This window comes from Pogoniulus pusillus, chromosome 7 (assembly GCF_015220805.1).
Source record: "Pogoniulus pusillus isolate bPogPus1 chromosome 7, bPogPus1.pri, whole genome shotgun sequence".
NCBI lineage: Eukaryota > Metazoa > Chordata > Aves > Piciformes > Lybiidae > Pogoniulus > Pogoniulus pusillus.
Genome location: NC_087270.1, coordinates 33,905,569 through 34,193,926, shown reverse-complemented (window position 1 = coordinate 34,193,926; position 288,358 = coordinate 33,905,569). Strand labels below are relative to the sequence as shown.

Genomic DNA, 288,358 nt, shown 5'->3' with positions numbered 1-288,358 from the left:
TTCTCTTGAACACCTCCAGGAATGGCAACTCCACCACCTCCCTGGGCAGCCCATTTGCCAATCACTCTCCATGGGAAGAACTTCCTCCTAACATCCAGCCTATACTTCCCCCGCCATAACTTGAGACTGTGTCCCCTTGTTCTATTGCTGGTTGCCTGGCAGAAGAGACCAACCCTCACCTGGCTACAATGTCCCTTCAGGTAGTTGTAGACATCAATGTGGTCACCCCTGAGCCTCCTCTTCTCCAGGCTAAACATGCTTCATGAAACACAAAACATTCCTTAGATTAAATAAAGGTGGATCACAGAATCGCAGCATTTACAGATGAGTGGCATCCTCAGATCATCATCTTCTCTTCCAGCTTTATGAGGCTGTTTCACAGAATGTATTTCCTTGACCTCCACCTACTTAAGCAACACAACCCAAGAAGTTAGGCCTCATCTCTTTGCCTTTGGGACCAATCTCAGAGCATAGTACAGCTCACTGTCAGAAACAGTTTTTCTGATGATCGATCCACACATTCCAGGTTTTATGTTTCTCAGTAGATATCAGATGAAACTACTTATTTAACCTTTTGTGTTTAAATGTCAGCAAAAACAAATAAATACTGAATTTAAAACAGATCTCTGGTGGACAAGCGTATCCAATACTTGTTCTAGCTCTACCTAATTTCCAGAGTGATTGAAACTATAGCTGGTTACCCCTCGCTTCTGATTGTGAATCAATGTTTCCACTTGCTGGCCTCCTTTGCTATTACTGCTTGCAAGCAGTGAGGGTGAAATCCTGCATTCTGGATGTCTGCCTCAAGCAGGTGTTTACTAATTTATTTTACATTTCAATTAGAACAATTAGACTGAGGAATGAAGGAGACCTACTAGCTTTTAAAGAGCTGTTTGTACCTCTTACATGAATTGGAGAATTGGAAATGTGTAGAGGAGGTTGAACCTGGTGTCCAAATTATTTAAATACCAAAAACTGATCAAATTCTGGATCAAAAGAAAACTTCCTTGGAAATTTCACAGCATCCACTTTACAAAGAAAGGTATCCATCAAAGTTGTTATCTTCTCCAGCTATGCATTACCACTTTAGATAGGGACTATTGTGCTGGAAAAGACAGTGTTAAGTAATCAATTTCACACAAAACCAGCCAGGTAAGTATAAACAGACAGCATGGCAAATTTGGAGAGTTCAAACTGTCCTTCGATGAAGAGATCAAATCATCACATTACTCTTGCTCTTATACCTCTCAGCAAGCTTATGAGTGAAGTAGACATCACCCTTGTTTCTCTTTCACAGCATGTGATCTAATCCTTCTCACCAAAACGTTCTAGCTAGCTTCAAACTAGCACAATTGGAAAGGAGCAGCACATTTTCCTTTTGGCAGAAAACATTAAGAAACTACATAAACCAAAAATACACAGAACCATTTTTAAGCTGAGCACTAAGCAGAATCCACTTCTGAAATATTTTACTGCAAGCAAACCTAGTGGCAGAAATAATTCAAGGTAAGATGAATAAATAAAGATGTTTTTCTCTTACCTTCTAATTTTCTCTCAGGTCAATTTGCTCTTAAGGGATTTTTGATGGTGCTGTTCTTAACAAAATCTATCATACCTGAAGGACAAAAACAGAGCCAGATGTTTGTCTGTAGACTTTACCAGTACCTGCAACTAGTTTTAAGTTTGCACTAGTAGTTTAGCTTTGTAATTTCAGAGCCTAACATTGAATTCTCCCTCCTATGTAACAGCCCCCAAACTGCTCACTTTTCTCTGTTTAAAGAAGAGGAAATATTGACTCCTCTTAGAAAACATATCAAAGCAGAATTCACTTTAGATTTGCCAAACATAATCTTGTCACAAGTGAATGGTAGTCCCACTTGTACTTATAAAACAAAACAGTTATCATAATTACAATAACTGCAGCTGCTTTGAATTTAGAGACATACATTAGTTAATGTAAGACAGAAGCTGTTATGACTAACTACTCAGGTGGTGATTATTGTGCACACAGTAATTTTTATGCAGTATAACCTAGAATCTTAAATGAACATTTTTTCACACAGCATCCACGGGACTCAGGAAAGTAAGTGAAGGTATCTGAAATGAGAAGCTTCTACTTGATCTAGATTTACACACATACAAATATGAATAAATAAAGTATTTCATGGATGTATGAGGATGTGTGTGATGGTTTGGGCTCTTACCCACCCCCCCACACTTTGTATTTGCCCCAGCTAACTCAGACGGACCCTGGGAATATAGATGAAGCAATTTATTTACAGCTAGCAGAATTTACAAGCAGCTATTTACAATATATACAGTTATATACAAATATATACAGAAATATACAAAGGATAAACAATACAAAAGCACAACTCCCCTCCCAGAAACCAAGGTCCCCAGGAGGGGCTCTCAAACCACCCCAACACCTCCTCCCGCCCTCTCAACCTTACCCCAGTTCTCAGGAAGAAGAGAGGTGTGGCCAAGAGGTTAGGGAGCAGGGTTAGAAAGCAGTGATGTTAGAAAGATGTGTCTCAGTCTAAGGCAAAAGCAAGAGTGAAAAACAAAATGGAGAAAGTTTACTTCTTCCCAGAGTTCTCAGCGAGACTGTGAGAGAAGTTGACATCAATTGTTTTCATTTCACTGCCCGTTATCTAGTTCTTTTACCAAAACATTCTAGCTTGCTTCAAACTAGCACAATGTGAAATATTTTTCAAGCATTTCCTAGGAATCAGTTGCTTTCACACATCACACTAACACATGAGCTAAAACAGATTACAGCCATAACCAAGGCACTCTATAGTGAACTACCCTGTGCAGTTAGATGAATGGCCATTGTGATACACATGAGAACATGTTCAAATGGTACTTATACATATGACACCTGTGCATGAAGTCTAGGTGTCAAAAAAATTAAGGCAGGATCTGCAGTAAGTTTTCACATAAGCCATTTTGTGAGCCATAGGTAGTTCATCAGCTACAGTCTGACTTTCTCTTAAATGCATCATAAGGCTTACTTATATTTAAAACATCTATATGTCAGCTTCCTCATAAATATTACAATGGAATGATTTTTAAGGTGAAATTTGAAACAAGTGACCATGGAAAAACCATAGAATCAACCAGATTGGAAGAGACCTCCATGATCATCCAGTCCAACCTATCACCCAGCCCTGCTCAATCAACTAGAGCATGGCAATAAATGCCTCGTCCAGTCTTTTCTTGAGCGGGCTGCCTAGGGACGTTGTAGAGCCACCATCCCTGGAGGTGTTCGAGATCTAGGATGGTCTTGGAGGTCTCTTCCAACCTGGTTGATTCTGTGATTCTATGATCACCAGGGACAGCGACTCCACCACCGCCCTGGGCAGCCCATTCCAATGCCAATCACTCTCTCTGGGAAGAACTTCCTCCTAACATCCAGCCTAGATCTCCCGCAGCACAACTTGAGACTGTGTCCCCTTGTTCTGTTGCTGGTTGCCTGGAAGAAGAGACCAACCCCACCTGGCTACAACCTTCTTTCAGGTAGCTGTAGACAGCAATGAGGTCACCCCTGAGCCTCCTCTTCTCCAAGTTAAACACCCCCAGCTCCCTCAGCCTCTCCTCACAGAGCTGTGTTCTAAGCCTCTCACCAGCTTTATCTCCCTTCTCTGGGCACGTTTCAGTATCTCAACATCTCTCTTGAATTGAGGAGCCCAAAACTGGACACAGTACTCACAGTACCAGTGCTGAGTATAGGGGAAGAATAACCTCCCTTGTGCTGAACATCTGTGGTTAAAATTCAGGATATGGTACAGCAAATCTGTACAAAGTAGTGTCCTTGTGGTTGGCAGAGGACATCTTACTGCAGAGGATGCTGTGATGGTACAAAAGAATCTAGTTCATGGAGCTTGTCTCATCTCCTTGATGGTCATCACATAAACCTCTCTACAGATTCCTTGAGACATCCTAATATTCATTATGTTGGAAAATATTTATTTATCTACTAAAAAAATGCAAACATCATAGTCTAAATTAATAAATATAAATAACTTCTCCTCAAAACCCAGAATAAATAAGGAGAAGAAAAATATAGAAAGTATAATTCCTACCACTGAAGTATTATGTCTTGTGTCAAGGCAGATGCAATCAAAGTGTCTGATGGCTCAGTTCTTTTCTAAAACTGTTGCTATTCAAATTTACCAAAATAAATCTTGTCAGCATTATCTCTACCTTTATGAACATGTCTCCATGAAAACATTATTTAAATTCATATGTTTGGTTCACTTTCTTCCTTCCTCTCAAAGTACTGTTTTGATGCATCTAATTTTTCCTCTTTTTTTTTAACAAATTCTAAAGTATTCCATAAAGAAGCATAAATATTCCCATTTCGTAGAATCATAGAATCAGTTAGAGTTGGAAGGGACCACAAGGATCATCTGGTTCCAACCCCCCTGACATGGGCAGGGACACCCTACCCTAGATCAGACCAGCCAGAGCCTCATCCAGCCTGGCCTTAAACACCTCCAGGGATGAGGCCTCAACCACCTCCCTGGGCAACCCATTCCAGGCTTTCACCACTCTCATGCTCAACAAATTCCTCCTCACCTCCAGCCTGAACCTACCCATCTCCAGCTTTGCTTCATTCCCCCTAGTTCTATCACCCCCCGATATCCTGAAAGGCCCTTTCTTAGCTTTTTTGTAGGCCCCCTTCAGATACTGGAAGGCCACAAGAAGGTCACCTGGGAGCCTCCTCTTCTGCAGACTGAACAGCCCCAACTCTTTCAGTCTGTCCTCTTATTTCTTGTAAATAGAAACTACTTTTTCTAAAACTTTGAAGAAGTTTGTCTAAGTGGAACATTTTAATTTACAAATTTGCTCACCTTTTGTTACTCTGCCTTTTCTGGACTTCTTTTTCATGATTTAGTGGCATGCTGAAATGTACTGTTCTCATTCTTACACGCTTCCAATCTCAGACATGCTGTGATGGTTTGGGTATTGCCCACCCCCTCAACCCTTTTGTAATCACCCAGACTAGACTAAGCCAAGCTGAAAATTAAGATGAAGGTTTATATTTACAGCTTAGCACAATATACAAGCAGATATTTACAATATCTACAGCTATAGATAGAAATGTACAAGTTAAAAACTAATAGAGAAACACAACAGCTCTCCCAAAAATCAGAGTCCCCAGGAGGGGCTCTCAACGGCCCTTCTACCTCCCTTCCTCCCCTCTACCTTATCTCAGACTTTGCCTTACATTCAAGGTGAGTTTGGAGAATTAGCCAGGGGGGTTAGAAAGCAGAAGGATTAGTTACACAAACAGCAGTTTAGAGAGCAAAGTGCAGGCAGCCAGAGTCAAAGAGCAACTCTGTTATCTATGTTTGTGTTCTTGTTTTTATACATCTCAGCAAGCCTGTGAGTGAAGCAGACATCACCTTTGTTTCCTTTTCACAGCCTATAATCTAATTCTTCTCACCATAATATTCCAGCTAGCTTCAAACTAGCACACATGCTGATGGCACTTAACCACTTGTTAATAGGCTTGTCTCCTAAAGTAGCTAGTACTCAGCCCAATAGTGAAGCCAAGCTATCATTCTCTCCCATCAATGACAGACTTGCAATCAAACAGAAATAGTACACAGTTAAGTCAATCACTATCTCCTACAGTCAGCACTTTTCTCTGCCAGAGCCCTTTTGTTTGACAGGAATTTCAAGTATGTTGTACACCTTGTATCAAGACAAATTGTCTTAAGAATGAGCTTCTTGGCTTGGTATTGAGCCCATCACTGGCTGTAGAGGATTGCATTATTTGGATTGCATATATATGGATATATGAAGTGTATCTTCAGAAACACTATTCATGTTGTTACCTACCTTAAAAGCTCCACTGCACTTGCATCTTTTAACAAAAATACATTCATGTAAACACTTACTGTGTTGTCTTGACAATATAATCAACTTACCCTAAATCCAGTACAAAGACTCAAACAAATCTCCAAGCCAGTTATATGAGCATAGAAGAGCAATTTCCCTTTGTTGCCATAGTATCCCTTATATCTCCTATACATCCCCAGGACCCAGATTCTCTCCCTTGGACTCAGGAATGTATACTCTTAATAGATGAGACACGAGACCACACAGGTAGGTAGTAGGACATGACTTGAGTTGATGGAACTCCTGGGACAGTTCCTTCACAGCTGACATGCAGGCCTGTACAGAGGAAGAGAGACTTCTCATATCACTGGAGTTGGACAGCTAATTCAGATGATGTTTTGTCTCCATCTGTCTTTCCAGGACACTACTACCAATGAATTGGTCCATGATGGTGGTGTGTGTTCTAGGAACTTCTGACACATGGATTTCATCTGGATTTGAGGGTAACTGCTCACCCCTCTGATCACTGTAAATCAGCTACAGCACAGCTAATTCTCTCAGGTACTGGATACCTCTCCCCATGGTGGGCCACTTGCCTAGGTGACATGTGACATCTTTCTTGAAGGAGTACCTTCACACATGACAGAAGCCACCTCCAGAGGCTGAGGACTTGTGTACGTTTTTCAATCACCTTGCACTGGAGCAGCCAGGTGATAATGTGCTCACCGGAATGGCAGTCAAAATCCTTTCACATCTCACAGCTGACTCAAAGATAGGGATCAGGTGATAGCCTCTGGCTCTTCCTCCTGTACTCACGATGGCCCTAGTTCATTTTTATTTGTCATGCAGTGAACTGATTTGCTCATGTATTTCTTTTTCTGTGTAGGGGTGACCTATAGCAGCACAAGGCAGCTCTCTGGTGCAGCTGTAGCACCTTCTGCCAAGGTTTTGGTAGCCAGAGCACCTGCCAGTCTATGTTGAAACCCTGCAACATGGTTTTCCTGGAGTTTTCCCCTCTCCTGGCTGAACAACCCCAATATTCTCAGTCTTTCTTCATAGGAGAGGTGTTCCAAGTTAACTCACTATTAGTCAGTGACAATAGATGTGTTTCGGTGACATAACATCTATGGCATACTTGGAAAAAAATTATGTGTAACGATAATAATGTTTCTTGTTCAGCAGCCAGCACACTCAGACCATTTTATGTTCAATTATAATGAAATAATGCACAAGAAATGGCCAATTGTTAGAAATATTGCTAGATTACAATTGAAGTTAATTCATTAAGGATTTCTTTTAAGAGGTTTATGTCTGAACGATGGCTCTGTGATTAGCTTATAATTATTAATCTATCAGGACCAAATGTGTTTCTTAATTATTATTTTTTTAATTTACATTTCCACTCTATGAAAATATTTATGTCCAATTTCCACTCCTGGAACCAATCCTGCTGTGAAATTGCAGCCTTCTGAAACATTTGGCAACTCAGAAACCTGGCTATGAAATTTAGCTCATCATTACATTTTTCTCTTTTCCAATTTTGCACTTAATTATAGACCATTAAATCAGCTCCCAGTAAATGTATAAGATTGTCAGTTTTATGCAGAGCAGTTTGTTATTTACCATCCTTGAGAGGATGTTGGAAGATGCAGAATGAATCCCTTTGTATATTTATTTATCATGCTGCTTAGTGTAGGAATTGCAGAAATCCCTAAAATAGCTTTACAGTCACAAGGTTTGGAATTAACACTTAATCCAAATTTCCCAAGTCACCTATATTTCATGCAGGATTACGTCAGTCCCATATAAGGCATTTTTTTTCTTCCTCCTTTCTTTACCTCTTTACCCTCTATATTTTAAATCTAAATAGACTCATTTTAGTAAGATTATTTTTTCCCAATAATATGTCAGATCACTGAGCTTGGGAGCATCATTTCACTGCAAGAACTGCAACCTTTCCCGTGGTTTTAGTTAAGATGAAAAATAAATGGATGAGAAACAGAAACATAAGAGCAGGGCAGGAAAAAAGGTTCCATTTGTTGTGCCTATTAAAATATAGGCAAGAGACTTTAAAATTGCTGTTCTCTCTAACATTCTAATAATTCACAGGTAAACATTTTACACACACTCCTCTCTTCTAAACTTCATTATAATCCAGCGACAACATAGAGCGCCTTAGCCTGGCAAGCATAGCAAGAGCATACTAAATCACAAAACCACCACTAAATCCATCAAGAAACACAGCACATTGCCATTACCATCAAGAAACACAGCACCTTGCCATTACCATTCAGAAACAATACAGAGAAATATCTATTTTTGTGGGTAATCCATTCATCAGCATGCAGGAATTCAAACCTATGTCTCCTGTTTCCCAGGGGACTATAAGTCTACAGCAGTGAGCTAGAGAGTACTCTGAACAGAAGTGCCTTTCCTCACACTATTGAAACGGTACCAGGAAGCCAATAATGTATGAACTATGACCAGCACAGTCTTTCAAATTCAGTCATTGTTATGAAGGGGTAATTAATGTGATATGATATTTTCCAAAATTAATATTGTTTATTCATTTTGGTATTCCAAACTGTTGCCACCCCCAATCACTCATTTTAATAATAATCTGTTCTTGCACAGTCATGGAAACATTATGCAGATAATAACCAGATCTGGAAATAACTTGCAAAAATATAAACATTAACTGAACTGGAAGAGAAGATTCTTGCAGCCAAATATCACTTGTGGTCAATATACCACTTGCCCACTAGATGGACTCAAGGAGCACCTTTCTGCTTATGGCAGAAGGCAACGGTGAATTACAAAAGCTTTAAGTATTTACTCAATAAATATTATCTCCCAACTCTCAGGGCTAGCTACAAATTCAGACAGTACCCAAATGCTTTCAGGGAATTCTGTCTTGTCAGCCACTGAGACTTGATACTTCTCAGGCTTCTGGGGAAAGGAGGCAGACAATCTTTGACAGATGATCTGCGTATCTCTAGGACTTCTTGTCTTGGCAGGAGACTTTTGGGTGTAGGCAGAATGTTCTGCAACATGCAATCTTAGCACGATGTCACACTGGTTATGCAGGCTGAACACATGGAGACATTTACAGCCTATTCCTGATAAGCTCATGACAGTAGAGTTTCCAGGCAAACAGTAAGGCAGTAAGCAATGGCAACAGGCAACAGCAGGCACGAATAGAATGGCAGAGCACACATTGTGTGGAAGGGCAGTTGGGAGCCCCTCCTGGGGACTCAGGTTTCTGGGAGGGGAGTTGTGTTTCTGTATTACCTTTTACCTTGTATATTTCTGTATATAACTGTATATACTGTAAATATCTGCTTGCATATTGTGCTAAGCTGTAAATATAAGCTTCATTCAATTTCCAGAGCTGGCTGAGTCTAGTCTGGGTGATTTCCAAAGTGGGGAGGGGTGGGGAACACCCAAACCACCACAACTCACCAGTGAGTTTCCTGCCCACCTGACAGTCCATGCACCCAAACTATATCTCACAAAATTGTCTGTAAAAACACCATAGGTGACCACATCAGAAGCACTTTGAGAAAAACATTAGTCAGGCAAATTTGCCCATTGTGAAGATATACTGGCCCTTCCTAAATATCCTCTGGGATCACCAGGAACCACCTCTGACCACTATAGCATTAAATTTAAAATAAGTATAAAATTTGCAAAACATTTAAATGCTTCCATAAGGGAGGTATGGAAACTGCAAATTACATTGGTTGAGGAGATATAAATACTATGTTCAAAGCACTCTGGCAGAAACTGTTGGAAACATCTGAAAGGGAAGCAGAGGAATGGACAATATCTGTAAACTGGAAAGGTGAATGGACTTATTCTAGTCAAAGGAAGAGTTATTCACATTTTTCAATAGAGGAAACCTTTAGGTATCTTCCTGTAAAGTCCTTAATAGGAAAGTCATTAACAATAAAGCTCCATAATTAATGATGAGTGGAGCATAATGACCCTCTTTGCAAGTCTGGCATTCTTGCCACAATGGATTTTATGTAAGTAATCTTAGCCCTGTACTAAAAAGCAGCAGAAAGAGCCTAAGAGTGACTGCAATCAGATCTCTATGACTGCCTTGCACTAAGACTAGATAGAAAGAGACCAAATAAGTAAATAAACTGATATTCTAATCAATGTCAGAGTATCTACCTGGAAGATTTAATATGTGCCTGAAGTATCCAAGCAATACAGTTGGTCAATACTGTAGGAGTGCCTAAAGTGCAATCAGCTGATCAGCAACCGAATATGAGATTGTGGCTTTCAGCCCAGGGGTGAGCTGCCATGAGGTGGCACTGGTGCAGTACTGCTATGTGAGGTTGGCTCAATCTCACCGGGGAAAAAGTAGCTGTGAAAGTGCGAGAAAGTATGTGAACTGCAGCTCTGCAAGACAGGGAAAGTGAAAACACAGAGGGTAATTGCTGAGATGGTAAAACCTGGCTTAGAATCCAAGTGGAAAAATATGAAGAGTGATATGAAGAGTGATAAATTCCTGAGGGAATAGGAAAGGCAAAGAAGGGAAGGCATTCCAGCAGCATCAACCAACCCATTGCAAGAATCAAAGTCAATCCAGCTCTTGACATGTGGCTGACAACTGCCCGACCAAAAAAGACCTGTTGTGTGGTTTGGGTGGTGAGTATATTTCTGGTCAGCCTGGTACACCACAAGTCCCACTTACATGTTACCCATGTTAGTGAATAAAAAACCTGCTTCATATTCCTGTCTATGTTCTGCTTCTAAAGTGATTTGGGGCATGGAAAAAGGCACTCAAACACCAGTAACAAGTTGAAGGAAGGTTCCTAGCTCAGTAACTATAAAGAGAACTTAAATATTCTATCTCTGTCAGCCCCTGAGCAAGATTATTACCAGGCAAGCCTCTTACTCAGGCTGGATTCCAGCTGCTAATTCAGAGGGTTGACTGCATTTGGTTTTCAGAGTACTAAGATGTGCCTTTCTTCCCTGGTGCCTTCAGTACAACCTCTCAAACTAGGAGATGCAGACCAGCCTGCTCTGGGAGGAGGCTCTTGCAGTTTTTTTCAAACAAAATAACAAAGATGGAAAACCTCTGGTTTCCATCTTCATATCTTAACTATCTTCCTGCCACTCCTTCCTGGCTGCTCTTAATCAAAAGAAACCTTTTCTTAGCTGTGTCAGATAAATTGGCTCCTGTGTTGGCCTTTACCATTTATCTAAAGGAAAGGGGACCATGCTGTATGGCTCCACGTCTCTGTCCCTGTAAACAAAAATATATACCATTTCTTCATTGCTTCTCTCATGAAAGCTTTTCTTCTCATCACAGTACTATGTTTGTGCACTGTAGTACAATAGAGTAAAGCAGGGGACCATCAAGAAAATTTTATTCACCTCTTAAGAAACTGTTCTGTGTCATTACTGGCATCATTCCTTACTTCTGCCAGCTTACTATAGCCTACTAAAGCTACAGAAGTTCATGTTGAAAGATATCTCCCTTTTCTTTTTTCCTTAGCAAGCACCCACATATTGATGAAAATATGATGCCACAGAAATTGAAATTAGAGGTAAACTCAATTTCATTTGCCACTCTCTGCAATAACTTGCTTTTAGGGAACATCTCCCAGAGAATTCAAGTCATGCCTCCTTCATGGGCTGACCTCGTTGCTTTTATCACATAGGCAGCTTAACAGTCCTCACCACTACCACCATCCTACTTTTTTGTTTGGACAGCTGATAGTCTATCAGGATATTACACTCTTGCTGCCTGTGAAATGACTGAAAAGCAAAATGATTTACTGTGAAAACATCACCTTTGCATTTTAGACTTTTGTAAATTGTGAAAACTGAAGCTTTCCAAGTGGCAAAGACTTACACCTTTAAGTGATGCATGCACTTTCCTAAAAGAAACAGAGCAGCATTCTATTGTCTGTTTCAGACTGCTAAAGTTAGAAACACTGCTAAGAACAAGACACCTTTTTTGGGAATTATTATCAAAGACTAAGTGTATATTCAAAAGTTTCTGTCATTTTCTAGGTAAGAAAGACAGATCAGGAAATGAGAAAGCATTTCTTGGCTGAGATCTGAGCTAAGTGTGGTACTTTCTTCAGTTTGATTAAGTTTCGACTGCCAGCAAAAATATTACTGGCAGCCAAAAAAAAAAAAAAATTAGTTTCCTTTAAGCTGTCTGGAGCAAATATAGATCAAATTACTCTAATAAAAAGAAAATTAAATGATTGATCCTTTAAATAAGTTTGCCTTATGAGCAGAATCTTGAACTAAGTAATAACAAACTGGCATTTATAGAAATATTAATAAATTGATTTGCTTGAGAAGCAAGCAGGAAGACAAGTTGTGAGGATAATGTAATTATACATAAAATTATTCCAGGCAGCATCTAATGTGAAGAAAGGACAGAATTAGGAGGAACAAGGTTACCTAATTCATTCCCAGCATTTACATTCAAGATGGTCATATTTCAGACAAAATACAGGTCAATAAAAATGAAGGCAGAAAAAGAGTTTCTGATTTGAAACTCCCAGAATCATAGAATCGATCAGGTTGGAGGAGACTTCCAAGACCATCCAGTCCAACCTAGCACCCAGGCCTAGACAATCAACTAGACCATGGCACTAAGTGCCTCAGCCAGGCTTTTTTTCAGCACCTCCAGGGATGGTGACTCCAGCACCTCCCTGGGCAGCCCATACCAATGCCAGTCACTCTCTCTGGGAAGAACGTCCTCCTAACATCCAGTCTAGACCTCCCCCAGCACAACTTGAGACTGTGTCCCCTTGTTCTGTTGCTGGTTGCCTGGAAGAAAAGACCAACCCCCACCTGGCTACATTCTCCCTTCAGGTAGTTGTAGACAGCAATGAGATCACTGCTGAGCCTCCTTTTCTCCAGGCTGCACATCTCCATCTCCCTCAGTCTCTCCTCACAGGGCTGTGTTCCAGGCCTTTCACCAGTTTCGTTGCCCTTCTCTGAACACATTCCAGTATCTCAACGTCTCTCTTGAATTGACAGATGTGAAAGAGTACACTATTAAAGTCTGAATACTTTTATGAAGAGGAATTTGACTAAGCAGTTATGACTGATTATTTGGCTTGAAAAAATAGAGTGGCCTGGAAAAAAAAGTGCTTTAAAAACCTTTACTTAACAACTGGAAAGCCAGCATGCTGTGTAATGGTAGGACATCAGGCACCAGTTCATGGCTGGAGTGCACTGGAAAACAATGACAGAAGCATCTTAGCACAAAAAGGAGTAAGATTTTTGATTCATCTGCACTCCCAGCAGGCTATCTTCTCACTTTTCCTGGAACTCATTCTGAAACAGACATTTTCTTCCTGTCTGTTGTTCAGGAAACCAAAGAGTTTGATGCAGGTGTAGATTGCAGTTCTGAGAGAAGCAACTTAAAAGCTAGCCACAACAGTGCCTAAGTGAGATGTCAGAGTTGCACTGACAAAGCAGTTGTGACAGCAGCAGATCCCAGAACTGTGAGTAGCAGACTATTGCATAGAAAATGCTAACTTTCGACCTTTAGGCTGAATCCTGAATTAGACAAATGTCAAAACCCACCATATAGTTCTTCAGAACAGAGCAGAAGATAAAGATATTTCAAGCGTAGAAAATACCAGCATATAAACTGGTAGAGATTGGAGCTCACAGTGAGAAAGATGTGTCCTGCCCCTCTACTCAGTACTGGTGATGTCAGACCTGGAATACTGTGTCTGTTTATAGGCTCCTCAATACGAGAGAGACATGATATGGGACAACTTCAGCAAAGGGCTGTTAAGCTGAGTAAGAGTTTGAAGCATATCTTCTATGAGGAGAGGCTGACAGTGCTGGGATTGTTTTTCAGACTGAGAAAGAGAAGGCTCAGGTAGGAGTTCAGCAATATACAAAAGCATCTGAAGGGAGGATGCAAGGAAGGCAAATCGTGGCTCTTTTCAGTGGTGCCCAGAAACTGGATCAAAGTCAGTGGGAACAACCTGAAATACAGAATGGTTCATCTGAGTACCAGGAAACACTTTTTCACTGTAGGGGTGACCCATCACTGGTACCTGTTGCCCATGGAGGTGGTGGATTTACCTCCTTGGATATATTCAAAAGCCATCTGGGTACTGATCTGAACAAACAGCTTTAGGTGGCCCTAAGGGAGGTTGGGAGCAGGGAGGTTGGGCAAGATTACATCCAGAAGCCCTTCCAATCTCAGCCATTCTGTGCTTGAGTGATTCTCTCTCTTTTGTGGTTTGTACATTAAAGAACTCATGGCTGTCTGGAGGTCCTAGCTGTGACCTCAGCTATATCTGCAGTAGTAAATAAAATGTCTAATGATCTGTGTGTTCATCCTGAGACTAACCAGTGCAGTTCAGTTCATTCCATGCAGCTCAATTCTCTTCTTCCTCAAATAAGGTATCTTCATCCATATCATACTTTAAGAATGACCCTTGATTCATATTAACTCTAAAAAATGTCATTGTTTGGGCAAACTGGAATCAGTGAACCCCAGAAAGGTGCCAAGGAGTGCACTGAATATTAAACAATATGAGCAATCTCAAGATGATGATGGGACAATGTCCTGGCTTTCCTCAGCTTAATGATAAAGGTACAGCTTTTGTAACAAAAGAAAGGAATAAGTAAAATACAGCTTCAGTTCCACTATACAAACATTTAGTATTGATTTCTTCAGTCACCACATTTTACTCTCTAAAGTTGCTACTGATACCTTAAGTTTGGTACCTAACCAATATTCCCATTAATTGTATATGATTGCTGACTTCCTACTCTGGCTTTGCTGTGAGTGGCTTCCAATACAATCAGGGAAAGGTGGAAATGTAGATATGGTTTTAGTGAGTATGTTAATCAGATTTGCATCTCTAAATGCACACAGGGCAGGAAATCTCTTGAGTTTTGAAGGATTTTTTTAGAATATGTATATAAATATGGATTTAAAAGCTTTCTGTTGTGATTTTGAGGCCCACTATAAAAACCTGAAAACAATATTAATAAAGCTATAAGTATCTTTGCTTTAATTCTGTGCATATTTATATCATCAAAGGATGATTTTTTTCTAGAAGGATGCTTTTTATCTATTTCAATAAACATGCCTGAAAAGTGCATTTATGAGCATGACAAAATACATTCTATATCACTGATTAAAGGGAAATACACATTATAATTATGTATGAGCAATATCAGAAGCGTGAGGCAAAGAAAAAAGACAGAAAGCTCTGTATAATTTAAGGCAGAGATTCGTAATTCTCACATTTGCCAAAGGAAATTGGTAAGATCAACTTTATATCTCATTTGAAAATGTTTAGAGTTCTTTGCTTTCTTTCTGTCTGTGCTAGTGTGAAGTTTAAAGATACATGCTCTTACAATATTAGTCATGGTTTTGACAAAATTAGCTACTTGTTTCTCAGGTGTCAAGCAATGGTAAAAGTGCTGCAAATGTCCCAATCTATGGGTCATTATAACTTCTTAAAATGTATTGCTATATGTACATTTCTTGTTTTGTAATGCAAACAACATAGGGCACAAAGGTAGAATTCAAAAATATCCTGATGATACTTCCAATTTAGAGTCTCTTAGAAAGACTGATCCTTGAAATGCCTCTGTTTTTTAGCAACTAATGCATGTGAGTGTTCCTCTGACATTAGTAAATTGTCCTTCAAGACTACAATCATGCTAATGGGAATGGACATTGCCACTTTAGCTATAGAGTAGGTATCATTTTGTTGTTATTTCCTTTGTTGCATCTTCACTAACTTAAACTGATGTTCAGCAAATTAATCATAGTTTATACTTTGTGTGAATAGGAATTTGTTTTGGAAATATATTGTGGGTACCCAAAAAGGGAGTCAGCTAAACATGATGAATGATGTAACTTTGGAGTGCCTCCCTGTGTATCCTTGATGCAGTAAGATTGAGGATAGAAACACAGTAAATTGGTGTTCTCACCTTGTGTAACATTTGCATGGAAGTGACACAACTTAGAACAAAGAACTGAAAGTAGTCTGTGTTAAAATAGCCAACATCTCACTATTACTTCACTGTTATCCAATAAGAATGTTTGGAACAATATTTTATCCAATCACTGTGTTCTGTAACTTGTAGAATCATTGAATTAGTCAAGGCTGCAAGGGACCACAAGGATCATCTAGTTCCAGCCCCCCTGCCATGGGCAGGACACCCTACCCCAGATCAGACCAGCTAGAGTCTCATCCAGCCTGGCCATAAACACCTCCAGGGACAGGGCCTCAAACACTGCCCTGGGCAACCCATTCCAGGCTCTCACCACTCTCATGCTCAACAACTTCCTCCTCACCTCCAGCCTGAACCTACCCACCTCCATCTTTGCTTCACTCCTGTCACCCCCTGATATCCTGAAAGGTCCTTTCTTAGCTTTTATGTAGGCCCCCTTCAGATACTGGAAGGCCACAAGAAGGTCACTTGTCCCCAACTCTTTCAGTCTGTCCTCATAGCAGAGCTGCTGCTGCCCTCTGACCAACCCAGTGGCCCTTCTCTGGACATGCTCCAGCAAGTCCACATCCTTCTTGTAGCGGGGGCTCCAGAACTGGATGCAGTACTCCACAACTTGTAGAATAGGATGTAAAAGACTGTGGATATAGCAATAAATGGCTTTAGGGCTTTTGCCCTTGCCTTTCAGCTTCAGCTTTGTCTGTTGTGTTGTTGCTATTTTGTCTGTCACCAACAAATACATACAGCAACAATATATAAAGATAGCTACAAATTGTTCTTTTTAACTTCTTCCTCTACCTTCAGTTGTTTCAGTATGAATATTGACTTTGCAAGGAATATAAAATTTTATCCTATTTGTACAGTCTACATGTCTTTGAAAATAAGGAGCCATAGTCCTAGGTGTAGATCACTGGAGTGGAAAGCTGGGTTCTCATCCTAGCCTTGTCTTGACAGTTTGTGAAATCTGTATAGGATTCCCTGCAGCTTATTTTCTGCAGGTATGAAAGGAAGAAAAATAACACCTATTATTTTCTCAAGCACTTTTGGGATTTAGAAAGGAGAAATGCACTGTTAGACTGTGACATTCAAAAAAATATTCTTGATATTTCTGTAATCTCTGCAGACACACTTCATAGAATCATAGAATCAACCAGGTTGGAAGAGACCTCCAAGATCATCCAGTCAAACCTAGCACCCAGCCCTAGACAATAAACTAGACCATGGCACTAAGTGCCTCAGCCAGGCTTTTCTTCAACACCCCAGGGATGGTGACTCCACCACCTCTCTGGGCAGCCCATTCCAATGCCAATCACTCTCTCTGGCAACAACTTCCTCCTAACATCCAGCCTATACTTCCCCCAGCTCAACTTGAGACTGTGTCCCCTTGTTCTCTTGCTGGTTGCTTGGAAGAAAAGACCAACCCCCACCTGGCTACAACCTCCCTTCAGGTAGTTGTAGACAGCAATGAGGTCCCCCCTGAGCCTCCTCTTCTGCAGGGTAAACACCCCCAGCTCCCTCAGCCTCTCCTCATAGGGTTTGTGTTCCAGGCCCTTCACCAGCCTTGTTGCCCTTCTCTGGACACATTCCAGCACCTCAAATATGAAGTTACTTGTTCCAAACCAGGACCAACAGACCAGAAATATCTTATAGTATATGCATATAATTAACAAATCAATAAAATTTCATTCTGATAAATATTGAGGCCATTTAAAAACTGAAGTTGTCCTTAAATTAGGACTCTTCCACTAACCAGATGATTTGGAGCTTAGTTGTTAGTTGAAAAGAAAAAAAGCATTTTCTTTCCAGATTATAGGTTGCTGTGATGCTTGCATTCTGCCATGGGCTTTCAGTTCACACCACAGACAGCTGCAGGCTGGTAGACATCTTAAGACACCTTGTTCATCTTAGTGTGTTCATTACATAGATAATTATCTCAAACACCCATGTTAAACTCCACATGCCTTATTGTCTAAAACACAGCAAATGCAGTATGCCTGGAAAATACACTCCCCAGTCTGACTTTGTGTAGCTCAAACAGTCTTAATTCTCCTAATCTATGACAGTGGGCACTTAGACAATCTTTCCACAAGTTCTCCAAGCGGGAGGTGATTTTTCTCCAAACTTTGAGGAATCTCAAGAAAACTCCAGCCAACACTCACCTCTTCTTTTTTGTGTCACATCCCTCTCACTAGATTGGTTTGTTCACTGAAAATTCTCCACACTGTAGCTGCCTCAGGAAGAACCTCTTTATCTGGAGTCAACAGGCACTGGGGCAAGGAAGGCTGTAGGGACAAAAGCAGCTCTGATTAATCACAGGACGTCAGGGGTTGCAAGGTACCCAAGGAGATCATCGAGTCCAACTGCCCTGCCAGAGCAGGACCATGTAATCTAGTTCAGATCACAAAGGAATGCATCCAGACAGTCTCCAGAGAAGGAGACTCCACAGCCTCTTTGGGGAGCCTGTTCTAGTGCTCTGGGACCCTTACAGTAAAGAAGTTCCTCCTTGTGTTGAGGTGGAACCTCCTGTGCTGTGACTTATACCCATTGCTCCTTGTCCTATTCAGAGGGAGCAAGTGAGCAGCGCCTGTCCCCACCCTCCTGACACCCAGCTCTCAGATATTTATAGACACTTATTAAATCCCCTCTCAGTCTTCTTCAGACTAAAAAGCCCCAGGTCCCTCAGTCTTCGCCTAAGGCAGTCAGTCCTCCAGTCCCCTAATCATCCTTGTAGTCTTCCACTGGCCCCACTCCAGCAGGTCCCTGTCCCTCTTACACTGGTGAGTCCAAAACTGAATGCAGTACTCAAGGTCTCTCCAGGGCAGAGTGGAGGGGGAGGAGAACCTCCCTTGATCTGCTGGACACTCTCTTCTTAATACAGCCTAGAATCCCATTGGCCTTCTTGGCCACAAGGGCACATTGCTGTGCCATGGTTAACTTGTTAACCACCAGAACTCCCACGTCCTTCTCCACAGCATTGCTTTTCAGCAGATCACCTCCCAGCCTGTACTGGTGCAATTTATTATTCCTCCCCAGGTGCAGGACTCTGCACTTGTCTTTGTTGAACTTCATTTTGTTCCTCTGTGCCCAGCTTTCAGTCTGTCCAAGTCTTGCTGGATGGCCGCACAGCCTTCAGCTGTATCAGCCAAGCCTCCCAGCTTGGTGTCATTAGCAAACTTGCAAATCACCAGCTCTTCCATCTACTCTCTTCCACGTTGAGATGACAAGACATTGGAAATGTGTCCTCTCATTTTCTAGTGTAACCAGTCTAGGCTCACTGCTTGGCAGAAAACAGTCTGGGAGCAAGACTGCAAGAGGATGCAGAAGAGGTATACATAGGCAATGGCTGGAGCAAAGTGTCCAACCTCTCCAAACATGGAGCAGACATGCAACAGAAGAAGCTTGCATGGGAGAGAAGAAACAAGACTAATCTTTGGGAACATGCAGTCAAATAGCAGAAGCCATATCATGATACTTGTTAGAGGAGTGTACTGCCAGTGCCAGCTTGGCTAGAGCTCAGGCCATGGTTAGATCTGCAAGGGAAGAGGGAGCAGTAGGTGCCACTACAGAGGAGTGAAGCCATCTGCATGACAAGAATTGCAACCACTACTAACGACACTATTTTTTGTGAACTTGTAAAACATTCAAGTGTATGTGGAATTGACTTTAATTAAATCTTGTCACAAGAATAAATTTTTAAAGTACAAATCTCACAGCATGCAGGACAATGCAGTTGTTCTCTTCTAAACAAAGGCAATTCATGTCAAATTAATTTCCTATTAAAGAGATTAGTAACTCTCCCTGCTGTATCTTATTATATTTTCCAAGCAAAGCCTTGGGAAAAAAAGAGAGGGAGAGGGAAAAAAAAAAGAGAGAGAGAAAAAAGAGAAAAAAGAGAGAATGAGACCAACCAACTACTCTCATAAAATTAATGATTATAAAGATGAACAAAACTCCCATTGTGCTACAAGATGGACTTAATACCAGGAGATTAATGGGACATGAACTGAACACTTTCTGAAATCGCTGTTTCAGAGATAGATTATTTCAAAAGCAACTAAAAATCCTTATTAAAAACATTCAATTATCTATGTGAGTTTGGCTGAAGTCTCATTACAATCCCTAACAGCTTTCTACAATCCATGTAGAAAATATGTGTGAACAATCAGGTGGAATTCTGTCTCTTATCCAAAAGCACACCTTAAAACTTCCTACATTTGTGCTTTTAAAACAGATCCCCTTCTTTCTTTAGTACTTTATTTAATTTCAGTCTTTCACAAAGTTATAGGTAACATACATGTCAAACCCAAACTAGATTGTTCATTAGATGCATATTATATATATATATATATTTATATATATATATATAAAATGTATTTTACCAAAACATCCTGAATTTGCACCTTTATGCTGTTCTTTTATGCTGCACATAAGACAGGAAAAAAAATCAAGCCTCAGAGCTACAAAGCCTGAAGGCAAAGAAATGCAAGACAAGTGTGGCAAAATCTTACTGTATCCCAGGTGTGCTATGCAGTTTTCTTGTCTGGGAATAGGGTAAAGAAGCAGGAAAGAAAAGTGAGTTGCACTTCAGGGAACACCTACACAAGAAGTCACAGAGAAGTCTACAACAGCTGTCAAAGTTAGCCCATAAATCCCCTGTACTTTAATATGTCCCTAGTACACTTGTACTGTACCCAGTTGCATTTTTTGTTTGTGAGTATATTCCTGTATACTCACCTAAAATTGTTTAGGTTGTCACATAAGTAGAAGTCAAATGTCCAGTTCAAACTAGCCTGCACAATCTCAGTTCTTTCCTTTTGCATTTCTCTTTTTTTGTTTAGTGTAGGCAAACATTCTGTGGGGAAAAAAACCTCATGAGTGTATGTGTAGAGTCAGTAACAGACTACATATACACACAGATTATTTCTTGAAAGTGGGAAAAGGCAAAATAAATACATTCATATTCTATTTTTTCACTATTTCACTTTATAGCCTGCATGTATTCAATCCATGTGTGGCAAGCAGGTAATTAACCTAAAAAGATCATTGTTCTGGTTCCAGATATAATTAGCAGAACCTGATCCTGTTTTAAGAAGTTTCTGCTACAATAAAGAGCATCATTCCCCTAGAGCCTCCAGAAGAGAAGCTGGAGCTCTCTATGAAGTTCGGGAACAGACTTGAGGAAGCAAATTGGCCTCCTGATTTTTACATTGTTGCCTCCAAACTCAGCCTCAAGCCTACTGTTCTCAGTGTGTCCATTTTTAGTTCTACTGCTTTCGTGTTCTACTGGAGTCGTGTATTTCAGTCCTTAAAATATTCTTTCTTTACTATTGTTTTGTTAATGTCAACGGTTAGAATGCCAAATATTTCCTAGCAAATAAAACTGAGAATCATAGAATCAATCAGGTTGGAAGAGATGTCCAAGATCATCCAGTCCAACCTAGCACCCAGCCCTAGACAATCAACTAGACCATGGCACTAAGTGCCTCATCCAGGCTTTTCTTGAACACCTCCAGGGATGGCAACTCCACCACCTCTCTGGGCAGCCCATTCCAATGGCAAATCACTCTCTGGGAAGAACTTCCTCCTAACATCCAGCCTAGACCTCCCCAGCAGAACTTGAGTCTGTGTCCCCTTGTTCTGTTGTTGGGTGCTTGGGAGAAGAGATTAACCCTCACCTGGCTACAGCCTCCCTTCAGGTAGTTGTAGACAGCAATGAGGTCACCCCTGAGCCTCCTCTTCTTCAGGATAAGCAATCCCAGCTCTCTCAGCCTCTCCTCACAGGGCTGTGTTCCAGGCCTCTCATCAGCTTCATTGCCATTCTCTGAACAACAGAAACACCAGTTTTTTAAAGATGCATAATTAAAGGCAAAGTAATTAAAATAAGTACAACAACAGGCATAGAATAACACTGGAGAGCTTTCTCCCTCAAAAATGTCAAGTTCAGTTAATCACTTAACAGATAAAAAGTTCCAGAGAGTCCCCATAATATATATAGGAAAAATATATTAAACTGCACAGAAACGTACTGTAAATTGGTAAATAAAAAGCAAATAGATGTGTTGCATGCCTTTATTTCTGCCCTGAAGAGATTAAACTTCAAAACACAGTTCAATTTCATTATGCTAATCAAGTTGTCTGCCCTCCTAAATGCCTGTAGTGAGGTGTTGTGCATCTCTATCTCCCACAGAGGGCCAAAAAGTAGGTACAAATAAAAAAATCTGTTCATCAACTACAAAATTTTCAAGGACATGTAAAAGATATTCAAAGGCAGAGAAAAGAAACAGGACTGAAGGTGTTCATCCATAGATAAGTCCACAAGCTTCTCTATATGGACCAATGTCATGTTTTTTTAAAGAGAGAAGACAGAAATGAAGCTCTCAAATTAAATTGGAGGCAAAAAAAGTACAGAATTGTATTTGGAGAGAGATACAGAGAAGACATTACAAAGCAATTACCACATCCCTGGCAAATTTTCCCTCCAACCCAAAACTAAATCTATAATCCCCAGTGCTCCAATTCTCCCCTTCCAATGCCTCTGTCATCCAAGTGGCCTAAACAAGCCTCTGGAGGTGCCAAAACAGGGCTACTGCTTACATGTTTCTCCCAACAAAGTGGCTCCCACCAGACACAGGGTAAGAGGAGGAGGAAAGTAGAACGAGCTGGCCTTGCTGTGATCTTATAAAGAGATAGCTGAATTATGGATTAAATAACAGTCTTCTAGTCCCCAGGGGACTTTTTAACCCTATAGTTCTCAGTCTGGTACAACCAATAGAAAAGAAAATATATTAAAAACATAGGTAACAGCAGCACCCTAGACTAGAAGAAAAGTCTGTAGCCATGCTGAGGATCAATACAAAGGCTTAATAAGGATATCTCTGTGTGAGCAGCTAAATGTATGTGAAATGTCTTACAAAGTGTGCTTGAAGTCTTTTGATAGATAGCTCCTTCTTATCCCATCAAATGTGTGCCATGTATCATTTATGTTATTAGTTTTGAGCTGTATTTCTTCCATACTGTGTTCTTCGTATTTCATTTTATTTACTCCTTTTGCCAGCAAACAGCAAAAACTTTCTAAAGTAAAGAAAAGTGTTAAGTAACAGAAACATTTACTTTCTCTGAAGATAATTCTAAGCCATAGGTTATTTTCAGCCTACAAGGGGCTGATAAAAAAGGGGAAAATGCTGTATTAAGGAAGATAGCAGGATATAGGCAATGAGTCTGGAATTTGAAGTGAAGGAACAGACTGGTAACAAGTCAACCATCTGCTACCTTGTGTGCAACAAATGAGCATTTTCAAAACCCAGCTTGTTATTCTGCTAATGTAAATCATTGGCTTGGACTAAGAAACATATTCCAATTAGGAATTATCACATGGGATTTTACAAACACTCTGTAATTATTTTTTTCCAATGTTATCAAAACAACAGATTTAAATCAAAACAAAACACTTTTTTTTTTTTTTTTTAAAGAAAGAGCATTGCTATTCTGTCTTTTCTATAGGCAATGTGGAAAGTGGCCACTGCCAAAAGTTATGTTTGGCCAGTAATGAAGTTATGCAATTCACACATGCTCAGCAAATATTCAAAGTTGCATTTCCCATAGAGAACACAATCCCCCAAATTTAACAGACAGTAAAAATGATGCAAAACTTCAAAAAGTCTTATAAAATTATAGAATCAATCAGGTTGGAAGAGACCACCAAGATCATCCAGTCCAACCTAGCACCCAGCCCTAGCCAATCAACTAGACCATGGCACTAAGCACCTTATCCAGGCTTTCCTTGAACACCTCCAGGGACAGAGACTCCACCACCTCCCTGGGCAGCCCATTCCAATGCCAATCACTCTTTCTGAGAAGAACTTCCTCCTAACATCCAGCCTAGACCTCCCCCGGCACAACTTGAGACTGTGTCCCCTTGTTCTGGTGCTGGTTGCCTGGCAGAAAAGACCAACCCCCACCTAGCTACAGCCTCCCTTCAGGTAGTTGTAGACAGCAATCAGGTCATCCCTGAGCCTCCTCTTCTCCTCTTCTTTATCTTATTAAAGACACTCAGTGACAGAGCATCAACAATGTTACATGGAGATTGATTCCACTACTATATTATCACAGTATCACAGTATCATCAGGGTTGGAAGAGACCTCATAGATCATCAAGTCCAACCCTTTACCATAGAGCTCAAGGCTAGACCATGGCACCAAGCACCACATCCAATCTTGCCTTGAACAGCTCCAGGGATGGCGACTTTAAGTTCAAATATTTTTCCAAAAGTGTCATCTGAATTTCTCTTGCTCCAACTCAAACAACTTCTCTTTTTATTTGCCTGGAATCTGTGAGAAAGGTCATCTCTTCCTCTTTGCAACAAAATCTGGACAGTAATCATGTCCTTCTTAAACATCTCTTCAGTCAAGTAAGCACTCATAGTCTCAGTCTTTTTTTGTGTGTGTGTCATGATTTCTCAACCATATCCTGATGGTCTATATCTTTCTTGAAGTGCATTCTGTGCCCAGAGAGAACAGAACATTCCTGTGAAAGACTTTCCAGCATCAGACAGTGTAAACTTATCAGTTTACAGATCCATATCTGCAGTTGGTTGTTCCCACTAAATTACAATACCTTGTGCTGTCATGAAGAGCTTTATATTGTTTTCATTGCATATGGTCACTGTCATAAGACTTGCTGAATTCTAATCTTTCCTCCAAAACAATTTAATTCTCTTCTGGTTTCAGGCAGTCTGAAAGAGCAATAATTCTACAAGTTAATAGAAGATTTTAAAGGAAAATATCAAGATGTTTTGCCCTTCCATTTGGCGGGGAGGGAGGAGAAAATCAATGAAAACTATTCTCTTCATGTATTTTTATGACCACTTTTGCACCCATTCTATAGTACTTCTCTCAAGAACACATCTCAATAGCTTGTTTATAAGAAAGACAGGTGACATAGTGCTAAAAACCTTTCTGAGGTTAAGCTCTATGATAACTACAATTTATTTCTGTAGAAAGGTTTGTGACCTTCCAGAACTGCTAAGGAAAACAAAGATAAGTCTCTGGTTTATAATCTGCATCTCCTTTTCACTTTCCTACATTTTTAAAGGTGCACACCCTATTTGCTTGCCTTTGGCTTTCTGGTATTTCATGTATTTTTCAGAAATTAGCAATAAGAATTTCTCTGAATTTGCCTTAGTGTTTTACAAACCCTAAGGTAAAAGAGTTCTCCAAGGTCCTCATTATTTTGTTAGGCTCAATATAACTAAGTTTTAAGGGAAAAAAAAATACCAAACCTCATTATATGCCTCTGTTCTGTATCAGTATATTTCAGGATAGCTGAGCTTCATTTCTGCTTTCTGGCAGTCAGGTATCATAGTATCACAGTATCACAGGATCATCAGGGTTGGAAGAGACCTCACAGATCATCAAGTCCAACCCTTTACCACAGAGCTCAAGGCCAGACCATGGCACCAAGTGCCACGTCCAATCCTGCCTTGAACAGCTCCAGGGACGGCGACTCCACCACCTCCCTGGGCAGCCCATTCCAGTGTCCAATGACTCTCTCAGTGAAGAACTTTCTCCTCACCTCCAGCCTAAATCTCCCCTGGCGCAGCCTGAGGCTGTGTCCTCTTGTTCTGGCGCTGGCCACCTGAGAGAAGAGAGCAACCTCCTCCTGGCCACAACCACCCCTCAGGTAGTTGTAGACAGCAATAAGGTCACCCCTGAGCCTCCTCTTCTCCAGGCTAAACAATCCCAGCTCCCTCAGCCTCTCCTCGTAGGGCTGTGCTCAAGGCCTCTCACCAGCCTCGTCGCCCTTCTCTGGACACGCTCAAGCATCTCAACATCCCTTCTAAACTGGGGGGCCCTTCTAAACTGGGATCTATCTGATCATAACAGCATGTCAGGACCACAACAGCTCATGCAGGGCTCTATATTTGCAATTTTGTCTCCTCAGAAAATATAATGGAAGACAGGAAAAGCACAGGAAAAAAAAATTACATGAAATGTTGCATTCATGAAATTGTATCCTATTCTATGCCAGACCTGATTACCAGATTGAATAAGCACATTTTAAACCATGTTGTTTAGTTTTTAACTTTTCATTTCCCATTCATCTGAATACACTTTGCTTTGCCATTGGAATGGGCTGCACAGAGAGGTGGTGGAGTTGCTGTTCCTGGAGGTGTTTAAAAGAAGTCTGGATGAGGCACTTAGTGCCATGGTCTAGTTGACTGGACAGGGCTGGGTGATAGGTTGGACTGGATGATCATAGAATCAACCAGGTTGGAAGAGACCACCAAGATCATCCAGTCCAACCTAGCACCCAGCCCTAGCCAGTCAACTAGACCATGGCACTAAATGCCCTGTCCAGTCTTCTCTTGAACACCTGACCTTGAAGGTCTCTTCCAACCTGGTTGATTCTCTGATTCTATGATCACACAGGAGTTGATGTAGTCATCTGCTGGATTTATGCCTGCTGTAGACTGATGCTACAACTGTGTCATTTCTAAAAACTGTCAATACTTAAAGTGGCTGCTTCATGTGTGAGTTTTCTGCTCCCCACCATTTTAAAAGTTCACACTGCAGCTTTTATGGTGGATAGGATTCTTCAGTCTTTTTCCCTCCTACAGCACAAATTTTCATGTTATGCTTATGACTTCAGGAATTACTTTCCTGTTAAATGTCTAAATCACGTCATCTTGCTCTCAATAACAAAAAGGGAGAATCCAGAGAGAGTGGCTCTTGCAATAAAACATCTTAAGTCATGTGAGATGATCCCACTTTTAGAATATACTTACAAAGGACAAGGATAGTTGAGGTTTTTTCTGAATCATTTTTTCTCCTTTCATCATCAAGGACAGTTCAATAGGAATCATCTTCCTGACACAAAACTGGAAGACAGCTAAAAAAGCAAAAATATCAGATCCTAACAAAGACTTTTTTTTAATTATATTTTTTCCTCATCTTAGCTTTCACCTTTAATGTCAGGAAACACAGAGAAGAAAAGACATGAACACCTGAGGACTTGTCAGCTTGGAGTCTTCAAACAAAATTTGATCATTTCCTTCTGTGAGTTAATAACATGGACTGTGGCAAGTACCAGGAACAAAGTTTCACAGAGGCTGATAACCCTGTGATAACACAGTGGTGAGTTAGCTCAGCAAGACAAGACATTCAGCAGATTTTCTTATTGAGTATAAAATTCAGAAATGCAATATTGGTGTATATAGGCTGGATGTTAGGAGGAAGTTCTTGCCAGAGGAAGTGATTTACCATTGGAATGGGCTGCCCAGGGAGGTGGTGGAGTTGCTGTCCCTGGAAGTGTTCCAGAAAAGCCTGGATGTGGCACTTAGTGCTGTGGTCTAGTTGACTGGACAGGGCTGGGCGCTAGGTTTGCCTGGATGATCTTGGACGTTTCTTCCAACCTGGTTGATTCTATGAATACATGGGGATAGAAAATCAACCATCAGCTCACAAACATTTGCAAGATATATGTGAAACCAGATTTGTGTCCATTTGAAAGACCATCTCCACTTGATTATTCCAGAAACAGAAACACAGCAGAAAAGTCCAACACATAATCAAATTAGGAAATTGACACAGAATTTACTTTATTAATAATAGTAATAATAATAATTCTAAATTAATTAGTAAAACACAGAATTGGTGCTGCCTACAAGAAGAATCCAAAGCACTTCTGGATTGTAACTGCTAATTGGACCTTCTTATCAAAACATCCCAATTAAAAAGTTAATTATCTAATTCTTTTTAAGCAGGTTTTTTTATATTTATGAGGGTGATTATTAGCTTTTACCTGGTATGGACGTTTCTTCAACAAAATGTTCTTTTGCAGCAATTTGGAATGTGTTTTCTACAGCAGAGCCACTACACTGCAATACTTCCTCTAAAGTCTGAAAATCTTTTTCTGAAATACACTAGCTTAAGAGTGGGGGAAGCTAGCTCACATTTAGCATGGAGTAAGAACCTACATGTACACAAGGAAAGAAAAAAAATGACAGGGTAGAGGTGAGTTTCTTTGTATCTAAATGAGAGGACCATCCACAGACTGTCAATGGCAAAAAGCCAACCTGATGAGGTTCAACAAGACCAAGTGCAAGGTCCTGCATCTGGGTCTGGGTAATCCCAAGCACAAATCCAGGCTGGGCAGCAAGTGGCTGGAGAGCAGCCTGGAGGAGAGGGACTTGGGAGTGCTGGGGGATGAGACACTCAACATGAGCCAGCAGTGCGCACTTGCAGACCGCAGGGCAAACCAGATCCTGGGCTGCAGCAGGAGAAGTGTGGCCAGCAGGTCAAGGAAGGTGATTCTCCCCCTCTACTCTGCTCTGGTGAGACCCCACCTGGAGTAGAGCATCGAATTCTGGATCCCCTATTACTAGAGAGATGTGGAGATGCTGGACCATGTCCAGAGAAGGGCCACGAGGATGATCAGAGGGCTGGAGAACCTCTCCTATGAGGACAGACTGAAAGAGTTGGAGCTGTTCAGTCTGGAGAAGAGGAGGCTCCCAGGTGACCTTCTTGTGGCCTTCCAGTATCTGAAGGGGGCCTACAAAAAAGCTGGGGAGGGACTTTTGAAGCTATGAGGTAGTGACAGGACTAGGGGGAATGGAGCAAAGCTGGAGGTGGGGAGATTCAGACTGGGCATGAGGAGGAAGTTGTTGAGCATGAGAGTGGTGAGAGCCTGGAATGGGTTGCCCAGGGACATGGTTAAGGCCTCATCCCTGGAGGTGTTTAAGGCCAGGCTGGCTGAGGCTGTGGGCAGCCTGATCTAGGCTGGAGTGTCCCTGCCTATGGCAGGGGGGTTGGAACTAGATGATCCTTGTGGTCTCTTCCAACTCTAACTGATTCTATGGTTCTATGAATTGCCTCTCACCTCTGCAAACTAAATAATGATCACATACTGTCTGGGACATTTCTGATTGACACTGGTAAAAGGAGTACTAGAGACCCCAATGATAGTTTACCAATATGATCACACATGTGTCCTCTAGGTCTGTTTCTATGCTCAGTTTACTGCTACAGAGCCAGGCAGACACTGGTAGGGAGTTAATGCAGACTAGTTGGATCAGCTGACTGTACAGTCCACCTTAGCTTGTGCTAACTTCTCTTTTAAACAAACCTTAGCCAGGGAACGAGGGCCAGAATCTGTTTTACAGGAGATAAGTAACACTAGCTATTTTTTTCTGATAAGACTGACTAATGACACAGAACAAAATCAAAGCGTTATATTCAAAACTGACAAAGCTTGAAATCAAAACCTTGCTCTCACAGGCCTGTGCTATGACTAGGTCTGAAGGCTTTAACAATTCACTCATTTAAAGTAGAAGAGGTAATATTTCAGCTCAAAGATAGTAGGCATGTAGTAAATAACATTAAACTTGTGGGGCTGTGATGGTTTGGGAGTTACCTGTACCCCCACTCTTATGAAATCACCCAGATTAGACTCACCCACCTGGAAGTCAAGGAATGAAGCTTTATATTCACAGCTTAGCACAATATACAAGCAGATATTTACAATATCTGCAGTTATAGACAGAAATAGACAAGTTGGAAAAGTAATACAGAAACACAACAACGCTTCCAGAAACCAGAGTCCCCAGAAGCGGCTCTCAACCACCCTTCCACCTTCTTTCCATCTTATCCCAGAGTTTGCCCTATGTGCAAGGTGAGGTTTGAGGATTGGAAGAAGGTGTTAGAAAGCAGAAGGATTAGTTACACAGAAGAAGCCCAGAGCACCCACTGCGACAGAGACCCACACACTCTGACTCTCCTGCTCTGTCTTATCTATGTTCTTGGTTTTATACATCTCAGCAAGCCTATGAGTGAAGTAGACATCACCATTGTTTCCTTTTCACAGCCTATAATCTAATTTCTCACTAAAATATTCCATTTAGCTTCAAACTAGCACAGGGGCTTTTTATTTTACTTCCTCTTTAATCATGTCTTACTGCTGTAAATATTGATAGAGACATATTACATTTTATATTTATATCATGCCTAGCATACTGGAGAAAGCCTAAATAATGCCATCTACATGCTGTGTCATACAAATAACTGCCTAGTTGATCATTCTTAAAATGTGATTGATCAATTAATATTTACACACTGATGCAGAGACTCAGGACTGACATTTGTCTATCACTCATCTTCTCTATCACCTTAGCTTTCCTTATACACAACATGAACAGAAATTGTAAAAATTCATCAACATCTGAAATAGAGAAGTGTTTATTCCTTAGCTTAATTTTAGTACAGAGAATTTTTTTTCCCCCACAAAAGGTAATTTAGAAATTAACATCATAGAATCAACCAGGTTGGAAGAGACCTCCAAGATCATCCAGGCAAACCTATCACCCAGCCCTGTCCAGTCAACTAGGCCACAGCACTAAGTGCCTCATCCAGGCTTTTCTGGAACACCTCCAGGGACGGCAACTCCACCACCTCCCTGGGCAGCCCATTCCAATGGCAAATCACTCTCTCTGGCAACAACTTCCTCCTAACATCCAGCCTAAAACGTTCATAAGAGCTCACCAGTGTTTATTTCTCACACAATTCCCTATCACACACACCCTTTGCAGGGCTGGCTTTCTATCACACAGACAGCTCAATAACAAAACTCTTTTGTTTCCAAAGTTAGCTTCAAAAACATACAGAGCTGTTCTGTTCTCTGAGAGTACAATGAAGGCAGTCACACTGAATTGCAATGTACCTGTTAGCTAAAGCCACTCTGAAGTACACTGATTGGCAAAGACAACTGTTAAATAGTGTCAGGATTTTTTTTTCCTGTAGAATGGCTGGTAAAAGGTTTGGATTTGGTTGGTTATTTTTTTGGTAGGGTTTTATTTTTGGGAGGAGACAGGGCTGTGGGATGGCTTTTTTTTTTCTTTTATGTATAAAAAACAAAGGGGAAAGAAATTATGCTGAAAAATCTAACATTAATAAACCTTAATTCTTAGACTGAATAAATACACATTTTATTACATGTAATAGAATCATAATAGAATGAAGCAGGTTGGATGAGACCTCCAAGATCATCAGTCCAACCTAGCACCCAGCCCTAGACAATAAACTAAACCATGGCACTAAGTGCCTCATTCAGGCTTTTCTTGAACACCTCCAGGGACGACAACTCCACCACCTCCCTGGGCAGCCCATTCCAATGCCAATCACTCTCTCTGCCAACAACTTCCTCCTAACATCCAGCCTAGACCTCCCCCACCACAACTTGACACTCTGTCCCCTCATTTTGCTGCTGGTTTCCTGGCAGAAGAGACAAACCGTCACCTGGCTACAGCCTCCCTTCAGGTAGTTGTAGACAGCAAAGAGATCACCCCTGAGCTCATTGCTGTCTACAGTCAGGGTTGAAGTAGACCACAAGGATCATCTAGTCCCAACCCCCCTGACATGGGCAGGGATACTCCACCCCAGATCAGGCTGGCCAGAGCCTCACCCAGACTGGCCTTAAACACCTCCAGGGACAGGGCCTCAACCACCTCCCTGGGCAACCCATTCCAGGCTCTCACCACTCTCATGCTCAACAACTTCCTCCTCACCTCCAGTCTGAGCCTACCCATCTCCGGCTTTGCTCCATTCCTCCTAGTCCTGTCTCTACCTCATAGCTTCAAAACTCCCTCCCCAGCTTTTTTGCAGGCCCCCTTCAGATACTGGAAGGCCACAAGAAGGTGTCATGGTATTTTTAAAGAAAGATGACAGAAATTAAACTCTCAAATAAATTGGAGAGAAAATACAGAATTATATTTAGAGAGAGAAAACACAGACCTAGGCATTATAAAGCAATTACCCCAACCATGGCAAACCCCCTTGAATTTTTCCCCAATCCCTACTACTAAATCTATACTCCCCAGTGATCCCGTCCTCCCCCCCCCCCGCCAATGCCTCTGCCATCCAAAGAGGCCTAAATAAACCTCTGGGGGCCTACTGCTTACATGTTCCCGATAAAGTGGCTCCTGCCACACACACAGGGCAGGAGGAGGAGGAAAGGAGAGCAAACTGACCTTGTTGTGAGTCTGTAAAGAGATAGCAGAATTATGGGATTGAATAGCCATCTTCTAGTCCCTAGAAGATTTTCAACCCTATTGTCTCAACCTGAGACATTAGATCACCTCACAGCCTCCTCTTCTCCAGACTGAACAGACCCAACTCTCTCAGTCTGTCCTCATGGTAAAGGCGCTCCAGCCCTCTGATATCCTCATGGCCCTTCTCTGGACGTGCTCTCAAATGTTAAAATGAAAAGGAAGTATTTGTGGTGAGATGAACATGGTCATCCATATTAGCCACATCTATTGCAGGAAATAAAAGCATAAGGGAATCAATTCAACCACTGTCTTTATTGATTGACATTTAGCAAGCTCCATGTCCCAGCTTTAGACTTTACTTCAGTGCCTGGGTATAGTTTGGGGGCCAGTTGAGCCTCAACAGACACTTCTTATGCAGTTGTCTTATTTTAGGGATGCAAGAGAATCCAACTGTAGGGGTATAATCAATGTCATGTCAACTGGCTCCAGAGCAGAGAACAGCCCCTGTATGATTTCATTTACCAATCTGTATATAGCTGTTAGTTTAAAGAGGAAAGCACATGAGAAAATACGACCAATAGTACATTCCTCCATGCTTCTTGCTTGGGACAGAGCAGACTTCTTAACAGAGGCAAACAAACCTAGATCTAGACGTAAGAAAATCCTCTTTGGGGAAGTCAGGACCACTTTTCGACACATTTTGTATGTTAGACCGCAGCACACAACTAAAATTTCCCTTTAAGATTTCCACATCCCACGTGCATTACCTCAAGAGCACTTTGTCTTTTTGTTTACTTCACTGTCCCAGGTTGAGGCTATAAGGTTAAAAAAAAATTTTCCTGGGACTAGAAGATTGTTATCCAATCCCGTAATTCTGCTATCTCTTTATAGACTGACAACAAGGTCAGCTCGTTCTCCTTTCCTCCTCCTCCTCCTCCTGCCCTGAGTGTGTGACGGGAGCCAATTTATCAGGAAACATGTAAGCAGTAGGCCACTTGGATGGCAGAGGCTTTGGGGAGGGGGGAGGATTGGAGCACTGGGGAGTGTAGATTTAGTTTTTGGGAATGGGGGAAACTTCAAGGGGGTTTGCCATTGCAATTGCTCTGTAATGTCTATCGCTGTATTCTGTCTCCAAATAGAATTCTGTATTTTCTCTCCAATTTGATTTTTGAGAGTTTAATTTCTGTTGTGCTCTCTTTAAAAAAAAAAACAACCCACAACATTCACACTCAGGAAATAGCTATGAAACTCTATTTAATCTTAGATCAGTTGAGTGTTACCTTGGAAGTTTCTTTCTGATGCAGTCTGACACATTAAATAAAATTCGAATGTTCAGACCGCTGCAGAAAGCATCAAGAGATCGAAGTCTCTTTTCTGAGCAACTGAACTCTCAGAGGTATAAAGGCCATTTGCTGTGTTCTAGGAAGATGACAAGACGTTACCATAGCGATAATACTGCAAAACAACTAACAACACTTTAAAAAGAAAGTGAAAGAAGAGCTCAACAACCCATGAATGAGGCATTATAACAATATTCATAACTGCAAAGTAAGATTGGCATTTGAAGGAGAAAGTGAGACTGAACACAGGAGCTCTACACCACACCTGCGCCAGCAGGATCAGTCCCGGAGCACTGGTAGCTGCTGGGCACAAGGAGTTGTCCTGCTGCCACCTTCAGATGAGCAGATGGCATGACAAACTCTGCAACTACTATCAGAGAGCTCTGCAAAAATTTTCCCATGTGAACAACCTCAGCATTTTCAAGGCAGAAGAGAAGTATGGGTGACAAAGAGCAGAAGAGTCAAGAACCAGGTCAACCTGGAGAACTCTTTTCAGATATGTAGACTTTTACATCAAGGTTACCAGCTTAAATCCAACTAATAACAGTTTGTTGATCTACAGAGGCTTTTGTAGACACTCACAAGAGGTGAGGCTTCTTCAAACAGTGAAATATCCAATACTGCATTGCCATCCTCTTCAGACCCCCTGGGCTTTAACCATGACTTCATGAAGCAGGTATTTGTGTAGAAATGCATAGAAGGCTTTTTACACAGTTCACACCAGAGATCTCAAGTGCTTGATTCACCTTAGAAACAAACAAACGAAAACATAGGAACACTTAAGTAAATAAACTCTGTCCTGAGTAACAGCAATGTGGAAATTGAGGACATGCAGTCAAAATTCTGATAGCAAGGCTCTGTGATGAAAGTCCACAAGGAAGCAGGAGATACACAAATTTGGTGGTGTGTGCACTCTTGCAGAAGATGAGAACTAGCCTTAAGCTGCATGTGAAATTTGTCCTGGGCTGCAAAAGAACTATTTTATTAACTTGCAGAATTAAATGTTTAAACAACGTTTGCAATTTTCTGGCAAATATTTTAGACTTCATATGCAGGGCTATGTTAAAACTTATGGGTGGCTGAAGTATATGCAACTGTAATGAGACCAATGTACACTGAGTGAGAGGGATGCAGTAAATCATTAGGAAAAAAGAAACCTGCCCACAAATTTTCTTTAATCTCTAGACCAAAGACTGTTCTGGAGAATTTATTTTTTATTTAGTTTCTTTAATATTATATGAACAATAACAAAAGATATACTTCTCTCCTTAAGAAACATAACTTTATTGAGAAGAGGAGGCTCAGGGGTGATCTCATTGCTGTCTACAACTACCTGAAGGGAGGCTGTAACCAGGTGGAGATTGGTCTCTTCTCCAAGCAACCAGCAACAGAACAAGGGGACACAGTCTCAAGTTGTGCCAGGGGAGGTCTAGGCTGGATGTTAGGAGGAAGTTCTTGAGTGATTGGCATTGGAATGGGCTTTCCTGGGAGGTGGTGGAGTCTCTGTCCCTGGAGGTGTTGAAACAAAAGCCTGGATGAGGCACTTAGTGCCATGGTCTAGTTGATTGGCTAGGGCTGGGTGATAGGTTGGACTGCATGATCTTGGAGGTCTTTTCCAACCTGGTTTATTCTAATGATTCTATGATAACATTGTTTAACAGCATTACTATCTGAGTAAAAACTACAAGTATAGATGCTTGCGAAAGGAGGAAATTGTTGGATTTGAAAAGACTGTAATTTGTGGTTCTGGGTATATAATGTAGTTTGTTTATAATTTAAGCAAAGACCCTGTATTGAATTACTAGTGAAGAACACAACTAAATAATTATTAGATGGAAATTCTACAAAATATGTCCAAGGAATGAATGGTGCTTAAAGGCAGACCTAAATATCAGAACTCAAACAATTCATATCATGGGCATATAGAATCATAGAATTAACCAGATTGGAAGAGACCTCCAAGATCATCCAGTCCAACCTAGCACTCAGCCCTAGCCAGTCAACTAGACCATGGCACTAAGTGCCTCATCCAAGCCTTTTTTGCGCACCTCCAGAGACGGTGACTCCACCACCTCCCTGGGCAGCCCATTCCAATGCAAATCACTCTCTCTGAAGAACTTCTTCCTAACATCCAGGGAGGAGATATTTGTTAGTTCTAGTTAGCATGGTAATCATCATGTTGCCCAGGGGTACCCCAAATTCCTCTCTTCTCCCTCTCACTCCATGGGTTGGAATGGGAGAAGTAAGACATGAAAACTGTTTCCTCCTCCCCTGCCTTGCGGGCTTGAAAGGGGGCAGGAGGGGGAGCCTTTCTGCACATGGGCTGACCCATGTGGAAGCCTGCACTGGAATTGGGCTGTGATTGGCTGGATTTTCACGCCCAGTATAAATGGTAAATGGACACTTTGTCTAGAAAAAGGATAAAGAGAGCAAGGATTCCTGCTTTGAGAGTTCCCATCTTGAGAGCCCCCTGCCACTGTGAAGGATGGTTTCTGCCATGACTGAGCCGTCCCCACTTTTGGACAGCTCCTACCTTTTGTACATCTCTTGGTTTTTATCCTGCCCCTGCTTTTGGATGGTTCTCCCCACTTTTGCACCCTTTTGTGCAAACTTGTAGGCTTGGCAAGCCCTGGGGTCCTTAGAGAGAGAGATGGTGGCATCTGGACCCTATCAGTAACCAACTTTTTAGCTGTCTCCTGGACTTGGGGACCCCAGAAATTTTGGCTCTCCCCAGCCAGTGTGAAGGCAGCATGACCATCCCACTCGGGAAGAAGTGCTCAAGACATTTCCTAGTTTGGAGGCTTTGCGACTCACCTCGGACTTGTGCAGTGTGGATCTCTATTATTGGATATTGCCTGCAACATCAGAAAGCTGCTCCCGATGAGGAATCCAGCAAGGGATCATTGCCAAATGCCTATCTCACCTCTGTGAGTAAGACACACTATTCCCTTAATCTTCTGCCCAGCCTGATTGATAGTGGGGTAAAGCTGTGCTTATAGCTTAGACTTTTCCATTTCCTGGCTTCCTAAATATCTTAACTCATCTATAATATCCTTTTGGAAGAAATTCCCAAGTGATCTGAATCTGCTAATAAACTAGATTAATTTTGGTATATAGTTTTGGGGGCAGGGTTCCAGGAAAATAAAATAATTCTATTTTTCATAATTCCCGACTCAGCCACTTTAATTCCCTGCCTCCACAACACGTTTAAGTGAAGCATTGCGTGATCCAAGTTTTGTTCACTGCTGAATCAACTGGTGGCAAAAACAAAGCAAAGCAATTTAAGAATACCAGAGAGTTGAAGCTGCTTCTCTATCATTTTCCTCAAAGTGATACAATTTTTCAGAGATTGTTTTCTAAGTGTTCCCTTGCCACTTCATGCAACAAATAAACAACAAAATTCCATTTCTTTCAACTTTGTTTGCAGTCGGCAAACACTTGGCTAAGAAGTTACTTCTCCTTCAATGAGAAACCTACTGTGTTTTTGCTGTGATTAATAAGCATAATAGCATATAAACAAATTCATGGAGAAAAATATGTAATTTCTCAACAACTTAGGCAGTTATACTAAATTTGTCACTTTTTAACTTTTATGTGGCAAAACAAGTAATGATGGCTATGATTTATAACAAAATTTTAAATGATCTTTAGATAGAGACTCAAGGTTATAGTACTTAATCTAAAGAAATACACCGAAGTTGTTTTTCTTATGTTGCCCTTCAAAATTGGAATTGTCTTATTTTAAAGCCAAATATACCTTCAGTTCTCTTTGTTTCACAATTTACTTGCATTCCACTTTCCATTTCTATGACTGAGAGATAAAATATGAAATTGAGTTTATGGAAAATATTTGGTTCTTAAATCAGAGTATGAAAAGTTTTGTCATCTGTATGCTTATACAGGATTACCATAAAACTCATTTTGTAACTCTGTTTCTAGACATTTTCTCTATCCTGGCATCACTAGCTGACTGCAAAGTACAAATTGTCTCAAAGTCTGTCTTTTATTTCTCTTGCAAGCTGCACAGAGATGCTTGGCTGTGCAAACGTCAGGTATTTCCTTACATAGAATCAACCATGTTAGAAGAGACCTCCAAGATCATCCAGTCCAACCTAGCACCCAGCCCTAGACAATCAACTAGACCATGGCACCAAGTGCCTCATCCAGGCTTTGCTTGAACACCTCCAGGAACGGTGACTCCATCACCTCCCTGGGCAGCCCATTCCAATGGCAATCACTCTCTCTGGGAAGAACTTCCTCCTAACATCCAGCCTAGACCTCCCCCAGCACAATTTGAGACTATGTTCCCTTGTTCTGTTGCTGGTTGTCTGGCAGAAGAGACTAACCCCACCTGGCTACAACCTCCCTTCAGGTAGTTGTAGACAGCAATCAGGTCACCCCTGAGCCTCCTCTTCTGCAGGCTAAACACCCCCAGCTCCCTCAGACTCTCCTCATAGGGTTTGTGTTCCAGGCCCCTCACCAGCTTCGTCACCCTTCTCTGGACATGTTTCAGTATCTCAACATCTCTCTTGAATTGAGGAGCCCAGAACTGGACACAGGACTCAAGGTGTGGCCTGACCAGTGCTGAGTACAAGGGAAGAATAATCTCCCTTATCCTACTGGCCACACTGTTCCTCATATAGGACAGGATGCCATTGACTCTTTTGGACACCGGGCACACTGCTGGCTCATGTTCAGTTACTCCCAGGTCTCTTTCTGCCTGGCTGCTCTTCAGCCATGCTGAACCCAGCCTGTAATGCTTCTTGGGGTTGTTGTGGCAAAGTATAGAACCCTGCACTTGGCCTTGTTAAATCTCATCCCATTGGCCTCTGCCCACCCATCCAGCCTGCCAAGGTCCCTCTGCAGGGCTCTCCTACCCTCCAACAGATCAACACCTGCTCCTAGCTTGGTGTCATCTGCAAACTTACTGATGCTGGACTCAATCTCCTGGTCCAGATCATCAATAAAGATATTGAACAGGACTGAGCTCAGCACTGATCCTTGTTGAACACCACTAATGACTGCCTGCCAACTGAATGTGGCACCATTCACCATCACTATCTAGGCCCAGCCCTCCAGTGATGCTACAGACACAGTGAAACACATACCAGAGAATGTCAATGTAGAAAGCAAAATGGTATCATCTTATGCCTTCTCTAGCACATTTACTTAACACTGTAGCAGGAGGGAGTCAAATATCCCATATTAATCGAAATATTTGGATTATAATATGCCATGCTGCATTAAGATTTATATGCCTCAAATTTAGCAGAAAAAAACATTTCAAAGTCACACATTTGAGGAATGTCAGTGCTACATTCCTTGTATTAATATTTTAAATTTACCTGTTCTATTTTAAAGCACTTCCATTTGTTATGGACTACAATGCAAAATGTGTCAAGTATACACCTGTTTTATGATTCTATGTGACAAGAACAAACCACTTGTTTTTCTCCACTGAATCTTCCTGGCATTGTTTCCCAGCTCACTTTCTTGTTTTCCTCATATTCTCCCAACTTGACCTTTTACAACTCCAGTTTTCAAGTTCAGGGTCTCCCTGCCTAGTTAGCCATGCACTTCTCCATCTTTTACCTCCTCATTTGTTTATAAATCTGCACTTGAACAAGGTTCCTCCACCACTTACCTCATCCTTGAGTTCTTTCTTTGGAGAACAAGGGTACAAAACCAAGTTAGATGATTTAATTCAGCTATACTGGTTTGAGCATATAATTGTTGAAGTCAACCTGTGAAGCATGGTACAATTAATTGTTTTATTTGCTTACATGAACATGTATACAGGGTGTTCAATTACAAACCAACAATATGCCTTGTTTTTCAGAGAGTTTTGGTCTTATTCATGTAAAGTTTCACTTGTAGGAGTCGATATTCAAGCATTCTGTGAGAAAAGACAGAAAAATAAAGTATGCTGACATTGAAATGTCACCTTAGGGATTAGGTTATCAAAGACTGCTTATTGAGATCTCTTTTCTGATTATGGTTTGTGCTGGCAATTTTAAAATAGAGGATGCAGATGACTGAAATGAGCTAATTCGATTTATAAATGCAGACTACAGAAAATAAATAGCTTATTTCATGTCCAAAAAATGTATTTCACTCTGCCTTAATTAGAAGAAAGAAGAAAATGTGAGGGAAATAGCTTTCAATTTACTGTAAAAAGAAAAATAAGTAGTTTATGGGATCAGTTTTTGAACTAAGAAATAAACAACTTCTCTGAAATTGGACTCAGAAAGGTTTGTTCATTTTTAGCTGCTTGAAACTTGTTTCTTTCCAACTGTTTTTTTCTGAACAGCAGAAATGGAAGGCTAAAATGAAGGCATTGTATATGACATTGGCAGGAATTACTTCTTTACAATCTAATATTGATCTTCTGAGCAAATAATACTCCTCATAGCAAGAACCAGCCTGGTGCATTACTTCTCAGCAAGTAGCACAAGTCTTGCAGAGAAGAAGAGTATGAGATCCTCTTAAACACTAGTAAATGACACTATTTATGGGATGATGTCTGCTTCACTGACACAAGAGTCTTTGAAGAGCAAGAGCATGAGATAACAAATCCAGATGTACATGCAGAAAATGCAAAAGACTTCTAATCTCTGTGATGCAAAGAGGGACATATTTCACAAATACTATCTTGTGAAATACACCCAGTTGTTTCCATGGCTATTGTAATAGAGTCAAAGTCCATCAACATATCTGGGATAAGAAAAATAACTACACACACTGATAATAATAAAGACTCTAACTAGAAACAACACATTATAGTCAAGAGGCAACATTAACTTATGTGCAGGTTTGGAATGTTTTAATGAGAGAAATTAGACCATTAGCTGTAAAAAGAAAATTATAGTGATGTCTATATCACCCACTGGTTTTGCTGAGAGACACAGTCATAACAACACGAAATTCTCTCACTTCTTTGGTCTGTATGCCTGAATGAATCTTGCCTTCACTCTTCTGCATGAAACCTATGCAACTTGATCTAATAATTTCCTTCTAGCCCCTTCTCTTCTCTGGCATCCCACCCCTGCTTATCATGTTAGCTTTCAAGCAACAGTTTGTTTTGGTTATTTCTGAGATTACAAGGGGTGGGAAGAAGAAGGGAGCTGGTTGGGAACCCTCCTGGGCAGTCTTGCTATTCAGGAGGGGGTTTGAATTTCTGTATTACTTCTAACTTGTATACAAATGTAAATATCTGTATATATTGTGTATATATGCTTGCAAATATGTGCTGTACTGTAAAATATACAGCTTCATCTTAATTTCCAACCATCTGAGCTAATTTGGTGATTCCAAGCAGAGGGAGGGAAACTCCCAAACCACCACAACTTAAATAATATCATACTTCAAATTTCTCTCAATGTTATTGCAGTTCATATAGAGGAATACTATTAAACTAGACCTAATTCCTTGAAGTCACATGGGAGTGAGAATTGAAGTCTGCTTGATTCAAATTCTCTGACTGTTGTTTTTGTAGTAGCAGACATTTTATATTTCAATCAAACAAAATGACAAATACAAAAAGGTAACTCAACATGGACTTCCACTGACTTTGTAAATTAAAAGCCATAAATTCTAAACAGAGACTTGTTTCACTGAGAGGGGAGAGATGTTTTGGGTTTGGAAACCATTCCTTTACTTTTCTATTGTCTGAAATTGCTGCTAGATATTTTCAGTCAAGGCTTGTTTACTTTTTGCTCTTTCAGTCAGTCTGGTTTTCCTTAATAGTCTATCACCTTTCTGTAACTAATTTATATTGTGTGTTCTTATTGTCTTTATGTATAAAGTAAATGCCACATGGATGGGAATCATAGAATCAACCAGGTTGGAAGAGACCTCCAAGATCATCCAGTCCAACCTAGCACCCAGCCCTAGCCAATCAATTAGATTGATTAGGCACTAAGTGCCTCATCCAGGCTTTTCTGGAACACCTCCAGGCACAGCAACTCCACTTCTTCCCTAGGCAGCCCATACCAATGGCAAATCACTCTCTCTGGGAAAAACTTCCTCGTAACATCCAGCCCATACCTCCTCCAGCACAACTTGAGACTGTCCCCCCTTGCTCTAAGTTGGTATGCATTTCATTTCTATGAAGAAACAAGGTATCTCAATGCCATTTTTGATGGAGCTCTTACCATCCCGATGCAGAAAACAGTGCAGTACCCCAGGGCGTGTTAAAAGCTGGGGAAGGCTGTGCCACCAGACGAGGAAGGTGAGAGCTATTCCTATTCATCGGTCTGATGTAGGTGGTACCTACTTTTTATTTTAGAGAATCTGCTTTGTTTTTTAATATAACTATAAACTGAAATTAAGTCTTTGAAGAAGAGGAAGAAATAGCAAAGATCTTGAATTACCATAGTTAGGCATTGCTATTTCAGACCATGCTGCATGGAAACTAGGACCCTTTCTCTGGTGAGTAGAGTCCCCATTACTGTTTTGGTTCACTTTGCCACAACACTAGCAGAAGTGAGGAGCAGCTAAGCTGATGTTCAGGTTTAAAATGGAATAGATGTGTTTGGTTTGGTTTTTGGTTGGTTGGGTTGTGTTTGTTTGTTTGTTTAATGAATATATTTTTTTTAGTTCAAAGCAATAGCCAGGATGAATATTGTGCAGGTGTACACACGTCTCTGACAAAGGAAATAGCTTGCTCCTGAAGTCCAAAACTTTTCCAACCACACAGAAACTAAGATAGTAAAACTCCTTTCTTTTTTTTTTAATAAAATGACAAGCAATGACCATAGCTACTAAATAATTACCATAGGCAGATGATAGCCATGAAAATAAGGAAGCATTCCAATTATCCTAGCTTGTCACAGGAGAAATAATGATCTCATAAGTAACATAGAGTATGCTAACCTAAAAATCATGCTGCCTGCGTGCCTGCCAGCCATTATTATCATGAAATGCAAGGTGTGTAGCATTCTCCAGCAGCCAGAGATTATTAGAAATGTTTCAAATGATAAAAATCCTCTAGAATTCACACCTTCTCTCCCTGCCTTAAAGAAAATGCATACCATGACTTCCAGGGCAAGAGGTAAGGCGCCTTCTCTTCCCCCAGAGACAGTGAAGAGGTGCTAGAGTGAATGGAGCAGAAGAAAGTTAATTTTACACATTCTGGGAATTCACATTCTGCTATACAGCCTTATATATTTCAAAAATGCACCGGGGATGCTTTAAAATACAGTAAAAATGGGACCAAAGTCTGCCAAAAGCAGCATCTGAGTGAAGCAAGAATGTGGCATATGGAGCCCTGAGAAGCAGGTATGTAGACTCAAGATATTTTACAGAAAGTTATGCTCTTGGCTTGGGAAAAATGAGGAAGGAGTGAAGCTTGCTGTATGGGGCTTTGTGGTCACAGTTTCCAAAATTTAGGTTTTCACACTTAAATGTGGTGACAGAGGGAGAGCAGATTCAAGTATCTGGGCAAGTTCTGCAGCTGTCATCTGTCACACTTTAGATAAACCTACCAAATTACATCGGAAACAGGTAAGCTTAGGGTAAAGCTTCCATTGCCAGGGTTCTTTAGGATATCTCACATTATCAACAACTTTGTTTGTTTGACATTATTCTTGCTACATCAAGAACAGAAATGAAATAGAAATAAGCATTGCAATGGATAACTGGGACAAGAATAGTCACTAATCTGTCATCATATTGATGTCTTCAGAGTGAAATCTTTAATGATATGTAAGTTATGATAATAACAGCAATAGCAATGGCAACAGTAGTAATGAAAAGGAACAAAACAAAACAAACAAACAAAACCAAAACAGAAATAAAACCCAAGAATAGAAAAGTGATGCACAATATAATTGCTCATCAGCTGCTGAATCATGCTTAGCCAGTCCTTGCACAGCTATCAGCCCCCTACTACCAACACCTTCTTGTTTACGTACTCAGCAGTATGGTATATCCTTTTGGTTAGTTTGGGTCAGCTGTCCTGGTGATGTTGCCTCCCAGTTTCTTGTGCATCTCCTCACTATCAGACCACAAGAAACTGAAAAGTCCTTGATTAGGACAAGCACTACTTAGCAACAACTAAAACATGTGTTCAGTTCTGGGCTCCCCAGTTTAAAAGGGACATTGAGATGCTCGAGCGTGTCCAGAGAAGGGCGACAAGGCTGGTGAAAGGCCTTGAGCACAGCCCTATGAGGAGAGGCTGAGGGAGCTGGGATTGGTTAGCCTGGAGAAGAGGAGGCTCAGGGGAGACCTCATTGCTGTCTACAACTACCTGAGGGGTGGTTGTGGCCAGGGGGAGGTTGCTCTCTTCTCTCAGGTGGCCAGCGCCAGAACGAGAGGACACAGCCTCAAGCTATGCCAGGGGAGATTTAGGCTCGAGGTGAGGAGAAAGTTCTTCACTGAGAGAGTCATTGGACACTGGAATGGGCTGCCCAGGGAGGTGGTGGAGTCGCCATCCCTGGGGCTGTTCAAGGCAGGATTGGACGTGGCACTTGGTGCCATGGTCTAGCCTTGAGCTCTGTGGTAAAGGGTTGGACTTGATGATCTGTGAGGTCTTTTCCAACCTTGTTGATACTGTGATGTGCTGTCAACCTTATTCTCATACTAAATTCAAAACACAGCACTGTGAGAAGATTAACTCTATTTCAGCTGAAACCAGAACATCTCAAAAATGGGGATTTTCCAGAAATCTGCAGATTGAGAATTACTAATAGCATTTTTTTTTCCAGTACTTGCACGCAAACAGATTGAAATTAACTGCAAAGTGGAATCAACTTGCTATGGTATTTAATATATATTTTTTCAAGTTTATCTTAAGCAGAAGTCTGAAGATTAAACATAAACAATTATTTACAAAAATCCCTAGGCTTTACAATATACTCTGTGCTCCTGTGAATACATTTCATCCATGCACTGTTAGTGAATTTTAGCAGCTTCACTTTACCAAATCACTTGCTAGAGCCAAGACTTCAAAATTAATTTGTTTAAGTGTAAATAATGCCTACCCAGACATGCTATCACACATTTGATGTATGGTATATGTTTGTTATTGATTCACAACATTAAATATAGTTGTTTTACTAGAGAAGCAATATTATTGTTATTCATTATCTGGAACACAACAGTGCTTGACAAGCCAAGAGGAGGAAGATACCAGCTGCTTTTCCTTCCAAACTCTCATTGCCTGTGATGCTGCATTTTAAACACCAACTCCTCTATCATTTTTCAAATACTGTCAAAAGGAATTAGTCTAGCATGGAAAGGCTTTGGATCCAAGTTAAATAATAACACTCACACTAACTGGCCTTAATGGAATGTTTTCCATATGGAAAAGAGAAGCCTAGGTTTGTTTTCAGGAAGATCATACAGATTTGCTTAAGCACATATAGAAAACTTAACACAATTTCCTTTCACTCACAAAACAAGCTTCCAAAAGCAGACTCCTCATGTTTTCCTTTCTTATTTTTTTCTTTAATGCTTATCATAGAATCATAGAATCAACCAGGTTGGAAGAGACCTCCAAGATCATCCAGTCCAACCTAGCACCCAGCCCTAGCCAGTCAACTAGACCATGGCACTAAGTGCCTCATCCAGGCTTTTCTTGAACAACTGCGGGGACGGTGCCTCCACCACCTCCCCAGGCAGCCCATTCCAATGCCAATCACTCTCTCTCGGAAGAACTTCCTCCTAACATCCAGCCTATACTTCCCCCAGCACAACTTGAGACTGTGTCCCCTTGTTCTGTTGCTGGTTGTCTTGGAGAAGAGGCCAACCCCGACCTGGCTACAACCTCCCTTCAGGTAGTTGTAGACAGCAATGAGGTCACCCCTGAGCCTCCTCTTCTCTAGGCTAAACAACCCCAGCTCCCTCAGCCTCTCCTCATAGGGGTTGTGTTCTGAGCATTCTATGATTTTTAAAAGCACAAACTAGTTTTGAAAGTAATGTGAAGATGTTTTTCACCTCAGAAATGAACAAATTGCACTCACATATGACAAAGATCCACCACGCAACTAGTTGCACCACCATCCTTTGGACAAATGATGGCTTCTTGTCGCTTAGGTGGCACATGTTACACAATGTGTCTGGACCTCAAGTATATGAAAGGGAAAGAGACAGGACTTTCATTATGCCTCTCTGCTTACTTTCTCAGAGATGACTTACAATGCTTTCCCATCGTGGTTAGAGTTTTTCCTCCAGGGCAGTCTTACTGGGTGACCGCAGGGTTACAGCTGTAAAGAATAGTAAAACCCCTTCAGCACTTCCTGTTCTCTAGTTAGAAGAGTCTTATCTCCAACAACCAAATTTCCTCACAGTCTTCTCCTGCAGAGCCTTCAGCTGCTTAAGCCTCTCACCTTTTTTTTTTTTTAAATTATGACTCAGTTCTATGTTCTCACAAATTTTATTTGTGAAAACATAAGTTACAAATTCATTGACTGAACAATGCTAGACAAAAAATACCTTCTTAGTCTACTCTCTACTATCCTTATTTGGCACCCAAGGATCAAGTTAGCCTCTTGCTCAGCACAGTACACTGCACTGCAATTTGTTAATGAACTGTTTTCTCATAAAATAATCTTTTAGTACAACCTTCTAAGTGGGATTTAATGTCAGGTTTTGATACCCAAACTTTGCTCCCCACATAAAGGTTTATATATGCAAGGTAGGATCATGATTCAATTCAAGATTAAGGTATTTGTTTATATGCCCACACACAGATGTACACAAGAGCACTAGAGAATTGATTCAGTAAGTATCACATTTATTGAAATATATAAGAATAATTCTCAAAAAAAAACCCCAACATTTAAATTGGGGCAATATGTTCAAATACTTTTGTCTGGATAGAGAAGTGCAAGACTGGATTTACCTGGAAAATCCTTCAAATCAGCACACATAACTTCTTTTAAAGATAAAGTGCAAAAACATTTTTCATAGCCTAGTAAGCAGAAGGTGTTTGTTACACCACATGACTCTGTCAGCCAGAGTACCATCACCACTTCACTGCTGGATGAAGGTCAAGGAGAAGATCTGTTTTGTGAATCAAACTCTTTATTTCAATTGCTGTTTTTAGAATTACCTGAGGAAAACAAAAAACACTTCACTTAGCAGAACCTTGGACATTTTATGTGACAAAAACTGTTATTAGAAATCTGAAAAAGAAATAAATAATTCCAAATATATTTCAGGTTTGTTATATTCATGGAGAATATATATTCTAATTATGTAGAAGGAAACATTGATGTCTTGCTTGACTTCATTGCATACAATCAAGTTTCCAGCCCTGGAAACAGGAACTTCCAATCAAATTATTCTCTTTTCAGCTTATTTATGGAAGAGTGAGTTTGTCTAACACTTACTTTGCCTCTTTTCATGCTGCTATTTTAAGACACTTGTGTCTGGCCCAGATAGTTGCTGGTTGACAGAATTAGTGCCCTCAAGGGAAAATGAGCAATTCCAATTTTCCCACATCTTTGGATGAAGCACTAGATTAGGGCACTGGAGTTTTTTTCAGAATCAAGACTTTGCATTTTAGATCATTCACATAACCCTTGCTTGGCTCAAGGATTTTTTCTCTTTTCCACCTTCTTTGATCTGTGAGACAATAGATCACCAAGAGTATCCTCTTTGGCAAGTCATGTAATTAGCTTCAGCACAGGATTTTTATTTATGCTACAGATGACAACCTGAGCTTACAAAAGTCCCTTGCACAATTTTATTTTAACTAAAATTGAGGCTAATGTTCAACACAACAGTATTATGGAAAGCTAATAGGGCTACTAGACATCCTGGCTTGCCCTACCCTTCTGCTGATGAGGGAAGCAAGGGTGGGAGGATAACAAAGGCTTGGGCCATTATGTCCCCTCCCAAAGTGATAAACAGGTACCCACAGGTGTTTAGGTACTTGTGTCTTACTCAAATAATGGTAAGCAAGCCCTGGTATCACCTAGTATGGTCAGTTTTGCTACTGTCATTCTGATTGGTGAATCTCTGTGGCCAAAGGAGCCATTACACTTGGGCAAATCATACAAATTGAGCTAACTTGCAAGCAGCTGAGCTACCTCTGCCTCACTGCTCTGCCCCAGTGTGTGATGCTCTGCTTAGATTGGTGTTCTATCTCACTGCTCTTGGCTTGGACAACAAGCTCTGATCTGCCTTGTGTATGAGACCAGATTAGCCCTGGTGTTTTGGGCCTGACCTACCTGGAAACTTAAGTGCCTCAAATTTCCCAGGAAAAAGTGCCTCACAATGTGGCAAGAAGTGCCACCGACATCATGCTCTCTGCACATCTACAAGAGGTCCTGCCTGCACCTCTTCAAACCTTCATGCCTGCACCTCTTCAAACCTTCATAGAACCAGGATCAGTTCAGAGATCATTTGCCTCTTTCCCATCACCCTGGGAAGATCTAGAAGCCTCTCAACAGCTGAGCAGTTAACCAACACTGCCACAAAGGAGCCAGGGACTATCTTGAGATTTCTACTCCACTGCAGTGAGTAGAACCATTTATCACATTTAGCTGATTCTCCTCCTTGGTTCCCACACTGCACATTCAAAATATGAATCACAGAATCACAGAAACATTGGGATTGGAAAAGACCTTCAGGATCAACAAGTGTAAAATATGGTATCTCATGTACCATTTGTGGTAAAGCAATGCTGACCTTTTATTGAATATGATGTGCTTAGTGGCAATTAAATCCATTTTAAGGTCCAGATTAAGCAAATGGATCTGATAACATGTTAAATGGACCCATTCCCATGCTGAGTGTGTTGTGCATGTTGTCCCACCCTGCTCCTTCTGTCTTCAGTCACCAGTCAAGCACACTAGTAATTACGGGCAAAATAGTGCATCTCTAATTGCAATCTTCTTTCTCCTGCAAAAGAATCCCTCAGACAGACCTCCCTTCTCTATTTCTTTATGGAAGACACATCATCAGATGATGTATTTGTGCATAATGCCAAATATAATGGACCTTCAGGCTCTGCTCAGGCTCTGCTCAGGCTCCCCCACTGCAGCCATAGTAAACAACAGCAAGTCTCTGAAAGCCTGTTTGATGCAATAGCACTAAAGAGGAGTTTTTGGGCAGCACAGCCTCATCTGCATGTAGCTTGTATTTAATTTTAAAAGAGGAAATCTAATTCTCTTAAACAGTTCTGAACTGGTAAATTTAAACTGCTGACAGCAAAAGTAATTGCTATATGTAATGCAGATTAGATCCAACTGTAAAGTTCAACTTCATTTCCCAGCTCCATTTTCCACAATGTAAGGATTCCTGAAAGTCTATACTTGGTTGCACAGATGGTCTCTCCAAAGAACACAAGAAAATAATACTCATTATCACACATTTGTGATGCCAAAGTTTATATGCCACTACAGAAAGGTAAGATGGAAGTAAGACTGTTTCTCAGGTAATAAAATGATCTTTTATTTCATCTTCACTTCCACAAAGATAGCTGTTACTCTGAATTTCACTTGGTGTTCGACGGACAATAAGCCAAATCTTTTTTTCCCAGAAACATCAGCACTTCTAACTGTTTTTTTAAGCTAAACATGCATCTCACAACCATTCTTTACTTCCCTAGCAAGCTGTCCAAATTTGTGTAAATCACAGCCACAGCAATCTCAGAGAAACCTAGCTGCAAGCTCTGCAGTCAGAGGAACCAAGACAGGTTATTCCCACAAATAGGACATAGCCCTGTGCTTTGGGACAAGTAGGCTCTGGGCTCAGATACTAAAAGCTCTGGTTTTAAAAGCACTGCTATCAAGACAGTATATACTTCTATAAATCTAATCCTCTACCAAGGCTGAAATTAAGGTAACTTAGCTCTTGCTTAATGCAGCACTTTTGGAACAGATGAGTTGTCCCAGTAAGTCTAAAGAGGTTTCATAAATGTAAACAAACTTGTGTTATAATCCAGACAAGACAGAGGTATGAGAGAGCTTTCTGTGCTCCCACAGCTAAGTTATGGACATCTCTTTCCTCTCTCAGGACACACTGTATGACCATGGATGTGCAGCTATCCTCTTCATTAGTATTTGCTACGTGCACACTTGCTGGGATTCTTTGGAAGTGCTTACCATCAAAGAGGCACAAATCCAAACTGTTTGTTGCGCTGATGGGGCAGGCAGACCAAATCTGAAGTGTCACTTGGAGGTGACAGACACCTATGGCCAGTGGAAGTTGCTGTTTCCTTACCCTCGGCTGTGCACACATCTGTAGTAGCCTCTCAAGCATGCTACTCAGCATCTTCTTCCTATTTGACTAAACAAACCGAAACACAGGAAACTTTGCTGCACAGGTGAGTTTAGAGTGCTGGCACAGTAATGGTTGCATCAGATAACTACAAAAATCTTGAAAGATGCCAGTGGTCTTTTACAGATGTTTTAAATTCTGACAATGTGAGAAACAAAGTCCTTCTTGTCACATTTTTCTATGCTTCCATCAGTACATATATTTAAAAGCTAAAATCTGTAGAAGTATCCCCATCTAAAGCAGCAGCATACTGTCTCACAGCCATTGTTGCTAGCTTCAAGCTTGCACAACAGAACAGAATACAACACAATACAATGCAATGGTTTAGGTTGGAAGGGAACTCAAAGCTCATCCAGTTCCAACTTCCCACCATCAGTAGGGACACCTCCCACTAAAGGCCTCATCCAACCTGGCCTTCAACACCTCCAGGGAGGGAGCAGTCACAACCTCCCTGGGAAACCTGTGCCAATGTCTCACCACCCTCACTGTAAAGAACTCTTTCCTAACACCTAGTTTAGATCTTCCCTCTGTCAGTTTAAAGCCATTAACTCTCATTCTGTCATTACAAGACCTTGTAAATATCCCCTCCCCAGCCTTCCTGGCCCCTTCAGATACTGGAAGGCCACTATAAGGTCTCCTTGAAGCCTTCTCTTCTCCAGGCTGGAGAGCCCCAACTCTTGTAGCCTGTTCTCATGGCAGAGCTGCTCCAGCCCTCTGAGCATCTTCATGGCCCTCCTCTGGACTCACTCCAACAGTTCCATGTCCTTCTTGTGTTGGGGGCTTCAGAACTGCATACAGTACTGCAGGTGGGGTCTGATGAGAGCAGAATAAAGGGGAGAATCCCCTCCCTTGCCCTGCTGGCCACACTTCTCTTGCTGCAGCCCAGCACACAGTTGCTGTCTGGGCTGCATGTGCACACTGCCAGCTCATGTTGAGCTTTTCATCAACCCAGACCCCCAGGTCCTTTTCCTCAGGGCTGCTCTCAGCCATTCCCCACCCAGCCTGTATCTGTGCTTGGGATTGCACTGACCCAGGTGCAGGACTTTACACCTGGCCTTGTTGAATTTCATGAGGTTGGCCTGAGCCCACCTCAGCAGCCTGCCCAGGTCCCTCTGGATGGCATCCCTGCTCTCTAGCAAATCAACTGTGCCACACAGCTTGGTGCCATCTGCACACTTATCTTCTAATTTGATTCTTCAGAGTCTGACACCAGGAATTTTTTTTCCTTTTTTTATTTGATTGGCAAAAATGTTTCCCTTTTTAGCTGAGATCAATATTTCATATTACTGGTACTTCAAATTCAGCATGTATTTGTAGCTTTGCTTAGCCACATCATTTTATATATCATTTTTTTATATATATAAAACAAGGATTTATATTTATTGGTGCCAGATTTTCATATATATTTTTATATATAATTTTATATATTTTTTTATCTATATAAAAATACATGTAACATATAAATTGATATAATATATATTATATTAAATATGTAGTTTATAATATAATTATATGTTATATTGTATAATTATTATATAATTTATAATAATATAATTTTTAATATATATAAACCAAGGATTTTTTTTCATTAGTGCCAGAATTTTTGGCTTGTGATGAGGTACTTAGTGCCATGGTCTAGTTGACTGGATAGGGCTAGGTGCTAGGTTGGACTGGATGATCTTGGAGGTCTCTTCCAACCTGGTTGATTCTATAATTTTCTAAAACCGAATATTAAGCAATTCCCCTCACAACATCATAACTTTAATTGGCAATAGTACAACAGGTGTTAATTCACTAGAATTTAACTGCTAGAAACTAGGTAGGACCCGAGTAGCAAAAGACAGATTTTCTCCTTGAATCCTCACTGATCATTTCTCTTCATTAGACATTCAGATTCCAGTGTCAGGAGGGGGATTAAACTAAGACAGATTCATAGAGAGAAATATCACTATATTACTTCAGTACAATCTCTGCTCAGGACCCCATTTCAAAGTAATAAGGATGTTACTTTCAGGGACGTGATAGAGGCATTTTTGTGAAGGTACTTAAGAGGTTTGACAGCCCAGCTTCTACTTGTCTCCAGTAAGTTGCTAAAAAAATTATTTAAAGAAATGTAGTCATTTTTCAGTTTCCCTGAAAGATGGAGAAAAGAAGAAGTCTGAATGTGCTTAGATCATAAGAAATAATTGGATTGAGTATGAACTATCAACTTAAGCACGTAACTGCAAAGATAACAAGAAAGCACAACTAATGAGATGAGATTTACCAAGTAGTCATAACTGACTTATGTTCTCAGCCCAGGCAGAGGGACTGGACTTGCAACCAGACAATCTGTTTCAAAAGTAATTAAGCTGCAAGGTTGCCCCTCCAAAGCCACAATGTTTTTACCAGCATCCAGCAAATTGCTAATAAGAATCAGGAATGAAACAGCTGGGGGCTGCAGAATCATGTTGTCATGGAAACCACTGCAGGTGCGTGGTCCAAGGCATAATAAACTCCAGATTTTTAGAGTTTATTATTAAAAAAAAAAAAAAGGGGGGGGGGGGGAGAAAGGAAAAGAAGATAGAGTGGAATAAATAAAGCAAATCAAAGGCATTGCAAACACCTTTGAAAAGAGGACAGACCAGTATTGTTAAATGTGATCTGTCAGAAAGAACATTGCAGGGGACAAAGGGATTCAGCGGTATGATATCTCAAGTGTATAAGTATGCTAGAAAAGGGAAGAAAACAGAACCAAACAAAAGAAAAAAATACAAACACCAGAGGGCACTGAAACAGAAATAAAATCTATCACAGGTCACTGAGTTCAGAAGAAATAGCCAAAAAAAAAAGAACAATTCAGAAATTGATGTGGGAATCAGGACCTCTTGGATTGTCTAACATAGTGTGATGGTTTGGTTTACCTGACCCCCTACTCTTATGAAATCACCCAGACTAGACTCAGCAGAGATGGAAATTAAGGAATGAAGCTTTATAATTACATCTTAGCACAATATACAAGCAGATATTTAGAATATCTACAGCTATAGACAGAAATACACAGGTTGAAAAAGTAATACAGAAATACAACAGCCCTTTCAGATACCAGAGTCCCCAGGAGGGGCTCCCAACCACCCTTCCACCTCCTTTCCATCCCTCTACCTTATCCCAGACTTTGGCTTACATGCAAGGTGAGATGGGAGGATCAGCCAGGGGGTTAGAAAGCAGAAGAATCAGTTACACAGTAAGCAGGCCAGGGAGAAAATTACATACACCAGCTGTGACAGAGACCCACACTGTTTTATCTGTGTTTTGTGTTCTTGTTTTTGTACATCTCAGCAAGCCTATGAGTGAAGTAGACATCACCATTGTGTCCTTTTCACAGCCTATCTTCTAATTTCTCTCACTAAAATATTCCAGCTAGCCTCAAACTAGCACACATAGTTCTAGTTGTCTTGTTCCAAAACCCATCTGAACATGTCTCCTGCTCATATTACACATGAAGCAGCCTTTCTCAGAATAAAAGCTCATTCACCTGAGTATCACACAGTGTTAGTCTGATGGATTGGATTTTGGAAGGTATTTAGAATACTGAAACTATACCTCATGGGATTTGCTCAGCTCCTGAATAGGCTGAGCACTTAATTCCTATTCACATCAGTGAAACTGAGGTACTTGATGCTCACCTTACCTGTCTGAGGTGTACTGGTACCTAATTTTTTTGCATAGTCAAGTACAGGGGATGTGTAGCTCTAAAATTAATTGAATGAACCAAGACTTTAGTTGGTTTCTTTCTCTCACATGTCTTTATAGGGCACACTACTGATAACATTGTTATTAAGACTATATTTATCTACGCAGCTTCCAACTTGTAGAGTTTATGAGCAAAAGGAAGAATGCTGTCTGTAGATGTTGTGGAGTGATCATTTCAAGCTCACAACACTTACTCAAAAGAAAAGAAGTCTTAGAAGATCATGACATTTGCAATTGTATATACTACCATGGCTTCTCCACATGATGACCACATACTGGCCTTCCACACATTTACCTTCAGCCTCCACAGATCAAGGAGAGAATCATAGAATCAGCCAGGTTGGAAGAGACCTCCAAGATCATCCAGTCCAACCTAGCACCCAGCCCTAACCAATCAACTAGACCATGGCACTAAGTGCCTCATTCAGTCTTTTCTTGAAGACCCCCAGGGACGGTGCCTCCACCACCTCCCTGGGCAGCCCATTCCAATGGGAAATCACTCTCTCTGTGAAGAAATTCTTCCTAATATCCAGCCTATACCTACCCTGGCACAACTTGAGACTGTGTCCCCTTGTTCTATTGCTGGGTGCCTGGGAGAAGAGGCCACCCCCCACCTGGCTACAGTGCCCCTTCAGGTAGTTAGAGGTAGGTTAGAAAGATAGAAGACTCACTTATCAAGAACATCAATAACATTTGTGATACTAGAAAGCCTTAATAGTGACTGTTCTGACTGTGGAGGAAAGAATTTTATTATCCACCTTAAGAGGAAATCCAGGAACAAGACAACATGCCCAAAATCTAGAGAACAGTAACAGAGAGATTCTGAGGGCAAACAGCAAGTTATTTTATGAAGCACTAAAACCCAGGAACTCCATGATGGTGTCTTCTGATTTTACCCCTTAGTGGAAAAGCAGATAGAACATAAAATCATAGATAAATGAATTTATATATTTAGATGAGCTCATGAAACCTCTGTACCTTCAAACAAAGATAAGAATAAAGGATGGCAAAACTCAAGAAGGAAAATATTTTGGCTAAACTTGGACAGAAGGAGTACCTTTGAAAGAGCACTTGAAAACTTTATAAACAGAGACCGAGGGCTGAAAAGATAATCAGCCATTCCTGAAACAGAAACTAGCATTAGGCAACTGACAGGGATGAAGCATAAGGTAAAGGAAGCTGCTAGAAATAAGATGGTGTTTTGAGTCATGTTTAAATGAGGAAGTAGAAAAAAACACCTTTGGGGAGAAAAAAAAAAGGGGGGGGGCATAACATGGGAGATGGACAGGTAAGGAAAGTGTTGCTTATGGAATAAAAACAAATAGTAATCACCTTTTCAAAGAAGTAGGAAGTCAGTAGAAAGCCTGACAAGAGTGTCCCTAGGGCTACTAGACACACGGGGTGGAAAAGAAGCTCAGGAAAGACATAGTTATGGAAGAAAAGCTAAACAAGTTCCTTGCAACTACGCCTATCATGAAAAAAATCAGAGAGGAGACAAAGGTTTAAAGGAGCAACAGACCAGTAAGGTTAGTGTTTGTGTCACAGAAATTGCACAACTGAAACTGTTAAAAACAATGTACTTAACAGACACGCAGATAAAGATCAAATATTGGGAAAGATTCCAGTAACTGGATAAATGCCAGAATTCCACTTATGTTATTAAATGGAATTACACTCAAAGATCTTTCATTTTTCTCTTACGATCTCTTCACATGCAGATATCTGCACATTATGTGTCCAGCGTTACATGGCATGAAAATCTCATGAAGAGAGGTCATGCTTCTGAGATTTGTTGAAGTTCTATGCAAGAGTCAGAATGGCCACAGAGACTTGATTGAGGTAATCAATTCAGATTGAAAAAAACAAAAAAAAACCAAAAAACAAACAAACAAAAAAACCACAAGAAAGGAGTTAAGTGGTCAATTATCTCTGTGTAAAGGTTTCTCTTTGCAAGCAAGGAACTTAGGATCCTTATGGTGTCCTGAATGATCTACAGAGGGTTCTTGTAATGTGGCTGCATTTTCAGAGTACTAAAGTTCTGAGTGTCAAAAGCCACAGGAAAATCTTGCAGTCCTGAGCAACTGGTGATACAGGGGGAAGCAAAACTCAGTTCTGAGAATTATGAATCAATGCATCCATTCATGGGGGGGCCTCATTCAACCTGGCCTTGAACACCTGCAGGGAGATGGGCATTCATGACCTCCCTGGGTAATCTGTTCCAGTGTCTCAGCACTCTGACTGGAAAGATTTTTTTCTTACTATCTATTCTAAACCTACCCTCCACCCTCCTTCAAGCTTCAGACCATTCCATCTTGTCCTACCGCTGCAAGTCCTTGTAAAAAGTCCATTTCTGGCTTTCTTTGCAGTCTGCCTTCAGATACTGGAAGCCTGATGCTGTCCAGGCCAAACAGCCCCATCTCTTGCAGCATGTCCTCATAGAGCAGATCCTCCAGTCCTTTGATCATCTTTGTGGCCCTCCTCTGGATCTGCTCCAGTAGTTTAATGTCCTTCTTATTCTTGGGGCACCAGATCTGGATGGGGTAATCCAGGTGGGGTCTCACAGGAGCAGAGTGCAGGGGGAAAATCACCTCCCCATCCTACGCTTCTTCTGATGCAGCCTAGGATGTAGTTGGCTTTCTAGGCTGTAAATGCACAATACCAGCTCATGGTGATTTTTTCATCAACAAAACTCCCCAAGTCCTTCTCCTTCAAACTGCTTGTGATAGTTTGGGTGTTATCCACCCTCCCATTCTTATGAAATCACCCAGACTAGACTCATCAGAGCTGGAAAATAAGGAATGAAGCTTTATATTTACAGCTTAGCACAATATACAAGCAGGTATTTACAATATCTGCAGCTATAGACAGAAATAGACAAGTTTAAAAGAAGTAATGCAGAAACAACAGCCCTCCCAGAAACCAAAGTCCCCAGGAGGGGCTCCCAACCACCCTTACACCTCCTTTCCACCCCTCTACCTTATCCCAGACTTTTTCTTACATTCAAGGTAAGTTTGGAGAATCATCCAGGGGGGTTAGAAAGCAGAAGGATTAGTTACACAAACAGAAGGTTAGGGAGAAAAGTGCAGGCAGCCAGAGCCAAAGAGCAACTGTGCTTTCCATGTTTATGTTCTTGTTTTTATACATCTCAGCAAGATTATGAGTAGACATCACCATTGTTTCCTTTTCACAGCCTATAATCTAATTTCTCTCACTAAAATATTCCAGTTAGCCTCAAACTAGCACACTGCTCTTGAGCCACTCCTCCTCCAGCCTATGCCTGTTCTTGGGATTGCCCTGAACCAGGTGCAGGACATTGCACTTGGCTTTAGTGAGCTTCATGAAGCTCTCTTAGAATCATGGAATCATAGAATCAACCAGGTTGGAGGAGATGTCCAAGATCCAGTCCAACCTATCACCTAGCCCTATCTAATCAACTAGACCACGGCACTAAGTGCCTTATCCAGCCTTCAGGGACAGCAACTCCACCACCTCCCTGGGCAGCCCATTCCAATTCCCCTTGGGTCCACCTCTCAAGCCTGTGCAAGTCCCTCTGGATGACATCCCTTCTCTCCAGCATGTCCACCTGACCACACAGCTCAGTGTCACAGTGATAGACTGTGAATTAGATACCACTAAGCAGCAGGAAAATTCTACTAGGCAACAAAAGAAATTATAATGATCCATGTGCAAAGCTGTGGCTTTCAATGCATGGTAAAGGCAAAAGGAAGATTGGTGGGGTAGTGAAAAGAGAAGAGGAAAGCAAAAACAAATGAAAGACATAATAGACAATTCAATTTATATGACATAAAACCCACCAATGAACATAGCATTCCTTGGCAAATGAAAGTAAATAACAGATGATAAGAACAATTAAAATATCCAGTGCCTCTTTGTTCCAGTTTTACTATGAAAAATTCTGTGAACAGATACTCAGCATAATTAATGTTTGTAACTGGCAATAGCAAAACAAACCAAAACAATGAAAGACCTTTAAAGAAAAGTGAGATACAATCAAGGTAGATAAGCCTCGTGAAAATGAACACTATGTATTCAAGAAACAAGCCAAAGCAACCTCCAGATCATTAGTGTCTATCTTCAAGAACTGAAGGAATTTAAGGGATCTTCCAGAGAAAACAGTATCTGAACAAAAAGATGGAAAAACAAAAAGATGGAAAAAGATGTCAATCACCAGGGAGCTGAAGATCAAAGTCCCAAAGTGGAAAAAATATGAAACAATTATTTTGTAAGATGATACTAACATGACAAGAAATACAAAGCAGATTGCCTAAATTACATGGTGTCACATTAATCAAATCTATTTCCCAGACAGGGCTATCAGACTACAGGGAAGAAGCTTATCAAATGCATCTTGCCTTTAGTAAAGCTTCTGTCTTTTGACATTTGCAGAGGAAAATCAAGGCTGAATCATTTAGGTGAAGTGAATATTTAATGCCTGCACAACCAATGGAAAATAACCAAAACCAATATGTTCATAGAATAGTTATTAGTAGTTACTTCTGGCCTGGAAAGGTGTGGTGTAAAATGAAAGATTTGTCATAGGTTTCAAATTATATCCTGACTTTCCTGTAGTGATATGGTTGATAGAGCAGAAACAATTTGTGGCTGCTGCAAATGCCTTAAAGATCCTCAAGGACATGGCTAAAGTCTTTCATCAAAGAAATGCCATGAAATCTAACACACGAGACAGAAGAATTAAAGGTGTAAATACAAAAAAAGAGGATAACTCAGAGACTATCACTCCAGAAATGTAGCTGCAGATACAGTAAACCACAAACAAAACTCGTTGAAAACATGAGTACAGAGCAAAGGTGATTGTGGACTGAGGGCAGCAGAGCACTGCATGAAAGTTATGAGAATTATCTATTCCATTCTGCAAAGTATTGCTAAGACTGTAACTATGGTACCATATTTCAAATAAAAATTGAGAAATTAAGGAAAAAACAAAAGGAGGTGATCTAAAATGGGGGGGAAGGAAAAAGCATTTACCTCCCTGTGATGGTTTGGGTGTTACCTGCTCCCCCCACACTTAAGTAAAATCACCCATACTAGACTCAGCCAGTTGGAAATTGAGTGAAGCTTTACATAGTTACAGCTTAGCACAATATGTTTGTATAGGACAGCATGATGGTTTGGTGTTACCCACCCCCCCACACTCTTATGAAATCACCCAGACTACACTCAGCAGCTGGAAATTAAGGAATGAAGCTTTATATTCACAGCTTAGCACAATACACAAGCAGGTATTTACAATATCTACAGCTATAGACAGAAATAGACAAGTTAAAAAGTAATACAGAAACACAACAGCCCTTCCAGAAACCTGTGTCCCCAGGAGGGGCTCCCAACCACCCTTCCACCTCCTTTCCATCCCTCTACCTTATCCCAGACCTTGCCTTACGTTCCAGATGAGTTTGGAGGGTTGGCCAGGGGGGGTTAGGAAGCAGAGGTGTTAGTCACACAGACAGCAGGTTAGGTTAGAGAGGTGCACCCCCAAAGACAGAGATCAAACAACTGCGTTATCTGTGCTTATGTTCTTGTTTTTATCCATCTCAGCAAGCCTGTGAGTGAAGCAGACATCACCATTGCTTCCTTTTCACAGCCTATAATCTAATTCTCTTCACCAAAACATTCTATCTAAGGTCAAACTAGCACACCACCTTCCAAAAAAACCCTAAAAACTGATTTAAAATAGAGATTAATTTTTCTTAAAGCCTTTCAAAATCTAGAAGGTTATAATAACAAAGGAGGTAACTTTGCCATATTGTCCAAAAAGCTGGCAGTTAACTTCAAAAAGAAATATTTCTCTATTACACCTTCAGGAAAATTAACCAAAGCAAAGATTTTCAGGATGATGACAGTAAGGTACTAGGACTAATTACCTGTGGAGTCTACCCAGCACTAATTCTAATTTGGCCTGTGTTATGGTCAAACCACTGCTTGAATCAGAGTGGCAAGGTAAATATCCAGTAATGTGAAGCCTTGTTTCTGTCTGTTGTCACTAGGCTGACTTTCTCAGTGCTGAGGATGTTTAACCTCCTTTCATTCTGGGTAATGATTGGGATGAAAAAGGATTGATCCCTGCTGGGAATTTAGCTGTGCTGTGTAGTTGCAGTTGGTTATTTACAAGTGACCAAGAGAGATATTTTTAAAACAGAGAACTTCAAGGGCAAGAGTTGGGTAAGTGCTAAATGCATCAGACTTGGAGCTCTTTCCATATTAGCTCTGAAGGTAGCCCAACAGCAAAGTGGTTGTAGACACACTTCCTATGAAGTTAAAAAGGGCATTGTTTTTCCAAGGTTTTGCACTCTAGATAACAGTTTTCCTTACCTTATCTAAGCACCCTGCACAGTTGTGTCAAATAAGATACTGAAATATCCATGGAAACTTGGACTTCAAGTCAGAGAAAATAACATCTCAAAAGTCCAGATGCAGCAATGAGAAAAAGGCTCAATTAGTAGTGGCAGATATATCTTAAAGTTCAGGATGCACAACATAAAGTGAGACCAGATGAAACTTAGATCAAATTAGAATTTTTCAAAGATTACTTTGTGTGTATATATATATATATATATATTTAAAGGAAAATGTTTTTCATAGAGTCATAGAATCAGTCAGGTTGGAAAGGAACTCCAAGATCATGCAGTTCAACCTAGCACCCAGCCCTATCCAACCAATTAGACCATGGCACTAAGTGCCTCATCCAGGCTTTTCTTGAACACCTTCAGGAACAGTGACTCCACCACCTCCCTGGGCAGCCCATTCCAATGGCAAATCACTCTCACTGCCAACAACTTCCTCCTAACATCCAGCCTATAGCTCCCATGGCACAGCTTGAGACTGTGTCCCCTTGTTCTGTTGCTGGTTGCCTGGGAGAAGAGACCAACCCCCACCTGGCTACAGCCTCCCTTCAGGTAGTTGTAGACAGCAATGAGGTCAGCCCTGAGCCTCCTCTTCTCCAGGCTAAACACCCCCAGCTCCCTCAGACTCTCCTCATAAGGTTTGTGTCTCAGCAGAGTAGAGGGGGAGAATCCCCTCTCTCAACCTGCTGGCCACACTTCTCCTGATGCAGCCCAGGCTCTGGTTGGCTTTCTGGGCTGCAAGTGCACACTGCTGGCTCATCCACCAGCACCCCCAAGTCCCTCTCCTCAGGACTACTCTCCAGCCAGTCACTGCCCAGCCTGTTTCTGTGCTTGGGGTTGCCTCAACAGTGTACTTTTCACTACACTGTTGGATTAATTTTTCATGTTTCAAAAAAAGTGATTACTAAAAATATATTACTAAATTTTCATGTTGAATTTTGACCCAATGACTGCTTATTTTTTGGTAATGTCTGAAGCTGTGACTGTGTAGCACTGATGCTACAGGAGTAGTAATAAGTGCTAAAATTCTTCAGGCCAGTAAGGAAAAATCTTGGCATACTGCAAGGGAACAAGGAAACACAAAGTCCACCTCCATCTGCCACACAGTTCACCATGCAAACCAGTAACTGCAAAGAGCAGATAAGGGACATTTCACCCTGTAAGGTCAGCATCTCAAAGTTACAAATGTATTCAGCAATGCAAACTGATCTGCAGCTCTTAGGAGCTGGAAAAGCTGCCAGCTCCAAGAACCAAGAGCTAACACTCTTGACATCAAACGTCCCCAAAATGTTTTCTTCCACAGCAATGCTAAATACTAGTCTTTAATAGAGGGGAGAGATCTCAGGCCTAAGGTTAAGCCAATCTCATCAGTAAAGTAGGGCTCTGAGATGTTGGCTGTCAACCACCACCTCCAACTCACAGCTCTGTGATGCTTCTCAGTAATCTTTCATGGCAGTTCTGTAAACACTGGAGGCTGTGTTATTCAAACTTATCTTAGGCATGCCAGGAATTATACTGCACTTTCCCCTACAGTTATAAAGCTGTTTTGCCTATGGATATTCCACTTGTTAAACCTTTGTTGATCTGAAATTTGGTGGAGCACAGAGTTTTTTTAGGATTACAAAATCCAGCTTTCTGATTCATGTGCACCATCAGATTTATTCCTTGCAACTAGCAGCTGCAATAATTAACATGATAATGAAAGGAGAAAGGAAGACCACTTACCCCATGTGGTCAGAAGCATAGAAGAGCATTAGATACTTATTAAAAATCTTGAATGCCACAAAATGCCATGAACACAAATAGCAAAGATGAAGAATATTGCCAGTGTCTTCAACCACAGCAAAACCAGGGTATTTAATACAGAGAGGTGAGTCTGCTCCCTGTTTTGTCCCATTGTTGATAATCCTAAGGACCTTGAGCCTTTTCCAACAGGCAGATACATTGACATCAGTGAGAGAGAGGGTACTAAACTAGCTACAAAATCACAGCATGTTAGGGGTTGGAAGGGACCTCTGGAGATCTTTGAGTCCAACCCACCTGCTAGAGCAGGACCACAGAATCTATTACAGGTTGCACAGGAACACATCCTTGAAAGCTTCCAGAGGAGACTCCACAACCTCTCTGGGGAGCCTGTTCCACTGCTCCATGACCCTTACAGTAAAGAAGTTCTACATCATGTTGAGGTGGAAATTCCTGTGCTGCAGTTCACATCCATTGCCCTTTATTCTATCACAGAGCACAAGTGAGAAGAGGCTGTCCCTTCCTTTTTTGACACCCAGCTCTCACATATTTATATACATTCATTAGATCCCCACTCAGTCCTCTCCTCTCCAGACTAAAAAGCTCCAGGTCTCACTTCAGAAGGTGCTCTCCATGCTTCAGGTCTGAAGTTTAACAGATAGAACTGTAGCTAATTGCACTTTTCTCTGCCTGTAATTCTTTAGGTTTCCAGCAGCATTACTTTACAATAAAGGCTCAGACATTAGCATAAGCACTGCTTGTACTTTTCTTACCTCTCTAATTTTTCAGCTCACAGGATGGAAAAAAAAGTTTAAGTCAATAACTCAGCATGTTTAAGGCAGAATCTTGCAATAGAGAGAAGTTATCAAAAATATCAACTATTTTTAGAGATCTCGTGGGCAAGCGAAAAGTCATTTCATGAAATTAGGTATAAATCTGTTCAAAAGCTCCTACAGTTAGTGAAGTGCTAAGTGCAAAAGTTATTTTTCCTTTACCCTTTCTTTTTTCAGTGCTGCCAGTTTTGCACATAAATATGAACACAGAATAAGAACGAGAAGAAAGAACTTTTTCTGATTTTACTCTGACTTCTACAAACCAATTTTACAAGTCAAAGGCTTTTGCTTTCCTTTTGCTCCTAAAATATTGCTAGACTTAGTAAAATCTGTAGAAGTACACTGTCTTCCACATTCCCTCCTGCAAATCACTGGAAAAACATGCTGAAATAAATTCCTGTTCTTTTCTCAGGGGTGATCTTATTACTGTCTACAACTACCTGAAGGGGCATTGTAGCCAGGTGGGGGGTGGCCTCTTCTCCCAGGCACCCAGCAATAGAACAAGGGGACATAGTCTCAAGTTGTGCCAGGGTAGGTATAGGCTGGATATTAGGAAGAATTTCTTCACAGAGAGAGTGATTTCCCATTGGAATGGGCTGCCCAGGGAGGTGGCGGAGGCACCGTCCCTGGGGGTCTTCAAGAAAAGACTGGATGAGGCACTTAGTGCCATGGTCTAGTTGACTGGTTAGGGCTGGGTGCTAGGTTGGCCTGGATGATCTTGGAGGTCTCTTCCAACCTGGTTGATTCTATGATTTCCTTTCATATGATTTCCTTTCCTATGATTTCCTTTCTAAATAGAGCTGCTCTTAGAGCTGTCACTGATATTCCTTCATTTCCTTTGAGAGTCAGATTGCCCAAATCCCGAGCATAAACAGGACACTGACATACAGCCAGAGGCTGTGCCTCTTTCCTAGCCTGTAGTATTTTTCCTTGGTAATTGGCACATAAGACCAAACTGGTTTTGGGCTATGAATCTTTAGATCAAGATAGTGAAAGAAACAAAGCCAATGTAGTGAACAAAATGAAAAGGACATCTTCAACCTCATGTAGTTCATGTCGGTAAGACAAAGCAGTTGTTGAACAGAATCTATGCAAGGGTCATGCTATCACTGCATCCTCATTACTTATTTTCTCCAAGCACACTACCTATTTTTTTGTAGCCAGGTGGGGGTTGGTCTCTTCTGCCAGGCAACCAGCAGCAGAACAAGGGGACACAGTCTCAAGCTGTGCTGAGGGAGCTATAGGCTGGATGTTAGGAGGAAGTTTGATAGCTGCAAATCTTCCTTCAGGAACACAGCATAGCTCAGCACCTGTTAGCAAGGGATACCACATGGATTCCACGATTCAATGTGAATCCCACCGGAGACCTTTATTGCTCATTCTGACCACATTTATATAGCCTTGAGCACAGAGCACACACCTACAGATTAGCATAATCTAGGCAAGAGCAACCCAGTCTTATACATGCATCACACCTTGTTTTTCTCATTAACCAGGTGTCTGCTATTTCTCCTAGCCTGTGGGAGGCATCCTGAAGCTGTGGGAACCAAGGACAAATGGCCACAGACTGGACATTATTGTTCCCTCTCACACTGCATTCCTGCAGAAGTTCTTCACAGAGAGAGTGATTTGCCATAGGAATGAGCTGCCCAGGGAGGTGGTGGAGGGAGTCACCATCCCTGGAAGTGTTCAAGAAAAGACTGCATGAGGCACTTAGTGCCATGGTCTAGTTGACTGGATAGGGCTGGGTGATAGGTTGGACTGAATGATCTTAGAGGTCTCTTCCAACCTGGTTGATTCTATGATTCTTTAGTCTTTAACACATAATGAAAATATTGTGTTGCGTGCAGATGGAGTACTTCTACAATGTGTCTACTTAGGCCTCCAGGGTCTGTCATCATAATAAATACTGCCCTCTAAAAGCAAAAGTATATCCATAGAATCACAGAATCAACCAGGTTGGAAGAGACCTCCAAGATCATCCAGTCCAACCTAGCCCCCAGCCCTATCCAGTCATCTAGACCATGGCACTAAGTGCCTCATCCAGTCTCTTTTTGAAGACCTCCAGGGACGGTGTCTCCACCACCTCCCTGGGCAGCCCATTCCAATGGCAAATCACTCTCTCTGTGAAGAACTTCCTCCTAACATCCAGCCTAAACTTGCACTACTAAAGGAATAAACAGCTAATTAAAGATCCCAGAGTTCTAATTACAAGTGGTGGCTTGTAATCTCTACTTCATTCACTTATCTTTGCTCATTACTCATCTCTACAAGCAAGTTATACCACTTTTATTCCTCCCTAAGCTTGGAACCTCAACTTCCTGAACTGTACATGTGAAATAAAATGTTTCAGGAAATTGTCAGTTAGTCTGAGCTCTTTAGTGTGCTTATGCCAGTTGTTTTTCCATCATTATGAATAGGAAAATAAAACCCTAACCACCACACTTTAACATTTATCTAGGAGTTTCCTTATTCTGGAGGACTAGAAAGTATTGAAGAGGTACAGATTATTCTTGAATATGAAGCTAAGAACAACATGAAACTTAAATCTTTAAATATCTCAATTCTCAAACCAGCTTAGACTGGACCTTAGTTCATACGGGAAGACATATCTTAAAATCACTTTTAGCTTTTCATCCACTCACATCCAGCAATTTTGAACAGTTTATGAAAGTATTGAAGATAGAAAATACCACATCTTAGGACAAAAGTTGCCTGACAGCAGCAGCAGTTATAGCTCTGAAGTCCAAAATGGCCTAGGCTAGCTTTTACTTCACTTTTCTCTGCAGTGTCTTTACCAGAGAAGCTACATTTACAGCAGCACTATGATAAACATCCATTAAGTGCTTAAATGAAAAGGTCACAATAGAAACACTTCCAGGACTAGAGCTTAAATTGCCCCACTATTGCCATTTTGAGATTATATAGGATACTGTCTATGTATTTTTCAGGTACATACTATGGAAAATTGTGTTCAGATACTGTTGTGTCTTTTTTTCCTCCATAGCCCAAACCAGCACAGAGGGTATTACCAGGTTAATTAAAATCACCCCTGGTTTCATTTGTAGTTTGTGTTCTGTAAAGTTCCCCTGTTTAAACTTAACTCCTTCTGGTTATTTGTTTTCAAGCACTACTTTAAACATAACACATCTGCTTTGCATCTTAGAGTAAATATTTTACATGCACATTATGCAGATAAAGATTCTCACAGAAAAAGGTCATCATGCAGTTTGCTGTATCTGGGCTGCAAAGGACATAGGACTTTAAGTCTGATCTCTCTGTGAAGCTGGTTTCCATGTTACCATATCCTGCAAACAGGAGGAGCCAGGGAGGGTAGTGTAAGATGACATTCACAGTATCACACAGTATAGTATCAGGGTTGGAAGAGACCTCACAGATCATCAAGTCCAACCCTTTACCACAGAGCTCAAGGCTAGACCATGGCACCAAGTGCCACGTCCAACCTTGCGTTGAACAGCCCCAGGGACGGCGACTCCACCACCTCCCCGGGCAGCCCATTCCAGTGTCCAATGACTCTCTCAGTGAAGAACTTTCTCCTCACCTCGAGCCTAAATCTCCCCTGGTGCAGCCTGAGGCTGTGTCCTCTTGTTCTGGTGCTGGCCACCTGAGAGAAGAGAGCAACCTCCTCCTGGCCACAACCACCCCTCAGGTAGTTGTAGACAGCAATAAGGTCACCCCTGAGCCTCCTCTTCTCCAGGCTAACCAATCCCAGCTCCCTCAGCCTCTCCTCGTAGGGCTGTGCTCAAGGCCTCTCACCAGCCTCGTCGCCCTTCTCTGGACATGCTCAAGCATCTCAATGTCCTTCCTAAACTGGGGGGCCCAGAACTGAACACAATACTCAAGGTGTGGTCTAACCAGTGCAGAGTATAGGGGCAGATTCAGTGACAGGGTGTCAGCACAGCTTGGCAGAAGATGCTCATCTCAGAGGAAGAGGGATACACATTCCATAGACAATTCAGTTCTAAAGGTAATTCTGTTGTTTAAATGTTAAACTTCTGTGCTAGTTTGAGCCTAGCTGGAATGTTTTGGTGAGAAGAATTAGATTACAGGCTGTGAAAAGGAAACAAAGGTGATGTCTACTTCATTCATAGGCTTGCTGAGATGTATAAGAACAAGAACATAAATATAGATAACTGAGTCGCTCTCTGTCTCTCTGGGGCTGCACCTCTCTCTCTAACCAAACCTGCTGTCTGTGGGACTAATCCATCTACTTCTAACTCCCCTGACCTACCCTCCAAGATATCTTGAGCATAAGACAAAGTCTTGAGTAAGGTAGAGGGGTGGGAGGAAGGTGGAAGGGTGGTTGGGAGCCCCTCCTGGGGACTCAGGTTTCTGGGAGGGCTGTTGTGTTTCTGTAGTACTTTTTACCTTGTATTTTTCTGTCTATAACTGTATATACTGTAAATACCTGCTTGTATATTGTGCTAGCTGTAAATATAAAGCTTCATTCAACTTCCAGAGCTGCTGAGTCTAGTCTAGGAGATTTTCCAAAGTGTGTGTGTGGGGGGGTAACACCCAAACCATCACAATTTCATAAACAGTGACTCCATCATTCATTCTTTACTTGAGAGATTTACACTAACCAATATTTTCTCTCTTTTTTCCTTACAAAGAGTGAGCCAAGCCTAGCACTGCATTAGATGTACTGACTAGTCATCGAGTCAGGTATTCAGGCTGCTACAGTCATTGCCAAAATCAACCACATATAAATTCATTACACATCGTTCTGGAATTGTGTGGCAAGCTTTTGACAGGATACAGGGGTGGCTTTTCTGAGAAACTGTTAGAAGCTTTCCCTGTGTCTGATAAAGCCAATGCCAACTGGCTGCAAGATAGATCCTCTGTCGGCTCAGGTCAAGCCCATCAGCAATGGTGGTAGCAGATGTATTATATCATATTTTAAAAGGAGCATTCACATTGGAGAAGACTGTGCAGAGCTGTCTACCGTGAGAAGGACCTCACACTGGAGCAGCAGAGTAGTGTGAGGAGTCCTTCCTCTGAGGAGAAAGGAGCAGCAGAAACATCTGATTGAATGACTGTGACTGCTGTACCCCAACCCTGTGTGACACTGGCAGAGAGCTGGCAGAAAAAATCAGGAGCAAAGTTAAGCCTGAAAGGAAGAAATTGATGAAGATGTTTTAAGATTTAGTTTTTATTTACTCTGATTTGACTGATAACAAACTGAATTGACTTTTCCCAAGCTGAGCCTATTTTGCCTGTGATGGTAATCAGTGAATGATCTCTGCTCTTATCTCAACCCATGAGCCTTTCATTGTATTTTCTCTCCCCTGTCCAGCTGATGAGGGGTGTGACAGAGTAGCTTTTGTGGGCACCTAGCACCCAGCCCCATATACATAAAAAATTACACAGACCCTTAGCTAACTCGTACTGATAATCATAGAATCATAGAATCACAGAATCAACCAGGTTGGAAGAGACCTCCAAGATTATCCAGCCCAACCTAGCACCCAGCCCTATTCAGTCAGTTAGACCATGGCACTAAGTGCCTCATCCAGGCTTTTCTTGAACAACTCCAGGGATGGTGACTCCACCACCTCCCTGGGTAGCCCATTCCAATGGGAAATCACTCTCTCTATCAAGAACTTCCACCTAACATCCAGCCTATAGCTCCCATGGCACAACTTGAGACTGTGCCCCCTTGTTCTATTGCTGGTTGTCTGGGAGAAGAGACCAACCCCCACCTGGCTACAGCCTCCCTTCAGGTAGTTGTAGACAGCAGTGAGGTCACCCCTGAGCCTCCTCTTCTGCAGGCTAAACACCCCCAGCTCCCTCAGCCTCTCCTCATAGGGTTTGTGTTCCAGGCCCCTCACCAGCTTTGTCACCCTTCTCTGGACATGTTCCAGCACCTCAACATCTCTCTTGAATTGAGGAGCCCAGAACTGGACACAGTACTGAAGGTGTGGCCTGACCAGTGTTGAGTACAGGGGAAGAATAACCTCCCTTGTCCTACTGGCCACACTGTTCCTGATAAATTATATGGCAGGCAAGGAGGTAGAAAAAACACATCTGTGCAACAAGGAGGTTTTTGAGGTCTCTTCCACCTGTTCCCAGCCAGCTTCAGTAGGCAAGGTATCTGGTTTTGGGTAGTAATATGGACGGCATTGTCAGTTAGCTATGAATGAGCTGGATATGACCTCAGACTTTATCTTGTTTGCACAGTTTGGTATATCCTGTGAAGGTTCAGTCAACATGACAAAAAAAACCCCTCACTTTGTTCAAACAGCACAGTTATTACCATAACCACCAAACAATTCCCCAGTCCTAAAGCTAGTGAAGAAAGCTGACAGATGAAATTTTATTACTGTAAGGAGAAATCAAAGTAAAGATTTTCATGTTTCTGAATGTTATCATAGTCAAGAGAAGGATGCTTATTAGGTTTTAAGAGCAAAGTCTTTGCTCTTATCATTACCTACTGGAAATATTGGTTGCACTTGCACACCATGTCTCCTAAGCACTAAGGAAAGAGAAGGCTCTGTCTTAGTGGGGCTGAAGACTTCCTGCTCTACAGTGGGATGCTCATTCACTCTGGAAACTCAGTACTCATCTCCACCTAGTCCAAGAGATCATCAGTCAGATTTTTGTGGGGGCTTTATGTTTGATTTTTTTTCCCCCAATATAAAAAGTAGGGACATAGTTTGAAACAAATGAGAGGCAAATGTGTAAATAATGGACATGACTCTAACAACAGACAAGTTTATGACAACTTGGGCATCCAGATCCAACCTTGGAAGTGAGAGAAGTCTCTGGGCTTTACTGTGAAGGCATAATCTCTTTGGAAAATACTGGAATTTAGAACCTAGAAATTTTGAAGTGGGAAATGTGGCAGATCTGGTGGGCAATGCTATCATAGTAAACCCATTCTGAAGGTAGAACATTTCTAGCTTTGGGTTCAGTCCCTTTCTTCAGAAACTCTCAGTCTATCATCAGTCAGTACTATAAACCAGTAAGGTGGTAGGTGTTACTTGCTGTGTTTTGCAGTGAAATAAAACAGCAGAAAAATTCTTGCCTTGGACTCCTTTTTCATTTGCGTCAGTTGCTGCAGCTGTTTCGTTGTTGTCATGCCCTTGACTGGCTCTCCAGCTGGAGCCTTCTTGCTCAGTACTCACCTGCTGACAGATGAATGCAGGTAAAATCCTCAGTTCCTATGTGGTCTGCTGTCATCCTATGCTTCTGCACAAGCAACACGCTGGAAGAAGAGATGCTTGGGTGGCAACCCACTATCATTCTGGGAACAAACAGCCCAAGGGGTCACCTAGCTTTGTGGGCACTGCTTTGTGAAATCTGACCTTGCACACAGTACTGGCCTAGTTTGCTGGAGTTTGGAGGGCAAGTAGAGGTAAATAAAACAAACATGAAAAATCAGTGTATTTTCCAGGTATAGGAATTCTTACCCTTATGATGCAAGTATCCATATTCTACAGCCATCCTCTCAAAGCCTCTTTTCACACTGCAGAATATCAAAGGCAATGAATCACAGAAAGAATCATTACACAAAGAAAATATCTAAATAACATGTAGCCACTTCACTGAATTGCACAGCTTTGTTAATAAATACAAGTGTCTGCTCTGCATCTGTTGCAGTGAGTACCATCTCCACTTAAGGTTGTCAGCAGAGAAAGAAATTGTGAGTTATGATCTTTCTTCCCTAATCTCTGGTTCTACTTATCCAAAAGAAAGGTGATATATTTTGGTGCTTTGCTGCATTTAACAGGCAGCAAAAAGCTCCTCAAAGACGTAAACGCTATCAGTGTTTGTCAAGCAAAAGAGGATTAATTGCTCTAGAAAGCATTGCTCCTGGAGACACAAACTCTTTATTCATCTGCTTTTAAGAGCACAAAGGCCTTTAGAACATGGACTCTTTTGAGGTTAAAAAAGGCTGGCTCATGCTGTATTCTGGACAGATTCCAAATGCAAATCAAGCAAAATGAATTAAAAAAAAAAAAGAATTATTCAATGTCTTTATAATAATTATGTATTATACCAAGGTGAATTTCTTAATATTTAAAAAACAACTAAAATTATTCAATGTCTTTATCATAATTATGTAGTATACCAAGGTGAATTTCTTAATATTTAAATACAACTGAAATTATTCAATGTCTTTATCATAATTATGTATTATACCAAGGTGAATTTCTTAATATTTAAAAAAACAACTGAAAGTATTCAATGTCTTTATCATAATTATGTATTATACCAAGGTGAATTTCTTAATATTTAAATACAACTGAAATTATTCAATGTCTTTATCATAATTATGTATTATACCAAGGTGAATTTCTTAATATTTAAATACAACTGAAATTATTCAATGTCTTTATCATAATTATGTATTATACCAAGGTGAATTTCTTAATATTTAAATACAACTGAAATTATTCTATGTCTTTATAATAATTATGTATTATACCAAGGTGAATTTCTTAATATTTAAAAAAACAACTAAAATTATTCAATGTCTTTATCACAATTATGTATTATACCAAGGTGAATTTCTTAATATTTGAAAAAACAACTAAAATTATTCAATGTCTTTATCATAAATATGTATTATACCAAGGTGAATTTCTTAATATTTAAAAACAACTGAAATTATTCCATGTCTTTATCATAATTATGTATTATACCAAGGTGAATTTCTTAATATTTAAATACAACTGAAATTATTCAATGTCTTTATAGTAATTATGTATTATACCAAGGTGAATTTCTTAATATTTAAAAAAACAACTAAAATTATTCAATGTCTTTATCATAATTATGTAGTATACCAAGGTGAATTTCTTAATATTTTAAATACAACTGAAATTATTCAATGTCTTTATAATAATTATGTATTATACCAAGGTGAATTTCTTAATATTTAAATACAACTAAAATTATTCAATGTCTTTATCATAATTATGTATTATACCAAGGTGAATTTCTTAATATTTAAATACAACTAAAATTATTCAATGTCTTTATCTGTTGCGGAGGGCAGAAATACGTGGCCGAGTCGAGAATTTATCAAAAATAGATATTTTTTATTTTTACAAAACCCGCCCCCACAACTATATATACAAAGATTAATTTCGTTTGATAAACAGGTTAAGTTGCATGAGAATTCTACGAGGATACCATTAATAATCTGACTATATATATATTTGGAAGTCAGTTTTTGGAAAAGGACTCTGCTATTAATTAATAGCGGTTTCTTACTAAATTAAGCTAAGCCAAATAACTCACTCAGGCTGGCTCGTGCGGTCGGTCTTCCTCCTCCAGCGGCTGCAGGAGTCGTTAAGGGTCGTTAAGGGTCGTTAGGCAGACAAAGGTGTGCCTAACACCAAGGCAAGTCCTTTGGTCTCTCTGCAGTCCAGGCACAGGAGAGTGAGCGAACTCGTCCAGGCACAGGCAAAATCCAAAGCGGGAACCCCAAAGGCGGGAAGACCCCCAATATTTATACCCTTCGCTAGACAAAGGGCAGAGTTCCCACACTTTAGGCGCGAAAGCGCACGGCCAATCCCAGCCTGGCTCCAGCGCGGGAACTCACGGGGCAGTCCCCGCCCCCTTCTCGGCTGCAGGGCAGGCGAGGGGGGGGGAAACCAGGCGGCTTTTCCCCTTTCCCCCCGAAGTCCGGGCAGGAGAGGAATTTAGGGGTACGGGACTCCAGGACATCATCATAATTATGTATTATACCAAGGTGAATTTCTTAATATTAAAAAAAACAACTAAAATTACTCAATGTCTTTATCATAATTATGTATTATACCAAGGTGAATTTCTTAATATTTAAATACAACTGAAATTATTCAATGTCTTTATCATAATTATGTATTATACCAAGGTGAATTTCTTAATATTTAAAAAAACAACTAAAATTACTCAATGTCTTTATCATAATTATGTATTATACCAAGGTGAATTTCTTAATATTTAAAAAAACAACTAAAATTATTCAATGTCTTTATCATAATTATGTATTATACCAAGGTGAATTTCTTAATATTTTAAAAACAACAAAAATACCTCAATAAACCAAAAAAAATGTACCAACAAATGTAAACCAACCAACCAAAAAATAAACCAACACCCAAAGCCCCATCTAAAACCATAACCAAATCTCAAACTAACACAATAGCATTTGTTAGCTTATCTTGGTCACTCCCAAAGCCTCAGATGTTATTCTACTACACAGAAAGTACTAAAATGCTGGCACTGGCACAAATAACATCCTTGTTATGTGCCTTTCTTTTTTAACTGGTTATTGTTGAGGTTCTTTTTCCCCTTTAAATTTTATTTGCAACATATACTAATGCAGGCTGACTGTTTTCAATGTATATACTAAATCTGTTTCTTATACATTAAAGTTTCAAATATAGAATAAATCTGTAGTGGTCCTGGCTGAAAGGAAAGCATTTATTTGCAATGCCAGCAAACCAGAAAAAATGGACAGAAGATCAATAAGACTCATTAGAGCTTTATCTACAGCTCAGCTCTGAAGTGACACTAAACACAAGCTTTTCATGATCTTGAATGAGAATGGTCAGAAAACCTAGCACTGGACTTACTAACTGGAGGACAAAATGTGCACACAGACTGAAATGTTTCCTTTCTCTGCAATGCCAGTGTGGTCTGCTTTACTAGTCTAGACCTCGTGGGACTGCTAACATAAGAGAACTAAGGCACTATAGCTGAATGACACAAATTGGAATTTGATGTGTATGTCAGATATGTGGATGAGCTGACCTTCCATAAAACACTGAAGGATAGATTGGATCAGCAAGTATAAAAGAGTAAGTTAACATTCGGAAGAATTGAGCCAGCAGTGTGCCCAGGTGGCCAAGAGAGCCAATGGCATCCTGGCCTGGATCAGGAACAGTGTGGCCAGTAGGACAAGGGAGGTTATTCTTCCCCTGTACTCAGCACTGGTCAGGCCACACCTTGAGTGCTGTGTCCAGCTCTGGGCCCCTCAATTCAAGAGAGATGTTGAGGTGCTGGAACATGTCCAGAGAAGGGCAACAAAGGTGGTGAAGGGCCTGGAACATAAACCCTATGAGGAGAGGCTGAGGGAGCTGGAGGTGTGCAGCCTGCAGAAGAGGAGGCTCAGGGGTGACCTCACTGCTGTCTACAACTACCTGAAAGGGAGGCTGTAGCCAGGTGGGGGTTGGTCTCTTCTCCCAGGCAACCAGCAACAGAACAAGGGGACACAGTCTCAAGTTGTGCTGAGGGAAGTATAGGCTGGATGTTAGGCAGAAGTTCTTCCCAGAGTGATTGGCATTGGAATGGGCTGCCCAGGGAGGTGGTGGAGGCACCGTCCCTGGAGTTGTTCAAGAAAATCCTGGATGAGGCACTTAGTGCCATGGTCTAGTTGACTGGATAGGGCTGGGTGCTAGGTTGGATTGGATGATCTTGGAGATCTCTTCCAACCCGTTTGATTCTATGATTACAGCATTATTAAACACCTTGTTGAGAGTCTTACAGGAGGTGAGAAAGATAAGGCTAACAGCTGAACAATTTTCATGGTCAGTAAAAGTTGATATAGCAAAACAGATCCCAAATCAAAGACAATAACTTAGGTTTTGATTCAACCAATGTCATTACCTATTTCTAAATCCTGAAGTCTAGGAAAGAACTCAGTAATACGACTTTCCAAATGAAATAGCCACTTCAAACTTTTAATCCACTCTTCTTCATGATTTAGACTGACAGTTAGGAAGAAGGAGGATTTTCAAAACTACTATCTCAGTAATAGCCAGCTTGCTACTATATGGCATGAAGAAGAAGCTGGCTATCCCAAATAGCAGAAAGCTCAGATATGAGTATTACTGAAGCACAGAGCAAATACACCTGAGCTGGATCACTCTGTTGCAAGGTTTTGACTGAATATTATCAGTACTAATGGAATCCTTCAGCAGTGTATGTACTGTAGGCACAGTCAGCTAAATCACCTAGGAACTGCAATTGCTCCACTGCAATTGCTTTTGCACTTTTGGGGTTTGCTTGTTTCGAGGAGAAAAGCCTTTGAGAATCTAAAACCCACAAGAAGGTTATCAAGATGATACAGTCAGGCTTTTCACAGGGTGCACGGTGGGGAGATGACAGGCAACTGCCAGAAGCTGAAATGAGACAGGTTTGAACATAGACAGGTGCAAGACAGGTTCGAACATAGTCTGCAGGACAGCTTTGGCTGCAGGGAGCATGAGATGGTCGAGTTCAGGATCTTGTGCAGTAGGACCAGCATACCAAGCAGGATCACAACGCTAGACTTCAGCAGGGCCAACTCATGCTTTTTCAAGGAATTACTTTAGCTTGTAGCAGAGGAGACTGAGGGCTGACCTCATTCATGTTTGTAATACATGAAGGGGCAAGTCTTGGGAGGACAGTCAGGCTCTTCTCAGTGTTGTCCAATGATAGGACAAGGGGTAAAGGGTGCAGCATATACAGAAAAACTTTTTGATTGTGAGGGTGACAGAGCATTATTACAGTATCATCAGGGTTGGAAGAGACCTCACAGATCATCAAGTCCAACCCTTAAACAGGTTGCCCAGAGAAGTTGTGGAGTCTTGCCTTTGGAGACATTCCAAATCCACCTGGATACTTTTCTGTGTGACCCACTTACTCTAGGTGATCTTGCTTTAGCAGAGGACGTTGGACTAGATGATCTTTTGAAGTCCCTTCCAACCCCTAACATTCTGTGATTCAAACATGGGAATAAACATCAAAGCTTTCCAGCACCAGAACAGACAAGCATTGGGACATCCATCACTGGATCAAACTGAATCCAGTATTGAGCAACCTGCTCCAACAATAAAGGGACATTGCCTTGAAGAGGTGGTTGGACAGCATTTGGTCTAGAGATTGCTTGCCAACTGTATCATCTTAGGGATCTTACTGTATGCAACATTTCTGTAGATTATTACATCAAAATGAGATCTGAACACAAAATTAGGCAAAAGATTGACAGATAAATTTTAAAGAGCAAATTCTGATAAACACATGAAACATCTAACCCTTCTGGTAATGTAGTGCGATAAATTGGCAGACCCCTTACTGAAAAGCCTCTGAATACAATCATAAATACTTTGTCTTATGAAGACAGGATGGCATGTGGAAACAAAAACTCCTATGTAATTTCTCAGAATGCAGGAAAAATACAAGCAAAATACTCTGAAAGTTCATTCACAAATGGTTTCAATAAATATTTGATTTGAGAAGGGGCTTCCCAAATTAACAAGAAAGATAGCTTAAAGCCTAAGACTGTCTGCAGGCACAGAAAAGTTTAGCCTGTCCTCATGAACAATGCCACTAAGGAGAGACAGGAATTTCAGAAAAAAAGGGCAGAAGAAAGAAAATACTTACTTGTGTAAAAGTAGGTGTCCTGGGATACCCCAGATTCCTCTCTTCTCCCTCTCATTCCATGGGAAAAGAAAGGTGTGGAAACCTGCTTCCCCTGCCATGCAGGCTTGAAGGGGGGCAGCAAATGGTCCTTTTCTGCACATGGGCTGAGCTGTGTGGAAGCCCACGCAGAAATCAGGCTGTGATTGGCTGGGTTTCACACCCACTACAAATGGTAAATGGACACTTTGTCTAGAAAAAAGGATAAATAGAGCAAGGGTTCCTGCCTTGATAGTTCCTGTCTGGAGAGTCCCCTGCCACCATGAAGGACAAGTTCCTGCCGTGACTGGACCGCCCCTGCTTTAGGACAGCTCGTACCTTTTGCACAGCTCTTGGTTTTATCCCATCCCTGCTTTTGGACGGTTCCTCCCACTTTTGCACCCTTTTGTGCAAGCTGGCAGGCTTGGCAAGCCTCGGGTTCTTTGAGAGAGAGAGACAGCAGCATCTGGACTGCCATCTCTCAGACCCTATCAGTAGCCAACATTCTGGCTGCCTCCCGGACTGTGGGACACTAGCTGCTCTGAAGGCAGCATCATTCCATGACCATCCCACTTGGGAAGAAGACATTTCCGAGTTTGGCAGCCCTCCCACTCCCCTCGGGCTTCTGTGGCGTGGATCTCTATTATTGGATATTGCCTGCAACGTGAGAAGGCTGCTCCTGCAGAAGAATTCAGTCAGGGATCACTGCCGAATGCCTATCTCACCTCTGTGAGTAAGCTTTTCCCTTACTCCTATGCACAGCCTGATTGATAGTGGGGTAAAGCTGTGTTTATAGCTTAGCCTTTTCCATTTCCTGACTTCCTAAATATCTAAATTTATCTATAATAACCTTTTTTTTTCTTTTGGAAGATATTCCCAAGCAAACTGAATCTGCTAATAAACTAAACTAATTTTGTATATAGTTTTGAGGGCAGGGTTGCAGGAAAAGAAAATAATTCTATTTTTTATATTTCCTGACTCAGAAATGTTAATTCCCTGCCTCCACAATGGCAGGAAATACTACAATAAATGTAAAATACTTTATTTATTGCAAACAAGAGCTGCAGCAATCACATTGCACAATACCAAACGTTAAGGTTTGTAAATTCTTAGAAATTACTCTTGTGATTTTTCTATTGCTCCATAAATCTTTATATTTTTACATTAGTTTTACATTAAGACATGTAAATTACTTACAGAAACGAAGACAAACTGTATGTAACTTGCCAGCTTACTAATATCTCATTTATATGTTGCAAATTGTAATCATTTAGCACTTTGATCTGATCTGAAAAGGATCACCAGATTCGGTGCTATGCTAGTCATGTAACAGAATTATACTGCCTGCACCAAAAAACTTTTAAGGGATTAGAAGTAGAAAGGAATTGACTGTAAGTGTGCTGTCTGTATTTTCAACAAAACAGAGAATAATGAACTTTGTTACTTCACTACAATAGCAATTTCTCCCTTTTGTGTAAGATCTCCAGCAAAAAGGCAGACAAACATACACATCCACCATTTTTAGATCCAGTGCTGAACAGCCTGAAGGGCAGTAGTGAAAGTCCTGAGTGAAGGATGAGTCCCTCGATGAGACATCAAGAGGGATCCGGCCTCTGCACTGAATCCTGCTTCTTTAAGCTGTTTTGCTATTTCCTCTACATCCCAGCCTCCTTCTCTCTGGTTAGCCAGTAAGTGGTCAATGAGGCGAGGATAGAAAGCAGTAGATATGCACTTCACCACTAACTTGGCACTGAGGAGTAAGGAAAGTACTTCAGCATCACAACTGGAGTCATCAACCTAGAAATAAAAACACAAAGTAATTAAAAATTAATTACCACATACACCCAGCAACCACAACATGTTATGAGTGCTCTAAGTGCACAGCATGACCTTGAAAATGAGATCAGTATTCCGCACGGATTAACAACAGTGATACACATTTTGCACGTGTCAGGATATGTAAAGGTATGTGCAGAATATGAATTTTGCATGTGAAAGAATATGTCAAAGTATGAGGCACTGAGTGCACCCTCAGCAAGTCTGCTGACAACACTAAGCTGTGTAGTGCAGCAGACAGGCTGGAGGGAAGGGATATCATCTGGAGGGACCTGGACAGGCTGGAGAGGTGGGCACAAGCCAATCTCAGGAAGCTCAACAATACCAAGTGCAAGGTCCTGCATCTCGGTGGAGGCAATCCCAAGCACAAATCCAGGCTGGGTGGTGACTGGCTGGAGAGCAACACTGAGGAGAGGGACTTGTGAGTGCTGGTGGACAAGAAGTTCAACATGAGCCAGCAGTGTGCACTTGCAGCCCACAGGGCAAACCAGAGCCTGGGCTGCATCAGGAGAAGTGTGGCCAGCAGGTGAAGGGAGGTGATTCTCCCCCTCTACTCCTCTCTGCTGAGACCCCATCTGGAGTACTGCATCCAGTTCTGGAGCCTCTATTACCAGAGGGATGTGGAGGTGCTGGAGCATGACCAGAGAAGGGCCATGGGGATGATCAGAGAGTTGGAGCATCTCTTCTGTGAGGACAGACTGAAAGAGTTGGAGCTGTTCAGTCTGGAGAAGAGGAGGCTCCCAGGTGACCTTCTTGTGGCCTTCCAGTATCTGAAGGGGGGCTACAAAAATGCTGGGGAGGGACTTTTTAGGCTACCAGGGAGTGACAGTACTAGGGGGAACAAAACAAAGCTGGAGGTGGGGAGATTCAGCCTGGCCGTGAGGAGGAAGTTGTTCAGCATGAGAGTGGTGAGAGGCTGGAATGGGCTGCCCAGGGAGGTGGTTGAGGCCTCATCCCTGGAGGTGTTTAAGGCCAGGCTGGATAAGACTCTGGGCAGCCTGCTCTAGGGTAGGGTGTCCCTGCCCATGTGAGGGGGGTTGGGACTGGATGATCCTTGTGGTCCCTTCCAACCCTGACTGACTCTATGATTAAAAGCCTCTGGCACATTAATATAAATACCTGACTTCCACAAAGCTAAGGATTTAACAACATGAACACTTATACAGACTTTTCAGAAGCTCTCAACCCCACTGCAGGACAGACCACCTCATTTACCTCTGTAACAAGAATGACACCCTGAGGAAGGCCAGAGCACAGTATATTACCTTTTGACCACTTCACATTAATAAAATGCATTATATTCCAAATATCAATATGATAGGCAATGTTCACAGCCTCAGTTTCAGCAGTCACTAAGGTTGACTTTTTCAGAAGAATACAACTTAACATTTTAAAAACTTGGAGCACAGAGCTGCTACCTCTGTGAGACATCTTTGATGCCTCTGGAAAATTCAGTTACTTGATATATAAGAGCAGTTATTCTCCTGAAATCCTGTCTATAGCTTTACAAATAACACTGTAAAATATTTCCAATTCTATTTCACTTCATTTTAACAGGACCTTCCCTTGAAATGCAATGTTGCTTTAATTAGCTAAGGTGCACTACCATTTTTAGTGCAATAACACAAGTATAACAAGAAAAAGGACCAAAGGAGGGGTCCTATCCCTTGGTCAGCAGGAGCAGGGAGGTCATTCTGCCCCTGTACTCTGCACTGGTCAGACCACACCTCGAGTACTGCGTTCAGTTCTGGGCCCCCCAGTTTAGGAAGGACACTGAGATGCTTGAGCGTGTCCAGAGAAGGGCGACGAGGCTGGTGAGAGGCCTCGAGCACAAGCCCTACGAGGAGAGGCTTAGGGAGCTGGGGTTGTTTAGCCTGGAGAAGAGGAGGCTCAGGGGTGACCTTATTGCTGTCTACAACTACCTGAGGGGTGGTTGTGGCCAGGAGGAGGTTGCTCTCTTCTCTCAGGTGGCCAGCTCCAGAACAAGAGGACACAGCCTCAGGCTGCGCCAGGGGAAATTTCGGCTCGAGGTGAGGAGAAAGTTCTTCACTGAGAGAGTCATTAGGCACTGGAATGGGCTGCCTGGGGAGGTGGTGGAGTCGTCGTCCCTGGGCAGTTCAAGGCAAGGTTGGATGTGGCACTTGGTGACATGGTCTAGCCTTGGGCACTGTGGTAAAGGGTTGGACTTGATGATCTGTGAGGTCTCTTCCAACCTTGGTGATACTGTGATACTGTGATACTTGGAAGAAGAGAACAAATGCTTCCCTAGTCCTGCTGACCACACTACTTCTAACACAAGCCAGAAAACTTTTGGACATCCTGGCCACCTGGGCACACTGCTGGCTCATGCTCATATGGCTGTCAATCACCACCTCCAGGTCCTTTTCTACCAGGCTTTTCCAGCCGCTCTTCTCCAAGCCTGTGTGTGTTGCATGAGGTTGTTGTGACTCAGATGCAAGACCCAGTGCTTGGCTCTGTTGAATCTCATTACCATTAGCCTCAGCCAGCATGGCCAGATCCTTCTGTACAACCTCCCTACCCTCAAACAGATCAACACTTCTGTCCAACTGGCATTGTTTGTAAACACACAGAGGGTGCACTCCATCCCCTCATGCACAGCATTGATAAAGGTATTAAAGAAGACTGGCCCCAGTACTAAGCCCAGGGGAACATCACTTATGACCAGCCACCAACTGGATTTAACTCCATTCGCCACCACTCTTTGCATTTGGCCATCCAGCCAGTTTATCACCCAGCACAGCATACATTCATCCAAGCCATGAAGAGCCAGTTCTTCAGAAGAATGTTGTGGGAAATAGTGTCAGAGACTTTACTAAAGTCTGCTTGGACAACACCTACAGCTTTTCACTCATCCACTAAGTGAGTTAATCTTCTTGTAGAAAGACATCAGGTTAGTCAAGCAGGATTTGTGCCCTTCATGAACTCATTTTGACTGAGTCTGATCACCTGGTTGTCCTGTATGTGCTGAATGACTGCACACAAGATAATCTTCCTTGACTCCAAGGTCAGACTGACAGGTCAGCAGCTCCTCTGATCCTCTTTCCAGCTCCTATCATAGATAGGTATCACATTTTCTAAACCTTGGTTCAACTGAGACCTCCCCCAAGACTGGCTTGGTGAGCACTTCTGCCATCTCTCTTGGTATCCTGGGGTGTTTCCCATCCAGTCCTACAGACTTGTGGTGCACCAGGTCACTGACCATTTTCCCTTGGGTTATGAAGGCTTCACTCTGCTCCCTATTCCTGCATTCCACCTCTTAATTATATCTGAATAGTTTTAGACTAATAAATACAAATTTTGCTTCTCTGTAAGAGCTGAAAAGAGCACAAAAAAGTAACAGAAATAGAATAATGGCTGTATTTTGGGAAAAGATGCTCTCCACATAACATAAAATATAATTAAAAAAGGAGAAAGACAAAACATGCAATGTTGTAGCATGAACATCTGTTACACCTCTTTTTATCACTTTCCATTTCCATTAACAATCATTACTTTCAATATAGTATTTTAACTTGCTTGGGAACTTCAAAAGCTTTCCAGAAACACAGAATGCCTTTATTGTGTTAACCAGGAAAAGAATTTGCTGTTTCACTCTCTCTTCACTCTTTGGTGCCCAAAAAACCTACTGTCTCTCTCTCCACCACCAGAAGAATGTACTTCTTCATTATTTCATTTAGATATTTATGTTTTTCCTTCCACTGAAATCTTAAAATGGTTTTCCTTCTAGTATTCCAACATTTCCCACTCATAAATTACAAAGCTAATGCAACAGTTCATAGCAGCTCTTCAAGTCCAATTCATAAAGTCATTCTAAGAACCACAGGAATGTCCAATCTTTAAGTCTTTAATTATTCAATAATTCATCTAAATTGTCCTCTGTTAATTACTGACATATTTTGCTGTTGAAGATAGGCTCATAATTAAATGTCTAGCCTTGGCATCTTGCAGCATACTGCAGAGCATACTAAGCCATTATCCAGACAGCTCTTATCTTTTTTGAAATGGAAGGCTAGAGGAATATTCTGTCCCACCTCTGAGCTCTGTGTGCCCTATTCCTGACCTCTGTGAGGGATATGGCATTACACAAGGCTTCAATGTCTGACTTTATGAACATGAAACGCAAACAGCAATTACAGTAGTGAGATCAGCAGATGGGAACTTTGATTTAAATTAGTTTTTTAGGCTATTATTCCAGTAACAAAAAAAATCTTATAGATTATTGGGATTTCACATGCCAAAACCCTACAAATTGGAAAGAGAGAAGTCTGAAAGTAAAAGATCTTTTCTAGCACAAAACCATTAAGCATCTGAGCTGTACTCTGAAGATGCTCACATGCAACCTGTCTGTGCTCGCGTGTAAATGAGATCACCATGTCTTTACAAATAACAAAAGAGCACACAAAAGGCTCTTGGCTGTGTCTGATAGTTCATCCTTAAGCTCAAATAGTCCAGTAGGTTTCAAATGTTTAACATTTCCCATTTTCTGACTTCAAGGCTATTTGAAGCCTTTGCCAGAAAAATGAAACCTTTGCAATATAATTGTCTGCAGTCAACTGAATGGAGAAACAAGATGGCAGACAAAGCTTGTGAACATAATTCCATTATCTAGTCTGCAGCTCTTTGGTCAACCTAAGTGGAATCTGACAGCCAAAAAAAACCCTTAGACACCAAAATTTCTTATCAGCATCTTTACAGATTATTAATGAATGTGTATTTTAAATCCTTAATTAAGACAGCTTGTAAACTGAGCAACAGAACTTAGATAAACTGACAAGATTAAAAGAAAACAAATCAAACCAATGTAACTGTACCTTGAGATGAAATGTATTTACAAGTAACTTTAAATTAGAACAAGGATTAAAGCAAATAAACCCTGAAACACCATAGAAAGTGAACGCACAGAAAATATACTTAAAGGTAAAAATACACCATAGAAAGTATAATATGGCAGCTACGTCAGAAATGGTTCAGAAAATCAAAGACTCCCCAGTCTAGAGAAGAGGCAGCTTAGAGGATATAGAGCAAACAGCAACATCAAGAGTAAATGAAAAAAGTAGTTCTTTTTTGACACTGCAGAATTCACTGTCAAATGATCATAGAATCATAGAATCAACCAGGTTGGAAGAGACCTCCAAAATCATCCAGTCCAACCTAGCACCCAGCCCTAGCCAGTCAACTAGACCATAGCACTAAGTGCCTCATCCAGGCTTTTCTTCAACACCTCCAGGGACGGTGCCTCCACCACCTCCCTAGGCAGCCCATTCCAATGCCAATCACTCTCTCTGGCAACAACTTCCTCCTAACATCCAGCCTATACTTCCCCCGGCACAACTTGAGACTGTGTCCTCTTGTTCTCTCGCTGGTTGCCTGGGAGAAGAGACCAATCCCCACCTGGCTACAACCTCCCTTCCGGTAGTTGTAGACAGCAATGAGGTCAGCCCTGAGCCTCCTCTTCTCCAGGCTAAACAACCCCAGCTCCCTCAGTCTCTCCTCATAGGGTTTATGTTCCAGGCTCCTCACCAGCTTTGTCGCCCTTCTCTGGACACATTCCAGCACCTTAACATCTCTCTTGAATTGATGCTCAGCCAAGTTTAAGGAGGAACTGGACAAAACTGAGCAAGAATAGCACTGGCAGTCAGCAAGTACATACAGCTGAAAATAACTTAAGTTGGAAGAACAGTACCTCAGAAAAAAAAGCCTACATGTTTGCCCTATCTGAGCTCTTTACTAGACTTGCAATGCTTTCATTCCTTGGAGCTATGATACTGTTCCAGATGGATCTTTGATCCTCAAAATTTTACCTTTTAAAGAATATTAATTCAAAACAACCTTCAGGATTATTTTGTTTTCCAATAGCTTTGCTCATTATTTGAAATGTTTAACTTATCACAGACTTGCTGCAAGTATATACTTCTGTCACACAAGCCAAATGTCAGCATCCAGTAGACACAGATTCTCTAAATGCACTACATTTTCTTTCTCAGAATCACACTTTTCACAACACTCATAAACAAGAGAGTAAATCCCTATTAAGACAACTACTAAAAAACAACCTTACCATTCCAGTGTCAAAAAGAGCTTCTTCAGACAGTGAAAATGGGATCCTACTAATGACTCATTTCTCATATGCCTGCATATGCAGAGCCTTTACTATCCCAAGATTCTAACTAAACCTTAAATCAGAGTTTGTCACTGATCTCAGAAATGCTGTTCCTGTGATATGGGATGCAGCTGACTGCAGTTTAAGTAAATCTCAGAGGTGCAGATACCTTCTGCACAAATGACACATAACCACTTTCCACATTGTATGGACATGTGAACAAACTATATACCGCAAGAATGAAATTCAGAGTATTAAACAATGGATAAAAATCATTGTGCCTATTGACTTTCAGGCTAGGGATACTAAATTTTTCATTGGTGTAAAATCTGTTTCATTTTGGAAGCCTCGAATGGGAGCAGCTTTACATTTTCATAGCTATCCCTTTCAGAAGGATCTGACAGAGCAGATTTAGTGTAGTGCTCACACACAACACACAGACATACAAGTACAGGAGATAATTATGCTAAGAGAGTAACGATTGACTTTGTTTTCCCTTGACTTATGTATTTGTTTAGGTATTGGCTGAAATCTACTTTCAAGATGTAGGCATTCAAGTGGTATCTCTGATGACTGGCTCACTCCTTCAAACTATGATGACCAATATCTTTCCCCTCCAGAGCTATAAATATTTATCTACAAAGCGAGATAGTACAGAAACAGAATTCCAGCACTCATTTCCCACTGAAACAGTGCTACAGCACTCTGGTGCAAACTGGGCCTGTGCATTGTATCTAAGTGCTCTTTAATGCAGATTTTATAAAAGGAACTGCAGCTACAGATGGAAAACCAGATCTCAGCAAGGCTCTCCTGAACAGGTACAGGTTAGAATCCACTTGCTCTGTCCTCAAGAGTCCTGAACTTTTTCTGCACATCTCCATCAGGACAGGGAAGAGCCCTACCCCAGGCCACTAAGTGCTTCTCCTACAGAGGGTGGCAGATTCAAGCTGTGTCCCTAATGCCCTTGGTAAATGATCCAAACACAATGCAGCTGTAGAACCTGTATTTGCACCTACACTGACTGCTGTGTTTCTGAATCAGAATGGCAATCTGTGAACTCAGAGATGTCAGTGCATAATTAATAAGGGTTAAGCATGCTTGCCTGGGGCTTTGCCATCAGCACACTACTGTCAAGAACTGAAAAAGGGCTCAGATTGAAGGACTGGGCTCTACCAAGGCAGCAGGTCCTCTGGGCAAGCAGAGACAGGGAAACTGCAAGTTTTAAAACAGCTTGTGCATGACACAGGTAGGTGAAGATCAGCTTTGCTACGAGTGTCACCTCTACTCATATACTCCAACAATGAACCTGAGGCATCTAGAAGGCTTTACTGAGAAGCCACCAAGGCCTCCAAAAATTCAGGTGAACATGAATAAAGGGATTTTGTCAATCTGCTCTCCAAGACCAAGGCCAGTAGTTTTCCTGCATTCTAATACAGCCCATATGGACATTGTAGCTGTAATTACACTGATAGAGCATATTTGGGGGAAAAAGAAAAGAAAACTAATTCTGTCTTATAGTAACAATTTCAGGTGAATAAGAGCAGATCAGGGGTGGTTTCTTCTGCTTAACAAAGGGGCAAGTCAGGGTCTAGGCAATTCCCTGTCAGCATTCTTTGTGCTGCTGTCCAGAGGTTCTGGTATTAGCAATAGGCAATATTTCATCCATGACTTATGCACTGTAAAATCTATGTGCTCTGAAATATGGATACTAATATAAAGATCAGATGTGGCAATGATGTAACAGCAAAAAAGAGTGGAACCTGTTGCTTCCAAGGGACTTAGCTCTCCACTACTACTACAGGCAAAATGCTTTTCATTTTCTTCTTTCTTGGAGTCTATAGCTATGGACAAACAAAAGGAAAAGAAAACAGAGATATAAAAAAAACCTAGAAAAAGAAACTAAAGAAAGATCTTTTACCATAATCACTGTTATCTTAAATACAAACAATTCAACAAGATTTCTTTGAAAGAGGAAGCCACATCAAGTAAGTTGCAATAAATGCCATAGGACACTGGAGAGCACTGGAAATACCATTATTTCACACATTCCTTATGGTTTTTTGTATGGTGTTTTTCAGTAGATCACACTTCATTACTGAAATTATACTATAAAAGTGGAACTGGTATTATATCAGACTTACTAACACATTTTCTAGTTCTACTTTTTATTAAAACCTTGATTGAAGAATTATTTGCACTGATTGCATTAACTCTCCTCTGTTAGCTATTTTAAAGGTATCAATAGCAACAGGTAAAAGAATATTTAGTTGCTCTCTCAGAAACATAAAAATGGGTCTTAAACACTGAAGAAGTATTTGCACTGATTGTATTAACCCTCATCTGTCATCTACTTTAAAAGTATCAGTAGCAACAGGTTAAAAAGAATATTTAGTTGCTCTGTCAGAAACATAAAAATGGGTCTTAAATTCTGTCACCTACTTTAAAAGTATCAATAGCAACAGGTAAAAGAATATTTAGTTGCTCTGTCAGAAATATAAAAATGGGTCTTAAACAAGGCAGAAATATTTGCACTGATGTTATTAACCCTCATCTGTCATCTACTTTAAAAGTATCAATAGCAACAGGTAAAAGAATATTTAGTTGCTCTCTCAGAAATATAAAAATGGGTCTTAAACACTGAAGAAGTATTCGCACTGATTGCATTAACCCTCATCTGTCAGCTCTTTAAAAGTATCAATAGCAACAGGTAAAAACATCTGTCAGCTACTTTAAAAGTATCAGTAGCAACAGGTTAAAAAGAATATTTAGTTGCTCTGTCAGAAACATAAAAATGGGTCTTAAATTCTGTCACCTACTTTAAAAGTATCAATAGCAACAGGTAAAAGAATATTTAGTTGCTCTCTCAGAAATATAAAAATGGGTCTTAAACACTGAATAAGTATTTGCACTGATTGCATTAACCCTCATCTGTCACCTACTTTAAAAGTATCAATAGCAACAGGTAAAAGAATATTTAGTTGCTCTGTCAGAAATATAAAAATGGGTCTTAAACAAGGCAGAAATATTTGCACTGATTGTATTAACCCTCATCTGTCATCTACTTTAAAAGTATCAATAGCAACAGGTAAAAGAATATTTAGTTGCTCTGTCAGAAATGTAAAAATGGGTCTTAAACTCTGAAGAAGTATTTGCACTGATTGCATTAACTCTCCTCTGTTAGCTATTTTAAAGGTATCAATAGCAACAGGTAAAAAGAATATTTAGTTGCTCTGTCAGAAATATAAAAATGGGTCTTAAACACTGAAGAAGTATTTGCACTGATGTTATTAACCCTCATCTGTCAGGTCTTTAAAAGTATCAGTAGCAACAGGTAAAAACATCTGTCAGCTACTTTAAAAGTATCAGTAGCAACAGGTTAAAAAGAATATTTAGTTGCTCTGTCAGAAACAAAAATGGGTCTTAAATTCTCAGAGATAATGTAGTGAATAACGTAGACAACACTGAAAACAATCCTTGAAAACAATCCGATTCTTATGGGCAAACTCTGAACCCTACTAGCAGTAATAAGCTTATTTAAGTAAACTGACTCTCAGAATGATTCACAGCACACAAAACAGGAAAATAAAAGTTATTTCTGTTATCCAAAAAAAAAGAAAAAGAAAGACAAGTGGTATTTTGCAAAAAGACACAATAAAAAGAGAGGTCTGCAATTTCAAAAAAGCTTACACAAAATCTTGTTTGTTTTATTATAGGCAAAAGCTATATAATTCCTAGTATCAGCACTTCAGCATCATCCTTAACTGTAAACATCCATAAAGCTGTCAGGGACATACAACAAATGGCTAAGGAATACATTGTATCAGCAAGCAAGTGCTGTATTTTGTTCACAGCCATGGTTGCGAGCTGTGTTAGCGCCATGTCAGGGAATCGATAGCTGTAACTTCCCTTTGCCAGATGGTTTTTGTCCTTTTTCCTGTTGAATGTAAGCAGAAATGGGCCTCCTATGAAAAATTCATTGAGAATTCTACAAAAAGCAATAAATACTGTTTTCAGACAGCAAAACTTTCAAAAGCATACAAAATTACACTGAATAAACAACGTTGACACAGCTAAGTTGTGCCAGGGTAGGTATAGGCTGGATGTTAGGAAGAAGTTCTTCACAGAGAGAGTGATTTCCCATTGGAATGGGCTGCCCAGGGAGGTGGTGGAGGCACCGTCCCTGGGGGTCTTCAAGAAAAGCCTGGATGAGGCACTTAGTGCCATGGTCTGGTTGATTGGATAGGGCTGGGTGATAGGTTGGACTGGATGATCTTGGAGGTCTCTTCCAACCTGGTTGATTCTATGATTCTAAGCAATACACACTCTTCTACTACAACAGCAACTAATGTAATCATTAAGAGATGCATATAAAACAATGAGTAAGAGATAATTAACAGGATGAGATTTAACAAGGCCAAGTGCAGGGTTCTGCACTTTGGCCACAACAACCCCAAGCAGCGCTACAGGCTGGGGACCGAGTGGCTTGAAAGCAGCCAGTACCTGGGGGTACTGGTAGATAGTAGGCTGAAGATGAGCCAGCAGTGTGCCCAGGTGGCCAAGAGAGCCAGTAGCATCCTGGCCTGCATCAGGAAGAGTGTGGCCAGCAGGACAAGGGAGGTTATTCTTCCCCTGTACTCAACACTGGTCAGGCCACACCTTGAGTCCTGTGTCCAGTTCTGGGCCACTCAATTCAAGAGAGATGTTGAGATACTGGAATGTGTCCAGATAAAGGTGACAAAGCTGGTGAGAGGCCTGGAATACAAACCCCATGAGGAGAGGCTGAAGAAATTGGGGTTGTTTATCCTGGAGAAGAGGAGGCTCAGGGCTGACCTCATTGCTGTGTACAACTACCTGAAGGGACATTGAAGCCAGGTGGGGGATGGCCTCTTCTGCCAGGCAACCAGCAACAGAACAAGGGGACACAGTCTCAAGTTGTGCTGGGGGAAGTATAGGCTGGATGTTAGGAGGAAGTTTTTCACAGAGAGAGTGATTGGCATTGGAATGGGCTGCCCAGGGAGGTGGCAGAGGTGTTCAAGAAAAGCCTGGCTGAGGCACTTAGTGCCATGGTCTATTTGACTGGATAGGGCTGGGTGCTAGGTTGGACTGGATGATCTTGGAGGTTTCGTCCAACCTGGTTGATTCAAAAATTTTCTACTCAGCATAAGAACAGCTTTTATATTTAGCATGGCACTCTTCTGTACTAGTGGCTTTTCCAACACTGGTACCTTGAATATGAGACTGCAATGTCATATTCAAGGTACTGGCTGAGCCCGCTATAATTAAACCAAAAGTTAAATTTTCATTGACTTAAGATGAAACATCAGAGCAAAGCTAAGTGCTTTGAAAAGTCTAGGTTAACCTGCACTCTTACAGAATTACATGCTCAAATTAAAACTGAATTTAGAAGGAAAAAATAGAAATGGCTTATCAGGTTGACTTCTGCCTCAGAAGGCCAAATGCAGTACTATTTTGAGTATGCAGAGGTGTACAAAATGCTTTATATATTAGCTCCAAGTCCTAAAACTCCAATATAATGTAATCAACCTAGAGTGTGGAAAATTGAAGGGTCGTAGCACACTGGAAAGGAAAGGCCATTTAAGAGAGCAATACAATTAGTAACCATTCAGAAAGTGGAACTGCACAGCATTATGCTTTAAAAACAGCTAAGTGAAATGTACTCGGACAAATTCCTGCTGGCAAGCTTCAGAGCTAGTCACACAGCATCTTTCATCTGTTAACAAAAAAGTCAGCTTTAAAAGGTTAACAAGAACATATAGATGGGCAAGTGCTTGCTTACAGCAGATCCCCACTTGCTTTTCAATGAGACCATCTTATTTAAAAACAGTTACAAAAATGCCTTGCTTTGTGAACACAAAGTCTACAAGTGCAGGTGTTAAAACAAAAATCTATCAACACTACAGATAATCTACTGCTGGTTCTGTGGCTAATATTCAATAAAATTATGCACTGTGGAAAAACAAAACCAGTGTGGCTTATTTGTATAAAGAAAAGGGAATAGGAACATGTAAAAACCTGTGCTTCTTTGCTTAGAATGCTTAACTCAACTAGGAAATACTCCAAATTCATACTGGATCCTAACTATGGTATTGGAATTTTGATACAAGCAGAAGTGTATTACATATTATATGCACTGCAACCTGCCATGGTATCATTTTCAATGTTCATAGAGAATAGGGGAAAAAAGCTGGTGCTTCACCCACTTTGGTAACTAAGTCCTTCTGAAGGAGAATAAGCAACATCTGATATGGAGTCTACCCATCACCTATTGCTTCTCTGACTGGTTTTCACTGATGTGTTCTGGAAGGGAGAAAAAACTTTTCCCAGCCTATTCAATGGATGCAAAATGAGAAGGTTTCTGTAATATTATGTGCAGCATAAGGAAGAAAGAATCACAGAATCAACCAGGTTGGAAGAGACTTCCAGGATCACCCAGTCCAACCTAGCACCCAGACCTAGCCAGTCAACTAGACCATGGCACTAAGTGCCTCATCCAGGCTTTTCTTCAACATCTCCAGGGACAGTGCCTCCACCACCTCCTTGGGCAGCCCATTCCAATGCAAATCACTCTCTCTGGGAAGAACTTCCTCCTAACATCCAGCCTATATCTCCCCCAGCACAACTTGAGACTGTGCCCACTTTTTCTGTTGCTGGTTGCCTGGGAGAAGAGACCAACCCCCAACTGCACATGAGCAGGAGTAAGTCAGGTGGAGAGATTTACATGAGAATCCTGGGAAGAGTAAGATTGAGAATACTTTTCTTAGTGAAGAGAGAGTGAACTGAAAGTAGGGAATATGACTGCAACTGTTTGTGGGGAAAAAACAAAGCAGCAATTAATATAACTAGAGCTCTAAAAGGCTCCTGAAGAAACAGGGGAACAACTCCCTACTTTGTGTGTCTCAGAGAAGAGTTACAATTTCAATCTGAAATCCTACAAATCACACTTTAAAAGCCTTTGTGTTTGGGGGTGTGCTTATTTTAAGAAGATATACACAGTTCCATTTCTGTCTCCATATGGTTACATTTTGAAGTGGCATATGGGAAATTGACTCTTGATTATTATTTTATACTGTAATACATAATCAAGAAGTCCCCAGACATGGTGTAGCATTTGGAAATATTACAGATGATGTTTTTCTACCTAAAACTCTGAAAATGTTCAATGTGGTTACTTCAGTCTATCAAGAAAGCCATTCTCTTTCTAAGACAGTATCTCCCTTCTTTTTTGTGGCAGAGCACTATATTGTAGACCATACCCAACACAAAATCCAAGAAAGTCAGATTGTGCATGCATGAGTTCAATTAAGAGCCTGAAGAAGTTTTAAACCTAGCTCCCTTTGCAGGAAGAAGAAGGAAAAAAAAAGATAAAAGATAAACCAAGGCTTTTGTCTAGGAGACTAGCTTTTATCACTTGCAGGTGTTCTTTCTTAACTGAAAAACGAATACACAGGGGAAAAAAAAAGTGAAGTAACTTTATATAAGAATTGAAAAAAACACAGTAATGTTTTCCAGTATTTGTTCAAGGAAAAATAAAAGACAGCATTTAGTTGTTTTTTTTTCCTCCAGAAACTATGCTGCAGTATCAAATAAATCCTGTTTAGAATTACATGCAAGCCGCCAAACACACCATCTTGCAGATTAGCCTTTCTACAACAAAAATCAGTGATGTAACAGCTCTCCACATAGAATCACAGAATCAACTAGGTTGGAAGAGACCTTCAGGATCATCCAGTTCTACTTATCAGCCAGCCCTATCCAGTCATCTAGACCATGGCACTAAATGCCTCATCCAGGCTTTTCCTGAACACCTCCAGGGATGGTGACTCCACTGCCAAATTTATCAGAAACAAGATAACTCCTCTAATGTATTATTAGCACTTAAAAGCCCCCAAAATGATAGAGTATGAAAATAGAGATAACAAATTATTTTGTTTAAGAGAATAGTTTCTATTCCACCACAGTGACTTCCAATTGCATACTAGATAATTTAAAGTGTTCTGAGTTTTAATCACCTCAGCTATGTATGGAAAAAATCTTACTAGCCCTGTGTTACTGCTCACTGTGCATACAATAGCTGTGGAAAATCTTAATAATGATAAGGCTCTCAAGAGTCTCTGCTTACTACATGAAGATAAAAAAACCCTAATTTATTACCTCAGACTCTGAAAGGTGGTTAATTCAACTGCTCATACCTTAGCAACAGCTGTTATCTGCTCCAATGCCAACGTGTGAAGATCTTCATCATTGCTTTCTACAAGCAGTTTCAGAGATGGCAGCAGGAGGGACTGGTTAAGCAGCAGCAAACAGAGCTCTTTTATACACTGAAAATAAAAGGAAATTTATGGGGTGAGATCTCTAGAGAAACTAACATCACTGTTCACACTAAAATTCATAAAACTTCTATGTCCAATGCAAAATGAAAACCAAACTTCCACGACAGATGAACTTGTTGGAAAGAACTTTTTGGAAACTTGCAATTGTTAAGAAATGTGGAATACAGAGTTATAAGTGCAGTGTTTGCTATATTAAGACAAGGCTGGTACTGAATCACCTTTAGAATTTGGAGTTTTACTGAAAGAATAACAGAGCAATCACAGCTCTCCGTGGGACTAATATATTTGCGCTTACTGAAATACTGCAAATCACAGGAGCAAACTTAACAGACAACTGTGACATTTCTGTAACTCAATCATGCAATCATAAAAGGGGAACAAAATAAAGAAGAAATAACAGTCCACACCGGAGTCCAACAATGTTTTGTTCCAAAATCTTTCAAGATTTGTACAATTTTTTATATAAGCTTAAAGTTTATCAAGTTAACTTTCCCTTCTTCATCTAATTTCTCTTATAGAATCATAGAATCAAATAGGTTGGAAGAGACCTCCAAGATCATCCAAGTCCAACCTAGCAGCCAGCCCTAGCCAGTCAACTAGACCATGGCACTAAGTGCCTCATCCAGTCTTTTCTTCAACACCTCCAGGGACGGTGACTCCACCACCTCCCTGGGCAGCCCATTCCAATGCCAATCACTCTCTCTGTGAAGAACTTCCTCCTAACATCCAGCCTATACTTCCCCTGGCACAACTTGAGACCGTGTCCCCTTGTTCTATTGCTTGTTGCCTGGGAGAAGAGACCAACTCCACCTGGCTACAGCCTTCCCTCAGGTAGTTGCAGACAGCAATGAGGTCACCCCTGAGCCTCCTCTTCCCCAGGCTAAACAACCCCCAGCTCCCTCAGCCTCTCCTCATAAGGCTGTGTTCCAGGCCCCTCACCATCTTCGTCACCCTTCTCTAGCCACGTTCCAGTATCCCAGCATCTCTCACAATATAGCACAAATGTAGCATCATAAATCTTCTGCAAGAAGAAAGTGGCCAGAGAAATATCTTTTTAAAAAAAACCCAAACAACAGCCTCCTTGACAAACTTACTGTGCATTTCCAAATCTTTCCCTTGGCCATTAGTTAAAACAAGCACAACACCCTGCATGTAACTTGGAAGTGTTTTCCTTCCCCTCAACATTGCAGTGACTTATTATTCATTTATACCTCAAAAAGCATCCCACTATGTTATGAAACAAATTATTAACTTCCCTTTCCCCTTCTGTCATTTGCAAGAATTTGAGTCTTTTGACCATAACTCACATCAACCTCTTGAATTACTTTTAGAAAAGCATGCAGTCAGCTGTCAGTGCTTTAAGCAGAATGTGTTGGTTCTGTTAGCCTTCTAGTCTTACTATCAACTGTCTTCTGTAAGGGACTGTGACTGTATGTCCTGGAGTCCTGTATACCCCTAAATTCCTCTCCTTCAGTGGTTTGAATGGGAGAGGAAAGGGCCAAAAAGACCTGCTTCATCCCCACCCCTGCCCTGCAGGCGTGAGGGGGGGAGCAAGGGACCCTTCCCACACGAGGAGTGCCCTGTGCAGATGCCCGTGATGGAATCGGGCAGGGACTGGCTGTGGTCTTCGGCCTAGGCAGTGGTAACTCTGCTCTTTGTCTAGGAAGGGTATAGATATTGGGGGACTTCCCACCTTGGGGTTCCTGCCTTAGAGTTCTCCCCTGCCTGGATACATTTATCAGAAGGAGGCTTCCCACCTGAAGCACCCTTTATGCAGGCTCAATAGGCCTTAACAATCCTTGGACAGCCTCTGAAAGAGAGCGAGGGGACAAGCATCTGGACCGCCCTTCCTTTCAGCCAGCCTGACTCACCTGTGAGTAACTTTGGTTCAGTGTGATTAATAGTGGGGGATGCTATTATTTAATAGCTCAGCCTTTTCCAACTTCTGACTTCCAAAATAGTCAAATTACCTATGGGATCCTTGTAGATCTTCTCAACCTAACTGAATCTGCTAATTAAAACTAAGTTAATTTCTATATCTAGTTTGGGTGGCAGGTTTTCAGGAAAATAAAATAACTCAATTTTTTCTATAAAATTCCTGACTTAGTCACATGAATTCCCTGCCTCCACAACACAGTGCTTTAAGCAGAATGTGTTGGGTCTGTTAAGCTTCTAGCCTTACTATCATCTCTTTTCTGTAAGGGACTGTGACTGTACAAAGATGATTATAAGAGATTAAGAAGTCTAATAAATATATGCACGACTACTCTGATGCTCTGTGACTTTTATTAAGCATTTCTCCAGTCTGTTTTCATTAATAATGCTTCAATAATTTTATACTTAAGAGACATTTGCACTGAAGTATGCATACACAGTTAAGGAAGACAGGACATCATCATTATTATAAAGCAATTACTCATATATTAGTTTGGGGTTTGTTTGGGTTTTTTTCAATCTTCAACATATATGCCAAGGATTCCTCACTGAATTTTTATGCATTTATTAGTGAGAAGTTTACTGACTATTTAATTAACAGCACATGCCACACTGACTTCAGTGACAATACACTATTAATCCTTTCTACAAATACATCAAATATTTTATACTGGAACAGACTGCTCAAGTTCAACTACCCCAACTAGCTTCCAATCAAAGTGAAACCAAATTTTTCAGGACACAATCCAGCCAGCTTTTGAATATCTCCCAGGACAGACTTCATGTCTCTTCTAGGCATCCACCTATTATAGTGCTTCACCACTACATAGGTGAAAAACCTTTTCCTGGTAGGTAGGAAGAGTTTTTTATGGTGCGTCTTGTCTCTACTGCCTTGTGTCACTTGAGCATCTCAAAGAAGAGGACAGTGCTGGGCCCCATCCTCTTTAGCATCTTCATAGATGACCTGGATGAGGGCATGGAGTCAGTCATCAGCAAGTTTGCAGATAACACTAAGCTGGGGGCAGATGTGACTGGGTTGGAGGGCAGAAGGGCTCTGCAGCGGGACCTTGACCGCCTGCACAGATGGGCACAGTCCAAGGGGATGACATTCAATAGCTCCAAGTGCAGGGTGCTGCACTTTGGCCACAACAACCCCATGCAGAGATACAAGCTGGGGTCGGAGTGGCTGGAGAGCAGCCAGACAGAGAGGGATCTGGGGGTGCTGATTGATACCCGCCTGAACATGAGCCAGCAGTGTGCCCAGGTGGCCAAGAGAGCCAGTGGCATCCTGGCCTGCATCAGGAATGGTGTGGTCAGCAGGAGCAAGGAGGTCATTCTGCCCCTGTACTTTGCACTGGTTAAACCACACCTTGAGTACTGTGTTCAGTTTTGGGCCCCTCAGTTTAGGAAGGACACTGAGATGCTTGAGCATGTCCAGAGAAGGGCGACGAGGCTGGTGAGAGGCCTCGAGCACAGCCCTACAAGGAGAGGCTGAGGGAGCTGGGGTTGTTTAGCCTGGAGAAGAGGAGGCTCAGGGGTGACCTTATTGCTGTCTACAACTACCTGAAGGGTGGTTGTGGCCAGGAGGAGGTTGCTCTCTTCTCTCAGGTGACCAGCACCAGAACGAGAGGACACAGCCTCAGGCTGTGCCAGGGGAGATTTAGGCTCGAGGTGAGGACAAAGTTCTTCACTGAGTCATTGGACACTGGAATGGGCTGCCCGGGGAGGTGGTGGAGTCGCCGTCCCTGGGGCTGTTCAAGGCAGGATTGGACGTGGCACTTGGTGCCATGGTCTAGCCTTGAGCTCTGTGGTAAAGGGTTGGACTTGATGATCTGTGAGGTCTCTTCCAATCCTAATAATACTGTGATACTGTGTGACAGCTCCATTTCTTCCACCTGATTGCTCACAGCAGTATGATCTCCCTCAGCCACCTCTTCTTAAGACAGAGCAAACCTACTTCTCTCACCATTCATAGTGCTCTAATTACCTTGTTAACTCTCCATTGGACTTGATTCAGTATGGCAGCATCTTTCTTGTAGTTGGAACCCCAAAACAGGACTCTCATTCATGATGTCCAAACTGAAAACTTACCTCAACAGGGAGTTTGTGCTTTGTCTCATACAAAGAACGGCAGATTTTCAAAATCTCTTTTCCTGTGTTCTCCTTTTCCTCAGGTGGGCATCTCTGTAGCATAACAGTCCCCAGTTTCACCCAGGGATTATCCTCTGCATGTGACCTGCCCAGAAAAAAACAGAGATGTACACACTCCCATCATTTTCTGCAGGTGTGAATTAAAGCACAAATCTCACCATATTGGGAGGAAATTTTTTAGAGCTATTTCACTATCCTGATGCCATCATGCTTTCAACAGAGTGTCTCAGGTTGAGACTATAGGGTCAAGACAATTTATGGGGACTAGGAGATTGCAATTCAATCCCACAATTCTGCTATCTCTTTATAAACTCACAACAAGGTCAGCTCGCTCTCCTTTGCTCCTCCTCCTGCCCTGTGGTGTGTGGCAGGAGGGACTTTATCGGGAAGAACATGTAAGCAGTAGGTGTCCAGAGGCTTGCTTAGGCCTCTTTGGATGGCAGAGGCATTGGCAGGGGGGAGGGAGGATTGGAGCACTGGGGAGTATAGATTTAGTTTTTGGGATGGGGGAAAATTCAAGGGGGTTGCCAGGGATGCAGTAATTGCTTTGTAATGCCTATCTCTGTATTTCTCTCTAAATATAATTCTGCATTTTTTCTCCAGTTTCATTTGAGAGCTTAATTCCTGTCACCGTCTTTAAAAAACACAACATGTAGCAAGGAAGCTTAAAGCATTTTGTACTTAGAATCATAGAATCGACCAGGTTCGAAGAGACCTCCAAGATCATCCAGTCCAACCTAGCACCCAGCCCTAACCAATCAACCAGACCATGGAACTAAGTGCCTCATCCAGGTTTTTCTTGAACACCTCCAGGGACGGAGACTCCACCACCTCCCTGGACAACCCATTCCAATGCCAATCACTCTCTCTGCCTACAACTTCCTCCTAACATCCAGCCTAGACCTCCCCTGGCACAACTTGAGACTGTGTCCCCTTGTTCTGTTGCTGCTTGCCTGGGAGAAGAGACCAACCTCCATCTGGCTACAGCCTCCCTTCAGGGAGTTGGGACAGCAATGAGATCACCCCTGAGCTGCTTCTTCTCCAGGCTAAACAACCCCAATTTCTTCAGCCTCTCCTTGCAGGGCTGTGTTTCAGGCCTCTCATGGGTAGCAGACTGGAGCTTTAAAATGATAGCATGAAGCCTAGCACTAGAACACACACACACTGCCATTTGCCATATGAGAATTAAGTTATTGCATTTCAATCACCATCTCCAATGGACTAAAACTGTGAGTGACCACAGCTTAGATCATGATTATATTAAGCTGCAGTAACACAACCACTATGTTCACCTGTGCATAAACTTAGGAATACACAAAAGGTGGTTTTAAAATCATCTCGTCAATCTTCTGGCCATTAATTAGGATCCCTAAGACATGGATAATTTTTCATTTTAGCTTGAAGGAAGTAAAGAAAGACCGAATCTGTCAGGAAAGTGAAGACACTCATCTAGTACATGGGGCAAGAAGCAGCAAAGTGCTGTGAAAATGATGCTTCTCAGAGATACTATTTAGCAGTGATTGTTGAAAGCAACACAGTAATATCACTGTACATGGAGTCTGTTCTGAGAGTCTGTTGGATTGACACAAACAAAAAAATAGGTCTGACAGCTGAGGAGAGGACAAATACCAGCATTTATTATTTCAAATATAAAATCTCTCTCCTGCTCATCTTCCACTTTCAAAAGTACAAAATGTAAACAAATAAAATTAGCTCCATATGAAGCTGCCATCATATCCTAACGTGAAAAACAGAGTCACTAGAAGTGGGTAACTTTGAACAAACAATGAACAGAAGTCATTATCTTTACTCCTGACAGCTTAATTGAGCCTATCTATCAGTCACAGTCACTGAGCACAGAGATGCCAGAAGCTTGGCTGGGAACAGCAAAGCTCCTCCTCTCCTTCCAAACCTGATGGGTTGAACTCAAAGATGTCAGCTTATTCAACAAGCAGAACATGATGCACTTAATCTGTGAAGTCCCAGCAAGGTTAGGAGAAGTTAAAAAAGCCCTGCAATTCCATCTTTGCCACTGGTGAAATTGATAGGTCCTGCTATGTGATTCATCACTTGCTCAGAGGCATAGTCATGAATTTTGGTTTTTATTGCTGCTACCTCCAGAATACATCAGGAAAAAAATAAGTAAGAACTTCCCATAAGAAAAATAAAATGAAAATGCCATTACAAACAGAAGTTAAAAATAACCAGAAAGATGGAAGGGCATCAAGGCTTGCTATGTGCCAATTAATATTAAGTATCATAGAATCAGCCAGGATTGGAAGGGACCACATGGATAGTCTAATTTCAAACTCCCTGCCATGGGCAGGGACACCCTAGCCTAGATCAGGCTGGCCAGAGCCAAATCATATCTGTATTTTATCTATCAAGCTTTTCTCAACACAATTCCTTATAATTATTTCTATCACTTGCATAATCTATTAAACAAACAGTTTTCTATCTGTTGTCTCTAAATAAAAACGAAGATTCATTTACTAGAGATCTGACATCCACAGGTAGAATTCAGCTTTCTTCCCAAATAAAATTTACCTTAGTTCAACTATGGTTAGAGGGGGAAAAAAAAGGGTTAAAGGGGGAAAAAAAAGGTTAAAAAAGGTAATTATTTAAAGCAAACAAACAAATAAAAACTTAGTATGAATGCATTTTTTTTCCCCAGAATCAAGAGAGGAATGTTTATATACTGAATTAAAAAAAAGGGGAATTAAGACAACTGAGTTCCTAAAATCCAAAGCACTTTCTCAATATTGAAAACTTAAAAGTGCCTTTTGAATGCAGGCATCAAGTCCTAAATGACGGCAGAACTTCAGATACTGTCAATAATTTCTTGCTTTAAAACATCTTTCTGAAATACTTCCAGTAACATGTGAGTAGGAGACATCTAAACAGAAAAGCAGGCATGCATAGTAACAGTGCAAAAATGAGTTTTTTAAAAGTATATGGTGTTGAGTGCTGAAACAACCAAGCTACCTCTCTGCTTACAGTTAACATGGCACAGCATGATACAAAGAGTATCACATTTGCAGGTAAGCAATGAGCATTATTCTAGCTTGTCGGTCTAGAGTGTTTTCTAGAGAGTTCTAGTTAGTTCACTCTAGCTCTAGAGTGTTCTAAAATACATGAGCCCAAAAAGAAAAGCATTAAAAAGCATAAAGAAAAGCATTAAAAAGCATAGATGAGGCCTTAACAGAGAGGTCACAAAAATTCTTTATGAAAAATAAAGAACTAATAAAAAAAAAATCTCAAACTTCATTTATTTCTTCTTCCTTTTGAGCCTTTATAGAATGTGAATTTGGTTTTCTAGCATACATCAAGTATTAGATATTTAGTGTTAGCTTGAAAATCAAAATTCTAAGCATCCAGATGACTCAGGCTTAAATTTCCCAGTTACTGCACATATCATTACATAGAATCAACCAAGTTGGAAGAGACCTCCAAGATCATCCAGTCCAACCTAGCACCCAGCCCTATCCAGTCAACAAGACCACAGCACTAAGTGCCTCAGCCAGTCTTTGCTTGAACATCTCCAGGGATGGCCACTCCACTACCTCCCTGAGCAATTCATTCCAGGCTCTCATCACTCTCATGCTGAACAACTTCTTCCTCACATCCACTCTGAATCTACTCATCTCCAGCTTTGCTCCATTCCCCCTAGTCCTGTCACTCTCTGAGAGCTTAAAAAGTCCCTCCCCAGCTTTTTTATAGGCCCTCTTCAGATACTGGAAGGCCACAATAAGGTCACCTGGGAGCCTCCTCTTCTCCAGACTGCACAGCCCCAACTCTTTCAGTCCGTCCTCACAGCAGAGCTGCTCCAGCCCTCTGAGCATCCTTGTGGCCCTGCTCTGGACACGCTCCAGCACCTTCACATCCCTCTTGTAATAAGGGCTCCAGAATTGGATGCAGTATTCCAGGTGGCATCTCACCAGAGTGGAGTAGAACTCACCTGGAGTGGTGTCTGAGTTAATAAACTTTGAAGTAATTGAAAAGAAATGCAAACTATTCACAGCACATGAGAGTAAGAGGCAGCTTTAAAAAAAAAAAAAAAAAAATCTATCCACTTTATAGGAGTTTATTGAATAAATTGTGTCTCAAATCCACAAATATGCTAAAGACAGCTGTACCCAACTTTCAATTTTAAACCAATTCTATTTGAGGCATTGGGATTGAGGACGGAATGAGGATAGAACTTAATTTCAGGAGCACTATTATCTATTAAGACAGATGTTTGGAGTTCACCAAAATTCATGTTAATGACAGCAGACCAATTATGAAACATAGAATTCAGATTGAGAACATTTCTGTACACCAAACACATTATTTCTGTAGACAAGAAGTACACACTTTATAGTTTTAAATAAATGTGCAGCAACATATCTTAGATCTAAATATAAGTCCTTAGCACAAGTAAGTAAACTTTGTTTCTTAGACTTTAAACCAGAACAAAACTACAAAGTGCCCCCAAAATAACCCAGAGTGAATACAACTACGTAGAGGAAAAGAGAGGAAAGAAGTCACTAATATAATCATGCTGTCCATTACTGAAATAACATATCTGGTTGTTGAAAGCACGAGAAATGAGCTAGAAAGAAGGACGTTCAAGACAAAAGAATGTATTCTTGCTGACACAAGATTTATAAAGTACTTAATCAGTCTTTTAAGTATTGTTAGTACAGAAACAAAAGTGATAATAAAAGGAAAGTGATGAGAATGTAAACACAGGAAGACCTACTTTGATATATTTTTCCATTGGGACATTTTTCTTCCTTAGTAGAGAAGGGGAAAACTGAACCATAGTTCACTGACTTAATTAAATAAATGTTAAAAGGAAGTAGAAATATAATATTCCTACTGAAAAAGAAGAAAGAAGAAAAGAAGGAAGGAGAAAGCAGAATCAAATCTCTATCACCAAGACTTCTGTGCCATAAAATAAGCTAATATAAATCCTTATACATTAGAAGTGATCATCGGCTGTTGAACAGCTAAAATCTTTACCTTCAAAGCCCAAAGTGTCAGTAAAAAATAATGTAGTCAATATTCCAACGTTCCAAATTAACATTTTGAATAAATGCACATTCTTATGGATGCAATGTCATAGAATCAACCAGGTTGGAAGAGACCTCCAAGATCATCCAGTCCAACCTATACCCCAGCCCTATCCAGTCATCTAGACCATGGCCTCATCCAGGCTTTTCTTGAACACCTCCAGGGACGGTGACTCCATCACCTCCCTGGGCAGCCCATTCCAATGCCAATCACTCTCACTGGCAACAACTTCCTCCTAACATCCAGCCTATACTTCCCCTGGCACAACTTGAGATTTTTCCCCCTTGTTCTGTTGTCAGTTTCCTGGCAGGAGAGACCAACCCCCACCTGGCTACAGCCTCCCTTTATGTAGTTGTAGACAGCAATGAGGTTGCCTCTTAGCCTCCTTCTCCAGGCTAAACAACTCCAGCTCCCTCAGCCTCTCCTCATAGGGTTTGTGTTCCAGGCCTTTCACCAGCTTTGTCACCCTTCTGTGGACACGTTCCAGCACCTCAACATATGTCTTGAGCCAAGCAGCCCAGAACTGGACACAGTACTCAAGGTGTAGCCCTACCAGTGTTGAGTGTACAGGGGAAGAACAACTTCCCTCGTCTGACTGGCCACACTGTTCCTGATACTATTCCTGATCAAGAAATTGATTGATTCAATACTGCTTTAATGGTACCATTTATTTTTCCCCACTATGATCCTTTCCAGTGGCTGTACTCCTCTTAGCCATCTTTGAACTACTGACTGAAAAACAGATGACGTTATCCAAGCAAGAATTCTTACAACTCCTTTGTTACATGACTGAGGAAATGCTTACCTGTTCATGTTCATTGGTGGCCAAGCCTGAAGGAGTAAAATCAAGTGCTGAAACTCAGAGGGATTGTGACTAGTCTCTAGAAGTGCCAGGAAGAGATCATACCTCTTGTCTTCATTTTCAATATCTGTTATCTCTACCTAAAAGAAAAAAATTAAAAAGGGATTTCTTTTTTCTCAGAAATTGATGATTTGAAAGCAATTAACAAACTGTCTATGAAGGACTGAATTTCTTAAAAATGCAGGAACACAGTGAAAGTAATTTCCCCACAAGTCTCTTATTTTCAATTGCATGCAAGTAAAACAAGAGAGCACACAAAAATGAGGAATGACTTAGGTGTACGTTCTTAACACAACAGAGCACTTCATTCATTGCTCACTTCAATCAGATTATCTGTTTGAAAATAACCAAAAGTTCCTATTTTTCCTCTTCTCAATCTACAGATGTACAGAGATGCATTTATACAGAATGGCTATGTCTTGTGCTTCCCTAATATATATCACACTCAGTCACATATGAAAATTCAATCATTTTATCTGAATTCACAGTATCTAATCTTCCTTCCCATGAGAAAGATTCCTGAAAGATGACTCTCAATTAATTTGCACAGTGAAGAACATTTGCTGACAAGCACTGTAATATTGCTCTATACAGATGCTTGAACCTAAGAAAAGCAAAACTTCACATCCCATCAGGCAGCCTCCAGACAACTCTATCTCAGGAAAAATGTTTATCTGCATTTAAAACCTGCACTTAAGGTGATGTCAAGTTCTTTTACAGAGAATTACTTCTTGTAGTTTGCATGATATAAAATTACAAGGTCTGACTATTGAAGGAAGGTTGCTATAAATGAGAACTAAGCACTAAATGAGAAGCAGCTTCTGTTTAGAAGCTTGGCCATCACACTAGGAGGACTTTCACAAACAGAATAGCTATTCACTGTCTGACATACACGAGTTCCTGGAATTTAAAAGTAGTTTGCCACAATAAAAAGGTAGCTTCCTTTGCATTATTAACATTCTAACACCAAACTTTTCTTCCAAAGTTCACAAAGTTCCATGATATCAAACACTTTGGTTCCATCTTATAATTCTGCTTTAGATACACAGCATTAACTGTTAACTTTTCTGTTTCAGCCCAAGTAGTTCTAAGACATCAAACACAGACAAAGTTTTCCTTAGTTCTACAGCTACTCTTAAGAGATAAAAGATCATATTCTCTTCTTTTCAAAGTGACTCTGATACATCAAGGGGAAATTTTTCAAAAGAGGTTAGAAAACAAAGATTACTGATGCATTTATTGAGTTACCTACATACTTTGTGGCTTTAAAATATTTGCTGTTGAAAAACTTTTGGGATACATCTGAAAGCAATGTACATTAAACATTTTGTACAGTGGAAAAACGTTTCTGAGATCTGCCCATACTTTTCTGTACTGCTGAGCAAATGTAGATGGAATTTAGGGAAACTGCATGTGAATCACATAGCAGACAGTGATCCACTTCTTATACCCCTAAACTACATCTTTACCTGTTAATATAAATGATTACAACCTTCAATATTTATATCATAAGGCTGAAAAGATAGGGGTGAAAAACAGGAAAGGGTAGAAGGGACATAAGACCTGCTAACCTCTGCAGATCAAAAATACTTCACAATTCAGCAAATAATATATTTTCTAGAGATTCTGGACAAAAGAAGCTCCCACACTGCTTCATCTGTGCCCAAATTCCTTTCTCAGACAACTAGCTCTTTAAACATTTAAACCAAGTAAATAGCACTCTGGATGGTCCACTGAGTACATTTTAGTGTATTTGCACAAACAGCCTATTACTGCAAAACACAGACTCAACGTTCAGATCTCCTTAATGATAGCTGTAAAAATGGCAAGAAATGGCACAGACAATATTATTTTCTATTAACAGACAAGAAAATTCACAGAAATTGAGCCATTAGTAGCAGAAAGATGATGACAGCAGATCAGACATCCTATTCAATGGGAACTGAATTTCAATATTTCTGCCTAACACTGCATCTTTATTTTATGAAGTTAATTAATCTATCATTATAATGTTGTGGTTTGGACAGCTGGATCTTTGCAACACAACTGCTCATAACAAAACAGATATTAATACAATCCAAGTAAATCAAAAGAATTAGCTCAATCGTGGTATGCATTTGGGTAGTATTTCTTTCTCTAATGGCCTTCTTTTAAGTCACCTGCATTTCCCACTGAGAGTCAAAATAAATTGAACTTTCTATGGTATTCATTATTTACAGTTTTTAAGACAACTACTAAAAATTCACTTTATATGTGGCATTTGAATACATGTCACTTCCATTTACTGTGAGACAAGTGAGTCTTGAAAGCAGGCAATAAGTGTGTAAGTACTACACTTAATTACACCTAAGTAAGCACTATATAATAGTGCATGTGGTGACCTACAATTGCAGTGCTAAGGACACAGGAAATGGAAGGCTGATGAAAGAGAAAAAAAATGGAAGATATCTGTATATTGAAAGGCAGAAGAAAAGTATGATTGCTTTCAAAATATGAAGGGCCTGGAACACAAACCCTATGAAGAGAGGCTGAGGGAGCTGGTGTTGTTTAGCCTGGAGGAGGCTCAGGGGTGACCTCATTGCTGTCCACAAGTACCTGAAGGAACACTGTAGCCAGGTGGGGGTTGGCCTCTTCTCCCAGGCAACCAGCAATAGAACAAGGGGACAGAGTCTCAAGTTGTGCTGGGCTAGGTATAGGCTGGATGTTGGGAGGAAGTTCTTCACAGAGAGAGTGATTTCCCATTGGAATGGGCTGCCCAGGGAGGTGGTGGAGGCACCGTCCCTGGAGGTCTTCAAGAAAAGACTGGATGAGGCACTTAGTGCCATGGTCTAGTTGACTGGATAGGGCTGGGTGCTAGGTTGGACTGGATGATCGTGGAGGTCTCTTCCAACCTGGTTGATTCTGTGATTCTATGACTAGCCTTAGTCTAACTTGAAATCTCCACCTCTCCATCTTTTAAGCCCTAGTTTTCTTCTTCCTTCAACGCATCATGTGCTTCTGCTGCACCTGCTGGTCATTCCTACAGCTGCATTTCAAGCATGTTTTAGGTATTATTTCATTCCTGTGACAACCTGGTTGCTAAAATAACTTTTTTATTATGATTAAAGGAAAGCTGAGATTGAGCTCCAAAACCCATGGTTTAACACTGAAAATACCTCTCCACGTGCTAATGGGCACACTGTTGACTGAATCAGGAACATTTTTCATGGGTATTCCCGAATTGAAATGGTCAAATACACACCAATTCTGCAAATACTGTGTTCACACTTCACATCACATGTTTTATAAGTAGAGCCACTGGTTTCAGTAAGATTGCACAGTCTACGACTGCACCTATACAAATCCACGTGACTGAAATCTACGCATTATTTGCCCGCTAGCAGCACTAGAAAAATCCTAATGAGCAGAAGATTAAGACTAGATCCCAAAATCAAAGACTTGAAAGGTTTTAAGATATTCTTATAAAACAGAACAGTCCATTTTGAGATTAATATCAGCAGAGACACTACCTGCTATGAAGTAAATCAAAACACCTCCAGGGATGGCCACTCCACACAATCATTCATTGTTAAAACTCTGGACACGGTTTTAGAATCATAGAATGGTTTAGGTTGGAAGGGACCTCAAAGATCATCCAGTTCCAACTCACTGCCATAGGCAGGGACACCTCCCACTAGAACAGGTCACTCAAGGCCTCATCCAACCTAGCCTTGAACATCTCCAGGGAGGGAGCAGCCACAACTTCCCTGGGCAACCTGTGCCAGTGTCTCACCACTCTCAATGCAAAGAACTTCTTCCTAACATCTAGTTTAAATCTCCCCTCTGCCAGGTTAAACCCATTGCCCCTTGTCCTGTTATTAAAAGAGCTTTTAAACAAAACATTCCACTAAACTACTTAAAGGCTATGCAAAGGTAATCTGCCATGAACTGCTCAGAGCCCTGACAGCACAAGTGCTTGTGGAACAGAATACGCCACCAAACAGCCAGGCTTTAGGGAGCACAGCTGAACATGAGATGATCCCAAATGAATATGAAGAAAAAGGAAACAAATATAAAAAGGAAAGCCAGGACTTTGAGTTTTAAGACATTTTCTCTATTCTGTCTTTATTTCCCTAGTTTCAAACCTTGTCTTTGTCAGTAGAACACAGATGTTTTTATGCTTTGCTTGAAAATAAGCTACTGCACAAACATTTCCTATAATTTTGAAACTCCTTTAATAGAAATTAATTGTATAATGAAGAATTGTATAGTTGTAGAAATTATAATCCTGATGATTTGTATTTCCTTTTATAATTCAAGTAAACCCAAACTTTATGTTGAACTGTTAAAATACACAATGTCATTATACTGCTTAGACTGGAGTGCGTGAACAAAATAAGCAAATTATGGAATTCAAGTTTAAAATCAAATCAACCAGAAGCCTACTGGTGATGAATTAGACAAAGACTTGGTCACATATTGAGTTGCCTGTCTTGTACACATAGCCACAAACTTCTCTCCTCTAAACTCATTTATGTATTGTTTAATTCCTTATCTGCTTAACATGCAGATCACTAAGAAATGGATATAGATTCAGTAAACACAAACGTGTTGCCTAATGCATAGAAATGTGTAACTCCTGTAGAAAATAAAACCCATTCATTTGTATTCCTAATCTGCACACACATTTCAGCATAGAGAAAACCTCTAAAGGCTATAGATAGATATTGATATAGAAATAAGGGTACATACATAAATCTTTCAAATGTATATTTTTTCCTTTATCCAACCTGAAAGAGACAGAATTAACATAATTTAAAATGTATATTGACTAGTTGTCAGTTAATAGGAAAAAAAACAGGGATCTATGTAAATCATGGCTAAAACTCAACATCTGCATAACACAAGGGACTTAAAAACACGTGAGTAACTTTACTTGTAAGTACCAGCTACTAATCGCTGTTTCATATTTCATATTCTATGCATAATGTAGATTCTCTACATTTAGAACAGAAAAGGATGTTGAAGATGCAGCCTGGAAATGATGAGACCTTAATCCTTACATATTAGCATGTTAAATTAGCATCAGTCATTTCCCTCCCTCTCATACTGTGTGCAAGTGACTCTTCAGTTTACCTTTTCTCATCTTCAGGATCTGAAGAGGGCCTACAAAAAAGCTGGGGAGGGACTTTTTAGGATATGAGGTAGTGACTGGAATAAAGGGAATGAGGAGCAAAGCTGGAGGTGGAGAGATTCAGACTGGAAGTGAGGAGGAAGTTCTTCAAGCATGAGAGTGGTGAAAGCCTGGAATGAGTTGCCCAGGGAGGTGGTTAAGGCCCCATGCCTGGAGGTGTTTAAGGCGAGGCTGGACAGTGGGGAAAGTAGTTACAGAGATGCGTTAACATGACTTAGATTAAACAGCAGAATAAGGAAAGAGTCATGAAGCATATAAAACAGATCAGAGACAAGATTTCTGAATTTTTACTGTCTGTGCTAGTTTGAAGCTAGCTGGAATATTTTGGTAAGAAGAATTATAGGCTGTGAAAAGGAAACAATGGTGATATCTACTTCACTCATAGGCTTGTTGAGATGGATAAAAACAGTAACACAGTGGCTGCCTGCACTTTACTCCCTAATCTGCTGTTTAATCCTTCTACTTTCTAACCCTCCTAGCCAATTCTCCAAACTCACTTTGAACATAAGGTGGGGGGAGAAAAAAGCCCAAAACAAACAAAAAAACCACTCACCAACTAAAATACCCTTCTACAAAGTTTCAGCATGCTTGGCACTCAACATTGTATAGTGTACCAATGCCAAGAATGTAGTGTGAGACTCACAAGGATGAATCACTCTCTATCCATCAGTGGCATCCTGGCCTGCATCAGGAATGGTGTGGTCAGCAGGAGCAAGGAGGTCATTCTGCCCCTGTACTCTGCACTGGTTAGACCACACCTTGAGCACTGTGTTCAGTTCTGGGCCCCCCAGTTTAGGAGGGACATTGAGAAGCTTGAGTGTGTCCAGAGAAGGGCGATGAGGCTGGTGAGAGGCCTTGAGCACAGCCCTATAAGGAGAGGCTGAGGGAGCTGGGATTGGTTAGCCTGGAGAAGAGGAGGCTCAGGGGTGACCTTATTGCTGTCTACAACTACCTGAGGGGTGGCTGTGGCCAGGAGGAGGTTGCTCTCTTCTCTCAGGTGGCCAGCACACAGCCTCAAGCTATGCCAGGGGAAATTTAGGCTTGAGGTGAGGAGAAAGTTCTTCACTGAGAGAGTCATTGGACACTGGAATGGGCTGCCCGGGGAGGTGGTGGAGTCGCCGTCCCTGGAGCTGTTCAAGGCAGGATGGGACGTGGCACTTGGTGCCATGCTCTAGCCTTGAGCTCTGTGGTAAAGGGTTGGCCTTGATGATCTATGAGGTGTCTTCCAACCTTGGTGATACTGTGATACTGTAACTTCTTTGCAACAATAGAGATCTGAATACATCACTAATGGTCTCTTATTTTTTTCTGAAACTGAGATAAAAGGAGAATATGCAGAGTTTAAACTATCAGTTACACCTTCATGACAAAAGCCCTCTTACAGAAAGTGAATTATCCCACATCAAACCACTCCAGAACACGCTCCTCTTCCTCTGAAGCAACTGCAGGTAGCCCCAGAACATCACAGCACTCAGGGCTTCCATTTGAAACTGTCATTTTCACTCAAGCTATACTGCTTTTCTCTCCACTTTGTCTTATCCCTTTTGCCTGTGCAGTTAATGGAAAATATTGCATTTGCATCTTAAAGTGTTTAATTAATCATACACGCTACAATTTATGTTCCCAGGAAAAATACATTTCACATATTCTCATATGGATAAATTGCTTCTTCAAGGAACGGAAATTAGTGTTTTAAAATATTAATTAAAACTTAAATTAAATTTCTTAAACTTGATCTTTATGCATTACCAGTAGAGAAACAATGTCTCTAGAATTATAAACAACATCATAACAAATTTACTCAAAGTTGATAGGGCCATACATCTTTCTTCTAATTAAGCATTTTTCACCACTCAAAGATGGCTAAGGATTAAATGGATGCAGCTCCTTCACTTGCATTTTGCCAGAGCAAGCTAAATACAGGTCACAGTCTCAAGTTGTGCCAGGGGAAGTATAGGCTGAATGTTAGGTTCTTCCCAGAGAGAGTGATTGGCATTGAAATGGGCTGCTCAGGGAGGTGGTGGAGTCACCATCCCTGGGGGTGTTCAAGAAAAGCCTGGATGAGGTGCTTAGTGCCACGGTCTAGTTGACTGGATAGGGCTGGGGGATAGGTTGGACTGGATAATCTTGGAGGTCTCTTCCAACCTGGTTGATTCTATGATTGTCCCCTGATACATGACTTCTGAAAAACAACTTGTGAATTCTTAAATCTCACTGTGCTTTCCAAATTCCAATGCTTAAAACTCCCTGAGACAAGCAGAGGCAGTGGGGAAAACTCCAAAATCACTAGGCACTCACTTCCTCTCATTCAGACCTCTCTTAATGAAATCCTATGAAGACACACAATGTAAGTGGATTCTCATTTTTCATTCACTGGAGGAAGAGGAACATAAGAGCAATGCAGGCTTGACAGCCATAACCAAGTTCTCATAAAGTCATTATGTTAATGCAGGCATAACTAAGGTTGCTGAGACCTTAAACTTGCATATAGAATCATAGACTGGTAGAGGTTGGAAGGGACCTCTGGAGATCATTGAGTTCAACCTAGGGCAGGTTGCATAGGAAAGTGTCCAGGTAGGTTTTGACAGTCTCTGGACTCTGCAACCCCTCTGGGCAGCCTATTCCGGTCCTCTGTTACTCTACAGTAGAGGAGTTTTGTTGATGTGGAACTTCTTGTGCTACAGTTTGCATCAACAGCTCCTCATCCTATCACAGAGCATCACTAAAAAGAGACTGGTCCCTGCTTCTTGACATCCACCCTTCAAATATTTGTAAATATTAGTGAGATGCTCTCTCAATCTTCTCTTCTCCAGACTAAACAGCTCCAGGTCTCTCAGCCTTTCCCCATCAGGCAGATGTTCCAGTCTCTTAGTCATTCTTGTAGCCTGTCATTGGACCATCTCTAGTATTTTCCTGTCCCTCTTGAACTGGGGAGCCCAGAACTGGACACAGTACTCCAAATGTGGTCTCACCAAGGCAGAGCAGAGGGGAAGGAGACCCTCCCTTAAGCTGCTGGACACATTTTTCTTACAGCACCCTAAGATACTATTTGGCACACTACTGTCCAATGGATAACTTACTGTACACAAGGATTCTAAGGTCCTTTTCCATGGGGCCTTCCTTGCAGCAGTTCAATCTCTAATCTGTACTGGTGTTTTGCTGCTATTCCTCCTCAGGTGCAGGACACTACACTTTGTCTTGTTGAACTTCATTTGGTTTCCCAGCTCTCTAGTCTGTTCAGGTCACTCTGAATGGATGGCAGCACAGCCATCCAGTGTACAAGCCACCCCTCACAGTTTTGTATCGCCAGCAAACTTGGTAAGGGTACACTCTATCCCTTCACACAAGTCACTGATGAAAGATGTTGAACAAGACTGGATCCAGTACTCTGACCTCTGGAGAATATCACTAGCTGCATGTCTCCAGCTGGACACTGTGCTGCTGGTCATGACCCTTTGAGATCTACCACTTACCCAGCACTCAAACTATAAACTGCCTATACGAAGGAAGTGCAAATATGTGTGGAATGGGAACTAATTCGGCAATTTCTCAAAGCTAAACTTCGGGAAAGAAGAAAACAAACACACCAACCCACAACAGATAAAATAAGAAAGGTGCATAAAGGTACAATCTTACAATTTCCACATATGCATAGCCCTCAGCAGATGAGTATGCCACAAAATCATGAAAAAAAATATCACAGTATGAGTGAGAAGGCTAAATGAGATTACCTTCGCTAAACGACAAACCTGTTTGCATTTAAGTGGCATGCAAATACTAACTACACTTTGTATCTGCATAATAAAGAAACAACCCTTTTACAACGAGATGTGTTATATAGAAGTTTCTCATTATGAACTTAAGCTAACCCTTAGTATATATACAGAAGTTTTGTTTCATGTCACAGAATCTTCTTGGGGTAAAACCCCAACTCTTATTACCATAACTTATGCCTTGCCATTGAACTGAATGACTCTGTACACACACATAACCCATTAGTTCACAGAATCATAGAATCAACCAGGTTGGAAGAGACCTCCAAGATCATCCAGTCCAACCTAGCACCCAGACCTAGCCAGTCAACTAGACCATGGCACTAAGTGGCTCATCCAGGCTTTTCTTCAACACCTCCAGGGAAGGCAACTCCACCACCTCCCTGGGCAGTCCATTCCAATGGGAAATCACTCTCCTTGGGAAGAACTTCCTCCTAAAATCCAGCCTATACTTCCCCTGGCACAACTTGAGATTGTGTCCTCTTTTTCTGTTGCTGGTTGCCAGGGAGAAGAGACCAACCCCCACTGGCTACAGCCTCCCTTCAGGTAGTTGTAGACAGCAACGAGACCACCCCGAGCCTCCTCCTCTCCAGGCTAAACATCCCCAGCTCCCTCAGCCTCTCCTTATAGGGCTGATACTTTATGTATGTTAGACAATGTTGTGAGTCACTACAGACTATTTTTTTATATTATACGAAAACAAATTGATCTCTTGTCTTAGATGGATAGAGCCAAAGTTTGATATAAACATTCTAAACTATGCTTTTCTCCTTTTTTTTCCTCTACATATAGAAGTCAGTATTTTGACCCATATTACTCATGCACCAGTTAACTAGAAAATTAGAGAACCTGAAGAACTCAGATAAAATTCATCAAGGGGATTAAAACAACACATGCCTCCTCCCTCCAGTAGTATGAGATGCTGCTGGCATGTGAATTAAAGACTCTCAAGTCTTTGAAAAATGAGGATCCCTGGTTTTTTTAAATTTTGTTAACTAAACATTAAGAGAACTGGAAATTGCTGGGTTTCTGACTGTTTGATAGGTAGCTGCTTCCATAAAGCACATTTTTAACTTTGTAAGAGCTGGCCTGTTTCCCAGCAACACACTGATTTGTGGGACTACTACTTGGAGCCCCTAGAGGATAATTAAATATTAAGCCCCTCCTTGATGTATGCAAAATCTGACTAAGAAGATTAGTAGACACACTGAGGGTGGTTTTCACATATTTTCTGGTAATCGAACACTGCAATATCATTAAACTTATCTTTACTCAAGAGAAATTAACATTCATCCCTGTACTCAACACTGGTCAGGCCACATCTTGAGTACTGTGTCTAGTTCTGACCCACTCAATTCAAGAGAGATGTTGAGGTTCTGGAATGTGTCCAGAGAAGGGCGACGAAGCTGGTGAAAGGCCTGGAACACAAACCCTATGAGGAGAGGCTGAGGGAGCTGGGGGTGTTCAGTCTAGAGAAGAGAAAGCTCAGAGGTGATCTCCCTGCTGTCTACAACTACCTGAAAGGGAGGCTGTAGCCAGGTGGGGGTTGGTGTCTTCTGCCAGGTAACCAGCAATAGAACAAGGGGACACAGTCCCCATTTGTGCTGAGGGAGGTATAGGCTGGATGTTAGGAGGAAGTTCTTCCCAGAGAGAGTGATTGGCATTGGAATGGGCTGCCCAGGGAGGTGGTGGAGTCACCATCCCTGGAGGTGTTGAAGAAAAGACTGGATGAGGTGCTTAGTGCCATGGTTTAGATAACTAGATAGGACTGGGTGCTAGGTTGGACTGGATGATCTTGGAGGTCTCTTCCAACCTGGTTGACACTATGATTCTTTACAGTATCTGCTGTCCCTTCTCGTACCAAGGAAGGGTAAAGACAAAGAGCAGTCCCCAAAAAGCATGTACAAAATGTGAAGTAAGGCTAAAACAATCTGGAATTAAGATAATAAACACATATTTTATATATTTGCAATTGACAGCTCAGGGGAAAAACAAACAAACATACAACCCCCAAAACCCTTTAAATACATTCTCCTACAATCTAAAAAACACTATTCAATCCACATCCCTCTCCCTTTTTATAAAGAAAACCAACAAACAAGTCTTATTTTTCACTACTTTGCAGACTGAGGAACGATGAGCAAATTAATAAAGGTGTGTGAAGGTAGAGAAATTGATACGTACAGCAGACAGCAGCAGACAGACTGACATTGCATTCTAAACACATATTTGAGAGATGCAACTCCTCATGCCTACCTTCTGACCCTGTTTCACCCTGGATTACCTAGCAACCTGATCAAACTTAAATTATGCTTCACCATTCCCTTCTGTAGAGTGTTGCTTTTGAAAGGTCTTCGCAGCTGAAGCATTAACTTGCACGAGAAAATTGCTTAATCAGTGCTTTGCCAAAAGCTCACATACAAATCTCTCCCTGCAAGAGTCATGCAGCTACTGAAATCTCCAGTGTTCTTGTCTCACTAACACACCTTTAAGGATTGTAAAATGCACACATTTTACAATGTGTTATTTTATTATGCTATTTTCCTTGTTTGTTACTTCACAAAACAAACAGCCATCAAATAAGGTCATCACTTGCTTTTTCTAATACCAGCTTGTAGACTGATATTTGTCATCTGCCAATTAGAAAAGGAAAAGAAATAGTTGAAGTAGTGGATCACTCCTTTGTTTTACTGGCCATCTGTGAAGAGCTCTGAATTTCAATGACAGGTACTTAACCTGCATGACTCTTTTGCCTAAATAACATATGAGTTACCTAGAACAAAATATTCAATGAAAACTGTTTTTATCTGTCACATTTAGTCTGAACTGACATGAAAATCAGAGTAACTTCTAAATATGTTCCAACAGGACTGTTGTGCTAGTTTGAAGCTAGCCAGAATGTTTTGGTGAGAAGAGCTAGATTAAGCTAGATTACAGGCTGTGAAAGAGAAACAATGGTGAAGTCTACTTCACTCATAGGCTTGCTGAGAGGTGTAAGAGCAAGAATTCAAACAGATAAGAGAGTTGCTCTCTGTCTGGGCTCTGGGCTGCGTTTCTCTCTAATCTCACCTACCATCTCTCTGATTAATCCACTTGCTTCCTAACCCCTCTGGCCAACCCTCCATTCTTCCTTGGGGCACAAGGCAACATCTGGGGTAAGGTAGAGGGGTGGGAGAAGGTGGAAGGGTAGTTTGGAGCCTCTCCTGGGGACTCTGGTTTCTGGGAGGGCTGTTGTGTTTCTGTATTATCTTTTACCTTGTATATTTCTGTATATAGCTATATATGTTGTAAATACCTGCTTGTATATTGTACTAAGATGTAAATGTAAAGGCTTCATCAATTTCCAGAGCCAGCTGAGTCTACTCTGGGTGATTTACAAAGTGTGTGTGTGTGTGGGTAGCACTCAAACATCACAACTGGTGTAACCAATCGCTGCAGCAGGAATTGGAGTGAAGGAAAAACCCAGTGATTTTTTTATATGTACATATAAGCACAGCCTTCACTGTTGCTAAGCAGGAAATGTATTTCTCAAGCTACCTAAATAATAAATACTACATGCAGAGGATTTTGTACTACAGTATTATATATACATTTTTATAATACTAGCTTTAAAAGGCTTGAGCTTATCTAGCACAGCACTTTTTAGCACACGGCTTCTTGCACTACTTATTGGCATTAAGAGTACATCACTGAAGTGAATAGCAACTCTGTTATGAGCAGACAGATTGCTACTTAAAGTCAGTACAAACATTCTTCCTCTCAGAAAACAGGTATATGTTCCTGCTTGAAACTAGGGTTGTTATAAAAATCCACCAATTCAGGAAACTGAAACTATTAACTGATTATGTGGGAAAGAGCTAAACAGGCTGGAATACTGGATCGAAAACAAGTGCATGAAGTTTGACTGCTTTGCTGCTCCTGGGATAACACAGATGGGGACAGCCAGGCAGGGGATAGCAAGGATGGGGAACAGCTCTGCTGAAAAGGGCCTTGGAAGTCCTGGTGGGAAGTGAGCTACAAATGAGTTAGCAGCAATGCAATATATTGAATTATTTCCTGGAATATCACGAGAAAAGCCAACAGATGTGAGCTTCATATTGCAAAGTTATGTACATTTTGATTTACCAGCAAATTGGAGAAAATATAAGTGATCTCACCTTAACATTTCTCAAACAAGTGTACTAAGTCTCACAGGGTTTCTGTCAAATATAGGTTCTTTTTCTGTCTCTACAGACATGGCAGAAAACTATAATCTACCTGTAGCTTTTTTTTCCTTAAAAACACACTCTAGTTGAATCTTTCGGACATGAAATGCCTTTGGATTGGAAAGTGGGTCACAGGCAGCACAAATATTGACAAAGGATTGAACTGAAGATAAAGAATCCAATCATGGATAGACACCTGAAGAACAGACGAGGAGTTAAGTGCTGGTATTACTGTGAAAGTGAGAGAAAAAGTAATTTCTAAAGAAAGCAATAGATAATAATTTTCCTTTTCTTTTAAGATTCCTATTAGGGTTATTCCCCTTGGACGATCCAAGCACAGCGAGTCAAAAGTGAGATATTGCTTTTTTCCTTAAATGTGAATATAACATGTTTTTGTGCATATTTTTTCTAAGGAACTACTAGAAATATTCTATTTTAGTTCCATATGCTCTTGGCAGAGGACAAAGCATTTAGGAAATGGACGAAAAGTAACTCTGCTCCTGAACAATTCTACATGCGTGAAGTGATATTCATACCATTTCAAAATGGCACAGGCTCCAAAGACAGGACCTTTTCTTCCTGTTAAACCACAGAACCATAGAATCAGTCAGGGTTGGAAGGGACCACAAGGATCATGCAGTTCTATCCCCCCTGCCATGGGCAGGGACTCCCTACCCTAGATCTTCAGTTTATACTTTGTACTCGGAAATGTAGAACCTTTTAATCCATATACGTTGATATTCAGTACTTCATCATAATGAGTCGAGAAACAAAGTAGAATATTAAGGAATGACCAAGAAGAACCTTTTTATGTCTGCAGAATTTTTAATACTCTACTTAGTCAAGTCACTTCTGTGAATATTCACTAGATAATCCTCATTAGTCTTAGATCATAGTCTCTATTTTTTTAAACCTAAGTTAGGCATTTTGTCCTTTAACACAGAGGAAAAGTTCATCTGGTTTAGACTTGAAAACTTGATCTATGTCTTTCTTAGAAACAAACAGTCAAGAGTATCTTCTTTCACTAATGAGACTACCTTGTGTTTTTCCTGAGTTCACATTGAAAAACACTTTCAGCTATCATATGGGCAGTTAAAACTATGAACCATTTACAAGCAACTACTGTCTTTCAGTTGTTAGGTGCTCCCTCTTAAGAGACTACAGCAAGCTAACTATGACAGAAAGCACTCCCTATCAAGCAAATCTTTCCATTTGAGAATATACCTAATGTTTCAAGTAGAGATTCCTGGAAGAAAACTTAAAAGCACCAGAGAAAAGAAAAAAAAGACAGTGGAGAGTAATTATCATTCCAATTCTGCCTACAATGTCATGACAAATAGAAGAGAAAGAGGGAAGATAAAATTTGCAGAAAAAATAATCAGAAAAGAATACAAAGAACTTCAAAGTTAATGCTTGACCTGGAGAAAAGTCATCAGTGTTTAATCAAGTTTGGTATTATGTAGTCCTGATCCCAAAAAAAAAGCTGAGGAGTCTACTACCTTTACATAAGAGTCCACTACCTTCATATTGCTTTGACTTTAAAACAATCATGAAACCCTATTCAAACTGATGGTAGAATTAGTTCCTATAAACAACCATATCACAGGATTTGAGGAGTTGGAATGGACTGAAGGAGATATCAAGTCCAACCCTCCTGACAGAGCAGGAGCATCTCATCATATAATCTTTGCATAAACCAGACTTATGCTATCATTTTCAGCCATCGATACCAATACCTGTTTTTCGGGCCAGCAAGCTCTGAGAACAGCTTGCGTCCTGAAGTACACAAGCAGCTTGCTATCCTCATCACTCAGATGGAATGCTTGTTCCAGAATCTGCAATACTCTGATACGAGGCTTCACTGCTAAAGAATCATCACCACAGAAAGGTCTCAACCACTCCAGAAGATCATCTGAAGAAACCACTTTCTCCCTGTAATTAAATAATATTGTGTTAAACAGACTTTGGTAATGCAAACAAAAGTACCAGAAGTATTTTCAAAGCTGTTAACAAGTACATTCTACACATAACTGGTAATGGGAGAGCTCAGCTCCGAAACTGCTGTCTACAACTATCTCAAGGGACATTGTAGCCAGTTGGGGGGTGGCCTCTTCACCCAGGTAACCACCAATAGAATAAGGGGACACAGTCTCAAATTGTGCCAGGGCAGGTCTAGGCTGGATGTTAGGAGGAAGTTCTTCCCAGAGAGAGTGATTTCCCATTGGGAGGTGGTGGAGGCACTGTCCCTGGAGGTGTTCAAGAAAAGACTAGATGAAGCACTTAGTGCCATGGTCTAGTTGACTGGATAGGGCTGGTGGACAGGTTGGACTGGATGATCTTGGAGGTCTCTGCCAACCTGGTTGATTCTATGATTCTATTCTATGATTCTAAACAAGCCCTCCTCAATCAGTGTCTAAAGCTAAATGATGTTAAGAGGGTTTTCTAAAGTTCAAATAACCATGTAACACTATAGAAATCCATCTATACTGTTATATATTCTCCCACATACTACCTTAACTGCCGTATGCATCTCAATGGTGCCGAATTTCAGCACCTGAAAATCAAAGCCTTTTTATGGTGTCTGGTCCTGACTGATGTCTGTACTTCCATGCCATATGACTTTATGGAAAACTGGCTTGACTGCTTGCATTTTCAATATGACATTTTTATTCACATTGCTCTATATATTATTTTCTTGTGATTCCCTTCTTTACACATACATTAGTTTCTCCAAATTGTAGCTCTAGATATTTTTCAGTACCAGCTCTACCCAGCTTGATTATTTTACCTTATAGTATGATACTGATTGCAGAATGCCCACAAATCCTTGCAAGAGTAAAAAAAAAACCCAACCACAAAAAAGCTAAAAAACCTAAGTCTTGGGGTTCTTCTGACTTGACTAATTAGGAAAAGCCTTAATTACACATTTTGATTCAAAATGTGCGTTATACTGAAAACATTCAAACTGCATGACAGCATTTACAATACACAGATTATCAAGCATTTACTAACCAGCAGGCAGCTGCAGACAGAATAATCTGTTAAGTTCCTTAAAGGAACTAGCATGCAACAATTCAGAAACAAATCAATAAATACTATTCTGCTACCTTACAGTAATATTTTAAACTGAAATTGTTGTTGGGTTCTTTTTTTCCTTCTTAGAAGTCAAGAATGTGGTTCCAGGTGGAGTGTGATTTATAACTAATGTTCTCTTATTTGTCTTAACAAGACAGATTGGAATGCAATATCAGACAGAAAACACCAATTTAAACTGTCTTGCAGCTCTGAAATAATAAACATTGACATCTTAGGTTTTCATATTACAAGGATTTCAATTTAACTTAAGCTTTATATTGTGTGAATGATGCTGTTAGCACAGAACTTCAGCTACATTAGATGTGCCTCTGCTGAACAGGTGGCATTCAAACTGTGAATTAAAAGTTTCAAAATTAAGAGAACCTGCTGAAATTTTACATGAATTTTGTAGAGCTCACTCTTGATGTTTATACCTATTTTCCTGAAAGACTTATATTTTGTAAATTGAATAGCTGAGATTAAAGTAAGTATTTCAATGACTGTAAACAGTATCTCATAATCACAATTACTTTAGCTTGTTTCAGCAGTTAAACGTTGATGAAGTATAAAAATAAGAGATTCCAGGAGGTGTATAACAGAACAGAATCATACTGAATTTCCCATTCTACCTTATTTGTAATACTCTAAGATTTACTGAGGATTTTGACATCAGTTTGGTCTACTTCAGCACACAGTATTTAACTGATTTAATGTCAGTGGAGAAGCCTCCTCACAATAATGTAACTGGTTTTGTGTGAGTACCAAAGAGTAGATGGGTTTATTGTTATTATAAATTATAAATGACTTCTTAGTTTACACATCTGTAAAGAAAACAGATTTTTAATTCATTTGCTAGAAAGGCAACAGGAAATGTCAGTGAGGCATCCAGACCACCATGTGATCTGAAATAAGGATGTCATCAAAAGAGGAGAAAAAAAATACAGCCAAGCATCATACAGCATTTGTGAAATACTCTGTACTGCACCAATTTGGATGCATTTAGACATCTAAATGCAGATATCTGAAAGCGAGTCATTAGTACTTTTAATCTGTCTACTAAACTAAAAGAACAGTGAAGTATTCCTGGAAAATACACAATCTGCAGTAGTCACAGACGAAAAATTTTCTCCAATCACCATATCATAGTTATCTACATTTTTGGTCCAGTGACTTGCTTTCTTCTGAATAAGCAAGTAAATGCTTCCTTCAGGGCTTAGATTTTGAACCTGAAAAATAGCAGTCCATTCCAGAATGAAGTCTTAGTAAATTGTGCAAATCTATTCCATCTAACCATGAAGAAAAATTATCCACATTCAATATCATACTTTTTTTTTTGGTAAGAACTCTTTCAAAGTCTTAACCAAACAATCTGTATGAGAAATTCTTACCCTTTCTCAACACTTTCATGCACTGCAGAAACGATACCTTCTAGGATTCCAAGTGGATCTTGCACTAATGTAGATGAGGCATCATTTCCACTGTTAAGGGAAGAACTAGAATTACCATCAAAATGGTCCCTAATATCATATCTAATTCTACTCACCTGATGATTTTACATGAATTGTTCTATAATTACAGCAATTTTCCTCTTTCCCTGCTTTGCTTAACTAGTTCTTTTATTTTTATGTCAAAGCAATAAGAAAAGAGTGGAAAAGAGAAACACTAAAACACTTAAATGAAAATTGACAAAAAAAAGAACAGTTAAAATTTAGCACTTCTAACAGATTTCACAAATAAGATCAGCAAATGTAATATCATTACCTTAAAGACCTCATCAATGTGGCCATTTGAGCTAGATTTCTAGCTCAGACATGAAAATATTTGGAACAGAGAAACTTAGAAGTAGAAGCTCTGAGTGGAGAGGGATAGGGCATATAATGGCAACAATGGACAAGTTAATGTAACTTCACTGGAGCATCAAGAGCTTTATGTCTGGAAGCACATACACTAGACTGGGCTATTCTACTAAACAGGAAGAAAGGAGAGGAGAATAAAAGGTGAATCTCAGCAGTAAAATAGCACTTAAAATAGAAATCTAGAAAGATTGAAAGCTAGCATTTTTAAGCTCAATCACACCTTTACTGCATAATTGTTAGAGAAACTAAGAGATTACAGCTCATAAGACAAATAATCATGTGAAGTTTCCACTGATTATTGCCTTGTTCTTTTCTTAATAAGGAAAAATAAACAGCTACTAACAGAAATAAATATAATTAAGGAAGGATTAAAATTATCCTTCCACACAGATTACATGTTATTTCAAGCATGAGGACAGAATTCTGTGACCACCTCAATTTTTTTAGCTATGAGCCTGGTGTAATCACACTGATAAAGGCTTATTTTGATGTCGTTTCAGTGCTAGAAAATGTGATGCATATTTAATCAAGATCCTCAAACACAATGAAGTACAAAAAAATACTTGTAAGGAGAATAAATTAACTTCATCTAAGTCTTTTAACCTAATTATGGCATTCATAGAAAATATTTTAAATAGTCTTATTTCTCCAGCTTTATTTTCCACTTTCTGTTGTACTGCCTCTAAGTTATTGGGAAAATAAGCAGATAATATAGCATTGGTGTGACCATTCAAAACTGGTGGAAAAGGTCAATGCCAAATCATCTTTTCCATCATAAATACCATGAAGCTATGATACCTAAATTACAAAATAGGTGTTTCTGACCTCTGTCCAAGTGAAATGAAAGAGTTAAAAAAAAATTTGGTTGTTTAGTCCTTCTGAGTTAGCTACTCAGTCTAATAAAGCTAGTTTTATCTTCTGCATGAAACACTGGCCATTCAAAAAGAACCTCAGACTTGCACTAAAACTTTCCTGCTCATTGCCCAGTGACTATCTCCATAATTTCATTAAAAGATACATCTGCCTGGGTACTCAAGATAAGAAATTTAGGAGCTGCAAACGAAGGAAGCCATAACGTCTTCAAAAGACAAACTGTCTTCCCTGACCAATCAGCCATGAACATCCTCATAGTCGTGAATCATGGAAAGTATTCAGTGTATCCTGTGAGTGATCCAAGGTATATGGATCAAACTGAATCATAGGTAAGACCAATAGGACTACCATCATTATCAGAATTTTCTATGTTGCTTTATGTTTGGGTTTGGTTTTCAGGGGTTTTGGTTGGTTGGACAAGGCTGGGTGCTAGGTTGGACTGGATGATCTTGGAGGTCTCTTCCAACCTGGTTGATTCTATGATTTTATGATCATTTTAGATTTTTTCAGATCGAAAGAACTTGGGGTTTTCTTGCTAGAAGTTCATGACTTCTACTGTGCTGGTTTGAACCTAGCTAGGATTTTAGTGAGACGAATTAGATTATAAGCTGTGAAAAAGAAACAATGGTGATGTCTACTTCACTTACAGACTTGATGAGATGTATAAAACCAAGAACACAAACATAAATAAGAGTGGCTCTCTAGCTTTGGGCTTCACTTCTCTCTATCCTGCTGTCTGTGTGACTAATCTGCCTGCTTCCTAACCCCCTTGGCCACTTCTCCAAACTCATCTTGAATGTAAGGCAAAGCCTGGAATAAGGTAGAGGGGTGGAAAGGAGGTGGAAGGGTGGTTGGGAGCCCCTCCTGGGGACTCTGGTTTCTAGGAGAGGTGCTGTATGTCTGTATTACCCTTTTAACTTGTATATTTCTGTCTGTAGTTGTATATATTGTAAATATCTGCTTGTATATTGTGCTAAGCTGTAAATATAGCTTCATTTTTTCATGTCCAGTTGCTGAGTCTAGTCTGGGTGATTTTGTTAAGTGTGGGGGGGAGGGGCAGGTAACACCCAAACCATCACATCTACTGAAGCAGCAACCACTTTACATTTACAGTAGCTGTGTCTGTAGGCAAACAAGCAAGTGCAAGAACTTCTACTTCGAAATTTGCATCCCAGAAGTATAAAGGGAAATAAAAGTAGTTAACAGAACTGGGTAATACTGCTCTTAAAATTACAATATAGATATCCAATGTCAGGCAAATAACATTCTTATTAAATGCAACATACTGTTGTTTCTGAGAAGTTGTCCAGAGCTTTTAAGCCTGTGATATTGTACACTGTTGAAAAGTCAAAAAGGAACTTATTTTTCATAAAAGAAGTAATTTCTAGAAGGTTCTTCTGCAACAGTTAGCAAATATATTAATAACAGAAGATATTTTACTGTGTTTGAAGTCAAGGTGCACTTATGAAACTGGAAGAAAGTATTAGTATTTTCAATCACAAGAGTAGTGGACTGACGGTTAACTTTCAGGCAAATCACTCACACCACCACAATTTTTCACATCTATACACATCTGGTTACAATACCTTAATTATATGCTCTGTCACCATAGCTACAGAAAACCCAAGTTCAGTGTTATGATCTTAAAGCTGCTACTTTGAGGGTTGTCAATCAAAGCATTTTCCAGCGTGACCTTTTTCAAACCGGACGTATAAAATAACCACACTTTATCACAGTATCATCAGGGTTGGAAGAGACCTCACAGATCATCAAGTCCAACCCTTTACCACAGAGCTCAAGGCTAGACCATGGCACCAAGTGCCATGTCCAACCTTGCCTTGAACAGCCCCAGGGACAGCGACTCCACCACCTCCCTGGGCAGCCCATTCCAGTGTCCAATGACTCTCTCAGTGAAGAACTTTCTCCTCACCTCCAGCCTAAATCTCCCCTGGCGCAGCCTGAGGCTGTGTCCTCTTGTTCTGGCGCTGGCCACCTGAGAGAAGAGAGCAACCTCCTCCTGGCCACAACCACCCCTCAGGTAGTTGTAGACAGCAATAAGGTCACCCCTGAGCCTCCTCTTCTCCAGGCTAACCAATCCCAGCTCCCTCAGCCTCTCCTCGTAGGGCTGTGCTCAAGGCCTCTCACCAGCCTCGTCGCCCTTCTCTGGACACGCTCAAGCATCTCAACGTCCCTTCTAAACTGGGGGGCCCAGAACTGAACACAGTACTCAAAGTGTGGTCTAACCAGTGCAGAGTACAGGGGCAGAATGACCTCCCTGCTCCTGCTGACCACACCATTCTTGATGCAGGCCAGGATGCCACTGGCTCTCTTGGCCACCTATCAAAGCTTCAGTAAATAAATTCCAGGAGTTTTCCCTTCAAATGCTGCATTTACTCAATAGCAGTTCGTTACTCCAGCCACACAGGCAAGACTACTACTTTAATTGTAGTTTTTACTTATTAACTCAGAAATACAAGTATTGCACAAAACGTTGTTAATGTGTTTTAATCTGTGTTATGGTCTAGTTTGAAAGCTAACCTCTGAGTGCAGGACACAGATGTATCCAATTTCATTCACAGCAACAACATTAATACCAGCAGGCTTAGGATATGCCAAGCCCAAGCAATGACCTTTCTATTAACTGCTTGCTATATTTAGAGTGATAATACTTTATAATATTATCCTTTTCATGAATTTCATAATAGGGAGGATATAATTTCAAGCATTTCCTATTTCATTTGATGCTAGATTTTCACTTCATGCTCTTTATCACTGCAGTAGGCCAACCTTCTATAACTCACTATCTGTTGATTTATCCTGAATGATGTGAAATGATCTTCTCCTTCTCCTCAAAAATGACATAAGTAGAAGACACTACGTCGTATCACATACCAAAGGAGTTTATCTGAAGTCTCCAACTGAATCTTTCATCTTTGCCACTACAGTTTTTCTTAGTGGAGGGAGAGGCATTCCCTTCTTTATTGGAAAGTGCTGCACAGGCATTATTGGTCATGGTCTCTGCCCAAAAACTTTAAATCAAATTGAAGACATTCCAGCCTTGCAGTGCATATGAAGAAGAAATAATTCAGTTCACAGGAAAATGTTGATAAGAAGCAAAGTAGAAAGGAGAAATTTAACAGGCTACTCCTATTCTGCATGTTAATGAGGTTCACTGTAGTTGAAATAACTGGACTTTGTGAGCTTTATATCTAAATGCATCACACTGTTCCATTCCAGTCAGAAACAGCAGGGCAGTGATTATCTAAAGTCAAATTATTCTTCATCGAACTAGACAAGACAGACAATATTACTTATGTTGCTGCACTAAAGCACAACCACCACTGAGAATGCTATGAATGCTCTTAAAGTGAGTGACAAGCTAAATCAATTTTCTGCCAAAGAGGACTGCAGGCACTTTCACAGCCTGCCTTCTTTTCATCTGTGGCACTTCAGTTTGCTGTAATATACACATACATGCTGAAGAAAAGATAGGTCCACAGATTATTTTATACATTCGATTTGTATCTCTATTTTTAGCATATACATTCAGATCATCCTGCCCACTCAATTTTTCTGCATGCAGAAAAACTAAATAAATTCCCCAAGTTTTATCCATCTAAAGTGGTCTTAGAAGTGGTAAACAATGTTAACCAGACATCTAAGAATGGAATATTCTTCCATACTTGTTGCACATATCTCTTTGGAAGAGACATATTTCAAAACAGGGTTTTCTATGAGTACTTAGGTAAGAAATATCTGTTCTTTTATCCTGGATGGGAAAGAAAAGTAATTTTATATTTATATTCTGACCACTACTGCACAAAAAAAGGGAAAATAATGGTAAGGAGATGGGGTAGAAGGGCATATAGAAAAAAATAACAGTAGGTTACAGGTACAGTGATATTTCATTTGGAATATTCAGTCTATCAAAGACCCAGCCAAGAAGAGGGAACAGGTAGCACTCATTATACTAAATTCATGAGAGCTTCCTCAAAATGAACCTGACTGCAGAAAAAAAAAAGACCTAAGGAATACTCTTATGCTGTTGTGAAGGAGAAACAGTATCACAAACAGAAGGATTAAGCATTCGTTGATATCCTGTCAAAAATGATGGCAAGAAAAAATGATCTTGAGCTCTCTTATCCTGGGAACGCAAATACTGACAGCCACGTAGATGTAAACTTCTAGAACTTCAGTCTCTCCTTCCTGTCCTGAGAATTTCACATTTCAGCTCTAGTCAAACAATAATGGGAACTAAGTGTGCACTTTGGTTAAGTTCTTTCAACAGAGAACATCAGGACAGGCACGTGGATTCCATTCTAATATGGCTTGGTGAGAATAATGCTTATTCTTTCCTAGTAAAGAGGACAGGTTGCTTTTATCTGGCTAGAAAAGTTCATGAACTTCCACATATCCCAATTGTCACTTAAGAACAAGAGCACCTCTGCAGGCTCCTTCAATCCTAACAAGTGATTTTCAAAGCAAACTTGCCTATCACTTCACCAACTGAAGAAAATTATCTTCCATTTCATTGGGGCAGGAAAAAAGCTGAACCTTAAAGGACATCAAATCTGTAACTGAAGCTTAAGAGGGTGCTATGAATAGCAAACTGAGCTAAAACAGAATCAAGGAAAAGCACCTGTTTCACTGAACGGCTTTCCAAAGAGTCCCTTAGATATCTTGTGTCCACACCTTCACCTATATCTGTAAACACATTCATAAACAAGTAAATCCAAACTCTTTCTAGGCTGTAAGACACAGAGAGGCTGCAGCTAACCAGAAAGGCAGGACTTCAATGCAGAACTCTTCTCCCTTGCCCAAAACATGTTTCTTCAGTACTAGTCATATCATAACTAAAGTTGTTTTAAACTGTTGCTCACAAGTGTAATTTGGAAACAAGACTATAAAGAATACTGTGAACTGCATTTGATTTCCTTTTATATTATCCAAGTCTTGCCTAGAACTTGACAGAATTATTCAGGAATGTGCAAGTATTAACTGTGTGGAAGCTAGTTAATCTCCATTTTCTCTTCTCCTACTCTGTTTCTCCATCATTTTAATAAGAGCTCGCTCAGTTTTGTGGGGCTGCATGAACAGATTAGTTATTTTGTTTGTGTCACATTGAAAAGACAAATGCTGAGGTTTGGGACAGTGAATCTCAGATGATTGAGATGAAGCCTTGCTTTGGGATTGCTCGTAGTATGATGGCACTAATAAGAGCAAGAAACACTGACAATACTGGGAAAATTAAGCAAAGCAATTGGAAACTTGCTTCTCTCCAAGAGGCTAGCAGGTTGGGGGTTTTTGAAACTATCATTATTGCTTCTCTAAGCACTGTAGTAAGCATAAATCCCTCATACTTGCTATTTCATTTTGATATAGGGTGTGACACAAATGTAAACAAAGAGCAAAAACTCCAAGTCTTTATAAGAATAAAGAGGAAAAGTGTACAGCCTATATTTTAATGACAAATAAAAACATCTTTCAAAATCTTGCCAATAAACCACAAACCAGGCAAATGACTCAGAAAACAGCTCCCAGAAATACAAATAGCAAGTTATGCCAAAGATGGAAATTGTACTTCTTCCTGTAGATCTGTTAAGGCAAAAGGCTTAGGCCTCTGTTACCTGAATACCTGAAGTACCAGCTATTTCCAACAAACATGCCTTTTGACTCTGCTCAAGAGGGGAGAATTATATATAAGTGCAAATTTGCCAAGTGCACACACAAAGAACATTACTGTAAAGTCAATGGTTTTAACTGAAAAGCACCACCCAGTGAACAGAATGAGTTCTGTGGCTTGCTTTGTTCAGAATGCCCAAGCTTCCCAAACTCAGAAAAACATAACTGCGTTATCTGAATATAAATTATATGTAAACAGAAGCACAAATGATCCAAGATCTCATTTCCTGTTATTGCCCAACTCTCTGCAAAATCCAGACACTCAAAGCAAACAACCACTCACTACAAAAAACAAACCAACTCAGCCCAATCAATCAAAAACAACTACCAAATCTAAACCCAGAAGGCAGAATTTTGGACTTGATTGTGACAGTGTACATACCTTAATATACATACAATTTTTTCAATAGCACATTGGACAATATCCTTGGGAGAGAGACCTAGATCACCAACAGCCACTTCTAACAACTGCTGTATCATGTCCAGAGGTTGACCATCCATACACATAGCTACTGCTTGGTCATGGATTTTTTCTTTCTCTGACCTTGACAAGTCATACAGGTAGCCATACTTCTGTAGTATATCCTGTGAACAGATAATTTTTTAACATGAATCATTCTACTCTATGAACAGGGCTGCATAATTTAGACTCTTCCTTTACAGCAGTATTTAACACATCCTACAAAAAAGAAAAAGATTGATGGAAGTGAAAAAAACAAAGACACAAAACATTAATAAAATATTACTAAAGATTTATGACTATCACTGCTAGTCATGTTAACACTGAAAACAAGAATCTGATCAGCAATCATTACCTGTTTGCTCTTTTTCAAGTAAGTGATGAAACTATGAGTGAGTGTTTCCAGATGAGCAAGAGATTGCTCCAAGTGATTCAGAGTTTTTTCATAAGCAACAGACAGAGTTTCAGCATCTTCCATGTCATTATCAGAAGTTTTTTTCCTTGATTTCTCAGAAAGATGTTTGACTGCCTTAATAGCCTTCTTAGTCACTTCAATCCTGGCTTCAACTGGCAACTGAAAAAGATTGATATTTAATCATTTCTCATCCGTACACTACTGTTCATAGGGCTGTACAGTCAGGTAGTCCCACTGCTCTACAGCACAGCATAAGACTGAATTAAGTATTTCATGAGAAACAACTTTCTTTCTTTTCTTAATTTTAAAAGGATCAGTATTCCATTACTTTTTTTGTGGCCCTTCCTTTTAATGGTATTGAATCTGGCTCATTTTAAACCATATCAAACTTCTTTCTCCTAACAGTATTTATGATTTTTGTAGACTGCCACCTTGTAATCTCTGGGGTTTAGTTTTGCATTATCATAGAATCAACCAGGTTGGAAGAGACCACCAAGATCATCCAGTCCAACCTAGCACCCAGACCTGTCCAGTTATCTAGACCATGGCACTAAGTGCCTCATCCAGTCTTTTCTTCAACACCTCCAGGGGCGGCGACTCCACCACCTCCCTGGGCAGCCCATTCCAATGCCAATCACTCTCTCTGGCAAGAACTTCCTCCTAACATCCAGCCTATACTTCCCCCGGCACAATTTGAGACTGTGTCCCCTTGTTCTATTGCTAGTTGCCTGGGAAAAGAGGCCAACCCCCACCTGGCTACAATCCAGGGATTGTTTTACAACATTAAATCCCAAATGCTGAAAAATAACTTCAAGTTAGTTTTGGCAGGTTTTGATTACTGCTTATAATAAATCCCCAGGACCATGATTATATGCAAAAAACTCCCAAGTGTTTCTTTTCTGGGTTTTAGTTGTTTTTACAACTTTCACATCAACCTATTTAAAACAGAAGTTATACTTCTGAAAGACCTCTACAACTTGCTGTATCTAGCAATTAAACTGAAACAAGGAAACCTGGGAGCTTTTTACCCTTTATACTTCATACATACAATGAATTTTACCCCCACTCCTATACCCATGATGAAAGGGTCATTCCAGTGCATCAGAATGGCATTTAGGATTTCATAATGGAGCTTGAGCAATAACAACTGACTCCCAAATTTCCACAAAACAAGAATATTTTGTAAAGGGAAAAATCCTGTATCCTGTATCTAGACAGTATCTGCAACAAACTTTAATGCTTTTAAGTAAGGAATGTCACAGCTCCAATAAGTCCAGTACAAAGTGGGAAATGTTTTTAAAACTCATGTATATTGGTAGATTGTAACTTCAAGTACAGTTTAAGGGATGCTTGCAACATGCTTTCTAAAGAATGAGTGTCTTCCCCATCTAAACCCACAGCATTAGGTGCTTTTTTTACACCAGGTGTTTTGGTTACTAGAATACTGACAAATACATGCAAGTAATGTTCATGCTGAAACACACAGGAAATAGCCAAGCTTGAAGCTACATCAGACACTGAATAGGAAGAGGCTGAATTACCATGGAAAGAGGAAGATTCAACTGTTACAGCGTTGTACTTAAGGAAGTCAAACTGATGTTTACATCAGGAATTAGATCTACATGGAAAGCTGTGAGAAATGTTTAAAGTTTTACATCTTATGTGCTTGTCCTCTCCACACCCCCATCAAAAAAACCCCCAAAAACCTACACTTAAAGATGCAGGGTTTACTCTTGCTACTTACTGAAGCTATTGCTGCAATGACCTAGCAGGCATTTTTAGTGATAAAGAATGCAGACAGCAAGAGTACAGAAGTGATCATGCCGCTGTACTTGGCACTGGTGAGGCTACACCTTGAATATTGTATGTCACTCACAAGAGGGACATTGAGGTGCTGGAGCATGTCCAGAGAAGGGCAACAAAGATGGCAAGGGGTCTGTAAAACAAGTCTTATAAGGAGTGGCTAAGGGAACTGGGGTTGTTTAGCCTGAAGAAGGCTGAGAGAAGACCTCATTGCTCACTATAATTACCTGAAAGGACACTGTAGTGAAGTGGGATTGGTCTCTTCTCCCTAGTAACAAGAGACAGAATGAAACAAAATGGACTCAAATTGTGACAGAAGAGGTTTAGATTGGACATTAGGAAAAAATTCCTTACTGAAAGGGTGATCAGTCATTGGAGCAGGCTACCCAGAGAGGTTCCTGGGGCCATTAAAAAAAAAGTGTAGACATGGCACTTCAGGACATGGTTTTATGGCCAAGGTGTAGATGTGGCAGTTTAGGATATGGTTTTATGGCCGTGGTGGTGTTAGGTAGATGGTTGAACTTTATGATGTTAGAGCTCTCTCTAACAATTCTAGGGATCTATGATTATTTTAAGACCTAAGAAAACCTGCCAATATTATCAGGGTAAATACAAAGGGTGTCTTACCGTTCAGTTCCAAACACGTTTAGTTTTGTTGTAAGTAGAACTGACTAAGTGTTGTTACTTTGAACAATGTCTCGATACCAGGTCTTAATATAAGCAAGGAAGAGGTGACACCTTTCACATCATGTTGAAACTTAATATCCATTTTGTAAACATGGTAAAAGATGAAAACAGATGGGAATTTTATTTCTCTCCTACTGGACAATCTAATGTTCAAAATGTAATATAGAGAAACATAAAAGGCAAACAATTTAAGTATTCCATTTAACTGTTATATCTAGAAAACAGTGTAACTACACTGCCAGTTTATGTCATCATCATGCCATAAGTACATAGAGAATGAAGCATTTAGAAAAGGCTCTTCCCAAGACTATTTTAATCTTGCATTCATTAATAGCTATTCTCTGTACTTCTACTCAGCTTCAGCATCATACCCAGTCATAAAACCAAACAAAACCAAAACACACCAAAAAACCCTCCAGTAGCTAAGAGGCTAATTCAATCTTTGTCTGCATATGGAGTTCTCTTTTTAAAAAGCTTTTACAGCTTAAAGATAGTTTTAGTTCTGTAGGCTATAACATGTAATAAAAAATGCTAAAAATCTGTTTTCTTTCATTTTCAAACCAAGGAACATCACATGCTATCTCAGCTCAACAGATTTTACTCCTCAGGGTAAGAACTCATCTCAGAAGCCCATTTCTTTCAGAAGATATAAATAACTCTTCACAGAGTATTGTACAAGTAACACTCATTGCACATGAAGATGCTGACCCTACCACTCTTCATATCAGTGATTAACATGTAACTTTGAGATTATGTACACAGTTCCCCTCTTTCTAATGTCTCTCGAAACTTGGGAACACTGAAACAATGAATACTTGAGGTTGGAAGACACCTCTGGTCCAACTCCTATTCTGCTGAAGCAGGGCTACCTACAGCCATTTACCTAAGGCCATGTCCTTAAGGATTTACTGACTCAGAGGAAATAAGCATCAAGTCTTTCAATTAAGAACAGTAAGTTGCAAGAAAAGTTCAGAAGTTGGAAAAGAAGTCAGAAAGGATGGAACAGTAAACAAAAAATTTCAACAGACATAATCTGAATGTGGCTCAGCCTATGGAAGGCTGAAAAGAAGAGCCCTTATGTTGTGGAAATGAATCATCTGTTATTAATTATTAACAATTTTCTGTGTGAATACTAATTATTATTATTAATATTCAGAAATTTGATGAAATTCCCTGAGATTCTTTGGATTTTCAGTCGACAGGAAGTAGTTGCACAGAATTAAATAGTTTAAACAATCAGAACTTGGAAAACAGGAAAAATTCTAACTATGCTTACAGAGCCCTAGCATTAACTCCAGCATATGCACTCATGATGCTTTGGTCCCTGAGTAAGTTTCCTGTACAAAGACACTTCCAAAACTCATAGTCATAGAATCATAGTCATAGAATCAACCAGGTTGGAAGAGACCTCCAAGATCATCCAGTCCAACCTATCACCCAGCCCTAACCAATCAACTAGACCATGGCACTAAGTGCCTCAGCCAGGCTTTTCTCGAAGACCACCACCTCCCTAGGCAGCCCATTCCAATGGCAAATCACTCTCTCTGTGAAGAACTTCTTCCTAATATCCAGCCTATACCTACCCTGGCACAACTTGAGACTGTGTCCCCTTGTTCTATTGCTGGTTGCCTGGGAGAAGAGGCCACCCCCCACCTGGCTACAATGCCCCTTCAGGTAGTTGTAGACAGTAATAAGATCACCCCTGAGCCTCCTCTTCTCCAGGCTAAACAACCCCAGCTCCCTCAACCTCTCCTCATAGGATTTGTGCTCCAGGCCTCTCACCAGCTTTGTTGCCCTTCTCTGGACATGTTCCAGCACCTCAACATCTTTCTTGAATTGAGGGGCCCAGAACTGGACACAGGACTCAAGGTGTGGCCTGACCAGTGCTGAGTACAGGGGAAGAATAACCTCCCTTGTCCTACTGGCCACACTGTTCCTGATGCAGGCCAGGATGCCATTGGCTCTCTTGGCCACCTGGGCACACTGCTGCCTCATCTTCAGTTTACTATCTATCAGTACCCCCAGGTCCCTTTCTGCCTGGCTGCTCTCCAGCCACTCAGTCCCCAGCCTGTAGCGCTGCTTGGGGTTGTTGTGGCCAAAGTGCAGAACCCTGCACTTGGCCTTGTTAAATCTCATCCCATTGGCCTCTGCCCACCCATCCAGCCTGTCCAGGTCCCTCTGCAGGGCTCTCCTACCTTCCAACAGATCAACACCTGCTCCTAGCTTGGTGTCATCTGCAAACTTACTGATGCTGGACTCAATGATAATGATCCCACAGTAAAATACAAAATATTCCAGGCAGAAGGAAGGAGAGAAGAACTGAGTTGCTGCTGCTGTGCTAGTGCAAGCTGCATACACGTGACTGCCATGATTCCCAGTTAATGAGCTGTGAATGGGGTACTGCTCCTGGTGGAGGGTCAGTGCAGAAAGGTGCAGTTTCTAAATCATCCCCCATTAAAGACATCGTTTTGAAAATGCCCATAGGCACTAGCATCAATGTTCTCAACAATGAATTCAAAGCTTTGTGCTTCCTGTGACCTAGCAGGCACACTGAGGGGCAGCATAAGACAGCTGACACATGGTGCTAAGCCCCTAGCCCTCAAGGCTGTGCTGGGGTCAATCCCTTATTGTTTGCTCCTCTGACTCAACTTCCCTGACCCGCAACAGGAGGAGGAGAACAAGGGTTAAACCAGCCCGGCAGGATTTATGCCCTACCAGGACAAGCCCACTTAAGGAAAGCTTCAACTTTGTTTATAGATGACACCATTGTTTCATAATCTTATTTTACTGTATTTTTTTCCTCCTCATCATCATATTGAGCCCATTCCCATTTGTAGTGTACGTTCAACAATAAAACCACAGCAATTAAAAAAGTAATTGTTTTCAGATGTGGGTTTGGTTATTTGGTTTTGTTGTGCTAAGCTTTTTTTTCCAGAGTACTGTTAATTAACAAACATCACAGCAATGACCTACAAGCTCTGAAAGAGCAAAACTCTGCCAATAAAGGAATGAAAAACTCCCTAGATTACCCAAAATACTTCACAGAGATCACACAAAGGGGAATAAGCCGAATAAGCCAGAAATCATCAACATATGATATGATCGTTACTATAATTAAGAACCTATTAAGTCAATGTTATTTAAAAACAAAGAGAGTTGCTGGGAAAAAAGCTGACAGACTCAAAATGCAAAAATATGAGTAGTTTCACTGAGTATTTGGAACCTCTCCCTTTTAAGGAGAAATCTGTTCCATACATGCAACCACCTTACACTTACCTTTACAGAAGTGGACTGAATTATTATTTAGCCAGAAAAACCTGAATAGATATTCAGAATTAAAAGCATTCTGAGCAGAAGTGCCACAAAAGCAGGAACCTTCTCAGTGTTTGCAGCAATGAGCTTCTGTGGTCAAAGGATCAATACTCCAGTCCTTTAATAAGTGAAAAGGGTACTGACAGAGTAAATTACTTCACCTGTTTCATTTACTGCAAACAATTTCTTTGGAGTCCATTCACTTCTCAGCACTCCCAAGAAATCAACTTACACTACCCTATTTGAAGCTTCCTCTCAAAAATCAAAGAACTCCTACATTTCCTGCTAGGAAAATTAGCTGTCTCAGTGACAGTACAGATTATCTTGTAATAGAATCATAGAATCAACCAGTTTGGAAGAGACCTCCAAGATCATCCAGTCCAACCTATCACCCAGCCCAATGGCCATGTATTTTTATAGCCCTTTAAATATATTAAATACCAACAGTTCTACAAAATAAAAAAAACAAGCATTTGTTATAGGAATGGGAATCTGATATACTAACAGTACTTGGCCATAGACCTGAGCTAGGAAGAAAGTGCTGAATTAGTGTTTAAAAGAGCGTTCACATGATCTGTGTACACTCAAAACAGGTTTAAATAGTAACTACTAAGTGCAAGCAAAAAGGCAGCTTTTATGTATGATGTACTTTTCAGATCAAAGTTCCAGAAAAGAGTTTTCAGACTGTACAATGATAATTTTTCATTATACATTTCCACTCAAAAATTGGATGAGGTCCTGAGGCAAAAATAGCTGCAAGATAGTCAAACAGCTGTTTCAATCCCAAATCCAGTGCAGAGGATGCACTAAATCAGCTGATCCAACCATTTCAAACATTTCTAGAGCATCTTTTACGGCCAAAAAGCTAACAGATTCCTGCCACAAAGTTGGTTTGCCACCAACCACAATAACCCAGCTATCAGTATTTCCTTTCTACTCAAGAGAGCAGAGAAATTGTATTAGAATCCCAAACAGAAATAAAAAGTAACACAAACCATGAGTTTCAAAATACATAGAGAGTGAAGACTTCTCTTTGGGTTTGAATGGGAAGGAGAAGGAGACACAAAAACTGCTTCCCCCAACCCTGCCCTACAGGCTTGAAGGGGGAACAACAGGAGGTGCCGTTCTGCATGTGTGCTGACCTGTGTGGAAGCCCACGTTGGAGGTGGGCTGGTGGTTGGGTGGGTTTTCAGACCCAGTGTAAAATGGCAAATGGACACTTTGTCTAGAAAAGCATAAAGAGAGCAAGGGAGAAGGCACAAGGTGATTCCCACCATGAAAGAGTTCCCACCTTGACAGAGCTCCCAACAGGACAGGTTCCTGCCATGACAGAATTCCCATTTTGGACCGTCCTTGCTTTTGGATGGTTCCTCCCCTTTTACACAGCTCTCAGTTTTACAGAGTCCCTGCCTGTGGATGGTTTTCCCCACTTTGCACCATTCTGTGCAAACTTGCAAGCTTGGCAAGTCCTAGGGTCCATTTGAGAGAGAGAGCTGCCGGCAGCACCCCAACCCGGCTACTCTCAGACCATATCACAGCCGATTTGCTGGCTGCCATTCCAGACTGGGGATACCCTAGCAGTTTGGCTCTCCCCTGCCGCTGCTGAGGCAGTGTTGCTTCCATGAATCCCTGTTTTGTGGCAGCTGTCTCTTGAGACATTTCTGAGTTTGGCGGCTTTGCCACTTGCCTTCGGCTTCTGCCATGTGGATCCATGCTATCGGATGCTGCTCGCAGCATCAGAAGGTTGTTGAGCAGCAGAGAAATCCAGCAAGGGATCATGGCCAAATACCCATCTCACCTCTGTGAGTCAGGGCTGCTCTTCCCTTCATTTTCTGCTCAGCCTGATTGATAGTGGGTAAAGCTGTGTTTATAGCTTAGCCTTTTCCATTTCCTGACTTCCTAAGTCTCTAAATTTGTCCGTAACATCTTTTGAATTAAAATCTGTAAATAAACCTAATTTTGTATATAGTTTGAGAGCAGGGTTTTCAGAAAAATACAGTAATTCCATTTCTATAATTCCTGACTTGGCCACATTAATTCCCTGCCTCCACAACATTCCCTTTCCTACACCATTCATCTGGAATAAGTGATAAATAATCTTGAAATGCCCAAGATACATTAATAGCAAGATTTTCCAGTAATAACTAGTGACAATCATATGTGAAGATTGTATTTCCTTTTCATTAGACAACAGTCATCTCCTGGCTACTTCAGTCCAAGGTTAGGTCTGAGACCTGAGATTTCTGGACGCATGCCAGTCTTTCCTGATAAATGTGAAACCCTCAGAACAATTATGTGATAAAAAGCATCAAAACATCTGAACAAGACAACAGAGTTCTTAACAGGGCTTACTAGATTGCTGATGGAACTAGCGATAAAATGTGTTGATCCTGTATAACAGACAGATCAAAGAACTTGGTGCTGACAGAGCTTTTTGTTTTCACAGCATTTCAAGGAATAGTAAATTTTAATTCCACCAAATTCTGCTGTAGATACAAGTATCTGCATACTAGTATCATGGGAACACTAAACAGCACCCAAAGAGGGAACAAAATGAAATATTCTGCACTGAATGCAGTGAATAACCATCTCTGGAAAGTGAGCACAATCCAGAGGAGAGAAGCTAAGGACACACACATACACAAAATGAAACCTCTCTCCTCTTTATCATCTTTTCATTTCAAGTGAAGTTACTGAAGACATCTCAAAATCTCCTAACAAAGGAATATCTAAGAAGCCCCTCTTTTTTTTTCATAAGATGCGTAAGACAGCACAGGTAAAACTTTATGTTAGGAGTATCCCACTGGATAAAAAGAAACTGCAGATCGTGAAATAGAGACACAAAAGCAGGTGCTTACAGTAACATGCTCGCAGCCAGATGAAGACTATGACAGATCTTATCATTTATATTATTATAGTGCCTAAAAATCATAAGCATTGGCCCTTAACACTTCCCATTCAGAATGCTAAGGCCTGGTACTAAACACAAGCATGTGGCACAATAAGTTTTAGGCTGAGCACAATTCTTCAAATATATTTGCTTACCTTTGTGACAGCTTTTGAAGAAAAGGTAATTTCATCAATAAAAGTGACAATATCATCTGGATCAAGTCTATCAAAGTACTTTGAACACATATCATAAGCATGTAGCCACTCATCCATACTTTCTGGTATTTTTTTAATGAGATGCTGATCGCCATTCCAAAACAGTTTTTGTAACCAGACAGCATAAACAGAGCTTGGTGACAGCATGCTGCCATCTTTTTTAGGAATTTTGGGAGCCAGTTTGGAAATAGATAGGATATTTTGACTTGTGAGAACAGGCTGCAGTATTTCCAGGGGGTTTTCATTCTCATCTGTTAGTTTTTTGTAATTAAGACCTATTGAGATAAGGAGAAAAAGACAAACAACATCAAGTTATGAATAGACAAATCTACTCAAACAAACATTTATGCTTAAAAAAAAAAATCAGCACTACACTAGTATCTACAGAACTAGAAAAGCTCTATTCCATCCTCTTTCACAATCATAATACTGACAGACTGAGGAGAAAGACAAGTTTGTATACAGGTGATGTCATGGGATTTTATGATGTCCTGATGTGTGTAAAAATATTTTAACATTACATATCAATACAAATTTTAAAAAAGTCCCAAACAGATTGTCTAAAAAGTAAAAATACATATATGTAGTATATAGAATTGTGCTACTATTTTAATACATAGCCTAGAAGACCTCATCCACCTCAGGACATTGGTCTTCATTAATAGAAAAGGTGAAAAAGTTTATTCTTATCATGTAAGAATTGTTACTTATTACCTTCCTCAGCAAAAACAGACCACCTACAAGCAAGCTAAGGTCATCTAGAGATAGGACATGTAAATTCATTTACTTGAATACCTATATAATACAAGAGTCCTATTGCTACTTTGGTTCCTACAGGAAGAATACTCTTGAAAACTATTCTAGCAGTCACAAAATACTTCTATGCTGCTTTATTGTCTATGCATATAAATCCTACTTCTAATTCCTATTCCTAATTCCTATTCCAACTTTAACTGGATAGAATCAAAGAAACAGAACAGTAGGGGCCTCTGGAGACCACCTACTCCAATTCCTCTGCTAAGACAGGTATGCCTCCATCAGTTTGAAAATAGAACACATTCAGGTGAGTTTTGAAAGTCTCCAGAGAAAAAGAGTCCATAACTTCTCTGAGCAGCCTCCTCAAGTGCTCTGTCACTCTCAAATTAAAGCAGTATCTCCTTATTTTCAAGTGAAACTTCGTGTGTTCTATTTTATACTCCTTGCCCCCTGTCCTATCACTAGCCACCACTGAGAAGAGCCCAGGACCTCCATCCTGTAGACATTTATGTGCATTTGTAAGACCACCCTTCTCCAGGCTAAACAAACACGTCTCAGCCTCTCCTCATAAGAGAGATACTCCAGTCCACAAATCACCCTCATAGCCCTCTGCTGGACTCTCTCCAGTAGTTGTCTGTTGTTCTTGAACTGGGGAACTCAGAATTGAACAAGATACTCCAAGTGCAAGCGTCGCCAGGGCAAATTAGAGGGGAAGGAGAATCTTCCTCAACTTGCTGGCTACCCTCCCCTTAGCACACTGCAGAGTTATGTTGGCCACCTTGGCCAGGAGAGCACATTGCCTGTCGTCCACCAACACTCTCAGGTCCTTCTCTGCAAAGCACTCAGTGCATTCTATCTTTTTCTTAATGTACTTAGGGTCTCTACAGGCACATTAATGCTGTTCCTTGCCTACTATCTATAAACTACATTGAACATCAAGAGGGTTTAATATGATAGGCTCAGTTTTTCCCATTCAAAGTGAGTAATTCATGCCTGATGTTTGGCTGCAGAACTTCTTTAAACATTTACAAATCTGAAGGCAAAAATATTAACTTCACAGACTTTTTTCTTTGAGAAACATCATAACTGATGTGTTTAAAAACGCATCAATAAGAACTGAAGGGAATCCTTCCTCAAAAAAAAAAAAATCTTGCCTATTATCTTCAATTTCTCTTAATTCTGCAAAGTTGGTGTCTGATAGACATAAGGATTTAGTATCAAACAATTAACAACTTCCCCACAGGAGGTAATTCTATAGAGTAATTTTCATTCTGAAACTGGACTTGGAGTTATTTGACTAAAAATCAAGACACTGCTAAAACTTGGCTAATAAGCAAATTACAACTAGCAGCTCACTTTTAAATGCACTGTCTGATAATAAAGTTGGACAAATATAACATGGTAGTTCTGCAAAGGCAAAGGCAACATGAAGAGTGAAATAAAATAAAATTACAATGTTCAAAGGTGCTAACATATTACAGGATTTAGGCTTTTGAAAGGTAAACACTCTTAAGTTCTTTGAGAACATTCACAGTATCACAGTATCATCAGGGTTGGAAGAGACCTCACAGATCATCAAGTCCAACCCTTTACCACAGAGCTCAAGGCTAGACCATGGCACCAAGTGCCACATCCAATCCTGCCTTGAACAGCCCCAGGGACGACGACTCCACCACCTCCCCGGGCAGCCCATTCCAGTGTCCAATGACTCTCTCAGTGAAGAACTTTCTCCTCACCTCCAGCCTAAATCTCCCCTGGCGTAGCTTGAGGCTGTGTCCTCTCGTTCTGGCGCTGGCCACCTGAGAGAAGAGAGAAACCTCCTCCTGGCCACAACCACCCCTCAGGTAGTTGTAGACAGCAATAAGGTCACCCCTGAGCCTCCTCTTCCAGGCTAAACAATCCCAGCTCCCTCAGCCTCTCCTCGTAGGGCTGTGCTCAAGGCCTCTCACCAGCCTCAACGCCCTTCTCTGGACACGCTCAAGCATCTCAATGTCCCTTCTAAACTGGGGGGCCCAGAACTGAACACAGTACTCAAGGTGTGGTCTAACCAGTGCAGAGTACAGGGGCAGAATGACCTCCCTGCTCCTGCTGACCACACCATTCCTGATGCAGGCCAGGATGCCATTGGCTCTCTTGGCCACCTGGGCACACTGCTGGCTCATGTTCAGGCGGGTATCAATCAGCACCCCCAGATCCCTCTCTGTCTGGCTGCTCTCCAGCCACTCCGACCCCAGCCTGTATCTCTCCATGGGGTTGTTGTGGCCTAAGTGCAGCACCCTGCACTTGGAGCTATTGAACCCCATCCCATTGGACTCTGCCCATCTGTCCAGGCGTTCAAGGTCCCGCTGCAGAGCCCTTCTGCCTTCCAACACATTCATGTTAAACCTGCAGTGTTAAAAAATATGCTCTAGGTGATCTGTATTTTTAATTGAAAAACAAAATCACTTTGAACCAACAGAAATATTTTCTTCAATATTTTTTGCTTGTTATAAACTAAGTTTCCAGCAATACAAAATGAAGGAACTTACTCCTACAAGCTGTGCTTAACCTCACGTATTCATGTGATAGGCTCATTGAAAGTTAACTAGTTAAATAACCTGGAGAGTATAAACCAGATAAACCTAATCATGTCAACATTCAAATAACAGAATAATAAATGCAACTATGGAAAACAGAAATAGGAACTGCCCTACCTGGAGCAACTGCTTTGAATTTCTTCAGGAGTCGGATGTGACTTTCAGGTTTAATAGCATGCTTCACCACTTCTGAGCAACCACAGCTTTCAAGGAGTGTAAAATAATACAGCAGTCGCTGGTGATCTCTGCCTTCAATACTCGGGTAAACATATTTAACCATGCGTTCATGTAAGCTTTCAGGGTTGGTTTTCAGAGTCTCAAACAGACCAAGACTTTTTGCTCTTTCTTCTATTTCCAGTGTCGATAACCTACATTTAGAAATAATTGCATCTTTAAAAGCCTGGATGTGCCATGAAAGACCTTTCAGCTGCACACTTGGGAGACAGGACAACATTTTCCTTCGTTCAAGGGTCAATTTAAAGACTAAGTGCTCATTCATGAGTATTTAGGTAGTTGTTACTCGCTGTAAACAAAAACTAAGGACCTCTTGTACTTCCTGATCTTGTTATTTGCTGGCTTGGACATGCAGATTAAGGGTCATGAACACTGAAGTGGGATTCAAATCAGCATGCTGAATCTCTAAGTATAGCTATACCTAAAAGTAGACATATGTCCAGATTGCATGTACAGGAAGCCTTTTATAAGACAAACAAAACCCAATCAATTCCTTCTGCAGAGCAAAACCTCCACAACAAATAAACAAAGAATGAACTCCTGGCTTAATGATACTAGGAAATCTTACTGCCCACTTAAAAGTTCTCCCAATGTGTTACATTCTGTTTGTTGTAGTTGATGAGCACCTGTGCACACTTTTGGAGACAAATTATCACTGAAAATTGTCTCTTGCTCACTTGTTAATCTCTTTGACACTAATATCATGCATAGCATATTTCATTTGACACTTTTGTTGAGTTGCTCCTCAAAGTGTCATCCAAGAAAGCATATGAAAGTATCATCAGTTCTTGGTTTGACCTCAGTCAATCTCACTGTTTCAGGACAGGTTTCTCATGACCCTTTAGAAAAGAATACAGCAGCTCTTTCACAGCATGAAATCGGATATCTCCAGCAGACTACATAAAAGATAGATGAACACAATCACTCCTTCACTCCTTTATTTCTCAGGTGGAAGAAAAATGGGTGCCTGCCAAGGAAGTCTGATCATAAGTTTATTCAATCATCAACTGAAAATTTTACTTAAAATCAAAGGAAAGAAGTAACCTACAGATGACATTTGATTTGGAAACCTGATGTCTTCTAACTCTATTTGATTTTATTCCACATTAAAAACTGATTAACAACATTTTTTTTCCAGAGTATAAATGCCATATATAAGTTACTTATTTTTACATCTAGAAGTCACTCAAGTTAGGTTGTTAACCTTGTAAGTTTTATCTTAACACTCTTAATTTCTTGTAAAGTGTTCTGCCATATTAATGGAAATAAGTACAGTATTACTGGAAATAAAGCATCACTCAGTCTTAATATCACACAAAACAGACACTTGGACTTGATGTACTTCAGGACTGTGATCTGAATACATTATTTTGTCCACATTTAAAGTTCAAAGTAAAGGCTAGATGGACATTAAATTATATCAACAGGATGTACAGAATGTGCTTTTGAGGTGGAGATGGGGGCAAACACACCATTCAAAAAGATCCTGGAATAATAGATTGCATGACAGGCAAACAAAATTTCCTGTGGTTGAAGCCAAAAATACATTTTATATATCTTTAGCACTCAAATATGGTCAGATACTTCAAAAGAAACAAATGAATTTCCTTTTTTTTTTTTTTAAATGTAGTTATAAACCATTTTAAGATTCAAATTCACCACATGTTGAATGAACACCACACTTTCCTGTTATCAAACAATCAAAGAAATAGTTAATAGAAACTACATAAGAGCTTATTTTGGTCTTCTCCCTGTGAGAAGTGGCTTATAGAAATACCAAATATTCTGTTAAAGAGCTTAAGTCAGAATAAACTTCTTTTCAGTTCAGAATGAATGCACAACGCAGCATGTATTATTAATGTCATAATCCCAAGACTGAAATATACTATAATGGCCATATGCTGTCAATCAACTTTAAAATGAGATTATGATAAAACAAAACCACACACAGCAGCGTATTATGCTATTATACATCAATTTGCAGGACTTTGTTTTGAATATCATTAGGGAAAAGGTTGTTACCTTAAACTTCAGTGATTTCAGTATTCTATGAATACTAACTCATGAAGGACAAGAACAAAGCAAATTATAGAAAACTGTTGCAAAATACCTTTGGTAATACTCTAGTCTCAGGGAAGTCAGCTGGCTCTTTCACATTCACCCTAATGCTGTCATGTTTATATGTGACTGTCTATTTTGTTTAAAGCATTAAATAATTTATCAGCATCAACAGTTATAGGGTGTGACTTGTGTTTTCTGAAGGAAGTAAACAAAATCAGAAAATCCCAGAATGTGATTTCATCTTCTCAGATCCTGCACCAACATCTATCAGGCTCTGTTTTTTTTTTTTTTGTTTCGTGTTTTATAAAATGTTTAATGCTTTTTAATTAATAGTTAATGTTAAGAGAGGTACTGCTGCAAGCTAAAGCTGCTTTCACAATTTAAAACTTAAAGTGAATGACTAATTAGATCATGTCTGTCTGAACAGTACATAAGAGCTGCTGTATTACACAGGGGGCTCTGTCTCGCTGTCATCTGCATGCACAAACCAGGTGCCTAACTCAGTCTTTCATCAAATGGGTTTATCCATCTTTTCAGTGGGCAAAATGCACATGACTGACTGACAAGTTGTCTGAGTTCTTAAAAAAATAAAACAAAAGAAGAAAAAATACAACACAAAACAAAGGCCCTGCAATCAATCTGGGAATAGAAACATCAAGTATCCCTCCCCTGCAAGGCCCTGAACCAATGCCAGATTTGGTCTGCTACAAATTTGTAGGCTAATATAGTCTTTATCATAGAATCAAGCAGGTTGGAAGAGATCTTCAAGATCATCCAGTCCAAGCTACCATCCAGTCCTGTCCAATCAACTAGACCATGGCACTAAGTGCCTCATCCAGGCTTTTCTTGAACACCTCCAAGGACAGTGACTCCACCTCCCTGGGCAGCCCATTCCAATGCCAATCACTCTCTCTGGGAAGAACTTCCTCCTAACATCCAGCCCAGACCTCCCATGGCACAGCTTGAGACTGTGTCCCCTTGTTCTATTGCTGGTTGCCTGGCAGAAGAGACCAGCTCCCACCTGGCTACAACCTCACTTCAGGTAGTTGTAGGCAGCAATGAGGTCACCCCTGAGCCTTCTCTTCTCCAGGATAAACAACCCCAGCTCCCTCAGCCTTGCCTCAGAGGGTTTGCGTTCCAGGCCTTTCACCACCTTCATCTCCCTTCTCTGCACACGTTCCAGCACCTCAACATCTCTCTTGAATTGAGGAGCCCAGAACTGGACACAGCACTCAAGGTGTGGCCTGACCAGTGCTGAGTACAGGTGAAGAATAACCTCCCTCGTCCTACTGGCCACACTGTTCCTGATACAGATCAGGACGCCATTGGCTCTCTTGGCCACCTGGGCACACTGCTGGCTTTAACAATACTGACTTGAAAAGTGTTCCTATCAAAAACGGAACCTAAAATGGACAGATTAAGAATGTGAATGGGAAGCTCCAGTATATTTATTCACTTTGTTGCTACGTATAAGAGAGATCTAGAAATAACAAAAGTGTTTTTTAAAATAATTACAGGGTCCCAGGCAACCAGCAATAGAACAAGGGGACACAGTCTCAAGTTGTGCTGGGGAAAGTATAGGCTGGATGTTAGGAGGAAGTTTTTCCCAGAGAGAGTGATTTCCCATTGGAATGGGCTGCCCAGGGAGATGGTGGAGTCACCATCTCTGGAGGTGTTCAAGAAAAGCCTGGACAAGGCACTTAGTGCCATGGTCTAGTTGACTGGCTAGGGCTGGGGGATAAGTTGGACTGGATGATCTTGGATGTCTCTTCCAACCTCATTTGATTCTATGAAAGGGACCCAAGGAGATCATCAAGTCCAAACCCCTGCCAGAGCAGGACCATACAATCTAGCACAGATCACAGAGGAATCTCCAGAGAAGGAGATTATACATAAAAACTATCAAGTTTCAAGACATATTTCAAAAGACTGTAGAAATATTCACAAGGTAAGTTCATATCAGCAGGGAACACTAAGCATTTAAAGCCGTGAAAACCTAAACACTAAAACAAAAGTCCTGGGATACTTCGAAGAACCGTAAAACACATATGGACTTTTGTCATTGTTTACAACACCTGTTTTCATGGCTGGTTACCAAAGAATCACATGGGGAAAAAAAATCCCAAGCTACTATAACACAAGAAATGTGTGATGCACTTCCCCTGACACACTTCAATTTGTCATGGGTTAGCCCATATTTCTGTGTAATAGAATCACAGGTATATTTACAGGGGAGATGACTTACCCACTGTCAGTGAATAAAAACTCCAGATGGGTCACATAAACTTCCCAAAATGGAACATTGTATCTCTGAGCCAAAGAAATAGCAATCTTGTAGACATTTTCTTCCAGCGTTCTTATAAAGGAGAAACAGGGAAGAAAACAAAGAAATGTTACACTAAGCCCCTAGGCACCTGGCATGAAAACAAATATTTACATTGAAACAGTAATGACTTCTTTTAAAACCATAAACCAAGAAACTAGAATCACTGATAAATAAAAATACACAAACTGTGTGTTCTTGAATTTGGTTATACTCAGTGCTCCCTTTGGAAAGAGAAGGAGGAGGGGGGAAATATCAAACTACATATTCGAAGACAGGCATCTAACTCAACACACACTTGTGTTCTTAATGATAGTCCTGCTTCACCTCTCATTTCATTGCAATCACAAAGTGACAAAGTATGTACTGTGTCACAGGCATCATTTAGTTGATTTCATTGCAAAACTGTTTTAGCACAACTGGTGTATAGGTCTGTAGGAATGCAAAGTGAAGAAGGATGTGGGAACGGAGTGAAGAAGGATAATGACAAGGGGATGCTGACCTTGTTTCCCACCAGCTGCTGGCTACCTTATCTCAGAAAGCATAATGGACACCTCCTTAATGAGAAAAACAAGGAGTGGTTTATGTTGATGGAGTGGGTTGTCCTTGACTAATTGTGCTGATGTGTAGGTATGTGCCTTGTGGCCCCGAGGGATGTACTGAGGGCCAAAATGATCAATAAAGGTCTCTGGCATTGAATCGTCTGGAGTCCATGTGGTATTGCCTTTGATCACAGTGATCTATGAGGGCCTTGACCACATTTCCCATGGTAAGCTATTCAGGGTTCTGCAACACCTGAGGTAAATCAGGGGTGTTTTACAACACCGGTCCTCAAAGCTCTTCCTGGAACTTGACAGACAGACATATTCTTACCATTTGCAGATTAAAAGAATGGTTTTCAACCCAGCAAGCAATGATGTATGTAAAAGAGAATGATGACCGAGGTTGCTTTTTTTAATAGTCCATACAAGTGACCTAAGCCTTTAGATGCAGTTCTATTCTAGTTTTCAACATTAAGTAGCAATAGGACAACACCACATTGTAAACTGCAGATTAGAAGCCACAGGTTGTGCACACTGTCACTCAGTGCATGAAAGCAGATATGATTTTAAGCAGGAATACACAGCGGCTGTTGCGAAATCTCAACACAAGTATGCCACGGGCTACGACGCCATAGGCATCAGAAGAGACAGGGAGACACTTGATGCAAGCAATTCAATCCATTTATTGCATTCCAAATGTGTTCATATACCTTCCATCAGAAGGCTACAAATTGCATTAAACTGCAATTGGTTACATGCACGTGCATTAGTAATGACATACTAATTGGCATAGGCATTCATCATATTCTCTCAACAATGCCTACATTGTGCCTAAGCAATCTAAGCAGAGATAAGTGAAAATCACAGGCTCAAGCCTTACATTTGTTTATATCTGTTACACCATTCTCTAAGGTCATTCAAACCTTCTATTTTATCTTAACTCAGTACTTCTGAGCTTGTGCACTCTCGTCTGTCCATGGCTTATGCTCCAGTGTACCATAATCAGACAATGCTATAGAATCACTACATTTAATATTACTATTCCCAACACATGTATTCTTCAGAAATGATTGGATGTACTGTAAAAAAGGAGGATTACTAGTTTAGGTGAAGTTTGACACAAAGACTATGGCACTGGCCAAGTGGGAAACCACAAGATATTCAGCATAAAGTACACTGAAGGCTACGTTAATAGAAATAATACTCTGCAGGCTTATCCTCCTCATCATCAGCACTGATCTCAAGTCTTTCATTAATTGAAAAAACAACCAACCCTCTTCAAGGGGGGTTAACTTCTTGAGAACTAACCTTAATTAAGTCTGTGATGCACCCAAATATTTAAATAAAGGATAAATAATGTAAGTAAGCTCTGATGACTGTATATCAAATATGGAAGGTAAAATTGACAACTACTTATTAGGTTGATTTAGCAAATTGCTCATTCTAGTACAAAGCTCTTTTGTAAATGAGAGTCATCCCTTCCAGGTGTTGTTCCTGTGAATGGCACTTCATAAAAGACTTTTAAACAGGAGGCACTTAATGATAATTCAGAAATAAGAAAAAATATGCTACACAATTACATTGAATTTGCACATTGTTTTCATTAGAAAATGCAGATTAAGAGTCAACTGAGAAGATTAAAGCAAGGAAATTGCAAGCTGAACATGTAATTAACTGGATCCTTGTAACTGCCTAATACAGAATTGCCACTCTCATCTACACACTGTGATGCCTTGTTTTTACTAACCCTTTAATACTGTCTCTCTACTTACTGTAAGATTTTTTTTTCATTATATTTACTTTATTTTTACCAAAGACAGTATCTAAAGGACTCCTGAATGAGAATGGAAAAAGAATGCTCATCCCCCCCCCAAAAAAAAAAAACTGTAATAAAAGAAGAATCTTGGTGTTGGAAATTACTATACATAACCATCAAGATGTAACATCCACCTAGGGACCTACTGTTAATGTATGTGCTCAATGAATAGTATACACAAACAAGGTAACACCAGTGGAAACATTAGAAGCTTACAAGCTATTTTTATGAATGCAGTGCCAAAATCTATGCAGCCATGTTTTGTTGATTCAATGCAGCATTTTGGTGTTCAACACTTGGGGATGCACCACTATTCCTATCCAGCATTTCATATCAATGTTTTTGCACTAACAAATTTCTATTGGAATTGTAGCTATGGCACAACAACATAGGCAGAAGACTGTAGGTATCTAAATATGCTTTTTGAAAGCTTAATGTAGCAGCTTAAAATTAGGTTAAAAATGATACCGAAAGCTTCTTATTGTACAAAACCTTGACAGTCTAGCAGCTATTCAACTGTGATTGCTTTCAAAATACAGAACATTCAATTATATTAATTACTTGTTCACAGCTTAAAGTACCTGCATTCAGATGTTAATTAAAATTAAAAGACAGTACTACCCCTTATCTTTCCGTTTTTCCTATTCTGGTGAGACAAAACCATTTCAAATACCAAAACATGTGCAATCAAGGCTTCAGTTCTTCCAAATGACTACAGGGGGAGTAACTTTAACTAAATTATTGAAAATAAAATACAGCTTATGAAACTTTTTTTTTCCCCTACTACAGTTCATTACAGTATTTGATGCTTGGGCATACCCTAAAAGATTTGATAGGGCAGGTTTATTACAGTAGATGAAGAAGAGAACAGATCTCCAACTACACTCCAACTTTGTTCATCCCTGATTAACTTTAATATTAGCAGATAATAAACAAAGTCTTATAGTTTCTGTTAAAAGCTATTGATTCCTTAATTTGAACAACATCTCACTTGACTAGTGAAATTGAAAAGGCTCAAATTGTAGCAGTGTTATGGTGCAAATATCTGAAGTAGCTAGTAATTTATCCTTTTCTAAAGGTCAGCACCACTTCGAATTTGCTTCCCTAATTTAAAGCTCAAAGTAAATCCATTTTAAAATAAACACAGCAGACATGACTTACTCTGCCAATCCTAGTATTGTTTCTCTCTTGTATTGTCCATCTGCTGTAAACCTCTGCACATCCACGCCTTTGCCAAGTCCTTGCAGAATCTGAGCTTGAGTGAAATCCAGTAGTCGTTCATTATAGTACTGCAGCTGATTTATCAAAGTTGCAATTTCTTCAGGCCAGTCTGTGCAGTCATACTGGGAAACATGCTTTGTGACCATCTGAATCAACTCCTTTGGATCAGCCTGTAAAAATAATTCACCACATTTTGAAAAAAGCCCTGTAAATTTCTACCACACACAAAAACTTGTAATTGAAACTTGCACTCAGAAACAAACTATTTCCATTTCAGAGAAGCTTTATGTACAAAAGAATCCCCAATTTTCTCTAAGGGCTATTCACCATAATGGCAACATTTATCCCGATGTTAAAATTTAGAGTATTCCATATGCTACAAAAATTCAAACTTACCTAATAGTAAGTTTACTACTAGTAAGCTCTTCACTATGACTGAATTTATGTGGTTTTTTAACTCCTCACTTTTATTAATGTTCAAATAGGCAACTGAAGGGTAAAACACTTAAATCATATTACCAATCTCTCCTCAACTACAGCACTAGAAGTAAGTTTAGTCTAAACCAGAAACTCTCTCAAAAATATGAATGGAAGTCATATTGGAAATGGGGGTGGGGGGGGGTGGGGTGAGGTGTTACTACATTTCTGATACACTTCTATTATACAGATTGATAAAAGAAAGAGCTTAGCTTCTTGCCTGTCAAACACTAATACTTTGAAGCAACATGAAGTGTTGAAAGATTACAACAGGCACTACTTACAACCTTGAGTCTTCACAGAAGTCTAGAATTGTTTTGGTTGCAAAAGACCTTTAAGGTGATTAAATCCAACCATTACCTATGTCTACCAAGTCTGGTGCTAAACCATGCTCCTTCAGCAGCATATATCTCTGTGTCCTCATCCCTCCAGGGATGATTATTCAACCACGCCCCTCAGAGCACTATTCTAGTGTTTGAGAACCTCTTGAATGAAGTTACTTTTAATATCCAATCTGAATCTACTCTGAGGCAACTTGAGGCCATTTCCTCTCATCCTACCATTTGCTAGAAAGGAGAAGAGGAGGCTCAGGAGTGACCTCATTGCTGCCTACAACTACCTGAAGGGAGGTTGTAGGCAGGTGGGGGTTGGTCTCTTCTCCCGGACAACCAGCAATAGAACAAGGGGACGCAGTCTCAAGTTGTGCTGGGGGATGTATAGCCTGGATATTAGGAGGAAGTTCTTGACAGAGAGAGTGATTGGCATTGGAATGGGCTGCCCAGGGAGGTGGTGGAGTCGCCATCCCTGGAGGTGTTCAAGCGAAGCCTGGCTGAGGCACTTAGTGCCATGGTCTAATTGACTGGCTAGGGCTGGACTGGATGATTTTGGACATCTCTTCCAACCTGGCTGATTCTATGATTCTAAGAGACCAACAATACCTTCCTAGAAGGTGGCGGAAGGCTGAGGTCTTCTTTTCTCCAGACTAAACAACTCCAGTTCCCTCAGCTGCCCCTCATAAGACCTGTTCTCAATGTCTTTCTTGTAGTGAGGGCTCCAAAACCGAACACATTACCAAAAGGTGTGGCCTCACCAGTGCCAAATAAAGGGTGACAAAACTTTCCAGTCCTGTTTGTCCCACTGTTTCTGATCCATTTGAATGCAGCTGTGTTTGATACAGAGTCAGCACACATAATAATTTGATTTCTCTCTTCCAAAAAGAATGAGGCCACCAGCAGTACAATGCCATAAGGAAGCAAAGCAAATGCTCTATAGTGCTCACAGAGGGAAAGACACCCAAAAATACCTGGAAGATGTCAATTGGAGCTTAAACATTTTCTAAAACAAACAGCTGAAGTAACTGCTGTGATCCCAAAAATGGGGATTGTTACAGAAGGTTTTGTTCAATTAGAAACTAAATTTATGAAGATTATCTGCAGTACACAGCAGGGTAATACATGCACCAAATGTTTGAACCTTGAGGCATGCTTGAATTTCTCTGTGACTTGTTGGTCATTCAAAATTGAATTTTTTGGTTGTTTTTTTTTTTCCTTTTTCTTTGTTTTTTTCCCCTTGGTCTTTTCAGGTCTTAGCTGACAGGCTGCTCACCAAGCCAGAAGAAATGCCACAGGGCATCCTTTTTCCTCTCTGCTTGACAGTTTTCTTGAAGCCCTCTAAACATTGCAAACTCATTGATTTTATAAACAACATCAGTAGTTCTTTCAAGGTTGCTTAGGAGATTGGTAACAGAATAATAAAACCTCAGAAAAGAGATAGGCAAGCAGAGCAGTGCCTCTATGAGACAATTTTATCAGCTGGAAACCAATTCACTGTTTATTATGTTATTATGTACTCTGGTACCTCATTTCAGGTGACACACTTGAAAACAGAGGACGGAGACAAGGAAAGTCAGAGCAAGATGAGAAAACCTGTTTAGCATAATTGCCTAAATCCTCTGTAGAGTTCACTGAAAAAGGCAGGTCCCACTTACAACCTAGGAAAGTAAATTTGATCTCTTTGACATGGCTCCCCCTCCCTCTATTAAATAGACAACTAAAATCCAGTATCAGCACTGCTCTACCAGAATTCCAGTAGGCTGGACACAGTCTCATCCAGCCTGGCCTTAAACACCTCCAGGGATGGGGCCTCAACCGCCTCCCTGGGCAACTCATTCCAGGCTCTCACCACTCTCATGATCAACAGCTTCCTCCTCATGGCCAGTCTGAACCTACCCACCTCCAGCTTTGCTCCATTCACCCTGGTCCTGTCACTCACTGAGAGCCTAAAAAGTCCCTGCCCAGCTTTTTTTTGTAGTCCCCCTTCAGATACTGAAAGGTCACAAGCAGGTCACCTCAGAGCCTCCTCTTCTGCAGACTCAGTCCCAACTCTTTCAGTCTGTCTTCATAGGAGAGGTGCTCCAGCCCTACGACATTGTTCATAGAATACACAAAATGATTTGGCCAAGGACATTCTGTATGTGTATAAATGATAAAAAGAAGGGCCCTCTCTGGAAGGAAACAGGGGACCTGGCCACCCAGGGTAAGGAAAAGGCTGAGGTACTAAACTTTGCCTCAGTCTTAACCATTATGTTCTCTAACCAGACCACCCAAGAAAATAAAAAAAAACACTGTCCACTTTAAGTGATGATCATGGTTAAGACCAGCTAAAGCATCTGAAGGTGCTCAAATCCATGGGACCCAATGAGATCCCTCTGCAGGTCCTGAGGGAATTGATAGATGAAGCTTCTAATCTGCAATGTGAAAAGTCAATCTGGTGAAGCTGCCACTGTCTGGGAAAGGTTAAACAATCCTCATTTTCAAAAAGAAAACTACGGGCAAATCAGTCTCACCCCTGGGCCAGACAAGATGTAATAGATTAGGAACCTTCCTCCCACACTATTTAGAATTATCCAGACTAACTGAGATGGTCTGGAAGTAAGATGAAGCTATATTTACAGCACTACAACATTCACAAGCATGTATATACAATATAGACAATTATTTACAATTATATACAAGATAGAAATGATACAGAAATTCCAATTCCCTCCCACACAAAACAAATTGCCCAGAAGGGCTCAGAGCTACATTCCTCCACTCTGTTTCCTCCTCCCTGTATCTCAGAAAACCACACTTGAAGTGGAAGCCAGAAGCAGCCTGCTTGAGCGTGTCCAGAGAAGGCCAATGAGGCTGGTGAGAGGCCTTGAGCACAGCCCTATGAGGAGAGGCTGAGGGAGCTGGGATTGGTTAGCCTGGAGAAGAGGAGGCTCAGGGGTGACCTTATTGCTGTCTACAACTACCTGAGGGGTGGTTGTGGCCAGGAGGAGGTTGCTCTCTTCTCTCAGGTGACCAGCACCAGAACGAGAGGACACAGCCTCAAGCTACACCAGGGGAGATTTAGGCTTGAGGTGAGGAGAAAGTTCTTCACTGAGAGAGTCATTGGACACTGGAATGGGCTGCCCGGGGAGGTGGTGGAGTCGCCGTCCCTGGAGCTGTTCAAGGCAAGATTGGACGTGGCACTTGGTGCCATGGTCTAGCCTTGAGCTCTGTGGTGAAGGGTTGGACTTGATGATCTGTGAGGTCTCTTCCAATCCTAATAATACTGTGTAATTGCACAGAATTGAACAGTTTAAACAATCAGAACTTGGAAAACAGTTAACACAAAACCAGCAAAAATTTTAACTGTGTTTATGTTGTAGCCAGGTGGGGGTTGATCTCTTCTCCCAGACAATCAGTAACAGAACAAGGGGGCACAGGCCCAAATTGTGCTGGGGGAAGTATAGGCTGGATGTTAGGAGGAAGTTCTTCCCAAAGAGAGTGATTGGCATTGGAATGGGCTGCCTAGGGAGGTGGTGGAGGCACCGTCCCTAGAGGCATTCAAGCAAAGCCTGGTTGAGGCACTTAGTGCCATGGTCTAGTTGACTGGACAGGACTGGGTGGTAGCTTGGACTGGATGACCTTGGAGGTCTCTTCCAACCTGGCTGATTCCATTCTACTCCTCTCTAATTCTACTCCTCTCTAATTCTACTCCTCTCTAATTCTACTCCCATTAGATAGCCACTTCAATTAAACAGGATGCTTATTCCAACCAACTAATACAGAAAGATCCTTACAGCACTATTGACAATAGTCAAGAAAAAGATTAAAACTTTTTAATTTAATAGACCTAAATAACCAGCTAGTAGCAGTAGCAGCTGGCTGTAAAGAAAAACAGCAAAACCAGTAAAGGCTGACTCTTACTGCAGCATTCATATGATTTACAAATTGTATGACTTCAAAATTGTAACAGGTACTTAAAAAAAAATCTCCAAATCAAATGGTTGCAACACGAATGAACTATGACAGGTAAGAGCAAGAAGATGTCATATTCAACTTGTTCTCTTTCTCACAGTACCTGTCAAAAACCCCACACTACACCACCAAAACCCCTCAAACTGCTACTATACTAATTATCTCTGTTGCCTTCTCAGAGTCTTTCAGAAAGTTAGAAATTGTGCCTAGGTATCCAACTCTCTGCTTCGCCAAATAAAACTCCAGTGCTTCTAGGCAGACATTTGACCATGGCTTTCCTTTCTGGATTATTCAGGAAGGGTATTTTTCCAAGGAGCCACAAGCACTGACTCAAATGCATTACATTCTTAACCCATGAGCCCCACAGCGTTGCCAATGGAAATCCCTTGATAGCTACCCACCAAAGCATTTTACTCATCTACTGGACTAGCACTATGTTTTCTGCTGTAACACTTCTGCCTTGGTAATAATGAAGTGATCTGGCACAGACTTGGCTTGGGAGTGAAGAAAAAGTAGCAGAAAGAGAAAAGAAAAAAAACATCCATCACTTCAGCTCAAAAATTCCTGTTATTATATATGATTCATTCAGAAGAGATAAGGATAAATTACTGTCAGTATTGCACCACCAGTCATTACCAGCCTCAAGTGGGGATCAGGGTGCACCTGACTAGATGTTTTAAAGCAGTACTTCTTTTTGTCCATCCTCAGGGAGTCACAGCTGTGAAGCCCTTCAGAATCTATATGCCACTGTGATATTTTGAGATTTTGATCTTGGAATTCTTTACCCTGATGTCTAAAATAATCTTTGATTATTTTTTTCTTGGCACATTGCTACTTCTGAGTCAGCTTTCCTCCTGCTCAGGAAGTGGCAGCAATTTTACAGCTATGGTAAGAGATAAATAATACAAAGATCTCCTAAAAAAAAAAAAAAAGTCATGAAGATAATATTAGATCATTACAAGGTTATTTAATTACTTCTTTTAAGAGGAATCTTTCCAACTGTTCTAAAGAGGAATATTATCCTTGTTTTTCATGTAACTGATCTTCAGACTGTAATACAAAAATAACTAAGAAAACTAATGAGAAAACCTACTCACATCATCAAAGCTAATCTACTCATAATCACCTCAAATACATAACAGATGTTGTAGACTTTTCTAGATTGAAGATGAAAAACATTCCCATCACCTTTTGAACACTAATCTTTTTGTAATCGCCAAAAGCTGCAACTGCAGTGAGCCACAAGAAGCCAAAAGGAAAGGCAGAGGACATGTTAGGTAGTGCCCAGATTCTGGTAATGCCGGGTTTGCTTTAAATCATTTTCAGCAATGCTGGGACGAGATCATGCTACAGAGAAAGACACATACACCAACAAAATACTTAGTTACCAAAACTAGGACTGTCTTGCCACTAGTTCTTGTTTATCTCCAGCACCTCTGTGGGAACCAAAATACACTTTTGGAAAGCACTTACATTTCAAGGAGTACTCTTCCTAATCATTGGAGCAACTGTCACAATGCCTGTAGCAAGAGATTCAATGTGCTATAAATTTTATGAATGGGGAGGCAATTAAAAAAAGAAGAGAAGTACATATGGGCAATACTTTTCCTCATATACCAAAGCAAGAAAAAAGATTTACAGGAGAGGAATAGTACACTTCAGAAGTAAAATCTATCCCTCCATATAACAGGTTTTCATTAATTAAATCAATGACACTTGTCCTCAACTGAATCTGTTGTCATGCTGCGAGTCAAGAGTACCTTAACTTAGACATGACACCATTATGAATTTGGGGTGGCCTACCTTACAGATTGCATCTGTCTCATGTCTTGTGTGCTCAAAGTGAAAAATAAAGTGTGTGGCTGAGATGGAAGACCAGAACATCTTAGATATAATATCTTTAATGTCACATCATTCAAGTGCAAGGACGCCTCAACATTCTTTGTCCTTCCACTGCTGTGGCTATGTATAGATGGGTGACAGCATTGTTTTTTTCAGGATCAGCCTTCATGACCATTTTTAAATGAAGACAGGAACCAGAAAATCCCATCACTCAGCAGTGAAAACACACCAAGATAATGCGTGTCTAATAAATACCTTTTATAAGCTACAAGATGTATAATGATAAAGATGCACAAACAATAACAAAATAAGGCCTCAAGATGAGCTGATAATCCAACATCATTAATCATATAGTTAGATCATACAAATTCAGATAACATCTAAAAAATTCCCAATTTCAGATTTCTAATCTTCAATGATCCATCAGACAGTTTTGTACCATCATCTAACATCATAGCTATATTCAATTATGTTAAAGCCTAGTCATACTCTTAAAATATGCTTGTCCGCAGTACTGTGCATGGCTGATGCAATCTCCTGGGATACTCAAAAATGCAGATCTGAATTCTGCAGATCCAGGAGTACAACTGTGAACTCCAACATCCTGCTTTCTTCCACTCTTAGATGTTAAAGACCTACAATACCAACTCACAGTGCAAACATATGATCATAAATAACAAATCAGCTTTGCTGCTTTATGAAGAGAAATACACTTACACTGTGAATAAAAAAGAAACCTCTACAAAGGGCTGGAAAACTCAAATATTTCAAAAGTACAGACTATGTCTTATGTTGAGAGTGTGTATTTTGGAGTTTGTTTCTTTTTCATTTGTTTTGGGTTTGCTCAGGGGTTGTCTGGAGGTTTTTGGTTGGTTGGGGCTTTTTTTGGTTGGTTGGAGTTTTTTTCAATAGTAGGAATGTTGTATGTTTTTAAAAGTTACTGTTGAGACATAATAGTCAAAAACTGAAACAGGAAACAGGAGAGCAGCATATGCCACTACCACTTCGAGATCATTATGTTAGAAACTAAGTGAGTCTTATAAGGTCAAAATGTTGCCCAAAGTGGTGGTATGATTAAAGATATGACCTAAGTTGAATCCCAGGGATATTTTCTGCCATCAAAGCCACTAAGAGATTCAATAGGAAAGACCTGAGAGTTAAGCTATTAGCTTTGAATTAGGAATGAGATGTTGCTAGTGCACAACCTTGTAACAACATTACCTGCTGTTCTCACTTCTGCTTCAGAAATTACACAAAAAATAGTATTAGAATTGGGCTAAGCAATGTACAGCATCTATTGCACAAAACCATTCTGTGGGATTGTTTTAACTCTATTTGCAGAGGTACCACAGTCACTGGCTACAATCACCAGAATACTCAAAACTGGGGTGAAAATGCAGTTAATCTATTTTATTTCATCTATACATTTTGTTTTAAGGTCAAACAGTCATCCATTACAAAACTAAATCATATAGTCAGCCAGGATATCTGCAGTATTTATAGACTATTGAATGTTAATATATGCATGCTACTCTAGAAATTGCCTTCAATTTTTACTGAAGATATTTTTAGGTAGGTACATAGCAGATGAAACTTGGTTACAAAAGTGACGCCTGTTTTTTTAATAGCCAGGAGCAGATGAAACAATGACAGCAAAGTGACTTCAAGACCAAGCAAAATCACCAGGTTCAAGTCAAATCAACATAGTTCCCAATACAGAATCAGCACTGCTGCAGGGAAAAAGAAAAAAAAAAAAACAAAAACAAAAACCATGCAAGATGCTGATGTTAGGTAATGAAACAAAAATAATTTGAGAAGCTGTCCACAAGCAGAACAAATTGCTCTAGTGCTCTGTTTTAAATGTACTCCTGATTTGTTTTCAATCAGCTATTCCAGCATGAGTGAGAAAGCATGCATCCCAAGAGAAAGTATCTCTGTATTTTCTACCTTGTGTTCTCTTAGCACATTGTCTCTTATGGAGTAAGATACTGACAAGACAACTTTAGGTAGAAAAATCTCATCATTTCACCTGACAGATGTTTTAATGATACCAACATACAATAAGTAAAAGGTTAAAATGTCAACCAAAAGAATGCCTATGAAAGAAAGACAATTACTATACAGCTTTGAGCAAAGTGCCTACCAAATTAATTTCCCATTTGCAGTCATCATTGATGTCAGTAAACAATGTTGCAGTTTAGGTTAATTATCTTAACTTTCTATCTATCTCCTTTTCCACTTAAAAAAAAAAAAGGGTGAATAAATGATGCTATTGTATAGTCTTTTATAATAGGTCTTTAAGCTTGATCTATGTTGCAGCAGCTGTAGCAACATACAAGCATATACTCCTACCATAAAACTTCATTACAATATGATACGGTTTAAGACTGTATCCTTTTAAATTGCACAGTTACTGGACATGCAAATATTTCTATATCTTAGAATCATACAATTAGTCAGGGTTGGAAGGGACCACAAGGATTATCTAGTTCCAACCCCCCTGCCATGGGCAGGGACACCCTATCCTAGAGCAGGCTGCCCACAGCCTCATCCAGTCTGGCCTTAAACATCTCCAGAGATGGGGCCTCAACCACCTCCCTGGGCAACCCATTCCAGGCTCTCACCACTCTCATCTAATTCTTACTAACTTAATCATTAATCATTAAGAACTAATTATTTCATGAGCTATAGTTTCCTCTTCCTCCTTCCAGCTTCCTCTTCCCTGACAGTTATTAAAATACCAGAAGTAAATATTTTTTTTATCCCAACTGTGGAACACTGGTAGCACTTTTCAGTTAGAAGTACAAATTTTTCAGTGACCACCTGTTATTGTGATGTACATTTTCATGAACAGCTTCTCAGGCTAAATTTATAGAGGCCAATCTGGCATTTATCCTTCAATTCTCCAAAATTCATTAAAAAGAAGGCAACCAACCAAATAGCCAAAAAAAACCCCACCCAAACAACAACAACAACAAAACCCCAACACAAATAAAACAAAAAAGCAAACAAGCAAAATAACCAAACAAAAACTCTGCCACCAATAGCCAAACCACCAAACACCAAAGAGATGGAGGAGACTGCTCTTAAACTTGATGGGGAATTAAAGTTACCTAAAGTCTGAAAGTTGCCTATATTGTCAACTCAGATGAAAAAAAAGAAACAAAACAAAACCAAGAAACGCTTTTTTTGCTACACTATTTTGTCTTCTAAGATGAATAGAAAATTTCAGTCAGGCTGCTTGCAAAATTATTTATGTCCACTGACTGGGAAAAACACTTACAGAAGCACAAAGAAGGAAAATAAAGGAGATGATAAAGCCAATGGACTACTTCAAAATGATGTTTGCCACCTTTGTACTATTTCCCAGAGAGGAAACCAACCCTTTCAAGAAGGAAAGCATTAGTACTTAACCCAGATACCTCCCCTGCATTAAAAGCTACAAACACGTCTCTAGAGGAGCACAGGAAAGTTAGACCTCAAATTCCTGCTGAAATAAAAAGCTGGTTTGAAGATCCTCCTTTCTAAAAGAGTATTTTTGAACAGCTGGCTCAAGAAAACCCTTTGCTCTCAGAAGCAGGGTTTAACAGAACAGATTATATAACTGTTGAGAAACAAAAATAAGCAACACAGTAACCATCTTTATCTTAAGTAAAATTTATCTTTGAAAAATAAAAAACCTCAACCCAACTACTTAACAACATCTCTTTTCTAAGTGATTATTATTTGGTCGTAGGTATGAATTATGATACTTTGTGGTGGTGTGTGCTTAACAAAGACACGTGATGATTCGTGAAACACACCCCAACCACAGGAACACAATTATCACTGCTGCAGTGTCACTAATTGCTACATTACTATTTCAGGGGTGATACTGCAAGATGTTAAACAATGCCCAAAATGACTCCTAGTTCAGGAGACGTTATTTGTGCTCTAAACTTTGTAACACAGTAGTGTTCAGTGAGCTCTCAATTTTTGCTAGCTTCAATATTTACCCCTTTTTTTTTTTTTTTGAAGTACATTTATTTATTGAGGCATCACTGAGGAGTAAGCAAACTGATGAGAAAAAAAAATCACAAAATGTGATAGGTCAAAGAGAAAACTAAAAGGGCATAAAAAATACCTGAAAAGTGTCTTACAAAGAACAGTAAAGCCCATAGCAAAAAGTTCTGAAAAGTCACTCAGAATCAGGAAGCTAACTAGGAAAATGTTAGGATCACTTGGTGAAAAGGTGTGAAAGGGGCACTCACAGAGAAGTTTAGTCTGGAGAAGAGGCTGAGACGGGACTTTATTGCCCTCTACAACTACCTAAAAGGAGGTTGTAGTGAGGCAGGAGCTGGTCTCTTCTCCCGAATTGCTAATGATAGGACAAGAGGAAATGGCCTCAAGTTGCGTCAGGGGAGGTTTAGGTTGGATGTTTGGAGGAAGTTCTTTACTGAGCGAGTGGTCAGGCACTGGAACAGGTGGCCCAGGGAGGTGGTGGAGTCACCACCCCTGGAGATGTTGAAAAAAAGAGTGGATGTGGTGCTTGAGGCTATGGTCTAGTTACTAAGCATGCTGCAATGAAAGTTAGACTGGATGACCCTGGTGGTCCCTTTCAACCATAGCGATTCATAGTGAGTAGATGTTGTGCTGAGGGATTTGGTTTAGTCAAGGTCTTGTCAGTGTGAAACTAATGATTGGACTCGATGACCTTGAAGGTCTTCTCCAATCTAAGAAATTCTGTGTTTCTGTGGTTTATGTCCTCACTACTGAAGGATGTAGAGAAGAAAAGAGCCACTTAAGTTAGAGGAAAACATTCAGGAAACCTCAGGCCAATCAGCTAAGGTATGTGCTTACATACCAGCACGACCAGATGGCACTCATATCTGAGTTCTCGAGGAACACAAACATGAAATTATGCTATAGGCAAGCCAAGGTGCATCAAGAAACATAATTGAAAAAAGAAAATCCACTGTGCAGAGGTATAAGTTGCAGTGTGATATAAATGGAGACAGAAAACAAAACAAAAAACAAAGCAACATGCCTGCTTTGTAGTTGGTGAATTTATGTGAGATAAAAGCAGACCTAATTCTGCTTCTTACAGACAGACTGCAAAAGGCTTCCCTAAGCAGCAAGTAAAAGAAATGGGAAGCAGGTGAAGTGCACAGAGCACAAGTTCATTATAAAAATGCAACCTTTCACATAGTGACTCAAAAACCAGTTATATCAGGCTACTACTTTGTGAAACTGAACTCCCAGCTTCCTTAACTGTAGGCTTCATCAAAAGTGTCACTATGGAGAATCTCCAAGGTTGCTGTTTCAATATAATGCCAGTTACAACGTACAGAAGGACCAGAATGACATTTTCTTTAGTGAAAATAACACATAATAGAATAAAAGCTACAAATTTTCTGCTATCAGAATTTTCCTTGTGTGCAATTAATTGCAAAGTTACTATCATTCCTCTCTGCAGCTTTAAGGGTATGTGTTATAACTGCTGCTTGATGCTCTAAGAAAATGCTTGCCTCACAGATAAGGTCAGTAAAATACTCCCTCTCCAAAACTACAGAAACGTCTCAGCATGAGGAACATAATATTAATTAACCTTAGGGTAATTAAACTTTCAAGTCTTTCCAGAGCAAACAATCCTCCAGATAGATTTATTCTGGTCACTTATCAGATCATGCGGATAGGATAAATGAGGAGATAAGCTCTTAAGTGAAAAAATGATCATGAAAATCTGTTTCTCATCTACATGGCCTTTCTCCTCATTCCTCAAGACTGTGAAGTAGGGAGTGGTGAACAGGAGTGGCAGTGGGGAGCCTTGATACTGTTACAAACAAGGCTGGGCAGCAGTGAAAACACTGGGCTATTATCAACGTGTAACCACAAAGGCAAAGCATAGCATCACGGGGGGCTGCTATGAAGAAAGCTAACCTCATACCTGTGATGACTGGTACAGACCTAAACCAAACATAAATACAGCTTCTCAAAGAGAAATTATACTCTTCTCACAACAATGTTTTCCACCAGCCAGTCCATTTCTGGAAATTTTGTTCTTGTGCCTGGCACTATTCTTACAGACCTTACCTGGGGTTTTATTAGGTTGCAGAGTTTCTTTAACATCTTCCTCAAGATAAGAAACTAATATAGCCTGGATGCCCTGAACTAAAATTCAGAACTCTCTTGGGTGCAAAACTAAAACAGTATCACACAGTATCACAGTATCATCAGGGTTGGAAGAGACCTCACAGATCATCAAGTCCAACCCTTTACCACAGAGCTCAAGGCTAGACCATGGCACCAAGTGCCACGTCCAACCTTGCCTTGAAGTGCCCCAGGGACGGCAACTTCACCACCTCCCCGGGCAGCCCATTCCAAACAGTACTGGGTACAAAACAAAAGCAATACTTCACACACAAATTCCTCTGTTTCTCCTAAAAGCAAAGGAATAACTTCTTAAGAAAGAGAAATTACCAAGCTGACTTCCTTTTGGACATCAACAGTACTAAAAAAAAAACAAGTTAATGAGAATTTCTGGCAATTTATAATTCTGTTTTCATGTGCAGATATTAGCTACCAGTATTTCATGTTATGGTAACAAAAAAAAGAGTAAATAAATCAAGCCTTTTTGCAATGAACGAGATCATTGCTTCAAAATATCCACCTTGATGAAGAAACTGTTGCAGCCTGTGAAAGAGAAACTCTTGCTCACTCCCTGCTATCCCTGTAACACATCTCTTATTTTCATTCCCGGAATATTTCCCCCATTTATGCCAGCAGTACTCATGCACTGTTTCTAAAGATTTATATAATGTCATTTTAAAGTAAACACAGGAAATGTGGACTTCATGCTCCTATACAACCTCTTAAAAATTCAGCCAGAGTTTTCAGACGAGACGCTTAATTCAACAGACTGCTGAAACCACCTCTAACTCTGATGCTGCTGAACAGGAATGTATCATCTTGAAGATTCACCTTGTAAGCACATGGCTGAAATGCTAGATGTAGATCTTTACACAATATGAAAAGGTTTAGTAGAGGAGGAAAAAAAGGATCTGTTACCCAGACCACATCAGTTGGAGATATTGCTATGGTGCTATTAATAAAACTCTGCTTATTAAACTGCAGTTGGAGTAGAAATAGTTCCATCTTTAACATCTCTGTTCTCATGATTTACTCTTTCAAAAAGCTTCATAGTTCTTGATGCAAAAAAAGTCCAAAATAAACAAAAAACCTCATCACTCAAGAAAACCCGACTTTAATCAAAGGTGTCTTGCAGCAGGTGGACTTAGGCTCACAGAATGCTATTTAACAAACATGAATCAATTCCTCACCATCAACATATTCTGCAAGGCTCACATACTTCAGTTGTGGTTAATGTTTTTGGCTTTAGCTTCCGAACAGAAGAGAGCAGAATCTAAGTGTCATCAGGAATATGAAAGGCTGCCTAACTACAGGACTAGGTAAATACAAAAACAGGCTTTCTTCTGTAAATGAGGAGCCATTCTGAACATGGAAAATCATCTCCTCTCATGTCACAGTGGTGATTTAGTGACCTCTCTTTCCAGAAAACCTGCAACCACAAATGTTCTTTTAGCTGCAATGCAGTGCTAGGCTAAAAGCCAAACACTTCAGAGTGCTTCTGTACAGCAGAAAAGCACTGGTGTAAGGTGTAAACTCAGAAAGGCAAAGAAGAATTTTTACTTCAGGTGTCTCAGTATGAATGGCAGTTGGTGCCTTACAAGACTTCATGTCGCCTCCAATTTAGTGTGGAGTTTACCATGTAACTGTTTTAATCACAGGCAACGTTTAAGAAGCAAAGCTGTACCATTTCAGAAACACTTGTCAAAGGAAATCAACAAATTCATCAATAAAATAGGAGAAATTTTCAAGATGCCACAGGTATGTTAACTTTTTGAATAGCACCACTCTTGTTGAAATGGACACTCGACTCTTCCCATGAAGTACTGTATTGTATCAGCTCAAGATGACAGCATAGGCTATGCTAATTATTGCTCAATGTTTATAAGCTGCTTTGAAGACTGACAGTGCTCTTACCTATTAATGACACTTGATACTGTACTTCCAAAACTCTTCCACAAGCTATGGAGTACTTGAATGAATGTTTACAGCACTACAGAAGAATAATTATGCATAATTTAACAGGCTACTCACAGTGTAAGTCAGATCAGCTCCTTAACAGGCTTAACTCATGTACTGGCTTTTTAGAATAGCTTTAATGCTGCACATTAATGAATACAGTTTTAAAGAGAAAAAGCACTAACCCTGTAGAGAGGGTGGCATTTGTCCTTGAAACATGGTGCCAAACGAGCATAGATCTGCAGGCTATAGTAATAACTTGCCAGCTGGAGAGATAATGCAGAATGTAATTGCTTTTCAAAGCATTTATTGGCATCTACCACCTAGGAGAAAGAGAGCATTAATTTAGATGAAAGGATTAGCAAGCATACAACATGAAGTGCACAAAGTTTCTAAAAAGCTACTTGCTGTGATTTAGAAATAGCTGTATGTTTTTCCAGCACAGAAGTAAATCACTAACCTACACATACAAATAATTCTGCATTCTGATGGTTTTTTCCTCCTTGCACAAGCATTTAACCAAAATTATTTTGCAAATACAGTTTTGCTGCTTACGTGCCAGGAACCCATTATCCATATTTCAAAGCTACACTACAACCACCAGTCAAGTGACCCAACCATTATTTTAAGAAAGAAATTTTGCTTTTTTTTGCCACTGCCATACTCATAAGCCAATCCAATGGCATTTATTCAGCATTTCTTTAAATGTACTAGTCCAACCTATAAAAATGTGCATTTAAATGAATTCAACAGCTTTGATTTTTTTCATCCTATGGCAATTTCATTTTCTTATGGAGTTCTGAAATGCTACAAATAATCTTTCCTGGCAAAAAAAAACACAAACAAAATCAGTATCAACATACCTGTGGCAGTGCAAGTAGATAGGCAAGAGACAAGGCCATGTCATTTGGTAAAGCATCACTTGCCAGTTGTAGCAGAACTGCAACAAATAGAGAGTGGAAATAAAGCTTTGATTACTGACCCATCTATAGCCTTGACAGTTAGGAAATGGAATGTTTTCACTGTAACTGCAATTTATTAGACACTAGCTGGAAGCAACTCTATACATACTTAATTAGACACTTATCAGTGCAATCCAGAAACAGGTAATAGGTAATTAAACTGCAGCACAGCTTTACCTTGACTTCCAGGTAAAGTGTTTGATGCATTAACCAAGCAAGAATGAGAGGGTGCAGTAACAGATGCTAAGCGAAGTCAATAAAGTATCACCTGGACTGATTTACCACACGTAAATCTTCTGCTTGTAAAATCAAGGCAGTAATGGAATGTTGGAGATGTTCAATGACAGAAACCAGAGGAATGGTACAAAACATCTTCTCTTCAAGCCTGAGCTTTAATTCACGTATCAATTAACACAATTCACTTATCAATTAACACAACAAATTGTATTAAAAAAAATGTATCTCAATAAAGAAAAAAATTTAAAAGCTAAATTACAGAAATTGTAAATAAGAGGTAAGCAGGTCCTGCCACATACTGTATCAGCTCAACACAGTCAACTATCCATCAAAGAATACTTTTTGATCACAAAAAGATATACTTCTGGTATAGCTGACAAAAATTACATGCTTTTCCTACACTACAGATACTGCACTTAATTTTTTGTTTAAAAAAATCCCTATGCTTTACAGTAGGCAAACAGAAGAACCAGTGAGAAGACACAATGTGAGCACTCAAGATTTGTTCATTAAAAACAGGATCTCTCCTTCATGCAGTTATCTCCTCCTGTACTGAAGTCAAGCATCACTCAGATTGCTATGGAAGTGTTAAGAAAGAATCACAGAATAACATTTCCTGTGATACATTTAATACTCAATTTGAGAGATAGATGTGATGGTTTTTGGTGTTCCCCACCCCCCCACACATTAGAAATCACCCAGACTAGACTCAGATGGCTCTAGAAATTGAATGAAGCTTATTATTTACAGCTTAACAGAATATACAAGGAGATATTTACAGTATATACAATTATATACAGAAATATACAAGGTAAAAGGTAATACAGAAACACAACAGCCCTCCCAGAAACCTGAGTTCTCAGGAGGGGCTCACAATCACCCTTCCACTTTCTCCCACCCCTCTACCTTATCCAGATGTTGCCATGTGCCCCAAGGAAGAATGGAAGGTTGGCCAGGGGTATTAGGAAGCAAGTGGATTAATCAGAGAGATGGGAGGCAAGGTTAGAGAGAAATGCAGCTCAAAGCCCAGGCAGTGCCCGAATGCCAAATGCCTTATCTATGTTTATTCACTCATAGGCTTGCTGAGACGTGTAAGAACACGAGAAGTAGACATCACCATTGTTTTTCTTTCACAGCCTGTGATCTAATTCTTCTCTCCAAAACATTCTAGCTAGCTTCAAACTAGCACAATAGAGAATATAAATTCAAACTACTGAATATACTTGTAAAACAAATATGCTGGGTTTACTAAACATTTGAAATTAATCTTTTCTCATACTGCCAGTGATTTAATATACTCATTTTTCATGGTAGAACTTATCACACATGAAAATATAACACAATATCTTCTGAAGGAAGATATCTAACAGCATGCAAATAGTTAAACAGTTATTTCTTAAACCTGCAGGTGACAGACAAAAGGAAAGATGAACAATTATAGGTGGTTTTGTTTGGTTTAGTGGTTTTTAAAAAGTGAGACTGCTTCAGTTAACAAATTATTAAGTGAAATCCATAAAATTTAGATATTTCAGAGAATTACAACAAGTTCTCATGATCATTGAAATCTCAGTTAAGCATTAATGAGCAAAGAAAATACTGCAATGACCCTGTAATACTGGGAATTGAACAGAATGGCACAGAGCCTGAATAAGTGATTACAGAGGCATGCATTATCAACTGCAGTTTGCAAATTTCCATTTCAGTATCTGTACATGGTAGTAATCGGGAAATCTTCAACATTTTTTCCCTCCACAATACTCATAATTTGTCAACCTCCAAATATCAGTTCTTGCTTATTTAATGTCAGATTTCTAGTCTTTACTGAGCAACTCCTTTTAAAATTACCACTTCTCTTGAGAACTCTGCAGATACATCTATCAAGAGTACTTACCAATGTGGTGAACAGGATCACAACTTCTACAAAGTATCTACTCCATGGATGGATACTCAAACCCATCCATAAATTCATATAGGAGTGAATACTCACATACCCCTACCTTCTGTAGTTGGAAGTAGGTCTTTTCCTTCGCTCTTTGTTTCTGTCAGTTTCTCTGTTCTCAGCAATACTTCTGCAAAGCTTTCCAAAGAATTGTTCTGGTATGTGCCATAGCTGATTTCAGACTACAAGTAAAATAAGGTAACTGACACATGTGTATTATGCCCAGCTGTTATATTTAGCTCACTTGCATCAGATGCAGGGCTGATTCCTGCATTTGTTGTCCTTTCTGTTTAATTGGATTTTTTCACTATTATTTACTACTAAAATTTCTACTCACACAAATATATCCAAAATCCTTACTTTGATTTAATGTTAAAATCTTAACAGAAAATTAACATTTCAGAATTATATAACTGAAACTTACTTCTCCAACATATGAATCAGCAATCAGAGACTCATAAAAGGGATGACAGCCTTGTTTTTCCACAGTGGCATTTTCTCCAGGCCCATTTTTTAATGCTTCATCAAAATCTTGGCCCTGTAGAGAAAGCATATTTGAATCTACTTGTAAAAAAACTCATTAAAAAGTCTGTAACTGCTGCTCAGAGCAGAAAAAACTGTAAATGAAAACATCACTGAATTCAATGGGGAGCAAGATAAGTGTCATCTTACACAAATCAATGCTGAATGAGGTCCAGTGGTCTTTTTAAAAAAGATTAATATCAGAAAAACTAATATCAGAAACATTAAAGTCACTGGAACTGAGAAATAGAAAACAGAAACAGAAACTGTGAACATAAGACAATGGCATTTAGTGTTGACCTCACTCCGCTTTCTTCTCCAAAGTTCTGAAATTCTGTCAAATTTCAACTCTACCTATTCACACTGTGCTAAGAAAGCAAGAAAAAAGCAAGTTACAGAATAAGAAAAGGAAGCAGCTTTAGACACCTTCTTTCAACAGCTCCATGATGCCTCTAATTCATTTATTGATTTGAGATGTTCCATTAAGAGGTAACTACAAAGGAGCATGGCTTTTTTACTAATGCATCAGCAAATGCATAACCAACTGGAAACCTATCAGCAATTCCTTACATGCAGTGGTCGGAGGTAAGTCAGCGATCTCTTCCACCACTGTCCATCGCTGACAGCATGCAGCATGGCTTTTGTAGTCATAGTTGTGTTAGACAATACCTTCATGGTTTTTGATGTTGTCCAGTACAGCAAATCAGCAGACTGGCTAGAGGACACACTGGTTTCATCCTGTGAGCATATCCAATACACAATGGCAAGTGTTAGATTCATGTTTTTGTTATGCTGATGACCTCAAGCCAAATGCATTAGAGTTCAGGAATACGATGCTAATAATATATTTTAGTGATCATTAATGTAAGCAGCAGCAGCAGTTGAAAGTGATTTAAGATTTTCAACCTCATATGAGCAGCAGTGATCAGCAAAATGTTTTGCCCCTTACTCAGATATAATCTCACTGCCACAGATCATAGAATCAACCAGGTTGGAAGAGACTTCCAAGATCATCCAGTCCAGCCTAGCACCCAGCCCTATCCAGTCATCTAGACCTTGGCACTAAATGCCTCATCCATCTAGACCATGGCACTAAATGCCTCATCCAGTCTTTTCTTGAACACCTCCAGGGACGGCGACTCCAAAGTTTGTATTTCTAATATTTTACCCAATTATCAAATGTTTCTGTTAAAATAATGATATACTTATAGATTATTAGATTGAGCATTCCAATCTTCAATGATTCAAAAAAGCTGACAGTAGAGACAATACTTTATTTGTTCATGCGTAGCATTAATTAAGTTGAATTCTCACTAGAGGAAAATGTTGAAGAGATGCAAACATTCACCTCTACAAGTATCAAAAAGACTTGAAATTCTGCATTTGGCACTTAAAAGCTAAATAAAGCAGACCAAAGACTACAAAAAAAACCCCAAAACAACACACAAAAATACCCCATCAAGACCCCAACCTATTCTCAATCCCAAACAGCTTCTGAAATATGTACATCTATACATCTACCTATTATCCTGAAAATCATCTTCACTCCATCTTGATAAACTCACATTTAAGTCAGCTCTTAAAAGCAGAAAACATGTTCCAAAAATGAAGCTTTCTGCACCAGCTCTTTCTCATGTAAATAATTTAAAGCTTATCCTGAACATCTGTGTTAGCTGATCTGTGCTACAGCAGTCCTGAAAGGTTTGTGTTAATTACATGCTTTACAAAGCTTACACATTAGACATCAACATATATTTAGCATGCTAATGTAAACACACTGACTTCCACAGCATAAATATTTTCCTCAATCTAGCAACAACAGCTATATATTCATTTTTTCTCCCTAACAACATTCCAATTTTCCCATTTTCAATACATTTCCCATTAAAATATACAGGTAGAATTCTTCTATTTCATTATAACTACAGCTTACTAACTCATGACAAGATTTCAGACATCAGGAAAAGGGATGCCAAGCTATGCTCAAGTGAATTAAGTCTAACCTCAACTACAGTGACAGAACACGTTAGCTTCAGTAAGGTAGAATTCCAATGTAGACAAACCTATTTTTAGTAACTTTTACTGAATTAGGCAGTGAATTACTGCCTCAAGCTGACCCATCTTCTTTCCACTATTTCCACTTTCTTTTTTTCTTCATTTTTTTCTGAAATTATATTTTACATTTCACAGATGCATCACTAATGAACTGACTGACTACATGGAAATTTCAGCTCTTCCTTCACCGAAGGACGACAGAGTATGCCAAGCAGAGCTCTGAAAAGTAAAAAGCAGAGAATCCTAGGTGTCCAGGAAAGGGAGACAAAGCTGGTGAGATGCCTGGAACACAGCCCTGTGAGGAGAGGCTGAGGGAGATGGGGTTGTTTAGCCTGAAGAAGAGGAGGCTCAGGGGTCATCTCATTGCTGGAAAGGAGGCTGTAGCCAGGTGGGGGTTGGCCTCTTCTGCCAGGCAACCAGCAACAGAACAAGGGGGGACAGTCTCAAGTTGTGTCGGAGGAGGTGCAGGCTGGGTGTTAGAAAGAAGTCCTTCCCAGAGAGAGTGATTGGCATTGGAATGGGCTGCTCAGGGAAGTGGTGGAGTCACCTTCCCTGGAGTTGTTCAAACAAAGCCTGGATGAGGCACTTAGTGCCATGGTCTAGTAGATTGGACAGGGCTGGGGGATAGGTTGGAGTGGATGATCTTGGAGGTCTCTTCCAACGTGGTTGATTCTGTGATTCTCTGATACTAGGTCTGCTGTCTAAGAGAGCTGGGGAGAGCTTGTGTCTACAATTCTTAAAGAAACCAGTCTTGGCATTCAGTACAAAACCTTTTTGTAATTTATCTTAAATGTTATATACAGGATACTAAAATTTTCTGTCTGTCTCCATTTTCAAGCAGATACTGCAGGAAACCTAACTCATTCTTCGTGAGGCAAAAATAAAAGAACAACAAAAACTGAAACAGAACGAGGGGGAAAAAAAATCTTCTCTCCAAGCTCTGAACTGCATTTGGGCACCATATATTTTATAATAACACTTTATTATAATAAATCTTCAGTAGTGTGAAAACTAATGGACTGCCTTGTATGCTGGTATGTAAGCTTCTGTTGTGCCTTGGAGGTTATTGCTTTTTAGTTTTGTGTTGTGGCTTTCTGGGGGTTTGGATAGGTTTTTGTTATTTGGGTTTTTTGTTGTTGTTTTATTGTTCTTGCTTGGTTTCATTTGAGTTTTTTGTTTGTTTATGGATTTGCTGGATTTACTATTACAGCTAATGAATCTAATTAGTTGAGAATTCCCATCCTGCTAAGATAATCCAGACACTAGACGAAAGACTGCAACAATAAGGTTCAACTCAGGATGACAACGTTAAAATAAAGGTTTCATTGGTTGTCTAAACTCTTATTAGGGTAATGTCACCAGAACCAAAAAAGCAAACCAGCCTTAAGCATATACAATGCATTTGATTCAGTTGCTTAAACACAGGCATTCATGACTGTCTGTGATATATGGCAGTAATTAAGGTAACTGCTTAACACTTGTAGATCTGACAGAGTACCTCGCCTTTTTGGGTCTCTAGCTGAAGGACAGGAGGATAACATAGGACATCTCAATGTTTTTCTATCTATGCTTAAGGAACTGAATCAAGAACCTAATGTTTGATTAATTGGATTATTCTCTATGCACTGCTGACTGGATCTCACTGACTAAGACAAGAGCTTAAATAGCACACAGAGTTTCACAGTGAGATTTTTCTCCTCTACACAAGAGTTGTGTCACTATAAATCAACATGATTCTTTCAGGAGGAATTACAAGTACCTCTTTCTATGGGAGGATTCTAACTTAGTTATCACAAGATTAAAACCAGTACATTTACTAAACCACACAAAACATCTCAAATTTATCTCAAAATTAATTTAAAAAAAAATCACAACTATTTGAAAGAGCAGCTTGAGCCTTACTGACACCCTCAGGTTCCAAAGACTTTTTTTTCAAAGGCAGTTTCCAGTGTGTGCCACATAAATACAATATCCTCCAATCATTTCTAACCATCAGTGATAAAAGTGCATAACACACCAATATAATGTACACAAATGTTTTAACAGGTCCTATCTCTTCCAAGACCTAGTGTTTGGGGGAAATGGAAAAGCAAAGAAGATGCTAATGATCTGTTAATCTAAAACTTTCTTTTCTTCAAACAACATTTAAGAAGATAATTCTGATAATTCAAAGATACTCTCCTCTAGAAATTATGTCTGTCTGCCAAAAAGTTCGCGTTCAAGGAAACTGGAAACTCTTTAAGTTTTACTTGTGCTTACGTGCCACTTTACAGTAAATAAGTTTTTACATTTAGGTATATAAAAGAAGGTTTTATTTAGAACAGACATAATGCATGTTTTAAATATTACACACATTTAACAAAGTCAGAGCTCATTTATGAAGCATCTCTAACTTCAGATGTCTGTAGCCAAGGAAGGGTTATACAGAGGCCAAATTCTTGACCATTTCCTCCTGTGTCACTGCAAGAAACAAAAGCTATAAACGACTATTAAGTCAACTGAGGAACAACAAAATGACAAAGTCAGCAAATAACCAGATCTGAGTTTATTTCACTGTTTTCAAAAGTTTTGTTCTGCATTTGAGACAGATGAAAAGTCAAACCAACACTAATGCATATTATCATGTTAAGATCTATTGCACTGTCCTGCCTCTGGGTTTCTTTTTTTCTGTGGTGCTAAGATTGTGTCAGAAGAAGCAATGACAATCAGAGCAAACAAAGTGTAAATACATAAGCAAACACTTGAACTTAAAACAATCTAAGAACAGAAATGAATAGGTGCCTCTCATGTTAGAATAGGAAGATGCTGATAAAAATCTCAAGTTCATCTCTTAAGCAAATCATTACTACTTGAAAAATTCTTTAAAGCTTACCTCTACATCTTTATTGATCAATGAAGAAGGTCCTGAACTATTTACATTCTCACTTCCGTCTGAAGGAAGAAATTGGTAATTCACAGCCTGATAAAGTATCTATAAACACACACATGAAAAAAATAAAATCTCTTACCAATCAAATAATCTAATCAAATGTAAGAATTAGGATGGATTGACAACCGACAATTTGGTTCATATAGTATCAAAAGTTTGTTTGACTTCAAATACTTTAGGTATAGGCACATAAGGGGAGGAACTAAGTTTATATTTCAGTTCTGCAAAGATGGCAGTAGTGTTTAAGCTCATAATTGTACCTACCTCTCTGAAAATTGAGTGCTTTCATGATTAGAAAAGAACAATTAATAGCTCGCAGGAGCTGCATTTTATTTCAAGTCCTTTGTAGCATTTTATTCTGATGTTATCCTATAAATGAGGCAGCACAAACTACCTAATATTGCCTGTATTTCTCATACACATTACCATATAAATAATTCTGCAGGAGAAAGTCCATGCACTTGTAGTTGCCTTAGACTGTGTAAGTACTGAAGCCACTGATCCCTTCTGCCCCATTTTTCAGACAGTGTGCAAGCAAAGATGGTTTTATTATACAATGATAAATCTATGAACGAATGACAATTATGAACTCTGAAACAGGTAACAGTGCATGGGCCAAGCCACAATTACTCTGAACAGGAATTTAACATTTTGACAACCTAAATCACTGTACTGCAGCTTCAAATACAACTTCTCAAAAGGTTTTTTGTGTCATCTTGCCACAACTTGTATTTAAATGCTACAATTACGTCTTCTCACAGAAAGTAAGATCAGATGAAAGCCTGAGACACGATTCCACTAAGAAGTCAGTCATTGCACAGTTAAAGATGACTCAAAGTCTGTTGTAGCTGTTAAAACTATGACACAGTAGAGAGCAATGAGAAAAGAATCTTACTGCATATTGAGTAAAGCTCATAAAAATGTAAGCATAAACACTTAAAAGACACTTATGTGAACACTTAATGAAGCTGAATTACAAAAAGGTAAACACTTGGAAAACACTGAAAAAATTAATTACATTGGCAAAAAAAATAAATGAACAAATTAGAAGTACTAGAGAGAGAATAAAAATGCACTTGGAGTTGAGAAGTAAATTCAACCTATAAAAATGCTTATAAACAGACTTAAATTTGTTAAAACACAACAATGAAAGCAGAAAAGTAGAATACAATAAACAAATTCCTCAGGGGATGGAACTTAAGGGACCAAACTCAAAAATAAGCACAAGTCCCCTTTCCTTTGGTAAGAACTGAATTGGCATGAAAAGTTTTGGAAACACCTACCTGGGTTTGCAGTGAACTGCTCGCTCCCAACAATGCCTCTATGGCACTTGGGGGACAGTGTGTCAGAGCAAAAGCCATGAGTTCCTGGCGTGCACCCAAATCATTGTAGCCTTCTGATTGCCCAAGCTGACTGCATACTTCCCAGCTTTTAGAATAACCTACAAGAGAATACAAAATATACTTCTGAGGTTGCTACACTTTACAAGTGACAGCAGGATGCTGCATAAGTCTTCCTGGTAAGACAAAGGAAGACATGTGGCATTCTTGTTGACATTTAATATCCCCCCAGCAAAGAGCCATAAATACTCCCTAAACCAGAGATGGAACTCAACTTTAGAATGCTCAAGCACATAACACATTTGTTATTATCATATTGTAGATATCAGTACAATAGGCATTTGTAAACCTACATGCTGTATTTGGACATATTTTTACCGTAACAAAATCACTTTTTTTTTTCAGTGCATGATACTGAACTCATACTGGAGTGGCTGTAAAAAGAAAAAAGGATCACTCAAACAATCATAGCATCTATCTGGTCAGAAAAGACCTTAAAAGTCATCAAGTCTAGCCCTCGACTCAGCACTGAGAAGTCAACCCTAAACCATGTCCCTAAGCTCCAGGTCGACACGCTGCTTGAACATGCCCAGAGACGGCAACTTTAACATGACCCCGGGCAGACCATTTCAATATTTGATAAGCCTTTCATTGAGGAAATATTTCCTAGTACCCAGCCTAAACCTCTCCTGGTGCAGCTTTTAACCATGTCTTCTAGTCCTGTCAGTTGCCATCAAGCAGAAGAGGCTGGCCCCCACCTCGGTCCAGCCTCCCTTCAGGTAGTTGTGGTTCCCAGACACAAAGAGAAAAGCTCCCTAACATTACATGTCTGTAAGTATGGTAACTATCTCATCACATAGAGTGTTAGCTGTATAAATCTCCATTCCATTCCATTTCACATTCACAAATACAATTTAGCTATTTTTTTCATGAAATGGACCAATCTGAACTACTACACCTCAGAGTAAGCTCAGACTCAAAAACAATCAACATTTCCACCACCATCACCCCACACAACCCCTATTTATTCACTTCACCTGCAGACATGAGTTCTTGACAATGCATACTAGCTGCTTTGTAGTCCTGGAAACTGAGAGCTTGTTCCACTAAGAGGATCAGAACTTGACCTTTTCTCTCCATCTGATCATCTCCTGTAAAAAAAAAAAATATAACATTTTTACTACTTGGAATTAATGTCTGTCTTAAGAAATCTGCATGCTGCAACACAAAAAGCTCATCTTGAAACTGGAGCAGAAATAAAACTGTCTGCTTTTTCCTGAAAGAAACAATAAAATCAGTTATTCATTTTAAAAATCACTGGCATCACTGCAGGCTAAAAAACCTGCACAGAATATATACCTAGATGAAAAAAGTTTTGAGAACTGTATTTATGTGATAGCCAAGACATAAATCAAAACTGATATTGTGGCCGTTTGAGCTGATCCTCTAGCTCAGACATAGGGGAGAGATGAACATCCCAGGGATAGGCCACATAAATGGCAACAATAGATAAATTAATATAATTTCATTGGAGCATCAAGAACTTAATGTCTAGAAGCACAGTTTGTTCTCCCCCTTCACCCGCTGGCTTCTGCTGCTGCAGCTTCGCCTATCTTCCCCGGCTGCTGTTTTGGCTACTGCTGCTTCTGCTGCTTCGCCGCCACTTGACCCCTCCCCATCTCCCTTAAGGTTATTGTATTGTTTTGGTTTTTTTTTTCCCTTCCTTCCTTCTCTAGTTATTATTTCTCTTTACATTGTTATACTTATATTATAAGAAAATACAATTTCATCTTTCCCTGACTTTCAAAAAAGTAGGGGCGTTTGTGTTGTGAATTTCTTCCCGGGGGAGGGATCAGCCCAAACCCGGGACAGATATTTAAAGGAAGTGACATATAAATCAAAACCTTGACACTAAAACCAGAAAAAAAAAAATCTGTAAACTGCAGTGGAAGATGACTTTTGAAGTTTTTAATTATTTTCTTTCACTACACAAATCCCCAGTTTAAACTTTCATTTCATAAAGTCAAATAACTCATGAGATGTGGATGACACAGCCATTTAAAAATCCATACTCTCATAAATTGAGTGAGCAGAACTGAACCTGTATTTTCACACCATACATGTATCTTGACCACTGGGCCTTCATAGAATCATAGAAACAACCAAATTGGGAGACACCTCCAAGATCATCCAGTCCAACCTAGCACCCAGCCCTAGCCAGTCAACTAGACCATGGCACTAAGTGCCTCATCCAGGCTTTTCTTGAACAACTACAGGGACAGCCACTCCACCACCTCCCTAGGCAGCCCATTCCAAGGGCAAATCACTCTCTCTGGGAAGCCCATTGCAATGCCAATCACTCTCTCTGGGAAGAACTTCCTCCTGTTCCTGAAGAACATTCAACCTAGACCTCTCCCAGCACAACTTGAGACTTTGTCCCCTTGTTCTGTTGCTGGTTGCCTGGCAGAAGAGACCAACCCCCACCTGGCTACAGCCTCCCTTCAGGTAGTTGTAGACAGCAATGAGGTCCAGACAAGACCTCTTCCCCTGTTTATGAATCAAAAGTAACACTTAGAAACATATAACAACCAGGTTGGAAGAGACCTCCAAGATCATCCAGTTCAACCTAGCACCCAGTACTGTCCAATCAATTAGACCATGGCACTAAGTGCCCATCCAGTCTTTTCTTGAACATCTCTAGGGAAGGCAACTCCACCATTTCCCTGGACAGCACTTTAGATATCGTTAATCTCTTATGACTAAAGTCTCATCAAGAATCTTTGTAGAAAAATGTCCTGAGGTTAATTTTAACACAGAAGTATTCAAAGATAAAAATCTCATCAGCCAGCTTCTCTCCTTTTCAAAGCCAGCAATAATCCATACAATAAACACTTATAGCTGTGTCCTTTTACTAGCCACTTTAAAAGAGAGTGAACACGAGAACATGAAAGTTATTTACTTCACTGACAACAGTTAGTCCCCTCTTGTGCTCAACATAATGTATCTATGCACTGTATGAGAAGGTGACTAAATGTACACAGGAAAAATGCTCTTTTCATTTTAATTCAGGAAAGAAAGATAGCAAGAAGCTAATAAAAATTACTGGATTTTTTCAAAGTAAGCTTCTTGAGCATGTTTGATTGGATAGGGCTGGGTGATAGGTTGGACTGGATGATCTTGGAGTTCTCTTACAACCTGGTTGATTCTATGATTCTATGTTTCTCCTCTATTATTAAAAAGGGATTTTATGCAGTCACTGCTGCTACAGTCACTTGAAAAGGGCATTGGTTTATGAAACTGTATTACAACAGTGTGTGAAATGCAAATATTTCAGAAGGTTAAACATATTCAGCTCCAAAAACCAGTTAAAGTGTACATGTAGCTAAATTGCATAGCTCTTATTTTTAACTCCAACTTGCAGATCCATCACCACAGGCAGAACAAATTTCTTTTTAAAGCTTTCTCAAAAGAAAAGATGTAGCAGTTGTACTACAATGACATTCAGGGAAGTAAAGCTACCCTAATTACTGAACTCAATCAAGATTCCCCTAATCCCAGAACATCGTGACTAAGTCAGCTGGGAGAACAGGTTGGCTTCCCATCATTTTATCTTTTGGCCTCTTGCTCTATACACTGCCAACACAATGCTGCAAATTAATCATGTTCAAGGCTCCTCTGTTGCAAAATTTTGCCCTCTGGAACCTGGGAACTTCTCATGCAGGCAAAAGCAATAACAAATGACAAAGAGGTGCTAAATGTGAACTGTCATTTCCGTAAGCAAGAGATCAGCACTTGCCACTCATCCTCTGATGCCCACTTCACCCTGACAGCTTTACGACTTACAGAGACTTGACTAAAGTAATACAAATAAAAAGCAAGAGAAATAATCAAATCATTGTCCCTTAGATTTCAGCTAGACAAAGTAACAGCTATTTATTACTACTTAGAATTCAGTAGGACTGAATGGAAGAGAAGAACATTTCAGATAAAGGAATGTTTTTCTTCTTAACTGTGCTTGAGTAATTCTATGTTGAAAAGTCCCTGATTTCCAATGTCTTAGCTAATTAGTATTGATGCAGTAACATACTGCTCCATGTGTCTTACAAAAGCACAAGTATAAAATATAAAGATCATTTTCCTTCCAGTCCATGGCTGTATTTGCTCATCTTATCTTCATTGTTCACTCATTTAAACTTCTATTATCTTGACACATGCTGTTATGCCACAGAACAACTGTTCGCTCCAACATGACTAGTGAATCCCCTGCAATGCACAGCCTGAGCCCTTTCTCATGGAGCTTTCATTGCTTCAACAGTGCAGTCACTTAAAATACTACCTGCTGCTGTTCAGAGGCATGGTCTTATTCTTCCATTCAAACATGAAAAACTTCACTGCTTCAGCTATGTGATGCCTCATTTGAAGTTATTTTTAATAACAAAGACTTATAAAAGTGAAAGTTTTGAATTCTGTCATTTAGACAGACATCCAAGATTTAAACCCAAGAAACTTTCTATGAGAACCACCATTACAATGGGGACCTTACTACATTACATAGTAATTCTGCACTAAGCCTTTACATTCCTATCAGACATCTAAACTCAAACAAATCAAGTTCAGAAACTTTAGAGAATATCTTTGGGTTTGATTCTCTTTTATTATCTGGGAAAGTTTGTGCATGTATGTTTTCAGACTTATGTCTTATTTCATACAGAAAATACATTTATATTCTAAGAGTCACCCCACACAGTAAGTCTCCTAAGTTCTTTCCACATCTTTATGTTATGATGCTTGGCATTTGGAGAGAAGTTGATACAAGAAGATATGGAAACATATATGCAAAAGAATGTTGTCGTGAGGTGGGTGTTAGTTCCTCTTCCCAAGAGACAAGCGCCCGGATGAGAGTGAAAGTCTCAAGCTGACCCTGGGGAAGTTCAGATTGGATATTGGAAAAATTTCTTCAACAAAAGGATAATCAAACATTGGTACTGACTGTCCAGGAAAGCTAACTGACCAACCAACACTGCAGGTATTTAAAAGCCATGTAGAGGTGACACTTTGTGACATGGTTTAGTGTTAGACTTGGTACATTATGAGTGGAAAAATATGGAAGCTCAGAAATGACAATTATTTTTTTTCTTGAGAAATCAGGGACAACCAAATTATTTTTTTTAGATGTTTGAATTCCATTTGGGTCTTATAACAATCTTATTTAAACACTCTGGGTAAGATGCACACTATTTTTGAGTGGATTAAAGGATTAAACATTATCTTGTATGAAACAAAGCCATAAAAACTTAGAAGTGAAATGGCATCAAAATTGTATGCATACTCCAGAAATTACATATCACATACTTTTAGGAAATCAGAAATCATTTCTATTGTTACTTCCTCAAGTGTTAAGCAAGAAAATCTATGTTGAGGAAAGTGAATTTCAAAAATAAGCTTTGACTTGGGAATGTACGCAAAGCTTAGTTACTAGAATTAGCTTCTAAGAATTAAAATGGACTACATTACCACAGAAAGTTGGGAGAAAAAAAGAATAATGAACAGAAAACTTTTCTAGACATATTGAGTCAAGAAACAAAGAGTAGAGAAGATGCTCTTAAAAAAATGCCTATGTATCAGAAATTAACTGGTTTTGCTCCTCTCTTTTGTAAGCAAGTAATTGCACACGGTGAATTCTTTCACACCTCTTCTTCCACAAAGAGTGTATTAGGCAAGGATTGTGACACGTAGAACAGTTCCAACTCCCTGAGCAGGTGCAGATTTTCTGGCTGTCATGCTGAACACATTCTCCCTCACTCATTTTGCCCATCTGTGAAATTAAGATAACACTTGTGTACTTACTCTACAGAGGTAGCGATGTGAGGTTTAAGTAGAGTTTACTATCATTAATCAAATACTTCAAAGCAATTAAGAAGCCAGCTGATGTATCATTACCCAAGCAGTATTTTAGCTTTGATAAGTATGACTATAAATTCTATTACTCACTTTCAGTGCTGCTTCCTAAATAAACTGTATTCAGAGAACACATCTCCAGAAGCTAATTCAGGCTAACCATGTGCATTCTACCCTTGTATACAGAGCAAAGGCATTCTTTCAGAATGGAATTTAAAATACATATATATATGCTTATAGTACTTGATAGGCTCTATATTACAGATAGAATCATAGAATCAACCAGGTTGGAAGAGAACTCCAACATCATCCAGTCCAACCTAGCACCCAGCCCTGTCCAATCCACTAGATCATGGCACTAAGTGCCTCATCCAGGCTTTGCTTGAACACCCCTAGGGACAGAGACTCCACCACCTCCCTGGGTAGCCCATTCCAATGCCAATCACTCTCTCTGGGAAGAACTCCTAACATCCAGCCTAGACCTCCCCCAGCACAACTTGAGACTGTGTTCCTTTGTTCTGTTGATGGTTGCCTGGCAGAAGAGACTAACCCCCACCTGGCTACAGCCTCCCTTCAGGTAGTTGTAGACAGCAATGAGGTCAGCCCTGAGCCTCTTCTTCTCCAGGCTAAACACCCCCAGCTCCCTCAGCCTCTCCTCACAGTGCTGTGTTCCAGGCCTCTCACCGGTTTCATTGCCCTTCTCTGGACACGTTCCAGTATCTCAACATCTCTCCTGAATTGAGGGGTCAAAACTGGACACAGTACTAGAGATGTGGCCTGTCCAGTGTTGAGTACATGGGAAGAACAGACTCCCATGTCCTAGTGGCCACACTCTTCCTGTTACAAGCCAGGATGCCATTGGCTCTCCTCGCCACCTGAGCACACTGCTGGCTCCTGTTCAGCCAATTATCCACCAGTATTCCCAATTCCCTTTCTTCCTGGCTGCTCACCAGCCACTTTGTCCCCAGCCTATAGCGCTGCTTGTGGTTGTTGTGACCAAAGTGTAGAACCCTGCACTTGGCCTTATTAAATTTACTCTATGTACATTATGTGTATTCTTACACTCATATAATGTACACTCATATGTGTAAAATGTATATAGGCATGGATAGACGTAGCAGGCATCTCTTTTGCATTCAGAGTGGAGCAAAGAGGGAAATTCTGAAACTAATTCCTCCTGCTGGCAGATAATGCACAAGAAAGCAGTCTGTTGGTAATATGCATGGTGGATTGGAAATGGAAAGGACTGCAGATTCAAGCACACATAACCAATAACAGGAAGTATGCCCCAGAAAACAAAAATCAGAACGTCTTTCACAGCAAAGGGGGTTCATAAATCAGGATAATGGTGGAAGTAGTGAAAACCAATTAGGGATGAAAAACAATTCTTTCTTCCAGCAGTGTTTTATCTAATTCTTAATTAAGCAAGACCATAAAGCTCAATCTCTAAATTCTTCTTCAATAACCAGACTTATCCCAATATATCTCCAGAAGACCACTCTCTTTCATGAGCTGCTGAAACTCAAATTACCCTTTCCCAGAAGTTTTAAACCTGTGCACAAAGACCAGATGGACTAAAACTGAATGTTCTCTGTTTCTAACATTCAGTTCAAAATAAAATATTCAGATATCATAGCATCTGTATTCATTAGCTGCCTTTTTGTTATAAACTAATTTGTGGAATAATATTAGTGTTTGTTATCATTCCTATGGCTACTAAGTCCTAAACTGACTCTTAAACATATTAACAATTAACTGTAACTCAGCAACCGAGACTATGAGTCAAAAGACACAGAAGTGCCATTTTTGCATTGTATTTTTTTTTTAAGACCTACTGTTAAATTTTATGAGACTCCCCATTTACAGACTATAATTACTGCTATGTCAGTGTTCCACTTACATTCTATTTTTAAAGCTATTACTAGCCCAGCTATTAAAATCAATCATATGTAGCTCTGAAGTCAGTGTAAGTTTACCTATTCCACCATTCACTGGAAGTACCTAAAACTGTAGGAGGACTAAAGAGTAAAGCTCTACAAACTTTCTTTTACCTACTGGAAAAGTATTGCATTAACATGCATGACCTAAAATACCACTAACAATCATGTTTTCCTATGTATACTTTTGGATACTCATTCATGGGATGGAATGTCAGGCAAAAAAAATAATCTGCAGTAGCAGTAGCATGATGCTTACAGCTCTCAAGCTTTATTGCTTTCAGTGCTTAAAATGAAAATAAACCTGTTTTCTATAGCCCATCTCCTACAACAAATGAGTTTAGATAAAATTTACTACTATAGCAGTCTTACATTGAATCTCTGCTGTGCTTATAACAGAGTATCTTATATAGAAATACTATTTCCTGTAAAAGTAAGTAATACAACTAGTCATCCCTCAGTGAAAGTGAAATATTTTTTAATCATACAAGCTTAACATGACTTATTTGAAAAGCAAACAAAACACACACAAAAAACCCACACACCACCACATTCACCACCACAGAAAGTCACTACTGGAAACATTTGCCTGGTATTTTTAACTTTCAAATTAATATTCTTCTGTAACCAAACACACCTTTCTAAGTGAGAGACTTACTTATTTAGTATAAGAGACAAGAAAATAAGTGTTGAAGTAATGTACTCATTACAAAGATTCACTCCTGAAATACTCTTTTACTATTCAGACATGAGGAGGAAGTTGTTCAGCATGACAGAGCTCCTATTACAAAAAGATATGGAAGGGATGGAAGGTGTCTAGAGAAGGGCTACAAGGATAATAAGAGGTCTGGAGCACCTCTCCTATGAGGACAGACTGGGAGAGTTGGGATTGTTCAGTTTGGAGAAGAGATGACTCCAAGGAGAACCTCTGTACTATGACAGTGATGAGACCCTGGAATGGGTTGCCCAGGGAGGTGGTTGAGGCCCCATTCCTGGAGGTGTTTAAGGCAAAGCTGGATGGGGCTCTGGCCAGCCTGATCTGGAGTAGGATGTCTGTCTGCAACAGTGTCCCTGCCCATGGCAGGGGGGTTGGAACTAGATGATCCTTGTGGTCCCTTCCAACCCTGACTGATTCTATGATTCTATTAAAATTCCATACTTAGCACAGGAAAAACTATTACCATTATTTCTGAGGTTAAACCATGGTCAGAGTACCCAACACTCAGAATATTTGCAGCATAAACAGTAGCTTTTAAATCATTTCACTGCTTATAAATTAGCTACCGCATGCATTCATCTTCTGGTCTTCTCTGGCCCAGTAATGCAAGGAAAAGAAAATTAGGAGGCCATTTCATCACATGACTTTAAATATCTTTTCTAAATCTTTCTCAGTAGTGTCTTAATAGGCACCACTGTGTTAGTAACAGTAGAATAGAATAGAATCAACCAGGTTGGAAGAGACCTCCAAGATTGTCCAGTCCAACCTAGCACCCAGCGCTATCCAGTCAACTAGACCATGGCACTAAGTGCCTCATCCAGGCTTTAGCACACAGACATTAATAAATCAACAATCTCTATACAAATTCCTTGAAGTTTTCTACTAAATATAAATTGTTTCTCATCTTTCAGTCTCCAGAGATCTGAACTACAAGTTTTTTCCCTGTCCAGTACATACCAGGGTACTGTAGATGCTACATCTAAGGCACTAGGATGACACCATACAAAAAAAAAAATTGTGTTTTTAAGCTTCATACAATCAATGTGGATTTTGCTTTTCATTTCATCACACAGTGAAAGCAATTCAGATTCAAAAAGAAGGTAAAAACCAGCAGTATAGCCTAAACTTGACAGAAAATTAAGAAGTAAGCCTGACAGATTTTTAATTTGAGGTAGGATGAAGGAGAGAAGGAAGGGAAAAGAGCCATATAGCAATCTTGTCTTATGAACTACTGCAAAGATGCTTTTACCCAAAATGCTTGTGAACAAATTAAAGAGATTCTACAACTGACACTGTCGTTTTTTCTACAGAACGAGAGATGGAAAAATGTTCATTTGTAAAGTGAACAAATATGCTGACTGGATCCAGCTACCTAATGTGGTACCATCCCCTCTGCCACATTTCACACAGCAGCACTATTTAACAGGAGAACTGAGCTTAGAGTTGTAACAAGGCTTCCAGGGATTCATTTCTTCAAGATCTAGCCATCTCAGGAGGTCAATAACCTAACTTCTTCACCTCTGTTCATAACCTCATCCAACCCCCCCTGAATATCTCCCTCCCTATATATAACACCATGCAATATTAGGCTTCCTGAAAACATAAGAACAAATTCTTATATGATTTAACACTGCAGAGAGAATGAATTAGCCAGGCAGGCATCTGTGACAAAGCCAGAACTCACTGATTTTATATACCACACTACATCATAAAAATTGTATCTGCAGTTGCATGAAGTTGTTTTTTTTTTTTTAATTGAAATCCACCCCTGAAGATGTTCAGACCCCTGAACGAATACTCAAGCTAGTGCACAAAGGAGATACATAAACCACTGACAACATTTATGCACTACAGATGACTTCTTCCCCTCTAAAACGGGACTATTATTACATCAAAATACCTTATTTGACAGAGACAAAAGAATTTATTGGAATTTTAGTGCTACCAACTAACAAAACATTCTCAGCCACAACTCCTTCAGTCTGAAATAAGCTTTTAACTCCAAATCCAGATTAGACAAGGCTGGTTTGCTTTAGGTATCAGTGCAACATCAGAGCAGCTGACAGTACCAGCTGCTTTACAGGTAAAATTTTTCATTTATGTGAAGTACTTCATTCCTCCCCAGTGACTGCTCTTCCATGTGATTTTTTAGCAATATTGTTGAACATGCATTCTAATGGTAATTCAAATGTCCTAAAGCATAACACAAGTGCATGGTGCATTGCAATTCAGTGCCTGATTAACACATTTTACCTGCAACCCTTAGCAAATTTGCGAGTCCCAGGAGCTTAGCAGATTGTTTGTAGTTTGTTGACATCTGAGCAAGGCAGTCCTTGATGAGACTAAGTCGATCCGAACACAAACGCACTGTTGAAAGCAGAACTGGTGTTAGAGGCTGTATAAATGAACCCTACTGCTGCATTTCTGGTTAAACAATGCAGGCACAGAAAGAGTGCTAGGGAGTATAAGAAAGCAAACACAACTTAAAAAAACAGCCCAAAGTTACTTGCATGTACATCTTCAACTACACCAGTAAACAAAGTTGAAGTAACACTACAATATATCCAGCCTCAATCATTAGCAGGTGAGGTTGGGAACAGAAGAAGGGAAAGACAGACTTGACTGAAAATTTGTTTCAGGTTTTCAAATTAAATGCTTTTAAAAGTTCATATAACTAATCAGATGCATTTACACATTCTTTTTTCATTTCATTCTTGCAACATTCTCAGAAAGACTACTGAAACAGACATCCACTTTCATTGAGGATGTTGCAAATAACTAGTATTTCACACTAAACTTCATTTTAGGGTGAGCAGGATATCACACAAACTGAAAGAGCTGTCAGAGGCAGAATCTTCAGGCTGTTTTAATTAATGTAAATATTTTCCTGAGCAAGTGGAAAGATAGCCTCTAAATCACCAGGTTGTGTCAATCATGTCTTGAAAAGCTTATAATTAGTAGTGTTTAAAAAAATACTTCATCAAGAATTGAATAATTACCTTAGCTGTATAGTTTAATGTCATTCAGTGCTCTTTTTAGCTAGTTAATGTGTGGTTAACTTCAGGTTGCTGCTTTAGAAAGGTAATGTTTTCATACCATGCAAGTTCTCAGAGCACAGAGGAACAGCATGTAGATCTTCCACTTAACACTCCGTAAGACATTAATGTCTTGCATGGGAGATAAATTCTCCATTAGCATATTGATCTTAAAACATATGAAATTAGGTCTCTCAACAAGAGCAAAGAAGCACTTGCATAATGAAAACTCAAATCAGACTAAAATGAATTAAGAATGAAGGAGTAGGAAAAGGTTACATATAGTTCCATTTTTAATATGCTATTATAGACATTAGTATACAGCAGTAAAATATTTTCATTCACTGATTACATAAGCAAGATTTTTTTGAAGTATCTAATGTAGCTACAACTCATCTGACACAATAGCATGGGTCAAACACTTTAATTAAAGATAGAGGTTTCTTCACTTTTTATGCTAATAAGGTGTCTCCAAGCTAGAAGTTATCAAAATACAACGGAACAGTAGTTCACAACCTTAACTGGTGAGTTTGCTAAAAACATAAGCAGGGAGGAAGCTCTGGAAAAAAAAAACCCACACATAAATGTGCAAATAAAAGTCCACTGTTAATTCTTACTGTGGCAATAAGTGATCTTTAATGTTATTTTAATGACATTTTATTGAAGTAACTGACCATTTAAAGGCTTTCATTAAAACTTTAAAATGTAATTTTAATCTTATTAATTTGATTTACACGAAAGATACTGAAGAAAGAGTAAGTCAGGATCATTAATGAAATTACAGGCATGATTTCACATATTCTAATTAATCTAGATCAGCTGTATTACACATAATATTAATACAGTATTATGTTGCCACTCTTTGTAAATGATGTCCATATCAAATAAGTTCTGTAAAGTTGGGAGTGAAATATTGCAAGATCTAGAAACCAGACATTCTCAGTCCAGAAATTTGAAGATATTTGAATATAAGACATGGAGCATCATAGAATGGTTCAGGCTGGAAGGAACCTTCAAAGGTCATCTAGTTCAAGCCCCCCTGCAGTCAGCAGGGACATCCTCAACTAGGTCAGCTTACTCTGAAGTAACACTTGGGGGAAAAGAGAAAAAACATACCAAACTAAAGTAACAACAACCACTAAGAACATCCATTTCATCTTCTGTAGACCCAAAAGTGCTTTCCATAAATCCCAGTATTTCTCTGCACAATGGCAGAAGTTAAACACTATCATCAACTCATTTCATCCACACTTGGTGCTCTTATCAACCTTCTGTAGTGTGTTTAATACCAGCGCTCAATGCAGTTTAACACAGTTGCACACACTACATATTCAAGCTTCACTGAAAGCCAGGAACAGTAGCCAGAGGAGACAGATGAATAAAACACTCTGCAGACACCCTGATCAGTGAAGGAGGGATCAGGTACTCCAGGCACTGGAGGGGAGATTATTCTGCAGCCCTTGGTGAAGATCATGGTGAGGCAGACTGTTCCCCTGCAGCCCATGGAGAACCCTACGCTGAAGCAGGCAGATCAGCAAAGGAGGCTGTGACCCCACTGGAAGCTTGTACTGGCCACAGCAAGCTCCTAGCAGTTAGAGCAAGTTTGCGGGTAGGACTTTTGACCCTGTGAGGTACTAACACTGGAACAGCTTGCAAAGAACTGTCTCCCATGCCAGAGCAGGGAAAGAGCATGAGAAATTCTACCCCTGAGGAGGAAGAAGTGTCAGAGAGCCCCCGTTCCACCCCACTGTGCCACTGGGGGAGGAGAGTACAGTAAAAGGAAATAAGGAGTTGAGCCTAGAAGTAATGGGAATGGGACTTAGTTTTCTCATCATCCTGCTCTGATTTGATTGGTATTAAATTAATTTTAATAGAATCATTTCAGTTGGAAAACACTTCAAAGATCATTGACTGCAACAACTGACCTAACACCAACCATGACCATTAAACCATGTGTCAAAGTGCTAAGTCAAGCCTGTTTTGCCCATGATGACAGTTGCTAAGGGATCTCTTCCTGTCCTTAACACTAAATACTTTTGTTAACACGAAATACTTTTGTTATGTTTTCTCTCCTCTGTGCAGCTGAAGAACAATGATGAAGTACCTTTGATAGGCACTTGGCACGCAGTTACGGTCAACCCATCAATTAATGCAACTATTTTTGTTAGTTTAATTTGTAAGTAATGAAACATATTGTCATATATTTGATTTCCCTCTATCTTACTGTTCACAGTCATCTTTACTTTCCAACATCCATCCAATGACTTTTCATACCATTGGAATCAAAGCTCCAAAATGCATCTGAAGTTTTAAACAACTTATGAGAAGAAACATTTCTCTTGTCATTAGGTTTTATATGCTTCAAAATTAAATAGTCTGTTGGAGACATGAAAACTGCCTATGCATGAAGAACCTCTCTCCCACCCATTATTTTAAAGTTCATCAGCACATGACCAATTGCAGAATATTGCAAATGTAAGATGAGCTGAAACTACTTCTGCTGAAGTCATCAGGATCTTTCACTACTCAGTATTATAATTATTAAAAAGTTCTCCTAAAAATGGGCACCAAAATGTAGATTCTATATGCAGACAAACTTCCTATCTCATATCAATTTAATTCTTTTTTATTTGTTTTTTGGTGCATATCTCTACACTGTCTGGAGCCAGGGAAGGGACAATTTAGTTTACTTAAGCAATATTTTAGTAATAGTAAAGTAGGCCTCATGCATATTTGTGTCTGTGATTCAAGCAATTATATGAAGAATAAAAATATGTAGTACCTTGTAGTGGCAGCATTTTCACACCAAACTCTTCCAGGTAGCCAAGGGCACGAATGAGATCTAACTCCTCTTGAATAGCACTCGGACAGTCTACAATAAGCTGTAGACAGCACCTAAAAAAGAAGTTAATTTTTTTTCTAAAATTGTTGAGTAAAAGTTAAATTTGTGGGAAAATTAACCTATTTACATGAAAATGTGTTTTTGGATTGCCCAAATCCTCTTCACCAAATTGTGATAATGTACTTAAATATGTAATCATTTAAGGAAGTGTTTCTTGTATCATTATTGCATTATGGAGTTACATAATTTCCATCTGGATATTAAGATGCTGACCACTAATCTCTGGTTTCAAGCATCCAACCAACTACAAAATCAGAACAGTGGGAGTTGGAATAGACCTCTGGAGATCAGTCTCCCTGCTGATGCACCCAGAGTGCTCATAAGTAGTAATGACAATCAATAAACCCTGTTTTCAGTAAAAAGGTGTAAATAGATCTAGCATTATATAATTAATACCACAAAACTGACCATCTTTCAATTTGGACCTAAGGTTTTTCACAAAAAAAGCAAACAGAAACTTTACTTTGTAATTACTTTGTCATTTCCACAAGAAGAAACAAACCTACAAAAGATTAATCTCTTGTTATTGGGAAAACACAACTCAAGTTTCTATTGAAAGAGCAATATCTATTTCAATATACCTGGCCAAATCCATACAGCTATCACTCAAACTTGTTGAAGAATTGAAATATTCTCTGCCAGCAGCCAAAACCAGTTCAATACTTCTTGCATAGCCGACTCGGTACTGTGACTTCCCTTTTGATGAACTTGGTAGATCCACTGACCAACTACTGCAATGCATCATTTGCCCAGCCAAGTGGATATTGTCTATGCTGCTTGAGCATAAAAGACTTTCTGTGAATATCTAAAAGAAAGAACAGTAATTTAATAACCTGCAGCAGAAGCTTCAAATAAGCTTACCTACATCGTGAAAATCAAGCCACTCCATTAAAAGGATCTTTCAAATCAAAAGATATTCAGTCCAAGCAGAAAGTCTAACTTCTACCAAGGAATTTCCACAACTTAAGTAAAGCTGAAATTAACTGTTATCTAGTTATTTCAACTTCCTATAGAAAAAAAGCTTACCAGCAGCCCTTTTATGATATGACTTAGAGATCAAAAATTCTAGGCAGTTAATAGGATAGAATCTAAAAAAGCAGTTCCGTATTAAGACCTTAAAAGTTACAATACAAGAAGAAATCTTCCATCTCTGAAGAAACTAAAAATACTTGGAACTCAGCATGTAAGTTAGTTTAGAAGTATCAATTAGTACTTGTCTTCAAATAATGCATACTAACATAAAGCTGCATCTGCCACAAGACATCTAAATTATTTTCAGGTCAAAGTTTTGTCTACATTGAGACATTCTCTCTCAATTCCTTATCAAAATAAATTCTTGGGGTCTGGGGGTGGGTTTTTTTGGTTTTGTTTTTTGTGGGTTTGGGGTGGGGTTTTAGTTCATTGAGGGCTTTTTTTTTTTTGATGTTGTAAGAATTAGCCCAATGAAGAACAACATATGAATTTAATAATTTCAGAAAATATTGCAGCTGCAGTAATATGGCCTTTATTGAAGGTTATAAATTTCTTAGAATATGACAGTACTACATTTGAAAGCAATCTCATTATTTCTAGATAATTCTCCCAAACTCACTTTGCTGTGTTGTTTGTGAGTTTTTAATCGTATGGTACAGAGATTGAAAAAAAATAATCACAGAATGTTTGGAGTTGGAAGGGACCTCCAGAGCTCATGAAGTAGGGTGGATAAGACTGGGTGCTAGGTCGGACTGGATGATCTTGGAGGTCTTTTCCAACCTGGTTCATTCTATGTTTCTATGATTATAAGCCCTAACTCTCTGCAAGGGTCACCTAGGGCAGGCCACACAGGAACTCATCCAGGCAGGTTCTGAAAAGTCTCCAGAGGAGGACACTACCCAAGCTCTCTGTGTAGCCAGTTGCAGTGCTGGTACCCTCACTGTAAAGAAATGCCTCCTCATGTTGAGATCGAACCTCCTACATTTTAGCTTGTACCTGCTGTTTCTTGTCCTATCACACCTATCACTGGGCACAATCAAAAAGAAACTGGCACCTTCATCTTGACACCCACACCTCATTTATAGACGTTGATGAGATCTGCTCTTAGCCTTCTCTTTTCGAGATTAAATAGCCCCAGTTCTGTCTTTCTTCATAGGAGAGAACATTAAAGTCAGATTGAAGTAAATGCTATTGTTCCCACCAATTCAGTACTTTATATGTTTTTTAATACACTTACAAGAATTTCCAAATATAATAAACCTTATCCTACCACAAAACCACAAACCTTGAATATATTTGTGGTTCTCTTTGAGCAAGTTCCAACTGTACAACTACATTATGTACGTAAATTTCTGTATAGGTTGAAAAGGATCAGTTTTTCCCCTTTGCTTTCAATTTTCCTCCCAAGAGCTAACCAAACTGGTAGCCATATGCAATTATATTTGCACACTAATAAAACTCACTTCAGCTTCTAAAAGATGTGACTACTTTAACACTAATTATAGCAGAGACAGTGTTGTTTCTGTACACTTCAGTACACTGAAGTGAAAATGTCCATAAGAATACACGTACAATCAGATTCTGCACCAGTCTTTTGCAAACATGAATAACACAGGTTTGAAGTTTATGCACATGCAGGTTTTTTTAGAGTTTTCATCTCATTTTCAACTGCAAGCAGAAGAAAAATCTTGGCTGAAGGTTACATTTAGGTAAAAGACTGTCTATTTTCGTTAGTTTTTAGTGTTTATTACTAAAGGCATTTGTACACAGAACTATGAAACTTTAAGAGGCTGATCACAGGATCACAGAAACATCCTATGATACTATTTTGATATGCAGGACTTTTGATGAATTAGCAGGATGTTTTTGATTTGAATGAAAACCTGTAAAAGAGCTAGTAGACAACCAACACAATGCATGAAAATGCATTTACATTTCTGAGCCACAATATAAGATGAGAATTTATAGCTTACTTGCAACAGATATCAGTAAGAAAACTCAAAACTCACCTCATAGCAAGTGTCTGAATGTAAGCATGTGTATACTTTACGCTGCATGTCCAGAATATCCTGGAGCAATTCCTTCCACTGTGTTTCACTGACTGATGGCTCCCTACAAACAATTTTGAAATTAAATATTCTGTTCCTCCACAAATTTCAAGAAAAAGCAGTAGATAAAACTGCAGCTCCAGCACCAAAAATACAAGTTTTCCCAAAGGTTATTTCAATCTTCAATTGGACTTTTAAGACAGAACACCCTTAGTATTAATATTAAAACAGTTTCAGTGGGATAAAATTGTTTGAGGACAAGATTGCACTAACCAAAGTGGTTTCATTCTGTTTGTTTTCTATAGGATAAAACAGAGATGTAAGCAATCTTTATCAAGACCTCCAAGTAGATTCTGATAACTTTCAATAGTACATGAGAAAGTTAGAATTGTCATCTCCCTGTTGATTCAAGAACAGCTGAGTGAAAACAAGATTCTAAAATCAGCTGAGGATCAACAGTGCGGATCCTTGTGGACAGTCTCAGAGGACTAAGTAATTACATGCAGTAACAGAACAGACCTTCTAATTTATTTTGTTCCTTAAGCTGGAATGGTCTCTGGGTGCATGGATTTCTGTTTATCCACAAAGCTATATTTTTGTGCTCTATTAAAAGTTTTGCCAGTAAATATATGACAAAGGTTTTTGGACGCTACCTAGAGCCTTTCAGACTGGGGGTAGGGGAGGGAGAGAAAGCTTTTTTTAAAGCCCCACAAACTGATTTTCTCATGTGGCACCAGCTTTCATTTTGGCAAAGCAGAGTGTCAACACAAAGTGAACAAAAATCAACATTTTTCCTACAAAGACACTGACTTGCTTGATCTTTCTAAAGAAAGCTTTTCAGAAGGCTTAAAAAGCTTTCAGCTTGCCCAAGCTAAATACTACTTTAGCATCACCAATACATTGTTATGCAGGAGAAAAACAAACAAAACCACACACACAAAAACACACAGACATTAAAAAAAAATCCCATCACCACTAACAACCAATTTTGATGGCTGTTTTTCACAGCGTTCAAGCTCTTCATCTCCTTATGCCAAGAGGCATGTCATAATTCATGTCATCTCCAGTTGGAAGATGAGTTAAATGAAGTAGTTCTTAAAACAGAAAAACATACTTTAAATATATAAGAGGTAGAATTGATATGTAAAAAACCAAAAAAATCAGTAAACTACCCTGTTACCATAGCTCCTAAGAAAATATGCCCCAAAACCAGAAAGTGTTACTTTACAAATCCTACCCTCTCAATACAATTAAATAGGTGTAAAAAGATCGCATTTACAATGCATTACCTTTTACTGCTCATCACCCTGCAGAATTTTGTAACTAGTGTGCCTTGTAGGCTAGTTTGCTTGAACACAAACACAATGAATCAGGTTTGAAGCAAAACAGAAGTTTTCTAAATGTGGAGAACGAAATCAAAATACTAATCACGGCAATAGTGAGTTTAACAAATGTGGTTTATATACATAGTGTTCAGTTTGAACACTGCAGTTCCCTACTGCAACTGAACAAGCAAGCACATTCTCTCACAACAGGTACTGTTATTTTACTGTCCTTTCACCCGTATCTCTCATTCCTGTTTGAACACTAACCTGCGACCCATGTGCCTTGTCAGCCTGATCATCACCTTTCGTGCCTCCTCTGCATTGTCCTTAGTGTCTTTCACAAAGGAAACGGGTTTCTGTAGTCCATGTTTCTCCAACAGCTCTGATACACTGCAAATGAATAGCCAACATTTTTGAACCTCCAACAGTTGTACAAGTACCTCTGATGTTGCAGTCATAAAGTGCTCTCTGAGAATGCAGTGCACATGCAAAGAGTTTACAAAGCCTCATACAGTATGGCTTAGACAGAGTAACATCTACTAAAAAACAGTTAATACTGCTGCATAATTGTGCATCACCAGTTACCTGATGACACATTCACAGCTTTTATTAATCACTTGAAGGATTACAGACTATCAAGATCAAAACAAATTCCCCAGGTTAACTTCTTGTCCTTCCAAGAGAAACAAAAATCCAATCCACTTTTATTCCAAGGAAAGTATCTGTGTAGTTTTATAGTACTCAAATAATTTAAAACTTCTAAAAGTTCTAAATACAAATAAATTACAGATGATGTTGTTGACAGCACTAAAACTAAGATACACACTCTAGCTGCTTTGCTGTCATTCAAGAAGTCCTTGGCTATGCCTAGAGACCTCTGTAATAATACATTACTTATTTTAGCAAAATTAAATACCTGAGAATTCGCTCCAGTTCATCTACTTCATCATGAAGACTGTTTGTTCTATCTGTTTCAGGCCTGCAAATATATTATGCAATTAATATTCAAAGAATCATAGAATCAACCAGGTTGGAAGAGACCTCCAAGATCATCCAGTCCAACCTAGCACTCAGCCCTATCCAGTCAACTAGACCATGGCATTACGTGCCTCACACACATATATATACACACATACATATTTCTTGCAATATCTTTATGCAATTCATATAACGCATACAAAGACAAACACTTTGAAACATTCCTTGATGAAATACAGGCTGGACGTTAGGAAGTTCTTCACAAGAGCAATTTGCCATTGAAATGGGCTGCCCAGGGAGGTGGTGGAGCCACTGTCCCTGGAGGTGTTCAAGAAAAGCCTGGATGAGGCACTTAGTGCCATGGTCTAGCTGACTGGATAGGGCTGGGTGATCTTGAAGGTTTCTCCCAACCTGGTTAATTCTATGAAATTCTTACAACTGTTGGCTTTGTGCTGGAAGGACAGCTAAGTTTTGGGTTTTTTTAAGATTCAATTTATAACTACATTTAACATATCTAAAATATTTACAAGTAACCAGCTGAAAATGTTTACCCATATCCTCTTTGCGGAAGGCATTCCAAAATATCATAACAGAGTGCGAGCTGATCATCCCGTTCACAACTATAGATACATTCCAAGGCAATGATCATAAGCTGGTCTTGCTCAGGAATAATTTTTTGCTGACACTAACAAGAAAAGAAAGCACATTATTGTTGGTTTTCTGTTCCTAAGCCAAGTTAAATTTCTTTTAAATACAAACAGATGTGCACTTGAAGTAAATCAATTGTCATTAGCTGTAATGAGGATATCTCATTAAATTAGTGAAGTATCTGTTGAAGTAACAATCTGAAATATAGCTCAGCTAGTTTCCTACAATGCTTGAAAGAGTAGGAGCCTTATACCCTTTATGAACTTGAGAGGTGTAAGGGTGCAAGACAAAGAAAGAAACTGCAAATGCTGTAAACATATATTTACTATGTACAACAGTATCAGTACACATTAAAAAGCTGTGGTTTTCCTTCACTGATTTCTGCCCCTATACTTAAAACATTCAATATTGTGCAAAAATGTGTTTATGTGCCCTGGAACGCTATTTGAACTGTAGAGGCAGTATGAAATCCTCATATGGAAAACAACTTCAACTTTTGCTCACAGAATTCCTGGCTCCACCCCAGCCCCTATTTTATTCTTTACATTTGCTGTGCAAAGAGGCAGTGGGAGAGTTGGGTGTAGCATATATGGTGGAATAACTTGAAATGTAATGCCAGTAAAATTCCTGAGGAAACAAACAAAAATGCCAGTAAGATCACAAAGCTATTTCATACCCATGTTTCCAAAGGAAATATGCTGGGAATTTACTTTAATACATCACCAGAAAAAATACTTCAAAGAAGAATCTACCATAATTTTTGTTCTGTTAGGTTAAGATTGTAGCTGCATCCAGTTCTGGAGCCCCTATTATCACAGGAATGCGGACACAGTGGAATGTGTGCAAGAGAAGGGCCACAAGGATACTCAGAGGGCTGGAGCACCTCTCCTACAAGGACAGACTGAAAGAGTTTGGGCTGTTCAGTCTGGAGAAGAGGAGGCTGAGAGGTGACCTTCTTGTGGCCTTCCAGTATCTGAAGGGAGCCTACAAAAAAGCTGGGCAGGGACTTTTTAGGCTATTAAATAATGACAGAATTAGGGGGAAAGGTCCAAAGCTGGAGGTGGGAAGATTCAGACTGGATGTGAGGAGGAAGTTGTTGAGCATGAGAGTGGTGAGAGGCTGGAATGGGTTGCCCAGGGAGGTGGTTGAGGCCCCATCCCTGGAGGTGTTTAAGGCCAGGCTGGAAGAGGTTTTGTCCAGCCTGATCTAGCGTAGGGTGTCCCTGCCCACGGCAGTGAGGCTGGAACTAGATGATCCTTGTGGTCCCTTCCAACCCTGATTCTATGATTCGATAATTAGAAACTACTGTTTGATAACCTCATGAAGGACAATTTAGCTGCATCATAACATGCTATAATATTTTTAATTCATGTTTTCTAAAACATAACAAATCCTGGGTTCAAGAAGGAGGAAAAGATCAGAGACACCATCTGATTGAGAAGATGAATTAACCTCTTCAGGACAGGAATTCCCAAAGAAACTAGTAGAATCATCAAGACTCTCTACTTACAGCAGGTTTTGAGTTCTGAAATATCTTCAGAGGTAGAGTCAGGTCTTCCTTTGCTAATGCTACTAAATATTCTTTAAAAAGTGAATTTGCATGACCAAGGACCTGATTTTCACAGCGGTGGAGAAAAGGAATCATCCACTGATAAACATTCTTCACATATTTCTCATCAGAGGACTGGAATACACAACGAGTGACAGGGAAGAAAGTGACAAATTCAGTTTGACATTCAAAACAAACAAGAAAACAAAAATTCTGAGGAGCTTCTAGTGCATGAGCATTCCTCTCTGGTGCTTACGTATTCTTTGACTGGATTTAAGAGCCCTGTTCAATCTCTAGGTATTTTTCATTCCTTCCAAAAGGCCTATTTCGATTCTGAAATGCCACACAGGTTGAATACAGAGAAGGAAAACACGCAATATTGTTGTACCTCCAGCAGCTACAACATTCAAAAGACTGGATCTATTTAGTCCTGTGCCTAGAACAAGTAAGTAGGTCTTTTAGAAAGCTGAGCCATTTTAACTTCTTTTAAAAACAAGTAAAGAAAAATCTGCCACAACAAAAGAACAATAAAAAAAATCTTTTTTTTTGGTATGATTTAAAATGAAGGTTCATTAGAAAAGTGTCAGCCTCTATCAGTATCTTTATATATAGGATCTAGGTAACCTGAATTACTGGAAATCAAGGTATGTTTACTGATTCATTAAGAATACTTACATTCTTCATCAATAGTCTCAGCTTTTCAATGTCCTTCATCTCTACAAGTTCCTTCAAAGTTAAGGTTCGATCACCATCAGTCTCATAAACTATTGTCTCAAGAGTGATCAGGTTGTCACAAAGCACCTGCAGGCCTGGAATACTCCTCTCCATGCCAAGACGAACGAGGGACAGAGCACAGTCCACCTAAAAACCAATAACCAAAAATCCTGCTGTACAAGTGTTTGCCAAAAAAGCAGCTTCAAGTGTCATATGAGTACAGTTATTATGTCTATTTTCTTCCCTACTCCTTAAGCAGTTCTAAGTTCCTGGAAGTTTTTGTGGCATGTCTTACAGATGTTACAAATCAGAAACAAGCAGTCCATTTAGCAAAGACCAAATATGATGTCTACATCTTAATGAATATGCCATTACAGGTCTTTGACTCAGATGCATCTTAGTGATACAGGCAATGCTAGTCCTTCTGGAGATCATGCAGAGATACATTGCTTCATCCTACAGCATGGAACATAAAGGATTGCTTTACACAAAGATAATCAGTTAACTGAAGTTATGCAAACTTTTCCATGTAACATGACTTTTCTAGATGACTATGAATTCATAGTTGCATTTTATTTCACAGAAGGTAACAATAATCTCTTTTCCTGGTGACTCAAAATAACTTCATATAAAAAATTCTGTGTCAAAGTCAAATATTCTAAGTCAAAGTCAAATAAAGCAATATTGGCTGTATGTTTTCAGACAGGTAGGAATAAGTCTGTAAGAGTAGAACAAAATTCTCTTCATATAGTAGCCATTTAATTGATCCTTGGAAGCTGCTGTACTTCATAGGCTGTTTAAGATCATAGGGAACTATGATTAAAGAGACTTGAAGGACTGCAAACTTGAAGTACAAAAGAATTCATCCATCAGAACTAACTCATAGTGATATACTTCCAGTCAACCTCTTCTTCAGGCAACTAAATCAGCTTGAGAAGCAATAAAACACTGAGACATGCCAGTGATGAGCTCCCTTCTTACTTGCAATGCTCATCTCTACCACATATAGTTTAATACATTCTTAAAATATGGAGAAAATAAAGCAAAAATAAGCTGCATGATAGTTCCAGAGGTACACAACAAACCTGCCAGGAAGCAATTGTGGCATATTACAGTGACATGTGACTGCCATATCTCAATATATACATGACACAGTATCATGACACAGGTGTTGATCTGTTGGAGGGTAGGAGAGCCCTGCAGAGGGACCTAGACAGGCTGGATGGGTGGGCAGAGGCCAACGGGATGAGATTTAACAAGGCCAAATGCAGGGTTCTACACTTTGGTTACAACCCCAAGCAGCGATACAGGCTGGTGACAGAGTGCCTGGAGACCAGCCAGGAAGAAAGGGAACTGGGAGTACTGGTGGATAATTGGCTGAACATGAGCAAGCAGTGTGCCCAGGTGGCCAAGAGAGCCAGTGGCATCCTGATCTGTATCAGGAACAGTGTAGCCAGTAGGAAAAGGGAGGTGATAGGTTGGACTGGATGACCTTTGAGGTCTCTTCCAAACTGGTTGATTCTATGGTAATAAAACATGTTTCCTGACACCCTGTGCACAACATTCCCTCCCTTAATTACAAGCAGGAAACAGAATGGTAAACCTTTTTCATGGACTACAAAAATGCTGCTCTCTGCAATGGTGAACCAAGTGAAAGGCCTTCTTAATGATTCCTATATTCATTACATATCATTCAAAGGCCATAATGAAGACTAAGATACCATGTATATTAATGACTGAAAACTGTCGTTAATACATATTATGACTGTTGAAGACAGCTGCTCAGCATGAGTCAGTCATCATCATTTTCTGACTGCTATTCTCACCTGCATTGCATATCTTTCAATTTCTTGTGCTCTGCTCAAATACCAATCGGTAACGAGATCCACTGAAAGGTCAGTAGTCCTGTACTTCAGTAACTCAGGCTGTGTTTCATATAGAAATTCACCTTCATCTGGTAAAGTTGATTCAACAACCATTCTTTTTGGAAAAAAAAAAAAAGGTAAGCATATATTTAAGCATACATTTGTTTAAATTTTTCACATCAGCCTTCTTCCCAAATGCCAGCCACAGTAAGTGCTCATTTTTGCCAGTAAAGGAACGAGTAAGAAATTCCAAACCTGAGACAGATCATGATGGAAAGAATCCTCTATAGTAAAGACACAGTAAATCCAACCTCTGCTCTCCATCTGTTCCTCATACAGGGAAAGGCAGCACTGTGATCTATTAATGGTGCTATGATAATATTATGGCTGACAAGTGGCAGGGCAGAAGGATGGAAATAAATCAGGATTTCCAACAGTAACCTCCCCCTTGCTCACAAGCATTTACAGAAGTTACTCATCACAATCCCACTGAAGGTAAATGCTGTAACATGAAAGAGTCTTTGCCCACTCAGTCTGACTACCAAAAGCTGAACACACAAGTCAGTGTGGAAAAAAAAAAGAAGTGAGTCTTCCTGGGTATTTCCTACATTTTAAGAGTTAGTAATTTGTTTTGTTTTTTAAGTCTGAAAAGTACATAAGAAAACTTTTCTCTTTTTTATATATTTACCTGCATTCTGCTTTTTCACACCAGTCTTCTTCACGATGTTTCTGTTCATTCCAAGGAAGAATCTTCAATGTCCCCTGCTTGTAACTGGTGTATAACAGAAAAGCAAAGTTTTACACAATATTTTGTTGTTGTCATTTTGTTTTTTGGTGAATGAACACACTGAAGTATGAAGAGACTTACAAATTACCTGACTTAACATTTGTTATCTGAGGCATTTATCCCTTTCCATTCTCATCTCTAGCTTTCCAAATGAAACATAATTGCCAACGTTTAAAATCAAGTATATCTGGTTTTAAGTTTTAGTTTCTCCTCTATCCTCCAAGAATCGTAGCAATTACAGCTTAAGCCATAATTGCTGTAAATTCTGGTCATTCCATTTAAGCATTAGATTTCATTTATTCAGATGTAACACATAAGCTACTTCTCTCTTATCAAAGAAGCAAACAGCAACAGAACAAGGGGACACAGTCTCAAGTTGTGCCAGGGGAGGTACAGGCTGGAAGTTAGGAGAAAGTTCTTCACAGAGAGAGTGATTTGCCCTTGGAATGGGCTGCCCATGGAGATGCTCAAGCAGAGCCTGGATGAAGCACTTAGTGTCATGGTCTAGATGATTGGACAGGGCTGGGTGCTAGGTTGGACTGGATGATATTGGAGGTTTCTTCCAACCTGGTAGACTCAATGATTCACTGAATTTATAACAATGTCATTCAATTGCAGTCTCAATTCTTTTAAGATTTACCACTTCTTAATGAAGCTTCACAAGTCTGATTCTGCCTGTACAAGCACATATTCTACCTATATCATTAAAAATCCACAAAGAGAAATTAATAAATTGATTTCTTACTGACCAGACCTTAAAAAAACCTGTCCAAAACCACAAAATAACCAAACAAAAAGGGAAAAACACTACATTCCTCTAAAGTGATTACTGCTTCACAGTAACTATTCTGACTTCATATGCTGTCACAGAAGACTAATATGAGTAAAAACCTATAAATCTAACAGCTTTTTAAAAAATAAAAAACACATAGTTCTTCAAAGATGAGCACAAATCTGAAACTAAACATTTCCCTGCTGTACTGATCTTCTCAGTTTAATGCGGTTTTCTGAGTACAACTTTCCACAGTTAAACATTCTCTAAATACTAAGGTTGAAACAAACAAATCTGTTTAAGATGCAGATTAAGAACAGCATTACTTCAGATGCATAGAACCTTCTAAACCCATGTCAAGCTATGCAGAAAAAAAACTAAGGGGTCAGAGAAAAGCCAGCTAGTTTCTAGCATTTGTAGAAGTAAGAAACAAACCACATACAAAGTAAAACCTTTCAAGTTTCACCATACTGGAGCAACAAGCTATTTCAAATCTCATTAATTTTCCCCTGAACCTGATCAAAACCAGCAACAAAAATACTGCATGGACAGAAAAATCCCTATTTATAAATTAACAACTGACAATCCTCTCATCCATTGTACAGCAGCACTGTAACTCAGTCGCTTAAAAAGAAACACAATTCCAACACACAAATCAATTTCATGAGATAGTAAGAGTCAAAACAGCAAACTAAAACAGTAAAATCCACCTAACTTAGCAACAGCTAAGCACATTTAACAAAGAAAGGCATGCCCATGCTGACAATCCTGCCCTATACACACACATTTATCCCAGAAGACCTGGCATCTTTTCTTTCCCTTCTTTAAGCACTATCTTTTATCACGGTAATTAGAATCATAGAATCAACCAGGTTGGAAGAGACCTCCAACATCATCCACTCCAACCTATTCCCCAGCCCTATCCAGTCAACTAAACCATGGCACTAAGTGCCTCATCCAGGCTTTTCTTGAACACCTCCAGGGACAGTGACTCAACCACCTCCCTGGGCAGCCCATTCCAATGGCAAACCACTCTCTCAGTGAATTCTAACTCTCCAAGCAATAAATTAGCAGAGACATATTTGCAGGCTATAAAAGAAATGAGGGGAGAAGATGGGAAACTGCTAAATCCTATCTCAGCTATAGTATCGTCTGTGTTCAATTCCAGTTCAGTTAGACTAAACACTTCACAATTATCTTCATAGTTCAGTATCACGTAGTATCATTACTGAAAAATAAAGAAAACTCCAAATTAACATTTATAGTAAGCAAAAGGAAAAAAGTCACTTTCTGATTTAAGTTAGAGTCATCATCAGCCCATGCATATTTGGGGTTGCTGGGGGCCATTTCTTTGCTGAAGTCTGAAATAGTGTAATTTGTCCAGTCATTTTAAATATTAGTTAAAATCGATTTCATAAACTCAATTAATACAGTCACATTTCAAATATCATACATATAAAAGTTGTTGTGGAAGGCTAAGTTTGTAAAAGTTCTCTTTATCAGATGAAAAGCCAACAGAAAAGTCAAAGTGTGACTAAAACCCCCTTCAAAATATAAAATCAAGTAGGACTTGACATTCAAACAATACTCTCCTTTTCTATGTTCTATTAAGACTAAAAGAAAAATGGACAATTTATTTTCATAGCAGAACTTTTCCATTCACTTCCCAGTAGGCTTAAGAAGACATTCCAGGGAGGTTGGTTGGTTGGTTTTGTTTCATTTCATTTGGGGAAGGTCTTTATTTGCTTTAATACTAACACATCTTCTTACTGAAGGGAGGTGAAAATGAGCTTTTACAGAGTAGAGGGCAGACAAGGTTTAATTTTGGAAGCAGTTTCAAATCATGTCTGCAATTGTAGCAGAACTGCTATGAGAGAACAGCACTATGAGGAGATTTTCAGGTAACAACTCCAATTTTACAGTACACATAGGGTTGTTTTGTTGGGTTTTTTTTTCTAACAACACATACCAATATCTTATATGCTGTTCTGCCTCTATTAATGAAAATGCTAAGATATTGATATTTTACTGTATTAAAGGAAATACATGTACCAGATACAGTATGGGTCTGGAAGACTTGGCTACATCTGATTGTCTTGTTTTTTATCAATAGAGATCAAGGGCAAAAAGTTGTTGGCAAAGACCGGTTAGAAGTGAAAGCTCACAAAGCAGCCTGAAGACCTGGGCAGTTTCAGAAGCCTAAAAATCAAAGTCAAGCTAAGAGGAGCTCTCACACCACATCTTGCCCTTCATTTAGTCTCCTTCCCACAGCTCCACTAACAACTTAAATAGTACTGGGCAAACTTAAAAATAAATTCAGCCCCTCCATGTCAGTCACTCTCACCCCCTTCTTATTAAGATGACTTATTGGTTGAGTCAACATCCCTGGAGATATTTAAAAGATGTGTTGAAGTGGCACTTAGGGACATGGTTTAGAAAATTCAGCATATACCAATTACTGTATTTACTCTGAGAGAAAATTCCCATTCCAAATAGTCATCTATGGATTTTTTCACAGTTCTCTAAGTCATAGCATCCCATCTGAATAAGTCTTCCCCATCCACTCAGTACTACAGGGGAAACCTCTTGGAAAGCTTCAAATTTTCTTATCTGACCTAAATATTGAGATAAATTACAAGTTTCTTCCCTCCAACTATTCTTAACACAATTGAGACACCTTCCTGACTCTGATTAGTCTCTGATAACCATTTAACAGTTTTATGTAAGTAAGAGTTATCCATCCAGACTAAAATCAAAAGCTACTAGAAAAATATTTCTTTCACAGACTGGTATAATCATCTAGCTGGCCCTTCTCTGCAACTCGTTTCAGCAAATGATCTGTATTTTCCTCTCCCCATCTAAGCTAGGCATTATTCCTGTAATACAAAACACACTTAGGTTTGCCTTTCAATTCCAACAGTTATCAATTTCTTTCAATAAACTTTAAATCACAATCCTTTCCAATTAACAAAATTATGGATTAAGTACAGACTCCACTGAAACGAACTTCTCCAGCATCCTACAATGACTTATAGTTTCAGCTGAAGGTTAAAGTTTATTACTTTAAAAAATGCTTGCTGAGAAGGAATTCCCTCAGTTTGAGTTTCCAGACTTTGCTCTCCTTTGACAGTTGCTTTGCTTCCTCCTTTCGCATCACCTCCAAAATCCATCAAGTGAGGAAGCAAAGTGCAACTCAGCCTCTCTCTGCCTACCTTACTCAACAGGGTACAACACAAGTTGAAAGCTAGAGAGACAAGCAATGTGAAAGACCAAATTAAGAAGTGTGTGTGATCACCTCTTCTGTATAAGGCAAGACCGACTGATGAATCCTACGAATAAAACAAACACACCAGAAAAAGAAGCAACAACAAAAAATCCAAAACACCAACATGCCCAAACTAACATGCAATTGTTCATTTTTGTGTTTTACTTAAATAGGAAATGACATGTCACTGTTTTTTACTTCCTACAACACTGTAAGCACTGATGAGGCTAGCAGGGCCTCATTTTAGTTTAACAGCAGCAGATGCTGTTTGACACCAAACGCTGCTAAGCTGTTAATTGTATGACACAGAAGATAAATCACTTTGGGTTCAAAAGTAAAAAGAATTCTTGTAATAGAGTGTGCTGAAAGTCTACCATCTTTAAAGAACATCTAGTTCAAAAATATTTGAACCACATATAGGCACTAGAGAAACTTCAGGTAAACATTGCAACGTGCATGTCTATACCTATTGTTTTTTCCCCTTCACAAGCATTGTTGGCCATTTGTCTTCAGACCAAATCTACCAAGACCAAACTCACTGTTTCCTACAGCTGTTCAGACACATAAGTTCAAGAAGTACTTCAAGTGTTTTTTCATAATAGCTCATTAACAGACTTCACTACAAAATACTAAAAGATTAGAAGACTCTCCAGCTCCTAGGAAAGAATTTTCGTGTATTCTTGACTAGATGTCTACTCCATCTTTTTTCCCTTCTCAAAGCAGAAAAAGTTAGGAGCTACATATTTTAAGTCAGGTGTATGCATAAGCCACAGAAAATTCTTTTAGAAGTATTCTTCCCTCTAGCTCAAATGGCCATTTCTAAAGTATTCAGATTCACCACAGGAACTGAGAGTCAAGCAGCACTCAGTAACTATCTTCTCTGAACGCTTAAAGAAAGCAAAAAGCTTAAAGCTCAAAAAAAAAGTTACATCACCCAGAGCTGACTATTGCCCTCCTTCACATTCTCAATGATGTGGAGAAAAACAAACAACCAAAACAATGTGTATCTCTCTCTTGCTCTTTACAGTATGCAACTGCCATTATTTCTCTCTCCTCATTCTGAAGAGTTTAGAAAAACCTCTCTATTTGAATTCAAATGTAAGGACTGGAATAAACCAATCTTGGCAGTAGCAGTGTATGGGAGATCCCTGTAACTCGGTTCTTTGTAAAAGCAAAATAATCATTAAGAGGCTCTATTTTCAGCATTATCACAAGGTTGTATTCTTAACTGTTATGTTCTAGCATAGTTGTTTCCCTTCCATCCCACCTCATTGAATATCCATTATTAGTAACTCCAGTGACTCATGCAGAAACAAAAAAGCAACAGAACTTTGGCAAAAGTAGCTGTTGAAAGGGAAGCAAGTTGGTTGTGAAAAATGTCAGGCATTAAAACACCACTGCAGTCTCCAAACTTAGAAACATGAATGCAGATGAGATGGGGAAGGATACAGATATGAATGCATATCTGCAATGAGGTAGGGATTCCATGTTTTCTACCACGTTTGTTTACCCCACACACAGTTGATGATTGGACTCAATGGTCTTAGCGGTCTCCTCCAAATTAAACAATTCTATGATTCTGTGTGTGCAGCAAATCCATCATGAATCACCACATACACCCTGCACACAATACCTAACTGGGCTGGAAGGGGTAAACTCAGAATGCAGAAACAGCTGGCCCGAAGTGCAACACATACTATGCTACTACATCAAGAATTCACTCTTCTCACTGCTTAAGCTATGTAATTTAGCAGTTTTGTTCTAGAAACTGAAGTCCCACTGAGGTCAGAGAGGTGCAGGTTAAGTCTACACTGTTATGCAGTGGACACTCACCAAAAATTCCAGTTATGGGGACAGATCATTGTAGTCATTACAGCAAGTGGCTTCTTTTCCAACTAAAATAAACTGTGAGCTGTGCCAAACCATAACCTCACACAAGTGTTAGTGTGGTAGAATCTTTCTTTTTTTCCTAAGCCCCCATTTCTCCCCGCTTCTCTCATCTTTTCAACAGCAGAATAAATATGATTGGAGCCCGGTAAATTGACAGATTAGGGAGATATTCAACTCTATTTCTTCAAAAAGAGCTGACTTTCCCTGTATTGCTCTTTTCACTTCATTGTTTACACTGGCTTGGCAATTCTTATTCTTCTCTTTGACAAAAGAAGTCCATGCTATTATAGTTTCTATATCCTACTAAACTGCATTTATTCAAACCTGCAGATTATTTTTCTCTCCAAGGACAGGCTTTCAAAAGAGGAAGGTCTAATTCAGTTTTAAGGTCACAGTCCAATTCTTTCTATTACAAATGGCAACTGTACAGGTAGTTGGTTTCTTTTTTCTTGAAGCATTGCATACAGCAGGTCAGTCTCCAAGACTCATCTAACTGAGGATTATAATATTTTTTTTCAATCTTTTTCCCTTGTAATTCTGTGCACACAGAATCCAGACTGCAAGGTAAAAAGCAAAATTAATAATCTGTATTAATTTTGATAGCCAGTCAAAGATGGTTAATAACTATGAAAACTCTTTAGTAACACTAAATCTCACCAGAAAACTTATTCACAAGGTTCAAGACACACAGTTTGGAAATTTATACATGCAAGGAACAGACAAAACTAGAATACTTATATCTTAAAGTGGCAAATGCAAACATTATACTGGAAGAGAAGGTCCTTGTGGTTAATTATACCACTTATCCACTAGGCAGCTCTTTTTTACTTATGGCAGAATGTACTTAGTTAAGTACAAGAGGTTTTAAGTATTTACTCACAAAATGTTATGAGACAGCATGCAAAGCATGTGGAGGGGTTGCTGTCAGTGGTCTCGAAGCTGTTAGAGGCTTTGTAGTTTCTGAGGCTCTTTCTCAGGAAGCTGTGAGTCTATAGCATAGTCTATGACCTGGATCTTCATTCGTGATTCAGCAGAAGCCTTGCGGAGGTGCAGGCAGGTTGCAACGCGATGTGCAGTCTTGGCACAACATCATGCTGGCTATGCAGAACAATCGTGTGCCAGGCATTTAGAGCCTGTTCCTGGTGAACTTGAGGCAGGGGAGTTCACAGGCAGTTTCAGCATGCAATGAGGCAGCAGCAGCACTCCATGCCACCTGCTCATCCCTTTTTATCACTACAGCCTGAAACTAATGGACCTTTGGACATAGATTAGCCAATCAGAATGGCACTTTTCCAAGCTTGGCCATAGTAGGTGAAGCCAGGGCTTTCGTTTTCCAGTCCCCCAGCACAGAAGGAGGGGGAGCAGGAGAACATGTCTCGATAAGCCAGAGTCCTTAGACTCAGTGGCTCCAGGTTCTTTGTCCTCTTTCCTGCAGTTGCTTCTCCCCACAGCAGAAGGGAGGAGAGCAGAAAAACATGCCTGGGCAAGCAAGGACATGGATAAGCCCACAACAAACTGAAGTGTAAAAATTAAGGTAACATTTCCATCAAACAGTTTTGTTATCCACTCAAAAGCTTTCTGAAGAATGTAGACTTCCAATTACACTTCCACGATCCCACTATATAGAGATATAGAGGGATTAAAAGTAGGTTATATTTAATGCATAGACTTCTGTGCGCAGAATCTGCAAGGAAGTTTTATTTAATATTACTTTTTAATTTAATCCAGACGTGAAGTCTGTCTCTTCTTAGAGAGTAATGGGGTAATCAATGCCAGTTTCTGTTGCTCTGCAATTCTTATGGTTCTGAAATAGTTTTATGTCACAATTATGCTATAACTGAGGATAAACCACAGTAAGAAATACATACCAAGTATACAGTCTTCATCACTTATGATACATATGGCATTTTTCACTTCTATCACTATAGTAGTTTGGCAGTGAATTACTAAATGCAACTATATAAATGATTATGTATTTTTAAGTTCTAAATTATTCAATGTACTGTATGTGACACAGAAGCGGTGAGCAGAGAGAGAAGCTCTTAATTTTTCAGGAATATCCAAAGAACATATGACAAATCTATTAGAACTGAAGTACAGTTGTTCTGTAAAATAGACTGCCAAAACCACCAAGAAAATTGGTAAAATTGATAACAAACTAGTGAAAAAGGTATCCCAGCTGCTTTTGGCTCTTCAGAATGTCTGCTGTGCACATTGCAACAACTGTCTTTCAAAGAGATTTGTCACCAGAGGAGAAAAACTATACTCAATAGTACCTACACAAATCTAACCTACATTTTAATGACGTGGTTGCTCTTTAATGAATTTGAGAATAGGAGAACTTTTCTTTCCTCCTGAAGTAATCTAGACTGAAAATACCTAAACATCAGAAAACTAAACCAATAGAACACAACCAAAGCTTAGAAGATCACTGTGTTTTTTTTTTTTTCTTAAGGCACACAATTAAATTTGTGAGGCAACAGCTTTCACAAAATCAAGATGGGCTATTTTAAAGACACATCTGAACTTCAAGTAGGATCAAAGCTGTCTGCCACAATATAGTGATAAAAATTCTTCAGAACTGCACATTTATAAAGCATAATGAATGTTCATGGAAGAAATTTTCTCCTAAACTCTGTAAATATGCACCAAACATTTAAAGAAGACAATGCCTGCAATACACTTTCATGAGAAGACTGAAGAAGACAAGCCAAAGTTCAGGACTATGCAGGCAAAAGACACATATTGTAGATGGAAGACAGGACATATCAGGCATGAAGAAGCCACAAATAAAAAGAAAATTCTGTTAATTCTCTATGGCTAAACAGCATATGCATATCTCAGCTCACATGCTGGAGGACAATATGCAAAGACTGCTGCAACTGGCCCATCTGAAGCCTTCTTCATGCTGAATACACATAGAGATCTCAGCCTTCAAGCATTCCAGCTCTCATTCACCTTGGTGGCCCTCTGCTGAACTTTCTTCAACGTCTTTTCTGTACTGGATGCCAGTGTTCTAGAAGGAACTGAATGTGTGCAGTAGTCTGATTGTTCAGTTTCCTCACTGCACTTCTGTTCATGCAGGACAACATGCTGCCAGCCTTTTCTTCTGGTTTATGTTCTGCTTGTGTCCAGAAGGAACTCTAGGTTCTTTTCAGCAGATTTCATTCCAAGTCTCCAGCCTTTATTATTCCAAGAGTTTCTTCAGCTGCAGGAACAGAACAGGATTTTGCATGTCCTTCTTGAAACTCTCCAAGGGTCTTGATGGCCCATTCTTCAAGCCTGTCTAGGTCCCTCTGAATGACAGCTCAGCTCCAGCATTAGTAGCTTCTGTGAAAGTTCCCTTCTTCCTTGTACATAGCTCATGCTCTCTACAGCTCCTTCATAGCTTCCATTTCTCATTTTCCTCTTCAATAAACTCCTAATAGCTAATACCTACAGTACTTCTGTCAACTCACTCACTGCAGTAGCCTTCCAGCTGCCACGAACTGCTCCTGATGCTTTCTAGGTCTCCATGCAGACCAATGCACAGCAGAGCTCCTCTTCTTCCAAATCACTGCTTTAACATTCACATGAACCACAACAACCTTCCCTGCTCCTACCAGTCAGTCCAGACAGGAACACAAGTGCCATCACAACAAACCAATCTCCCCTTCAAAAGTTTTTTTCCTACTTCAGAGTAGAAGGCAAGATCTAAGTCTTGGTGGTGGGTTTGCTTTTTGATGTGTATCCCCAAACACAGCCTTGAAATATTAACTACATTGATCCCTCTACCTTCAAACTGGTTTTCTTCTTTCCCTTAATGCAAAGGATAAAGGCCAATAAAAAGAGCATCAAGTTTTCCATATTTCATTACATAAATGAATTCAAATAAACCAACAAAAAGAAACAACCATAGGATTAATTCTTTCTTAAACGAACACTTCCAAAAACAAAAAGGAGTTCAGTTTCAGAAAAGAAGAAAAGTTATTAAGAAAAAGGGAGACTGTGTATTACACAGCTCTGCACATGTTAAGCCATCAAACCCATTTACATACATGCACTGAGACAAAGCTGTAAGAGATTTACTGAAACTGCAGCGCTACAGGCAATAACTAAAAAACATATTTCAGGAGAAATCATTATGGAAAAGCAAAGTTTACTGCTTATGAACCTCTCTATTTAATTGTGTAGTATTTATCTATGAACAGATAGAAGTCAACTGCACGGAAATTTTCAGTTTTTAAAAGCTTCACTAAGCTTTAGGAAGATATTTCTAATCATACCCTAGTTCATCAGGCAAATGGAGTTCATCCAAAACTCTCCAGTAAAATTTCACTTCAAGCCATGACTGAAAAACAGTATTTGAGGAAGTCAAAAAAGCAGAAACATTAAAAAGTTGCTATCTTAGAGGAAAGACTTTTACTGCTAGTGTAATGTGCAATATAGCAGACTTATGGCTGGGAAGGGCACCATACATTTGAATTTCTCAACTTCTGATAGTTTAAAATGTGAGCAGTAATGCTGTAATATAACACTTAGATGCAATAAAGAGGAAAAGAAAATTAAAAGAAAAGGAAAAATACTCTGGTAATGTATTTAAATTAGTGGAAATTTATTATTTTCTCCTGAGATCACCTTTAAAAACCTGAGGGCAACAGTCTTAACTATAGACTAAGAACTCTAACTGTAGCTATTAAAATGGAGATTAGAAGGAGCTATCATCTCCTCTGAATACCTAAACTTTTACTGTCTCCAGTCTAGTTGTCTTAACATATGAAGTCTGTACATCTAACAGATCTTTGAGAAGAAGCATGAATCCCAAAGACAAAGAGATAGCAGAGATTCAAGAGCCATCAATATAGAAGAATGTGAGAAACAATATGAAAAGAAGTAATAACATATCATAATCAATTCTGCAAAACCAAATCCCAGAGTAATGTCAGCTTATCACAACATCCATTTGATGCCGACAGACATATGGAGCCAACAATGCACCTTAGTATTTCAGATGCCTTCTCAACTCTGGGAGTTGTTGAACTTATATAATTCACAGTCCTTTTTAAGAGTCTCATCAATACATAAATCCTCTGCTCAGACATTACAAACCTCCTCCTGGACCATTCTGAGAGTGGCCCCTAAAGATGCCAAGCTACAAAACATATGCCAAAAAAGAGAAAGACATACCTACCACTTGAGATTTTTTTTACAAGATACAGAGGGAAACAAACAAATAACAAAATTATTTCCTAATGACCTGTCCCAGAAGTCAGAAAAAGAAGAAAATTCTACTTCTCCTTCCACCTTATTTCTTATGCAACTCTTCCTTCATAAGAATTTTTTTGTGACACTAGTCCATAAGTGTCATGTGCCAATAACAAGAAAAACTGTTTATGCCTACAGAATGCACAAGAAAAACAATCCTTGCTTGCACTAGGTACTTAGAATTTACTATCTGTAGATGAACTGGAGGCTGCAGACAAAAGGACATAGCAATTAGAATGCAGCCTTCACAATAGCATTTCTTATAGGAAATAAAATTGTTCAGATCCAGCATTTTGTGCATTCCAGGTGTTGGTGGTGTACAGCAACCATTTCAATGCTTTTTCCTTGGCAATGCCTAGTGGTACCTATCTGTGTTGCCTCATCTGTTACATGCACAAACAACGCAGCACCTGCTACACAGTCTCAAGTTTTAGCTCAGTCAGATTGTCCTACAGATGGAGGAACTACAAGAACTGAGAGCAATGCCGTGAATTTCTACAAGGAGTCATCTCAGAGAGTTCCAGCTGGGAGCAAACCCTCTTATTGGTAGAAGTGCTCCATATACACGGACACAATATGGTCAGTTCCCAGCAGTACTTCACCCTAAATACAAAGGGCCATAGATGAAGACCTAGAAGACAAACTACAGTGTATTTTCCCTCCAACACAGTCTTTTCTATCTTCTCCACTGCACACTGCTCAGCAAGAGCACTGCTCAGCCTCCTGCAGCTCAGGTAAGGCACTGACATGGCGTTCTTCAAGAAAGGTGACCAGGGCAGGTTGCACTTTTAGTGTGGGCACTGTCACACAGTCAGTCCATGTTACTGACCTCATCACATGCACCACAGCAACCAGTTAACCTGCAGGCTGGCCTTAAATGTTCAGAAAAATAATGAGCTAAAAGAACTCACAGGAGAGGTCTCTTTTTTTTGCAACTGCAAGTGGAAAATTCTTTCGATATCCAGCATACATCCTATTCTATAACTGCAACACTATGGAATTTAAAAAGGAAACCCAGATTTAAGATGTTTCCCGATTCGGAATCCTTTAGGATTTGTCTGGAATCAAAGTTCATGAGGACAGATTGAATCATTTTCACCCTTACCCCACAACCACTGGAATTACAAGCTGCATAAGCTATAGTGACTAAATCATATGCTGCAGATATTTCTGCTACCAATTAAAACCCTGGGGTTTATAGATTGACTAAGTTTTCCCTTTGTTCAGACATTTATTTATTGCAGTTAGCACCGTTTGGTTTTTTTTAACTATTATGTGGGAGTGGAATCATTTCATAAGTTGTATCATAGTCTTGTCTAATCAGCTAATTTAAAGCAAATTACATCACCATATCATATTCTATGGAAGAGTAAAGTAGATAGCACACTCATTTAAATCAGATTTCACAATAGCTACGTATCTACAGAATACTACTAACTCTAGTCACACAAACCACCCATTCTGAAGCTCTCCAAAGACAAGCATTTCAATTTGCTCCTCAATGTGAACCTGCGCTGAGAAGTTCTGCCTGCCATGGGAATATGACAAACTATAAACACGTACATTTTTCAATAGTTTTTTGCCTGCTGAGTACTTAACTCCTAACTCCACAGTTTTACTACCAGATCACTAGTTGAATGTTTTACATTCACTGTCATTTTCCGTCTAAGTACGTAAGTCAGTTTCTTAAACCACAAACAAACCAGAACAACTCAATAAAAACCACAAGAAAGAACAAACAAAATTTCAGAAAGAAATGGAAACTATTTGTGAACATCAACAAAATATTATATCCACATTTAAGAAGATCCTTCTTCCCTCCCTCTCACATTATAAACAAAAGAGAGTAATTGGAATGTATTTTACTAGTTTTGCAAACACTGCAGCAGTTCCTCTTTGTGTTCCTGTTACATTAAGGAAAGTCCAAACCAAATGTTTTCATGTCATAACTAAGCTGTGTCCCTAACACTCCCAAAACAATAAAAAGGGTACTGATAGAGATTAGCTATCATGAAATAAAGACTATCTTTTGTTCAAGAAAGGACAAAAGTAATTTGATGAATGAGACACCTCTTCTACATGCAGAACTATCCAAACGGGACTGTTCAATCTCTGAAGTTAATATTTAACTGTAATGATGGAAGACTACCAAAAAAAAATAATTTCTACTAGCTACTCCAAAGACTACACTCTGAAGGAAGGCTTCAAAGTCCTATTGCAAAATATCAAACAATGAAAATTCCCCAGTTCTTTATGGACACTGAAAAATATGCTTCAAAACCTATTTCATAATTGAAGTGTTTGAAAGAAACATTCTAAAAGCAAAATAAAGTATTTTAAATTTATACAGAGAATATTATGATGCTCACAAAAACTCTCATATGAATGTTCATATGAAATTGACAGTAAGCTAATTATGCTGGAATGAAAGAGTAGAAAAGTCTGAGTTTAAAGGTCTTCATAACTCTAACAAGAAGAATAATTTTGAAGTTACTGACTGCTTAAATGATATATTAAACTTCAAAACAAATCTATACAAATGCAATTGCTTCCAGGGAGTTAAATACTTGTATTACTGATTTCCTAACATTGACTGCTATTACAAATCAATTACAGATTTGTATTTAACATCCATGAAAATCTGGGTAGTTTCAAGTCAGAAAAGGACATGCTTCCCCTTATGTGTAATGGAGACAAGAACATTTAAACCCCCTGTTTCTTGGTAACAACCAAGAGCCCAAACAGCTTCTATGAGTGGCACAAAGTAAAGAAGAAAATGAAGACTGGTGAAGTATATAAAAACAAAGCTGCTGTCTTGATTCCTGGTAATAACTAATAACAAATTGCTAATATGGAAACTAATTTAAGTATTAGCCTAAAAAAATAATTATGTTTTTTAGTTAATAAACATTGACGCATCCTTACCAAGCTTCAGGCAACAAGAAGGCATATTCATGGGGTGAAGTAGTCTCTGGAAAATTGGAGAGAATTGCTTGTCTGTGTGGAAGTAAAGCTGATCCATGAAAAGTGAACAAAATTTCCAGGGCTCTGACATTGCTTTCCTAAAAAAACAAAGCATTAAGTTGCAGAGCTAGACTAAGACTGATTTAGACTTAAAATGAGAAAGAAATAAACTTAGATCATGCAACAAATATTTAGAGTTTTCTTGCAATCAAATACTCCTTCCACCTCTCAAATTCTTGTCTATATTCAAAAGGAAGGAAAAGGAAATAAATACATTTAAGTGCAAACAGCAACGTCAAATGAAAATTATATTGTAAAAAAATTAACATGAATACCCGAGCATAAGTTCTTGCTGAAAGCACAATATTCTGACTTCTGAACTTCTTGAAGAATTCACCATCATAGTGCTGTTCAGCTGCAACAGGCCCTCCAAGGATTTCCTTTAAAATAAAGTTAAACAAAAAGAACAAAGCCACCTATTGAACACTAGGTTTCAACCACAATTTACAAGAGTCAGGCCTACGTGTTTCTTTATCTTGGGATGACCAAATATGAGATATATGAAGAAAGATATGCTCTTGGTTTTTATTTCAGTTAAATAAAAGAAAGCAAACACAAGCATTTTTGATTGATATTCTAAGACAATTCTTTGCCTTATCTTAGAGTTCAGAAAACAAGTTACAAAGATAAGGCAGAAATCGTTATAGGACTATTGCCAACTGCAAAGTTAAAATTAAGGAAAAAGTTTCACTTTCCAAAACCTTTCGCTCTGGCAAATTTATAGAAGAAATAGTCATTATTTTAAATAATTAGAACTTGCCAATAGAATAGAATGATTTGGATTGGAAGGGACCTTAAAGATCATCTAGTTCCAACCCCTCCACCATGGGCAGGGACACATTCCACTAGACCAGATTACTCAAGACCTCATCCAACTTGGCCTTCAACAACTCCAGGGAGGGGGCACCAAAAACTCTCTAGACAACCTGTTCCAGTGTCTCACCCTCACTGCAAAAAATTTCTTCCTAATATTTAGTCTAAATCCATTCTCACTCTTCAGTCCATTATCTCTCATCCTATCACAACAAGCCCTACCCTGCACCGACTCCACTTCCCATACTGTTGGAAAGTTTCACTCTGGCAAACTTATAGAAGAAAGATTCATTATTTAATATAAATAGAACCTGCTAATGTGACTGACAGAGTAAAATACTAATAATCCTGCATCAACTCCACATCCCATATTGTTGCATAATTTAATGCCACACACAGCATGTTCAAAGGAGGCTTCTGCCCAGCTGTAACTCTGGGCTCTGGAAGCTGGCCATTTGCAATGGTAAACCAGGAGAAACACGATAGCTTAATCAGAAATCAGCATATTTTTCTCAATTAAGACATGCTAGTGCTACAAAAAGACTATAAATATTAATAGTACAATAAATAACAATAACAACAATAAAAAAGATATGATGATGTGATGAATATATTGCAGGAATATCTATGCATTAAGAACTTGAAAGTACTATCACCTGTAGCCAAGTGTTCTCACCTCATACGTTTCAAGACGATCAAGGTAACTCAACAGTTTCAACCTGCTACGGCAGAGTTCCTTTTGTTCCAGTGTCAGCCTGCATTCACAACAGGATTTTTCATGTTTACAGTTGGTATTGCACATCATAGGAAGAAAACAGTTACACATTTGAATTACTTGGTTCACTTGAATATACCTAGAAATTAAGTAAACTGAGGACTTTGACACAGTATAATGCCAACCAAATTTTAAACCACTTCCCTGTTAATAATGACACACACATTATTTTCCTGCAACTGTTTAAGTGCAATAAACCTGTAACTCTGAAGAAAAAAATAACAAAACTACAAATAAAAAAAAAAAACCACACCACCAAATAACAAATCCCAAAAAATAATAATTAAAAAAACAACAACACATGGCCTAATATTTCATTTACTTTGAGAAGTTTACTGATAATAGAAGTTCTCGACGCTTCTTGGCTTCTTTTTCCTTTCTGGTATCCATGTCTTCACTTGGTGACAAAAAGTCTTCATAAGGAATTTCAATGTCCACCTCCCCTGGTAAGATAAATCTGAAAGACAAAACCATAAATATTGATTAACAAAACAAAAATAAAATCCTAACAAAGATATGGGGAACTAATTTTTGAACAAACACACTAACACAGCTATCTATTTATGTCTTAAGAATCTAAAAGTCTGTAAAAAAAGATAATACTGAGCTTTGCTACTATATAAACCATCAGAAGACAAGAAGTAGCATCTTGTTTCCACCCCTTCCCTAAAACAAACCAAAATCCCTAAACTATCAACTATATAGCTATGACAGTTGATATAAGTTCCTAAACCAGCTGCAGTTCTACAGCATACAAGAGTAACACATAACTGCACAAATTAAAAACAGTCTCTTTAGTTACTCAGTTCCTGGTGGTAGAAAGAGAATTGTCTCTCCATTTATTTGCTCACTGACCACCCGTTTGTTTTTCCCTCATTTAAACAACAGAAGATTGTTACAACAATTAAGACATACAAAAAAATACAATACTATTAGGCAGTCACAGCTTTGAAAAGAGGAAACAGAAAAAGAATCATAGAATCAGGGTTGGAATGGATCATAAGGATCATCTAGTTCCAACCCCCCTGCCGTGGGCAGGGACACCCTACTCTAGAGCAGGCTGCCCAGAGCTTCATCCAGCCTGGCCTTAAACACCTTCAGGGATGGGGCCTCAACCACCTCCCTGGGCAACCAATTCCAGGGTCTCATCACTGTCATGGTAAAGAGGTTCTCCTTGGAGTCATCTCTTCCCCAAACTGAACAATCCCAACTCTCCCAGTCTGTCCTCATAGGAGAGGTGCTCCAGACCTCTTATTATCCTTGTGGCCCTTCTCTAGACACCTTCCATCCTCTATCGACAGCCCCAAACCCTTTTCTTCAAGGCTGCTTTCAAGCCAGTCCCTGCCCAGCCTATAGATTATAACGATAACAGAAGTTTGGTGAAGAAAAAGCACTTCTGGAGAACAGGGAATATACAGTACTAAATAAACAGATTTTACCTTTTACAAAGGTAAAATGAGAAAAGGCACTTTTTGGACAGCTTTAGAACAGTTTGATTCAAAACATTACCTTTCTTTACATCCTGGAAAAGCATCTTAATATTTTTGTTAGCAGTAGATTAAAAAAATAAATTAAATCACCAAATTATTAGAAAAGACTTCACATACCACTCCTTGAAAAGAAAACTAACAAAAAAAAAACTTCTTCCCAAACCTGCCACCATCTTCTCCTTTTCCTATGGCCACAAGAGCTTCCAAGTCTGTGCCTTTCAAGCCATACTGAAGCAGCTTCTTAGCAGCATCCACGTTCTCTGGAACTCTTTCCAAGCACTCATGAAGAACCCATGCACGCTTCTTAATTTTGCTCTGTCCAAGACCAAGAGCACAGATACAATTACATGCTTCAATCCAAAGCAATGAATCCAAACATATTATAAACTTCTATTGTGTTTCTTTCACTTAGGAATATGTTGAGTTAATCTGATGACTGACAGTGTGAACCAAGAGGAGAGAAAACCCACAAAACAAAAACCACCACAAAAGCATAATTAGAATATACAGTGTAGAAAAGGATAGAGAAATATCAAATTATTTAAGCAGAACCTTCACAACTGTGGGAACAGCAGTCATAATTTGTATTCCCTAATTAGTATCATTCCTTACACTGAACCAAATGTAATTGTTTGCAGGTGCAATAAAATGTTTTTATAAAGCAAGCATATTCCATGATAGCACTGAAGTAATTTTCACTATCAGTATTTTCACATACCAGTAGGATTGCTTGACAGAAAAAAGGCACACCATGATCACAAAATACTATTGGCCTTATCTGCTGACCTTCAGCTTAGATTACATAACACATGAAGAAGGGCTACCTGTAAAAATCTTATTTTGACATTCAGTTAATACCTGACTTAATAAAGTAAAAAAACTTAGATGGTATTTCTCTTGGTGTTAGAGGACATTACCCTATAGCACCATTAGGTCATGCAGCTTTGACAAAACTTGTTGGCAGAGTTTGAAATCTGTGCTAGTTTGAGGCTAACTGGAACATTTTCATGAGAGAAATTAGATTACAGGCAGTGAAAAGGAAACAATGGTCATGTCTACGTCACTCATAGGCTTGCTGAGATGGTCAAAACCAAAAAACCATAGATGGGACAGTGTGTGTGGGTCTCTGTTGGAGCCTGTGCTTTTACCTTTGGCAACTTCTGTGAAAGTAATCCTTCTGCTTTCTACCCCCTTGCTGATCCTCCAAACTCACCTTGCAAGTTAAGACAAACTCTGGTATAAAGTAGAGGGATGGAAAGAAGGTAGAAGGATAGTTAGGAGCCTTTCCTGGGAACTCTGGTTTCTGGGAGTGGTGTTGTGTTTCTGTATTACTTTTTTAGCTTGTATATATCTGTATATATTGTAAATATCTCCTTGTATATTGTGCTAAGCTGTAAATATAAAGCTTCATTCCTTAACTTCCAGCTCGGCTGAGTCTAGACTAGGTGATTTCGTAAGAGTGGAGGGAGCAGGTAACTCCCAAAACATTCAAGCCTGAAAAAGCTGCAGCTACAGGCAGCAGAGTTTACTTCAAATTTTATTATTCAAATTTTGCTATGTAGATACCAATACCAACACCATATTCACCTTTATTTTTCTAAAATATCTGAAAGTTATTTAAATGCTTTATACTTCTAATTACTTTATTATTATTCATTTGTTAGACAACAATCTATGGCTATGTGGTGGGGAGAGATTACACCAGAGAAAGCAAGCTGTTATTCACAGAAATTAGATGATACTTGAAAGGAAAAATTTCTATTAACTTCCAAGGTCTCCAAATCAGGCCTTCAGTTAATTTAACAAGATCTCTTCCTTCCAGATGACATGAAATGGAATTTGCAGGACAGCTCTCCAAATTGCCACCAATTTCTGTTACACAAATTAGAACACAACTGAGAATTCAATTTCTGTAAAGCGAATGCAGCCTCACTGATAAGAAAGCCTAAGAGTCACAAAAGACAAACCCACCAAGTAGTCTTGAATTGAAGCGACGTTAACAGCTGACTTCCTCCATTGTCTTTGATACACAAGATCAGAATCAAGACCATATGCTTGAGCCAAAGACAAAGCTTCCCCATATTCCTCATTATCAATCTAAAAAAGCAAACACATGAAAAATCAAAGTCAGCTGATATCCACGCAAAACTATCAAGTGTATATTATATGTGTTGAAACATTGTGGTGGAGGGGCAGCAGCCCCAAAATTGAGGCTTCTCTATGCCTCTACATGCCTGGACATGTTTTTCTGCCAGGACCCACGAGGCAGTAAACAGGTTGTGTAACACACACACGCCCAGTCCGTGTACCCCTGGGGTCCGGGCAGGTAATCCCCTGTTGGGAGGTCCAGGCATGTCTCTACTGCCTATTGGGGTAAGGTTTGGCTTACTGCCAACCTGATTGGTCATTTTAGATGTCCAATGAGCCACGAATCTCGGCCCAGAGCCTATAAAGAGGGGTGCATAGCAGCACCACGTGGTCAGATGGTCCAGACTGTTCAAACTGTTCAGAAGCTTAGAGCATTCAGACTCAGCTCTGATCCACAGCAGCACCCTGCTGCCCTGACCTGCTTGCATGGCCTAGACACAGGATCAGGTCTTACTCACTTGCAAGCATTACAGAGGCTCAGACCTCATGCACTGATCTCAAGGTGCAGTCAAGCTGTCTGCGAACCCTTTGAGAAGCAGAGCACATGCACGCCTGCACTCCATACATAGATGGGGAGCCGAGAGCCCCCTGCCTGAGCCTAGAGCTATCTTGATTTATCTACAGAGCTCGTCTCCCTGCAGCTCGCCATAGACCCTGCTTGCCAGCTGTACTGGAAATCTGGAAAGATCCAGGCCCAGCAGACCCTCAGACTGTCTGCAAACCTGCAAACACAACCTGCTAACTGTGAGACCGTGTCAGAAGCTGCACAGACAGATCCTTCTCCTGCACCGGGGAAATCCTGCCAGCTGATCATCCCTGGACACAGCATCCAGAAGAAGCAACAGCTCCAAGGCAGAGACTACTTCACCCCAGGAGAGAAGGTTAAAGAAATTCTGTTAACCCAGAGACTGGGACCCTTATCACCCCTGCAAGCCGGGACAGATATCAGCTTCACCAAGACCCCAATCACAGTATCACAGTATCATCAGGGTTGGAAGAGACCTCACAGATCATCAAGTCCAACCCTTTACCACAGAGTTCAAGGCTAGACCATGGCACCAAGTGCCACATCCAACCTTGCCTTGAACAGCCCCAGGGACGGCGACTCCACCACCTCCCCAGGCAGCCCTTTCCAGTGTCCAATGACTCTCTCAGTGAAGAACTTTTGTGCTAGTTAGAAGCAAGCTGGAATGTTTTGGTAAAGGAACTTGATAACAGACAGTGGAATGAAAAACATGGTGTCTCCTTCTCTCACAGTTACGCTGAGAACTCTGGGAAGAAGAAAGACTTTTTCTCCATTTTGTCGTCTTCTTCTGCCTTTGCCTTCAGACCTAGACACATCTCATTAACCTTGCTCCTACTAACCTTGCTCCCTAACCTCTTGGCTGCACCTCTCTTCTTCCTGAGAACTGGGGTAAGGTTGAGAGGGCTGGGGGAGGTGTTGGGGTGGTTTGAGAGCCCCTCCTGGGGACTCAGGTTTCTGGGAGGGGAGTTGTGCTTTTGTATTGTTTATCCTTTGTATATTTCTGTATATAACTGTATATAACTGTATATATTGTAAATAGCTGCTTGTAAATTCTGCTAGCTGTAAATAAATTGCTTCATCTATATTCCCAGGGTCCGTCCGAGTTAGCTGGGGCAAATACAAAGTGTGGGGGGGTGGGTAAGAGCCCAAACCATCACAACTTTCTCCTCACCTCGAGCCTATACTGAGGCACACGCTGAGACAGAATCCCGGGAGGGTGATTAATGATTAATATTCAAGAGCAACACATCTAAGCAAGCCTTACACCCTTTGTAACATAAGTTACCTCTACCTGAGGAGCACACACAGTTTCAGTCCTCGCTGGGCAAACAGTATAGTTGTTAAGAGGCATTAAGCCTAAGGGAATCTTTCTCTCTGTCTATAATTGTTAATAATTTGATATTTCCATTTAATAATCAATCCCTGTAAATATATGCCAAGCTGTTTTCATAAACTTGCAAACGGACCCTGATTTCATAGTGGTTGGGGGTGGTACAAATTTGTAAATATTAATTTTAATTAAAATTATAAAAAAATTAATACGGCCTCAAATTAATTTCTCTCCTCCCCCTACCAGGGGTGGAACAGAGAAATCCCCTCCATGACAAACATGTAGAGGGACAATTACTATGGGCATGCTTAGGCAGACAGGAAAGAGAATGTCCCAAGATGCAGGTGAATAAGACTCAGATCTGATGGACATCTGTAGAAAATTAGAGATTTTTTTCCTCTAAAAAAATGGAATACATTATTTAGGTAACCAATATGACATTAGCATTTCCTGGAAACTCTTGACAGTTATACTGTGGAATAGTTTTCTATCAGAACAATTGAAATGTGCTAGACCAGGGGTCTTCAAACTTTTTAAACAGGGGGCCGGTTCACTGTCCCTCAGACACTCACGGGGGTCAGACTATAGTTTGGTTCCAGCCCAGTAGTGTCAGGAGCCAGACTATAGTTTGGTTCCAGCCCAGTCCTGGTGGGTGCTTGGGGGCTGCCGAGTGGATTAAGTGGTAGGAAGTGGCTACTTGGTTTCCCTCCCAGCCCCCAGCAGGGTCAGGGGAGGGTCTGTAAATACCTGCGGGCTGGATTGAGGACCCCTGTGCTAGACAAAGTACTGCCTAGAGCAGGCTTAAAAATGAAGTAGTATCTGTTGAGCAAGAACAAGTCACAGACCTAATTAGTACGTATGCCTGAAAAAAATGTAACCATGGCCAACAAGGCCAGGGTTCATCCGAGACTCCATCCAAGTCTTTCTTTATTTGTAAATACTCACATGAGCAGACTTCCAAGTCCAAGTGACACCGTCTCATTTTAATCATGTTAGCTTTAAACAATCATCCCTTTGATTAGGTAACACAGTACACTGCCAGCTAAGAGACCCTCGAAGAAACATGCTTAAATCCTTCTGCAGCAAGAATTCAAAAAAAAAAGAAAATATTCTTTCTAAATAAAATTGATTAAGAGATATGACTTCTTCTGCACTTACTTTTCTCTGGTACAGCTCCTCTGGAGTTGTGGACCTCAAACTGATAAGGCGGAAATTCTTTGTAATAGTACGTGGACGTTTCCGTGGAGGAGCAAATCGTTCCATTTCTGTCACAAAGTACAGGCCTTGCTTTAGGTAGCTGAAGTATCTGTCCTTAGCAGAAGTTTCCTGATCTGAATCAGAGTCATCTTCTCCCTCATCTTCATCACCAGGCCTGCTCTCCAAGCGCAATCTTTTTGGAACAAGTTTTATCTCACACTGCACAGAAAATACAAATATGAAGCATCCACCCAGTACACCTCAACTACTTGGATGCGAATTGAGTACATCTCCACTTCCAGCACTTCAAATTTCAGACATCTTTCCTCCCCTTGTCCTTTAAGCACTTTACTTAGCTTGCTTAACACGATCCATGAACCCTGACTACCTACATCTGAGGCTACATTCCTTATTTACTGAAGCAAGAGTGAGAGCTTCTTAACAGGAACCTGCTATTACACTAAATATCCTTCAAGCCAGATGGACAGAACTATGGAGGCACTTTCATACACTATTATACAGTTTACTGCAGCATACAGCAGTATTTTCAACTCAACTATTCAACAAAGGTTTCTGTTCAGTGCAAATCTCATCTCAGACAACATCCTTAGGCTGCAGTATGCTGGTCACTTGCTGTATCTTATTTCCAAAACAATAAACTTTACCAAAAACATACAGGCAACCTTTGGTAAATATTGAGATATTCTGACAGACATAATTTTAAACTTTTGTTTAAGATTCATTTCAGTGTAAACCTTAGGAAAAAGCAATTTGTTCATTTTCAAAGAAATCTCCTGGATAACTTTATTATGCTCTAATCCAGCCTGGAAATCTACTAAAGATGACCATCAAAATCTCTTACATGGCCTTGTCTTATTTAAATGGCTTTTTCAATTATTTTAAATGTAATCCCTCTCTAAAAGACATGTTTTAAAATGGGAGAGGGATGCTTGAAGTACTCTCCAAATCCACCAACATACAAGGCAGTGAAATCTGTTTATGCAAACTGCTTTTTGCAGCAAGATTCCTCTCATTCAGATTCAGTCATATTTCTACTCTCCAGAGTGTATCTGACAATCAGCTTTTTACTAAGCAAGTTAAGTCACAGCAAGTTCAGAATGTCCCTGATATAGAGATATCTAAATATATACCTAAATAGAGATAAGGAAACACTTTTCCTATTAATATTAACATAGTTTTTTAAACCACACACAGAACACCCTTAGGATCACATGTAAAAAAGCAAACTTTCTACTGCATTCTAAAAAAGTATCTGCTTATGCACATTCCTCACCTCTAGACTTAGAAATCCTCCATCATGAGCTGAAGTGACTTGAGGAGAACTCTCAAACCATTCACATGTCTTTCCCAGCAAGTTTGTTAACGTCTTGACCGATGACACAGTCAATGCACCAGAGCAGCGAGCCAGGATGACAGAATTATCTGCCCACCAATTTACATCTATCAGTGGGTAATAGGATTCTTTATCTAAAAGAAATTAACAAATAAATAAGAATGCAATATTATTACAAATAAGGATAACTTTAAAGACCTTGAAATTATTTGAATTACTGAAAGTCTTCATGTGATGGCCTAACTGAACAAATATTATTATGCAGGTATATACACACCCCTCCCCTTGAGTTTTGTATTTTAAATCAATTGCATTTCACTGAATCAGTTTTGTGTTAAATAAAGCTGTTCAGGATGCAATTACTTTTTCATATTATTTGGGGAGAGGATTCACAATAAACTGATTTACTTGCACAAAACATGACAAATTTCAGATATTTGATGTCTGCTTTAAATCTTCACAAGGAGTGACAATTAGGCTGCTTCAGGAACCTTGTTCATAAAAGGTTGTTAAGAATATCAAACAAGCAAACAAGACACTGTGACTGAGGATAAAAGCTGTGCCATTTTTAAGACTGTCTTGATTATGGAAAATGGATGTTGAGACAAAATGTTCACCACTGAGTTAGCTCATTTCTTTACTGTTCCCATCTCTCTCCCAAACAAGCAAAACAAAACAAAACAAAAATTGCCAAACAGCACTAAGAAACAGATCAGTTGCATACCAGCCATTGAAGCAGTGAGCTTAACTTTTGTGATCCCTCAGCTTTATACTGAGTATGACATCCACAGAATGGAATAACTTATTTGGTTCTATCCTATCTGCTCCTCCCTGCAGATGAGACTTTTTTTTTTTAAACTTACTTACAAAACTTTCACTTATAACACTCCATTGTGGTACATAAGATTTGGCAGTAACTTTATTTTCTACAGGATCAAGTATAAGCAAGAGCTTCCTGCACAGCAATCCTTGGTAGTAACCATAAACATCTAGCATTATCACTTCTAGAAGCTGACACTGTCTGCAAAAAACATGCTGTTAACGTCAAAAATTGCAGTCACTTAAAAGAGACTTAGTTGAAAAATCAAAAACTGAGTAGAACTGAATCTTTTCCAGCATACAATTCTGCAATTATTCTAAGATTCAGTGAAGCCATTTCAGGTCTGTGTATGGTTGTGTAAATATTTTCAGCTACACAATGGTATAAAAAAATGCTCTAACTGCACCACATACCTTTTATTTTCTTTCTTTTTTCACTAGAGAGTCTCCAGTCTGGGTTGATTTCATCATAACCTGGCTGAAATAAACAAAAGAAAGGTTTATATTCAAGTAAATCTTTGTAAGACAATCTGTTTATTTACTTTATTGCTGACACACTCATTTTTCCATGAAAACGCTGCCCATAAATCCAGACTTTTCCTGAAGGTAAAATATACAGCTTTTCTCCAGGCAGTCATGAGAATCCAGAAATCTATTTTCCTAAAACACCACATTAGAAAATAAAACTAGCAGTAATCATAAAGACTTCTGAAATAAAGGCCCTACAGCCATTTGAGATCTACTCAGCATTTTCTTTTCATATCTAGACATAGGAACCACAAGTACATAAAACAATCATCTCAAGAACAGTCCTCCTCTTTGCTCTGTGTAGCCTAGGACACTGCTTTAAATGGCAATTTCTAACTTAAGCTCCCCTGCTTAGTTCTATAAACAGCTCCTGTAGAAAAAATGTATCTTACTAATAGCAATTTGACAGATGGGTAAATTTTGAAGAAGAATTAGATAACAGATTAGACAGCCAGCAGAATGCAGTTTTGACCACTCAGAGTTACTTATGTAGGCCTCTACTTATTTGAAAAATGCATTTCAGTCTGCCTCTAGCCAGGGTTACTCATCTAGCACCAAACTATCAAGAAAAAGTCACTGCAACACAACCAAGTCTCTTCTTATTGTTTACATTTTAAGGCTTATGGTCAAAACATAAAAGATTACTGTAAAGTTAAATACAGAGCTCTTGAAAAACATGGATTTTGCTGGAAAGCTGAGCTGGCTGTAGCTAAAGCAGAGTTATCTGAACTACCTTCATCTCTTAGGAAAACACATATTCAGAGAATGATGAAATACACCACAAGTTTCTAAGCATCTGCACCCTTCTTACCTGATCAGTTTGGTCCCATTCTCCTTGTTGTCTGAGCGATGGAATAGACCAGATTGTCAGTTTGCCTGAGAAATGGATAGCTGCCAGAAGAGCTCCATCAGGAGAAAGATTCATCTTGAAAACTCCATCCTGCCAAATATAGTCAGAAAAGTTAAAAACCCCAGCCACCAACAGAAACAAAACAACCCCAGCCACCAACAGAAACAAAACAACCCCAGCCACCAACAGAAACAAAACAACCCCCTACCACATAGACAACCAAACATCAAGAAATAAACAAGAAAATCCACAAACTACTTATATTTGAGAAAACATAAATTTACAGTTTTCCATATTGAAAATTTAACTGGTTTAACACTTTAAACAAAAACCACTATGCTACAAGTTGCAATAGAGGTAAAATATCAAGATCACTCAGATAAATGATCAGTGGTATACATCATAAATTTTTAAAACAGCTCAACATCTACTTCTAGTCAGTAGCAATTCTCTTGCTGTTAAATTTAGGTATTGAGCAGCCATTAACACATTACAATTTACCACCTAAGCACTGTTATCTATAGAGATTACTTGGTCCATCTGCATAGCAGGCAATGCTGCCTCAGTAAGCAGCAAGTCAGCTTAAGGGAACTTCAGAACAAGACACTGAAAACCTCAGCAGGTTGGCACTTCACATTTTTTAAGTGTCATTTAAGTTAAGAGCACTAAGAATTTAATTCCAGTTTTGCTAGTTCTAATCTACAAGCCTTCCAGCTGCTCTGCCTACCAGTCCTTAATACTGTTGTCAAATTCTGACTAAGAATATAAACCATACCTCAGATATTTAAAACCATCTCTGAAACCAGACTAAAACATTCATGGGTGAATAAGAACATCTGCTCCTCTTTACAAATTTAGTACTGGCAAGTGCAGTGAAGATCAGTTTAGTACAGCTCACTCAGTACTAGCCTTCCAGTAAAATAAGAAGTTTTACTTCAGCCTTCTCTTTAATATTTTCAGTGAAAGAAATAAAATTTCTCCCCACTCCACCCTTGAGAGAGATTCAGAAAGATTTGTTCTCCTCTTCCAATCAAGCATGCACTTTCTTCTTCTAACCAGTCACCTAAGATTCCCAAGATCTATTAAGGTTATTTCCAAAGCCCATATAACTTTTCCTATCAGGAGGACACAGATAGAGTGATAAACAGGTTCTTTACTGTTTTTTGTAAAGTAAAAGAAGGAAATATGAATTTTCTTACAAGGAGGGAAAGAGATAGAACAAGGAGTCAAACAAAGGCTACACACAACTCATAGAGATAGGAAAAGTTTGTGCAGTAGCTCCTAAGACTTGTAGAAGAAAGCCACAACCACTGTGTACAAAGCCTTAGAAATACAGAAAGCACATCTCAACATGACACTCAAAATTTAACACTCATTCAGGGGAGAGGATACAAAACTCAGGACTCTTAAAAACAAGCTGATTTTCATCAGCAGCTTCATAAGTTTCACAAGTCCTGGTAGTAGAAGGTTGACCCATTATAAACCTCTGAAGCTACTTAGCAAAATCTTTCTATAGTACCTCGTAACAAAATGTAAAAATCAAGTCTTTGTGACCACTTTATTTGACTTCAACGATTTTTATCTACTCCACATCATATGAAAATTTTGGCCTTTAAGGTCATGAGGGGGTTTGATGGATTTTGGTTTTGGTTGTTTCCAGGATGTATTTGGTTTTCTTGTGGGAGTGAGGTAGAGCAGAAGGCTGAGTTTTGTCCCCCTTACTTCTCTCTTAGATGCAAACAAACTACTTAGATTGATTTTTTTTTTAAAGCCTACTAAATGAACACTAATTCATTTAATAATAAAAAGATATTTTTGATAGATTTTATATAAATATTAATTCTTATATAAAGAATTATATAAATGTTAATTTTTAAGTTATGTAAGGTAAAAACTACTTTCAGCCTCCCAGGCAGTCATTAATGGACAACTACGTTAGCAAAATACATTTCTGTGGTAGATCTTAATACCTGTTCTGTTCCTCGTCTGCTGTAAAGTCTTAAATTCATAATCCTTAATAATCCTCTTCTCTGTGCCTGTAAGAGGAGAAACACATCACACAATGAAAGGCAACCTGATACACTGCTTTATGCACCAAAAACTAAGTCATATCTAATGTAATAAAACAGTTCTTCTTTGAATTTCCATAAGACTGCCTACTTTGAAATAGTGTAAGGATAGACAGTTAAGCATGTGTTATGCCACAAAAAAGCAGTACCTATTTGCAATGAAATTAACAGTCTGTATTTGATACTAAGCAATACCTATATAAGAGTAAATACTGGAATTCATTCTAGTATACTGTAAGTTGATTTCAGGATATTCATATTGTAGTTGTTAACAAATCAAATACTTCTAGAAGCAAAAGGAGGTGCCAGACAAACTAAAACATTCATTTCAGGTGTGCTGCCTTTTCTTAGGAAGAAATAAAGAGACAAAAATAACTGCAATTTCTTCCAACAAAATGAGTAACATATCTCAGTAAACTACTAAGGAGTCTGAATTTTTCCATGCTACAATTTTTTGTTTATATTTCTTGGTTTTTTGTTTGGGTTTGTTTAAAAAACAAAACAAAAGAAAACACATGATAATAAAAATTTAGAAGTTCAAATCTTACTACAGAAAAGGCAAAAAACAGAGAGATTCTGGGAGGGAAAAAAATTATTAAAAGTTTAGATCACAGCTTACAAAATACCAGAATATTGCATTAAGTTCTTCTTTCAAAAAGTGCTTCATATAAAACTTCCAGTTAGATAATTCTGCCAGGGACAAAATCTATCCAATAAAATAAGGAAGCATACTTACCGTTCTAATGTCATCTTCATAACTAGTGACCTGTTTATAATAGGGAGAGCCTGACAGAACTCTCCAAGCAGTTATCCCACAGCCAGCTGCTTTAGATACTCCATCTTCATCTGTTTCACAGCCTCCTACAAGCAGCAGTCTGTAAAAATACATAAAGGCATATCACAGTTTTATCTACTGCCACATAACGTTTGTGGCTATTTTATTTTTCTGAAGTCAGAAAAACAGCAGTTTGTTTGCAGTAACAAAAAGAATATGGAACAGCCTCAATTAACTTTGTCTGTGAATAAACACACTGAAGTTTAAAGAGACTTACAAATTACCTGACTTAACATTTGTTATCTGAGGCATTTATCCTGATCCATTCTCATCTCTAGCTTTCCAAATAAGACATAATTGCCAACGTTTAAAAATCAAGTATGTCTGGTTTTAAGCTTTAGTTTCTCCTCTATCCTCAAAGAATCGTAGCAATTACAGCTTAAGCCATAATTGCTGTAAATTCTGGTCATTCCATTTAAGCATTAGGTTTTCATTTATTCAGATGTGACACATAAGCTACTTCTCTCTTATCAAGGAAGCAAACAGCAACAGAACAAGGGGACAGTCTCAAGTTGTGCCAAGGGAGGTACAGGCTGGAAGTTAGGAAGAAGTTCTTCAGAGAGAGTGATTTGCCCTTGGAATGGGCTGCCCATGGAGGTGCTCAAGCAGAGCCTGGATGAGGCACTTAGTGCCATGGTCTAGTTGACTGGCTAGGGCTGGGTGCTAGGTTGGACTGGATGATCTTGGAGGTCTCTTCCAATCTGGTTGATTCCGATTCAAATGCATCAATTCTTTTTTTTTTTCCTAAAGCAGCTCTCTCAATTACAAATGTGCACGCAATAATTTTGTGGTAGCAAGTTATAATTGTGTCATGACATTTCTAAAACTTTGAGGAAACATTTACAATTGCTGCTGATTACCACTGAAATGCAGCAAAGTATTTTCCCTTGAAGCTCTTTCCCCCTATTAACAACTACTTCCATATCTATCTTATGACTGCTTTGACAAAAACATTGAGGACAGATGAGGAAGTCTGCTTGGAAGCTTCGTTTTAGTGAACAACCCATCAAAAAAATCAAAGTATCTCCAAAAAGGAAGAAACTTGAGCCAAAAGTTCATCCCAGAACACTCTCATAAATTTTCCAAGTCTGTATTACTCTTGAAGGACTCTACCACCTAGCGGCTGATGCTCATATAGCTTTCAGCTGTGACCCGAGTGTACTTCAAAACACTTTCTGCAAAAGTCAACTCAAAGAAAAAAGAGCTCTTTCAGAGGTCGTTAAAGCTTACTTAACATTCTCAGGTCTCATGCTACTCACAAAGATACAGCAAGATCACTTATACCATGAATGCTTACTGCTAAGATTCTTAAAGGTTTTAGGCATCAAGGTATCAAGAGTTGACTAAGACAGCAAAAACAGTAAGTTTTCAGCACTTTCCTAAGAAAACAGCAACAGCAAACTCTCCCTCTACAGGAAACTAGGTAAATTACTACTGCATCATTCCTATGATCAAAAAGTAATGCATAGCACATGTAAGAATAAATACACCTCCCTTAAGGAGATGTTGTTTACCTTAACATTAAAAAAAAAATCAGTAAACAAGAACTTCATTAAATTGCTCCAATACAACTCTAAATTCCTAATAATTAAGAGACAGCAAGTATAATCTTCTGGAACATTGATTTATCTATAGTCTGGTCCATCCATAGGCACAGAAGTTCTTCTATAGGCTCCAGCTTCCATTGCAACATGCTGCTGAGTTAAATATTTCAACAGCAACAGTGACTACAACTCAATTACAATTGACCACACTACGCAGAGGTGACTAAGAGACAAACAGTGGCATAAAGACCAAGGAAGAAGTGCCAATAATAGTGACAGCAGTAGCTCCAAAACTGTCTGAATGAGCTTTGAAAAACTCAATCAAGACAAACCTTTTCAAAGAAATTTTGGGGAAACTGTCACTTACAGAGCAACGTATTTATAATTCAGAAGGAACTTTTAGGATAAGTGAAATTCAATGACAGCTAGAATGAAGATGTCCTGTCAGTCTAGACACACACAAAACACAGTCTTGAGACAAAAAGCCTTCTCCCAGGACTCCAGAGAACTCAATCATGGCAGCACATACTTAAAATTTTAAAAAGCTTTTCAGAGAGCAAAATGCAACAGCAGGGGCAGAAGCTATTAAGATGAATAACACAACTGGCAGCAAACGAAAATGAAAGATACTCCTGAGAGCTCAGCAAAGATCTGCTGTTGTTTACCAATTATTTTTTCAGGACTAGACAGGAGATGACTCCAAAATAACAAGCTGACAGGTAGGCTGGAAGCAGCAACAGGAGAAGGTTGTTTTTTTCCTATTAACTTCTTTAAGTTTGTCTGCTAATAATTTTTGTCCCAGTAATGTGAGAAACTACTTCCCCTAGACAGATACTAGGGTTCTTAAATCACACCACATCTGCTGTAGTTTTCTGTGACTCCAGATGGGTCACAAAACCATGTTAATATATGACACTTAACAGCTGTTATGAACATCAAGATCAATGCAACATCCTTTAGCACTTATACCCATAAGTAATTTTTATTCTTTATGTGTTTTCTACATAGAGTACAGCTAGCATGCAGAAGTTAGTGAAGCAGCTACTGAGTTCTCTTCCTAGAATCATTTAATCTTCTATACAGTTCTGGGATCACAGAACTCCTAGGAAGTCTTTGAGAAAATTCATGATGCCTGCCACTCCCAAGAAGATCAAGTTAGCATGCTCTAGAAGCCACCTTTTTCTGAGTGATTTGACCTTTTGTTTCAGGTGATTCCTAATGAGTAAGGGTCAGGAACCCCTTGAAGAAGTCTTAGAAAAAGCACCTTAGTGCCAGGCCTTTATACCACACACATTACACAAACATATCATCTTAGCAGCAGATATAACCACATCTTTTCATGTGAGGAAGAGGCATTTCTCTCCCTACAACAACATCAAACTATGCCAACCATAAGCTTCCATTAAAAGATAACGTCAATTATTAATATTCTAAATAAAGTGTCCCAAACAAAACCAGCCCTGTGTTATGCTGGTTTACTTCACAATAATATCAAGATTTTTAAATGTTAACCTAAAATCTTCTAAGAAAAATAGGAATGAAAAAAACAGAAATAAAATACTTTTCCTTCTTTCCTCCCATCTCCAAGAGAAGTAAAAAACATCTTGACATTTTTAGCCTTTCTTCCCCCGACTCTCCTCTTTTAAAAGCCTATTGCAAGAAGGCTATATATATTAGCATATACATACTTAGCTTAACAACCACATCAGCTGATTGTCTATGCATTTTCTTGATGATGTTAATTTTTCTTCCTAACATTAGAAGCATGTGGTAGTTTAAGGCTTAGTGGAAAATTCCAAACTGAGAAGTCAGGACTTCTCTGAAAGCTCAGTGCAGAACATAAATAAATTAGAACACTGGTTGTGAAAGAATAATAAAGTCTGTATCATTCATTGGTTTGCTAATTGGTATAAAAAGCCAATATATAAACAATTTCATTCTCTTGGCTTTTGGGTAGTGGCTCTGTTGCTGTTCCTTCGTCTCTCCAACTCCTTCACTAACCTTTTCAAGATAATACAGGAAATCTTGTTGGTTTTCTATCTAGGGAGACAGAAGAAGGTGGCGTTGGCCCCTTCTGGGCTTTCTTTGTCTAGAGAGGGGGAAGACTGGATTTCTGTTATTATTTCTAAATTGTATGTAAATACATTTCGTATATATGCTTTTAAATTTACCTTGCTGTAAAACGCAGCTTTATCTTACTTCCAAGCCATCTGAGTGTGACGGTTTGGGTGTTACCAGACCCCCCCAACTCTTATGAAAATCACCCAGACTAGACTCAGCCAAGCTGGAAATTAAGGAATGAAGCTTTATATTTACAGCTTAGCACAATATACAAGCAGGTATTTACAATATATACAGAAATATATAAGTTAAAAAAGTAATACAGAAACACAACACCACTCCCAGAAACCAGAGTTTCCAGGAGGGGCTCCCAACTACCCTTCCACCTTCTTTCCACCCCTCTACCTTATTCCAGACTTTGCCTTATGTTCAAGGTGAGTTCAGAGAATCTGCCATGGGAGTTAGGAAGCAGACGGATTAGTTACACAGACAGCAGGTTAGGGAGAGAAGGGAGGCAGCCAGAGCCAGAGAGAGCAACTCTTACCTACATTTATGCTCTTGTTTTTATACATCTCAGCAAGCCTAAGAGTGAAGTAGGCATCACCATTGTTTCCTTTTCACAGCCTATAATCTAATTCTCACCAAAATATTCCAGCTAGCTTCAAACTAGCACACTGAGCTAGTCTGGCAAACTTATGTGGGGGAGAGGAGGAACTTCCCAACCAACCACAGAATAGAAAAGAGAACTTCAGAAACAAGGCTGCCCGAGGAGATGGTGGAGTCACCATCTCTGGAAGTGTTCAAGACTGGACGAGGCACTTAGTACCATGTTCTAGTTGACCAGACAGGGATGGGTGATAGGTTGGACTGGATGATCTTGGAGGTCTCTTCCAATCTGGTTGATTCTATGATTATAAGAACCATTAACTCTGGTCTGATCAAAGGGAAGAATGAGTAGCTTCTGTTGTCTGGTCAGAGAGTGCTATAAAACCACATAACCCACATCTACTACCTCAAAACTCTAGAATTGGTATACTGAGTATTAATTGTGCGGACTTACTAACTATGAAAGCAAAAGCCATACTCAAAATTAATTTATCAAAGTAATAAGCCAGAAAAACATTAGTTCTCATTAATAACCACTTCTTACCCTAGGATTGGTAAGACAGCTCACCTAACATTGAAGAAACTGAACAACTTTTTAAACAGTTTCTTCTACTATTCCAAGCTGAATTCCCATTTTAAAAATAATATAGTGATATATTGCACTGAAATATTCAATCCTAGTAAAAATCTAATAGAAGAAAAAAGTTTAGTTCCTATAACTGAAGAGAAATAGAAAAGTCACCAGGTTTATCTTGCTGTATAAAAAGTACATATTAAAAAGGCAAACATGCTTAATTTTAACCTAAGTAATTGCCTAACCAGGATCTATTCCAACTACAATCAGTTCACAAGCAGACAGTCAGTTGCTTCATCGGTCAGTCTTTCATTATTCTAGTATCTATACCCATCGCATTAGTAACAGGGAAAATGCATCATGAGGCACTGGCATCAAAACCCGCCAGTTTTAGTCAGAATACCAGGGAAAATGGTTGGGCAATTGTTTCCAAAATCAAACGCAGAAAGGGGAAAAAAAACACACAAACAAACTACAAATTAAATCAACCAAGCCTACACATCAGACTACATCAAGTGTATAAACATCATTTGAAGCTATTTCTGACATTCTAAAGCCTGATGATTATGCAAGGTACTCAAACCATAAAGGACATAACTTGATTTTCATTATTCCACTGGTAAAGCAAGATCACTGCCTAGGGCTTCTTTCATAGGTACATTACATATGACTTCTTGTTACTGATTATCACTAAACAGGAACATTAAAACTACTTCTCCTCCCCCTCCTTGTCCAATACACTACAGTGTTTAATTTGCCACTGTTGTGCATCATTTTTATACTACTGGCAAGTAGCAAAACAGAACACTTACCTATGACCAGGATGATAAATGACAGTAGTTATTCCATGGACATAATGGCTGCTAAAGCTGAAACTATGACTTTCTTGAAAGCTTTGGTTTGTTCCAACACTAAGTAGAAATGGGAGGAGGGGGTGAAGGAAAGAAAAAGAAAAAAACCCACATTATTTCAGATGTATTTTCTTTGAAGAGTGGAAAGGTAGAAAGAATTCCTTTGACATTGACTGGTTCTCAAAACAAGTCAAAACGTAACCTTACCTTACAAGATAACTTCTCAGTTCTCCACGATAGTTAACAACAAGCAGTTCAGCTGACCACTGGGCACTTGCTTTGTATTCAAGAAAGATCAATCCAGCAATAGCATAGCTCAGATCTCCTGGAATATTTGCTGTCTTCACCCAAAAATGCAAAAACACATTGAGAGAAAAGGGATTTTAAAAAGGAAAAGAAAAGGAAAGGGAAAAAAAGAGTCTTCATTAATCCAAGAGCTAAGAATTTAAAAATTTACTACAGCACATAAAAGTGTATTAAAAAATTGTTTGCATTAGAAAAAAAATACACTCCCCTTTTATTATGAAGAAATTTCATTAACTATGCAGGCTGCAAAGACAATATACTGAGAAAATACACTTGAGCTACCTTCCCAAATTACTTTATTACCACCTTTGAATATGCAAAATATTAAATATATTGTGTGGAGCAAGCCAACAGCAATTACTTCTTCTCATACCAAAAGAACAAAAATATGCTCATATTGGTCTACTACATCTTGATTTGTAAATGAGTCTGCATAAATTGCAGGTTTGTAACCTACTACTAAAGGTTGTAATTATTTGCACACATACTCATTAGGTGATTTCATACTTTCACAACCTGATGTACCTACAGATCTATCACAATTCAAGAAAAAAAGAAAGATGAAGGTTCTGACTAAATGCAACAGCACAAAGGATATGTTTTGCAAGTGCTACTTAACTATAATACATCCATCCCGTGATGAACACTTCATGGTACATTCATGCGTGGCATAAAGGCTTACAGTATGAATACTAAAGTAAGCCATGATTACAAAAAAGCCAGAGGGGAAATTACCCTTTTTCCTTACCAAAAGTTCTATTATATTCATACTGAATTTAAGAGGGCACTTACCGGTGCAATGACCAAAAGCTCACTACCCATTAGGTCAAACACTCTCACTGTTCCAGCGCTTTCAGCATAAGCAAGTAATGTACAATCATGACTCCAGGCCACTCGCCTCCACTGAGGGTTAGGATCCTTTGGCACTATAAAAAAGGGAAGACATTTATCTTAAAATGAAGTGTAATCCCTTAAATGAAAGTTCATCTGCATTAAAAACATGCAAGGTGCCTATCACCATTAGAAACTCATCCTAGTGCAGAAAAAGAAATAAAAGAGAGGGGCAAGGGGAAAAAAAATAAAAATAAACAAACACCATATAGAAAAAAAACAACCCACACACCACCTCTCCATCACCACCTCCCAAACTCATTTATTTTATTTTAATTATCATTTTATTTTAGTTCTTATTCAGATGTTTTATGTTAATCTTCATGAAAAGAAGAGAGGGAGGGTAACAGAGCTAGTCATGAAGCAAAACTAGTAAGAGATTCTTCCCAGTGCTTTTAGGCAGTTACAACATTAAACTGACACCACCACTTAGCAGTGCATGAATAATAAACCATGATGGCACTAGTAATGATGAAGAGGTGTCACAATTGTGTACCTTGACATTTTCCAACTATAGATCCAAAGTCATCTTTTGCAGACCTGTAGAAAGAGACTCACATAGATTTGAAAAGATTACAAAGAAAACACTATTCAGTTTTACACAATGAATGGAACACTACAAATATACTTGAAGGGCACAATTCAAAGGCCTGCATGTATTTAACTGCTTGTTCAAAACCTTCACTGTCAGGAAGCTACAGTAATTAACAATAGTATTTTACAAACTATCCTGCCAGTGCATAAATACTAATATCCTTTATTTAATAGTAATACTGTTCAAAATAGAACAGCATCATTTTCAGAACGTGAAGATGTAACTTTAGTGGAAAAAAACCACCATTTAGTCAGTATGCTGTCGCTTACAACATTAGAAACAATGTAAGAATATAGTTTTATTAATACAGCTGAAACACATGATTTATTTTATAGTCTGTAAGCTGACATTTATAGTGTTCACACAGCTTCTGACTGAACAATTTTCATACACTTGCTTCTTTTACATATAAATAGAAGATCTGACCTTCCAGCAAATGGATTTTTCTGAAGCAAGTAAACACACTCAATCAAGATACATTCCACAGTTAAATGTGTTTTTGAACTAGCAAAGGAGAATTTGTTGTTAAAGAGTAGAAGAAAAAGGGGAAACAGTCTTTACAAGAATCTACATTACTTCTAAAATAAAGTGAAGTATTATACATACTAGCTACTCTAAGAGTAGCAGAAATCTACCTCTTTGTCCCAGTTATTAATAGAGAATATCTAGGAAGAACAGAAAGGCATCTGGTCCATGTCTTTCTTGAGGACTCACACAGCACTGTAGTTGGGGTCTCACCAGAGTGGAGTAAAGATATCGAATCACCTCCCTTGATCTGCTGACTATATTTCTTTAGATGTAGACCAAGATATCTACACTATTTTAATTGTGGAGGATTCTGAGTGGGTTGCTGTTTCTGGGTATTTTTTTTCTGATGTTTGGTATGTCTGTTTGTTTGGTATGTCTGTTGCTGGCTAAGAAGAAATATAAGACTTCTACTTTCTAAATGAAAATACATTTTAAGATTTTTACATACTTATAATATTTTAACAAAGTGAAACAAACAAACAAACAAAAATATTGAAAAATACAGTTAGTAAAACATCAGAAACACATTCTCAGAACTCTACAACCATGGCCATAAAGCAGTAAATAATGTTACCTGATTTCGACACATTGGTCTTGAACAACTGCCAACAATTTACCATTGCTGAAAGAAAAATACAAGTGTGAAAGCTCATTTCAAGTCCAACTAGGCGGTCTTCAATTTTTACCAAGAAAAGGAAAAAAAATAAATCAGTGCTATAATAAGATTCCTCTGCAGGGGATGTCAGAATCAGATGTTGCTTATGGGTAACTTCAAAACAGCAGTGTCTAAAACTATGTATTGTATTATAAACTACTACCATGCTTCAGTAAGTTACATTTTCTCCTTAGGAGAAGGCCTTTATATATAATATACAGCATTGCAACTGGCATGCTGTGCATCCAAAGAGGTCATCACTTCCCTCAAAGAAACACCATCTCTCTCAACAGTCAGAACTCTTGCTGCCCCAGTGATTATGGTGAAGATTAATAAACTAAAACATTCCATACTATCTTCATATTATTGAACCATTTTTCCATATATATTTATGCTTATTTTTAAAAGCAAATGATTTCACTGATGCTGATAAAATTACTACAGAACAGCTGGTTCTAACCTTGAAACTCTCATTTCTCCTTTACACATACAATAGCAGGCAAGTCTTGAGGGTATGCATTCATTTTCCACAAAACTCTATTTTATATTGCATATCCTGCCAATTTACAGGTCTCTAAGTGATCAAACTCTAGACTTGAGTTTGATAATGTTTGCACTGCAATTCACTTTGCCTCAAAAGCCAGAAGGGCATTCAGACACAAGTGAAGGATTAATTAAATGAAGGGAAGCAGATTGGGCGCTCATAGGTAGCAGAGTGACCTTTCCTTCATAGGGCTACCTTGTGAAAGCCTCCAATATTTCTCTTGACTTTAGCACAATATTAACTCAGCAATGTTACCAGGGACAGGGAGGTGGGAGGAGAGCATTCACTACTTCCAAAAACAGAAAAGCATGTCAGCCCCATACCTTGCAAGTACTAGGTGCCAGTTGATCTGCTTGCTAACTAGACGAACCAGTCCAGCAGGCAGAGAAAACTTCGCAGGGCTGAAATAATAAAAACATTAGGCTAAACCACATCATATACGTAACAAAAGCAGTACCTGAGACATACATGTCAGGCAATGTGCTGGTTTGAGACTAACTGAAATATTTTACCGAGAGAAATAAAATCCTTAGCTATGAAAAGAAAGAAAAAAAACACGTGCCCTGTATCACCATTCTTCTTCTGAGAAACCCAACTAGTCAAAATATAGATAAGAAGGGCACTTCACACACACACTGCTCAGCTCTCATTTTGGGCTGTGCCTTCTTTCTGGTGGTCTAGTCTCTGGCTGATTCTGACTTTAACTCTCTAATCCACCTAACCCCTTTTTCCCCTAACATCCTTGCTGGTTTGGGTTTTTTTTTGACATCTCACCTCAGATGTCCAGATTTATTATGTGAGATATACATGGGTTAGTCCAGTTATTTCTGAAGGGAGGGAAAGAGGGTTTGGGTCAGGAGCCCTCCTGGGGACTCTTAATTGTTTCTGGGAGGGGTATTGTCTTTCTGTGTCATTTCTGATTTGTATGTAACTGTATATATTTGTGTAGAACTGCTTGTATATAGTGCCAAGCTGTAAATATAGCTTCATTCTTTAATTTCCAGCCATCTGAGTCTAGTCTGGGTGATTTTCTTAAGTGGGGGGGGCAAGTAACTCCCAAACCATCACAGGCAACTCTAGATTTAAGGTAACCAATGATCACCTGAGAGTTTTTATCAAGTAAACATGCCAGTGCATGCTGGCCTGGATCAGGAACAGTGTGGCCAGTAGGACAAGAGAGGATATTCTTCCCCTGGACTCAGCACTGGCCAGGCCACACCTTCAGTGCTGTGTCCAGTTCTGGACTCCTCAATTCAAGAGAGATGTTGAGATACTGGAATGTGTGCAGAGAAGGGAGATGAAGGTGGTGAAAGGCCTGGAACACAGCCATGTGAGGAGAAGCTGAGGGAGCTGGGGTTGTTTAGCCTGGAGAAGAGGAAGCTCAGGGGTGACCTCATTGCTGTCGGCAACTACCTGAAGGGAGGCTGTAGCCAGGTGGGGGTTGGTCTCTTCTCCCAGGCAACCAGCACAGAACAAGGGGACTCCCCAAGTTGTGCTGGGAGAGGTATAGGCTTGATATTAGGAAGAAGTTCTTCCCAGAGAGAGTGATTTCCCATTGGAACGGGCTGCCCAGGGAGGTGGTGGAGTCGCCATCCCTGGCATGTTCAAGAAAAGGCTGTATGAAGCACTTAGTGTCATGGTCTAGTTGACTGGCTAGGGCTGGGTGCTAGGTTGGACTGGATGACCTTGGAGGTCTCTTCCAACCTGGTTGATTCTATGATTCTGTGTTCCAACTGCAAGTTTAGCTAAGTTTGTGGTATAAATGAAAAGTCAAACTAGTACAACACCAGCTCTCTTCGAAACAGCATTCGGCTTCAGATAAGGCAATTCAAGTGGTAATGAATTAAGTTTATGAAAAGAGAATATTCTAGCACTGCTTGGGCAATATCCTAAAGAGGTGTTAAATTTCACTCATTAAAAATAACTTTTCATCAAATCAAAAATCTATTACAAAATCTTGCCAAATAAAAACATTAAGCAATATTTTCATCAAACCTACCTGTATGAGAGGTATTGAAGCAAAAACAATGCAGGCCCTAAAATGGAAAAAGAAGCAAAAAATTACATCTCTAGGAGTTTTAAGATACTCTTGAGCTTACTGCACATGGAATCTCAGAAATTTTCAAGAAAGGAAAAGGTATTAAAAGAAAACTTCTCTATCCCTGGCCAGTATCAAAAGGATCACTAGACATTTCTGGAAATTCTAAGAGAAATTCCTACTGGATCAAAACACAATTCAGTTGCTGCATAAATCAAGTGTTGAATGGCTACTTAATATATTCAGAATATAAACTGTCCTTACAGAAACATCCACCTAGCACACAGCTCAATGCAAAAGCCAGTAGAGGAAAACAACTTGAACATTTCTGCAAAACAGAACAGAGCAGAGCTCCAAAACATTTTAGATGTGTGGTTTATTTGTTATCCCAATAAGTTAATAGAGACAAGAAAGTTCATAAATGCTACACAAAAATTACTCAGAAATGTTGATAATCAGAAAATATCTTCCTGAAAATACATCCTGCATTCCATTTCTATTATATTACTCAGTCTAAATTACAGGAATTCTGAATTTCATAGCAACCCACACATCCTTCTTGTCATGAACATAAGAACAAGTTACATTTACCTGTAATTGCTTTAGTGATGATAAATGATGCACCATGTTTTCTGTTGCCTCTTGGCTGCAAATACAACAATAATGGTTAAATATTATGTTATACATAAACACAAATGCAACATTCATATATATATATTCATTAAATTTAAAGTTGCCTGCTAGCCTGCATGTTACTTATTTTCTGTTACTCAACTTTGCCATTTAACTGCATGAGCTAAAACAGGCTATAAAGCAAGTATTTTAAGTGCCAAAATGAAATAAACAAAATTACTGCAGACTGTCTATTGATTCAGCTTTGTCCTGATCTTTGGTTAGCTGTATAAATCATTCAGTCTGTGGTAAATGAATGTCAGATTGATCTGTATTGTCCAGAAATCACAACAGTGTTGAACCTGTTATGCTGTTCAATACACATAACTGCAAAGCTACATAAAAAGTTCATGCTCATGAAAGTTTCAGAAATACTAAGAACAAAGAACTTCTGAAGAAGAACATTTTATGTTAGTTTGTACTAGATAATACAGATGACTCCATGGCATCTCACATATCCTTTCTAGAGTATTGCTTTACATAAAGCAAAGGGGAACAACTACACTCACTACATAAATGAAAGTACTCTCCAAACACAAAAATAAGCGTCATGGGTTGAGCTGAATCAGCTGATGATATTCAATACCATGCTGTCATCATGCCATCTTCAAAATGAATGTGCTGGCTGAAGCAAAGTATCATGGGGCTTGAAGTTTAGATTGTAGCATGAGAGGCTGGCTGTTTCTGGGGTGTAGGTTGTTTCCACTGGGCTACCTTTGACATGTTTGGGTGGTGGGAACTGTTTTATTGCTGGCTTCTGCTGCTGCTTCTGCATTTTGATGCATTTTTATGCAAGCAGGCTAAGGTCATTGTGCATTGTGTCATTTGCAGCAAAACTCTTTAACTTCAATTCAGAGGGGGTTTTGTGTTATTTTCCCTCTCATCTCTGCTAGGAGAATGAGGCTGCATTAATCCAGGATAATAAAAAATACAAACCAACATAGGATGTATATTGTTAGCTACAAGAAAAGAAAAAAATATTTGCCAGCAAGAAAACAGGAAAGAAGCACTAAACTGAGAAGACAGGAAAGATAACCAGTAAGTGAGGCATCAAACATCTTTGAAATAAACAGCCATGCTTATAATTTTCTAGTGAAAATATTCAAGCATGACAAACAGCATTAGAGTAGGTAATGAATTAATTTCCCCTTCCCTTCAGCATAGAATACATGGAGCAGATGATTACTTGTTAACTGAAATATTCAGACCTCTCATTCTGAGTTACAGAGCACCAAACACTGAAAGACAAACAAATTTATCTAAATTTCTCAAGTATGTCCATGTTTTAACAAAATATTTATCTAAGCTCCCGAATTTAAGTTACTGAAGTAACTATTAGCAGTTTTCTATGCAGAGCTTGCAAGCCAGAAATAATCTTTCAAATGATCAGGCTGTCATCTCACAGCATGTAAGAAACCAACATAGCTGGACTAATACATAATGTTTCAAACTCAGGTTGATCAACCAGGAACTAACAAGGCCTTACAATAAAACAAGTGAGAATATAAATTACTTCTGATACTACCTTGAGAAGACCTATAATTTCCTAGAGAGGTTAAAAGATGAGCTTTTAAAATTTCTGGATTAAGAGAAGTTTGAAGTAAAAATATACCTAAGAGGTATAAGAAACTGCTTATGTCTCTTAGGAATATGCAAAAAAAAATCCTATTAAGTCCACTTCTGAGCCTGAACTACAGGTTCCTATTCCACACATCTTAAACTCTTTAAAGCTGTTTTACACTCTAAAGACCTGAATTTTACTTTATGTAATATATTTCTATCACCTCAGAAACAGCAACAGCTACTAAATCTGCTGTATCATTTTATTTAATTCATTCCCATTTAGGAAAACTTCAAGTTCTCCTTGACAAAAGCATTCCAGAAATAAAACTTAAGTAACTTCTTCACTGACAAGTCACTCAGTTTTGGATTTTGTTGCACACTCAAGCTTACAAACACCAAGGGTGGGAGGGAAATCTCATAACTTTAGATGGCAGTGAAAAAAATACATAGTGTCAGTTTATACATTTGATGCATTTCAAAAGACAGACACTATTTATCTACTGGAGGAAAGGAAAAGTTCAGTCTACTTGCATTTCCACAAATAAATATCAGAACCATCCTTGGCTACTGACAGTCTTCAAGAAGGACATACATCCAAACTATATAGCATAATATTTTCAAGCCTTCCTGTTTCTGCCATTCAAAAGGGGAATTGAAATTAAAAGTAAATAGGCAAGAAATACCAAGTTGTAAATAGCCCATACCATTTGCTGAATTTGACAAGCAGAATTCTACTATGCTTAGAAATTCTAACAGGGCAGATGGGGCCATCAGTCTATGGTCCCATAATTAACTTCAAATTGGCATACTCACACTCTGCCACTGCAGGGAGGTGTCATACTTCACTCAGCTCTAACTGACCCATTAATCACCTCTCTTGGTACCTACAAGTGTATTAAGGTGGCCATGCAATCAAAAGAAACAACATGATTGTTTCTCTGACTAATTACTTCGCTAAACTTACCATACAACTTCAAGAATACTCATGGCAACAAAAGAGAAGGAATAGTTGTCAGAAACATACCCCCTTAATGCAGCTGTAGATATACAGCCTCATGCCACCACATCTTAGCCCTCCTAGTTTGCAGGCCTAAATGGCTTTCACATTACTTGAAACAAAAACTGTTTACCATCTCTCAAAATAAAACCAAGTTCAACTGCCTATCCAACATTCTAGAAAGCTTGCTAACTCTACTCTGCCCTAGTGAGGCCACATTTGGTGTACTGTGTTCAGTTCTGGGGCCCCTAGTTCAAGAGGGATGTAGAACTGCTTCAGAGAGAATGCAGCACAGAGTCACAAAGATGATTAAGAGAATGGAACATCTCTCTTATGAGGAGAGACTGCTCTTGGAGAAGAGGAGACTCAGAGGTGACCTCATTAATGTTTATAAATACAGAAAGGGTAAGAGCCAGGATGAAGCCAGCCAGGCTCTGCTTGGTGATGCCCAATGACAGGACAAGGGGCAATGGGTGGAAATTGAGGCATAGGAAGCTTCATGTAAACATGTGGAGGAATTTTTTCACTGTGAGGGTGACAGAACAGTAGAACAGGCTGCCCAGGGGGGTTGCGGAGTCTCCCTCTCTGGAAATACTCAAAACCCACCTGGATGCGTTCCTGTGTGATCCTGCTCTGGCAGGGAGGTTGGACTGGATGAGCTTTCAAGGTCCCTCCTAGCCCCTGACATTCTGTGATTCTGTGAATATTGAAATCATATTTTCCAAACGCATACTTGTTGCTGCAACTAAGTATTTACAGATCAAAAGAAAAAACCAAAACCAACTCCTACTGAAAATCAAGACTTTGTAAGAATATTTAGTCATTATGAGTAGGTACATTCATCTGTCTGATGTTCAGATGTTCTCATGAAGTATAAAACTTCATAGAATCATAGAATCAACCAGGTTGGAAGAGACCTCCAAGATCATCCAGTCCAACCTATCACCCAGCCCTAACCAGTCAACTAGACCATGGCACTAAGTGCCTCATCCAGGCTTTGCTTGAAGACCCCCAGGGACGGTGACTCCACCACCTCCCTGGGCAGCCCATTCCAATGGGAAATCACTCTCTCTGTGAAGAACTTCTTCCTAACATCCAGCCTATGCCTACCCTGGCACAACTTGAGACTGTGTCCCCTTGTTCTATTGCTGGTTGCCTGGGAGAAGAGGCCACCCCCCACCTGGCTACAACCTCCCTTCAGGTAGTTGTAGACAGTAATAAGGTCACCCATGAGCCTCCTCTTCTCCAGGCTAAACAGGCCCAGCTCCCTCAGCCTCTCCTCATAGGATTTGTGCTCCAGGCCCCTCACCAGCTTTGTTGCCCTTCTCTGGACATGTTCCAGCAACTCAACATCTTTCTTGAATTGAGGAGCCCAGAACTGGACACAGGAGTCAAGGTGTGGCCTGACCAGTGCTGAGTCCAGGGGAAGAATAACCTCCCTTGTCCTACTGGCCACACTGTTCCTGATGCAGGCCAGGATGCCATTGGCTCTCTTGGCCACCTGGGCACACTGCTGGCTCATCTTCAGCTTACTGTCTATCAGTACCCCCAGGTCCCTTTCCTCCTGGCTGCTCTCCAGCCACTCAGTCCCCAGCCTATAGCACTGCTTGGGGTTGTTGTGGCCAAAGTGCAGAACCCTGCACTTGGCCTTGTTAAATCTCATCCCATTGGCCTCTGCCCACCCATCCAGTCTGTCCAGGTCCCTCTGCAGGGCTCTCCTACCTTCCAACAGATCAACAGCTGCTCCTAGCTTGGTGTCATCTGCAAACTTACTGATGCTGGACTCAATCCCCTCGTCCAGGTCATCAATAAAGATATTGAACAGGACTGGGCCCAGCACTGATCCCTGGGGAACACCACTAGTGACAGCTGCCAACTGGATGTGGCACCATTCACCACCACTCTCTGAGCTCTGCCATCCAGCCAGTTCTTGATCCAGCACAGAGTGAATCTGTTCAAACCATGAGCTGCCAGCTTGACTAGAAGCTTCTTGTGGCAGACAGTGTCAAAGGCTTTGCTGAAATCCAAGTAGGCTACATCCACAGCCTTCCCCACATTCACCAGGTGGGTAACCTGATCATAAAAGGAGATCAGGTTGGTGAGGCAGGACCTGCCCTTCCTAAACCCATGCTGGCTGGGCCTGATCCCTTGGCCATCCTGTAGGTGCTTTGTGATGGCACCCAAGATGACCTGTTCCATGACCTTGCCTGGCACTGAGGTCAGGTGCTTCAAAAACTGCTTTTAGGAGTAAATGCATTAACAACCAAGTGAGTTTGAAAGTCACTACAAGAAAGAAATAAAACTATACTGCCTGCATTCTCTACATTAAAATCAGACAAGAGGCAGCTACCTCAACACACTGCAGGGGAAAAGTTGAAACGGCAAACATTTTCAGCTTTTCCGTGAAGTCAGGAAGAAAAATAAACAGAAGCAAACATAAAGTTGTACATGTGAGCAGTGATTTCTGATCTTTTCAGCTTTGCCATCCGTCTGTGTGCCTTGCAGACACAAAGAAATATACTTTCTCCCTCCAGCCCACTCCTGAAAACACAGAGGCAGCCATTCTGACATTCAGGTCTAAAGAGGGATCCTTTTCCTCACTCAAAGTAAGTTCAGCAAAGACTGTTTTCATCAAGGCAGCTGCCACTACTCTCAGTATGGGAATGACCCATACACCTCATCACAGCTTCCCTCGAATCAGCTTAATAGTAAAACCTGCCGCACATCGCTCATATGCAAGGAATAAGAAAGACTTCAAGACATCTGCAGCGGCATAGAGGCCACGAGAGAATTAAGTGACAAGACCCCACGACAGCTACCGGATAACCACAAGGGTTACTTCTGTGCTTGCTCCTGCCACCCTTCCCCGCTGTACCCATCAGGAACGCAACCTGAGGAGCCTCAATGGAAACAAAAACCTGCCCCCACGTTCCTGGGCGCCGGTGGCGTCCCCCTGCCCCGGGCAACCCAGCCGCCGGGGCAACGGGGCACATAACCTGCCTACGTGGCCAGTCCCCTCCCCCGCACTCCAGCCATTTCCCGGCGACACATACCTGCACCTCCGTCTCCGGAGGCCACTCGGTGTTGACTAGCAGGTCGTACAAGATGTTCTCTTCCCCGTCCTCCTCCTCGCCAGCACCGGCCATCTCCTCAGTCAACACTACTTGGCCTCGCTCCTCACCGGTGGCGGCCATACTGCTCCGGTCCCCGCCCACCCAGCGCCGCAGCACGGACGGTGCGCGGCGGAGACCAAACTGGTAGCACCCCGCAGCTCCGTGCGTCTTCGTTCCAGCGCTGACACCGGATAGGCGTTTCTGGCGCCGCGCCCCGCCTCGTCGCGGCGAAAGAGGCCTTTGCCTTCTTTGCCCGAGGGTTTGTGAAGCTCAAAGCGGACAGCAAAGGAGTGAGGCAGAGGAGCTCTTACTGTCTTCGCGGTATCTCTGAAGGGCGGCAGCGGCAGCTGCAGCTTCAGAGACCTCAACCTTCCCGCTAAGCCGTGAGCAATGGGGTGCACTTGTAGGGCAAGAAACGGAGAGGTAGCTACTGAATATGACATATGATGTTCGGTTAATGAGAGCATATACAAATGAGCCTTTAGATCCATAGGTCATCTGGTGCCACAGGCATCCCAGGAGCCTTTTATCCAGCCCCCAACACTGCTCCGGAAGCAAGTTGTCACTATCTCGGGGTCACCCGTCTGGCATGGCTGTCCTTACTGAAAAAGAAAACAAAAAAAAAGAGAAAAAAGCCGAAGTTACACATTTCTCACAAATTATTCGTCAGACTTTAATATGCTACATAGAAATTTGTGATGATTTGGATGTTACCAGCCCCCTACACTTTGTAAATCACCCAGACTAGGCTCAGCTGGGTCTGGAAATTGAATGAAGCTTATTATTTACAGCTTAGCACAATATGCAAGCAGATATTTGCAGTATATACAGTTATAGACAGAAATATACAAGGTAAAAGGTAATACAGAAACACAACTCCCCTCCCAGAAACCTGAGTCCTCAGGAAGGGCTCCCAACTACCCTTTTACCTTCTCCCCCACACACACACCAACCTTACCCCAGTCCCAAGGAAGAATGGAGGTTCAGCCAGGGGGTTAGGAAGCAAAGTGGATTAGTCAGAGAAACGGAGGGTGAGGTTAGAGAGCCAGATGCAGCTCGGAGCTCCCCAGCAGGAATAGTGCCTTATCTGTTTTGATTTTTGCTCTTATGCATCTCATCAAGCCTATGAGTGAAGTAGACATCATCGTTTTCCTTTTCACAGCCTGTAATTAGCTCTTCTCACCAAAACATTCTAGCTAGCTACTCCTGCTGGGGAGCTCCGAGCTGCATCTCTCTCTCTAACCTCACTCTCCGTCTTGCTTTTAAACTTCACTAGCAGTTATCCTAGAAAAAGATTTCTTTGAAAACTGGAGAAGGATGTATCCCCTTTAACATGTCTAGAAAAGTTAATTGGTGTGTTATCTGTGTACGAAGGTATTTTTGCCAATATAAAATCCTAGACAGTTTCTGCCAAACATATTAATTACAGAAAATTATGCAAATGTGGACTATATCAATGAAATGGAAAGACACCAGTGCTGTGTGCAAGAGTAAAGCAGATTCCCGTTGTAAACACACGCTTTGTGTTCAAAACACAGGTTATGAGCACCAGTACCATAGATGTGCTCGAACTGTGGTTTGCGGTTGGGAAAAAAATATGCCATGATCTCAGAAAAGTGGTGAAATTCCAGGCCTATTATCTAAGCGTACCCTAAAAATCTGCAATACAAAGCAAAAATAACTCCTCCATGGATTTTGCACTTGCTGTGTTAGCTGTAGGGTCACGTCTACGCCCGTCCCGGTGCCCGAAGGGTGCACAGACGAGCCGGAACGCGTGAAGCGGTGCCTTTAGCTTTCCACCCGGCATCAAAAAAAACCCACGAACGGACTCGGCGCCTCCTGCTTCCCATCCGGCGCCTAAAACCAGCGGACGAGCTTGGCGCTTGCGCACTGTGGGCCGTGGTGCGCGGCGGCGGCGTTGGCGGTGTCACGATGGCGGCGTTTTCGGGTACGTGGTGCTGGGGCACGGGGGGTGTTGGCCGTATCGCCCGCAGCAAACTTCGGGGAGAGTCTGACGCTCCTAGACTTGCTGTTGGTTTGTGATGGTGGAGGCTCCCGGTCTCGCAGCGGCAAACGGGCCCGTTAGCGCCGTGCGGAGGTCTTCGGGCCTGTCCTCGGTGCAGGCTCCCTGCAGTCTGTCACTACCACGTAGCAGGTTTAGGGTCGAGAGGCCTGTAGGGTCATATCTCTTTCCACCTTCTCGATCTTCTTCGGCCTTCAGAAGTAGTTATCACAGTGGATTCGCTGATTCTGTTGCATATACGATGTGTTCGTGCCCGACAAATGGCGTTACTTAAAAGTCAGACTCATTCCTCAGGCTGGCCGGTTCTGTAAGAGGAAACTGATTGTAAGTGTTCGGTGTACCGCAGTGCTGTGGCTCTGGTCTGTGATGCGGTTTGAAATACATGTGTAATCTGAAAACTGATAGAGGAAACATCGGGTTTTGTACCTCGGCACGCAGGTGGCAAGCGTTGGGATACTCTAAAGTTTCAATTAATATAAGGTTTTTAATTCGTTTGTTTAGAGGGATCATGAGGGGAAATGCTGAAGCTTCCTTCGTACATCCAGAGATGCATTTAGACGCTAGACAGAGGGATTACTTTGGTTGTAGTTGAGGAAAATGTCATAGTACCATTGTCTGATTAAACACTTGTATTGCATAATAAATTAATCTATATGAACTGGATGTGTATTAAAAGCTTACAAAATAATGTAGGACATTGTCTATGATTTGCAGGAAATAGCAAATTTTATTGCTTTTTCCTTATATGGATTGTATAATCTTGTAGAACAAATTAGCACTTCAAAATATTAAAGTTTTCTGAAATCATGTTGCAAATACTTCTTATAGCAAAAGGAAGAATAATTTTTGGCTGTACAGCTCCATTTATGTCAGTCCAGCTTTGTGTATACATATGTGTGATATATGTGACAGTGTAAAGGCCAGCATGTAGAAGCTCCCTTTAGAAAGATGCATATTTATACTTTAATTTGGAGTAACCCTATTGGTCTAAAAATAGAGTTAGTTAAAGTATTATTTTGATGGTATAATAACATTACTTATGTTACTTTTGGTTTTCTTTCTTTTTGCCCTTATTGACTAGCAGTGGGTTCTTTTTTGGGGGGTTTGGTTTGTTTGTTTGTTTTTTAATCAAAATACAGACATTATTATATGTAATCATTTAACTTTTGTCTGAAGTGTAGCTAGGTGATAGGTTTGACTGGATGATCTTGCAGGTCTCTTCCAACTTGGTTGATTCTGTGATTTTATGGTAGGAGTTTGTGGAAAGGGACACAAAAGGAAAAAAAAAATATTTCAAAGCTGAATGTGATTAGTAGCATCGAAAATCAAAGTGTCATCTACTGTGTAAGGCAAGATTTCATCAAAAGAAACTTAGGCATCTCAGATTTAAGTCTGTAGAAAAAAAATTCTCACTTTTTGAAAACTTTTTGCATCTCAGCTCTAGGAGAGAGTTAGGATGTTTGCGACTAACAGAGTCTTCAATGTTGCTTGCACAGACAATTGCTTAAATGTGGAAAGATAAGTATTCTATCCTTGATATGGTATTGGGGTCCCACTGCGTTTGCTGCTGTGCCAGCACCTGCTCCTGTGCTTGGTGTATACATGAGTTACTCTGCTCTAAGTGGGGACAATTGCCAAATGTGTATGGGAAAGGGACAATGTTTCTTACTATTTATTCTGTGGAGAAGGCTATGTTTTTGTCTGTAGTTGGAAGTGTTTACCCTTAGAAATCTTTTGTACTGTGTTCAAGTAAATAACACTGTTTGTTGGTTTTTTTTCTTATCTTACAGAAATGGGTGTTATGCCTGAGATAGCTCAAGCAGTGGAGGAAATGGACTGGCTGTAAGTAGGAATGCATTTGAGCTTGGCAAAATCTAATTTGCCTTTCATCAGTCTATGACATGCTTCTTAAAATACCTCTGCTGTCACGTTGGAACAAAGCAGATACATGTTCCCTTAACTTGTCATTGCTTCTCATGCACTTACTTTTAGTGTGAATGCCTGAAGATGAATTATGACTGCAGTGTTAACGTTTAAACTTGGACAAGTAAAGCATGACTGACTGTACTTTCGTTACCATTTGTCTGATAAAAGCTTCTATTTCTGTGCATCCAGTTTGTTTATGTATTGTGGGATTATTGAAGAAGTAACATCACATAATTGATATTATTTTTTTTCTAGATTGGCCTGAATTTGTTATTCAGAGTGTCTTGTGTGTCAGTGTTTCACATATTTAATTTGTCTCAAACACGTGGTTTCAGAGTTTGAGTTGTCGTTCATAATGCTACCAGTACGGACAGCCTTATTGTATCTAGTTCTGTTCTTATATGCATGGTATTAAATAGCTGTGATCTGAAAATGCTGGTTACATTTAGTTATCTTTATTTCCTTTTTCAATTCTGGGTGCAAATCTGGTAAACCAGTGTTCTACAAGTGGCTATAAAAATAAAATTTGCTTGGTGAAAGGAAGCCAGGGGACATATAATTAATCTGTATCTTTTATGGTTTATCATAGCAATGTGAAGTGCAGCCAAATTGTCATGGTACAGCTGAATTCACCATGCACTTCCTCTCAAAGTACATCTCCCATTCCAGGGTCTCCTTATAAATGGAATCTGTTTAGCTTCCTTATCTGCAAATCAAGAAGAGCAGCATTTACTTGCTATTTTCCATCTTGCAGATGACTGGCTTCTGTGAGTTCCTGTGTATGCAGAAATCCTTTTTTTCTACTGATAACATAGCTTTCTGTTAATGTGTTCTTTCCTGTAGTCTTCCTACAGATATCCAAGCAGAATCCATCCCACTGATTCTGGGAGGTGGCGATGTACTTATGGTATGTGTGCAGGATTGCCTTGTTCCTAGGAAGCTTATGCCTTTTAATTGTCTGCACAGTCAATTCCCTTCTTTTCAGAAGCTTCCATAGTTAGGTCTCCTGGCCATCCTTAATGGGAAGTACCTTCTTTAGCTAAAAACCTCGTAGAGTTCCTGATGTGTTTCCATCTGCTCTTACAGAGAGAATGAATTATTTTTAGGCTTTATTTTCTGACTACTGGACAGATACTGCCACATGAATGAGAGCTCTCTGATTTCGTTTACTAGCCTTTTTTGTTGTAAATACATGACATAGATTTGCATGGAACATGACTGACACTGGCTGCTCAAATGCTTCAGTACTGATAACCTTGAAGGTACCAGATTGGTGTGCCTTGCTCATCAAGTCTCTTACAGATATCTTGTGGTTTTGATTCAGAAACCAAAACAGTACTCCTTTAATCTTCTGTAGTGCCTCCAGAAAATGGGCATGCACAGATAGTTTATCTGGTGACATTCTGTGAGATTTTGGGTGTAATTCACGTGCATCAGTGGCATTACTCCCGTATTATGCAGAAGTCAAAGTAAACTTTGTAGCTTAAAGTAGTACTGTAAAATTGTCCTTACAGGGTAAGTTGCAATTCTGATTAAAGTCTTATATTTTTCTTCTGATAGGCTGCTGAAACAGGGAGTGGAAAAACTGGTGTAAGTAATGAAATATAAATAAATAGAAAGTATAAGTCTTTTAAGTGGTGAGAAGTGGTGCGTGTGTGTGTTTGGGTGCATGTGTATATAATAAGCAACAATTCCATGATTCTCTGTTTGTATTTAATTAGTACTGTTTACAGACACACGTGTAGACACATTTTGGAGTGTTTCTGATTGTGGCTGTTGCATCTGAAAACTAAGCTGACCACAGATCTGTATAAATTGTTGAATTAATGTAACTTCCCATTTTAGGCTTTCAGCATTCCAGTTATCCAGATTGTTTATGAAACATTGAAGGATCAAATGGAAGGCAAGAAAGGGAAAGCTACTATTAAAACTGGTGGGGCAGGTAAGTTTTCAGTTTTTTTTATTATGTCATACTCCAAGTTTTGCATATTGTTAATCATGTCAATTCCATCACCTCCCTGAGTCAAGTTAGCCTAATTCACCATTGAATATTGGTTTTGTCCTTAATTTAGGATAACATAGATGAGATCTTGTCACCCTAGTTTTTTACAGAACAGTGAATATAAATTTACTGGTGGAATCATGAAAAGAATTAAGGTGTTAACTGCAATCTTCTTAGTAACACTCATTATCATCAGCTTAAGGCTGTCTGATCCACACCTTATACTTCAATGCTCTGAGTCAACCTAGTTTAATAACTTGTAGGATGTCAGTTGGTAGCAGCCTAGAGGTCAGAAATCTTCCAGTTGCAATTGTAGGCATAGATAGGATGTCAGCAGTGTCACTACACAGTTATTTGGGCCTCTTAAGTGAACTTGAGCAAAAATCAATTTGAGGCTCTAACTTATTTCCATGTTGAAGAGGTAGCACTGTATTGACTTTGATTTTTGTTGTCCTGAATAAAGTTGTTGCATTCTTTTTGGCACCTGGCTAGATTTGGAAGCTGTGTAACAACATCTTGAGTTGCTGCAGATTAGAACTAGTAAATGTTGAGCTGAACAGGAATGGATTGTAGCTGTGATAATGTTTTCACAGTATTTAAAGGTCTATTGTATATTTGTTTAAATAAAATTACAGTTTGAAAGCTAGTAACTGTGTCCAGTCTGAGATATTCCTAGATTGAGATTTAAGTGACAGTAGTGCCACAAACAAGACTCTGAAGAGGTTACAGAAATAATGGAGCTGAAAGATGAGAATAACTGCTGCTCCAGTTCTGACAGTACAGTCAACTTAGAAAACAGAGCCCTTCTTGAAAGGATATAATGTAAATATACTTAGTAATTCTAATTGAAATGTCATCTAGTTTTACAAAATAATCCTTATATTTTGAAACCTCTCAATTTCATTGCAGCATCTTCTGTAGCATGTAAAAAGTAAGAAATTTTGTGCACTGTGGGTGCACATGTCTTAACTCTTCAGTAGTGCCTTCTTAACTGAAGAATATCTTAATGCAAACTTGAAAAAGAAATAGCAAATCCATTTCAGATTTGTTGGTCTCAGTTTTGAATATTTTCTAGCTGAATTTCATTGTGATAATGTAGAAGTGTGGCTTATTTTATAAATGTCTTGATTGTTTTCAGTTGTATTTTTAAATAATCTGTGCTCTCATAAATGGAATAATCACAGAGTTAATCAGGTTGGAAAAGACCTCTAAGATCATCGACTCCAACCTGTCACCTAACCCTTCTAATTAACTAAGCCATGGCACTAAGTGCCTCATCCATCCTCCTTTTAAACACCTCCAGGGATGGTGACTCCACCCCGTCCCCTGGGCAGTTCATTCCAATGGCCAGTCACTCTTTCTGTGAAGAATTTCTTCCTAATATCCAGCCTAAACCTGCAGTGATGCACTTTGAGACTGCTTGGTGTCATCTGCAAACTTGCTGATCAAATTTACTAATCTTGATTTTCATAAAATAGCTTTGCATTATTAATCTGTACCCCTCCTTCAAGTTGTAAACCTTCATTTTGATGTTCTGTGAGTAGCATTCGAATTAATTACAACTGTCTCCCTAGAATGATAAGGCAATGTAGAGGCAATGTGAGCTCTAATCTGAGTTTTCTAGGCTTGCTTTCTTGGTTTAATGCTTTTTCTGTTACCGTCTTTTAAACTTAGTGCTCAATAAATGGCAGATGAACCCATATGATAGAGGATCAGCTTTTGGTGAGTTATCCAAATGTTTGCTTGGTGAAAAGAAAAAATATATGAAAATTTCTTTTGAAAGCAATTAGGCAATGTCTTTAGCTAAAGCTGTCTTTGTAAATTTCAGCAATTGGATCGGATGGTTTGTGTTGTCAAAGCAGGGAGGTAAAAGAATGGCATGGATGCAGAGCAACAAGAGGCGTGACTAAAGGTAAATATAAAATGATGGGGTTTTGAGGCTGTTAAAACACCATTTTTCACTCATTGTTAATGTAGGTGTTTGTATTTAAAACTTAATTCCGTCCAAGTAAATGTGCCATTACTCAGTTTACTGCTAGCTGAAGACTTTGGAATCGGACAACTTCATAACATACATAGGTATCTAAGAATCATTTCACACTAACACAAAGGGGTTCATGACATCTTCAGCAGGAATGGAAATATTAAATTTGCATGGTCTTGGAAGTAGGTGAACTGAAACACCTTGGTGAAAGTGAAATTTAGGTGTTGTTTTGGATACTGTCTTTCTCTTTTAAAGGAAAATACTACTACGAGGTTTCCTGTCATGACCAAGGCTTGTGCAGAGTTGGTTGGTCAACTATGCAGGCTTCATTAGATTTGGGTGAGTGTCTTTCAGAAAAAAAATCACGTAGGCAGTTTTCATATTTACATTAAATGGTTGAGTCCTGTTCTAGTCTTGCAGAGAAGGCTAGCAGTACAGGGGACTTTAAAACTTTGTCCAGATGTTGTTGTGAAAGGATATTTGCAGCAGCAATGCTTCTCAATATTCTGATTTATCTTTTTTTTTCCTTTTATTTAAGTCTTTTAATTAAGATAATTAGAGACTAGTAAAATGAACTAATACACAAAAATACTAGTTTAGCATATATCAAAGCACCGTAAGGTTTTGTTGTGGTGTTGGCTTTTGGTTTTTTTTGCGGTAGTGCCAGAGGTTTCAGTTGCCTATGCAAAGAGAGGAAAATGTAACCTCTTAAAAATATTAATAGGTGTACACTATTTTGTCTTCAGGCACTGATAAATTTGGCTTTGGCTTTGGTGGCACGGGTAAGAAATCTCACAACAAACAGTTTGACAGCTATGGTGAGGTAAGCTTTTATTGATAATTGGCAGCATTTTTGGATAAAACCAGATTAATAAGTTTAACAAAAGCAGTTATCACTTTGAGGCTTGTGTGACTGTGACTGAACTGCAAATAATATTGACTCTTAGTTGAAAGATGAGCCTTTTCTGTGTATGTAATAACAAGTTAGAGTTTCACTGATCTGGATTTATTTCTTGACTTTATATATGTCTTTGTTAGAACAACATCAGCCCATCTATATGCATTAGTGAATGTCTCAGTGAGGGCACTACATCCTGTCTACTAGCTAAAGTAATCACCCAAGTCTCTTAATATTGCAAAACAGATACTTAAATGGTAATAAGATTTAGATAGTCATGCTCTTATTTCAGGCTACTGAGTTGAGTTTGCCTTTACAACTGTTTAATTTAATGTACACCTCTATAAATGTCTAATGGGAATATATGTGGTGGATTTTGAGAGTATAATTTATAATAATGTGAATGATGCATCAGAAGCTCAAGTCTTTTTGTAGTATTAATGAATTACTAGTGCCATAAACTTGCAACTTCCATGGCTGTTGTAGCTTTCTTGAAGTAGTGAATTCTGAGGTGTTAAAATTGGAAACATTTTATAATAAACAGATTTTATTGAACATATTTACAGTGAACAGACTTCAAGTTATTTAAAAGAAGTACTTCAGTGTATATAACATGCACATATCCTGCAAGTATTAAGCCTTTTTGAATTGTGAAAATATGTTTCTGTCACCATGTTTGGTTCTCTGAGCCTAGATTTATATTAGCTAATGAAAGCAAGATAAATGCACTTTTCCATAATGTAGAGTACTTCCAGGTAAATTACTTAAGTTTATCATTGGCAGAGTGTTTGGTTTTAAAATAAATTTAAAGTAGCAATAAACGTTTAAACATCTAAGATAAATTTGACAGTTTACTGAGGATTTGTAATCAAAAGTCTGAATGCCATTTACAGTGGTGGTATTGAATGAATTTGCTTCTGTGAAAAATTATAATTTAGTAGAAACAAGTGGGAAAACTAAAAGCTGATAGATTATAGGCATAAGCTGATAAGTTTTCTTAATACAAGGAACACTAAAATGTCTATGCTTTACAAACTTTTTGTTACAGGAGTTCACTATGCATGATACAATTGGGTGTTATCTGGACATAGATAAAGGACAAATAAAGTTTTCCAAAAATGGTAAGTTTTAGTCATGTTCTTACTGGGACTGGGACAAGAAGAGGAACACACATGCTCTGGAGACTGACTGAACTAACCTTGCTTTCAGGGAAGGACCTTGGCCTTGCGTTCGAAATCCCACCACACTTAAAGAACCAAGCACTTTTTGCAGCTTGTGTGCTGAAGGTAACTTAGGAATGTCACAGATGTGTAATATGAAGAAATTGATTCTAGTTCTGGTAACTGACTATGTATTGTATTTGCATACCTGCCTACAATTACACTAGTTAAGCTCCTTTTTTCCTTTTGGTGTATTGGTATTTCACTACCGGAGTGGTCACCACAGTGTGTTAGCTTTGAGTACCATTTCAGTTAAGTATCAAATGTTTAAATTCAAGTTTAAGTACTTAGATTTTAATAGAAAGATAAAATAACAAGGGCAAGTAATTTTGACTGCTGGCACTGTCTTGCTTTTGTCAAACTGACTCAGCAGATGAAAGTAAATAACATGAAAGTGTCAAAATTCCTATTCCCTTTATTGTCAACTCTACCATTACAGCAATGTAATCATGTCTTTCTGGAGTCAGTCTGTCTGGGATAATCTCTTGCCAAGTAAGAGTTTTAGTAAAACCTTCTGGCAGACAGAAATGCACAAGTCCAAAAATGTGAGATTTGGTGTTGGGATTCTTTTTTTAATTATCTTCTGTCATTGAAACGAAAGTTCAAACAATGTTTACGTGTGTCTGTAAATGTGGGAATGTTCTGATGTAGAAAGAGAAAGTTTTAAGAGCTAGAATGACACACAACATGTATGGGGAATGGGAAGAAATGCCACCTTCTCATCTTTCTTCTCATGAGGAAATTAGAGAATTATTTTCCATTTTGTGTCTTACTGATATCCATCTCTCTGTATGACTTTACTCTAAAACTCTAGAATGCTGAATTGAAATTCAATTTTGGTGAAGAAGATTTCAAGTTTCCACCAAAAGATGGCTATATTGGTCTTTGCAAGGCTCCTGATGGTAGTGTTGTAAAATCACAACACTCAGGTAGGTCAGAATTGCAAACTTCTCTTGGTTGTGTATTAATTTTTTCTTTTGACCAAGCATCTTCTGATCACTTAAATTGCTTCATTACTGTCATATTCAAGGTCTTGCTGCTATCAGTAAGATTGGTATAATAGTGCTTTTTGGGAAGTATTTCAAACTTTCTTTCTTTTAAGCCACTAATAGTGGCTTAAATAATGGTCAAACATCACCCTTTAATGGAGCATTTGGGTTCATGGAGTTTGAGATTATTAGTAGAAAATCCAAGCATGTTTCCTGTTTAAAAAAAATCCAGCATAAGAATTTAATTTCTTGGTGACTTTTTTTTTAATGACTTAGGAAATGCACAAGTCGTTCAAACACAGAACCTTCCAAATGCTCCAAAAGCACTGATTGTAGAACCATCAAGAGAGCTAGCAGAACAGACTTTGAACAACGTGAAGCAGTTCAAAAAATACGTCGATAATCCCAAATTAAGGTAACAAGGATCTGTTACAATTCTGTTTACGGTGGTGTTCATGGACTTGACATGGGGGATGGGGTGATGTTTCTCTTCATAGTTGAGTGGACCCTCATCTGCAGTGCTACTGATAATAGCCTACTGATACCTGCTACCAACCAACCTTCTTACTTCTCAACTACAGTCAGGTCAGTTAGGGTTTTTAAGTCTGCTTCTGGTACGACAGATGTGTTTAGGTTTTTTTGATCCAAATTACCAAACATGTATGATACCTAATGGTTTTAAGCAAGAAAAGCATATCTTCTGCTTACTGCCATTCCTTTTTGAGCACCTTCCAGTGCTTCCCATCTGCTCACATTGTTTTCCATCTCAAACAAATAGTTACATGCAAGGTCTGCTCTTTTTATATTAGTATGCTAAGAGGACAAATGTGATTAGCATGAGGATGGATTTCCAAACAGTGAATCATCTACAAGCTCCTTTAGTCTAGAGTTATTTTCTCTTTTCACTGTGCTTATAAAATTTAAGTATATCCAAGATTCAATCCATTTATAAGAGTGCTTTTGTCAGAATGGCAAGGACATAGCAATGGGGAGAGGCAAGCTGTAATGTAAGTTCATTCAGTTTATTGTTACTTGGGTATCTTAACTTTCAAGAGCACAGGAAACTTTCTAAACTGAGTTATATTTGAGAATTCTAAGAGACTAATCCTTAGAATTAAATTGCTTAAACGCATTAATATGACCATGATCAAGGAATCCCATTAAGATACAATTGATTTACAAAACTTTCACTTCTGGAATTAAAATTTAGTGTGCTACTTATGAACAGCCAAGTTTTAATATTAATTTCTTTCTGTTGTTTTGTTCTCAAAACTACTCTTCAGAGCTGGTTTTGGCTATTAAAAAAGCCCTTTTTCAACAAGATGTTTAGTATGTTTTCTGAATAAAGTAAATCAGGAAATGTCTAAGTGTATCAATGTTAATTTTAGGGAACTGCTAATTATTGGTGGAGTTGCTGCAAGAGACCAACTCTCTGTACTGGAACAAGGAGTAAGTTGTATTTTTGTTCATGATTTAATAGTTTGGATTATGAATAATTCATTGTTGCTAGAAATAGCAATGGATCTACTTTTAAGTCCTGCAAACCTGATAGTAACAAATTTTGCAATTTTTGGCAAGTTCTTGTTGCAGTGGTCTAGCATGTGTTCCTTTACTTCAAAGACAATTGACCATACACTTAAAATCCTTTGTCAGATTCTGTTGAAGCCCGAGTACTTCTGAAAGTTTCAAAATGTAATTATTGCCATGTCTCTTTGGTTTATAAAATTGAGGCAGATTTTTCATGTTAACTTCTGCTAACTTCTGTATGAATACAGCTGACCTGCAGCTACCAACATCAACTTACACCACAGATCAGTCCTACATAAAAGGAAGTGATGTATATTCAGTAGCATGGGATGTATAATCAATTCAGTTGTGCTGTAGGCATAGCATAGTAAAATTTTTTGTTTAAGATTCTCTTTCAGAATTAAGACCACATCACTACTGAAAAGTTTTTCAGTGATTTTAGGTGGTAAAATACACATTTTCTCCTGAGTAAGTTTGAACTTGATAAACTTACATGTGCATGCTAAAATTAATGGCAGTGAACCCTGCCATCTGGCAAAATCATGTTATTTTTATAGTGGATAGACTTGATGTGTACTGCCACAGGGAGAGAAGCTGAATTTATTTTATCCCCATTTAAAAACAAGTCTTTGTGACTTCAGATAACAAAGTTTAACAGCTTGTGTGGCAGGAGAGGGGAGCAGGGCAGAACATGTCCCAAAATAATTGAAGGTTCCTTGCCAAAGAAAAATTCTGTTGATGAAACAGCTGTAGAACCAAAATTCAGGTTGCTCAGACAGGTTGTGGAATCTCTCTCTTTAAAGGTACTAAAGATTTTAGTGGGCAGCTACCTAAAGCAAATCCAAGGCAAATTATTCTGGACTTCTGTGGAGCTATAATTAATAGAATGCAGCACATTATACTGAAAACTGTCTCAATATTCAAACAAGACTAAGCTGGTAATGCCTGTAGTTAAGTTATCAGACCAATTTGTTCTTTTGCCTATTTCACAGGTGGATATTGTCGTTGGAACTCCTGGAAGATTGGATGATTTGGTCTCAACAGGAAAGCTGAATTTATCTCAAGTTAGATTCCTGGTTCTTGATGAAGCTGTACGTAGAGAACTTAGGCTCTGTTCTGAAGTTCAGTATGACATTTCCTAAGAGTCAGCAAAACATGATTGTTCTGCAGCATTTGGTACATGAGTACAACAATTAGCTACCTAGAGGCTATTCCAAGCTAATGTTTGTAACCAAAGTGAAGTCTTTTCCCTTTCTAGCCTCTCTAATAAAACTATTAGGTTGTTTGGGTTGTTATTATGATACAGAAATGTATTCCAGGCTTTATTCACAAGGTAGTGAAGTCTGTCCGTGTCATTATACAGGGAACTTGAAAGGACAAAAATGAGATCAGCATTTTTGATTGTCTAGCAGGTCTTGAGGCCCATGAATATTGTAGCAAATGTACTGGGAAATCAGTGTCTCCCCCTCTGATGTCTTCAAGTGCAACTGACAAATCACAAAGTTGAGAATGCATTGGGGTATTAGCTAGCAGAAGCTGCTGAGACAGATGTTCTGTTTCTTGTGAAGCACAGCAGCTGTACTTGTAAATACTCCACTTTTTTACTATTTTTTTTTAATCTCTACATTAGTAATATCCCAGCCAGGCATTGATCTGAAGAGCTAATTAAAAGAGATAACATCTGAAATTACAAATATTTTGCTTATTTAACTCATGTATAATAGACTGAGAAATGACAGAGAAGAATCACAGGTTTGGTTTTTTATTTTATTTCTGTATAGGATGGACTTCTTCTCCAAGGTTATTCAGACTTCATAAACAGGATCCACAGTCAAATTCCTCAAATAACTTCAGATGGAAAGAGACTTCAGGTATAATTTTTTTTCATTGTTTAGGGTTCTTTTTGGTGGTGATTTTGACTTCGTTTTTCATTTGCTTGGGGGTTTTTGAATGCTGTGCGCTGCTTTCGATTGACTCATAGCCTGGAGCCTGCTTCTTTGAAGTAGGATTTATCACTTGTCCAAACTTAACATTTGTTCATTTGGTTTGGCAGTTTCCTGTGAGTATGTGTTTTTAGATCTTGGGGCACAGCGTTTATATGTAAACTCAAATATTATTAAACATACCTGAAGAATTGACTACATTCATTATAATTTCCAGTGCTCTAATAATCTCAATTCATCAGCTCTCAGCAATTCTGCTTTCTTCCCCTTAAATGATTGGAGTTTTGTGAGAGCAAGGTTAAGTACTTTTGTGTCTTGACTCTTGTCAGCTGCCTGGTTCCTGTGATGAGGAAAGCCAGTCAGAGACTTAGCTTATTCTGTTGTGCTACATTGTGCTATTCAACAACTGCATAACATTTTTCCACTTATTCTTGATGGGTTTTGCTGAGAGAATCTGATACTCAGTAGTATCCATATGGAATTTTTGCTTCTCAGGTGATTGTGTGCTCTGCAACGCTACATTCCTTTGATGTGAAGAAACTGTCTGAAAAGATCATGCATTTTCCCACCTGGGTTGATTTGAAAGGAGAAGATTCTGTCCCTGAAACTGTACATCATGTGGTTGTGCCTGTAAATCCAAAAGCTGACAAGCTCTGGGAAAGGCTTGGCAAAAATCATATCAGAGTAAGTGTCTGTATGTTAAAGTTGATGTTATTTGTCCATATTTACGTATTTAACTTTCAGAATTGGGGCCTAATGTTGTAGGATTTTTGCCAGCTCAGTATATATGAAGTGGTTTCTTCAGTGGTGGTCAGCATGATAATAGTGGAGATGATGTAACACTGTTTCTGAACATCTCAGTTTTGCAAACTTGATTGATAAATATATTGATAGAGTAACATTCTGATTTGTACTGGAGAGCAACAGTACTGCATTGCATTTTCAGTCATTTCATAGGTAATGTTCTGTGGCCTAATTTAGTACCTGTCTGTCCTGATTGATCAGGAGGAGGTAAACCTTCCAACACAGATCATTCCATAAAGCAATTTTCACTCTAACTTCCATGGGGTGAGTGATTTTTAAAGGAATGGATTTCATCTCTGGCTACGTTTGAGGCTTTAGTTCAGATTCTGATTTAATCTGTAAGCTGTTCATGGGAGATGGTAGAGGTGTTTGTTTGTTTTTGAGTTCTGAATAACCTGGGACTGTATTTCATTTTCAGTACCTCTTAACGCAGTTACACTTCATAGGTTTTCTTAACCCTTCAGTATCTTTGGAACCTCCTTTTGTTAGGTCTTCTGGAGCCTTTAAGTCAGTGTGAATTTATTTCTCTCAGGTTTTGTCTTTTGTGCTTCAGCATAGCATAGGGAAAAGAGCAACTGTGTTTGTATGTTGTGTCCACATTTTTATTATATTGTTTTCAGGTTTGTTATTCACTGCTTTCTGTCGAGTGTCTACATAAATAATTTTGTCCTGTTTTATGAACAGATTTGACTTTTCTGTAGCTAAAAGTAGATTAGCTTCTCTTCATGAGAGAACAGAATTCTAATAGTACTTTTAAACTTTAATTTCTTAATAATTATAGATTAGTGGAGTTAAGTATTTTCTCTGTAAAGTATGAACTAATGGAGGGCTTATTTGTGGTTTGTTGTTTTTTTTCCTAGACTGATGAAGTACATGCAAAGGACAATACACGACCTGGCGCTAACACTCCAGGTAATCAGCAGTGCTAGTTAAGTAATAGCTTGTGAAATAAGCCTTTGTAAACATTGTAAAGTAAAGCTAAAACACAGGAGATATCAGTCTTGTGTCAAATTCCTCCAAATTTCACGACTACAAGAATATATAAAGAGAAATATTTTTGTAATTAAGGAGAGGAAGGGAGTGCAATAAAGACTTGAATGTATTCAGCAGGTATGTACACAACAAGTGTTTGTTGGTGTGTGTCAGTAACCTGAGACTCCTGAGTAGTTTTCTTTTTTCTGTATTATTACCTTGGAGCAGGGGAGCATGACTGCAATAAGAAAAAACGAAGGCCTACCTCAGTTGCAATTCTAATAAAAGTTTAACTGTTTACTGTAAGAGAAAAAACTTTGAATCTATGCTGTTCAAAGCCTCTTCAAATTTTTGAATCATTTGACTGAAATAACTTCTCCACTTCTACTTAGAAATGTGGTCTGAGGCAACTAAAATTCTAAAAGGAGAATACACTGTTCGTGCAATCAAAGAACACAAGATGGACCAAGCCATTATTTTCTGCAGGACAAAACTGGATTGCGATAACATGGAGCAGTACTTCATCCAACAGGGAGGAGGTAGTATTTTTCACAAAGAACTTACTCTGCTTGCTTTCCTTTTTATTTAAAAGCCAAAATTGCATGGTAGAGATCACCAGTACTCAGTCACCACACAAATAAAACTGGTTTGGTTTGGTTAGGTTTTTAATACTGACTGGGCATAAAGGTCAGGATTTGGAAGCAGGAACTGCTGTGTAGCTATTCCAGCTCTGAAATAGCTTCACAGACTTTATCAAATTTGAAACAATTTACAAGGAGCAATGGATGTAAGCTGCAGCACAGGAGGTTCTACCTCAAGACAAGGGGAAACTTCTTTACTGTAAGGGTCGTGGAGCACTGGAACAGGCTCCCCAGAAAGGCTGTGGAGTCTCTGTCTCTTGAGACTTTCAAGGCCAGTCTAGATGCATTCCTCTGTGATCTGTGCTAGACTGTGTGGTCCTGCACTTGCACAGGAAGTAGGACTTGATGATCTCCTTGGGTCCCTTCCAAACCCTAATATCCTGTGATCCTGTGAATTTGAATAGTGTTTGCACCTCTGCTGAAAAGTATGTAAGAAAAAGTTGCTACGGGCAGGTGACACAGGATTAGTGCATGTGCACAGAAGTGTACACCTAATGAGGCATGAAAGGAGAAACATGGGAGAAAACACAAGAGGACATTTGTGGGGAAAGGCCAAGACACATGTTCAGAGGAACCAGGGAAGTTTAGATTAGGAAGAAATGAGGAGACATACCTGCACAGACCTCTGGCAAGGAGGGAGGAATGGAATTTGTTTAACTGTTGGTTGCCAGTATCAATCATTAGAAATTCTTACTAACTGGTAATAAATTAATTTGCTCTGTCAAGAGTTTTGCCCACCGGTTCTGTGGTATTGTGTCATAGCTTTTAATATGATGCTATTAATGCATAGCAACTTTTTTCAGGTCCTGATAGGAAGGGACATCAGTTCTCATGTGTCTGTCTACACGGTGACAGAAAACCTCAAGAAAGAAAGCAAAACCTGGAAAGATTTAAGGTGATATACTAGATTTTTGATGGCTTTGCCCTCACTTTCTCATATCTGAAATACTATGTGAAACTGTCCTACTAGTTCTTCCTTTAAATTAACTTACATTCAAATGCTCTGTGATCCACTTCCTAAAATTCTGAGATACAGTTTCTGTGAGTGAAAATCAATACTGTCTCAGAGTTTTCAGTTTTCATTGAGAGGATAGGTGGGCTTACTCACCTAATATAAAATAACTTAATCTGTTTGTTTAAGTTGAAGTCTTTTGTTCTTGATTACTTATTTAAATATTAGACAGTTTAATTTTGTTTAAGACAGTTTTTTATTTATGCTTCCCTTGTGCTGTTGGTGAATGGAATGAGAATGTAAATTGAGTAAGTTACTCATTCTCAAAAAGCCTTGTGCTGTGGAAGGGCTTTACTTGAACTGTTGCTAAATGTACAGAGACAGTTTAAGGTGAAGTAAAAGCAAAGGACTACTGTTTCATTGCCTGGGATTTTATTTAGTTTAGCACAACACTGTTTTACAACTGTGTTTTCATAGAGAGGAGATGTCCGTTTCCTGATCTGCACAGATGTTGCTGCTAGAGGAATTGATATTCATGGTGTCCCGTATGGTAAGATATAACTTCTAAATTAAGGTGTTGGCTTGCCTACAAGCAGCATATTTGCAGTCCTGTCAACTAGTTAAAACAGGTGTATGACTTATGGCTTCATTTTGAAAAGCTATACATGTTCAACGCTTGAACAGGGCAGCTTTTAATTTGGTTGTTCACTGTACCTTTTCAAATGCCTGATAATGTTGTGCACTGATGGGCATTCTTTGTTTGGTTTTTTCACTCTTGTCAAAAACTAATCCTGGAGAAAGCAGTTGTATAATGGAAGCCTTAAGTCTAGATGCTGCAGTGAGTATTCTTAGTTAAGGCTGAGAGAGCTATGTCTGTTTCCCTTGGCAAAGCAGAGACTGAGCTGGTGTTAGGAGGATGGAGCCAGACTCTCCTCGGTGGTGTCCAGTGATAGTACAAGGGGCAGTGGACGCAAACTGGAGCACAGGAGATCCCACGTAAATATAAGGAAAAATGCTTTGAGGGTGGCAGAGCACTGAAAAAGACTGCCTAGAGAGGTTAGGGAGTCTGGAGGCAATCAAAACCTTGTTCTTGGGTGACTGTAAGATGCTCCTTCCCTAGCACGGGGTTGGACTAAATGACGTTCAGAAGTCCCTTCTGACCTTAATCACTTTCTGATTTTACTAATGACTTTTGTAACTGCTGTAAGAGAACGTAAATTATGTGTATAGGCTAATAAGAGGGATTGCAGCAGTCAAAATCATATTTATTTTAGGTGTCTGGTCTGTGAACTCCTTAGCTCATGAATTTTAAAGAGAAAATCTTGTGTTCTCTTTGGACTGTGTGTATCTTACAGTTATCAATGTCACACTCCCTGATGAAAAACAGAACTATGTTCACCGAATTGGGAGAGTAGGCAGAGCTGAGAGGTATGTATGTGTTCAGAGTAGCTGTCATGTATTCTGATGTTGTTATTGTTTTGAAAGCTGGCAGTACTTACTGAAACGTTTTCCTGTCTCCCTTCTCCCCGGGTATTTCAGGATGGGTTTGGCAATCTCCCTTGTGGCAAAGGAGAAAGAAAAGGTAATTATGCTGCAAAGCAAAACTGAACAGATGTTATTTACTGAAATTCTATCCACAGCTGATATCCGTCCTGCATTTGAAAATGGCTTGCTTGTTCTTGCTTAATTGATAAGGAATTTAGATGACATGAAGAAAGAATTCAGAGATCTGTAATTAATCAAAATGCATGTACTAAACCATTTCACAAAGTCTAGAAATTATTTTCCTTTATTTCTAGGTTTGGTATCATGTATGCAGTAGTCGTGGAAAAGGATGTTACAATACTAGGCTGAAGGAAGAAGGAGGTTGTACTATATGGTATAATGAGATGCAGGTAAATGTTTTTGTTTAACCAGAATGTTCTAATTCCTTTGAAAGACTGGGATATGGTTCTTGTTTTAGCTATGTAGCTGAAGGGCAAAGCTAGTTTTGAGATACTTACAACCCTTGCCTCTTTTTGAAGAAGAAACTTGAAAACTTTACACTTTCTAGAACTCATTTCTTCAATTATAAAAGCTTGTTTGAATATTTCTGGTCAATTCTATTGGAGTTGTATTTTCATTTTCTTTATAGTCTTCCCTAATGTTGCTAAGATTGCAGGTTTTTAGTTACACCATTTGTTGCAAAACTGTGAGAACTTTAAAGACTGCCTTTGCTCTAATCTGGTAATAGTGTGTCAAGTAAGTCTCCTTTCTTTGAGCCTTGTGTGCCAAGTGTGGGTGCTTGTTAATTTCACAATCCTTCCCTTCTCTCTCTCCCGTTAAAGAAGGTTGAATGGTTTTACCATCATCTGTGGTAAAATAATCTTAGACTGTGAGCTCTTTATTAAAATAGCCTCATTCACGTAAGTAGGGTAGTATGTAAAACAAAAGTTTCTAGGAAGGGTAAAAAGGCATTGAGAGTGGAAATAAACTTGTCACATTAATTTATGTGAAAAAATGTAGTATCTTTGGTGTCTGTGACCAAACTCTTCTCTGTATACAATTCTGTTGAAACTACTTGAATGTGATTGCTCAGAGTGCTAGTCTGTCTGAAGTCTTGAACCACAAGAGTGCTTGAAGATTTCTTTTTTTTTTCTTTAAGTTGCTGGGAGAGATTGAAGAACACTTGAACTGCACTATTGCCCAAGTTGAACCTGACATAAAAGTACCAGTAGATGATTTTGATGGGAAAGTTACATATGGCCAGAAAAGAGCTCTGGGTGGTAAGCAGTTAACTACTTTTGAGTTACCTTGCTATGCAGTGTTCAGTTTCTTGGTTGCCTGCTGCATAACTACAGAATGATAGATCTAAAAAACCTGCTAGATCTTTGCTGGCATCTGCACATACTGTTTGCTGTCTGTGGGGTTCCAAGTGGCCAGAGTGTGCATTTACCTGTGGTTTTGTTTGGTTTACTTGATTTGTACTTTTTTCCAAAAAAAAGTTAGCAAAGTTACTTTAACTTTCTGAATGACTGTGGTTGAACATTATTTGTTCTGCTAAAAACCAATTTGAACACATCATTTAGATTGGGTTTCTTTTAACAGGTGGACTGTATAAAGGCCATGTGGATATTCTGGCACCTACAGTACAAGAGTTGGCTGCCCTTGAAAAGGAGGCTCAGACATCTTTCTTGCATCTTGGCTATCTTCCTAACCAGCTGTTCAGAACATTCTGATTGTGTCACACTTGAGACAAGGCTTGATTAATAAATGCTCTACCCTGCAAATACAGAAAGTTCATACTGTCTCTGAGTAGCTGTAGTTAGAAAAGGATTAAAATTAAATATACTACTTGCATGGTGAACAGCGTGTTCAGCATTGTTAACTATGTTAGTTGTTGTCTTACTAAAATAAAACCCATCAAAGATTAAATGATTTGTTTTGCTCTACTTTTCCTTTACCGTGAGGATTACTTCATGGAATCATTCATTACACAGCTTTTAGTTCTGGTGAAAGTACAAATACAGTTAATCAAACTTGAAGTAAGTTTTGTTTTCTTTGGAGAATGTTAAAATTACTCAGTTATATACTGTAATTTTTAGTGCTGGGCTTTTTAAAGATGTATTCATATGCAGAGAGCTGTTTAAGATACTAAAGAAGGGGAAAACATTTCTGAAGTATGTATTTGAAGGTCTTGGTTATCCTAAACCCCTAAATCTAGACTGATAACTATGGTGATTCTATAATTCTAGGTTCCTCAATCTGTTGAGAAACTTCCGACATTGATCTTGTACAATGCCTTACATTCATAGTTAAGTATCATGCTAGTATTAAAGCAGTTTATACATCTTCAGGAAAATCTTTCATGCAGCAGTATAGGTTGAAATACTTAATGCCTCTTGCGCTGCATTCAAGCAGCTTGAAGTTGTTCAGATGAAGCTACTGTAATTTACCTTTTTTTAGCTTCCTTTTTTCACTAGTGGCTTCTCCAACAATACTTAGATTTTTTTTCAATGACTTTGCCTGCAAAACATTGCCTGATAATCCAAAGCAAAATGAAAGTAACCTTTTTGCTTTCCTCATGAGGACTTCTAGTCCCAAACTATTTAGGCTGCCTGCAGAAAACAGTGAAAACCAGATTAAGGTTGAGCAGGAAGCATTTATTTTTGGTGTAGTGTTACCTGGAGAGGGCAAATTCAAAGTCTAAGCTATTATAATAAAATGCATAGATTTCTCATTAAGTTAAACAAGTTGAAGTATTAAATTTACTGTGACTGTGTGGTGTCACTTAATCCTAAAGTGGTTATCATGTAATCGTTAATGACTTTGATATACTTGAGAGGATGGAGAGGAGAATACACAGGATACTTTTTAGCATTGGGAAGAAAAGTTCTACCGTTTGTTGTATTGGTTTTGTCAAACAAGTAATGAAAGCTATTGGCTTTGAGACAGTCAAATTTCAATTTATTACAGTGCCTAAACTAATTTTTAGATCCAGGAGAAAATGGATCATACATGCTTGCAAATCAAAGCTGAGTAAAACCAGCTTCATCTAGGTTAAAGTTAACACTTGTGTTTAATTTGAGATCACTTTTAAATCAGGGGAGATTATAAGTCTGGATTTAAAATCTTGCCAGCATTGATCTTTTCTGTTAAAAGTGTAACATTTATTCGAGATTTTACTCTAAAATACTGAGTATCCAAACTTCAGACCAATTATGGCTATTTCACATGGCTTTATTCGGTCCTAAAAATTAAAATTTAGTCATGCCAATACTTAAATTTGTATGCCCTTGGTTTTACTAAAGCAGCCTAATACTTGGCTTTAGGGGGCTTTTGCTGATGTGCCTTCAAGACACTGGTAGGGTGGAGGGACAAGGAGGAAAGAATTTGTGGGTGAGAACTTTGCAAGTTGACTAAGATGTCAAGAGCTCAGCTGTGTTTTGTTTTTGTCACAATATGTTTGAAACCGTTTTGATGTGGCAGCAATTTAGAACTCAGTATGAGATAAACTGAATTTTATCAGCACTTAATGATTAGACAATTCAAAGGTTAACAGTGCTAAACCACAAAATCTTTGCTGCTTTAATCAGTAATCTCTAGGAAAAGTGTTTAGATAAGTTGGCATATAAAAACTGCCTGCAACTGTTTTGAGGGATGTGGTCTGAGGTGGTGGTGTAATGCTTGCAGTTACTGCCACCTTAAAACACTACAAAGACAAACTTTTCTGGAAGAAGTCTTTAGACATTTCACTGGAAAGCAGCCAAGAGTGTTAATAAACAAGACACCCCACCCCAAAATTGAGAAAGTGAAAAAAACATAGAAAGCTAAATATAATTATACCAGGTGAGTTCAGACATTCGTCTCTGGCTGTTCACAGTTTCTCTGCATGTATGTCCTTTACACCTAGTACCATTGAGGTCGTAAGTCACATATCTAGGTAGGGATGCTTTCAATTAAAAGCTTTACCTTTCTTGAATCAAGTACAGATTTGTTTCCACTATCACAATTAAGATACAAAGATGTTTTCACATTGGAAGTTAACATGCATAAGAACAAATTTTTTTAGGGTCAGATGATGTACATCGTGTCACTGGGAATATTCTCAGGATCACAGGATGTTAGGGGATGAAAGGGACCCAAAGAGCTCATCCAGTCCAATCCCCCTGCCAGAGCAGGACCATCCAATCTAGCACAGATCACAGAGGAAAACATCCAGACAGGCCTTGAAAGTCTCCAGAGATAGAGACTCCACAGCCTCTGTGGGGAGCCTGTTCTAGCGCTCTGAGGCTGCTGCAGTAAAGAAGTTCCCTTTGTGTTGAAGTGGAACCTTTTATGCTGCAGTTTACACCCACTGCTCCTTGTCTTATCACAGGGAACAAGTGAGAAGAGCCTGTGTGTGTCTCCCCTCCAATATTTCAAATGATATTTTAAAAAATCATTGAAATGAAGTCCCTAATTGTACATCTTCATAGGTAAATGTAGACATACATGTAGGTTTTTCTGTGTGTGATTGGCGGATGGATGTTCCAATGTGTGTTTTGCTACATTTTGTTAACTGACTAATCACTGACTGCCTCTTGGTGGTGCTGGTATTTCGTGTGTGGTATGAGTGGCTGTTAGTACACCAGCCTACTTCTTCCAACCGGGTCAATTACATTTTCACGGTTTTTTTTTTTTCTCCTTAGAAACAAATTCCTAAACAAAAAAGAACTTAAGAGTTGTTAGGTTTGTGGAGCACAAACTTGCAGTGAAAGGCCCTTGCTTTACTGGCTGACTTCTTGTTGCAGCTTGAATAAACATGCAATTTAAGATGCCAGGATGGTTAATCCACTAACATCTATTTTCAGAGGCTTGTTTCTTGATACAACACTAATTTTTGCCACTGTACATGTGGAAATTGTGTTTATTTTTCTTCTCAGTTTTGTTTTCTAGGGATAGCTAGGAAACAGTACGAAACATGGGCATTCCTAGGTGCTCCTCAGCAGTTATTTGTTGCAATTACTTGGCTTTAGAGCTCTCTAAGCAAAACTCATATAGGCATGCCCTTCAGCTTTTGTGGCCAAAAGAGGAAAATATGGTGAATTCAAGTTTAAATCAAGTGAGGAAAATAGATTCTAGTTTTAAGCTTTTTTTTTTTTACCAAGTTGTATTTTAATAGTAGCCATAAAGTTGGGGGAGGGAGAGATGTTTGGTTAGCTTCTGGAGTTTACTACTTGCTTATTGGAGCACTCTCGTTCAACAGCTTTGTGTTTTCAGCTAATTTGCTCTAGTACAATGTCTTGAGAGAATTCACATTCTTACTGGATGATTAACTATTCAGTTCAGTATTTATAACTACTGGTAGTAATCTTTCTTTGTTTTCCTTTACACTGCTATAAAGGTTCTTTTTATGGAAGGGAAAAGGATACAGATGGTGTTTGCCACTCAACATTCAAACTGCTGAGCTCAGGGCCCCTTTTAGTGTACTCCAAAGGCAGGAGTTCAGTGGTGTCTTGCGTTTTAAGTATGGTTCTGTTTTGCTACTGTGAAAGCAGACAAAATTGCTGCTGGCAACACAAACTTCTACTCCAGTCTTCTCATGTTTATAGAATCACACATACAAATAAATGCGCCTGGTTTGTTTGAAGAGGTAATTGGCCTGTGGTCACTACCATATGTGAGTATCTGTATAATGCAGTAAGCTGGGCTCCTTCTTAAGCCAGTTAGCTAAGTAATTGCATCACAGCTAGATTTCTTCCAATAACTAAAGAGGAAAATGGAGTGATGAGTTCAAAGGGTGGACTTGTATGAAGGAATGATGCCCTTTTGCCTTGCACCACTGTCTGTAGATAGGGAGAAGTGCAAAAGCTAGGGACACTTAAACTGGTTATAACTGCTGTTACTCTAATACTCGGTGTCAGATGAAGACATTCAAGGGCAGAGAGAGAGAAAAACCTGTGGCTTGTGTAAAGAAGCCTCTTTGCAGTAGCACCTTTTTGACAAGGTTTCTGAAAGCGAAGTTGCTCCTTTGTGGGCTTTGTACAAGTTGCAGATGCTATTCTGTGGGTGATGAGTGAGCTCTTAATCACCTGAGACGTTTTTAAAAGTGCATTTTATATATAGTCCCAAGTTTACAAATGCAGCTAAACTACCCACAGGTAGAGAAACTGAGGTAGAAAGATTGCAGTATTCTGCTGAGTGTCAATGATGACTGGCATAATTTATTTGCAGCCATGATGTATTAAAGGTTGTTTCATGATACTCAGCATATGGAATGAAACAGCCTTTCATAATGGTTGTTACTACTGGAGAACATAAAAGGTACATTCATGAAACATAGCCTATGTCTGCTGAGCACTGCTGCGTACTGGAGTTCTTAAAGAGTATGGCACAGTATTGTCCTGAGGGAATTTGCTGGATTTAATATTTGGCAGAAAAATTGAAAAGACCAACAGGGAACTGATACATAGAGAACAAATTGCTGGAACTCAGCTGATTCTAGTTAACACTGAGCTAATGCCATTGTGGGTGACAGGAAAGACACGCCTTCCTCCTGTAGATGCTGTGTTGTACCTGTTGATGCTGTACCAAAAAAAATTGCAGTAGCACAGATCATCTAAGCAGCATCAGGAGCTTGTGTTTAGAAAACTTGTGCCATCCTATACATATATTTTAATATAAATCCTTTAACATGTATGAAAACATCATAGTATCCATATTTCATAAATTGTGTTACCACTGCATTCTCACTTTAAGGCAGAACTGTCCAGTGGCAGCATTGTTCTGTTTGTCAATTGTTGGCAATGCACAAAGCTCAATGGGTCATTTGGATGGTATCAATTAAAGCCATCCTTTTACAGACCTATTTTTGAGAACTAGCATCCTTTTAACCAGAGCTGTCATGGTTAGAATTCATTTGATTCATTGTATGGCTTATGAAAGGCAATGAAACCAAACAGAAAGTATATCCAAATTGCTTTTGTTGGTGTTTGTGGCTATCTGTGTATTACTGGTATTAGGTATTGGTGAGATGCCTGGAACACAAGGCCTATGAGGAGAGACTGAGGGAGCTGGAGGTGTTTAGCCTGGAGAAGAGGAGGCTCAGGGCTGACCTCATTGCTGTCTGCAACTACCTGAAGGGAGCTTGTAGCCAGGTGGGGGTTGGTCTAGGTGAGGGTCGATCTCTTCTCCCAGACAACCAGCAACAGAACAAGGGGATACAGTCTCAAGTTGTGCCAGAGGAGGTCTAGAGTCAGTGTTATGAGGAAGTTCTTCCTAGAGAGAGTGATTGGCATTGGAATGGGCTGCCTGGGAAAGTGGAGGAGTCGCTGTGCCTGGAGGTGTTGAAGAAAAGACTGGATGAGGCACTTAGTGCCATGGTCTAGTTGATTGGGTGATAGGTTGGACTGGATGATCTTGGCTGTCTCTTCCAACCTGGTTGATTCTATGGTTTTATGATTGCTGTCTGTTATTTAGGATATAAGCAATGTGTTTTGTAGTGATTTTCATGACATTTAGTTTCTCTGAACAATAATAATGGGTTTGTTTTGTTTGTTTTTTAATTAAGTGCTTCAAAATAGGAGGTAGAGAACTTGTTAGCAGAGTACACTATTGTGCTCTAAAAAGCTCTGTACCAAATACAGTAGTAAGCTTGGGAGGTTTATATTGGACACTGGAATGGGCTGCCTGGGGAGGTGGTGGAGTCGCCGTCCCTGGAGCTGTTCAAGGCAAGATTGGACGTGGCACTTGGTGCCGTGGTCTAGCCTTGAGCTCTGTGGTAAAGGGTTGGACTTGATGATCTGTGAGGTCTCTTCCAACCCTGATAATACTGTGATACTGTGATATTTTTAACCTTTTTATAATAAAACTATTTAATTGCTCTTCACTCCTTTAAATCAAGATTTTGAGCAGTGCTTTGCCTGAGATGTTTAAAACAGAAGGAGTTTTGCAAGAAGAAACTCTATTCATCTGAAAGCACTGATCTTTGGTGGTATTGCTAATGTCCTGAAACAATGAGGAGAACAGAATTTAATTTCTGAAAAAAAACATTTGTAAAATAGTCTGAAGTCATCTGAAGTTTTCTGTCAGCAGCCCAAATTCTGGTTAGGAGTTCTGCCAACAGCCTTTGTTGCCAGGTGGTGCTTTCACACTGGAGATTTCATCTAGTCCAAGTTTCTAAAACACAGTAATTCTTAGTGTATGATAAATATACCTAATTTTTCTGTATTTCTTACTAAGCTTTAACTTTTCTGCTATGTGTCAAGAAATGACTTTTCCTGGTGGTTTAAAAATAATCTATATAGCTAAAGAAGGAAAAGATTTGCCCATGTTAAACTTGTCCTTTTTTGCAGTGTAATGCCTATGGTATCACAGGCTTCGTCCATGTGTTTTAGTTACCTCATTTAATCACATAGGCAACTTACGTAAACGCTGTGCTCCAGGATGTGGTCTCCTTAATAAAGCAGGAAATCCCTGGGAAAGTGTCCAAATAAACACTGCACAGGCTACTGAAACAATCAGAAATATGGGTCTGTATATGAAATGTTTTCATCAAGCCTATATAATACCCCCTTAAAGGTGTCTTTTTTTTTCACTCCCTAAGACATCCAGTAACTTGTCAGACCATGTGTGCAACCATTTGCCTCTCCTGTTACCCTGCTGATGAAAAGTGAGTTAACTTTTACTCCTATACCAACAGAATTCTTTGCATGGTGGCTTCTAGTTTACAGCTCTTGAAAATCAGCCAGGGCTTGGGGAGAAAATGTATTGGAGTAAGATGGGAAAGAAATGTAAGCTTCTTAAAGAAGGAATGCAAATCAAATTTTGACTGAGACCTAAATTGCCAGTTTGAAAATGATCTTCTAAATAAGTGTTTCCATAAGTGACATGATTTGAGGTAATTAGGTTTGCAATGCCCAAATATGCTGTGGTTTTAAGGTTATGAGCTTCAGAGATCAGGGTCTTAGAGTCTTTATGTGATAATCTTGGCTATGCAAATCGATAGGAAAAAAACCCACAAGTTTTCTTTACTCTCTTTTCTATTGTCTAGAGCAAATTAAAATAATGTGGTTTGATATGCCATGATGAAAAATCCTCTCACTGAAGCATCTATCTCAGCATGGTGTCAATCTGCAGCTCATTCACAAATCCCAACCTCAGCTATGTTCTGTTTCAGATTAGGTTTGTACTGAACAACAGAGTGTAACAAAAGTAAGTAGGAGGAAATTCCACCCCCAAATGAGGCCATTCCATTTCTTTTGTTGTTGTTTAACAAGAAGCTTAACAAATTGCCAACTCAGGTAGAACTTGAGATGTTATTCTCATTCCTTTTATATAGAGATGTTGTATTACACAAAGTATTACATCCAAAAGCCATGCTTTCTCAGGCAATATTTACCAAACTCAAGTTTTTAACTCATTTGAGTAAGAAATCCCCAACTCCACTAGGCTGTTTCCTGCATTAAACTAATTAACCTTCACAGAGAAAATACATCTTGCAGAGGTGGTTGTATTTCCTAAGAGAGCAGCCAGAGCACTCCCAACAAGTGTTTGATGTGGAGAAAAAAATTGTTAAGAAAAAACAAGTTAATTTCCAAAGGTGCTTCTAATATGAGAGAGAATTTCCAGTACTACACATGATCCTGGCTTCTCTTTACCCCAGCAAGGACTCATGTTTTCTTTGCCAAACAGACCTTAAAAGGGTTTTTTTCAGCAAAGTTTCTGTAGCAAAAGGTTTGGTTCATGTATTATTTTATGGAACCAATATTAGAAACTGGCTTTAGTTTTAATACTGTATTCCTTTACTAAGAACAAATATGGGGAGAGGAGGAGGGGAAAGGGCAATGGTGGGAAAGAGTAACCCAGTCTGATGAATGATGTGGAATATTTTTTATCAGGAGCACTGTTGACAGTCTGCATGGTATATGTAAGCATTCCCTTTTCCTCTAATACTATCCTAATTATCTGCCCTATTTCAGCTTTCATTTTGGGTAATAGGTCATACTGTTGGTACATCTATATGTGGCAGGTGCTATGTCCATTCCTGTGGTGCAAGGATGGAGGCAATTACCTGGTAAGTAAGGCAGTGGGGACAGGGCAGGACAGCATTTCACTGAGGAAACTTTCTAAAGTGAGACCTAGAAAAGAGATGAAATTAAGTGTGGTAACAGGCTGCTGTAAATTGTTCTGGGCTGGATGGAGGCATGAAAACTGGGGAATCACTTGGCACTGTCTTCTTTATTCTTCTCCAATTTTTGTATTGCCATTGTGGTAGAACGAGAGCTTTCCTAAGTGAAGTCATACATTCTGATACCTGTCAAGAATGGCTCATTTTCCTTGCTGCCTCTCCAAGGAGTGAATTATATGAACTCTTAAGCTCAAAAACATTCTTTTAAAGGAAGAAGCAGAAAGATTGAGGTAGACAAGTTGTGAACTTTTAAGAAGAAAGGAATTAATCTAAGATGATCCTTCTCTGAACAGCCACTCTATCCACCACAATATGAAGTGGAAGTTATTTTGTTGTGAGACAAAGTTCTGTTGTATCAGGAGGAGAAAGGTGTTTTTCTTTCTGTACCAAATAAATTGTCCTGTGATTACACAGGTTTCTTTGAGAAACCAAGGAATGGATCACAAAGCTTTTTCATGGAGCACTTCACATAATTATTGAGATAGTTACAGGTGAATGAACCCATGTTGCTGGGCAAACACACTGAAATCTGAAGTTTTTGTGGAAGTGAGTATAAATAGATTTCATGCCCTGAGAGGTAATTCCCAAAGGGTGGCAAAGATGTGTAATTATTTCTAAATTTACCAATGTAATTGAAGTCCTCTAGTCAATTATAGGTGACAACACTACTTGTGCACACTGACAAGAGCTTATGGGAATAACTAAATTGCAGGTTAATTGTCTGGCTCTGCATGTGATTGCAGCCTATGGAGGTTGCACTGTGTTTGGATGATTCACTGAATTCCCTCTTGTTCTAAGGACTATCTGCCACATAGCTAAGGACTAGCCCATGGACTCTGTATTCCTTTTATTGCAAAGGTCAGATTTGCATAACTTGCGTGTTGTAAAGGTTTAGAAAAAGGTTGCAAGGTTGATCTACTTATTTGTGGGTTTGTTTTCTTCTCTACATAACTTTTGTGTCCATGTGCATAATCATAGAATCAACCAGGTTGGAAGAGACACAGTATCACAGTATCATCAGGGTTGGAAGAGATCTCACAGATCATCAAGTCCAACCCTTTAGCACAGAGCTCAAGGCTAGACCATGGCACCAAGTGCCACGTCCAATCCTGCCTTGAACAGCTCCAGGGACGGCGACTCCACCACCTCCCCGGGCAGCCCATTCCAGTGTCCAATGACTCTCTCAGTGAAGAACTTTCTCCTCACCTCCAGCCTAAATCTCCCCTGGCGTAGCTTGAGGCTGTGTCCTCTTGTTCTGGTGCTGCCCACCTGAGAGAAGAGAGCAACCTCCTCCTGGCCACAACCACCCCTCAGGTAGTTGTAGACAGCAATAAGGTCTCCCCTGAGCCTCCTCTTCTCCAAGCTAAACAATCCCAGCTCCCTCAGCCTCTCCTTGTAGGGCTTGATGAGCAAACACATAGTGGTAAGAGATGTGGGTCTGAAATGTTTTTACACTCAAATTATTTTTGAAACCTTTGACACTTTTACCAGCACAAGTCATCCACTGGGAAAAAAAAAACAAACACCCATCTCTTTTTTGCTGTTATTTTTTTCATTGCCCAGGTGTCATGAAAGAAGTATCAAGGAAAATAATATTTTCAAGTTCAAATTCCAAATAAAATCTTCAGGATCAACTTGAATTTATAACATCTTTTGGCCCTGAACTAAAGCTCATTAGAGTTCAAGTCCTGAAGCAGAGATCAAAACAATAAACTGCAGGTAACTGCATTCAGAACCTCATTGTTTTGGCTCATATTTGTGATGGTATTACCATTCTAGTAAGTAGCATCTCCAAGACCGTTTCCCATTTTTCTCTTTGTCTCTGCTTTGAAAGATCCAGCTGAGAGCAGAGTGAGCAAATGGTGTTTTATGTGTATCCAGACTGATGGACTAGGATTTATCCTGGATGGGTCCAAACCAGATTCATCCTTCTTTGTGCCAAGTGAAAATCTCCCAAACAGGTGGGCTGAAATGGAAAGAATGCTGATTTTTATTAACTGAGTACATATTGATTTGCCCTTAAAGAAAAGTTGGAGGATGTAGCCCATTTGTGTTGCCAGTAAGACTCCCAGATACATTACATGCTTGACTGCTCCCATGTGTTAGCTAGGAATGGCATTGGAGCCTGTCTGTGAGAAGGACCCTTACAAAGGATGAATGCCCCTACTCTTCTGAGATGCCATTTTCAATAAGACAGTAGTCACATCTGTATGGAAAGAAATACCTGGGCTTATTTTATTGAATTTCATTGCTTCCAAGTACACTTCTAAACTGATTACAAGCTAAAAGGGTAGATCATAAGAGACTCTGAACTAGATCTTAGAGCAGAAGTGAAGTGCCCCTTACTTTTTAAGTTCCTTATGTCCTTAAGAATGTTTTTTCAGATGGTAAATCCAAGCTTTCCTCAGTTCTGCAAATAATTTCCTTACCACACTGCAAGGGTCTCAGGAGCCTGAAATCTTCCTTCCTAAAGTAAGCAAAAGTGCATAAGCTGGGCAGTGGAGGAACTGGAAACTTTTCACTGCATATTTAGAAGTCACAAATATTTCTGCCATCTCTGTTTAAATTACTTGAAGACACTCTTAAGAATATCCCTATCAGCTATTCCCTGAAAGCTGTGTTTGACACAGACCAAATGTAATAACATGCTTTGCTTTCTCTCCAAAAAGTGTCACCATCACCAATGATAGCTTTTCCCTGTAGCTGAATGGTTAGAGGGGTTAGCCAGGGTATAGGAGAACGAAAACCACAATCCTCTTTCTGCACAGAAGGCTTTAAATCCTTCTATGTCCCAAGAGACCACACCATTTAATCAGCCTTAGGGTAGTTTTGAGAATGTGTTTGCCTCCCAGCATAATCATGCAGAACAGACTTCAAGATTCACTGACCTGAGGAAAAGGCCAGAGAGGAAAGGAGGGCTCTGTAAAGAGCGAGTTACTCAAAGTTATTTTTTCAGTTTTAGCTCATTTCCAATCCAGCCTTTCCAGGTTAAATTCATAGAATTGGGAGCCTGTTAAGTTTTTATCTGGACTGAAAAGACCTCTACTCAATTTTGTTCCTTAAGTAAGTACCAAGAGAATATGGGGTCATAGAATCAACCAGTTTGGAAGAGACCTCCAAGATCATCCAGTCCAACCTATCACTCAGTATGGTCATGTCTTTGTTTTCTTTGCCATAAATTGTTTAACTGAACTCTCAAATGCCTCATAAAGGAGCAAGTTTTCTAATCCTCACATGATTCTTTTGGCTACTTTGCCTCTGAATACCAGCACTGGGCACTACACCAGTTTAGCATCACAACACCCAAGCACAGAATTAATGCCACTTTCCTTTCTATGGGATCCATACTCTTTCCATACCTGGTGACTCTATTTACTCTTGTAAGCAGAGAACCACGTTGGAAACTTGAGCTCAATTTATAATTCACTGATCCTTCTTTCTGTCATTCTCCCTTCTTGCCCTTTGTGGTGGAAGGTCCAAATTATGCCTAGAACATATAGCCATAAGGTGCCCTAAACACCTGCCTGGATACCCACCTTGTGTCCCCCCCTTCCCGCTGCTTCTTCCCAGGTGGAAGAAGTGGGATAGCTGACAAAAGCTTTGGCACCTCTCAGTCTACCACAGACACTGTATTTGGCCTTGCTTTGCAGCTTGCTTTGTTTTGTGACAAAGGCAGGTCACGATCCCAGGCCTGTGCAGCTTCCTTTGTTGGAGAGATAACTCAGGACTGGTTCTAGAGATGGTTTTGCCTGATGCTATTGGTCAAAGACGCTCGCCAAAATGCTTCAAAACCTCGCAAACCTGCTGCTTTGCTGCTGCTGCTTTTATTTGTTTGCTGTTCGCCTTACGTGCCTCTGTGTGCCACCAGACTTTGCATCACCTGAAACTGAGGACTTGCCTATGACCTGCCTGACCAAGCCCAAACAGAGGTAACGACCCAGCAACCCAGCATGGGCACTTTCCAGCCCGCCGTGCCAGCCGAGGGCCGACTCCTTGCTATGCACAGCACTCAGCCGGACTGCTCCGGCCCACAAACCTGCTTTGCCCAGGGAGCTGCTGACCACCCGATGGCTTCCTGAGAGCCACGGAAGACCTCTCTCGTGTCCATGGGCCTTCTCAGACAACCTGCTCAATCTGGCCTGAGCAAGCAGCAGAGCCACATCGCACCATTACCACATGAAGTCCACCACATGGCTGCCACTGTGTATTTTCCCGTTTGCACTTTTGGAGCACTGATATTGAGACTCTTAACCAGTGAGTAACCTAATTCTCTTTACCCAAGTTTGTGAAGGTTTATGCTTAACCTTTAAGCAGCAGTTTGTGCTGCAAGTCTCTCTCCTTAGAAACCTTTCTAAAGACTTTTCCTAAGTCGTTTAATTTGACTGTATAGATACGTTCTGCAAAAGAGCTTTACCAACCGCATCGTAGGATCTGTCTGTGTTCACTGTAAATAAGCTTGGGGAAATCTTCTTTGTATAATTAATAAAACTAACAATTTTTTATTGGCCTCATTACATAGGATCTAGGGACACCCTACCCTAGATCAAGATGCCCACAGCCTCATCCAACCTGGCCTTAAACACCTCCAGGGATGGGGCCTCAACCACCTCCCTGGGCAACTTATTGCACGTTCTCACCACTCTCACGGTGAAGAACTTCTGTGATTCATGCAGGCTCTGAGTTATTTTCCCCACCCATTAAACTGGACTGAACCAATTTATTTCAAACAAATCTAGAGCAAAATGTCCACAGTTTTCAGAGGCATGAAAGAAGCTTTATAAGAACAAACATTGGGCCATTTTCTTTTGGGCATTGACCTTTCTTCTAGGTGTGGGCTGTACTTGCATAGCAATGTCCAAAAGCTTCACCACTGAGAATGACTATTTGAATCATTTAAAGACAGAAAAAACCCAATCAAATCCTTGGATTCACAGCTACACCAGGGTCATGTATTAGAGAGAATCTGTCCCATTTACTGAAAGGTTGGACTGGATGATCTTGGAGGTCTCTTCCAACCTGGTGGATTCTATGATTCTATGATAATTGACTCCAAACCCAGTTCAAACCTCTCCTTTAACACCCTTTTCTTTTTGAATCCCAGAAACTGTTTGAGGCTTTAACATAGCAGCATTGATTATCCTCACAGACCCTGAAATACATGTGCCCATATTCAGGATCGAAGTCTGTTTATGGTGAGGTTTATGAGGGGGCTTGTGCCCTTCGGTTGTTCTCTTCATTAGTTACTAATGATATTTAAAAATGGAGTTGGTGGTTTTGTTTTTTTGGGCTTGAGTTTTGTTGGAGTATTTTTTGGGGGGAGGGTGTCAGGGCTTTGATCCAAATAACCTGTGGGAGATTTCCCAAACCTCCTACGTTATCAATGATGCATGGACATGTACAGTTCTGTTTAGAGTCCTGTCAGCCACGTAATTTTACTGAGTTGTGCTGTGCTCTATTTGTATCTCCACCGTTTCTTCATTAGTAAGTAAATAAATAAAACAGGGAGTGCCAAATTCATGCTGTGAATAGGTTTAGATATATAAATTCTCCATTATTCTCTTTTTAATTTAAAACTTGTAATTTCATTATAAAAGACACCACTTCAGCCTTGTGCAACCCTGTGTTGATTGGCGTTAATTGTGTTACTCTAATTTATTAATCAAGACCTTTATCAGTCAAATATTTTAATATTCAAGGATTATGACAGCTTTTATAGACGGTAACACCAGATCTTTGTGGTTCATTGCTGAAATACATATGAATAATCACTGTCAAGTTTTTCCATCTTGTTGTAGTTACAACTACTAATCCCACATAGTTGACTAGGAGCTATCTCCATATATTGCTTCCAAATCAGTGATATTTGTCTATGAGCCCAAGAAGAAACTGGGATATTTTATGTGATTTCATCAGTTTATTGTCTAAAAATGTGATGAGCAGTTCACTGCTTTGAAACCAAGCATTTAGTTTCTAATGACACTGTGAAATACCAAATGCAATCCTTTAGTTAAGAAGATATTCCTATATCATAAGCCACAGAGACACAGTGCTTGCATGGGGATTCACTGCTGCAACTCTGGTTATTCTGTTCCAAAACCATGTACTGCTAATATCTCACTGACAGTGATAGTAATTATTTTGCTATGTAATTTGATCTTTAACTTTGATTTGGTCTTTAACTGATTTTGATCTTTAAATTTGTTTTGTAATCATAGAATCAACCAGGTTGGAAGAGACCTCCAAGATTGTCCAGTCCAACCTATTACCCAGACCTGTCACAGTATCACAGTATCATCAGGGTTGGAAGAGACCTCACAGATCATCAAGTCCAACCCTTTACCATGGAGCTCAAGGCTAGACCATGGCACCAAGTGCCACGTCCAACCTTGCCTTGAAGTGCCCCAGGGACGGCGACTCCACCACCTCCCCAGGCAGCCCATTCCAGTGTCCAATGACTCTCTCAGTGAAGAACTTTGTCCTCACCTCGAGCCTAAATCTCCCCTGGTGCAGCCTGAGACTGTGTCCTCTTGTTCTGGTGCTGGCCATCAGCTGGGCTTCTTCTGTTTGCAAAAGAGGAGGCTGCAAGGAGATCTCATCACTGTCTACAGCTACCTGAAAGGATATGGTGGAGAGGTTGGTGCTGATCTCTTCTCAGAAGTAGTTAATGCCAGAAGAAGAGGGAATGTTCTCAAGCTGTGACTGGGTAGGTTTAGATTAGATATTAGGGAAAAAAAATCAGTGGTCAGGCATTGGAACGGGCTGCCCAGGGAAGTGGTTGAGTCACCAATGCTTTATGTGTCTAAAAGTCATTTGAATGTGGTGTTTGGGGATGTGGTTTAGGGTGAACGTTGTAGAGTAGGGGTAATGGTTGGACTTGGTGATCCTGAGAGTCTTTTCCAGCTGAAATGTTTCTGTGATTTGGCTTGATCACATTCCTCCTCCTGCCTTTGAACAGAGACCGATTAAGCTGGTGTATTTCAAAAGTTCAGCTGCTCAGCCTACATTCCCTCTCTCATTAAACTGAATTGTAATAATCACGTTTTCATGGGTTATATAGTTAACTTTAATGTGCTCTTTGATTACTGATGTACTTTGTGTTGCAGGAATTCACTTATTGCGATCAGTGTTTTTGAGTGGCTTCAACTGTAACCCTCAATTTTGCTTTCTACACCGGCTAGGAAGAAGAAATATCAGGGAATTGGGAAGCAAATTCTCGCTAACAGAATGATCGGTGCTTCCTGAACTAGGAAATAATGATACCAATTAACAATATTTTTCCCCTTTTCTTCCCACTTTAAAGTATCCAAATGCACAAACAAGAGTCATGCCAGATTAACCAATTGGCTGTTAATGAAACCTCCATGTGAAGACCCTCCCTAATCCACTCTACCCTCCAGAGATCAAACAGAGTTAACAGAGCAGGTTATATGTGATGGATGTGTGTGTATAAATCACTTCCTCAAAGCTAAATTGTTCCAATTCATGCAGTGGCAACAAACAGCAAAGGTTCTCACAGACGTGTAACACTCCCTCCTCTTCTTTGCTCAGGATTATTGGCTGAGAGTTGGAAAACTCATAGGAATCTAGGTAATATAGTAACAGAGTAGAAAATAGCAAGTGAGGTAGGAAATAGAAGCAAGAAGTAAAAGAAATTATAGTTGTTTTTTTTTTCTTCTGATAAGCATTTTGTTGGCCCTGAGGGAGCATACACTTGCTTTAACTTTTGATGTTGTGCAGGCAGCTTTGTTTAGATGTTGTTAAAGAAGGTAAAGAGACATAATGGCAGAAGAATAAGTCATGAGTCTTTAAGGAAAGACCTCTAAAATTATGGAATAAAATTCAGCTTTGAATCACAAGCTCCAATAGGGCACTTCTGACAAATGCTACCCACAATCTGTATTTTTTTTTGGCTTGCTTTTGTTATCCTGTTAAAGTACATTTTTGGACTTATTGATATCTTTCCCATGTCTGCCTTCTTGGGTATATTTTTGGAAAGTAATGTTTAGAGCTCCTACAAAAGTAAAGTTCACTGCACACAGATTTTTCTGAGACCAAAATCATCTCTTTTAGTTTGATAGAGAAATTCTACTTTTTGTTATTATCTCAGTGGTTTCAGCAAAATCTATTAGCGTAGCTAAGGGCTGAATTATATTTGAAGAAAACTTCAAATGCACAAATAAAATGCTGTTAAATGTTTTTAGATATTCTTTGTTTCCCATTTAAAATTATTCTTCATGCTTGTTGCTTGTCTTTCCCTCTTAGAATCATAGAATCAACCAGGTTGGAAGAGACCTCCAAGATCATCCAGTCCAACCTAGCACCCAGCCCTATCCAGTCAACTAGACCATGGCACTAAGTGCCTCTTCTTTTTATCCTACTCTGTTACACACATTTTCTTCTTTTTCCTAATATTCTACTTATCTATAGTTTTTTTAGTAGTCAAGAGAAGGATTCTTGACAGAAAACAATTTGCTTATCACTCCTTATTGAGGCATCACTACTAATGAGTAGTTGCCCATTAGGACAGATGCTAATATAGCAAAGGAGAATTGAGTCGTGAGCATAAATATGTGAAAAGCTAGGTTTTGAAAGAGAAAAAAGGAAAAAAAAATAATGGGAGGCTCAGATTCTTACCCTTGGTTTGCATTTTAAGTTTATTATTTATACTGAAGACAGTGAAACTGAATATGCATATTGTAATTCCATGGTCATAGATCCAAATAATGTTATAGAATCATAGAATCAACCAGGTTGGAAGAGACCTCCAAGATCATCCAGTCCAACCTATCACCCAACCCCACCCAGTCAACTAGACCATGGCATTAAGTGCCTCATCCAGTCCCCTCTTGAACTTCCTCCAGAGACAGATATTTGTGGATGAGATTAATGGAGACTTGACTAACAGAAGTCTTTACCAATGTGGGGGGGGGGGGAAAAAAGGAATCCTACCCCAATCATTACTAGGATAGAAGAAGTACCTTCAAAGCATTAAACTTCAGGTCCTTCTGGTCTACCATACTAACGGGGATTAAATTAATTTCACTTCACTTTAAATAACTACAACTAACCTACAACTCCCTGCCTGCATCATGATTTATCTCACTCTGTAGTCGATGTCTTTGTATTAAAATGAATTGCATCTCTTTTCACCCCTTATGAAGGATGTGATTAATTGAAATATTGATGTAGGGATGTGGACAGATTGAAAGAGTTGGGACTGTTCAGTCTGGAGAAGAGGAAGCTCCAAGGTGACTTTACTGTGGCCTTCCACTATCTGAAGGAGGCCTACAAAAAAGCTGGTGAGGGACTTTTGAGGCTCTCAGGGAGTGACAGGACTAGGGGGAATGGAGCAAAGCTGGAGGTGAGATTTAGAGTGGATGTGAGGAGGAAGTTGTTCAGCATGACAGTGGTGAGAGGCTGGAATGGGTCGCACAGGGAGGTGGTTGAGGCCCCATCCCTGGAGGTATTTAAGGCCAGGCTGGCCGGGCCAGGCAGTGCATTGGAACTAGGTGGTCCTTGTGGTCCCTTCCAACCCTGATGATGATGATACTGTGAGCCAGCAGTGTGCCCAGGTGGACAAGAGAGCCAGTGGCATCCTGGCCTGCATCAGGAATGGTGTGGTCAGCAGGAGCAGGGAGGTCATTCTGCCCCTGTACTCTGCACTGGTTAGACCACACCTTGAGTACTGTGTTCAGTTCTGGGCCCCCCAGTTTAGAAGGGACATTGAGATGCTTGAGCATGTCCAGAGAAGGGCGACGAGGCTGGTGAGAGGCCTTGAGCACAGCCCTACGAGGAGAGGCTGAGGGAGCTGGGATTGTTTAGCCTGGAGAAGAGGAGGCTCAGGGGAGACCTCATTGCTGTCTACAACTACCTGAGGGGTGGTTGTGGCCAGGAGGAGGTTGCTCTCTTCTCTCAGGTGGCCAGCACCAGAACGAGAGGACACAGCCTTAGGCTGCACCAGGGGAGATTTAGGCTGGAGGTGAGGAGAAAGTTCTTCACTGAGAGAGTCATTGGACACTGGAATGGGCTGCCCGGGGAGGTGGTGGAGTCGCCGTCCCTGGGGCAGTTCAAGGCAAGGTTGGACGTGGCACTTGGTGCCATGGTCTAGCCTTGAGCTCTGTGGTAAAGGGTTGGGCTTAATGATCTGTGAGGTCTCTTCCAACCCTGATGATGATGATACTGTGATATCCTGACTGATTCTCTGGTTCTATAAGTCTACAATGTAGGCCTCTCTGCAGATATCTGTATTGTCATATACACTTGTGTATTTGGTCAGATAAATTCTATCCCAAGTAATCTATTTAGCAGCCTCACCTTTTCTCCTAAACTCACCTACCTGTATGTTTCTAAGACATTCAAAGTACAAGGTTTCAGTTTCAGAGTGGCGTGTAGGACAAGACAAACTGAGCCTTCAGTCAGATATTGTTTGTAACAGCTGAGCTTAGCAGATGTGAAAAACAAACGTCAGTCCTCTTTTTATGATGGACATAATGACAAATCCTGTGTTACAGTAACTGTAGGGTTGAGTACATTAAATTGCAAGTGAAAGGCAACTGATCTCTTTTCCTCCCCTACACTGTGGAATGCACAAGTGAGCCTCTGTGTGAGAAAGGAATCGATATGGCTCGATTTGTGTGGGTAAATCCAAGTCTTCAATCAAATCCCTGCTTTTGCTCCTAACTTTGAAGATTTCATTCTGGAGGGTCAGACAAGTTAGTCCAGAGAGCTATGTACTTCTCACACTTGATCAGCTGGGACATCTGCATCTAGGGGAAAGGGTGGTAGTGGGGGAAAGTCAAACAACTGTGCAAAATAATTACTTTTCCTCTTTTTATATGGAAAAGAAGGGATCTTTGTTGAAATGGCTAAGTCTTCAAAAGGCCATTTTGAAAACAGAAATACACTTAAAAGCATATAATCTTTAGCTGGAGGCCAAACTAAGTGTGTTTCTGATTATGCTGGTGACCCTCACCCTGAAATCCCTTTGTAGAAATGCCTTTATTCTAGACAACATACTGACTAGCAAATGATCTAACAGATTTCACAGCACATAAATTAAGACCTAATAAATTATTCTGAATTCAGACTCCCTAATTACAGAATCAGCGAAGAGTTCCATTTACAATTGGAATGACCTATACAATTAATAAATATAACTAGAAAGAACCATCACAGAAAAATATATTTTGTAGCTGTTTCCTGTGAGAAAGACAAAGTAAAAATTTAAGCACTGCCTAAAACTGGTGACTACTGGTTGAAAAAATTTGTTATTCATGGTTGGTCTAGAGAGCAGAATAAGAACATTTCATTGTGTTAGTTTAGCTGACTGTAAGTGCTCAGAAATTAACCTCTGTTACTGATTAATTTTTGTGCTTAGAAATGTTCAATCCTGCTAGTTTCTACAGTATGATAGTGTACTCAGTTTAGCAGACAAACATTTTGGAATATATATCATTTATATTGAGTATATAATTCTGATGTGTTTATTGGAATTTATACATGTGAGAAGAACAACTGGGAAATTGGAATGCATAGATATGGAACAACAATTGTAAAGTTAGGAAATTATTTTGTTTATGCCAATGACTGTACGTGGGTAGCTCCAAAGTATATCAGTGGGAAGGATATATTATCTTCTTTCACACAGTGGAAATGTGTATTACCTATAACAGCTTGTCCTGTGCCTGTAACAGTGTTCTGGAATGATCTCTTTTTGTCTGGTCATTTCATAGAATCATAGAATCAGCCAGGTTGGAAGAGACTTCCAAGATCATCCAGTCCAACCTATCACCCAGCCCTGTCCCATCAAATAGACCATGGCACTAAGTGCCTCATCCAGGCATTTCTCCACCACCTCCCTGGGCAGCCCATTCCAATGCCAATCACTCTCTCTGTCAAGAACTTCCTCCTAACATCCAGCCTAGCCCTCCCCCAGCACAACTTGAGACTGTGTCCTCTTGTTCTGTTGCTGGTTGCCTGGGAGAAGAGACCAACCCCCACCTGGCTACAGCCTCTCTTCAGGTAGTAGTAGACAGTAGTGAGGTCACCCCTGAGCCTCCTCTTCTGCAGGCTAAACACCCCCAGCTCCCTCAGCTTCTCCTCACAGGGCTGTGTTCCAGGCCTCTCATCAGCTTAATTTCCCTTCTTTGGACGCATTCCAGTATCTCAACATCTTTCTTGAATTGAGGGGCCCAGAACTGGACACAGTACTCAAGGTGTGGCCTGACCAGTGTTGAGTACAGGGGAAGAATAACCTCCCTTGTCCTACTAGCCATACTCTTCCTGTTACAGGCCAGGATGCCATTGGCTCTCTTGGCCACCTGGGCACACTGCTGGCTCATCTTCAGCCTACTATCTACCAGTACCCCCTTGTCCCTTTCAGCCTGGCTGCTCTCCAGCTACTCTGCCCCTATACTCAGTAGTAAAGATGAAACAGATATTCAGGTATGTGAAATGAGAAAATTAAGACAAGTGTCAACAAATGGCAAAAGTGTCTATGTTGTGTGTAGGCATAAGATGCATCTTTGCCAGTACTCTGTATTGTCCTAAGCTCTGTTAGTGAAGAATAATAGTACTGCTGGCCCAGAAGTCTGTCTCTGTTGTTTCTTAGGATTTCATTGCATCCACTGCACGCTGTCAGAACAAAACACATGAGAATGTTGAAATGTAGAACTGAGCTTGCAGGAAAGGTCCCTGCTGTTCACCTGTGACTCCAAGCAGCAGAAGTTTGTTCATCAGAGACATAACTTGAATGCTGCTCTCTTGTCTATGACCATGTAAAAAAAACAAACTCAAAACCAAAGAAAAAAAAACCAAACATAAAAAAAAAAAAAAAAAGAGGAAAAGTAAAAACGAGCCTGGAGAAGAGGAGGCTCAGGAGTAACCTCATTGCTGTCTACAACTACCTGAAAGGAGGCTGTAGCCAGGTGGGGGTTGGTATCCTCTCCCAGACAACCAGCAACAGAACAAGGGGACACAGTCTCAAGTTGTGCTGGGGGAAGTATAGGCTGGATGCTAGGAGGAAGTTCTTCCCAAAGAGAGTGATTGGCATTGGAATGGGCTGCCCAGGGAGGTGGTGGAGTTATCATCCCTGGATGTGTTGAAGAGAAGACTGGATGAGGCACTTAGTGCCATGGTCTATTTGATGGGACAGGGCTGGGTGCTAGGTTGGACTGGATGATCTTGGAGGTCTCTTCCAGCCTGTTTGATTCTATGATTCTATCATGAGGGCTCATTTCAGATCATGTAGGAGCTTTCAAGACTTCTGTGACTTCTGTTTGAATAATGGGTTCAAGCTCTGTGCAAGAACCACTGGAATCATTATTTAATGTCTTAGAGTTATTAATTAGGAAAACAGGTTCTGGGTTTGGGGCTTTTGGGTTTTTGGGGGTTTTTTTTTGGAGGTTGGTTTGTTGTTATTTTTTTTTTCAATTCTTCTATTTTCCATTGACTGAAGAGAAAAGTCAGCTCTTTCCAGAAGCTGTGGCTTCAATCTGAGGTAACATGTTTGGACTGTGAGTCAGTCATGAGCATGTTGCAGAGTTTCAGAGTGTAGTTCAGGAACTGGGACTGCTGAGTAAGATTCTGGTTTCTTTTGCAATCACTCTAGACCTAAAGGAGCTCCTGCCTTTACTTATTCCCACATTCACTGGATTTTCTGAGACCATGGTAAAATAATCTGTTGAGATGGCACAAATAGTAAAAATTAATCTCTTTGTTAAATCGGTGGTGATCTAGCAGAGTAATCTTCCATATCTCAAAGACCATGTTCTTGTTCATGCAAGGTCTGTATGTTTTGGTAGGCACAGATTGTGCTGTAAAAAACCTGAAATAACAAATTGTCTTTGTACCATAAATAGCATATTAAGCTTTGCACTTTCATCTTTTAACTGTGTTAAGCCTCCTTGCTGCGTGCCAGTCACATCTGAAATATTCCATAGGCATACAAGAAATCTCATGTTCAAATTACTGGCCAATATGACCTCATATTCTGCTTCTGATGGTGGCAATAGGACACTAAATATCAGCTATGTTCACTCATCCTCTCTTTGTCAGCCTTACTAGATTCCCTCCTTCCCACCTACCGTAGGTGGTAGGTTTTTCTTACTGGTGAATTCCACTGAATTAACATCAATGCAATATCAAATCTTCCCAGACTCAAATTCCGTATCCTTACTGAGTCAAAGGAGGGGATGGAAGTTTAGCCTCAGTAATGACTCATTCTGAAGTTTGTCCCTTCGTAATTTGTGGCTTTTCACATGCTGCTGTAGTATACATTCATTTCCCTTTTTGCTCTTAGCCTACGCTGGAAGCTGTTTATGTATTTTATGGAATGCCAAGAAAACAGTCACAAATCATCCACTAGCAACTGGGCTACACAGTTTTCTAAAGCTGCTTACATTTTCCTTGCCAAATATATCCTACTTCTTTCAATCCAGCTTGCTAGGAAAAAAAAACAAAAACCCAACAACATCAAACTGCTATATATGCCTTTTCATTTTAATTGCTGGCATTTTATAAG

The 288,358-nt window shown here is 39.6% G+C and overlaps 2 protein-coding genes across 5 annotated transcripts; one reads left to right on the top strand and one right to left on the bottom strand.

The window, feature by feature from the left end:
- Positions 1-76,553: 76,553 nt before the first annotated feature.
- On the bottom strand, positions 76,554-244,742 carry NBAS (NBAS subunit of NRZ tethering complex). Of its 4 annotated transcripts, none has more exons than XM_064146437.1 (52): positions 244,247-244,724; positions 238,553-238,607; positions 237,923-237,959; positions 236,247-236,324; positions 235,299-235,346; positions 234,098-234,141; positions 233,503-233,636; positions 232,612-232,745; positions 232,366-232,464; positions 226,670-226,808; positions 225,835-225,900; positions 223,826-223,954; positions 222,901-222,964; positions 221,608-221,801; positions 220,275-220,532; positions 217,084-217,209; positions 215,276-215,427; positions 213,945-214,079; positions 213,524-213,602; positions 212,310-212,414; positions 211,936-212,072; positions 197,741-197,824; positions 197,014-197,167; positions 195,149-195,334; positions 194,435-194,608; positions 192,828-192,961; positions 192,215-192,277; positions 191,566-191,688; positions 189,935-190,037; positions 187,535-187,758; positions 186,834-186,946; positions 183,270-183,383; positions 173,501-173,614; positions 172,407-172,564; positions 171,067-171,165; positions 166,710-166,877; positions 166,042-166,155; positions 165,676-165,799; positions 163,343-163,419; positions 162,665-162,802; positions 147,730-147,959; positions 144,133-144,243; positions 139,710-139,960; positions 136,201-136,535; positions 127,294-127,512; positions 126,861-127,063; positions 119,456-119,545; positions 116,729-116,924; positions 101,785-101,921; positions 95,862-96,006; positions 91,695-91,823; positions 76,554-77,324 (listed from the first exon to the last, which is right to left on the bottom strand). In XM_064146437.1, exons 1-52 carry the CDS (start codon positions 244,385-244,387, stop codon positions 77,049-77,051), a joined length of 7,140 nt encoding a protein of 2,379 aa, XP_064002507.1. In that variant the 5' UTR covers positions 244,388-244,724; the 3' UTR covers positions 76,554-77,048. The 4 variants fall into 4 exon arrangements, with proteins under 4 accessions (XP_064002507.1, XP_064002508.1, XP_064002509.1 ...); XM_064146438.1 differs by having other exon boundaries at positions 166,809-166,877; XM_064146439.1 differs by lacking the exon at positions 76,554-77,324 and adding an exon at positions 87,185-87,418 and having other exon boundaries at positions 244,247-244,733.
- A 1,426-nt stretch (positions 244,743-246,168) lies between these two features.
- Positions 246,169-265,601, top strand: DDX1 (DEAD-box helicase 1). Its single transcript, XM_064146436.1, has 26 exons — positions 246,169-246,254; positions 248,120-248,171; positions 249,099-249,162; positions 249,816-249,845; positions 250,101-250,197; positions 251,932-251,979; positions 252,086-252,169; positions 252,497-252,580; positions 252,988-253,064; positions 254,188-254,260; positions 254,349-254,425; positions 255,174-255,288; positions 255,625-255,763; positions 256,737-256,797; positions 257,868-257,966; positions 258,657-258,746; positions 259,314-259,502; positions 260,483-260,534; positions 260,987-261,133; positions 262,039-262,130; positions 262,665-262,737; positions 263,543-263,615; positions 263,727-263,769; positions 263,987-264,082; positions 264,832-264,952; positions 265,275-265,601. Exons 1-26 carry the CDS (start codon positions 246,239-246,241, stop codon positions 265,403-265,405), a joined length of 2,223 nt encoding a protein of 740 aa, XP_064002506.1. The 5' UTR covers positions 246,169-246,238; the 3' UTR covers positions 265,406-265,601.
- Positions 265,602-288,358: the final 22,757 nt, after the last annotated feature.

What these genes read in the sequence shown, in the direction of transcription:
- NBAS (XM_064146437.1), bottom strand. Translation starts at nt 244,387, where the DNA reads ATGGCCGCCACCGGTGAGGAGCGAGGCCAAGTAGTGTTGACTGAGGAG. An exon ending in GAGGATTTCTAAGTCTAGAG is followed by an intron (nt 220,533 to 221,607) that starts GTGAGGAATGTG and finishes TTTTCTGTGCAG; the next exon opens with TGTGAGATAAAACTTGTTCC. An exon ending in AGCACAAACTCCCTGTTGAG is followed by an intron (nt 91,824 to 95,861) that starts GTAAGTTTTCAG and finishes TTTTATTTTCAG; the next exon opens with TGTATAAAAGAGCTCTGTTT.
- DDX1 (XM_064146436.1), top strand. An exon ending in GTGGAGGAAATGGACTGGCT is followed by an intron (nt 248,172 to 249,098) that starts GTAAGTAGGAAT and finishes TCTTTCCTGTAG; the next exon opens with TCTTCCTACAGATATCCAAG. An exon ending in TGTAAAATCACAACACTCAG is followed by an intron (nt 255,289 to 255,624) that starts GTAGGTCAGAAT and finishes TTAATGACTTAG; the next exon opens with GAAATGCACAAGTCGTTCAA.